General features: G+C 33.0%; 22 protein-coding genes, 3 long non-coding RNA genes and 5 other non-coding genes across 38 annotated transcripts in view; 13 read left to right on the forward strand and 17 right to left on the reverse strand.

Moving 5' to 3' along the window:
- The first annotated feature begins 2,990 nt into the window (after positions 1-2,990).
- LOC123692375 (rhodanese domain-containing protein CG4456-like) lies at positions 2,991-4,399 on the forward strand. Of its 2 annotated transcripts, none has more exons than XM_045637112.1 (4): positions 2,991-3,301; positions 3,373-3,591; positions 3,717-3,879; positions 3,981-4,399. In XM_045637112.1, exons 1-4 carry the CDS (start codon positions 3,223-3,225, stop codon positions 4,027-4,029), a joined length of 510 nt encoding a protein of 169 aa, XP_045493068.1. In that variant the 5' UTR covers positions 2,991-3,222; the 3' UTR covers positions 4,030-4,399. The 2 variants fall into 2 exon arrangements, with proteins under 2 accessions (XP_045493068.1, XP_045493069.1); XM_045637113.1 differs by having other exon boundaries at positions 2,991-3,236.
- Positions 4,398-6,570, reverse strand: LOC123692376 (60S ribosomal protein L37). Its single transcript, XM_045637114.1, has 3 exons — positions 6,487-6,570; positions 6,184-6,319; positions 4,398-4,573 (listed from the first exon to the last, which is right to left on the reverse strand). The coding sequence occupies exons 1-3, from the start codon at positions 6,487-6,489 to the stop codon at positions 4,434-4,436; spliced, it is 279 nt and encodes a 92-aa protein (XP_045493070.1). The 5' UTR covers positions 6,490-6,570; the 3' UTR covers positions 4,398-4,433.
- Positions 6,571-15,164: 8,594 nt separating this feature from the next.
- Positions 15,165-20,417, forward strand: LOC123692890 (GPN-loop GTPase 2). Of its 2 annotated transcripts, none has more exons than XM_045637737.1 (3): positions 15,165-15,361; positions 15,731-17,116; positions 20,370-20,417. In XM_045637737.1, the coding sequence occupies exon 2, from the start codon at positions 16,159-16,161 to the stop codon at positions 17,053-17,055; it is 897 nt and encodes a 298-aa protein (XP_045493693.1). In that variant the 5' UTR covers positions 15,165-15,361; positions 15,731-16,158; the 3' UTR covers positions 17,056-17,116; positions 20,370-20,417. The 2 variants fall into 2 exon arrangements, with proteins under 2 accessions (XP_045493693.1, XP_045493694.1); XM_045637738.1 differs by having other exon boundaries at positions 16,005-17,116.
- Positions 20,418-20,763: 346 nt separating this feature from the next.
- On the reverse strand, positions 20,764-30,932 carry LOC123692889 (constitutive coactivator of PPAR-gamma-like protein 1). Its single transcript, XM_045637736.1, has 19 exons — positions 30,824-30,932; positions 30,373-30,589; positions 29,692-29,870; positions 29,460-29,573; positions 29,215-29,361; positions 28,974-29,135; positions 28,699-28,894; positions 28,389-28,498; positions 27,871-28,062; positions 27,424-27,706; positions 27,140-27,293; positions 26,937-27,062; positions 26,736-26,847; positions 26,203-26,427; positions 25,613-25,810; positions 24,632-24,810; positions 24,004-24,092; positions 23,781-23,911; positions 20,764-23,672 (listed from the first exon to the last, which is right to left on the reverse strand). Exons 2-19 carry the CDS (start codon positions 30,518-30,520, stop codon positions 23,604-23,606), a joined length of 2,814 nt encoding a protein of 937 aa, XP_045493692.1. The 5' UTR covers positions 30,521-30,589; positions 30,824-30,932; the 3' UTR covers positions 20,764-23,603.
- Positions 30,933-32,057: 1,125 nt separating this feature from the next.
- LOC123692593 (GTP-binding protein Di-Ras2) lies at positions 32,058-38,710 on the forward strand. The gene is made up of 4 exons (XM_045637357.1): positions 32,058-32,461; positions 34,506-34,601; positions 35,190-35,450; positions 35,760-38,710. The coding sequence occupies exons 1-4, from the start codon at positions 32,324-32,326 to the stop codon at positions 35,892-35,894; spliced, it is 630 nt and encodes a 209-aa protein (XP_045493313.1). The 5' UTR covers positions 32,058-32,323; the 3' UTR covers positions 35,895-38,710.
- A 3,122-nt stretch (positions 38,711-41,832) lies between these two features.
- On the reverse strand, positions 41,833-44,481 carry LOC123692914. Its single transcript, XM_045637783.1, has 5 exons — positions 44,083-44,481; positions 43,779-44,000; positions 43,360-43,497; positions 42,683-42,902; positions 41,833-42,418 (listed from the first exon to the last, which is right to left on the reverse strand). The coding sequence occupies exons 1-5, from the start codon at positions 44,320-44,322 to the stop codon at positions 41,958-41,960; spliced, it is 1,281 nt and encodes a 426-aa protein (XP_045493739.1). The 5' UTR covers positions 44,323-44,481; the 3' UTR covers positions 41,833-41,957.
- An 8,183-nt stretch (positions 44,482-52,664) lies between these two features.
- On the forward strand, positions 52,665-65,649 carry LOC123692915 (phosphoribosylformylglycinamidine synthase). Its single transcript, XM_045637784.1, has 23 exons — positions 52,665-53,015; positions 53,486-53,799; positions 54,039-54,175; positions 54,730-54,842; positions 55,191-55,444; positions 56,392-56,523; positions 56,753-56,881; positions 57,194-57,322; positions 57,572-57,646; positions 58,006-58,197; positions 58,681-58,854; positions 59,124-59,272; positions 59,426-59,629; positions 59,978-60,173; positions 60,542-60,671; positions 60,876-60,991; positions 61,106-61,374; positions 61,594-61,726; positions 61,918-62,019; positions 62,222-62,368; positions 62,675-62,891; positions 63,619-63,857; positions 64,863-65,649. The coding sequence occupies exons 1-23, from the start codon at positions 52,738-52,740 to the stop codon at positions 65,069-65,071; spliced, it is 4,038 nt and encodes a 1,345-aa protein (XP_045493740.1). The 5' UTR covers positions 52,665-52,737; the 3' UTR covers positions 65,072-65,649.
- LOC123692916 (fas-associated death domain protein) lies at positions 65,536-66,792 on the reverse strand. Its single transcript, XM_045637785.1, has 2 exons — positions 66,339-66,792; positions 65,536-66,029 (listed from the first exon to the last, which is right to left on the reverse strand). Exons 1-2 carry the CDS (start codon positions 66,646-66,648, stop codon positions 65,677-65,679), a joined length of 663 nt encoding a protein of 220 aa, XP_045493741.1. The 5' UTR covers positions 66,649-66,792; the 3' UTR covers positions 65,536-65,676.
- Positions 66,793-72,944: 6,152 nt separating this feature from the next.
- On the forward strand, positions 72,945-82,474 carry LOC123692428 (glycine dehydrogenase (decarboxylating), mitochondrial). Its single transcript, XM_045637173.1, has 18 exons — positions 72,945-73,205; positions 74,392-74,470; positions 74,563-74,698; positions 74,769-74,933; positions 75,009-75,237; positions 75,432-75,655; positions 76,588-76,763; positions 76,842-77,071; positions 77,454-77,630; positions 77,719-77,903; positions 78,182-78,383; positions 78,965-79,114; positions 79,446-79,558; positions 80,554-80,701; positions 80,957-81,164; positions 81,484-81,656; positions 81,993-82,073; positions 82,271-82,474. Exons 1-18 carry the CDS (start codon positions 72,999-73,001, stop codon positions 82,379-82,381), a joined length of 2,994 nt encoding a protein of 997 aa, XP_045493129.1. The 5' UTR covers positions 72,945-72,998; the 3' UTR covers positions 82,382-82,474.
- Positions 82,475-82,624: 150 nt separating this feature from the next.
- Positions 82,625-92,722, reverse strand: LOC123692426 (mucin-4). Of its 2 annotated transcripts, XM_045637171.1 has the most exons (14): positions 92,392-92,722; positions 91,975-92,072; positions 91,591-91,679; positions 91,220-91,372; positions 89,887-90,023; positions 89,014-89,139; positions 88,736-88,827; positions 88,512-88,605; positions 87,759-87,915; positions 87,271-87,442; positions 86,714-86,927; positions 86,541-86,633; positions 85,875-86,022; positions 82,625-85,794 (listed from the first exon to the last, which is right to left on the reverse strand). In XM_045637171.1, the coding sequence occupies exons 1-14, from the start codon at positions 92,575-92,577 to the stop codon at positions 83,060-83,062; spliced, it is 4,494 nt and encodes a 1,497-aa protein (XP_045493127.1). In that variant the 5' UTR covers positions 92,578-92,722; the 3' UTR covers positions 82,625-83,059. The 2 variants fall into 2 exon arrangements, with proteins under 2 accessions (XP_045493127.1, XP_045493128.1); XM_045637172.1 differs by lacking the exons at positions 91,220-91,372; positions 91,591-91,679; positions 91,975-92,072; positions 92,392-92,722 and adding an exon at positions 90,234-90,877.
- Positions 92,723-93,442: 720 nt separating this feature from the next.
- LOC123692574 (UPF0691 protein C9orf116 homolog) lies at positions 93,443-96,438 on the forward strand. Of its 2 annotated transcripts, none has more exons than XM_045637333.1 (3): positions 93,443-93,784; positions 94,973-95,059; positions 96,160-96,438. In XM_045637333.1, exons 1-3 carry the CDS (start codon positions 93,622-93,624, stop codon positions 96,282-96,284), a joined length of 375 nt encoding a protein of 124 aa, XP_045493289.1. In that variant the 5' UTR covers positions 93,443-93,621; the 3' UTR covers positions 96,285-96,438. The 2 variants fall into 2 exon arrangements, with proteins under 2 accessions (XP_045493289.1, XP_045493288.1); XM_045637332.1 differs by lacking the exon at positions 96,160-96,438 and adding an exon at positions 95,520-95,791.
- Positions 96,439-97,488: 1,050 nt separating this feature from the next.
- LOC123692647 (synapsin) lies at positions 97,489-151,810 on the reverse strand. Its single transcript, XM_045637417.1, has 14 exons — positions 151,798-151,810; positions 150,519-150,645; positions 145,654-145,787; positions 145,102-145,335; positions 143,795-143,955; positions 143,271-143,356; positions 142,237-142,363; positions 141,155-141,259; positions 103,440-103,532; positions 101,326-101,438; positions 100,655-100,751; positions 99,767-99,934; positions 99,220-99,445; positions 97,489-99,023 (listed from the first exon to the last, which is right to left on the reverse strand). Exons 1-14 carry the CDS (start codon positions 151,808-151,810, stop codon positions 98,833-98,835), a joined length of 1,875 nt encoding a protein of 624 aa, XP_045493373.1. The 3' UTR covers positions 97,489-98,832.
- Positions 108,645-140,957, forward strand: LOC123692451 (tissue inhibitor of metalloproteinase). Its single transcript, XM_045637199.1, has 7 exons — positions 108,645-108,874; positions 136,713-136,839; positions 137,531-137,613; positions 137,734-137,842; positions 138,203-138,324; positions 139,598-139,716; positions 140,340-140,957. The coding sequence occupies exons 2-7, from the start codon at positions 136,728-136,730 to the stop codon at positions 140,401-140,403; spliced, it is 609 nt and encodes a 202-aa protein (XP_045493155.1). The 5' UTR covers positions 108,645-108,874; positions 136,713-136,727; the 3' UTR covers positions 140,404-140,957.
- On the reverse strand, positions 146,888-146,963 carry Trnas-gga. Its single transcript has one exon. It is a non-coding gene; the product is annotated as a tRNA-Ser (tRNA).
- Trnas-gga lies at positions 147,198-147,273 on the reverse strand. The gene has a single exon. It is a non-coding gene; the product is annotated as a tRNA-Ser (tRNA).
- Positions 147,508-147,583, reverse strand: Trnas-gga. Its single transcript has one exon. It is a non-coding gene; the product is annotated as a tRNA-Ser (tRNA).
- Positions 147,818-147,893, reverse strand: Trnas-gga. Its single transcript has one exon. It is a non-coding gene; the product is annotated as a tRNA-Ser (tRNA).
- On the forward strand, positions 150,101-150,176 carry Trnas-gga. The gene has a single exon. It is a non-coding gene; the product is annotated as a tRNA-Ser (tRNA).
- Positions 151,811-158,098: 6,288 nt separating the features above from the next.
- LOC123692542 lies at positions 158,099-173,384 on the forward strand. Of its 2 annotated transcripts, XM_045637297.1 has the most exons (11): positions 158,100-158,264; positions 167,212-167,333; positions 167,560-167,668; positions 168,361-168,473; positions 169,079-169,191; positions 169,318-169,396; positions 169,519-169,649; positions 169,976-170,089; positions 170,969-171,117; positions 171,690-171,796; positions 172,255-173,384. In XM_045637297.1, the coding sequence occupies exons 1-11, from the start codon at positions 158,202-158,204 to the stop codon at positions 172,340-172,342; spliced, it is 1,188 nt and encodes a 395-aa protein (XP_045493253.1). In that variant the 5' UTR covers positions 158,100-158,201; the 3' UTR covers positions 172,343-173,384. The 2 variants fall into 2 exon arrangements, with proteins under 2 accessions (XP_045493254.1, XP_045493253.1); XM_045637298.1 differs by lacking the exon at positions 171,690-171,796 and having other exon boundaries at positions 158,099-158,264.
- Positions 173,385-173,590: 206 nt separating this feature from the next.
- On the reverse strand, positions 173,591-183,849 carry LOC123692577 (carboxypeptidase E-like). Its single transcript, XM_045637337.1, has 8 exons — positions 183,433-183,849; positions 183,158-183,354; positions 182,920-183,075; positions 182,223-182,389; positions 181,578-181,732; positions 178,612-178,872; positions 176,906-177,048; positions 173,591-174,675 (listed from the first exon to the last, which is right to left on the reverse strand). The coding sequence occupies exons 1-8, from the start codon at positions 183,650-183,652 to the stop codon at positions 174,529-174,531; spliced, it is 1,446 nt and encodes a 481-aa protein (XP_045493293.1). The 5' UTR covers positions 183,653-183,849; the 3' UTR covers positions 173,591-174,528.
- Positions 183,850-186,798: 2,949 nt separating this feature from the next.
- Positions 186,799-191,204, reverse strand: LOC123692648. Its single transcript, XM_045637418.1, has 9 exons — positions 190,510-191,204; positions 190,315-190,439; positions 190,157-190,250; positions 189,864-190,023; positions 189,547-189,774; positions 189,293-189,401; positions 188,922-189,106; positions 187,344-187,448; positions 186,799-186,882 (listed from the first exon to the last, which is right to left on the reverse strand). Exons 1-9 carry the CDS (start codon positions 191,202-191,204, stop codon positions 186,799-186,801), a joined length of 1,785 nt encoding a protein of 594 aa, XP_045493374.1.
- A 4,478-nt stretch (positions 191,205-195,682) lies between these two features.
- On the reverse strand, positions 195,683-198,101 carry LOC123692460 (protein THEM6). Its single transcript, XM_045637210.1, has 3 exons — positions 197,808-198,101; positions 196,291-196,505; positions 195,683-195,977 (listed from the first exon to the last, which is right to left on the reverse strand). The coding sequence occupies exons 1-3, from the start codon at positions 197,947-197,949 to the stop codon at positions 195,747-195,749; spliced, it is 588 nt and encodes a 195-aa protein (XP_045493166.1). The 5' UTR covers positions 197,950-198,101; the 3' UTR covers positions 195,683-195,746.
- Positions 198,102-201,046: 2,945 nt separating this feature from the next.
- LOC123692749 (doublesex- and mab-3-related transcription factor dmd-4) lies at positions 201,047-205,551 on the reverse strand. Its single transcript, XM_045637540.1, has 5 exons — positions 205,373-205,551; positions 202,818-202,991; positions 202,375-202,469; positions 201,883-202,045; positions 201,047-201,587 (listed from the first exon to the last, which is right to left on the reverse strand). Exons 1-5 carry the CDS (start codon positions 205,532-205,534, stop codon positions 201,291-201,293), a joined length of 891 nt encoding a protein of 296 aa, XP_045493496.1. The 5' UTR covers positions 205,535-205,551; the 3' UTR covers positions 201,047-201,290.
- A 2,794-nt stretch (positions 205,552-208,345) lies between these two features.
- LOC123692836 (integrator complex subunit 12) lies at positions 208,346-209,905 on the reverse strand. The gene is made up of 2 exons (XM_045637633.1): positions 209,235-209,905; positions 208,346-209,040 (listed from the first exon to the last, which is right to left on the reverse strand). Exons 1-2 carry the CDS (start codon positions 209,664-209,666, stop codon positions 208,756-208,758), a joined length of 717 nt encoding a protein of 238 aa, XP_045493589.1. The 5' UTR covers positions 209,667-209,905; the 3' UTR covers positions 208,346-208,755.
- Positions 209,906-210,209: 304 nt separating this feature from the next.
- On the forward strand, positions 210,210-211,178 carry LOC123692866. Its single transcript, XR_006751612.1, has 2 exons — positions 210,210-210,578; positions 210,999-211,178. It is a non-coding gene; the product is annotated as an uncharacterized LOC123692866 (long non-coding RNA).
- Positions 211,179-216,640: 5,462 nt separating this feature from the next.
- On the forward strand, positions 216,641-217,920 carry LOC123692216. The gene is made up of 2 exons (XR_006751508.1): positions 216,641-216,905; positions 217,462-217,920. It is a non-coding gene; the product is annotated as an uncharacterized LOC123692216 (long non-coding RNA).
- A 1,370-nt stretch (positions 217,921-219,290) lies between these two features.
- LOC123692217 (peptidyl-prolyl cis-trans isomerase G-like) lies at positions 219,291-229,595 on the forward strand. 4 transcript variants are annotated; one of them, XM_045636921.1, is made up of 14 exons: positions 219,291-219,714; positions 221,021-221,110; positions 221,229-221,351; positions 222,251-222,421; positions 222,524-222,651; positions 223,130-223,233; positions 224,199-224,367; positions 224,937-225,025; positions 225,304-225,406; positions 225,880-226,011; positions 226,364-226,438; positions 227,389-227,517; positions 227,789-227,910; positions 227,996-229,595. In XM_045636921.1, the coding sequence occupies exons 1-14, from the start codon at positions 219,709-219,711 to the stop codon at positions 229,336-229,338; spliced, it is 2,784 nt and encodes a 927-aa protein (XP_045492877.1). In that variant the 5' UTR covers positions 219,291-219,708; the 3' UTR covers positions 229,339-229,595. The 4 variants fall into 4 exon arrangements, with proteins under 4 accessions (XP_045492877.1, XP_045492876.1, XP_045492878.1 ...); XM_045636920.1 differs by lacking the exon at positions 219,291-219,714 and adding an exon at positions 219,721-219,964; XM_045636922.1 differs by lacking the exons at positions 219,291-219,714; positions 226,364-226,438 and adding an exon at positions 219,721-219,964.
- A 1,361-nt stretch (positions 229,596-230,956) lies between these two features.
- LOC123692674 (prisilkin-39-like) lies at positions 230,957-237,854 on the reverse strand. The gene is made up of 3 exons (XM_045637447.1): positions 237,698-237,854; positions 231,800-231,947; positions 230,957-231,527 (listed from the first exon to the last, which is right to left on the reverse strand). Exons 2-3 carry the CDS (start codon positions 231,945-231,947, stop codon positions 231,100-231,102), a joined length of 576 nt encoding a protein of 191 aa, XP_045493403.1. The 5' UTR covers positions 237,698-237,854; the 3' UTR covers positions 230,957-231,099.
- A 2,674-nt stretch (positions 237,855-240,528) lies between these two features.
- LOC123692649 (collagen alpha-5(IV) chain-like) overlaps positions 240,529-288,358 on the reverse strand; it is a 53,935-nt gene continuing 6,105 nt past the window's right edge. Inside the window, exons 2-53 of the mRNA XM_045637419.1 lie at positions 284,009-284,180; positions 282,764-282,980; positions 282,109-282,305; positions 281,596-281,718; positions 280,107-280,265; positions 279,449-279,607; positions 278,792-278,950; positions 277,000-277,104; positions 276,667-276,816; positions 275,958-276,062; positions 275,616-275,765; positions 274,902-275,006; positions 274,562-274,711; positions 273,849-273,953; positions 273,508-273,657; positions 272,795-272,899; positions 272,453-272,602; positions 268,582-268,686; positions 268,242-268,391; positions 267,533-267,637; positions 267,191-267,340; positions 261,641-261,745; positions 261,301-261,450; positions 260,596-260,700; positions 260,251-260,400; positions 259,539-259,643; positions 259,199-259,348; positions 258,493-258,597; positions 258,148-258,297; positions 257,436-257,540; positions 257,096-257,245; positions 256,391-256,495; positions 256,046-256,195; positions 255,337-255,441; positions 254,992-255,141; positions 254,286-254,390; positions 253,941-254,090; positions 253,231-253,335; positions 252,889-253,038; positions 252,184-252,342; positions 251,843-251,992; positions 251,131-251,235; positions 250,790-250,939; positions 249,393-249,497; positions 249,052-249,201; positions 248,343-248,447; positions 247,980-248,147; positions 246,245-246,322; positions 245,958-246,044; positions 245,347-245,529; positions 245,102-245,179; positions 240,529-241,263 (exon numbers count right to left, since the gene is read on the reverse strand). Of these exons, the coding sequence (XP_045493375.1) occupies positions 240,689-241,263; positions 245,102-245,179; positions 245,347-245,529; positions 245,958-246,044; positions 246,245-246,322; positions 247,980-248,147; positions 248,343-248,447; positions 249,052-249,201; positions 249,393-249,497; positions 250,790-250,939; positions 251,131-251,235; positions 251,843-251,992; positions 252,184-252,342; positions 252,889-253,038; positions 253,231-253,335; positions 253,941-254,090; positions 254,286-254,390; positions 254,992-255,141; positions 255,337-255,441; positions 256,046-256,195; positions 256,391-256,495; positions 257,096-257,245; positions 257,436-257,540; positions 258,148-258,297; positions 258,493-258,597; positions 259,199-259,348; positions 259,539-259,643; positions 260,251-260,400; positions 260,596-260,700; positions 261,301-261,450; positions 261,641-261,745; positions 267,191-267,340; positions 267,533-267,637; positions 268,242-268,391; positions 268,582-268,686; positions 272,453-272,602; positions 272,795-272,899; positions 273,508-273,657; positions 273,849-273,953; positions 274,562-274,711; positions 274,902-275,006; positions 275,616-275,765; positions 275,958-276,062; positions 276,667-276,816; positions 277,000-277,104; positions 278,792-278,950; positions 279,449-279,607; positions 280,107-280,265; positions 281,596-281,718; positions 282,109-282,305; positions 282,764-282,980; positions 284,009-284,180 (7,359 nt within the window). The 3' untranslated portion in view covers positions 240,529-240,688. The remainder of the gene's footprint in view (positions 241,264-245,101; positions 245,180-245,346; positions 245,530-245,957; positions 246,045-246,244; positions 246,323-247,979; positions 248,148-248,342; positions 248,448-249,051; positions 249,202-249,392; positions 249,498-250,789; positions 250,940-251,130; positions 251,236-251,842; positions 251,993-252,183; positions 252,343-252,888; positions 253,039-253,230; positions 253,336-253,940; positions 254,091-254,285; positions 254,391-254,991; positions 255,142-255,336; positions 255,442-256,045; positions 256,196-256,390; positions 256,496-257,095; positions 257,246-257,435; positions 257,541-258,147; positions 258,298-258,492; positions 258,598-259,198; positions 259,349-259,538; positions 259,644-260,250; positions 260,401-260,595; positions 260,701-261,300; positions 261,451-261,640; positions 261,746-267,190; positions 267,341-267,532; positions 267,638-268,241; positions 268,392-268,581; positions 268,687-272,452; positions 272,603-272,794; positions 272,900-273,507; positions 273,658-273,848; positions 273,954-274,561; positions 274,712-274,901; positions 275,007-275,615; positions 275,766-275,957; positions 276,063-276,666; positions 276,817-276,999; positions 277,105-278,791; positions 278,951-279,448; positions 279,608-280,106; positions 280,266-281,595; positions 281,719-282,108; positions 282,306-282,763; positions 282,981-284,008; positions 284,181-288,358) is intronic.
- On the forward strand, positions 243,833-244,856 carry LOC123692280. The gene is made up of 2 exons (XR_006751512.1): positions 243,833-243,920; positions 244,224-244,856. It is a non-coding gene; the product is annotated as an uncharacterized LOC123692280 (long non-coding RNA).

The following is a 288,358-nucleotide window of genomic DNA, read 5'->3' on the forward strand; positions in this document are numbered from 1 at the left end:
CTATACTACGATATTATAAAACACATTTCATCATCATCAAATGAACTGAAAGATTATTACTGTAAAACAAGAACGTATACTTAGGAGGTTCGACACAGCAGCACAAAAATTTACTTTTGCTATGCGAAAACAATAAACACTTGTGAAGCCCTCACGGCAGATCGGAGCGGTCTGACGCGAAGTGGGGACAGCGTTGTCACTATATCGCTTTTGCCACGCTGTTCAACAGACTTATTCGATAGTTCAGTTTTGTGTTAAGACCGCTGTGACAACCAACCCGTGAGACAACCAAACCCGGTCTCCCCTATGTATAATTTCTCTTGTAATTTGCAAATATTGATCAATGATATCTGGGTGATAAGCTGTGGATTTGATGATACTAACAAGGTATTTACTCGGTAATATTACTATAAATAATATATATAATAAGATATAAAATTGTAGGGGTATCATTGTAGGTATATGGATATCGATAAATTTTATAGATAGGTAGCTTTTTTAATAAAAATGAATTAAGTATTACAATAGTAATTCACTGTGGTAATTCATGCTTATCTTGTACGTTCGAGCAACTTATTAAATCATTAATTTTTATTAGGAAACAACACGTTTTGGGACTTTCCTAAAAATAACTGAAACCTGAAGCAGGGAAATCCTCTCTGCTTCGATATGTTTCGCACGTATTTTTTTTTTGTTACATTTTATCTCATATTTATTGGATATATACCTATGTTACACGGGTTTTAATATATCAGCGCATATAAAATCACAAAGTACTTATATTTTAACTAAGTACCTATTTAGTATTTTCTAGGGTATGATTATACGCGAGTATTATAACATTTTGAAATTAAAGACTTTTTAACGGATTTTAAACGCGATTTATTCATTATATTGGTGAATCTCACCTTGCCAACTAGCTTCTGTCGGTAAATCTTTGTTTCAGAGAGCCCGCCACCTCTGTGATGCCTTCAACGGGGAACTGCAGCATGTCAAGCGGGTACTACGTACCAAACAACAAGCTGCAGGCGCCTTCACAGCATCACAGGAGTCGAACGAAGCCACACACAGTTGAAAGACAACCGGCTTACCTACCATAATATGTGAAGGGAGTTACTGACAGAATTGGAAGAATCCTAAGACGAGCTTCAATTAAAACTACGTAGAACCTCGATAAGTTAAAGTCCAAGGGAAACACAAAATATTTTAAGTTATAGAGGTTTTAAGTTATCAAGGGTCTATCCATTTTTCACTTCTTCTATAGCCTTTATTTTATCAGCGTAGGTGAGGGTTGTTAGTTTTCTTTTTGGACTAATTTTAATCAGCCAGTTTTATCACACAGTAAGTAAAGTGATGTTTCCAGGACAACGATCAAAAACTTATGATGCAAGTAAGTCGTTGTCATAAAGCTAACCACCGCAAAGCTTTGAAGAATTTAGATAAAGCAAACAATAGGTAATGTATTGTTTACGTTAACAATACATAGTAAACACGTGCAAGCAATAAATACCGAAACTCCTTGTTTTGACACTCTTTCAAAATGACTCATTGACAAAAAATTTTATGTAATAGAGGTTGTGGAAACATTTTTTTAAGTTATTGAGGGCCAATACAGAGATTATTTATTTAAGTTATAGAGGTTGCGTATTTTAAGTTAAAGAGGTTTTGGGCTCTGATGGGAAGGGAACATATTATTTTGTGAAGTTACAGAGGTTTTTATGTTATCGAGGTTTAAGTTATCGAGGTTCAACTATATAAGCCGTACAAGAAGATAAACCAATTCTTGAGACCAATTAAAAGTAATAATCCGCTACAAGAAGCAGGCGTGTACAAGTTAGACTGTGACTGTGGTCTCTCATACATCGGCCAAACAAACAGAAGCATTGCTAACCGACTGAAGGAGCACATTGCGGATATCAAGCATTGGCGTCACAAGAAGTCTGCGGTATGTGAACACACACTGGACAACAACCACTTCATAAGATTTGACCAACCACAAATCCTTGCCAGAGAAAATAAATTTTTTCCAAGACTTGTACGCGAGGCTATTGAAATTAAAAAACATCCAAATTTCAATAGAGAAGATGGTTTGAAACTTTCTAACACCTGGGATCCTGTTATTAAGAATTTAAAATCCCATGTCAAACGTACCAAAAGACTAGAAGACACGATCAGCCAATACTGCCAACATCCGGAAAAATACTCCACATACCAACTACGGAGGAATAGGTGGAGGTAGTTTACAAATAACAATTTTTGAATGACCGTCAAGACGTACAACATCTCAGTCTCCCCGTGACCGCGCTCGCTGTAAAGTGTTCGAAACGTCGGGAAAATAATATACTTAATGAATAAATCGCGTTTAAAATCCGTTAAAAAGTCTTTAATTTCTATAAGTACCTATTGTCAAATATGAGTTACATTCTTATATTTTACGTTTTAAAGATTCCCTACAGCAAAGAAAGCTTTTAAATTTATATACGTTCCTGTGGGATTTCCGGTGTAAAAAGTAGCCTTCGTCTATTTTGGGGCTTCAGCTACCTTTCAGCATACTTACCAAATTTCATTGTTATCGGTTCAGTAGTTTTTACGTGAAATACCTAATAACAAACATCCATCCTTACAAACTTTCGTGTATAAAAATATAGTAAGTAAGATAGGTTACCTTCCCATTCATTTGTTTGTCTATTTCTTAGAAACTATTTGATGAACTTCTTATCTTCGTATATTATCGCGCATTATTATAATAATTGTTAGTTACCTATCTAAAACATGTATTTTTATTTCTTTGTTATTATATCCTCTTTTAAAAATATTGAAAAAAAGAATATGAACAGACGATTGCCGAATGTTATTTTGTAATAATTATCACAAAATTATTCAAGACTCTTGTAATAGGTAATTAGGTAAATACCTAGTTACGTATTTTATACTCAAACTGGGCAACACTGAATGACGTAGATCTATTAAATACATATTGTAAAGTAGGTACATACCTTCTTGTAAAGTACATACTGGTACATAGGTACACATAAATTAAATATAGATGTACCTATTTAAAAGTTTCTACTTATGTATTATATTGTTTTGATAATTCTATATTGTACACCTTCCTTAACTTTTAAAATTTACGATACCTATAGTTTTTAATCAAACTATTATGTTTGTAATTTCACGAATTTTAATAACCGCAACCAGAATTTCTCGTGTGCAGATAAGAAAATGGCACTACATATGTATTATTTTCCTTTATTATATTATTATTTTGTTTTGTTAATTTCAATTTTTACAGTTATAATATGTGAGAATTTAATACGTTTTTAACTAATAAAAAATAACCTTGTTTATATAATTATTAGTTTAACGTTTTAGGTTCAGAGGCATCGGTAAAAAAAGTACACCATATAAAATGTATCACGACGGACTCGTATTCAAGATTCCATGCAACAAAAATAATTGATCCTCAATACGAAGTTAATTATGAGGATGTTGATGGAAGTATAAATAATCCTAAAACCCTTATTATTGATGTAAGAAAGCCAGATGAAGTTCAATCTACAGGCCAGATTCCATCCAGTATCAACATTCCATGTAGGCAATTTGCTATATTTTTCTACTTTTACTCTTGAACATAATAAATTCAGACTTTAGAGTTAATTATAATAATATCCAATTAGGTACTTTACGTACAACGTAATTATTGCCTTAATTTTCAGTGGACAGCTTACAGCAAGTTTTGACTAACATGTCTGAAGAAGAATTCAAAAGGCACTTCCATCGATCCAAACCAACACATTCTGATGAAATTATATTTTATTGTAAATCAGGAAAAAGGGCTAGCAAAGCACTAGCAACTGCTCTTAGTATTGGATATTCAGAGTATGTATTAAATATTAATTTTATATTGCATTACAAAATATACTCAACTCTAGTAAGTACATAATTATATTAATTTTAATTAAAATTTTATTAAATTTCAGGTCGAAAAAATATTTAGGCAGTTGGGATGAATGGTCTAGTCGACAATGATTGCATTTACATGTTAAAATATTTTTGTTTTTTATTCACAACCCCAATTGCAATAAATAATAAAATAATATTAAATTAAAAAATAACATTCTTGATGGAAATAACAAATTAAAAAAAAGATTTTGACATGGTGCTATAGTAGTTATTATCACATTATTTATTCTGTGACATGGTGTCATTTCGAAAAAAAATGCAATTATAATATCAATTTGTAAAGATCAATCAACTGGACAATTTAAGACGCAACAATATTATTGGTTGCACTTTTTCTTATGTAAAAACAAAATGATCATGGTTTTAGATATATGTACCTAATAAATTTCTATATATACAAGTAAATTTAGGAGGACAATAAAGAATAACAAACACATTTTTTACTGTTTTTATTTGTCACAACAATACATCTACGAGGAGGCTACAGCTTTCTTGGGTGTTGGTTTGCCCTCCTTGAAACCGTTACGGAAACGCCTTCTGACAATCTTGAGGTGACGCATGCGGCCAGTGCCTGTTGTCTTCCTCCTCTTTGCCTTCACTGACCAGTGGTCTGAAAAATATTTTCATGTTTCAATATTCTATATTACATTTCATACACAGAAATATATACATCTTGCTACACCTAATAAAAAAATATTTTATCAGGCAATAGGAGGTAACACCAACACAATCTAATGTTAAGAATCAGAATTCTGGAACTGACACTAATTATTCAATATCACTTTTATGTAGTAAGAGATTTCAATGATTTATTATTTTTGTAGAAGATATGTATTCTACACAGAAATATGTATGTATACATCTGCATAATAATTACATACCTTCAAACTATATACCTACATCTACAAGGAAATATTGCTAATTGACAAGTATCTCCTCAATCACTGTAGGATACAAACAAATATATTTGAAAGTGATTTTATTAGTACATAATATTACGTTAATAATAAAAACAAATATCATTTTCATTAAATTAAACTTATTAAATATTTAATAACAAGATTAATAATCAAGGTTTAGTTTCCCAACAAATATAAACAAAAAAATTGATATAATTATGCAGTTTTCGAGTATTGATAAAATTTATGATAAAATTACATTTTACACACAAAAATATGAAAAGTCGCATCCAGAAAGCTCAAAATTTGTCGCTAACCTCTTAAAAAACTGCATACACGTTGTAACTATACCTTTACTAAATTAACCCTTAGCAGGTATCGTGGGTCAAATTTTCGGTTATAATTCTTTAAATATTTATGCAACGACTGTGCGCTTCTAAGTATTCTCAGTGCGTCACTAGCTGCAGCGGGGGGTGGATGTGCAGCACCGTGACTATCTTAGGAGCGGAGGTATGTAGCTTTCTGGGTCACGTTCGACCCACGACACCAAATAAGTAACTTTTTTCACTGAGTGTAATTACTTACTTTTTTGTTTTATTGTTTATTTGTACTACATTGGAGGGCTTTTTGAACGACAGACAAATCGAGGAGTTGATGGACGACTTAAGTGATGATTTGGAATTGAAAAATGAAAGAATACCAAATGTAAACCAACTTTGTGACGACAAAATCATCAGCGATCGAGACAATCCCTAATCTGTTAGTTGCTCAGAAGACAGTGTATTTGGAGTAAGTTCTGACGACAGTGAAAACGAAGAGGAAATACGAGAATAATAGAAAATATACGAGGAACGAAAATACGAGAGATGAGAGTGAAGAAGATGAGGATGATATTTGATGGTAGAAGTCATTTTGGATTTGGTTGTCATTTTTTTTATTTTATGCTGATTTCAGAAGCAATTTATTTTTTTGTTATAATAAAGATATGAGAAGTGCCATAAATATATTTTAGTTAAAGTTTTTCTAACATTTCTATTTTTTTTTTATGTTTTAAGTGCACACTAACCAAAAAGTGCCATAAAATAAGGTTAATTACAAATCCGTGTAAAACATGATATTTTTTATATATTCTAAAATTAAATAAAGTTAATTTTATAAAAAAATATTTTTTTATTTCTTATCTAACCATATTTTATACAAATAATAAAAAATCTACGTTCTACAACAGATTGTTTGGTATGGGTAGAATTTGACCCACGATACCGGTAGTGTTGCCAAAAAAGGCGATACCAGCTAAGGGTTAACCTAATTAAGTACTTACATGAACGTAATTTAGCGGCTGGGTATCCACATTGTGCACATTTGGATTTCTGAATATGATAAGAAGATCTTCCACATCTTCTACATAGTGTGTGTGTCTTATTTCGGCGTTTACCGAAGCTTGACGTTCCCTTCGTCTGTAATAACGGAGTTAAACACCATTAAATAAACACTTTTTTATAAAATATATTTAAATTTCATTTTACTACACTCAAATGTAATCCACAAAGATTTAAATTTCCTATTATATAGAAAAATATCATTGATTCATTTCGATTTGTTTTACAAACAAAAAGTACGCTACCATTTTCGCCGAATTTGACAATGAAAGAAGGAAGAATTTCAGCAATAACCAATGGTAGTTATTTTGACATTGACACTTGCTTGACAATTGACAATCTAACAATTGCGTTCATGGTTAGTTCTCGTAGCGTTCATTATATTTTAGTTATGTTAGAAAGACAGGAAACCGTCGTTCAGCGGTTAGGTAAAAATTATCATATAGAAATACCAACGCAAACTTAGCACCCCATCAATGGAATTTTGGGTCGAAAATGACCTTGATCGATAGGTCTCCGTTAGGTCCTTTAAGGTCCCACAATTTTTTCGTTAGGTCCCCTTTAGTTTTTTTATAAATATTTTCTTTTTAATAGGCATGACGAAAGATTTTGAAATCCTCTTCCATAATGTGTGTATACGTTTACTATACAAGAAAAACCCTATATTTCGGTAATATACTTAAATTTAACGAAGATAAAAGCCATTTTTCAAAAAATATTTATCAACTGTGCCAAAACAGCTCGGAGGTGTCATGGCGTAAACGTGACGTCACTCTTTAGTAAATACGTAATTATTTGTATGCATTGCGAAGAAAATTAAAAAAATATTTATGTTATATGTGTTATAGAAACGAATTTAAAAGTTTATAAGTGGTGTGTAGTATTGCAGTGTGAATCCACATTGAATTAATACTCAAAAATGTGTTAGTAATTATTTTAAGCGAGAAAATAATAAGAAATGATTGTATAAAGTTGGCGCGGAGAACCCCGAAACCACGTATTCGTGAATTCGCAATTATATTTCTGTTCTGAGTCGATAAAGCATACGTGAAACAATAGAAAATAAATAAAAATGCGTATTCTCAACATATTCATAACAACAAAATACATCTGACGTGAGTTGTTTACTTAAGCGTGACGTCACGCGTGTTTTAGTCAAAATGGCCAACTGCAGAATTTCAATGTTTTATTTTATTGATAATCTCATTAATCTTAGTGTTTTTAAGATTTTTAAGTCACTATATTGAATTTATTTATTATACATTTTCCCTTAAAAACACTAATACGATCATTTATGGATACTGTCGTCATGCCTATTCTGGGTATAAAACAATTATTACACTTTAGCACCTCATCCATAGCAAAATTGGCAAATTTTATCAAAATCGTAATCGTAACCGTTAGATCCATATAGGTCCATCATTGAAATTGTTAAATTATTTGTTAATATGAAATACCTGCGCATATCGATAATCGTCGATGCATCGTTTAGCGATATGATCAAGCTAAGAGCAATAAACCTATAGAGTTCTTATATTAAGACAGAACAAAATACATATTTTCTAATCTACTTACTCTTAGTCAATAATAGTCTTTTTATTTGTCAGTGTGCTAAAATAACTATTGTATGTTTAGCAACCGGCTATCACTAGTCGAATGGGAGTTTTGGATAAAAACAATGTAAAAATATCTTTCCATCGGTAAGTGATTTTCAGCAAATTGATAAATATTTATGTTTTAAACCTATTTGAAGGTTTTATCAAGCGCTTTTTTGTAATTTTATGTTGTAACTGTAACATTTACCCACTTTATGGGGTTGTGGAATATAAAATAATGAAATAATTTTTAAAAAACGTCACAATAATATCACGTTTGGCATTTTGTTTACCACCGTAGTGTTGTAACACATCTAGCGTATATTATCGATTTATGACAAAAAATCTATTTCATATTAACGTTGATTTATTTATTTTGTTTCATAAATCAGATTTATATGTAGTTGTTGTTGCAAATAATAGATTTAAATTTTTTACCGCAGGAAAATAAAACATACCACGTGGTTGTTTTATTTGCCCTATGTGTTTTAGTTTTCGTTTGTTGTTTATTAATTTCTCTTTCAGATTATTAATAAATTCATTTTGTTTTAGATTTCCAGAGCTAAATAAAAAATGGGTATAAAACGTGAGACATGAGTTGATTGGACGCCGCCACAATTTGCAATATTGTGTTCACTGCATTTCGAGCCTACGTGTTATCAAGATGGATACTCTAGAAGAATTGTGCAATCTTACGCTTACGTTTTTTTTTGTTCCTGTAGATAATAAATACATTTGATTAAAGAGAGTGAATTTTTATTTTGAAATTTTTTACACATAAGTTACCTACTTTAAATGTGTAACTATGTGAAAATTACTACTATTGAAATACATACTTAATATACATGCGTTTTAAGTAATTTTTCCAAATTTCATTGTAATCGGTTTAGTAGTATTCGCGTGAAAGAGTAACAAACATCCATCCTCACAAACTTTCGCTTTATTAGTAGGATGTTAGGAAAATGTTTTCATTAAGACTGTCCTTTTATTAACTTGTTAAAATGCTGCATGATTCCTTCATGCTGACTGTGCCTTTCTCCTCACTCCTTTAACTTTATCATCATTTCCTTCTTTATTTTAAATTACATTTCAAGTTTTAAAATTTCTTTTATAATGTACTAACTTTCCGCCCGCGTTTTTAAAGAAAATCCTGCACAGTTCCCGTTCACGTGGGATTTCCGGGATAAAACCTAACCTATGTGTGTATGTACAAAATTTCATTGTAATCGGTTCCGCAGTGAAAGAGTATCCCTTCTCACATAATTTCGCATTTATTATATACGTAGGATTAAACAAATAATGTATTCAACTGAAATTAATTATAAGTTTTGTTTTTTTTATTATTTATTATTTCACGAAACCGTAAATGCAAAATACATTCACGATTTTATCGATTGAAGCACATCCCATCACTATCACCTTCTATCTATCTAAATACATACCTATAGTAAAAATGGTGCCATGACTATGTTGAAACGTAGCTTGTTGTCTATAGCTGTCTCATTCTTTCATACGACGTTTTCTTTAGATAGAGAGAAACAAATATATGTAAATTGTATACGCTCGATACAAGTACTCTATGTTTATTGCTCTTAGTGATCAAGACAAATAATCGAGTCATAATATTTACTCGATCATTGATGTGGCCTCAAGAGACTGGAAAAAAAATATAAGTACTCAAATTTAATCTTTATGAACTAAGCGATAAAGTTGAATTTAGAACGTGATATTGAACCGCACTCCAAACGAGACTATCTTGGAAAGAAATACAAATTTAATCTTTATGAACTTATCGATTGAATTTAAAAACTCGTCGCTTAGAAGGTCGTAAATTTTTACGACTTTCTTAGCTACTTCTAGCTATAATTTGAAATGAGATGAGAATTAATAATCTTTATTATATTAAAATTTTACACAACTGCACAAAAAGGAGTATAATGTTTATTTTGTAAGTACATATATATCTAATATATAAAAATCAATGCCACTTTTCGTTGTAATTCCATAACTCGAGAACGGCTGAACCGATTTCGATAATTCTTTTTTTATTATATTCCTTGAAGTACGAGGATGGTTCTTATGTAGAGAAAACGTTAATATGTACCACGGGCGAAGCCGGGGCGGACCGCTAGTTTATTATAATTTTCGCTCCGTTACTTTTAACTGGCAGAAAATTTTAATGGTACGGAACCCTTCGTGCGTGAGTCCGGCTCGCATTTAGCCGTTTTTTTGTAATGTTAATAATAATTAATCTTCACCTTTCTATTATGTAATTTGTTTATATGTATGTATTAATATTGCGTATGTTTCAAATCTGAAACATACGCAATATTAATCATATATTTATGTCATTTCGTTCAGACTGTCAAAAACTTTTAGTACTACTTTTGTGCTTTTGATAATGTTCTTATAGACATATTTATTTTATTGAAATGTGCTGGGATGAATGAATACATATTCAAATACAAATAAAATGGCTTTTTATTGTTTTTTCGTATGCATATAATAATGATGAAAACTTTACAAATGACCTGTGTTGTAGTTTTTATGAATATAATATTAATGTTATTTCTAATTTCAACAAAATTATTATTTTGTAATATCGATATGGTTACATCCTTTTCGAGCGATTGTATTATTACGTATATGTACAGAGATTTTTCTGTGTGTTGCAATGTGTGCAAAAATATGCTAGTGTGTCAATTTTGTAATAGTTTGAGTTTGTAAAGACGCAAATTATTTCTGTGAATGTGTGATTGTGTTTCATAGTGTGAGTTACCCTCTCCGCACCAAAATCGGCAGAAAGTTTAGTTAGAACATTTGCCAGCGTACTCCATCCATTACTTAATGATCTAAGGTTGAAAAGTAGGTTTTTAATAAATAAGCACTCTCAGAACAATAATTGATTTATTTAATAAATTAAACGATACCAATTAAAGTTTCGCGCTTATGTATGATGTGCGCATGCCTTAATGCTCTAAGGCGCATGCGCAGGTTTTAATTATTTTATAATTTTAATAAAATAAATAATTTAACAAATTCAATGATGGACCTATACGGACCTACCGATAAAAAATACGATTTTGATAAAATTCGCCAATTTAGCTATGGATGAGGTGCTAAAGTGTAATTTTTTTTTAACCCAAAATTAAAAAAAAAAACTATTTATAAAAAAACTAAAGGGGACCTAATGAAAAAAATGTGAGGCCATAAAGGACCTAACGGAGACCTATCGATCAAGGTCATTTTCGACCCAAAATTCCATTGATGGGGTGCTAAAGTGTATTTTTTGAATACCCAAAATTTAAAAAAATATTTAAAAAAAAAGGGGACCTAACGAAAAAATTGTGGGACCTTATAGGACCTAACGGAGACCTATCGATCAAGGTCATTTTCGACCCAAAATTCCAATGATGGGGTGCTAAGTTTGAGTTGGTTATAGAAATCGTATCTCAAAAGATTTGTCGATACTAAATAATCTTTAGTTCAATCGTAAACCGCTAAAATGTTCAAAGGAAAAATGCAGACATTTCTCATATTATTTTATTTTGTTTAATAGTTCCGGACCATGACCAAATTTATGTGAAATTTTCTATATCTAATCCAGGGGCAGTAATATGGTCTCTTATTTCCAGACAGTTTACTAGCAGTGGTATGTGTATAATATGAATTTGCCAGTCAGTAAACTATCTGGAAATAAGAGGTCATAGTATGGCCCCTGAACATTAAAAACATTGGTTTATTTTAGCATGTACCTAGCATTATCACAGAATCGATGACCAAATAGTTACTATAGTATAGGCATTTTACACAGTAGCTAGAATTTCCACCACCAAATAAGTGCGGGACGAGGGTAGGACGTAGGAACAGTTAGATTATATGCCGAAGCCATTGTATAATTTTTGAGCTGCTCCTCTACAACATATTATGTAGTAATTAATACTTAATCTGTGTTTTCAACTGTGAACTTAGAGCATGTGAAGGATTGTATTGAATTTCAATATCACATTTCAAACACCAGCAGTACCAACTGGACTATGAGGGTGAATTAACTGATAGCAGATAGTTCTTCATCTTTTAAATAATCTGGCACAAAATGAATTAATCCGCAGATTATATGAAGCGGTATTTTCTATATTTAAAATTTTTCTCATATATTTTACTCAATTCTAGGGAAAATTATAATAAAATAATACTGACAATATTATTTTGGGCGCCGACAACGCCGTATCTACGAGTCTTTTTTCGCGGCCCGCACTATAAACTAGTACATAATCTGTGTTGTAGTCTGTTTAATTTTATATCTGTGCAAAGATCAATTGCGGACTGCGGTTTGCGACTTGTTTCGTATCCACAGAATACATAATAAACGCTACAGCTCCCGGATGTTTTGGAAAGGGTAAATATTTTTAGGAGCAATTAAATAAAACCAGATAAGAGATTTTTCTTTTGTCTTTATAATCAATTTAGTAGATACAAAAAAATATAAGCAGATTGATTATTGATGACGAAACAATGTTAATTTCGTGTACACATTTCTTACTTTTTCATTGGCTTGTTCATATTTTACAATATTTTGTGAGAATCCAATCTTTTCTCCCACTTCGATCCATTAATTACGTAGGTCTGGATCATCTGGAAACAAATCGATAAACATAGGTTAATAATAATTAATGCTCGCAGGTAGTTCAGGTTCTCTAAAATTATAAGTGTAATTTTATGTCAATCACAATTATTACTATGAGAAATAATAAATTAAAATATGTTTTCGATGCCGAAGTCTTCCCGAAACACTGGGTTATTATGGGATTTCATATTCATTTACTTTCGAGTTTCGCCATATTGTCAAATCAATATTTTTTTATTGATGATCGGGGTATTATTTTTCCCGACACTGGCAACACTTACTTGTTGATGTTTATAGGTTATTGAATGTAAAAATCGATATTACGCTAATATTTTCCTTGTTTTAACGCGACTTGTTGTTACTTTAGGCTAAAATATAAATAATCATCACTGAGAAACTATAAATAAGGACAATAAAGTCGTACTTACGCGTGAAAAGACACACCGGCAATTTTCTTCTCACTATCGCTTATACATGCAATAACACGACAACGCACCATTCTATTTACTTCGATGTCTATATTAAGATAATTTCACCGTCTTTTCAATGTACTCGTATCGATTTTTTACTAAATAATATCCAAAATTCGAACACCAAGCACGATGAAGGCACGAACTGTCAAAGTTTGTTTCGCAACTCAAGTTGCGGATCTTGAAAAACAGGTTACACACTAAGGGACAAAAAATTGGGTATTTGTGTCTTTGTCTTATGCATATGTTATGGTATTTTCGCTCTCTTTCTTGTGTAAGTGAGAAAGGTATCGTCATTGGGTCTATTAGTTACTCTGTCTACGAGCTAAACGCTACAGAACGGACACTCTCCGCCTCCCGCCAAAATTAAACACTTACCTCACCCCGCACGATCAGATGTTATGGTACCCATTTTCCCGCAAGGATGATACCAACGAGCAAGAAGCTTATATCTTATAGATCACTGGAGATTTCGGTATGAACATTTGACGTGTAACAAGAAAATTGTTGTGTTTTATCACTTTCACACCTAACTTGGTATTGCCACTGTTAATACGAAGTTTTCCCAAGGCTACTATGTATGCCGTAATATTCTGTGCAAAAGGTTAGTTTTTGTACATGAGTTTGTTGATAAATTGCCAACAACGTCATTCAAAAGCATTGTTGGATGAGACAATTATTATTTATGCTAAATAAAATAAGTATCTGGACCAATTATTAAAAAGCGATACTCCCTGATTATGGGTAGTTACCTTAATAAAATTGTAGCAACTCTCACTTTGACAATATGGCATAAGTGTCAAAAAAATTGCGTCGCTTCGAATATTTAAGTTAATATTGTTGCGTATTTAATAAATATTTTCCGAATATAAATAATGTATTGCATTGAGAAAAATTGCAGAAGTGTTTGGACACCAAATTCTGGCATAGAATTTCACAGGCAAGTGTATATTTACGTTATTTACAATATTCCTCAATACTCCTGCATTTAAACCTGTTTAGAATCATTTCAATGGCAAAAATTGTAAAATTTTGCATCATTTTAGAAAGCAGTCATGTTAAATTTGTTATTTTCCTAATACTTTATCATTTTTCAACAAGTTTTCAATAAACAAAATTAACAAGTAAGGTAACCATGATGACGAGTTTTTATGGATAGTGAAGAGAATATATTGTAATAACAATATTATGATGAAATTTAGAACACCATTTTCAAGATTTTTACTAGTAATGAAACAACACTCAACATCGGTATTGCACTCACATGTAGTAATAAGATTGTTCGTTTTTACATTGAAATTTATACTTTTTTAACTTACCTCATATTTTTTGTTTTAGGTATTTCAGCTTTCCAAAAAGTAAAATAAAAAGAAATATATGTGCCCACCAAGGGTAAATTTACTGAGGATTACGACCCAGAAAAAAATACCTTTTGAAAAATAAACTTTGTAAAGTTAGCTGAAATTTGTGCAAGGCGTTTATTATAAACAGTTTTTCTTTGATGATTTTGGCTTGAAATTGACCCGTCGAAGCAACGCGTTTAAAAAGAAGATCTGAGTAGCTTACAATTTGGTAAACAGCATCTGATGCAAAACACAACTTTCCTCTATTTACAAAGGATGTTAATGCTATATATCGGTTCATATCCAGGCTTTGTAGCCAAGAGTTATTTAAAACTATCATTCTATACCAATTAAAATTGTATGTACCTATAAAGTATGGCCAGTAATATTATAATATAATTAATACTGTTAAAAATATATGTCGTTATTATTTATAGACCATGATTTTTAGTTTTTTTCTATTTCGAAAAATCCTGAATATAGAAACCAGTGTGGTCACCCACAGAAAGAGACAAAAAACAACACTGACGTCATTCAAGGTTATATTTTCTTGTGACAAGTCAATGGTCATAGTGCAATCTCCAGTGTATTAGATATAAGCTTCTTGCCAACGAGTAACGACGTCAGACGAAACGCAACGAAGATTGACAACATTAATCAAAGTGACTTAAAGTAATTTTATTATTTTGGATTTGTGATTATAGTTTTTCGTAGAAAATGGTTAAATATTATGCTGTTTACGGATGTATTTTCATCAGAAAAACGCGAATTTTTTTTACGCTAGTCACAAATGTGCCAACCATAAAGCGTTAACACACACATTTGCAGTCTCTACAGTGTGACTGTCAAAACAATAATTTTGTATGGAGTGTCCGGGGTGTGTTCGTATCTGTGGTTTCGGTGTCCACCTGTTATTACGCAAACATTAATTAGGTATTCATTGCTCTTGTTTTCAATTTATGTTTCTATTTGGAAAAAAACAGTTCAACGTTTTCCAAAGAGTTCGTTATTTTTGAGTTCCCAAAGTTGATAAATAATCCACAATCGAGTATTGGTTTTACCTGCATCTATTGTATTGACCGAAGGTTTGTCTTTGTTTATCCACATTACTTGCAATATTACATACCGGTTCACTTAGATCCTTCTTTTATCTATACATCTATACAAATATTATAAAGAGGAAAGGTTTGATTTTTTGTTTGTTTGTTTGTATGAATTGAATAGGCTCCGAAACTACTTGGCAGATTTGAAAAATTCTTTCACCATTCGAAAGCTACATTATCCACGAGTAACATAGGCTAGGTTTTATCCCTGAAATCCCACGGGAACGGGAACTATGCGGGTTTTTCTTTGAAAACGCGGGCGAAGCCGCGAGCGGATAGCTAGTTGATCAAATAAATAGGCATAGGAATTTGTAGTAATTTTCAATGATCTATATTTTGTTTTACTTTTAGCATAACAAAAATATGGAACTGCTTGATGTTATGAAAAGTTTAACCATTAAAAATGCGCGTCAAGAAAATGATCACAATTTTTTCAAATCCATTGCTGCCAATGTAGATGGTGTTTCTACAGAAATAGTTTATGCTGATTACACTGATAAAATTATGCTTATTGTTTCTCAGTATCAAAAAATTGGTAGTATGTTAATGATACAAAAAGACCAAGTGCACAGTCCATTAGGTACCAATGATATTTATACAACAAAAGTTATTTTTGGTGCTTCAGGAGAAGAACAACAAGTAGCTGCAAGACATCTGGCAGAAGCAATTGAAATCAATAAACCTCTTTGCATATTTATAAACTTGAAGTCATATGATATAGAAACAGTAAAAGCTTGCAGGGACATTATTCTAGAATTGAAAAAAGAAGATAAGTAGGCATGTCGAAGTGTGAAAATAAATTTAAAACTGTTCAGAAATATTATGGACAGTTGGTTATTGGACCACCAGGGGCAGGCAAAACAACATACTGTAATGAAATGTCCAAGGTACTGAGAAAGCTTGACAGAAAAGTGATAATAGTCAACCTAGATCCAGCTAATGATAACATAACCTATCAACCTGGTATAGATATTCGTGAATTAATTCATTTAGAGGATGTAATGGCAGAATATAAGTTAGGACCCAATGGTGCTTTACTTTATTGCATAGAATATTTGGAGAAAAATATTGACTGGCTATTAGATAAAATAAAGGGAGAACATTCAACAAATTTTATTTTTGATTTACCAGGTCAAGTTGAACTTTATAGTCATCATGAGTCCTTGAGTAACATTTTTACAAAGTTAACCAGTCTTGCTAACCTTCAATTATGTGTAGTTCACCTCATTGATTCTCACCACTGTTCAGATGCTGCCAAATTTATATCAGCATTGATGTTGTCCTTAAATGCTATGTTAAAAATAGGCCTTCCACATATCAATTTACTAACTAAAATAGATTTGCTCAAAAAACATTCAGATAAGTTACAGTTTGGAATTGATTTTTATACAGAAGTTTTGGATTTGAATTATTTACTTGAAAGTTTGGACTCAGATATGTTTACAAGCAAGTACAAGAAGTTAAATGGTGCATTAATTTCCATTATTGAAGATTACAGTTTGGTAACATTCCAATTGATTAATATGTACCAAGAAGAAAGTTTAATCAAGATTAAGAATTTAGTTGATAAGACAAATGGTTATGTATTTAAAGCAGAGGAAGGAAGACATATTAACAGTATGCTAGCCTGTGCTATGGGGGTACCAGATAATAGTAATGTGTACAGTGACTTTTAGTGATTACAATAACATTGTATTGTATCTTATATAAGCTCCTAAAGGTGTAACAATGAATTAGGTGTGCGTTACCCAGGCAAAATGTTTTGCTTTAGAGAGATGAGACTTAAACAAATAATTAGTGTATCATGAGGAGCAATTTGTTTACTAATAGCAAAATTTGTTTGAATTGTAGTTTTTAAGTTATTTAAGAAAAACAAATTTTGCTGGAGTAACGTTTGAAACGTTACCCAGGCAAAATCGTCTTTCAAAAATTAGTTTCAGCACGGAACCAAATACATGAATAGATAGCTTTTGTTGAGTAGTAAATGTTTATAAATAGCAAAATTTGTGTGTGGTATAGTTCTTTAGTTATTTAAGATTTTGCTGCGGTAACGTTTTGGGATTTCCCAGATCTCGAAAACGGCTCAACGCAGAAGTTTGAAAAAAATACCAATAAAAGACCTTAATTTGTTTAAATTTGTTTAATCATTAGTTTTTGATTTGGTTGACGTAAACCAATGTAATTAAATGGTTTCAAAAATCAGAAGAAGCGGGTTTACATGTAAACCAATACACTTATAACCAAATAAACAGCTGTAAAAAATACCCGTGGTTCGACGCTTGTTTACAGCAGACATTTTAGATTTCATACTTTACACGTTAAGAAGATAAAAACAAATTTGATTTATTTTAGACTGGTCGTACTTTAGCGATCGAATACGCAGTTCCCATAACATTAAGAAACATGGCATACTTTAAACAAATTAAAATGATTCATGAAAATTCTTTCCTGTTAATTTCAGCCTTGAATTACGGCTCTAATGAAAGTTATCTCAAAAACAAGAATATGTCAGCAATTCTCTAATAAGCCGACCAAATTGAAAAGGTCACGTAAAAGCGACTGCACCGTACGTACGGGTAATCTTCGCAAATTAGCAGCTTGGTAACCGATGTTTTGTACAGTTAAGCAGAAAAACGTTATTCGTGAAGCCGATTTTTTAATATTTTTTAAGTGCAGTACCAACTACCATATTACACAATTTTTACTAGTTAATAAAAGTGTAATATCATAGTGTATAATTTATAGTGTGATTTAAAACAATACAAACATATATACATGTAGCTATATTTTTAGTACTTAATTTGTTGTTTCTGTTAAACCAAATGTTTTATTTTGATACCACAACGCAAAGCCACGCTAAAAACGTTTTAACGTTCTTGATGCTAGTCAGAGCAGCGCGCATCGCTGTGTGCAATGCAACGCAACAGCTATATGCCTTGTCTTACTTACTCTTTAGCTGTGAGTAGTTGAGTACGCTCTATCTATGGGTACGCTAGCTCCGACCGAACCAATGAAACAATCAGTCGTGAACCAAGTGTTTTGGAGAGAAGTGCTTGTGGTTTATGTGTGTGTGTACGACGACGTCTTTGAACGATGTGAGTATTAAATGTTTTTATTTTACAGTACAGTTGTGTTTCAGTATGAAGTAAAAATAATTAAAAATCATTAAAAAATAAACGATTTATTTTAAAAATTAAAATAAATTAAAATATTCAAGTTAGACCATAGGAAACGTTATATTCCAATTAGACCTTTTACCCTTACCCTTTTCTATTAAGTATTACACTTAATAATACGAGATAATCGGAAAAAATAAATATTTTTTCAAGCAAGTCGTAAACAAGTAAACAAATGGCGGCCATTTTGTGTCGATCACTATAATATTGTTATTGTTTTTGAAGTGAATCTTTATTCTTTTCATATCCAATGGGCATAATAATCATTAAGATAATATTTGCTCGATTATTGTGCAGGAACCATTGAGTTAATAAACTTATTTATACCAGAATAACAAAAAATATTTTCAACACGCTTTGTTTACATGTTTGAACCGTGCCGCTAGAGAAAAAATACAGAAATTACCAATGACCTATTATACTAGTAGACGCGGCATACGCCAACATCATTGCACTAAAAAACAGCGTAATTAATACATACCTACTTACTAACGCATTATCACCAATACAGTTGTTCTCTCTTTCACTCTCACGCACGAGACATAATACATGTCTCACTCATGTACTTCGTAATAACAACTGCCGATTAAAATACAAAAAGAACGTCCAGCCACGACGCTGAATGGTGCGTGACTAAGTGAAACTCGGGCACTTACCTGAGTTTTTTCTTGCCAAAATAGAGAGCGGGTAACGTATCTAGCTCTTTTATATATCATAGGAAATTACGTAATATTTTCACTTACCGACTTGAATCTTTACATACATCCTCATTAATGGTATTATATTTAATACACACAAACAGTTTTGACATGGTTTTAGCATCACAATACACACAAACAAAGATAATTTTGATTCACTTCCGACGCCATGACGTATAGTGCGTTTCACCGAATAGTACCTAAAAACTTTTGTATTCAACTGTACTAACAAAACATCTATATTATCCTGTTCATTTCAGATGGTTGCGCTTATGTATGGTGCGGTCGCTTTTATGTGACCTTTTCAATTTGGTCGGCTCATTAGAGAATTGCTGACATAATCTTGTTTTTGAGATAACTTTCATTAGAGCCGTAATTCAAAGCTGCAATTAACAGGAAGGAATTTTCAGGAATCATTTTAATTTGTTTAAAGTATGCCATGTTTCTTAATGTTATGGGAACTGCGTATTTGATCGCTAAAGTACGACCAGTCTAAAATAAATCAAATTTGTTTTTATCTTCTTAATGTGTAAAGTATGAAATCTAATATTTCTGATGTAAACAAGCGTCGAACCACGGGTATTTTTTACAGCTGTTTATTTGGTTATAAGTGTATTGGTTTACATGTAAACCCGCTTCTTCTGATTTTTGAAACCATTTAATTACATTGGTTTACGTCAACCAAATCAAAAACTAATGATTAAACAAATTTAAACAAATTAAGGTCTTTTATTGGTATTTTTTTCAAACTTCTGCGTTGAGCCGTTTTCGAGATCTGGGAAATCCCAAAACGTTACCGCAGCAAAATCTTAAATAACTAAAGAACTATACCACACACAAATTTTGCTATTTATAAACATTTACTACGCAACAAAAGCTATCTATTCATGTATTTGGTTCCGTGCTGAAACTAATTTTTGAAAGACGATTTTGCCTGGGTAACGTTTCAAACGTTACTCCAGCAAAATTTGTTTTTCTTAAATAACTTAAAAACTACAATTCAAACAAATTTTGCTATTAGTAAACAAATTGCTCCTCATGATACACTAATTATTTGTTTAAGTCTCATCTCTCTAAAGCAAAACATTTTGCCTGGGTAACGCACACATGAATTAGTTAGGGATACTTTTATATTAAAGAATCGTTTATAATAAAAAATATATTGATAGTGTATGTACCTGCTTGTTTTATTGTACCTACAAAAATTTAACACAAAAGTGAGAAAACAGAATTAATAGTGTGTCTTAATATAATATATGTACTATACTTTGGTTACAGATGTCTATAAGCAGGCAAGAGGTTTATAATAAATTATTGGAGGAAGAAATGAAAATAGATAAACTCTTGATAAATGAAACTGATAAAAAAATAAAAGTCAAATTGTTGCATCAGTATAATAATATTAAAGATGCAACTCAAATAGTCATCAATCACTTAGCAAATCTGGAGGAAACAACAATTACCGATATTCATAAAAGATTAAATTTGAATGAATAAATAAAACAACACATAAAAATGGAACCTTTTATTTGAAGACAAATACAACTCTTTACAATTTAATTTCGTCCAATAGTTTAATGTTCATAAAGTAAAACAGTAATGAACTTTGTTTTAACATCTTTCTAACAGCAAGTTTATAATTTAAGTTATAAGTGTTTTCAAAAAGCCACAGTTCCATGTTGCTACTCAATTACGAAAAAGGTATGAATATGACGAATACTTCTAATATATTTTATATGTTGACAAATATTAAGTGACCGTTGTCAGCAAATAAGTTTATAAGATGGATTTAAAGGTATACTGTTGAATATTCTAAAACTATACGGAATATTGGTTTTAAGATAAAAATAAAAACTACTTCCTTCTCGGAATCAGCGCTAATATTATAACATTTTGAAATATTATATGTGACATTTAAACATTTAAGCAGCACACATACGGTACATTAACATAAAAGGAAATTTTATTATACAATTTCCGTAAGATTAAAAGTTTGTTGTAAATAGTGCCCATTAGTTATAAACCGTCTAATCTTATACATGCATCCCATGAAATATAACCGTCCCCACTAAACATGCTTTTGACGTTACACAATTCTCTTAATAAAATGAAATTACATTGAAGTTAAAATTCTAACTCTACAATATTGTGTTTATGAATAAGCAAGCAATAATATATAAATGTTTATATAAGTTTGCGTCGTGCGTAACGACTGCTAGCTACTCGCGAGGGGGCGGCGCGGTTGCGTGCCGCCCGCCGCCCGCCGGCCGCTCGCCGTACGAGCTATTCCGATCGCTTCTGCGACGGATATAAAGTCTGTTGCGTAATTACATTATACTTTGTTTGGCGATCACTTATAACGACCGTATCGTCGCAATGTATATTTTCGACTTGTTCTGATCATATTGTGTCCTTTGTTAAAATCAATATGTTATTCTGGCAACATATTTGTCTCCGTTCCGGCCAGGGAATAAAGCGTTCCAAATTGTAAAGTCTTCATTAGTTCCATTCTCTATTGGTGTCAACTGTTTAGTACTTTACAGGTATTACGAACGTTTTCATTGGATAATATGGAATGTTGCTTTGAGATGTTAACAGTTTTATTCACCAATCGAGTAAACGATAAGACTTTGTCTTATGTGTTTCTTGTAAGTCATTCCAGCTAAATTTAAGTATAACAATATAACAAATTTACAAAAATACATATAAATTGAAGAACATTCGCAGTTTTGAGATTCCTAAAATGCATATAAATATATCACTAACAACTCTACGATATTCTATCGAAATAATACCCTATAGGATGTGGAAAACTCAACACGCGAATGTTCTTTCAGTTCCATTAAAGGTCTAGCGTTAGACTTATATCTATAAGTTTCAGACTCGTTTCAGGCAGTCCCACAGACTAATTTTCAAAGCACCAACCATCAATCAATAAATGCGATTTTTTAATCCTAATTTCATCATCCTCCTACCACTATGTTATCAAATGTCCGACAAACAAGTGCATATGAAAATAGTATATCAAAAGATATTGGGAGGACAAAATTTTCAACAACTGTAACAATATACGCAATATCGTTGTAACATGCTTATGCATAAAAGATCCATATATTATGCAATTTCTTATCCGTGCATTAAAGGCACGTATTTTAACAAATAATAGTTTATTGCTCATAATTCGCAGGAGTATGTTACAACAATACATTTACAGAACAATCTCACATTCATTCAATAACGCCTAAATATACACCAAGATTTCCTAAAAACAAGTCTGAATACATAAGGTTTAATCTATGAAATCGATTTGTAAAGAAACAGATTTTTTTATCATCGATATATATATAAAAAAGGAGAATATTTTAATCGTTAAACAATATTTGTAATATGGAATCAAGGCTTATACAATGCACATAGGTTATAGAGTAGGTATATAAATAACAATCATACAATTTGTAGGTGTAAAAGTGAATCAACCGATAACATTATATGTTACAAATAATATTTTATTTAATGATAAGAAAAAATATAATATTTATTGTTATATAATTTATAATGGATTTCATAGACCAAACCGAGCTTAAAAATAAGACATTTTGGTAAATTGTAAATATACTATGTGTAAATAAATAATGCCGACTCAGTTATTCATATGCTAAAATAAACACATTACCTACTAAGTCATATCACTTTTAATAAAACATGACTTAAGAATCAACTTGATAATTTAAATATATATTCACTAAATATCACTTGTCACGTAATGGATGTCGAGGCGTTTATCTTTTTTAAAGACAATCTATACACCTCAAAAAGCTAATGACTCGTTATTTTGTCACTTTTGAAACGGATATTTTTTTATTGTATAGCTCTCGTCACAATATTAGACAAAACACCCTGAGCGTAAAGTCGTGTTCGGATAAAAGCGTTAAAATTCGCTCTTTTTGTCAGATTCTCTTCGAAATTACGATTAATTTAACACTAAATGTGTCGAATTAATATAAAATCAGTCTCAACATCGGGAAGTCTTTTAGATGTTTAGGCACGTATACTTTAGTGTCAACTTATCGGCAACAATATTAATTCTTATACCATTGTAATGTTACATTGCTAAATTACGAGATACGTGCTATCTTACTGCAATAGTGTTGCCCAAAACCGGTGTCTTAGTATATTGTTCTGGCTAAGGCCAGGTATTGTTTTTACAACTCGAGATGAAACAAGTCAATTGTAATGATCATTGGCATTACAAAACCTACAGAACTACAGAAAAAGACGAAATAAATATAGTATGCTATAAAAAGACTGTAAATAAATACATAATAATTACCTCGTTAAAATAAAAATAATTTAATTAGAAACAGGCGCGTCACCCTGACCAATATGTTCCTTATCAGAGATATTAGTTTGCTCCGCCACCTAAAATAAATTGGAATAGGTCATCAATAGATACTTGAGGATTAATCGGAATGGTCTTGCAGGTTTTATATTACGTATGCTGAAATTTGATATTCATTCTGATGTCACCTTGTTCTTATCAAGCGGCCCATTGGCTTCCAAGGATTGAGCCACATCAGCCTTCCCAGCGCTCTTCTTTTTACCCTTCCCCATGGTTTTCTTGGCATTTTTTCCAGTCTTTGTTTTTTGTTGCTGTGCTCCTGTAGAATATATAATTGTTAATAGGTATATTGTGTATGACTTGTCTCGCTCGCTTAATTCACATGAGATTATTCTCCAAAGTGCATGGTACCTTCGGCGTCATTGTCTAAAACATTGTTGTCTTCGTGCGGGCTTCCATCGTCGGCTGGAGGACTCATCTCGTCAGATCTCACTGTTCTCCTGGAAAGAAAATATTGAATGTTTAAATATTAAACATATTATATATATACAATATTTTGTGTTCATGATTAGATTTATATTGCATCTGTATTAAAAATAAAATTAAATACCCAACAATTTATGCATTCATCCTTAAGGTTCATCCGTAAGTTGAATATGTAATTGGTATCAGTTCACCCAGTCAAAAGTTCTGTGGTAACAATACCAATAAAAACAATATAATATAAAAATAGTCAAATTGTGAACCTCCTTTTGAAGTCTGTGACCACAAAGCAGATACAAAGCAGAGATGCTGTAGGCAATGTTGCCTTGATGCCATCAGTGTTGTCCTGACATTCTAGTTTAAGCTATTCAAGCGATTCTAGGTGGCGGTAATGGCAGTGCATTGCGTAACGTCCGGTGATCAACCTTCTGTCCTACCAGACCGACCGTAAGCGGACTTGCGCGGACTTGGTCACACCCACAGGCGACACCGGTTCTTATAGGAACGGCGAATTGCCATTCAAACCTCTTTTATATGTTCTGTGGTATAGACTCACCCATTAACCGTGAGCGTGGCAGGTCGCGCGGGTTCGTCAGTGTCGCGTCTCGCGCGCCGCGCCCGCCCCCCGCGCGCCGCCTGCACCGCGCCGCGCCCGCGCCCGCGGCCCCGCCCGCCGCGCCACCCGCGCCCGCTGTACGCGTTGCGCGGCGGCGGCGTGTAGCCCACGTAGCTCACCTGACACAATAGTATTACATAATAATTGATCGATAAATTATAACAACTCTTTTTAGCATATCAAACTCAAACTCAAACATTTATTTATTCAATTAAGGTACAAGTCCGAGACGGGCCGCAGACCGCAAACTGCAACCGCAAACTGCAAGCGACAGCACTTGTTTCTATGAACATCTATGAAATTGATTCCAAGCGCGGCGACACTGCTGCCTGCAGACGCAACGCGCAGCGATTCATAGATGTTCATAGAAACAAGTGGTGTCGCTTGCAGTTTGCTGTTGCAGTTTGCGGTCTGCGGCCCGTCTCGGACTTGTGCCTTTAGACTACTTTTAGTAGCACTTTCGAATCGTCATTACATAAGTATTTTTAAAATTTACCACCGATTCGGAAAGCAGTATCTATAGAGAAGAACCGACAAGATAATATGTCAAATAATATGTAAAATCATGTCAATATTACATAATCTGTAACTTTTATCTAACTACATAATATATCATCCGTAAAACTACAGAATATATAAATATATCTTTTTAAAGATAAGAACACACTTCTGAAACAGATTGAATTGAATTGAATGCTATAAAAAAATAAATATTAATTTTACACCTAAAGTGTAACATCAGGCAAACAGGGACATTAGCAACGAGGAATGAAACTCGGATATGAACATTATGGTTGTTTGTAATGTTGGTGGCATTCATACATTTTTGAAAATTTATTTAATTTTTCAACACAGTTAAGAAAGACAACAAAGTTAAGTCATTTCAAAAATCAGTCAATATTAGCAATTTATCTAAATCACCTGTGGGTATCGTGTAGCGCGTGGTGGATAGCTGCCTCCTCCCCACTGTCCCACAACAACGCCGGCGATCTCTAGCCTCGCACCACGACCACGCCCACGCCAACCGAGCGGCTCACCAACCACGCCCACTAGAGGGAGTGGGGGCATAGCGAACTCCACTTCTAGACCCTCCAGTATAGCTTTTCTCATACGCTCCACCTAAGATTGATAGTTAAATGTACTTATAATAAAACTGTTACAAAATACATCATAGAACAAAATACAGTTAATATTTTTACACAAAACAGCCATTACAATTATATTTATTTTGTTGAATAACATGGAGATGTAGTCTATGTCCTTTCTCGGGTAACAAAATATCTCCATACCAAATTTCATGAAAAATGGTTCAGTAGTTTAGGTGCGATTGAGTAACAGACAGACAGAGTTACTTTCACATTTATAGTATTATTATATTATATAATTATATAAGTATGGATTACCTTGTCTTTTTTTACCTTAAACCTAAATGTTATACCTAACAAGAGAGCCAGAGCCTCATTAAATTTGTGGAACAAAGGTGAAATAATTATTTTATATGTATCACCAACCTTAACAACAGTATCCAGGTGGTTATCACAGAGCTGCGCGAGATGCTTGCAATGGTTAGCGCGGTGCAGGTTGCGCTGCAGCAGCTTGCCGTCGAAGTACAGCCACGGCGCGGCCACGAGCCACGGCACGGGCGCGCCGCACGCGTCGTTAGCGAGCAGGGCGGCTTCAGCGCCGGCCATTACTAGCGCGCCGAGTTGCACGCCGCGGGAGCTTATGCCGTTCACCTGGTATTGTTATGTTTCATACTATAGTGGAATATTTATTATATTGAGCAATATGTAAGGAAAGAAATGCACATGTAAGTTTATATCAATATGTAAATTTCAGTGATACTAATAAAACAAAGATTTAATAATTTATGGAAGTAGAAGAATAAGTTAAAGAGGAAAACCTCGAAGACTTAATTTATTTCATTAATTAGAAATTAATGAAAATCAAATATGTAGATGGATTATATATAAAAAATTCAGTTGGAATAACAAATATATATTAAAATGTGCATGAATTTAAAATACGTCAATACACCACTCACTGTCATCTCCTGCAAATGGAGAGCATTCATGAGATCACTAGAGAAAGCTGTAGCTAAAAATGCATCTAACTCCTGTCGTCTTAATATTTGAATCTGAGATGTCATGATAAATCTGTAAAAATATAAAGATGTGAGTTTGTTTCACTGTGATGGAATTAAGGAAACAACCAATAAAATGTTACTTTAAAATTTAAACATTACCTTAGCACAGTAGCTAAAATGAGCAGATGTTGTGGAACATAAGATGTATTTAGCATGAGTGGTGTATCTGATTTCATGCAAGAGAGGAAAGCTCTCATACGACGACATTTGTCATCTTGCGCAGTTCTGTAAAAATAGACAAAATTATAGATTTTTCTTATTATGACCCTTTTATGAATATTAAAGTATAGCTTTAGGCTTACCCAAACCAAAGTCTTTGTACAGTAGGCACAGGCCAATCGAGCACAACACCTGGTACAAATTCTGGACTTTTACCTGGATTTACTTTTGAGTAAATCCATTCAGCGACTTGTACTGTGCATGGGCGTTCACTGCTAGCAGATGCTGTACCTTCCTCTGGAATTTCAATACAATATGAAGAAATGTAAAAAAACTTGTCACCAATATGAAGTCAATTACAGTGTATAAAATAATGCAATAGATGGGCCAAAAATCAATATGCAGTAAAAATTGAATACACACATACCTTTAGCTTTTTGAGCCATAAACCGGTGATGATGCATATTATATAATATAGCATACACGTTTTGGCGTATTGGTCTGTAGAAATGGTGTATGGAGGGTATTTCCCTGTGGTTGTCATCCTCCATTAATACGGGCAGAGTAATTTGCCTGTGAGTTAGTATGGAAAGCATCTGTGGATGCATCAAACCGCGGGTATGGCGCTCCGCACAAGTACGGAGTACCTCCGCTGGGGCACTGGGACAATTATCTTCACTTTGCAAATTAGCACTAACAGTTTGAATTCCCTAAAAATGAAATCAGTTTTCAATTACAATGTCTGTTTATTTGTAGTATGGAACACAAATTTCGTTATTTCATGATATAATACAAAAAATTATATCAGTATAGCCTAAAGTATTAGCCTGAATTGTCTCTGTCTAGACTAAAAAGTATGGATTTGTTATCACACCTCCTTGGATGCTGATTTCTCGATTTTATCGTGTGTTTTCTCAACTGGCTGTGGTTTGGTTGGCTCTCCATCTGCTTCAAGGGTCATAGCAGCCACTCCATGACTCAACTCATGACAATGTTCTTCTAAGCTATAGTCTGCGTTCATCGACGCGTTTGCTGTGGCCAATTTGTAATCTTCCAAGCCTTTTTGCTGCAATTTACCGAGATACAATTTTGACAACTATCCAAGTGCTCAAACAACATACATAACAAATAAGATGGATTAGTAACAAAACCAAGGTGTAAATGATTAAAACTCACACAAAAATAATAGATACACAAATTAAATATGTAGATGATAGAAAACATAATTAGAAAAAAAAAACAGACAAGCCCCCAGCACATGGTAGTTTAAAATGATTTCTAGTGAAATTCTAGTATTAAATTATTTTGCCAATCAATATGATGCCAATATAAATGGACATGTAAAAGGCGTGGATGACCACAGCAAAACCACCGCTATATTAAAAAATTAACCTCATGCTCTGATGACTCTGCTGCTAGTTTGGAAGTATCCAGATCTGTTGAAGTTGACTGAGGACTAATCTCAGGTTTTTGGTTCTTTTTGTTACTCTTTGGGCGACGACCTGTAAATTTAAAAATTAATATTTTCTGTCATAGTGACAGTGAGTCAAATAGATGTAGTACAAAATTGGGATTTCTCTTCTTTACCTTTATAGATAGACATGAAATTAGACTAGAAAGTCAACTAACCTTTCATTGGACAAACAATTTTATGTACTTACATAGTGTATTAACACAGTTTGCAAAAAAGTTTATATCTTACCAGAAGCGGTTCTATACTTGAGGAAGCCATCTTTGGTTCCATTAAAATAATACTGTACGGCTTGTTTAAGTTTAGCAGCACGGAGATCATTCAGATCACCAAAGATTTCAATGCAAGCAGCATCAATATCTGACGAAGGTAAGTCATGGACAAACTGGCCGATTGTTTTAATTAACGTCTCTGGAGGAACTTGTTGCTAAAAACAAAAGTTGCAAAATCAATATAACCCAACATTTTACAAGGTTCAATTTGATGATGAAGAAAATTCAGCAAACCTTTTTCTGATTAATTCCAAGACGTTTATAGAAGTCTGTCAGACTTTGTTCAGACAATATCACTCCACCAAGAAGTGCAGCAAAAAGGCACAAACGATCTTGAGGCACATCTAATACTTTAGGTAGTTCATGAACCATATACTCCTTTGTCTCCAAAGATGACTAAAATGAGAAATTAATATTTAGATTGGACTTTTAAGAGTAATTTGTAGTGATATATTTATGTTAAAATTATACTCACTCTGTATGTAAGTTTTAATTGCGATGAACTAAAATACCTTGGTGGCTGGAATACTAAATACTCTCCTGAACACCCAACTAACCCAGCATATGCCTTCTCTCTACATAGACCCACAACTTCTTGACAATGATCATCAGAAGATACCATCTGTATATAAGAAAAATTAAATTAACACAAATTAAATTAACCCAAAATTCTAACTACACATGACTAAAAAAAGTTTATACTGTATACAAAATACATACAATTGGAATATTCAGATATCTCAATGCAGTTCTGAGGCATGAGTGCAGTCCTGTAGGTGGCACCCACCATACTTTGGGTGGTGGTGTTCCCTTTGTGACAATGTGACGCAATACCTTTAAAGATAATGTTTGATTTTATTCAAGCTTTCCAAGTAACAAAAAAATAAAAAAAAACCATAATAAACATATTATGTAGATATTATAGTAATCAAATCATAGAAAAAATACTAACAGAATTAACTCTGTGTCTATATGTAGCCTGGGTTTGAATCCAGTGCTGAGGTAAGGCTGGTGGTGTTGGATGGGCCCCATTGAAACAAATACAAAGAGCAACTTGGTGTTCAGCTAGCGCCTGCGCTAATGTTGTTAGGAACTGGACACATCTAGCCCATTGGCCTCCACAAGCCCAATCTGAAATTTAATGAAAAAATAGTACCCATGTTTTTTGTCATAGAATATGTAATTATATTCCAATTAGGTATATGTATAGACCACAGTTCATAAATTCAGTTAAGTTACCACCTATTTATAATATATTGAAAATTGTTGATTATTTTCAATTGGACAGTATTAATACTTTATCAATATGGGAAATTTGTCTAAAAATATAGAAAACTAGCCGTGGTTCATTTTTACGTTTTCTCGTACTTCAAGAAATGTAATAAAAAAAGAATTAACGAAATCGGTTCAGTTGTTCTCGAGTTATGTGCTTACCAACACATTTTGCGATTCATTTTTATATTATAGATAATTAATATTGTAGGTACCTATTTATAGGCCCAAATAATTGAAACCAATACCTAGCAATAGGGCAAGTTAAACTGCAACTCTTTTAAACATGTTAATTTCATTGACATCATATAATAAATAGATCACGTTCAACGCATATAAATATGCTTTGCGGTCTACTTACCAGAAAAATATCCGCCGTAAAGACGGTCAAGGCATCCCTCGGCATCAAGTACTAATCTAAATCCGCCAGGATGAGATCTGGCGATTCTAAATAGATCTACTCCTACTCCTTCGTTTTCTAAAAACGTTTGTAGATCTTGTATACCCATGGTTATCGGCACCTATAAGTACCCTTACAAATCGTTCGAATGCACGTTCGTTTCGACTAATTGAACGATCTGAAATAATTTCATTTCATTAATTTTAATAAGAGTGTATTATGTTTCCAATTAAACTTTAAATGAATATAAATCGGATCTCATGATCGCTAAAAAAAACACACGAAAAAATTAATGCATAACCGGCACGTTTAATAGCTACGACATTTACCTGGAAATATATGCTAATACACTTTTAAATAAATATGAATAATTCGATAAAATATCAACATCATTATACAGAGCAATACGAACCTTATTTCAAAAAACCATGCCCTCAAATAATTACGGCAGCCGAAAGTTGGAAACGGAAGCCATTTGTAATTTTGTAATTTTCTAATCCATTCCCTGCCTTGCCTTGAACAATTTTTTGTCATAGACAAAGAATACCATAGATAATAGCAAATCAATAATATAAGAGCGTTTTCACATTATCCTGTCCGATATCGGTATCGGACGCCTATCCGATATCAGGGGTAATTAAAGTAAAATGTAAATGTATGATTTATGTACGGTCTGTCTTTCACATTGTCCGGTTTGATATCGGATATCGGAGCCGACACCTATATGCCAGCGGTAATATCTGACGCCCGTGAGCTGTCGGACGATAATGTTCAGTGGTGCCAACTCAATTTTTGAAAAGGCATTTAACCAACAGCAAAAAAGCACTAGTTTGTGTATTTTCAGTTATACAGGGCGCTAAATGTAAAAAAAAACTCCCTTACTTTACTTTCAACCTTTTATTAAGAAAACATACATTTAAGTATTTATGTGCATTAAAAATACGATTTATATGGCAACCATTTAATACCGTATTAAAATATACGGAAATTGGCTGAACTGATAAAAACAAAAATATATTTCGTTCTTAAATTTAATCGTATCTACAAAACATTAGTGTCTATCATTTTTATTTTACTCATTCTGCCTCGCTCGCTATTTAGTAAATAGCACATCAAGATTATATGCAGTCAAATATATAATAGTAATAATATAAAATCTTTCAAAAAGTCAGTTTTTTCAACGTAATTATTTTTACTGTATGTACAACTACGATCAATCAGATTTTTTTTAAATCATACCTTTTAAAAATATATATAAATAATATTAAGGCAGTTTTGTTTTGTTTTCTCTAAAGAATTCTGGCAACGCTGATGATAATATAGGATGATGTGAAAGAGCAAATTGTATCCGATATCAGATATCGGCTCGTATCGGCTATTGGCGTCCGATACCGATATCGGATCGGATAATATGAAAACGCTCTTATTGCCCATTGAAACTTGTCCTAACGGTATCGTTGACACAGTGGGTATATTAGCGAATTATTTTAGATAGGTAATTTAAACTCAATCAGTTCTTATATTTTTAAGTCTTTTTGTATATTTTGAGATTTTTTACGTGCAATTTCCGCCAGTCCGGTGCCATACAAGTTAATTAAAAAAAACCTTTGACATTCCTGCTGTCAGCAAAGAGGTTAAGGTAGCCGTCAGTGTCAACGTAGGCGTTTTACGATTCGTATTAATTGTACCGCTGTACTGCTTGGGGTATTTGATTGGGCGTTGTGAATTAAAAATAAGAATGTGTTTTTATGTTTCCGTAATTAATCCAAACTACTAATCAAATGTGTAACATATACGTATATTTGTTTTATAAGCATTAAAAATACAAAAGATGCTGTAAAATAGTTTCCCTCTGTGTCAGAACGAATTTTATGATTGATTTTCATAAAAGGCTCATTTATTAAAACTAGTAATGCCGGAGCAAAGCAATGATTACCGTGTTGTAGTTTTTGGTGCGGGTGGCGTAGGAAAAAGTTCTCTTGTGCTACGTTTCGTCAAAGGTACATTCAGAGAATCATATATACCGACGATCGAAGATACTTATAGACAGGTATGTTGAGGTATTTTTTTTTTATTATCGTAGTTATTTGTTGAATCTGTTGGTATTGAATAACAATTAATTATTACCAAAAATACGCAATTTCTTCTAGAAATTCGCTATTGAGGCTTTTGTTTCACATGAATCCTATATTATGTATCTGCTAACAGTGTTGCAAACAGATCTGGCCCTAATGTTTCTCATGCATGAAGTAACCTAAATCGCCGAATTTCAGTTGTAGTAACTAGTAGCCTAAAGTAGCCCAAACACCATGAATAAATTAAAATGTAGTTTTTATCAATTTATTTATAATATGTTCATAACACTCTGATACCGGCCGTATGCCTATTTACCTACTAGGTAGCATAAAAAAAGATTGTCCCTAGAGTAGCCTAATTGGCGACCAGTCGCCTTTTAGATATTTCTGTCGCCGATTCTCGATCTGAGTAGCCTAAATGGCGAAATGTTGGCAACACTGTCCACTGAAAGTATAGAAATTCAACATAGGTACCTAACAAATTAATATTGTGCCCTAGACAAACTTTTTTTTCTCTGTATCCAAAAATATTTTCAAATGCCAAGTTGAAAATTTTGATTTTATATAAAAATTAAAAATATCATCATTATTATTTATTACTTCATTGAATGTGACTTATTTTAATTTTTATATGTATTACTTAATTGTTTTTCTATATATGTAATAAGGATTTGAGTCTGCTAGATTTATGTATGTAATAAGTTTTAAAGCTTTATATTGTGTATTTAAAATATTCAATACATTATATGATGTGGCAATCATATTTCTGCAATTAAGTTCCCTTTGACCAGAATTGCTATTTATTGGTAGTTATACATAAAAAAAAATTGAATAGATAAAATAAAATGTTCCATTTGCGTTTCATTGGTGTAAAGTATACTTGTTAATTTTTTCCTTAAAGATGTATGTAACTTATTAACCAAAATTTGATGGAGGTGAGATAAAATGGTTGTAGTTAGTTGTAATTTTTTTAATAACATATTATACTGCACTTATGCCGGACATTTAAAATGTTCATATGATCAGTAATAAAATTTGTCTAAAACAATGAATTGAAAAAAATAACATATGTAATAATCTAATATATAAAAATCAATGCCACTTTTCGTTGTAATTCCATAACTCGAGAACGGCTGAACCGATTTCGATAATTCTTTTTTTATTATATTCCTTGAAGTACGAGGATGGTTCTTATGTAGAGAAAACGTGAATATGTACCACGGGCGAAGCCGGGGCGGACCGCTAGTATGTAATATAATATTTCTAAGGCTAAATTCTATCCTATGTTGCAAGTAATAAAAACCTTGCCCCTATTCTGGTTCTAAATCTTGAGATTAAAATATGAGTTTCATTTATAGTAAGACGTAATAATTCACATGTTTATTGAAAAATCAATATCAAAACAAATTAATGTACTATGGTGTGTTGCCAAAATTGTTTGGCATTCTGACAATATTTAGTTGTAAGCAAAGAATATCATATCATAGTCCACATAATATTATGTATAGTCAAGTTTTGCAATCATAATAGTTAATGGAGATTTTTTTGTTTTCATGATTATGATTCTGAATACACATCATCTCTTTATCAAGCTTTATTAATGAATATGCTATGTGATTACGATTATTTAGCCCGGATTTTATATCTGTCATTTATGTATTTCTGGATTCTAGGCGGTATAGTTATAATTTTTATGTGAAACACTGATTAAATTAATCAATCTCTTATTCAGTTTTTATGATCACCAAAAATAGCAATAGCGACAAGTCCGTCATTTCATTCTCACTACGTATAAAACAGTGTTGCTTTTTCTGTCTACGTATAAAACAGTATGCTTAAATCTGTAAAACTACGAAATGGATTTTAATGCAGTTTTTTCTAAAAGATAGAGTGAGGTTCAAGAGGAAGGTTTTATTAGAATATAATTTATTAGGTCTTAGACATAGCCGGCGAAGCCGCGGGCGGAAAGCTAGCTATTTATAAATCCGTTGCTTAGAAAATATTTTTTATTGCTTTCAGGTTATAAGCAGCAATAAAACAATATGCACTCTACAAATAACTGACACAACCGGTTCACATCAATTTCCAGCCATGCAGAGGCTATCAATCAGCAAGGTAAGTTTTATTTCGAAAATGTTCTATGTTACCTTTGTTATTATTGTTTGAATATTGTATACTTTTGTGTTAGTAAGAAATAACTGAACCAACTTTACATGGTACAATGAATAAGTAGGTTTTGATATTGTGGAAATAAAGTATGTTGAATTGTTGTTATTTTATCTGTGTAAGTTTTAATCTCATAGACGAGAAAGCTTTTTGTACTAAAGGCATTTGTAAGGGCATTCGTAGCAATTCAAAATCAACTCTCAGAGTGAAATTCATCCTAGCTATTGCCTGTTGGTGCTTAATGATAAAAATTTTAAATATGTATTTGATTTAATCGTGATCGGAGTTATATTGGAACGCCCATTTTATAAACTAATCCCTAGTTTATAAAAATGGTGATGGAAAATCGCCCTTTTCGACCTCAAAACTCACCCACAGTGCAGTGTGCACTCCCTTTATCGCGATGAAACATACCTACATTCGACGAATCTGCATTGTATGCTTGGTATCATGCAACCGGGAAAAACTCTTAAATACGAACGAAAAGATCACTGAATGATTAATGAAATAATACTAACTGAACAAAACACATTTCAGGGTCACGCCTTCATACTCGTGTATTCTGTGAGCAGTCGGCAATCGCTGGAAGAGCTGAAGCCCATATGGCAAACGATAAGGGAAATAAAGGGCGCCGATCTTCCAAACATTCCAGTGATGTTGGCAGGGAACAAGTGCGACGAGAGCCCTGAGATTCGAGAGGTTTCCGCTGCAGAGGGGCAGGCGCAGGCGCAAGAGTGGGGCGTGTCCTTTATGGAGACCTCGGCGAAAACCAATCACAATGTCACTCAATTATTTCAGGTAATAATTTTTTTAACAATTTTTTTACGTTTGGCAACATTTATTGAACAGACTGTTTCTATGGGAATCAAACACTTGAATCTTTAGAATATAGTTTGATTTAATAATATTATAATCAAAGCGATATAAGGTTTTTTATATTGATATATAATATAAAATACCATAGATGCATTCTCATAACAAACCAGCACAATTTTGTACCTATTCTGCATTCAGCGTAGGTTCTGTACCTATATTATTATTTATGAATGTTTGTTCCTAAAGTAACTAATTTGTTTGGAAGTTACAATTTATTCTCTTTTCTTGCAGGAATTACTGAATATGGAAAAGAACAGAAATGTCTCTCTCCAAGTTGATGGTAAAGGAAAAAAGAAAAAAGATAAAAATGTTAAGGAAGGAGGTGAGGGATCGGCGAGTGGGAGGGAAAAATGCCTATTGATGTAGATAAAATTTACTTCTTATGTAATATCCCACCTTATTTATAAAATAACCAGCAGCATTATGTTATATATATACATTTATAAAAAAAACGAATTACTTTATAAAAAAGTTAAAAATCGCTAGAGAGTACAACAAACGAGTTATTTTTTTTATGATATATTGTATATCATAATGTTGCCTGTTAGTGCTAACTAAGTCACAGTTCTAGTCATTTAAATCCATATTTTCATTAGTTAAGCACAGGACAAGTCGCATTTAAATAAGTATTATCATGCCTATTATAATGTTAGTTTATGCGATGTATTGACATTGTAGAATATATATTTTGCTATAACTAAAAATTATCTTATTTACACTAGTTACATATTTATCTATATATGAGTATAGGAAGACTAACTTATCTGTAAACTGCGCGCGACGTTTAAGGTAGGGTTGCCATATTTGAAAAACTTGTAATGTACTAATTATACAAAAGAAAGTAATGATAGTTTCTCTGTCAATAATAATAAAGAACGAATATCCAAAGCTGGATTGCGTTTCATGAATTGTATATGACAAACTTTTCAAATACCTATTGCTAAAATATACAAGACCGAGCCACGTTTCTAAAAAGGTCAGTGAAAAGATTACAGCTTTAGTAACATAATCGGTAGAATGGTAAATGTTACTTGAAGGGACATTTTATATATGATTGCCACTTCACGGATAAGTTAGTAGACCTATAATGACTGAGACGCTAAGGTCGTGAAGTTATTCCGAGTGTTAGTGTGAAAATACAACGAAATGAAGTCTCTAGGACTACTGTTATTAAATTATATATGTACGCTGACAAATAATAATTAATTAAATGTCATGTTTGCGTTAAGTATTCAGTACCTGAAAATCGGAATACTGATAGGAGCCCGTCAAATATGCTTCTCGACGTATCAATACATATTATAGCAACCGTCAAACAATTGCTATTGGTTGTTTCTTAAATAAGTATTAATTATTTCAGTGCCGTTATAACTTTTTAGTTTATAAACATAAAATATGCTTTAATAATTTAGCATTAACATCGTGAGATTACAAAAATACATACAATTTAGTATTATATTAGTCATAACATTAAGCAAATCATATGTGACTTTGAAATAGTAAACTCCACTTCTATCGTAGGAAGGAAAGCTTATAAGATGATTTATGTCATTGTGAGAGACATATTATGTGCCAAATATCTAAAATGTTTACATCGTAAAAATCATCTTGAAATTCCGTACACATGCCAGTTCCAAGTGTATAACTAAATGAAAAAAAAAAAAACTGATTCGTTTCTAAAGCGTGTGACTGATTAATTAAAGAAAATGACAAATTTAGATAGATTATACCAACAGCCAACTGATCTGGAACTCTTATAGCGACACCTTAAAGTAGTCAGTATATCTCACAATGACTAAACGCCATATTATATTCCCTATAATATTTTGACTATAAATTAAATTTTTAAATTTAATATATTAATCGTAGCTATCGCTAGTCATTAGTGCACATTATTTGATATCGTTCACTAACATATCTAATTAGAATTGTCCATAGTTACAAATTTATCTAGTCAGTCGATTATTATTATTATTATTGTGTATGCTGGTTATAGAGAGGAATAATTAAGAATTAGAAACATGATTGTGCAGTTGCCAGTTTTATTAAATAAGCTCGCATGACCCAAACGCTTATTACTAAAATATAATTTAAATAATATCCCTGAAATGTTGTGCATTTTTATAATTATTTATATATTTATAAACAATTTGTATAATTTTAAGTGTTGTCAAGACCTTTATTAACCTTTAAAGCAAGACACCCGCGTTGGAATTATTGTTACATGGGCACATATAATAATTAAGAATATTATGTACACATTGATGGATAAAATCATTGTTACATTAAATTGTTGTAACTGGACCAATGTTGTTTAAAGTTGTTTGATGTTTTCCATTATTGTAGAGATATCTTTGTTTGATGTGTGTCACTGTATATGTTAGATTATACTTGTTTTTATAACTTGTCTTCTATCTCTTGTCTATGCAAACTTGTAATTGTAAATTTTTATTTTTAATATGTAGGAATTTACATTTGATTCATTCCATAATAAATTTCCCAAATAACCTTTCCTGATGATGTTAAATATCGTAAAACTGTATATGGCATAGAACATTCCTTTAAAATTCGTTAATTCTTTATTACGCGTCGTTTTCATGTCTTTCCTGAATTCAATCTTCTTTCAATAATCTATAAGCTATCAGCATGTTCTGAAAATATGTAATATTAAAATTTCCATATTCTCTAAATTAGTCTACAGGTAGTGTAGTGAACAAGTGAGCTTATAATTCAATTTCTTACTTTCATGGATGCATCATTTTTATCTGCATTGTATTTTTTTATTTTATTAAATTTATATCAACAATGAACGGTTAGTTATTGTCATTTGATTAAATATAAGGTATGACTACATTCTATTCATAATGCAACGAAATAAATATTTTTTATATTCAGTAAGATTGTTACAAGATGATCCATGAAGGTAAGAATTTTTGTCAGATCTTTTAAAATTAAAATTTATCGAAATAAAATTAAATCCTCATAAAGGTGCAAAATAACGTTTATGGCAATAATATTGAAATAGTTTGAATCATAGAGAAGTCGTTTTTGTCTTTAAAAAAATGTGTAAGGAATAATTATTACCTATTTAGCATCAAGTCCAGCGAGTAGGGACTTTGCTGTGGTTATTTCGTTATTTATAGCTTTAAAGGTTTTCTGGAAAATAAATAGGATACCTATAAAATGTTTCTTTGTGTCTAAAAATAATTCTAGGATTATGTATCATGTTTCCGAGGCAAGGATATTTAAATAACATTCATTTTTTTTAATTCAAAAGAATTAGAATTGATAAAAATCAAGCGACTCTTTAATTTGAGCATAGCATTCATTCTCATTCATGATTTCTAACATTATGTATATTTTATTTTAAACGTCGCATAACGTTGTTAAACATCGCCAAGAGTCGTGTATAATCACATAATAGGTATGTAATACCTATAATTATTTTATTTTTTTAAATCCCCTCCATCATGATGAATTTTTTTCCTCCCTTCCAAATTTTGCAATATTTGTTGAAGTTTTACACTAAAATATTACTTTTTTTCGAATTAAACTTAAAAAAAATACCTGATATTTAAAAAAAAAACATAAGTATTGTTATGACAAACTTTTCAAATACCTATTGCTAAAATATACAAGACCATATTTCACGAATTTTTTTCAACCATTTCTTCAAACCTCAAGTGATTGATGATCCCGAAGCAACATTGAGCGGCAAATGGCAAGTCGCAAATTGCCGGTCACTCACATTCGCATGAATACGAAAACCTAAAAATATAAAATATTTTTTTCCATACATGAGTGTACATAACAAAATAATTACTTTGTACGAATATTTTCATGCAAGTGAGTGACCCAGGTCACACGAAATACTGCCAAAAGCCATCCAAAAGCACGTAGGTGTAGGTACTTACTATATAATTCGAATGTGAATCTAGAAGTAGTATTCACTCTATATTATGTACCTAATTATTATTTATGGTTAACAAAATTTTTGGTTAAAACACAATATTTACACTAGTTGAGATATCTTCAGTTCGGTTTGATAAAATTCATTCGAAGCTTTAAATTAGAATTAATGGCGAAATTTGTTTTTATTTTTTCATTATTAATAATTATACATACTTACCTATACATTTCTTTTACAAATCTTTGGCGTATGATTCGTGGTAAAATATAAATATATTTCTTGTTTGGTGATGTCTAATTTTAATATTCTGTAAATTTGTGAATTTAGTTAGATATAGGTCTACCAGAATCTGATGGCATATTTATATTTAAGAAATAAAAGATTTTCATGTGGCAACTTATTTGACAACTATCAAATTGTTTGTCAAATTATTTGTCTTTTTTGCAGTTGATGAATAATTTTTAGGATTTTGTCTAAAAAATCTTCGAAAATGTCGAAAAAGCCGCTGCGATCACAAGCAAGAGGTCTTGTTTATAATGTCTATAGAAAAACATTCGATGAAGAAGGGTCAAACACATCACAATTTTCAATTTTGAAGATTTTATTGGTAAATTGGACTTACCCGTTTTGATACTTTAAATTACAAAATATTATATGTAGGTAACTATAATATTGTTTGTTGATTAGAATATAATTTTATGAAAACTTATTACAGGAGTTTCCAATACGGCTATTCGTCAAGTCCAAGCTGTCCAAGTCAATTTTATAATGTGTGTATCTGTTAATAATTACGAAAATAAACATAGTTTTATTTTATTTTAAAAAATTATAAGCAGTTTTGATCTACATTATATCATTATATCGATATTTTCACATGGCATACTGGTAATGAATATACAAATATAGGTATGTGTAAATAATAATATGTATTACCTGTATAAAAGTAATATGTATAATTGTATATTATACATGTAAGTATGTACCTACATAATATTAAGTGGATATCTCATTATTAAGAACAGTATTGTCCACTTATGTAATGTGACTAATTATATTGAGATCAAAATAAAAAATAAGCAGTATCAAGATCGTTCAGTCCATTTTCCCCAGGGTTGCACACTCTAAATTTTGATTTCCCTAATTGCCATCAGATTCTGGTTTACCTATACCTATTTCATTTTTTCTGCGTTCATGCGGAGTGGAACTCAATGAGTCTACATCAAGTAAAACTCAAGTTTTAATTTCACTATTTTTTCTGTGATTTTAAAAAGCATTGTAAGATTTGTTATTTTAATCTTAACAATATGAGTTTTACAACTCACTTGTAAATTGTGGATTCAAACAATTCAATAATAATAATTAAAATTTATGAATCATATTTGTATATTTAGCGTGATCCATAAAATTGCGAGTGTAGAAGATACTGCGGTAGATCCTTAGACGTAGAGTAGGTGGAAGTAGGCGCCTCGGGGAAGCGGTCGAAGCTTGGCAACGTGCGACAGTTAGGGGTCTCTGTGCACTCGAAGTGATGTTGTACATATTTTGTTAAAATGTTATTTATTATGAGGTTGCGAATGTTTGTTGACCAATAGCATAGAATGTAAGATTAGAATTTGCTTCGTCCCTAGATACAGTTGTATCTTTTATAAAAAAATTCTGCTTCTTGTATCCGAAACGAATATTTCAATTAAATTATTATATTTTTTAATTTATCTTGTAACACTTTCTCAATAAGGCATCACGAAATAAAATATAAAATATTTTGCTGTTTATTTATTTACAAAATCCTTAAACATAAACATGATTAATAATTAATGAAGCGCATAATATCACAGTTAAGTACAGTTTATAAAAAACATAATTCATTATTCATTACATCAAATTTTTACACCTAGACAATTATAAACAAAGCTGTGCGTTGTGCAAAGTTACCACAATTTATTTTAAAATATCATAAATTTTGTTTTAGTTTGCCTATTTATATTTAATATGGCGCTTAAAAATTTCGTCGTGCTAGTCTGAATAGAAGATTCAACCAGATGACTGCGACATATACATGATTATCTCAACACAATATCTTGTGCAAAATTTGTACATGAAAATAAATAACTAATATCCAAGTTAATGGGATAGGAAGATTTTTAATACCAATCTATTCGAAAACATGATGGTAATGCTGCTTTTTTGTTTAACATTTCAAGTAATATTATTAACTAGCTGACCGCCCGCGGCTTCGCCCGCTTTGTCTAAAACCTAATAAATTATATACTATAACATTCCTTTTGAATTCTCTATCTATTAAAAAAAAACCGCATCAAAATCCGTTGCGTAGTTTTAAAGATTTGAGCATACAAAGGGACATAGGGACAGAGAAAGCAACTTTGTTTTATACTATGTAGTGATGTAAATAGCAGTAGGTACCTAGTCAAATATAAGAAGCACCATTCTTATTTTTTGAATAATTTTTACACACAATTTTTTCAAGACACTTGTAGAAAACAATTTTACAATGAAGCATATCATGCATCACCACTTCCATTATGTCTTGTTTTTTTAGAGAGACTTTCATTATTCTTAGCGTTACTGTTATTATTTATATTTGAAGGTAAGCTTTGCAATCTGCCAGTACTGGCCGATCTTCGTATAGAGCTATGCCCTGGGTTTGTAATGGCCAAATTATGACTATGTGTACTATTTGATTGTGTGGCAATTAAGGCTTTGTTACACAAATCCAAAAACCTATTTAATGTTTCGCCACTTATTCTATCGCCTTCTATAGTTGGATTTCTTTCCACGGGTGTTTCAACAGTCCTGTAGCGCTTGGGTAACACAATACTCAATATGTTAAAGAAGTTTAGTTGAAATGGTATGTTCAGTATGAAGTTGAAAATAATACTAACTAGCAACATTATGAGTAGGGCATTAAAAACTAGAAGGAGAATTCCTTGTACAATCTTGTTGAATGGGTACATTAGATCAGCTGAAACAAAATACAAGTATTATTATAAAATGATCATAGTTGCATCCAAAAAAAAGCGTGTGTGCCGAGCACACGTCTCAGAAGTGAAACTTCTTTGGCAAGATTCAAAGATACCAAAGTCCGACGATGTTGGTATCTTTGAATCTTTTCTCCATAACGTGACGGTATTGCCATGACGGGACCTTGAAATTTTACTTTCAGCGCTCCTAAAAAAGTTTCACTTCAATAAATTATTTAATAAATGTATTGCCAATTAGCTATTACCTGTGATCCCATTAAGCATAGTGTTCACAGTGGCACTAATCGTAATCATGGGTTCAGATATAATGGTTGTAAACATTCTGATGCCTATTTTCAAAGGATTCATATGTTTCAACATTATAAGTGGGTCTGGTGGTGTAACTTCACAGTTTGACGTCCAAAAGTACCATTTGCATGCATTTACAGCTGATAAAAACCTTGTTACTTCTTCTTTTTCTGCTTCCTATGACCAGAAACAAATATAACAGTTATAGTTCGATAAACTAAAAAAAGAATCAGTTAAAATCAAAATCAGTTAAAAATAGAACTTTAAAATAAAAATAGAATCAGTTTATTTTAGTCAATAGATATATTGTCAATAGACAATAAAATAAATCTCTTTTCAATGGTGACTAATGAAAAATGGTATGAGTATGAGTGGGCACAAGGTTGATCACAGAATTTAGTTTAAGGACTTCTTTGTCTTCAAGATATGAAATAGTTTATTACTGCATTTAACTTTTTAAATATTTACATTAATTATTAATTCATTAGTCTAGTTTTAAATGCCATTATATAGGGTAAGGCATCGCAAATTCTACTAACGACGCATATTATCATTTTGACCATAATTTGTCATTGGCTGATATTAATGAAAATAGTTGCATAAACTTTAAGATAATATTGTTATATATACTTACTTTATAGGAAATGAAAGCTTCATATAGGTACAGTGCTACAGCTAGACAAATTAATATGTGTCTGTAGGATATGTACCGCCACAACCAAAATGTACTTGCTACACATGCAAGAATACTGAAACCCCATGTGAGATAATCCTGAAATCATTAAAATTTTTTATTGATACAAATAGGAAATTAAAGTTTGGTTTATATTGATTACTTGGAAAGAACTGTTATTTTTTTTATTTTAAGCTCTCGCATAGTTTCTATCGTGGGCATTAAGCATGGAGAATGATTTCGATTCCGTAACGAAAATAACCTAACACCCCCCACACCAACTGGCACAGCAGGGATACTTTTTAAGCTATGCAATAGCTTTACCGCGGCAGTCTCCAAGTGCCACACATCTTTTTTTATTCATAAAAGGAAATCTTTACCTTATACTCTACTAAATATGTGTAAACATATTCACTCCAGGCCATTGCAATTTTTTCAGTTATTGAAGGTTTGTATATAGATTCCTCTACATATGCAATTGATCTCCGGAACATTTCTTCTGAAATAGCATTACTTGATGTTATGTACTCATCAAGAACATTCAATTGCTCTTGGCTATATTTCATTTGTAAAGATATATCAATTGTACTGTCGTCATTTTCCTAGAAATAAGGAAGTTCAAGGGATAAATAGATTTTAACATTACATTTAAAGCCACTATATGGGAGTTTATAGAATACTTGCCTTCTTTTGCCCGCTTTTCAGGATTATTGTCAACAGACGTTTGTAAAACCAATCACTCATTCCTTGGTTAGATTCCGTTTTAATTTTTATTACCTTTTTCGGCAATCTTAGATCTGGAGGAAGATTGTCTTCATTTATGTTTATCTGGTTATTTACTTCATCCCAAGGATCTGGTCCCATTTGAGCGGAACATTGTTGTGCACCAAGAATTAAACATACAAAAATAAATGATTTCAACATTATTAAGTTGTCTTAATACTTTTGTGCAGTGTTCCTTGATGTATAGAAATATAATTTACATTTAAAAATTAAACTTCAAAGTTTGAAACTATGTATTTTACAACTACGAAACCGTTTACATTATAAAATACGAATTTCAATTTTCAACAGCTGTGAGCTGTTGAAGTAGGTATTCTTCTTCTTTAATGAAAACATGCATTATTTTCTGACAGTTGACATTGACACTTTGATTTAAGGTTTGTACACACCACATGTTTTGGATTGAAAAAGTCAGTAGTGAAACTATGCCTAAAGATTGTTTCACTTCAAAAGTCCATAATTTTATTTAATGACTTCAAATTTCATAACACCGAGCTCCAAAAAGTTGAGACGTCACGGAAGTGAAGGAACGCCTGGTAGATGTGAAAAAATCGGTCATAATTTTATAGATAGTAAGCAGAAAGCGCCTACCTACATGTGTCTCGGATGATAAGGCAAATATATCGCAAAAAAGACACGTTCTGTATCTGTGACTGTCAAAACTCAAACTCGACTTTTCTATATGGCTGAGTCTGACGCATGTCTGACGCCTGACACTTGACACTTGACAGCCGAGTGGCGAGTGCCGACCATAATTTAAGCTTCTTGGTGCCGACGTGCTTATGAGCAAATTGCTCTGAGTCAGGTGCCGACTAATCACCTAATCACTAACACAGAACACATATTACCCTCGGTTCAACACAACCCACAATCTGCTGACACAATTTGTTGCAGTCGCGATTGAGCGTTCTCTACTCACGATTCATCCAACCCTCAATCTGATGACACAATTTCATTCCGCGATTGCTTGCCACAACGTGTGCACGTCACGTCACGTCACTTTTTTTAATTCTCTGTAAAAAGAGGTTCTCTTATTGGAAGATTTTTGAGAACTTTAACTGTAGCATCCTTGTCGAGATCTTTGTATATTTCCAAAATAATTCTGAATGACTCATTTCTCATCTCTTTATTCATACAATTTTTGTTTTTTTTTGTCCCATAAATGAGGCATGTCCTTATAGATTTCGAAAATCTGGGTCCACACAGTTTTTTCGACCCGGAGGCGCAAGAAACGTACAATCCGCCACAACGCTTGATCGCGATTGAGCCAAGATTGGAGCAATCACAATACTCACGTTTCAACACGCACACAATCTGCTGAGACAATTTGTCTGGTTGCTTCCGCGCCGATGCAATTCGCAACATGTTGGGTTACACCCCCAACGTGCCCTCAACTATACTATTGACGACACAATCTGTCGGCTCACTGCAGATTGTGTCAACAGATTGTTGCTGAAATTGAATCGTGAGTAGCTAGCATAATGTCAATTTTCACAGGTAATGTGAAAAGTTGAAATCTGAATTTAAAAAGTCCAAGTTGCAAGTGTCACGGTGTAAAACTTGGTGTTTGTCCGTGGTGTTTGTGTAAAGCACGTGTTAAGTGTGTGGTGTAAACTGATTACTAGGTAATGCTCTGTGGACAACTGTAGAGAAATCGCCGCCACGAAATAAGTCCCTGTCTTTCTTGTAAGGGCGATTCTCACTCCAACAAAAAAAAAAATACGTTGGTTTTAACCACGTTTAAACAACTTATTTGTATTTTATTTATGTATCGTACAATTTTTATTATTATCGTCAAATGCTTTCTAAATGAATTTTAAAAATTACTTTATAATTTTATTATGACGAATAAATCCTTAGCAAATTCTTTTTTTTTTCCATGTAAAGTGTTGAGTTAAAAGTCAAAAATTTGTAAAAGTATTTGTGGTTAAACGTATTTTCTTTCTTTCTTCTTTCTTTCAAATTGTACAGAGCGCGTAAAGTAAAAAGAATAGTTAAGCTGCGCATTGGCGATTTATCGGTCTATTTGGTGTTATGAGGTGGTATAAGAATAACAAATAGGTAGTTGCGAAGCCACAATTCGCGAGCCTAGTTCAAAAATAAAATAATCGGCACATAGCTTATGTGCAAAACTCGATCCATGCGCAAACACACCCCATCACTTTCATCCAGCGTTCTTTTTACGTGACGCGTACTGTATCCGATATCCGATATCGGATCGGATAATGTGAAAACGCTCTGAGAGTGACTGAGATGCGGCACCTTAGGGCGTATTCAGAAAGAAAGCTTGAAACTTATAAGCGCTTATAAGCGCTTATCGGCTCTTGTCAGCGCTGGTAACCTGCGCAGGAAAATATATGAACATGCGCCTATAAGCGCTGATCGGCGCCGACAAGTTCCGACAAGCTTCAACAATGCTGGTGGCTGCCATATAAAATTTGTGTAGAACGAACCAGCATTGACAAGCGCCGATAAGCGCTTACAAGTTTCAAGCTTTCTTTCTGAATACCTAGTGCACACTAAAAGTTTTGCGTTTCTGGCCATCCATAAATGTTTGAATTTCGAATGTTATATTTTTTTAACACATGAAGTCTCATTAGTTGAGGAAAAAAAAATTTGGCGGGTAGCGCTTATCAATTTTTTTTTATCTCAAGTTAAAGTTGGTTGTCCGTAGCAAAAACGGAACTAACACGAAACAATTTTAGGGCGATGATTTTTGATGATTTTAAAAGTTCGCTTTCTCCGAAAGCTTGCACTGCTGGCCTTCAAAATACTTTTGGGAGGGAAGCACCTCATTTGAGCACTGTAAGGCATTGATATGCTGAATTTCATCGCGATCGTGTTTCTCTCTATGATGACATTCGTGAAGGTCGACCCTCAACTGCGATCACGGAGGAAAATATGGCTACCGTCAGATAACTAATTTAAGAAAATTGCCATATCACTTATTAGGAGATTCGAGGACATTTGGGGATTAGTATGAGCCAAATTCAGAAAATTTTACATGAACATTTCAAAATTAGGAAGCTTGGTTGCCGTTGGATTGCTCCCAAACTCACTCCATTACAAAAACGACATCGAGTAGATTGGTGTTAAGAAATGCTATTAAAGTACAATTACGGACATTCTAATGCCGTGTATAATATCATGACAGGATATGAAATATGAATATTTGGTTATATTTCAGAAATAAAACACCAATATTCTTTGTGGGTGTTTGAAAGTGACAGCAAACCAACCAAATTGAGGCAGGCGAGAAGGGTCGGAAAACAAATGATTGCATTATTTTTCTCTAAGACGAATCCTGTCTGCACTATCCCACTTGAGTAACAAAAGACTGTTAATGCCGAGTGGTAAATCACTATTTATTTGCCCAATGTCTTAGAAAAAATAAGAGAAGCGACCTAGAAGTTGCATCTTGTTGCACCATGACAGTGCTTCGGCGCACACCGCGAACAAAACAAAGTCATTTTTGGCTTCTGAAAACTTAGAGCACGTGACTCATGCCGCACGCAGTCCTAACCTAGCACCTTGCGATTTCTTCCTTTTCCCAAAAATCTATGATTCAATGAGTGGTTCGACATTTACGTGGCCAGAAGAGGCCGTGGTTGCTTTCAAACAGCACGCAGAAAACATACCCTCGGACCAATGGTTCTCATGTTTCCAGAAATGGTTTGAACGGATGAAAAAGTGTTTTAAATGTAACGGAGAATACTTAAAAAAATAGTAAATATAATATTAGACAAATAAATTGTTTTATTTATTAGTTACGCAAAACTTTCAGTGTGGCCCACGTACGCCCTTAGAGTAATAAATTTCGGTGTCATTATCGTCGTCGTAACTTTTAGAGTTTAGGGTCCAGTCGAGTCGAATTGGGAATCTATTTATTATGGAGAGTAACTACACTTTTTCTTACTTCGTATCCTGTATATATTATTTACGGTATTATTTTAGAATAAAAAAAATACCTTTAGCTTGTTAAGTAATTTGTAAAACATAATTTTATATCTTTAATAATGCCGTACAAAGCACACACAAATAAGTCAAGTACGAGACAGACTCGCGAAAAGCTAAAAGAGTACAGTTCAATTCAAACTTATTGGCGGTTCGGAAGTTAGGTGCAGTACGGGTGCGCCTAATGCCGGGTCCAGACTGGTGAAACGTAACATGCAATGTAACATGCAATGAAAGAATTCACCGTCCACATTGCTGCAATGTATCATGAAAGGTAACACACTTTGTAACAATTTCTCATAGTTTGGACGTCTTGCGCGCGCGAATTGTGCATTACACGCGCATGCTACGAGCATTACAAGCCGCGCGCGGAGCGATCCGAAATTTGTCGGTTTTTCGACGAACATAAAGGGGCGCGTAGTGTGCGCAGAGCAGCCAATGTGGACGGTCGTTTGAGAACGCAACGAACATGGAGGACGAGACTGCGTGGAATTTTTGTTTGGTATATTTTGGTTGGTTAATTTATGTTTGGTATTATTAATAATGAAGTACTCGTCATAGCAAGAATGTGGTCTTCGGACTCCATGCTTCGTGTGATCTACCGGTTTGACGCGCACGAAAAAAACGTGTATCGAAGGGCCGTGTTCGCGGCAGAATAGCGGAAACAGACGAACGCGGGATGTTCGTAGTGAATGCGCGTTATGAACGCGCTATGCGTCCACACCAGCAGCGAACATGCAATGAAAGGCAGAATGTTACATTGCATGTTACGTTTCACCAGTCTGGACCCGGCATTAGGGTTCATACGCACTATGCGGGTAGCCGCATTGCGGGTAGCCACCAGTGGTACATAATTATTAATTACCTAATTAAAATTATTTAAAATTACATAAGATGATTATTATTTCATTTATAATGAGTTACTTATTTGGCTTATCGTCAGTAAAATAATGATGATAAACTTTAACATTAATGTTATCATCTTACGTAACGTAATTACGCCCAATACGCCTTTGTAATAGCGTCGTTGTCTAAATTGTAAGAACCAAACGGACTGAGAGCGATTTTTAAAGTGAAACTTTTATTACATCGTCTCAAACTTTTTGGTCTGTGTAGCGCATGTCGCGTGACGCACTATACGTACGATAATTATCGTACAAATACGATAATTTTAGTTTCACTTTTACCGTGGTTTCATAAATAGTCCATTGAAATGTTACATTTTTTTGGCCTAACCTTGTGTTTTTTAGAGGACGCAATTTTATTTTTTTGATGTGTAGGGGGGGTCAGTGTGAAGCTAAAACCAAGTTTGTGGGGTCGCCACCCGTGTCCCACGGCCGCCATCTTGAAAATAGCGGTTGAAATGGTTTTTACGAAATATCTCTTAGACTATTAATAAGATTAATCTGATAAAAAACAATTGTAAACATTATTTGTTGCAAATTAAATTCTCTACAATTTTGGTCCAGTAACTTTTTGTCGTAGAACAATAAATAAAAAAGTTATAAGAGAAAATGTTCAGAAATTAGAGCTATTTATATTTTTCAATAAAACTTTTTTTTATCATTTTACGAAGAAATGATATCAGACCATTTTTGTAGATTGTTTTTTGAGGAACAACTTTTATATACAACATTTTTTCATTACGTCAATAACTAAGGATTTACAGCGCCCTGAAGTGAGTACTATTTTTCAGTACTAACTATACATAATATATCGGCTATTGGCTCTTTTCCCAGACTCTAGAACAATGGAAGCACACAGCAGAACATTTCAGCCCTGCTTTTCAATGTAAAAAAAACGCGCTTCCAGGCTCTACCTCCTGGGTGATGGGGAAAACTGTCAATAATTAATTATTATTAATAATATTGCAAAATTAAAAAAGCAATTTACTGACTTTTAACGCTTGTGTAAAATCAACCGTTTATACTAGTGACCTACACTTTATGGCATTTGATTGTAAAATATATTAGGAACCATTTCGAATCAAAATTAAGCTCTATTAATAAGACATTACATGATAAAATTAAACAAATATTGAAAAAGTCCCCAGGGCACTATTATTGGCACTCGGTGGTATAGTGATTAACATAATGAAAGGTACAATGACTGGCACTGCCAATAATTATACACGTGGTATGCCAATCAATACGACGGAGAACAAATAGTGTTGGGAATAGGCTTGCAATAATAAAATGCTGCAACAAATAGTAGCTAGGTATCTATTAACTGTTATAAGCCATGCAGATTAAAGAATCGAATTGAAAATGGGCGTCCGCTCGCTTCGTGATTGATCCGCCTCTCATACGTTCTCGCTCTTCCTAATATAGATTGAAAAAAATGCAAGATGTAAAATGATTTATCTTGAATATCTTTGTTGAATTGAATAATAATAAAAAAATCTGGCTTAATTCACATAGCACCATCCAACATTGTGTTTACTACCTAAATTAAATACCTTTTTTTAATTACATATTGTTATACCTACATGTTTTAGCACCTTAGACACAACATGATTTTGTTACGAAGAAATCAAATCCAGGACCTTCTGCGTAGGAGGCAATGTTACTTTCTATCAGGCCTGTTATTGTTATTATAATTATTTACCTAATAAATCACATGAACGTTAGCACATCACTACTACTCCTCATTAAAAGTAGGTATAATTATTGGCACCATACGAGTATAATGATTGGCCCTGCCAATCGCCTTAAAAGTACAATAATTGGCCCTGCCAAAATTTGGATGCAGACTCACTATCACCATAATATGGCTTTTTATGAATAGAACTTTTAATGCACGTCATAAAAAGTCCAAAATCTAACATGGATAATTGTTAAACCGTTATCTATTCATTGGCCCCCGTGCCAAAAAACTGTACTCATTTGCACCCCGTCATTGGCACCCCAAGAACTCAATAATCAACAGATTTTTATGACAAATTTTGCTTTAAAACTGTAATATAATAACTCATTAACAAGTACAAACAACACACCAATCATTTATTAATCTAGTAACAAAGAAAAACAACTTACAAACTTACCCAGTATTAGAAAAATTTGTTAAAAAATCACGATAAAGTTGTTGCGCTCGGAACCATGACAGAAAAGATTTTTTTTCTCCGTGTTACGAGTTATTAAAATTCATAACTACCATTTAGTGTTGCCCATAAATAATGGGGGCATTATTTGGTAAATTTTATTTTTGATAATTAGTCAGCGAACCATAATAATTGCATGTTAAACCTCAGTACCCGTTACCCTACATAATTCCTAAAATCGTACGGAAATGTGTGAAATAAATTATTTTATACACATTTCCTAGGAAATCTATACATTTCCTAAATAGCTATCGGAAATGTAAAACATTTAAGATATTGATATGTCGCAGGCTAGTTGTCTATACATCTATACAAATATTATAAAGAGGAAAGGTTTGATTTTTTGTTTGTTTGTTTGTATGAATTGAATAGGCTCCGAAACTACTTGGCAGATTTGAAAAATTCTTTCACTGTTGGAAAGCTACATCATTTCTGAGTGACATAGGCTATATTTCATTTTCAAAAAAAATAGGCATCCTTACTAAAATTACGATAACGTAATCCAAGGTGTGAAAAAAATATCAAAAAACTACCTTACATCGCGTGCGCTGCGAAAACTGTTGATGATAGAACAAAATGATATACTACATTTTTTTAGAACACACCATTGTCTACAAAAAATCAGCGGCAGCATATCTCTAACTATTACAGTCATGTCACAATAAGCGTTTTTTTATTGAAAAAAAGAAATTAAAATACCACCGCTACAAAAAGCTCTTTATTTGTACCTTGGTATTAACCCTTATCAAAATAAATGATGTATTATTTAATATTATATAATATTTTAATAGCCATAAATATTACACTGTTTTTAGCTTTGTTGATTCTACACGTTGGGAAATGTAATACTTATAATAAATGCGAAAGTTTGTGAGGATGGATGTACCTACTCACTCTTTCACGCAAATACTACTGAAGATTACATTGAAATTTAGTATACATATATAGAGGGTAACTTGGATAAACATATATGTATATCCCGGAAATCCCACAGGAACGGGAACTATGCGGGTTTTTTTAAACGCGGGCGAAGCCGCGGGCGGAATGCTAGTATAATATAATCTAGCCGTAGGTGTTTAATCTAAGCAATCGATAATCTTTTGGACATCACTTCGTATCATTCGTTGACGGTTGAGCTGTCAATTGTCAAAAGGCTAGTCTCTAAGAGCAATTAACCTAGCTAGTCTAGACCAAGTCTAGACAGGCGGACTGCGGAGTGCGGACAGACTGTGTGCCTAGTGCGAGTTTTCATCGAGTACGAAACGTTACTATCGCGTCTGCGTCACAGCGAAATTTGTATGGGGAATCAAAGCTTCCCCATACGTCCGCTAGGGGCGCTGTTCGATTTCCCATACTAATTCGGCTGTGACGAAAACGCGATAGTAACGTTTCGTACTCGATGAAAACTCGCACTAGGCACACTGGTCCGTGGTCGGTCGAGTGACGAGTGTCGAGTTAGTAAATTTGGAATCTCAGTAGGAAGTAGTCGTGCTAAATACAAGATGTGTATTATACGATTTTTCACGTGTGAAGCGTTTAGTGCGCATAAAACTAAAGATATATTGGATAAATTGCGACAAGTAGATAATGATGTTTTGAATTTATCCACTGAAATTTGCTATCATGTGGAACTCGCGGAAGGATGCGACTTTCTGAATATCAACCAAATAAAAATTTTGCAATGGTTACTTAGCTCTCCCTTACAACCGCATTCTTTAAAGAACGAATCAATCTATAAATTCATTGATGATAATCAAATTATTATCGAAATAGGACCAAGGTAATACTTTTATTTTTTAGTTTTAATTTAATATATTTTTTCTTGAATTAAATTAGTTTTTACTCCATTAATTAAACGTTTTGTAATAAAATATTACTTGATTACTATCTAACTCGAAATGCAACTTGTATCATGCCACAATATTAAGTTTTTGGCGCAATATTGTTTTCCTTTCTATATTTCCAATAATATCACATTGACTGTTTTACCAAAGCAAATAAGTACATATAAGTAGTAGGTAATTCAACATAAAAAAGTCGTACTGCTGTACAATGCATACAGTGGACCCAATCATTCAGCTACTTTTAATAGTATGCAATCCATTCATCCAATTAATAAAACTCTGAAGTTAATAACATGGTTTTAAACTGTACATTTTCTTGTTTTGATAGTTGTATTATTAAGACTGCTGTAAAACTTCAGATTGTTGTAAGCTATATAATTATTATGTACTTAATGTTTTGTTATAGATTTAATTTCTCAACAGCCGACTCAAGTAACTCTGTACAAATTTGTGAAAGTGTTGGTCTACGTGATGTTATCAGACTTGAAGTGTCTACCAGATATATCATCACTTTCAATAATGCTAAAACTGTCAGCAAAAGTTTATTTGAAGAGTTGGCTGCACCATTACACGACAGGATGACACAGTGTATTTACACCAAGGAAAATCTTCCACGTTATAGTTTTAATGAAGGTTTACCAAAAGACTTGGAACCATGGTATGTTGTGCCTCTCCAAAAAGAAGGAATGCCAGCAATGGAAAAAGTGAACCAAAAACTAGGTATTTAATTGCACTAATTAAAAATATGCAAATTACATGAAATTATTTCCAATACAAGTTACAGTTACGCATTTCCTTAAACATTGTAAATTAATTAACTTAAAAATCGAATATTGTGATTTATACCTACTACCTTGAACGGAAAACTGAAATATAGTTTTCTAATTGTTATAATATAAGGTTGTCTAATGTTAAATTTTTGCATTGAATAATTGCCTATTTATCTCAATTCAATGTAGGTTTGGCGTTTGATACTTGGGACATGCAATTCTATATGGACTTATTTGTTAATAAGCTAAAGAGAGATCCAACTAGTGTTGAATTATTTGACCTTGCCCAGAGCAATAGTGAACATTCGAGACATTGGTTTTTCAAGGTAAGATTTATGAGTTAAATTTAAACTATATATAAACAAATGAAACTGGGAAATGACTAAACAAAAGAAAGTAATAATTGATTAATGTTTATCTATATTTATATAAAAAAATGAAACCCGTTTTGCATTGTCACGGCATCACGGCTGAACCGATTTTGATAATTCTTTTTTTTAAATGTTTGTAGAAGTCCAAGGATGGTTCTTATGTAGAGAAAACGTAAACATGTACAATGAGCGAAGCCAGGGCAGACCGCTAGTAATGATATAAAGTGGAATAAATGTTAGTTTATATCATATTGTTAATTTATGATAGTACTTGTCTGTTATAAGTAACAAAATTTTGAACTTGTTTACAATAAACTGCCATTGCTTATCAAAATTACTGATGTAATACCCACTACAGTAAATGGAATAGTTTTTCATAAGATAAATATGTATTATTTTTAACTACCTACCTTTTTATTGCTTATTGATAACATCTTACTATTAATAATTTTGTAGAACTGTAACTGTGTTATCTACTTGCATAGTAACAAAAAATCTTAATCTTTTAGGGTAAAATGATATTAGATGGCCAAGAAATCAATGAGTCTTTAATTGATATGGTTGCATCAACACAAAAGTTTTCAAATGACAATAATGTAATCAAATTTGGGGATAACAGCAGGTAATTTTATGAAACTATCTTTGACTTTCATTAAAAAAAGAAGGATTTTATGGTGTGAACTGTTTAAATTTATTTTGATATATGTATATTATTAAGATCTGTGACTTAGTTTGTTCTAAACTATTGGAGATAAAATGATCTAACTTTTAATTGACAAATAGTTAACTACTACATTTCTAATAGAGTTCAATAAGAGTTCAATAGAGTGACTATATTAAAGTTTTGTATTGTTAAACAATTCAATTTGATTTTTAAACATAAAAATAGATTTCGTTATCCTCTTGCTATATAAAAAAGCTTTAAGTTTATTGTACATGTTCATTTGTACTTATATGTTTTTAATTTTAGTGCAATAAAAGGTTTCAAACACACAAAATTGCGGCCAAGTGATGTAAAGGTTCCTTCACAAGTGATATCTGAACAAACCGAGTCAGATATAATATTCACAGCTGAGACTCATAACATGCCCACTGCGGTGGCCCCGTTCAGTGGGGCGACGACGGGTACGGGGGGCAGAATAAGGGATGTACAAGGTGTGGGCCGTGGAGGGCATACAGTAGCGGGTACTGCTGGATATAGTGTGGGCAACTTGTTGATTCCAGGTGAGAAATACTGTACAATAATTATTATGCAAATTGTGAAATTAGGAGAGAAATACATGCATGCAAAGCATGTATGGATACATCTTAGATTTTTATCAAAATTTCATATTCCTCCAACTTTAGGCTTTTAATATACTGACACTATCTTCAATGAGAGCTGGATATTTTAATGACATTCAAATCCGTTTTTCTTCCACATAGTAATTGAAAATAGATTTAGGTATATATTTTTATATTCTCAAAATTTCAAATGTTTAACTTTGACGGTTCATGAGATACACAGCCTGGTGAAAGTCGGATGGACAGACAGACATAAATCGAAGTCTCAGTAATACGGCCCGTTTTAACCTTTCGGTACGGAACCCTAAAATTACTCCCTTTCCAGTTTCCAATCTCAATGACGCAATATGGCGCTGTGATCTAAATACCGATATTATCTATTAATATTATGATTATCATTATGACGACATGTTATTATGTTTGCATAAAAACAACTTATTCATAACAACAAATTATTTCATCAAATTTACGACAATTACTTGTTTTTGATAAAATATTGAGTGGGTTCATAAATTTTAATAAGTACCTACCGTTATACATAAGTAAGTAAGATGTTATCTTAAAAGGTTGTTTATACATATTTAAAAGTACAATGGTAAATTATAGTTTTTGAAGTGAAACTTCTTTATCGGAGTTGGAAAAAAATTTAGTGTAACATTTTTTCGTTACGCGTGACTTTTTTCCGTTATGCGCCATCTTTTTCTTACCATAAAGTAGGTAATTATTTTTTGAAAAATAAGGTCATGCAGAAGTTTCACTTCTCACGCGTGTACACTAGTACACGCGTCACGCACACATTTTTTTATGTATCATATGTCTATCTACCTACACACATTCATGAATTTCATGTGCTTACATAATTTAACGTTATAATTTTATGAAACTAGGCTATGACTTACCTTGGGAAGAAAAGGACTGGAAATATCCCAACAACTTTGCTAGCCCTCTGCAAATTATTATAGAGGCGAGTAATGGAGCTTCTGACTATGGAAATAAGTTCGGAGAACCACTTGTATCAGGTATTTACATACCTATATTATTATGTCAATAAAGTATAGATGATTCAGGTAAATACAATAAACTAATAGAAATTAAATTTATTTGGTTGAATAGATAGATTGGCTTTTGTGAAACGATAGACGACGAAAATTTTATTAAATACAAAATGTATCTAAGTAAACATAATTTTAATAGTTTTTTGAATTAAATCATTTCTATCAGATGCTTAATATATTTTTATTTTCGTAGGATTTGTTCAGTCATATGGATTGGAAAATGGTGACAATATTCGCGAAGAGTTCATAAAACCCATAATGTTCAGTGGTGGTATTGGTTACATGCCTCACAATATGATCAAGAAGAATAAGCCGGAGAAAGGTAAACAATTTTTAATTTTAAATTAATTATTAATAATTTAAATAATGCGATAGAAGTTTCAAGCGCGTGTTCCTGAACTAATTAAAAAAAAGTTTTAGTTCTTTAGTTACTCATGTTATAAAACTGAAGAGTTTGTACGATTGTTTTTTCGAACTTTAGTATCTCAACAGCTACGGGCCGAATGTTTCGGTTGAATATTATTTTTATCGAAATCTTTAAAGTATTACCAATATGATTTAATATAATCAAATTAAAATGTAGCAAAAATGCAATTATCGCATAATTAAATGAAATGTTTTTTTTTTCGTGCAGGCATGTTATTAGTAAAAGTGGGGGGTCCAGTATATCGTATCGGAGTAGGAGGTGGGGCCGCTTCTTCCGTGGCTGTACAGGGTGGTGATTCCAGAGATCACGCTTTGGACTTTGGTGCTGTGCAAAGAGGTAATTTATAGAAAGATAATAATTTAAAACAAAGTTTTTAGTATCTAGTCAATATTGAGTGTGACCAAGCGGGAGATCGTAGGTCATACTAATATATATTAGGAAAATTTAATAGCCCAATATTTCTTACATCAGGCGGTAATTTTTCTGTGATTACTTATTATTCAATGTTAATGCTCATTGAGAGTAAAGCTTACTAATTATGATTACATAAGTGTGCCCTAAAATAATATTATATTTTCTTTCAAGGCGATGCTGAGATGGGAAATCGTCTCAATAGAGTTGTGAGAGGATGTCTTGAAGCTGATATTAATCCTGTTGAATGTAAGTTTCTTTCTAAAACTATTTAATGTTATCAGTACACTCTTTACAGACAACCGATATTAGTAAGCCATTAATTGCATTTTCAGTATTTATCAGTGTCGATCTTATTAAAACATTTTTATACTGCTACAACTCATAACTATAGAAAATAAAACCCGGAAAAGTGCTAGTCGGAGTGCTCGGGGCGCGAGGCCCCGAGCGCTCCGACAAACTTATTTTTTATTATGTTATAAATTTAAAATGTATTAAGCATTCATTTTGAGAACTACGGTTTGGAATTCGTATAATCTTTCGTCAGTTTGTCCTAAACTTTAATAAACAACGAAACATAGAATATTGACTCTTTCTAAATATTCCAGCGATCCACGATCAAGGTGCAGGCGGTAACGGTAATGTGTTGAAGGAGTTAGTGGAACCGGAAGGTGCTGTGGTTTTCACCAAAGAGTTCCAATTGGGTGATCCCACTATCACCACGCTAGAGCTGTGGGGTGCTGAGTACCAAGAAAACGACGCTTTACTGTGTAAGAAGGAAAATAGGAATATACTTGAAGGTCAGTTATTAAGTGTTATTTTTTGTGAATTTAATCTTTATTATGTCTGACAAAAGGATTTAAATAATATGTAACAAAAAGTGATTTGATGAAAGTACAGTGTAACATTGTATTAATTTTATGTTTTATTGCTAACTGATGTCAATTAAAGGACCGGTAAATGAGGTAAATATTACTTATTGTACTTACTTATTGTAAGAATAAGTCAATTTGTTAATCAACTTTCTTTAAATAAAGAAATAATTAAATGCTTTCGTCTAAAAAAATCGTTTTAGTCGGGTGACATGTTCAGAAACTTGTGTCACACCAAAACCTCACGAGCGCGATCGCAGGTATAACGAGAGAGAGACGGACCGATATCCCGTCTCATCTCGAGCGCAGCCAAGACTGCATTATGTTATCACGTAAACATCTCGATCGTAAACCTACTTTACAAACAACCAATTTTTTTTTAATGGAAAAAACATTTCTAATTTATTGTAGAAATATGCCGTCGTGAGAGATGCCCAGTGTCGTTTGTTGGTGAAGTGACTGGTGACGGTTACATGAGCCTTGTAGAAGATTCCTATAATGACGCCTATATACAGAGATCTAACAGACAGAAACCAGACATTGCTTCCAAAATGCCGTATGATTTACACTTGGAAGCCGTTTTAGGTATGTATTTTTTAAACTTGGTTATAAGAAATCTGCAACATTTGTATACATATTATAAGGGATATAATTTTTTTCATTGTTTTTTAATTGTTTTATTTAATGATGCGCCTATTTGATAATTTTATTTAGTTACACATTAAGTCAATAAAATTTAAACTTTATATTCAATATCAATAGTCGATACTTATAATATTTGCCTTTATTTCCTATGATGACTAAAAAAAATGAATACCTGGCCTGGCTTCTATAACGAATAAATCTATTTACAGGCAACATGCCAAGAAAAACATTCAACTTGCAATCTGAGAAGAGAACAAAACTGCCTCTTTCCTTGCCAAATGATATCACAGTAGAAAAAGCACTAAATAGAGTGTTGAGGCTTGTTAATGTTGCCAGTAAGCGCTATTTAACCAACAAGGTGAGTTTATTATATTAGGTAATACGTTTACATATTTACAGTTTTATTATTTTGTAATTTGCAAATTCTAAAGATTTTACATTACACTTACATTGTTGATACCTATATCTCATATTTTCTTCTTATATTATTGACGAATTTAATATTTCTCAGGTTGATCGTTGTGTTACTGGTCTAATAGCGCAACAACAGTGTGTAGGGCCGCTTCACACACCCCTATCCGACTATGCGATTATCGCCTTATCGTATAACGAACTTGTTGGCTCAGCAACGTCTATCGGCACTCAGAACATAAAGGGATTGTTGGATCCCGCCGCTGGTGCCCGACTTTCGCTTGGAGAAGCTCTCACTAATTTGGTAAGGAAATAAGTTTTATGCAGCTATCATAAATGGAATCTTCTATGATTAATAGAAATAGGATTAAATAATAATGGTAATTGGTTATTATCTAATGAATATTACATCTGAAGAAAAAATTCAATTCGAAAACCCTTTTTTACCATTTACGTTCAATAATTTTGACTCAAAGTTACGATGAAATAAATAATACAATTTATTATATAATTGTATAATATTGAAAAACTCTGCCTACGAGTGAGTTATACAGGCAGAGTTTTATACTGTAGAATTTGAATATTACTATCTTTTAACAGGTGGAGATTTATTATAACTGTCTATAGTACATTAATGTTTTTTTTTATATAGGTATTCGCGGGTATATCAGACTTGGAAGATGTAAAGTGTTCCGGAAACTGGATGTGGCCGGGTAAAACGGGAACACAGGGTGGAGCACTAGTGATAGCTTGTAAGGCGCTCACTGTCGCTATGGCGGAGTTGGGAGTGGCCGTCGATGGCGGAAAGGATTCGTTATCTATGTGCGCTAGTGTGGAGGGGAAAACAGGTAATTATTGATATAGGAGCGTTTTAATAGTTGTATCGCTCAACTAAAGTGATCAATAGATGGCGCGCGGTAGACACATAAAACTGAAAGAGTAGAATAAATTCGATCGCTCTGGCGGGTCACGAGTGGCCGAGTTGGTCAGGCATCCGCCCCGGAATGGCGCGAAAGGATGCGGGTTCGAGTCCCTCGTGATCGATTTTTTTCTATTCTTTATAAATTTATAAAGTGATACAGGTAATATTATAAACATATTAAAATAATTATTTGCTGTGATGGAATTTTATATGAAATTTTGGTGGCATTTTTTTTTGCAAATTACGAATTATTAGAAATATCTGTCAATTACTAATACTTTTTTTTATTTTCAGTCCAATCACCAGGAACATTGGTTATATCCACATATGCTCCTTGCCCCGATATCACAGTGAAGATAGAACCTGCTCTTATTAAGGAAGGTTCAGTGTTGGTTCACGTTCCCGCTTCTGCAGGACAGTATAGGTGATTATTATTTGATAAAATAAATAGTAATAATAAATACAGACTTAAGTTTTTTTAATAGTATACAGTTTTAAATTATTATTATTTATCAATAAAGGTATGGGTTTTGCTGGGTTCAAAAATAGATAGTCGTTAATCATTATTATAATTATTGACAAAAAATATTTAAAAGCAATTACATAATAATATGTTGTTTGCTTTTAGAATTGGCGGTTCAGCTTTGGCACAATGCTATAAGCAACTGGGAGACAATCCACCAGACTTGGACAATCCTAAAGTATTGAAATCGTTGTTCAAAGTAACACAGAAACTTCTCAAAGGTATTGTATAACATGGAATTTTTAATGTATTTTGCGAAACATTGTGAAAACGAGGAAAAGTATTCCCTTGATTAAAATAGGTAATTGATTTGTGAAATCTTTATTTTTTTTTAGAAAAGAAACTTCTATCCGGTCACGACATTAGCGAAGGAGGTTTTATAACAACAGTTTTGGAGATGGGTATCGGTGGTATCCGTGGTTTGGAATTAGATTTACAAGTAGATGCTAAAGTACCACTTATCAACGCACTGTTTAGTGAAGAACTTGGTATTGTACTTGAAGTTGACCAGAATGATGTTCAATACGTCTTGAATGAATATAACAAGAGTGGTGTTAGTGCTAAAGCGATTGGTAAAGCTGGGAAATATGGCATGCAATCTGAGGTAAGTTAATAATGGATCAAATATATCTAATGTAGTAAAAATTTTTGTGTATTGCCTGAAATACTATTTGTTGCATAGTTTTGGTCACTAGTACAAGAAGTGATGTCAAAAATCACATTGATTGATTTTAGTATACAATAAGTCAGCAGTTTAACTTATTAACCAGTTTAATGTTTAATTATTTGTTATCCTTAATACGTAATGTTATAATTTTTGTAGGTGATTGTTAAAGTGAATGGGCAGAAGGTTCTGGATTCCAAACTAATCAATGTGTTTAGAATGTGGGAGGAGACTAGCTACCAATTGGAATGCTTGCAAGCTAACTCTGAATGTATAAAACAAGAATGGGATGGTAAGATATAATTTTTTACATCATCTGTCGCATGAAATAACGTATTTAAATGTATTAATGTATTATAATGGTGAGTAATGTAATATCTATGTATTCAGTTTCAATTTTACTAGTAGAATTAATATTTATGCTACTAAAAACACATAAAATATTTTACAAAAATTATAGTTTGTAATTGTTTCTATATCTAGGTTTGGAAAAACGTAAGGGGGTAACATACAGTGTCTCGTTCGACCCCTCAGCGGCGGTTGTCAAAACTAAGTCTGTGAAAGTTGCAGTTCTCCGTGAAGAAGGTATTTAATATTTATCATCTCTAAAAATATCATATCTTGAGAAATATTTCTAACATATTTACTGAAAATCAGTGTTGCTGTAAACAGTAGCGGTATACGCTGAATATATGTAGTGCCACACACGTCTATTACATGAATATATGTAAATATAATAAAAAGTTATTTCTATATTTCTTGCATTAATTTAATTTTATTTGTATAGGTACAAACGGTGACCGTGAAATGATTGCGTCTCTCATGATGGCGAACTTTGAAGTTTTCGATGTTACTATGAGCGATTTGCAATCGAAGAAGATTACACTTGATGCATTCCAAGGATTGGTGTTCCCCGGTGGATTCAGTTATGCTGGTAAGTAAATACTATTAGTTTATTTAATCAATCAAATCAATAGAATTTTATTACCTACGAAAAGACAAAATTCCATGTTTATTTTTAATTAAATTTTTATGTATTTTATTGTTTTTGAAAATACTGCAATCTACCCTCTTTTTCAATTGTTATTCGTAGGTGTAAACTGTCCATATTTAAATATAACTTCTCTTTAAGTATATTACTGGTGTGTATACTTTATACACAACAAATTTATTATATTTCTGTAGTTTTCTAAGTTAATTACTTAAGAAAAAAAATCTAACATTGTTTTTCTGTCTATAGACACACTGGGTTCCGCCAAAGGCTGGGCCGCCGGTATCCTCTTCTCTGAAGCGCTATACAATCAGTTCTTGCACTTCAAGAACAGAAAGGATACGTTTTCGCTGGGCGTGTGCAACGGTTGCCAATTGATGGCACTCTTGGGCTGGATCGATCCGGAACAAAACAACACGGCCCTGCGCAAGACGCAAATATTCCTCGATCATAATTTATCTGAGAGGTACATGATTTATTAAGCTTTCAAAAATGCTTAATCGAAACACCTTTTACTACTAATCAAGCATTAAAATAATGTGTAATAGAAAATTTAATGCCGTTTGTATTTGTAATGTGGTTCTCGGCCGTTTAAAACTAATTTACAGAATTAATTTTGTTCTATATTTATAGTAGAGCCATTTTAATAGGCAACATTTGACAGTTCAACAAAATTCAACAACGTAACCTAGTAACAACGACATAGAATAAAATGATATTTCGTTTTGTTAGAACTGCACATTTGCTTAACTTTTTTCAATTACGATTACATATTTATAATAATAATGACCGATACAAGAAATTTTAAGATTTCATTTTACTGATAAACCATACTAAACATATTAAACAATTTCTGAATTGAAGAACTGACGTCGCTACAATTTTGCGTCAATAAACCTTTTTTCTTTTTAAATACCAGAGACGTTACTCTAAAAATCGAAATCTGACATCTAGAATCGAATGCATTGATTACTTGTGAATAAAAATCATCATAAATTAATAAATTCGATTGACAAATGTTACAAATCCGTATCGATTAATTCACTTTAATCGATGTTTTTAAGCAGGTTACCTCTCTTCGAAGATAAAATTGATAGACGTCAAATGTTGCCTATTAAAATGGCTCGACTATAATATTTATGATATTGAAAAAAATCAAGTTATTAAAGTTAAAAAAAATAATTCTATCATAGATTCGAATGTCGCTGGAGTGCAGTGAAAATTACCGAGGACACGACCAAGCAAGATGTTTGGTTCAAAGGAATGGGCGGCAGTGTGCTTGGCGTGTGGGTAGCGCACGGTGAAGGGAGATTTACTTTATCTAACCCTGTGATGGACCAATTGCATAAGAATAGACAAGTCGCTATGCAATATGTGGACGATGAAGGAACACCTACGGAAGTCTACCCAATGAATCCTAATGGCAGTCCAAGTATGTTATATGTTTTAGCAGTGCAAAAGGCTTTGGCTTTTTATTATTCACTTTCTTTCAAATAATGATAAAATATTTGAATTTTTTATAAAATTACTAGCGGTCCGCCCCGGCTTTGCCCGTGGTACATATGAAAAATAGATGTTGGCCGATTCTCAGACTTACCCGATATGCACAGAAAATTTCATGAGAATCGGTCAAGCCGTTTCGGAGGAGTATGCAGACTAACATTGTGACACGAGAATTTTATATATAATAAGATTAAATATTCTTATATTCCCCTTTATCAATAAATTATCAAATCTCACGAAAAGTTGGTTTATTATATCTAATTTTAATTATGAGATATTTCTGTATTTCATAAACACAAAGTTTAGATATTTTATGAAATTGTTCTTTAATTACCTCAAGATTTTTACTCAAAATTAATCAGGAATAATGTTAAGTATGAATAGAAAAAAAATTAGCTTTGATTGTTATCCATTTCAAACATGGGCGTAGCTAGCCATGGGCTCAAGGTGGGGCAACAATAAAAAATAATATGTAACTAGCAACTGTATGTACCAAGTAGGTATGTACCCAAAGTTATATCCAGGTCTTCAAATGCCGGCGGCTGTACCGCCGGCATTTCCGTAGGCATTCGCGAAGGCATTCGCAAAGGCACTCGCGAAGGCATTGATGCGCACACCTAATAAGGTGTTTTACACATCTTATTAGGTGTTTTGAATAATTTTTGAACAATAGTTCACCTACCACACTACGAAATAGACCCAAAAATCTTCAGCCGTTTGGTCGCTGGGCGTATGACACTTGTTAGGTGTTAGTCAGTCAAAAGAGTTAGTAGGTACTTACTTCAATTTTTAGATTTGGTTTGGTATCTACCTACCTTCCAGGTTAAAGCTAGAGTGGGGCAAGTGCCCCACCCTGCCCCACCGTGGCTACGCCCATGATTTCAAACAAAAAAATCCTTTCAAACATACAATTTTAATTTACATTTTCTTCTAGTCGGCATAGCCGGAGTGAAATCGCCCGATGGTCGCCACGTGGCGATGATGCCTCATCCCGAACGCTGTGTATTACGTTGGCAATGCCCAGCACCACAAGCTAGAAGTGTTACTACTGTCAACCCGGCTAGCAACGCTTCACCGTGGCTACATCTCTTCCAAAACGCTTACACTTGGGCCGCAACACAAAACAAGACTTCAAAAGCATAAATAGCGTACTTTATAAGTGCCACTTTTATATGTTTTTATGAAATGTTATGTTTTATATATTACTCATAAGTTTTATGTGATTAGCATGGAAAATAGCTATTTGATTGAATATCAAGTTTGTATTCAAAGTTAATCATGTAGGTAAGAAATGTTTTTACTGGATGTTAATTTTTATTCCAGTTTTATTGAAAAGAAAACTTGAAGAGGCTTGGCTGTATTGTTATGTATAGAACAAAGAGCTGGGTTTCTTTTTGCTCTTCTTGTTATTTGAATAATGATTAAGATATCTTAAGATTCATGGAATGTATTCTCGAATATTTGAGTGTCATAATAGGATTATAATATATCACTTCATATACAGAACTTGTGCAATCAAATGAGGCATTTGTTTGGAATATTTTACATTCCATTTATATCATGATCATGAGTTGTATTGCTGTTGTTTTTATAAAAAGAAAAAGCTGTTATAAAAATTAAAGAATATATTATGAAAATGTTCCATTCTAACATTCCTGTTATTATTAAGTTTTTATTATAAATTTTTTTATGTTAAAAAAAATAAATTTTTTATATTGTAACATGTTATTATTGTCTCAACAAATGACTTAAATGTTCATAACCATTATTTCCTGTAATGTTTTACTCAAGTCTTTTCTCCTTGCTTTTTCCAAAGCATCACAGAGCGCATAAAATCCCCTTTGTGGATCTGCCTTATGTTCATATATTTTAAGTAATTGTATGGCTTTTTCAGCCAATGTGTTATTTCGAGTATCAATTTCATCAATTCTTTTTTCTTGTATTTTCAAGTTTCTGGCAAGATCTCTCCAGTATGTTCCAATTTCTTCAACTATTGTTTCATTTATTCTTGCCTTTTTCCTTGCACTTATATTTCCGTATGGATGACCTTTTGGTATACTGTCTATGGATTCTGATTTTGATACATTGTGGTTAGTAGTTGCTGAGAAATAGACAAGAAGTTTAGATATTATTTAATGAACTGCTTCTCTGTTTATAACAAAAATCACCTATTAGTTAAAAATCAGTAGTGAAAATTATAGATAAAATAAGTATAAAGTATTTTCTCTTCTTTATTCATGTAATACATAGAGAAAATAAGAAAATGTTTGTTTTAATTTTGTGTTTATATGGTCATATTTTTACTGAGCAAAAGAAGTACCTATAGAGTGAAACATTGCAATAGTAAATCTATAGTGCACAGGTTTTTAGAAAATTAGAGAACATTAGTAGATAATATGAACAAACTCACCATAATAATTCATATACGTTCTAGGAACATGTGATAATTCATATTCACTAATACTTTTTAGCAAATCATTGCTTTGTATCAACCAAGCTATTTCTTTTAATGGTGAAATATTATCTTCTGATAAAACTTCTCTTATTTCTAAAATTCGGAGTAATTGCCCAATTGTGTTTATTTGTTCGAATCTTCTACTAGAATCGATATCGTCTTTGTAAAGGCTTTTTATCTGGTTGAGTATTCGATCGTGTTTCTCGCAGGTTCCCACATTGTATACAACTTGTTGTTTTAATTTACTGTACTCGGATAAAGTCATTTTAGTAAACACATGAAAACGTGAATTGTATTGTATTAACTATTTTATATTCATCTTTTTAATTTATCTAGTCACATATGTAATCAGTAGACAGAAATCCCGGAACAAAAACAAAAACAAACACCTTTTGGTGAGTGGTGACCCTTTATATCGTATGTATTACTCTACTCTTTGCTTTATATCAATTATACTCTTTGGTGGTGAGACTTGAGAACACAGATATAGGTAAACCAGAATCTGATGGCAATTAGGGAAATCAAAATTTTGAGTGTGCAACCCTAGGGAAAATGGACTGAACGATCTTGATACTGCTTATTTTTTATTTTGTCCTCAATATCATTAGTCACATTACTTAAGTGGACAATACTGTACTTAATAATGAGATATCCACTTAATATTATGTAGGTAGGTACATACTTACATGTATAATATAGGTACAATTATACATATTACTTTTATACAGTATACAGGTAATACATATTATTATTTACACATACCTTTATTTGTATATTTATTACCAGTATGGCATGTGAAAATATCGATATAATGATAATGTAGATCAAAACTGCTTATATTTTTTTATTAAATAAAATAAAAATAAAATAAAACTATGTTTATTTTCGTAAGTATTAATAGATACACATTATAAAATTGACTTGGACAGCTTTGACTTGAAGAATAGCCGTATTGGAAACTCCTGTAATAAGTTTTCATAAAATTATATTCTAATCAACAAACAATATTATAGTTACCTACATATAATATTTTTTTTAATTTAAAGTATCAAAATGGGTAAGTCCAATTTACCAATAAAATCTTCAAATTTGAAAATTGTGATGTGTTGGACCCTTCTTCATCTAATGTTTTCTTATCAACAATATAAACAACACATCTCGCTTGTGATCGCAGCGGCATTTTCGACATTTTCGAAGATTTTTTAGACAAAATCCTAAAAATTATTCATCAACTGCAAAAAAGACAAATAATTTGACAACCAAATTGATAGTTGTCAAATAAGTTGCCACATGAAAATCTTTTATTTCTTAAATAAAAATATGCCATCAGATTCTGGTAGACCTATAACTATATATTAGTCAGAGACTTGAGAAGTTGAGAGTGTAAATATGATGTTGCCAGATACAGAAATTGGAAAATACAAAATTCCTTTTTTGTATGTATGGGAATTGGGAGGATATAGGTGGAAATTGGGAATTTTTTTTAGGTCATTCCCAATTTTTTTCCCAAAAATGAATATCAGATTAATGTAATATTGGATTTGGAGCGACCATCAAATTTGGTGAAACGAAGTATTGCATTGAAATACCCAATAAATGCTAAATTCGTGGAATCTTACAAACTTCACATAGCAGTATTAGGGGTGTTAAATAACAGAGATAACCTATATTCATAAAAGAGAAATGCTGCGATTATTGTTTTCTATCTTTTCGATACTCTTGTATAAAATAAATAACCATGAAGCGGTATTAACCGTTTCCATATTATTTATATTAATTTTGGTTTAAATGGAAGAATACTAGCAACATTATATTAGGCGGCTTCAAGAAGCTTATATCTATATACACTGGAGATTGCACTCAGTTCACTTGTCACGGGAAGGTATGACCTTGAATGACGCCTGGTTGTTTTTTGTCCCTTTCACACCTAACTTGGCAAGTTGGTGCATAGTGCAATCTCCAGTGTATTAAGATAGGTTATGCTTCTTGGGCGGCTTTGACCTTGTTTTGACAGACGACAGAGCTACCACAGAGCAAGTAAGTGTCTACGAGACTCCTTTCGGGGCTTATACTCTCGTTTCAAATAGGGAATATATGGAAATATACATACATGATTTATTTTTTATACGATAGTTTACAACAATTTATGGGAGAAAAAATTCACAACCAAAAAGTAATTAGAAGTATATATGTAATTAAAAAAAAAAAACTCAAACGACGCGGTGATTTGGCGCGCTTCGTGTGACGTCACAGTTCATGACAACAAACAAATCAAGTCAAGAAAACAGTTGAAGTTGAACAATTAGTATTAGAGTGGTTTTAGAAGTTTCTTTGATTCAATAAGGATTCAATATCGTTATTCGTTTCTTATAATTATTGTTCATAAATCGTTATGGAACATCATTCCTCACTAGAAAAATACGAAAACCTACATACAAGTATTGGGTTGTGCCTAACTGCAAAAATACAATAAGAAATTCTCCAAACCACAGAATAATAACTTTGTTTTTGTAAATCGTAATTCATAGGTTACACTTTCCAATACTCTATGGGTTACACGCTCAGTCTGGCCTCAGTTCAGTCCATCAGTTTGATCCGGCTTAGAGCGTTTTCACATTATCCGATCCGATATCGGATATCGGACGCTGATAGCCGATATCCGCGGATACAATTTGCCCTTTCACATTGTCCGATAAAATCGTTCCGATATCATCATGAGTGTTGCCAGAAATTTTTAGAGAAAACTAAACTAAATTGCCAGTTGATAAAAAAGGTATAATAAAAAAAAATTCAAATGATAGATCATAGTTGTACATCAATATTGTACATACACATTAAAAATAAAAACTTCTAAAAAAGAAAAGTAAAATGTAAAAAAGATTTTATATCATTAATTACTGCCACAGAACAATAAAAACTAATAGAAGTGCTTGACACGTGGGCCACGCCCACATCACACTTCTATTAGTTTTTATTGTTCTGTGATTACTGCATATTATTTAGATGTGCTATTTACTAAAAAGTTTTGATATCGGTCATTTATATTATAGTATATGTTAACACATTATAAATTATATAAATTTATATCAATACCTACTAGAACCTAGTATTAGTTAATAGTTTTAGTAATACATATTAGTAAATACTGTAGCGACGACAAGCCAATTTATGAGTTATCGAATTTCAAGTGTAGCCCAAAGAAAGTTCACACGGTAACTCATATATAAACAGTTCGTGCGCTATGCACGGACAGTCAAAGAGTATAGTAACTATGTATAAGGACAGTCACGGTCTTGTCGGGACGCGGGTGGGTCGCATTAGGTCGAATATTAATTACATACGAATATATATATGTAATTTAACGAAATATAACCTTTTGCGTAGTTATTCATCTTTTATTACACCCGCACATAACAAGACCCTACAATACCTTTCAAAATCTATTAAATGTATTTTTAGCAAGACGTACCTAGTCATTTAGTCATTTTTTCACTACTACTATAACTATTTATAAAAGTTCATGTAGTACCTATGATAAATTTATTTAAGTGATACAATCTTTGTTCACATTTTCTTTTCTTTTTCTTATTACACTGTAATATCCTAAAATAATATTGCCATCCGTTCAAATATATTTGTAATATGATTGTTGTAATTTCCTGTAAGTAAAGATACATACAATAAATTGTTTTATTGTCATAAGCAATATAAAAATAATGCGTATTATTGCGTTGAGGTTTAGCATCAGGCCATGTGAAAATCACAGGACACTAAGTCTAAATACAGTACTTGCGCTCATTACTGCATTATGTTCTAGCGCATGTTGATTACTGCGTTATTTTTTAGTATTTGATACAGGTTTTTAATGTCCGGGGCTAAGTAGATGTACACATAATATCTTCTCACTTTTACACAGATTTAAAAAAAATGCTCTACGGTTGAAACCTACTGCGGGGATATTAAAATTAAACAATTTGTAGAAGAAAATTAAGTTTTATTAGGACAACATTTATTTTAACATCAGTTAAACTGACATGTACATGACTTAAAAAACAAACAGCGCGCAGGAGCAGCACACGTGCCGCACGTCTCACTTCACCGAACGACGACGACGCAGAGATTTGCTTCAACAAAACGCAGCACAGAGCACTGTATCGTACGGTTACGATCTCGCGAACTTTTACCTGTGCTTTTACTACACACAAATGCAGTAATGTGGAGAACTGCGTTTTGACGTAGCAATTGGTCTACAGACACTAGAATAAAATGCTACAGTAATGGCTATTACTGCACTTTGTTTTAGGGTATCTTAACAAGAACTGCATTATTTTTTAGCACATGTTTAATACGGCGCTTTTTCTTATCATTGATATAGTTTTCATGTAAGTACTGCAAAAATCGTTAGCTAAAAAACATACTTCCGGGTACTTTTTTATGAAATTATTTTTTTTTTCATGTTAATAAACCCCTTGGGATCCCATTTCTTGCAAAAAGTAAAAATCCCAAAAATGTCGATTACTGCATTCTTTGTTATCAGGGCAGTATAGTGAAAAAATGACTAAATGACTAGGTACCTACGTCTTGCTAAAAATACATTTAATAGATTTTGAAAGGTATTTACTAATATGTATTACTAAAACTATTAACTAATACTAGGTTGTAGTAGGTATTGATATAAATTTATATAATTTATAATGTGTTAACATATACTATATATATGACCGATATCAAAACTATTTAGTAAATAGCACATCTAAATAATATGCAGTAATCACAGAACAATAAAAACTAATAGAAGTGTGATGTGGGCGTGGCCCTCGTGTCAAGCACTTCTATTAGTTTTTATTGTTCTGTGGCAGTAATTAATGACTTACTTGACTTATTGTCCGATGTCCCCTATGTGGGGCAGAGGGCGTCCACAGTGCGCCGCCATCGCGTTCTATCTTGGGCTACGCTCTTCACCTCCGGCCACGTCAACCCAATCGCCTTAGCTTCCGCCGCCACCGAACGTCGCCAGGATTGCCTAGGACGGCCACGCTTCCTTTTCCCTTGAGGAGTCCACTCCAGGGCTTGCCTGGGTATATGCGATGTGTTTCTTCTGAGAGTGTGGCCGATCCAATTCCATTTGCGGCGTGAAATTTGGCGCAAAATCAGTCATAATTTGTCATCAGATATAATTTTCAAATACTTGGGATAAGTGAAGTGCGTAGGAACGGTTTTGGAGAGTTTAGAACACCAAAAGGCCTTACTTTTGACGTGACAACGTCTTATAATTCGATAGAGCAGGCTGTACGCCCGAAAAAAGATGACTCAAGCGGCGTTACCTCGCTCTGAGGCGTTCCAGTGCAAACGAGAGCGCGGAATGAGCGACAAAGAAGGACAATCGTTGTCACGTTCAACTATCGTCAGTAAACCGACTTTACAGACAACCAATTTTTTTTATTTAATTTTTCGCGTACATAAAAAATTACTAAAGAATGTTCTTATAAAATGATATTTTGAATTATGCTATTAGGTACGGATTTCAAACTAAAAACACCAAAAACTGAAAAACATTAATAACTATGAACGAATTGGATTTTTCAGTTTCAAACATTCAAAAATTAGTTAAACTATATAGGAAAGTTTAATCAAAGGGTCGTCTCAGGTCGTCTAATAACTGCAGGTTATAATCGTCAAACGGATAAGATTCAATTTTGACTGGTGCACGCAACGGTACGGTGACCGCACAAAAGATTACCTACTTGAAACATAAGAAGATGTCACTGCTTTGTTATGCACTTCTACCGCCTTCTATTTTCAAAAAATGAAAATTTTATAGCACAGCTATTCAGCTCATTTTTTTTAGGAAATTAGTAGTTTACTTAGCAGTCTGTATTATTAATTTTATAATAATAGCTATAAAGCTATAGACATTAAAGTAGACATTATAATTACATTTCGACCATACCTAGAACCTAGGTACTCCGACCGACCGACTCGAATTTAACATTTTTTTAACGCAATGTTTAACGCACGGTTTTCATCCAATATCAGACACTTTTTAAAGATCGATGACAATGCAATGATTTTATGTTATCTTATTATTCTGAATAGTTAGTGAAAGTAATAAAAATAAATAATGCTTAATTTTTTTTACTCACTCAGATGATTTTATCATTAAAGTTTGTTTTTTCTGTCGAAACTAATCTATATGTAAGAGTATTTCATATAAGATTCACTCATTTTCATTAAAATGTAGCTGTACATAAATATTGTGTTCTCGAATATCCTTTTTTTTAACAAATATTACATAATACCATAACTACATACATACTTTTCCCATTAATTCTACTTATCACAAAATAATAAATATACCTAACACGTAACCTTTTCTGTGATATTTGAAATCACAACAATTTTTCACGCAATTATAATCGAAAGTTAAAACACATACGATAAGAGGTCATTAATTGTAACAAACAATGCTCATGCAATACAAACAGAAGTGTGTATTTACTTATTGCTTTATCTAATTATCTATTTTGTGTTGTCTTATTAAGCTTTGACCTTATTATCAGTATATTGTATAGCTTTCATGCGAACGGACAATATTATGAATAAATCTTTTAAAAAATGAATCGATTACTAAAACCTGTGAAAATTTATAATCAATTACACAAAAAATTGGAAATTAAATATGGGAGTGCGTGTTTCCGTTGTTTGACGAATATAAGTTCAAAAAATGATCGTTTGTTCCCTGAGAGAATTGATTTCCCCAGTCGTCACATCGGCCCTAGGGATCAAGATGTAGTTACTATGCTAGATCTTTTAGGATATAAGGTAAAATTACTTTCTAAATTAGTTATGTAGATTTGTGTCATCGCAAGGTTGTAAAAAACCAATGTAATAAAGTACTCGCGAGGTCGCAAACTGTTAAAATTGTGACCTCTAATTTTTGTTTGCAATTTAACGCATTAGTTTACGTCTAACGAAAAATGCGAATATACGAGTATCATGCGAATAAATGCGAATATACGAGTATCAGGCTTAATTCTGTGTACCTAATTTTTCAATAAACAGTTATAAACGTAACTCAAATTATCGGTTGCTAGTTTTACAATTTAACTGTTTCATATCGATAGATACAAACCGAAATGCAGTAACTTTATGGATCATCGATAGATTACAATCTCGCGCAAGTTGTAAACTAACGGTGTTTACATTGTAAAAATTGAGGATTGTAATTACCTATTACGATTCTCAATTTAAGGGTGACACATAATATATAAATGATACAATCCTCATTTTACATACCTAACCTTAGTTCAATATTTAAAAGTGTGTGTCTTTCACGTGCCATTTATTTGAATGCGTAATGGGGACAACCATAGAAATATAAATCAGGCGCGGTCACAACATGCAATTTTACAAGACGTTCACTAAAAACAATAATGTAACATGTTGAGTTGGTAGGTAATAATTTATTGCACAATACACAATTATATGGCACACACTATATAATATAACAAATGGATATCTGCCAATTTTTTTTGCGAATCGGGTGATAATAATATATTTGCTGGGGGTTATCTCTAGACGAATATTTAAAAGAGCTACCTCTCGAACGCGGAACGAGTCAGCCTCTCTTCTAACATTTTTGCTCTGAACCATTTGTTTACACGGCTATGCGTAGAAACTGATCTCTCTCATAAAACTCTCTCTAGTTTTGTAGAAGCAGAATATGAAATACTTTTCGACTATGTGTAGGATTTATTTATTTATTTTGTAAAGCATAAGAAATTCAATTTGACCTGTAGGTACGATTTTCGGAGGTCATGTTAAACCCCGTGTAGGATCGCGCCTAGGTGTACGTATTCAATGTATGTGTGTTACAACCAGTTTCAACTTCAAACCGAAAGGAAAAAAAGCAAATTATATTCATCAGGACTATTTAAAAATCGATTACTCCTTAGCTAAACGTTTTCTATTTATACATTACATTTATTAATTAAGATTATACTTTTAGAGTTTAGATGAACTCACAAACGATGCAGTGCCGAAGCAAATTCAACTCAATGGGCTTATGGACATCAATGATCCAATGAGTAAGGAATTTTAAATATATTTTCAATAAATAATATGTAAATTGTAGGTATAAATAATTATAAAATATGTAAAAACATATTATCTTTTTTAGGTGAATATGATCTAATTGAAAGAGTGAGGAAAATTGCTGAAAAGAATCAAATATGGCGATCATACATCGGAATGGGGTACCACAATTGTTGTGTTCCACATACAATTATGCGAAATATGTTTGAAAATCCAGGATGGTATGTATAATAAAATAAAAACATTAAATTTTCTATAGCGACATTGTTGGAGATTTGTTTGAATTTTTAGGACAACTCAGTATACGCCGTATCAACCAGAAGTCTCTCAGGGCAGGTTGGAGGGTCTTCTCAATTACCAGACGATGGTTAGCGATTTGACTGGGTTAGATGTTGCAAATGCGTCATTACTTGACGAAGGAACTGCTGCTGCTGAAGCCCTATCGCTGTGTCATAGGTATCTTACTCACTATTAATTAGTAATAATGTACAATTTGAGTACTTCGATTTAAAATTATTCTTGTATTTTTAGACACAACAAAAGAACAAAGTTTGTAGTATCGGAACGTATTCATCCTCAAACGTTAGCAGTAGTTCAAACAAGACTGGATGCTCTAGGTTTAGAAGTCAAAGTATTACCGGACGTGCGGCAGGCTGATTTCGCACAGCGAGACATTTCGGCAGTATTATTGCAATGTCCTGATACTAGAGGTCTAGTATACGATTATTCTGGTTTGGCTGCAGCCGCTCAAGAACACGGTGTAAGTTTATAATTATTTATACAGATGTTTCGTTAAGCACATTGCGGTCCAGTTTCAGAACTTCTGGATATGTTCTTTTCAGCTTATTGGCCTGTTAAAATTACATGTTTATGAAATTATACGCAGCTATCAAAGTGTCTCTATCAGCAAGCGGTGAAATTTACCCTGTATTATAAACTTAAATTTTATTGCAGACGTTAGTAGTGGTTGCCACAGATCTTCTAGCATTAGCGCTTTTGAGGCCACCAGCTGAATGTGGTGCAGCGCTAGCAGTGGGCACTTCCCAGCGGTTCGGCGTACCGCTTGGTTACGGAGGTCCACATGCCGGATTTTTCGCCGCAGAACATGCGCTAGTGCGACTCATGCCAGGCCGTATGGTTGGTGTGACCAGGGACGCGTCTGGAAGGGATGCTTATAGGTTAGTACCTAATTAATACAAATTAAAACTATTAGTAGACCTTTGTATTCGCTTCATATTTTGTCTACGGAAATATGACCACGTCTCTGAGTTTCGTTCTCAGCTCAAGTGGCTACCCATTCGATTTCGCCGGGATGCTCACGTGCTGCAACTATTATATCAAGTTTTGTTTAACCCCAAAACACCGAAATATCTCAAGGACAATTTCGTGTTCAGAGGAGAAAACGGAGATTCTGTCCGCTCATCGGAAAAGCTCCGATTAATAATGCCTGCGCACCATACGAACTTTCTCGACAACTCTTTCACTGTTCGTGCAATCAAACTATGGAATGCATTGCCGGATCCAATCAAGAAGGCTCAATCTATAAATGCTTTTAAAAATATGGTTCGTGATTTTTATCTTTCTCAATGTCCCTAGTATGTTCATTTATATAATATTGTATTTATATATAATATATATTATTTTATTCTCATATGTATAGATATATGTATCTATTTGTGAACATATGTATATTATTTATCTCATTCTTGTGGCTTGTAAATTATGCTGTTATTATTTTATTTCTTTTTTTTTTTTGAACTAATCTATTCATTTTATTTTTGTATGTATGTGTATATTTATTTGTGCTCTGCCCTACTCCTATCCTTTCCTTAATTTCTCTGTGTATAACCGGTTGTCTGGAAGAAATCGCTATTTTAGCGATAAGGCCGCCGGCCGTTTGTTATAATGTATCCTAGGCAATAAAGCATAAATAAATAAATAAATAAATAGTAGACTGTGTTATATATTTCAGCGGGTGGCAAGAATTCGGCTAACCAATATGGAATAGATTTTGTTAAACTTTTGTGTATTACAATATTAATAAATAAGGTTCCCGATTTCAAATCAATTCTGGACTGATGTAATTTCATCGTTAATCAATCTATTACAGATTAGCATTGCAAACCAGGGAACAGCACATTCGTCGTGATAAAGCTACTTCAAATATATGTACTGCTCAAGCACTTTTAGCCAACATGTCTGCAATGTACGCTGTGTATCATGGGCCACAGGGCCTTAGAGATATTGCCAATAGGGTTCACAATGCTACCCTTGTTCTGGATCACGGTAATATTTTGCTACTATTTTTACATTATAACTTAAAAAACATATGCTTTGAGCTTAAATTTTTACTAATGCATGCAGGTCTCCGCCAAAGAGGACACAAACAATCAAACGAAGTGTATTTCGATACACTTCACATAGTCCCTAATTCAGACCATGACACAGATGCGATAAAATTAAGGGCACAGGAAAAGAAAATTAATCTGCGTTACTTTGAGGATGGTGCTATAGGAGTAGCTTTAGACGAAACAACTACAATGCAAGATATTGATGATTTGCTTTGGATCTTCGATTGTAAGAAAGTGGAAGAGGTAAAACGTCACAAATAACTGATTGATTATGCCAATAATTAATCGATTAGGGAAATTTATTTTCATTATTCAAAACCCAGTTGATCAAATGTAGTTTTATTTTAACATTAATTTGATTATTTTGCCGTCAAAAATTGGATTTATGTTTTATGTATTATGTATATGTGTATTTTTTACCTAATCTGCAGTTAGCTGCAGACTGTGTATCTTAGATTTGGATGTAATGTTGTATTTTGTTAGTGGTGGTTGCCTATAATTGTGACAGCACTATGTCTACGATTGTAATTACTTTAATGCTTTTATCTCTGTATCAGTGTATGTCATGTTGGTGATCCTTAATGAAATAAATAAATAAATAAATAAATAAATTATTTCAATACAGGTAATGCAATATGGAGATGTACGATCACGCAGTGTACAGAACGGACCATTTCGAAGGACATCACCGTATTTAACTCATCCCGTTTTCAGTGCTCATCATTCCGAAACAAGAATTGTACGATACATGAAGAGACTAGAAAATAAGGACATTTCTTTAGTGCATTCTATGATACCTTTGGTAAGAGCATTAAATAACAATAGCTTCTTAAAAGTTCATAATAATGTTCATACGTATAATATTTATAGGTATGTAATTATGTTCACAGGGATCTTGCACAATGAAGTTGAATTCTACAACAGAAATGATGCCTTGTTCTTTTAAGCATTTCACTGAAATTCACCCATTTGCTCCTCTGGACCAGTGTCAAGGATACCATACCCTGTTCGAAGAGCTTGCTCATGATCTTTGCGCTATCACTGGCTATGATCGCGTTTCCTTCCAACCTAATAGGTAAGCTATATTTACAATAAAATATATTTATTTTTGGAATGAATGAAGGTTGTTTTCAAAACAGATTGAGTTTCAAAGTATTCAAGTTGATATAAATGTTTGTCTTTGAAGTGAAACTTCTTCAGGATTCTTCAGGTCGCGTCATGGCAATACCGTCGTGTCATGGAGTAAGGTGACGATTTCGGTATCTTTGAATATTGCCAAAGAAGTTTCACTCCTGACAAGTGTGCACACACGCTCTTTTTATGTGATGTTTCATTCGCAATTTTTCTATACAGTGGAGCGCAAGGGGAATACGCTGGTTTGCGAACAATAAAGCGGTACCACGAGTTCCGAGGAGACACGGGTCGGAACATATGTTTGATTCCAGTTAGTGCTCATGGAACGAACCCAGCATCAGCACATATGGCTGGTATGAGGGTCTGTGCGATCCGTGTTACGGCCAATGGTGATGTAGATATGGAACATCTTAAAGATATGGTAAGTTTTGTATCTTTTATTTTAATTTCTCGTGTGTGTAATTTGCTATACTCATTGAAAACGGCTTGAAGAATTTTAATAAAATTTTGTCTGTTAAAGTATTCAATAGGTTTGAGAATATGTTGCGGGTTGCCAACTATTTTTTATACCCCTAATTATAAAGTCAGGCAGAAAAACGTTTACCGGGTCAGATTTGAGAAAGCGCAACAATATTAACATTATCATCCTACTAATATTATAAATGCGAAAGTTTGTATGGATGTATGGATGTTTGTTACTCTTTAACGTAAAAACTACTGAACCGATTACAATGAAATTTAGCACACATATAGAGGGTAACTTGGATTAACACATAGGGTAGTTTTTATCCCGGAAATCCCACGGGAACGGGAACTATGCGGGTTTTCCTTTGCAAACGCGGGCGAAGCCGCGGGCGGAAATCTAGTTGTTAATATTGTTGCACTTTCTGTTTCTTAAAATCCCTATACATCATGAATTTTTAAACAAACGTTTAATTTTGTAGATAATAATTTGTAGGTAATGCTAAAAGCTCATTTCATTCCAAGTATTATGCTTTTTAGGTCGAACAACACAGTGAAAAGTTGTCCTGCTTGATGCTAACGTATCCAAGCACATTTGGAGTGTTTGACGAAAGGGCAGCTGACGTTTGCGCATTGGTGCACAAGCATGGCGGCCAAGTGTATTTGGATGGAGCTAATATGAATGCACAGGTAACTTTTGTTGACTGTTGTTGCTATTTAAACTAAACTTCTGAATATATTGATGAATCAAAGGTCCGGAGTGTCGCGTAAGAAATACAGGACAGTTCTTTGGCATCTTTGTAAAATTAAAAAGGTAATATTGACATGATTTTAAAAGAGCAACTACGGAGTTTCTTGCCGGTTCTTCTACTTAGAAACTGCTTTCCGAATCGGTAGTAAATGGTAAAACTATGTATGACGATTTAAAGTGCTTCTAGAATTAGTTAATTGAATAAATAAATATTTGAGTTTGTTTGGAGCATGCTTTGTAAGTGTACATTTAATTCGTTGTATTTTGCAGGTCGGTCTTTGTCGTCCTGGTGACTACGGAAGTGACGTATCCCATCTGAATTTACACAAAACTTTCTGTATTCCACATGGTGGTGGTGGCCCCGGTATGGGTCCTATTGGAGTGTAAGTTGAATATTAAAATACTTTATTTTACATGCTTTGATTAATATGTAGGTAGCTGTAAATATAGAGCTTTTTCAAATAATCTAACTAATTTTGATGAGCATGATTTTGGTGAGCAGTGGTGGCTCAGTGGTGAGACCTCGGACTTCGAATCGATAAGTCCGGGGTTCGAGACCAGGCGAGCGCGCAGGAAATAAATTGATTTTTCAATTTATCTGCGCATGTTGTAACATCACCACTGCTCGAACGGTGAAGGAAAACATCGTGAGGAAACCGACATGTCGAAGAATTAAAAAAAGTTCGACGACATGTGTCATCCGCCAACCCGCACTTGGCCAGCGTGGTGGATTATGGCCTGTACCCTCATAGGAGGCCCGTGTCCCAGCAGTGGGAACGTATATGGGCTGATGATGATGATGATGATGAACTAATTTTGTTTCTGAAAAAAACATACTTCCAAAAACATGATGTTCAATTGTTCATATCAGTGGACGTGGATTTTGGAGCGTTATCGATTGTGTTTTTTATATACTCGCTTTTATGTTTGAATAGAAGTGACATGTTTGTACGTAACCGACTCCTTTAGACTCGATTTGATCCCCTTAAAAGGACAGATTTCATTAAAACTTTGTACTCTTATTGAGTACCGGTGACAATACAATAATTTCATGATATTCAACGTGTTTTTGAAGTGAAACTTCTTTATCGGGGTTGGAAAAAAATTTAGTGTAACATTTTTTCGTTACGCGTGACATTTTTCCGTTACGCGCCATCTTCTTATCCCTACCACGCGTGATTCGACGTATTTCTGTAAAGTTGCATATAGTAAATTATTATTTGAAAAATAAGGTCACAAAGAAGTTTCACTTCTTACGTGTGTACACTAGTATACGCACACAATTTTTTTTAGTTTAATGAAACTATATTATTCTTAGTTATAGATATGAATGTATTATTTCCGTATTATTTTGATATTATATTTTTCTTATACTTAGGAAAGCTCACTTAGCACCATTCCTGCCATCTCACCCGGTAGTGGACCCGCTAGCTGACCTCGGTGAAGCAGCTCATAGCTTCGGTTCAGTTAGTGCTGCGCCATATGGTTCTTCAGCTATTTTGCCGATTTCATGGGCATATATCAAAGTGAGTCAAACTGCATGTAAGATGAAAATGTATGCTATTAAAAGGAAAGAATATATGTATTTGCTGACCACCTCCCTGTAAACATTTAAGATTATTTTACCTGTTAAACGTATATTGTCTCTGATTGCTATATTTTATTTTTGATTCTATCTTGTTTTGACTTGGGAAGTGCCGTGCTGTTTTTATTAGAATATCACTCATAAATATTACAAAAACTTTCGTACTAATACGAATATTCATCTCTAATTTTCCTAGATGATGGGACCAAAAGGTCTAAAGCGCGCTACACAGGTGGCTATCCTCAACGCAAACTACATGTCACGAAGACTAGATGGTCACTACAAGACGTTATACAAAGGCGAAAGAGGACTAGTCGCACATGAATTCATTATAGACGTGCGAGATCTTAAAAAGACCGCCAATATCGAGCCTGGAGATATTGCTAAGAGATTGATGGACTTTGGTAAGCTATTGTTTATGCATATCTTGTGATGGACATGATTTAGAGTTCGGTACTAATGAGGATTAAGTTTCTCTTGTACTCACAATTGGATATTTTTATACGAACACATTTTGAGAAGAAATTAATAAAAAAGAAAATATTGAAAGTGTAACAAAACTCAATTTACAAAAAGTAAAATAAAAATTCCTAATTTGATGTTTTTTGATATTGACCTTAATTTCTATGTTTTGGTAAAAAACTGAACTTTTGGAAAAAAAACAACGTTATTTTCAGCTAAGTGTCGAAATTTTAAATTCTTAAGTATTTTGGATACGTTCAGGTTTCCATGCTCCAACAATGTCTTGGCCGGTAGCCGGTACCCTGATGATAGAACCAACTGAATCAGAAGATTTGCAGGAACTAGAACGGTTCTGTGAAGCTCTTATAGCTATAAGAAAAGAAATTAAGGACATAGAAGATGGTGTTATGGATAAACGGTTAAATCCATTAAAGGTAATAAATGCTGTACCTATTTATTGACGTGACAACGTCTTATAATTCGATAAAGCCGGCTGCACGCACGAAAAAACATGACTCATGCGGCGTTACCTCGCTCTGACTCATCTGAGGCGTTCCATGTAAGGCTTGAAGTGCGAGCGAGAGCGCGGAACGAGCGACAAAGAAGCACAATCGGACGATGTCACGTTCAACTATCTTCAGTAAACCGACTTTACAGACGACCAATTTTTTTTTCGCAATTTTCCTAGGTCATATAATTATATTTTGGATACTTATATCTAGCTTAATTTTTCAAAAAGTACTACCTAATAGATATTTTGTTGTTTTCAGATGGCACCCCATACTCAAGAAGATGTAATTACTGAGGACTGGAATCGCCCTTATAGTAGGGAACAAGCAGCTTTTCCAGCAGTAAGTTTTTTATTGTATAAACATGTTTTCTATCTTTTGTGAAAACCGTAGGTTATTCTATTCAAAAAAGATGAATTGATATATTTCTACTTGTTTTTGACGGTGTGTTTAGTGTTTGCAATATTTAACTACTTATAACTAGTAAAATTTTAGGAATTTAAACTCAAACTGTCTCTTATATTTATAATTCTTTTCAGCCCTTCGTAAAAGGAGAAACAAAAATTTGGCCTACAGTTGGAAGAATAGACGATATGTATGGCGACAAACATCTCGTTTGTACATGTCCTCCAGTTATAGATGATTTCTAAGTAAAATAAAAAGATTAAAACCTTTGCATTAATATATAATATGTATTTCATGACAATCTTCTCTTAGAATAAATACTGTCTCCAAATAAATTACCACATTAATCTTCTTTTTATCCCAATAGAAATTAGTTACATTAAGCTATACAATATTTTCATTGCCAAATGTCACCCTTTTCAATTTATAATAACATTGTAATTTTCTTTAATGTAATAATTCTCTTTTTGCACTAAAATATTAACACATTATAACATAATATTGAATTCAAGGCAACTTGTTACTTTTATTTCTACTTCATCCTTAATTAATTTGAAATATTATAGTTTTTATTTTTGTTTAAAAATACTCATATTTGGCTACGTAAATAATGGCAGTTAGCCACCTTAATCTTTTAGTATTCACATAAGATAAAACTAAAGGAGATTATTGCTTTCATTAACAGTTACTAGTATATGCATTTGCCAGTAGTAGTCAGTTCACTTTAAATTATTACAGCTCAGATTTTCTCATAAAATATTGCATACAAATTATTTCTGGGAAAACATTTTATAACAAACGTAACATAAAAAGTTTTACACAACAAGAAACCACGCATAGCTATAATAAATAATTCAAAACATGTAAAAAGTTAGAAAAGTTCACAGTTATATATTACTTATTTACAAACTATTTTATTGAAATTATTTTGGTGGAGAGCTAATTGTTTCTTTAGGATACAGTCCCAACTTCACACTGAAGTCTTTTGGCGTACGAAGTGCAGGTCGCGTCGGAAATGGGTAGTAAGAATTAGATGACGGGCTGCGAGGGTATGATAATGATGATAATGTATCAGTTTCTAGCATCGAAGTTATTGCACTACACGTATCGTCCGATTCCAATCTTGATTTATCACATTTTTCTGCAAAATCCTTAGGAAAAGATAATGTATCCCTATTTGGAAATATTTTTGGTGATATAGGCGTAGAAACCTGATCTAATGATTGTATTTGACATAGTGTGTCACTTGAATTGCTTTTTGCACCCATCGGCGAATCGTCTTCCATTGAAGGTTCATACGTAAAACTTATAGATGAAGTAACTTTTTGTGAGAAATCACTTTGTTGAACGCTTTCTGTGTTTAATCTTTCACAAACTTTTGGCTCCTTATCTATAGTCTTACTGCAAATGTCACTAACTTTAGACAAAATATAATCGTTATATTTACTGGAAGTTGATAAGGGGTAATTGAAATCGTCAGAAGTAAATCTTCGTTCATATGTGGATGTATCTTTAAGATCTGATGATTGATGAGTAATGGACGTTTTAGAATCACTTGTGTAAGAATATCGACTATAATCCGGAGTACGTTTTACTTCATTTTGAGAAAAAGTCTGGTTCCGTATTGACGAGTCGCTAGTCTTTCTCATCTTAACAATATCTTGTTTGTCTTCGGATTCCATAATTGTATTTTTATATTCACATTTTGCTAGAAATCCTTTGTTTTCCCAACCATATAAGTCAGTTTTATTACCCAGGCAATCCGTACTGGGACTTTTTAAATTTTTTAATGTGCCGTCTGGCGAAATTAGTTTTTTTCGCATTTCAAATGAAAATGGATCATCTATGGATATCGGTCGAGCTCTTATAAAATCATTTTTATCTCCTATTTCACTGCTAGGTTTTCTTCTGATACCGCCTATTAAAGAATCTGAAGTTGATTCTTTGAGAAAAGGTGAGTCTAATGACTTTGATATGATTTGATCTATTCTCATGTGATCCTCTTCACTATTCAACTCTTTATTTAATTGTTTTGAAGTGTTACTTATACTATTGTTAGATACATTTTGTTTTGTTAATATCCTGCTTAAAATTTGAGAATTTTCTTGGATAATTTGTAATGCTCTTTCACTATTTTTTCGGCCGGATTGTAGAATGTATTCTTTTGGACTGGTAATTGTTTGTGTCTTCTGTTGATCCAATTTACTTTGAATGTCAACAATGGTTTCTTTTTGAGGTGTCGTTAGAGATTGTTTTTCTGTTTTAGTAGGCGTTTTTAATATTTTGATAGTTTTGGATATATTTGATTCATTTTTTTCTGGGCTTACGGACTTTTTACATACAAATGTATGCTGTTGTGGTAATGATGAGGCCCTTTCTACTTCACTCTTTCCCATTCTTTCATTGTTGTTAGTTTTGAGAGTTAACGAATCTGGCTTTTTAGGTACACGAGAATTTCTTTTAGTAGGCCTTCGACTTGGAATGTGATCGTTATTTGAATCTGTTAATCTTGCTCCAAAAAATTCAGGACTATTTTCGAAATATTTATCAATTCTAAGTGGGATCGGTGGTTCGTCTTCACTTACTATGACACTATCAGAATCTGGACTTCTCGGTGGACTATCTATATCGGATATATATTTTTCAGATATATCGATATCAGGTACAAAATTAGGATACATTGTAAAACTATCAATTAAATCAGGTGGTCTTGAAGTTACATCTGATTTCGATGAAGAAGGCCGTCTTAAATTTGCTTCAAAATCGTAACAAAAGGAAGATTTTTGGAAATTTATATGGTGGTAAGGTGAAAGGTCAACAGGGCTTAAGGCAGTAAAATTAGTAGAGGAAAAATTTGATTTAATTTCTTTTGAAGCTCGAGTGGTTGGTGCAAAAGGACTAATGGTATCTGTTGTGTATATCTTATCAGGCATTAAGTGGGTTTCCGTGAGTTTTAAATTTAACTTATCGATATTAGCCCGTGTTGAACATTGTTTAAATATTTCGATTTGATTCGTAAAATTTTCATTGCGGGTAGAATGTTTTTTTTCTGGTTCGGAGTAAGTAGGCACTAATGAAATTTTTGTCGTGTTTGGTGAACTTATCTCGGGATTCTTGTACTTGGTAGTTAGTGGCTTGGTTTCATTTAACCTGACAGTTTTTTCATTTTCTTTATCATCATCAACCACTTCCGCTTCAGATTCGCTTGCGCCTTCGTTTTCATCGCACAGACTAGTATCCGTACTAGAACCAGAATGTGAGGAATATGATGAAGATTCACTAGAACTACGAGAACGAATTGAAGCAATCATTGCATTTGCCTCTAATTCCGATACAATAATACCATCTCCAGTTTCATCTAAATCTATAGATGGCTTCCTAACTAATTCTAAAGTCTTTTCTTTTTTTATGTCTTTCCATTTTACTGAATTTCGTCTATCTAATGTCTTACGTGATTTTACTTCTGTCCAACTAATTGTTTCATTGGAAGGTGCACGGGTATGTGAAGTATTTTTTTCATAACTGGTTGAGCTTTGGCGAGTTGGTGGTACAGCACCAGGAGGGGGACCAAGTCGCCTCCCTCTAGAACTTACTATTGCACTCTTTCCAAGAAGTAAGTTGTTTACAGTAAGTGATGTGGGCGATGTGGGTACACCAACTGCAAAATAATATTTGGTTAATTATATTTTTAAACATTAATGAAATATCGACAAAGCATTAATAAAGTAAATGTGTAACCTGCAGCATGACGGGCACACGCAGCTGCTAATATGACGTGTGCTTGTCTTTGGCGTTCGCGAAGTCGGGCATATTGTCTTTTCAATGCTCCAATATCTAAGGTTAATCTATCCCCTGTCCCTGATCGATTTTCTCGTCGAGGTATTACCTGTAATTGAACAATGTTAAGAGGGGTTAGGCGGTCAGCGAAAATTCAGCTATTCGCGCGTGACGTGAGGGGTGAGGATTTAATCAACGTGCTCTAAACTAAAAATCGTAAGCGCCATTCACATTTTTATCAAAAAGTGAATGAAAATATTTAGTATTTTCTAAATCTAAAACAGTCACGAAATCGAGAAGGTGTAATCGAGAACGTATTTGTGATTTTATACGAATTATTATCGTAAAATACGGTTGTAATGAGCATTTATATCATATTTTAGAGGTAACTTCAGGATTTTTTTTATCGAGCAAAATTTTTCCAATCGTGTTTTGGAAACAGTCATCTCATCACACATATGTTATCACACATATGTTGTGTAATACATGTAAAAATTTCAGTGCGAAAAAATTTCAATATTTTCAATTATAGCTCATAGATAACAGTCGATTTTGCCGTTTTCACCTACTAAGGGCCCTTAAATTTACTGTAAGTCTTACCTAATTGAAATTTCATCAAATGCTTACCGTAGCGAGGGCTAATTTATTGCCATCATCACTAGAATCGCCCTCATCCTCAGAATAAAACAAACGTAAACCTCGTTTCGTCATCGATTGCATCTGTAATTATTTAGAATTGTTATTATCTATTCCAATACATATTACAATACATTATATATTACTATGAGTATTAAACCTACCGCAGATTGTAAAGGTGGATGAGAAGTAGGGGCGTTAGGTGGTGCCGGAGGAGTAACTCTGTACCGATGTAGATTCCTTAAGCCCGGTAATTCAGGTGCTGAGTTCAGTGAGACTACACGAGCGACTAGAGCGTCACTCGCTTCCCAGATCGTACTGGCGCCACCTCCCATACAGCTGTAGAACTCGTCCGCAGATCGAGCTGATAGTATTCGGCTGGAAGCAACAAGTATTAAATAAGGAGAATAATATTGTATAATTTAGACATTAGAGTTAATACTCTAGAATCTACATGAATATAGAGGTATTTAATTTAAATTAAATTTATGGTAAATTACCTTTTTTGAATAAAGTGACGATAAATTACGTAAAACAATGTAGAATAAAATTGAATGGGAATTCAATCGATTAATGTCATTTTTAAAAGGAATGTTAAGTTTATTTTACACATTTATATCCTATGATTATAATCATATACCTAGTTATCGCATAAACGTAAGGAAAAAAGGGAAAATTCTCAAAATAGTTTTTTTCAATCGTATGTAACACAAAAACTTACTCCTGTAACATATCCCAAATTGCAAGAGCTGTCAAGAGAAGGATCTCATTTCCATCAAGTAGAATCAAGTCCCATATCCTGAGGAGGGCTTCTCGAGGCAACCACGTGGCATAGAGCGTTAGGAACCACTGCATGGTGAAAACGTCTGGCAAAGGCGGCTCTACGCCACCCCCTGTGATTGTAATAATTTCATAAATTTTTATTTCGGTATAAATAATATTGCAAAATTATGACTGTCTACAAACAGAACAATTATTAATATTATCTTTTTGGCGTTTTGGTGAGATGATTTTAAATAAGTATCAAATTCTAATTCCGTTGCGACTAATGTTTTTTTACTTTACTTTTATTAAAATCTGATGAAGAGATTAGAGAACATGTTGCATCTCGTTAAAGTTTCGGTTTTTACATAAATAATAATATTACCTACATCAAGTCGAAACTATTCGCCTACTGTAATAAAAGTAGAATCGTAGAATAAATAATACCGTCAGATATTTTTTGCAAATAGTCCATATGATGTGCCAGTCGCGGTAGCCTTAACCGAAGCAAGTCCCGAAACGCAGCCATATCTGCAGACAGACCACGCAAGTCATCTGCGAAATATCCCTCTGGTAACACAGCCTCCACTAAGTATATCATCACCTGTAACACAAATAATATATCTGTAAGAATTGTGTTTAACGACAATTTAAAATATAAGAGGTGGCTTTTCTAAGTCTTGGCATATTAAATCATATTAATTATTGTATGTATACCTACTATTCAGAAAATAAAGGTCGTTAAATATATGCAATATTAAGTCGGTTAAAAATCGTAGGAAGGTCAAAACTGTACATGGAATATTTTTTTTAAAGAAAACTTGGGACGTGTTCTACAATAGATAGGTACCTTTTTTTTATAGTGGGGAAATCTTCCAAAGATACCCACGGCCCCCGGGGAAGGAGCCGTGGGTTATGTCGGATTCTTACCGACTAAAACCCCACTGTGTTCCGTCGAGCCGCTTTAATGAGGGGGCCGCGGGTATTTGTTAGAATTCTTCCGCAACCCCCTCGGCATAGATAGGTACCTACAGTTTTTAGAATCTTTGTCTGTTTGTCTATATCAGCGAATCCTTACCTACAGTTTTTAGAATCTTTGTCTGTTTGTCTATATCAGCGAATCCTAAAGTAAAAGCTAGGTGTGTAGATGATGTTTTAAGAACATTGTAAATGATTAGAAAAAATGTTCGGTAAACTTACTTTTAAAGAATCCGACTCGGACTTTTCCATTACTTCTAAAATTATAGCAGCCATCATATTGAATCCTTGACAATAACCCACATCTTTGTTCCATCTGAAACAAAGGAAATAGTTTCAAATTAATTATTATACAGGGTGTGGGATGTTATGTTATTTTTTTCTTATATTATGTGGGCGAAGTAAGAAAATTTAAACGAAATTGATAGAATAATAATAATAATTACCGTGCATATGCAAGTAAAACCCGACGCAGCATCGCTTGATTTTCGCGTCCTTCTGTACCACAGAACAGGGAGCAGCCCGTACGATGAAGATCCTAAAATATCAATATGACTTTTTTCTTTATTCTATATTATTATTTATTTTAGTCTACCTATCCTAAAATCCAAACTTATGGGTTGATTTAATTCGCCAGAAGGAATCTTGCATACGAACGGACGGATCTTATTTGGTACATTTCACGAAAAATTGCACACAAAAAACTTTTCATGTAAAAATTTACCTTAAGTATTTGAGCACTCAATTCGGCGTCGTCAGGTAGGGCTGTGCCTTTGAAACAGGCGCGTTCCGCAACAGGCCAGTCTATGTTCCTTGAACTTAGGTGACGCTCTGCTAATGTTAGCCATAACTATAAAAAAACAACGTTATGAATATTTACATAATATTATGAGTATATACTTTTTGGATATACATGAAAAATATCATTATTAAAAAAAAGTAATGTAGTTAATGTAGTTATTGTTTTACTCATATTATTAAAACTGTCGAATATCGGGTTAATAAATTTTTGCAAGGGCATTTTTAACAAATCCATACATAAGTAGATGCAATTCCAGGTTGAAATTTCCAAAATAAACTTAAATGTGATATTGTAATACCTATCTACTAATAAAAACCTTATCATCTTTCTGTAGGCTTTTATAATCCAATGTTTATTATTTAAACGAAGAACTTTGAGATATTCTAAATATAGAAACCACTTAAACTCAGGTACTGACAATGACGTCAAACAAACTTTGGATGTTGGCAGAGCTTTCAAAAGAGGAAATTTTTGTAGGGCAAATATTAAGTTAATATAACTAATTCCTTTGTATTCCATTTATAGTTTCATAAATGAGTGATCCAGTTTTAAAGATATTGAAACAAAGGTTATTAACCACGAAGCATAATTATTCACATCCAAAGTTAATTTCCATAAGTTATAAGATTTAAGATACTGCTGTTTATGCATGGATAATGTACATACAGGAATAAAATATGGACAAAACTATTTACTGTTTTTATATAATACTATACTATGTATGTGTTTATATAACTCTGTATAGGCATACATCTATTAACTTCACTTCTAAAGAAATATGTAAATTTTATATACTCTTCTGCGAAAATGTTGCGGCACTCCAGCCGGGAGCCGAGCGACGAGCCGCATCGCATGCAGCCATTCTCCGAAGCCTCCCTCTCCTGGGCCTTCGTTCCCTGGCGTCACGCCGAACCGGGCATTTGTGTCGCCAGCTATAAGGGTAATGGACTATGATTTTCAGTCACATGCCTAAAATATGCTATTGTTACGTGACTCCTGTCTATAACGATATGCGAAAAACTTAATTATTCAACATCCCCCTCAAACCACTAATTAAATTTATTCACATATACAATGACACAATCGTTTCATGTTTAGTTTTATTCAGAAAATAATAAAATATAAGTAAAGGATGCATGTACCTGACGTGGTCCTCGATGAACCCGCCAAATTCCGGAGAGAGTTTATAATAGCACTCATCTGTTTTGCACAACGCGCACATTTGACAATGAATGCATAGCTTACAAGTGCACCGAACCAAGTAATTGATCTGCTAGCCTTGTTCGATCCATTATCACTGCGGTTTCATAAACTACTCGTCGATTAGATCGCTGATAAGAAGGACATTTTAGCTCTGGAGCATCCGCGCAATTCACAATTCACAAAATAAAAGTCGACGAAGATTAGAGACGTCATGTCTATAAAGCATCTAAGCCCGACGTCAACCAGCTGATGTGATGTTTACGGGGCTGGACGCGGAATGGATAGGCGGCGCTGCGCACCCCGCACTGAATCGCTATGGCTTTTTATTTAAATCAATGTTGGAGTAGCAGTAAATGCAGGGATAAACCGAGCTCGGAACTAGAAAGTTGGTAGTGTTTTTCGGACATGCGCAATGGGGCTTCGAGCCTGAGCATGTGTGCGTTGCATATCGATTTCACACCGCTGTATCTGAATTTTAGACATAATACCGAGGAACCATCCCAGTCTCTACAAACCTCGACGTCGGCATGTTATTTTAAGCATTGAATGAAACTTTGCGTTAAACTTTTCCCATTTGTAAAACTCAAATGAAATTTTACTTAGAGGATCTGTCATCTTTTTAATTATAACTTTTTAGGTACGTGTTAAATAAAGTAATTAACAAGTTATTATTACATATATATAGCAAAGAGAGAAAATTTTGAATAAGAACAGATTTTCTGTAAATAGTATTATAATGGGACGATTAAAAATATGGTTTGTTGAAAAGGAAATATGTTATCAATAGAAAAAAAAAAACAAGTTTATTCAACAAATCCACAATAAACTATATACAAATGAGAAACGATATGAAAGTCTACCGACTGAAAGAATCGTGATGTCTTTTCATAAATGTCACATAGGAGCGCTATTATCGCATACGTACTTATATGCCGCAAGAGTATTGTGAAAGCCGCACAAAGCTTCTTTTGCTGGCGTTTCAGACGATCTCGTGTTCGCAAGCACTTTGCAAGCCGTGCGCCTGCCGATTGTAAATTGTTCCCCCATTCTTGAATTTGATAGTGCAGTTCATTAATTTCTGAAAGATTACGTTTTCATTAGTGAAAAACGTAATGTAGAGAATGTGGAGTTGTTGTGTACAAATCGAATACCTTTAAAGACATGTATACTATAATAATATACTATTATAATGTATCATGCATTGTAAAATACATTAAAAACATCAAAGATATTACGGTATTTACAAATGTTAAAAATATACTTATGCGAATTACGATGAATATAGAATTTCATTACGCAATGATTCCAAATAACTTCGTTCTATGGCATCCGTCTGCTCTCCATAATTTGATTGAGACGATGAAAAAGATGGGGCTGTAGTTGATCTGTAATAAATTGTGTTCATATTTCTGACTCGCTATAAAAAGTTATGGGTATTTGTAGGGACATATTTATAACATACGAAAAATGGTGATCACACAAATTGAAGATATTTTCGTTTCAGTTTACATTGCAGTAAGGAAGTGATAGTTTAAGTCGTATAAATCTTTGAAATATGTTTATTTTCTAATTGTCGATTTTAAAACGATTTACCTCAAGTTGATCTCCCATAATAATATTGTTGAAGGTTTCTAATAAACGGAGAAGTTTTTAAAATAGGTTACGCAAATCCTAACTTACCCATGGCTATATGTAACATCACTATTGTGAGACCATTCGCGTCGATCTGCATATATGTCGTCTAATAGTTCTTCCACAAGGCTTTTTACATCTCTGCTCTAGAAAAAGGTCATCGAAGTTTACATTGTTTGAAAATTGCTCTGTGCAAAACTTTAATCAACAAATTTGTCTTAGACGATTTTATATGTTTCTTCCTATAGGTAATAGAAGTTAATTAACTGATGAATCAATTTAAGTCATGAAATGATAACGCTGTACATTATAACAAAGGACATACAATATAACAACAACAAAAAACCAAACTACCATTAATTAGATCTACCTTATAAATTTTAGTGTAATTTTCAAAATACAGTAAAAAGATAAAATAAATAAACATGCTCTATAAATTATTCATAAAGTTTGATGAAACAATACCTGTTGTTTATTTTTAATAACTGGAGGTGAAGGAATTGTGTAGTGCTTTTTCGGTAGCCTAATATTCGGTATTTTGATGTCTTTCTTTTTCTGCTTCCTTTCCCGTGGCGTAAACAAAGTAGAGAAATCTAACTCATAACTCACGACTTTAAGATTTATCGGTTCATTTATTGTTATTGTTTTCATGTTGTAGGGTTTGACACTTTATTTTTATAAATGAAAATTATTGCAAATTTGGCAAAGGAATTTTATTTTGATGCTGATTATTGACAGCAAGGAGGATAAACGTATAAATGTGTAATATTTAAGTGCAAATGAAATAAACTGTGGAAGGATGGTAGAGTGCGATAGACACCCACTCATTTATTGTCTGTTCCTCCTGATACTGCTGATAACGGCTAATATATTCACTGGATTGCATGCTCAATGAGTTTAAGGTCATCTAACACTAAAAATATTAAAATTATGTACTTTATCCATATATTTGCACTCGAGCGAGTGTATTGTAAGCTTGGAAATAAACAAACGTTTTTTACAAATAATGTGAATTCATTAAATTATGAAGATATATGGGTAATTAACATTGTGTACTAATAATGTATACCTAATGATAATTTATTATTATGCTCTCTAAACTGCAATAGATTTATTACACCTAGCGTAAAATTAATGGTCATACTTCTTCCGAGAATATAATATATCAAATTAATAATATATATTTATTTGGCCTCATTATGAATTACTAATTGTATATTATGAAGTGCTTATTTCAAAATCATCACTTCATGAAATTGTTTTACTATTTGCGCTATATGCTTTAAAAATTCACATTTCTGTTTAAGTTTTTCTTAAAGATGAAAATTACAATGAAAATAATACTTTTTAGTTGTTTACTCAATTCAGTGTATGACCACCTTTATGAAATAGTTTTTTAAACAGTACAAGTCAGATCGATAACGTTACTGAACTTAATTATGCAAATAAGTTAGCTAACAAGCCACAGAAGGATAAAACTACACAATATTTTCAGTTACAAAATTTTAAACACAAACTCCTTTCGATATAAGCGATATAACATATCATAATATTGTTGCCAAGGCTACGTATAAACAAGACAGTTTGATAGCAGCTGCAATCAATTTAAGCGTAATACCAAGCATCGTCCTCTCTTTCGTCTAATTTATTACTTTCATTTTCTACAAGAGTTTTCTTTGCCTCCTTGAATAAAGCATGAGTGAAGGTGGTAACAATCAACAATCACAGGAGAAGCAAGCAGGATTCTGCTCTGCTACTTGCATCGATAGAGCGAGCTTGCAAGAAGAGATCAAGAGGCCTGTGAAAACTTCCGATATCTTTGTGACTTGTAATCTGCCCAAAAGATTTGAGCATCCACGTAAGAAATACATGATAATCGATCTATTTAAAAGGGATAAGTATAGAAATAAATATAGGCATATTTATTTAGAATTTTCGAATCGTAAACCTGAAATCCGTGTACAAATACTTACACTGTATTTGTAGGTTCAAAAGTTTATCAAATACGACTGTATTGGCATTTCTTATAGCTGTGAATTAGTCAAGATGTTGTTCATTACTGAAAGTAAGCTTCAAAACGTTGCTTCAAAAGGTTAACTATTTTTAAATATATGCAAAGTCATGTTCTTGGCTAGGCTATACATTTATATGATAGATGATTCAAGTCACTGAACTGCCATTTTTAACTATGCGGGTTTGTTATTCCTATCTTATGTGGAATATCAAAATTCAATAGTCCTGTAGACTTTATTATTATTATTATTTAATTATTCATTGTACCATACCATTTAATATTAAAAGATTAGACGGGGAGAAAGTATGAGACTAAGTTTATTTATTACTTTATATTAAAAAAATTCTTAAAAATTTTCCCTTTGTACAACTGACACGTAAAGTATTCCTATTTTGTGCCTGATATGGTTTATAATTAACTCTGAGATAATATTCAAATTTTTTGCGAATTCTGCGAAGTTTGTTGAATCTAATTCGTGATGAAGCTCATTTCTAGAATATTTATTATGTGCCTGGCATTTTTGTCATCTTGCTTTAATAGTATCTACTTACTGCAATCCATTACCTGGTTTTGCTTTTCAAATTATCTGTTTAAATTATCATCAATACATAGTATAAAACAAAGTTAATTTTAGGTTTTAGTATATAATTTATTAAATATAATCTATGTATTTAAAAATGAAGCCCCTTTTTCTTTGTCACGGCATCACGCGTGAACGGGTGGACCGATTTCGATAATTCTTTTTTTATTATATTCCTTCAAGTACGAGGGTGGTCCTTATGTACAGAAAACGTAAATATGTACCGTGCGAAGCCGGGGCGGACCGCTAGTATATAATAAAATATCATGGTGTTATTTTTTATCATTTCAGTATTGCCGTAGTTATTTATTATGATAAATGTTCCTGTTAGTTAAATATAACCTTAGCACGATCAATTAAAATAGCTACCATTAATTATAATTTAGAATAATTTAAATCGTCTAATCGATCATATTATTAAGTATTTACGTAGTATATAATTTTATTTCTAGATTGGTTTAACGGATATGGCTGTCAAGTGAATAAACAGCACCCCTTTTACAGAACATCGGCTAGTGAATATGGTTGGTTCCCTCCAGGTAAATATTGTATTGCAAAATGAAACTTTGTTGTATTTAACAATAATATTTTAAGCCTAAAAAAAGCGTTTATTTTTATGGTAGCAAATTTAGCGGTAATAATAATTTAAATAATATTTTTTTTAAAATAATTTCTAAAAGATTGAAAATTGTAACATTTTTGTTCGGTGTGCTTATGTTTACGGCTTTAGTTGGCTTATAGTCCTCGGCGTGTTTCTATTAATTCTAAGCATTTTTCCTGATAATCTCTATCATAAATTGTTACTCAGAGTAAGTTCTTTTCAATCATTTTATATCCTATTTTATTTACAAGTATCTTATATGTTTAAATCTTAGTAATTTAATGTTTAAACATGAATTGTTTTATCTGAACTGTGATATGAATGTGTAGGTACGTGTGTCAGATTGACAAGACTTAGTTGGCAATGAAGTATATGAACTATTTTAATATTGTTATTAGGGCTTCATTCGGTACCGACGACATACTTGCCCAAGAACCAGCATTTCTCCAATCAGCTGGCCGGAGCGGGGATGTACAGGAATTACTCTCTCAACACCTCTATGGATCCTCCATCAACTAAATAAGATCGATACAATATTCTATATTCATGTTCGAGAATCTTCATTTAAGCTGAATTTTGTTTTTTAAGCGATTTATATTGTAATATCTAAGCGTTATGTTATGTTTACGTAAGAGTTTTGTGAGAAAATAAAATGTTAGATACTAAGTTTTTATGACTTTTTTTTTATTATTCAAGTGCAATGTATTTCGGCCAAAAGCTTAATTTGAAAAACTATATATCTACCTCACCTCATACGAGTATTTAAAGGGTTGTTATACAACATTATATCAAAGAATAATCCTGAATATGGAAAAAGGGATCGCTGAATAATTGCTCGCTCTGTATGACCTAAAGTTATTACAAATTTCTAATAAGTAATTATAGGAATCAGTATTTATAGAATACAATTAAAGCAATTTTGATTGAAGCGCGCTACTTAGTAATAATTGCATATCTCAGTTCCAGTAGGAATCAAGACTGCGTAAAGCGTTCAATTTATAATAATCTAACACATGTATAATAGTATTTTATTTCTAGGTTACCATTCAGTTAGCTCAGTGTTTTTCCCTGCCGGCCAAACGTTTACCAATCGCCTAGCCGCAGCCGGCATGTATCGAAATTACAGTCTCAACACTGGAATGGACCCAGCTGGTTATCGTTAACTATCTTTATTTTAGATCTGATATTTACATGTGTATTGTTAGCATTCGTTATTTTAGATATGTCTGCCTTATTTTAGATGTTCATTCATGTTATCTAATGTTTCATTATCAACTTTTCGTATTGATCAAATTTTTAATAAAGTTTTAATTCGGTTTTCAATTTTTTATTACTGACGTAGGGATAGAACTAGCAATAAAACACCAACATTTACTGACTTACCAAAAGAGGTATTTGGTATATATTTAATATAATATAGATTAACATGCATTCAAATTCCATTAAATTACAATAAGACATGGATGTCATAATATAATGAGAATAACGAGTAAGGTAATATTATTGCTTTCATCACTTAAAGGGATTAACTTAATTTACTGAAATGAACATACATCAATATAAACTAATTACAATTATTATTGACATCTACGCTACTTACACAGGGTAATTCTTTAATTAATTTAACACATATGACACGAGAAGTAAAATGAGAATAATTTATAAACAGTTATAATTACGACAGACCATGTCTCTTTAATATTATCGAATGATTATATCAAGATAAAATCGCGAGGTAAACAGGTGCCCGAGCCTGGTTCTCTTTCGGAGGCCTCGCGCTCCTTCGGAGGATATAATATTGTTAAATCGATTTTATCGTGATAAACCATTCGAGCATATTCATACGAGTGGATACACAATGTATAACTTGTTTAGCAACAACAACAACAGCATTATATTTAGTGTTTATATTATCTTAACATTTAATAATTGGAAATATGTTCTTAAATAAAATTTCACCACTTTAGTCATTGAGAACGCAAAATACATCAGTTCTTAGGTCCGGCATTGTGATGATCTAGTTGCACGGTTACATATTCTTATATACGTAATTATTAGAGCTAATGTTTTCGTGTCAAAATCTAGCTACGAGTGCATAATAATATCATTCATCTACGAATATCGTATTTCAATTATTTAACACAATGCCAAGGCCTCAGTAGTAAAAGACACGCTTCTATTGACTTCGATACCATAAACTCAACACAGCTTTTCCAATTCAGAAATTCTCCCTTCTATTATATACTTAATCTTGTACTAAACACGTAGCTATAGAAGTTATTTTCGTTGTAATTGTATGACAACTAGTAGAATAGTTATCGATGACATTCGCCCAAATAAAACTTCAAGTGGTTGCCTAAGGTGGTTGCCATTTCCATTGCATATAAATTCAGCTACTTAGGTACACGTTATAACTTTCTACTATATTTGCTAAAGAGTATTAGTTTAAAATTTGAAAACAGTTAAACAGTAGACAATGCGACGCACAACAATCTATCATTAATAACAACACAATGATTATTCTCATTTTATGATATGACTATGCGCAATAAAACTAATTTATAAATTATTGTAATTTCGGTATGAAGCAAATCATAGGATTAATAATATTTAACTTATAGAAATGTAATTTCTACTAATTATAAATTACGGCAGCATTAGAACCACAGAAGGTCTACTACAAGAAGAAAGGAAGCGAAGGATGTGTTAATAATAATTAACGCTTTCTTAAAGATTTACGTCTTAATCTACAAGATATAATAGGTAAGATACATTCTATATAATAAAATGTGGAATACATGTTTGCATTTAACAATATTGTCTCAAATAGCATTGCTTACATACCAGTTACTCACTCCGTCATCTTTATCGAATATCATGTGAGATATCTTCTTTTCTTTCAAATATATTTTTTCCTTCCAAATTAACATTCACTAAACATAATATATTTGAGTTTTATAAAAACTAATAACTTACGTAAATAATATTTGAACAATATTTATTTATTTTCCATTATTTAGTTGTATGAATAAAATATACTTTATAATATAAAATATGACAAGCGCTATTTTATGTAAATGAGTCCTTACGAGATGTAAGAGTTCTAATAACGTAGCGACATTAATGATTTTTATAGTAACTTTATAATTAATAAGAATATAATATTTGTAGCGTGACGACACAAGATTAATTTGTTTCCATCACAATATAGCTTAGATGATTCGTAAAGTCACTCATGGTAACTCACTGTAAAAAATCTACATTCACAATCAACACTTAAACTAAGCTTTTTCAGATTTGTATTGCTATTATTTAAGGTATTATAAAGGATCCTATTTCATTAGGTATTCAGTGCAACATTCGATTCCCTTACTATGTTACAAATCAAAATCCAATTAACAATATTCGAATGTATATAGCGAATACAGAAGTTGTTAACACCGTTTACGCTCTCTAACAACAAAGGACCTAATAAAATAAAAACCGTTTGTAGGTAACCTATCATACGAACTTATTGGCGTTCCTGCCAAAGTTTAAAAAATTCCAAACCTATACATATTATACTTAACATTAACAAAAAGCAAAATTACATTTTTGTTTAAAGCGTTAACCAATTCCAAAATGTTGAACATAACTTAAAATATTAATCAGAAATCATAAAAAAATCAACGAAGCCAAACGAAAAGTCTCTACAATTCGAAACGTATGGTTTTACATATCTCCGAAAATGCCTGCGAAGGTTTTCCTCAAGTTCTTCATGGTATCCTCCGCGTCCTCAGTGAGTGCTGCGCTGAGGGAGCCCTGCCGCGAGAAGCGACTGCCCGTGTTAGTGGTCGCGGTCGCCGGGGCCGCGGTCGTGGTCGGCGCAGCGGACGTGGACGATACCGTGGACGATTGGGATACTGTAAACGTTTTATATGAAGATATTATGAAGAATATTGAACTTGATATTTTGATTTTTATCACATTTAAATGCTTTAAAATTGTATAAAATAATCCACCAAAAATTACTAAATGAAAATACCGCGTTCATTTATTTTGAAAAATTAAATTAAAAGTCACTGAAAAGAAAAAACAGTAACAGTTAAAGGGGATTACTTTGAGAATCACGGCGTGTCAAGGGTGGTGGTGGCGGTTGCGACGGTTCTGCCGGTATCGGCGGTAGCGGGCGGTCGATGCTGGCGGCGGTGGCGAGCGGCGCGGGCGGCGGCACGCTCGGCGGGCCCGCCACGTGCGCGGGCGTGCGCTCCTCGGGCGACGCCGTGCCGCTGCCCGACACGGACGTGCGTGACGTCGTCTTGGTTATACCGGGACGGCATACGTTCTGTAACAGGAATATTATGGCTAAAGAGATGGTCAAAGTACTTCTGAAACTTTTTTGTGCTAAGGAAAAAAATTAATGGAAAGTTGCTAAACAAATGAAAGGTCTTTATTGTGCACCGAGACGTGCCAATATAGATTAAAAGTGAAATAAATGAAACAATCTGAATCAGAAGAGCAAATCAGTAAAACAGACGGTCTTATCGCTAAAGCAGCGATCTCTTCCAGTAAAGCTGAAAACTCGGCGACGTAACGTTACGGACGTTCAATATAAATAGGGCAGGCAATTACTAGAGATACAAAGAAAATACAGAAAAATATTTACCTGCATCCGCTGGAAGACCAGTTCGGAAAGATGGCGTCGATCCTCTTCTTGCGAATCGCCCATGAAGGAGGTAGCAGAATCGTTGAGCTCGATAATGTGTTCCCTTCCATCTTTACCGACTACCAATTCCAGAGCACATACTTCCAACCCTCCAAATATTTCGCTGACCTTAAATAATAAATGTTAATATGAGAAGTGCTCTACATACTTATATTCATAATTATAACTTTATTTTAGCTATAACAGCTCGTGTAACAAGAATAATAACTCCGACGGAATTATTCAATATGAGATATGGATTGTAATTTTAGAGATATTATTCTAATAAAGAGTCTCGTCTGAAAATGAATAAACATCTAGCGTTTGCAATTTATTATATTGTTTATATAGCATCTTATTTAATATAGAATAAACGAATAGCGAACGTGACCTTCTCGGAAACAAAACGGAAATCTAAACTCTCATAAATTATTTCATAAATAGAAAGAGCATGAACCATAACATTTCTATAAATAATGATGTAATTTGGTAATCTAAAGTTCGGTGAAATTGTGAGTATTATCACCTGGCAGTAATATATAACACAAATACATTGTAATATTCTATAATAAGAAATATCGATATAAGCGATTAAAATTGGGTAGGTATTATACACTATACAATTGATGGCTCTCTCTACTTCCAATGTTAACTATATTTTTGTATATTTTAGGGATTTGGAATGTGTTGAAGTGTGTATTAATGTGAATATTTTCCTAATTTTGGGAGGTTGATGTATTCATCGCATAAATATTAAACTAAATCTGACTTGAATCATCCTTAATTTTATAATTGATTCGATACGTTAGCTAACGCAATGGTAGTGTTTTCCAAAAAGCTAAGTCTTACCTCGTCAATCCACATCTTATATCTATCATTCATGCCGATAGCTTCGAGCATTGCAGAACCTTGATTGGTTTTCCAGTTTCCAGATATGGACTTGCGCCTAAAACATATACCTATTATTATTATTAATTACCTCACTTTTATAGTTAGGAAAACTTTGCAATTTCAAGTTACCTAAAATCTTAAAAGAGATAACGTTTGATCGATTAATTACTAGTTTAGTTTCTTGATGAAAAGATATGCTTATTGAATTAATTATTCAACCAATACACAGGAATTGTATTCAAATCATAAATTACCCATAATAATATTATTTGAAATCAAAAGCCTTAATAATAAATTGCCTTGTCAATTATTAAGACTTGAATAATCAAAATGAAAAACTTGTTCCTTTTCATCAGGCGTTTAATAAATGAAAACAGACTTCGAACATAAAAGATAATAATTTTACAAACAATGTTGCATAGAGCGAACTTAAAGTGACGAAACAAAATATCTAAGTTAAAAATTATTTATTAAATAGATCTATAAAAAGTTGGTGTGCTTGATGAAAATAGTGATCTTGGGCGGAAATTGCTCTCTATTACATATTATTTTTTTTTTCTAAAAGGCACAAGTGTGTACTTTTATTATTAAAGGGATTAGGGACTTAGATGAATAATTTAAATACTTACATGAAAGCTTTGTAGTTAGTGCCGATTTTTTGTATATGGATATCATATTTAGCGTCAATATACGGCTCCACGGTGCAGTAGGTGCCAAGCATTGAGACCACACCAGCGATGTCCTATATGAGGAATAATTAAATCATTTTATTGAAATGAAAATTATATTTTTATTACTTTTGTGGTAATATCGCTGTTTTATTTCCGTCTAAAATTTATAAAATACGCATTTTCTTGAAGTCTTAATAAATATTATCTACTTCGAAAACTTACGATACATAGAATCACATTGCTTCATTTTACACCCTATTAAATAAATCAAATAAAAAATTCTTAATTTAAATATGATTACACAGGGTTACTTGTAAAACACCAGCAACCTCGCAGGACAAGATAGCTAACATTATAAGTAACAACATTTGTTCTACGACTTTTGATAATTTGTTAGATTTTTTTTTCCTTCAAAAATAAATATTCATTTAATTTTCCGTTTGAATATTATAAACTCTACGCGCATTAAAAATTACGTAAACAAGAAGCGAAAGACCCTCTCTTTGGGGCGTCGCGTCGTCCTTTCGATAATGAATAGAACATAGACTTACAAATGTTAGGAGAGTACAATAAAAGTATAAAAAATCATTTAAAATAATTTATTGCGTTAAACCAAAAGTCGTAGAACAAATGTTGTTATTTATGATGTTAGCTATCTTGTCCTGCGAGGTTGCTGGTGTTTTACAAGTAACCCTGTATATAAAAGTAATCCTAGATAGATAATATACATAATAACATTACAGTGAACGAAAATGTGCAGGCGTGGGCGGTCATATTTCCATCCCATCGACTTTCATTAATATCTCATAACAATAAAGATTTCATTAGCATAGAACAAATAGAAATTAAACATGTATTCATAAATATTATTAACAAAATTATTTTTAAGTTGTTTCTTTTTAAGACACGTTCGCAAAAACGGATGTTTTCAATTCAAGCCGTATTTTTCTAATCCTCTCTACGTCAGACGAAAATTCTTGAAATTCTCAATAAAAAAAAATCTTATTCTATTAAACTTAATACCTTATTTATTCTTCTGAAATATACCGGATTAAGTATTTATTAAAACATTGGAACTTTACAAACGTATAAAATATGAGAAAATCTATTTTTTATACAAGAAGTGCAAAAAATAACCCGTTTAGAATTTATACGGGTTATTTTACACATTATATAGGTAATGTTATTATTTGTACCTAGGTAATTCCTTATTCAGCCTCGATAAAATGTCAAGCACGAAATCGACATTTAAAAATGAGGAAAATATTAAAGTTGAAAACAAACCGTTTAATAAATTGTTTGAAAAATCTTTTAAATAAATAAACAAATGAATATTTTATATCCTTCTTTTTGGTATACGAAAATAAAAACAAAATAATATCTACGAACAATGAAGGCACAAAGTGTTTCTGAAAACGGAAAAAACTTTCTTAGCGTGTGCTTTATTAAACTGGATAAAAGTTAAGCTCGGATTATAGTCGGGTGAAGAGCGTTTCACTGTAGCAGTAAGTAGATTAAATAGCACAGATTATTATAATAAAAGTGTACTTGTGTATTACTATTACTATTATCTCACTTTAGTTAGAATATCGCGGCTAATAATAATAGTAGCGGTGAGCTTAAAAAACAATGTTGCGTCCTTTCAAACTGTTTTCTTTGGTAACTGCTTTAACTTATAATTTACTAGCTTACCGCCCGCGGCTTCGCCCGCTTTCTCTAAAACGATTTGAGATTTAAACTATCCTATCTCTCAAGTTGGATCGAACTGCACATGGTGTGCGAATTTTATTATAATCGGTTAAGTGGTTTAGGGGTCCATTGAGGACAAACATTGTGACATGAGATTTATATATATTAAGATTTTAAATATTTATAGATTATATATACATATACTGAGGCCTTTAAAACACAATTATAATTTCATCTAGTTTCATTTCTAATGAATCATTTTTACACACGATTTTAGAATTTCTAACATCAAAATATCTTCTCTATAATCTAAACTCGTTATTGCATTTTCCATTATTTATGTATAAACTGTATACATGTGACGTAAACCGTGCAGGGCTTACCTGGAAGTCGGCCAAGGAGTCCACTTTCACCTTGGCCACGCCACTATGCGCGTGCCCGATCTTGATAACCACTGGGAACTTCGGTGCCGTTACCTGTCCAACAATAAACTGTGTAAAAATAACCTGCCTGGAATCCTTTTAATTAGATACTTTAACTAGTTAGGTACTATTTATAGTCGATCTCTTCTAAATTAGATGATTAAAACATTGTTTTATGTGTAGGTACACATTTCTTCCATCGGGGAAAGACTTATTCGGTATCTAGATACAGTTTCATATATCATTCAGATTTTTCGTAGACTGTTGAAATATTTTATTACCATGCAAACTATCAATGAATTTATTATATTCCACAACACTATATTTTAAGTTAATGTACTGGTAAATCATCAAAAGCACCATTAATAGCAATTACGCCATGACTAATAACTATATAGAGCACAACTATTAGATATTAAAGCCTTTATTGTGTTTATCATTAGTACTATCATAGAATCGACCATTAATTCTTAACGATTCGCTTTATTTTGTTGAAGCGAGGATAATAATTGCTTTATACAGTGATGTGTTATTTATTGTTACGTATAATTTATATGCCTCGATTTTAATTTTAGTTGCGGAACGAATTGTATTCTGCTTCAATGTTTGCATGAATACGTAAAGTAAATAATAATTAACAATGAATACGAATAAAAGATTACTAATTATTATTAATCATCAACGCTAATTTAAGCAATAATATTCAACTTTGATAAGACGGACTCTTTATGAAGTGGCGTCTCAAAAATAAGACAGCGTAAAGATTTACAAGAGCTACGAAGACGTTCGTAATTAAAAAAAAGTTTATTTGAAATGCTAAAATATTTCGTAGAAAGGAAAATATTTTGGTTCTGTTATGTTCTAACGTAAAAAGTAGAGCGAAATAATTTTAAATTTTTACTGATTTCTTTGGCACTACCCTGGTCACCCTGATTGCTTAGAAAAGCTCAGAGTGCCAATTGAGAAGAAACCTACAATTAAAATGGAAATGTGTTCTTATTAGAACAATAAAAATTTCACCTCACAAACCTCATAAAAATTGAACAGAAAAAGTTAATGTGAGAAGGTAAAGGCAAAAATATTTTTAAAATATTTTTTTTGAAGCTTAGTAACTGTAGAACTCTACTAATTAAACTTAATTACTAAATTTCCTAATATATCTAAATCATTTTATGATTTTAACAATATAACACAGCACCACGGACATACTGGCACCAGTTTAGAAACTAAAAGGCCGAATTGTGGGATAAGCTGGAATTATTTATGTCATCACCTTTATACATTATGTACAACAAAGTTATTAACAAACACAATTTGCATGATGCCGAGTTCCCGACCGTGGATATAATCACAATGAGATTTAATTTTTTGATTTCTGTAAATGCATGGGCGTAAAGGTTAAGAACTCCGATAATATGAGAGGGCTTTCGTTTGCCACTTAAACCAAGCAGGCGTTCAAATTGCGGCGAAAGGTCAAACTTGGCAAGCTAATTGGAAAATCTCGAGTAATTTCACGGAGATCTTGTATTAACGGGTAATCTTTCCTTTAATTAAATCAATTTTATAAATCTAGTTCAGAAATACTAGTTGCTCGTTAATGCCCCCAGTCTCCGGTCTCCCATGAGTGTTGCGCACATAAACTAGCCATAACAATCGTTTTCCGAAACTTATATTTACGCTCATGGGTCATAACTCATAACTCATAAGTTTAGATGGAATTGGCACGAATTCAATAAGCAATATCATTGTCTAAATGTAGGCCACTTCATGATCGATAAATTTTACATAAAATATCAAAAGCTCGTATTCACTGCATTTGTATTTTTTATTTTGATAACTTTTATATAAACGATATAAATAAATTTAATGGACGTACAGGTGTGATTTTAAAGTACAATAAATGCAGAGCCGACGATTTATTGAATGCTGAACATTTATACAAATCTATTTTATTTATTTGTCTATCCGTGTAGAGTTTTAGCCAGACAAAGTGAGCATTTAACGTGGATCTGTAATTATAGGCATTATTTATACGAAAATCGCTGTTAATGCAAAAAGCTAAAACAAATGTAAACTCTCAAGATCTCAAGTTCTCAAGAGCAATTTGTTATGCTGAATCGCAATCGTATTGAAGGCGGTCGTGGGCGTTGGCGGATCAAGAGTTCGGTCACAACTCGCAAGGTAGACTTCCGAGTGAGTGATGACGCACCGTCATTTGTCAACTCCGAGAAACAAACAAAATCATCAGTTGGTGTGTATTACTATTTATGGACCGCGGGTTAGTTTCGCGTCGTTTATGATTAAACATTGTTGTCCTCTTAATCATTATATCCTTCCAGTTCATATTTATTCTTCTCTAGACTTTACTGAATACACTATGCAAATCCAAAGTTTAAAGACTTGACATTTTTAAGATCTGAAGTCATGGGTTTCAACGCGTTGACAGCGTTCATAATTTGCACTATAACTAGAATTGTTATCTGCTGATGAATCGGCCCGATAGCTTTGCGGCGCCTGTGGAAGCATTCAATTCAAATATCGACACAATACCTGACAATAGCTCTTAATGACTATAAGTAAGCGAGAAATAATATTGCACAAGTCTCGATGGAACATATATTGTCCTTAAAGGACAAGACAATTGTCATTTATCAATATAATGACCGCCTTTGATGTTATCATTCCGCCACGCGCGTTAAGTACTATATAAATGCACAATAATAAATCGTCATCGCTCTATCATAGTTTAATGTGTTATCTAATCTATCGGGCCAATGCGCATGTGCGGATGCTTCGTTATGTGAATATGAACTCATTACATCTGCTATTGACCTTACTCAAGGTGAGAATATGTTCATCGACGAAATTAACACCTTTACCCCGCTGTTTACATTTTCTGTCTAAGTTTAATTCTTAGTAATGAGAGACTTTATATATTTAGCGTTTGCATTTAGTTAGATTATACTAGGATTAACGTTATATAACATGAAATGTACCGAGTCGATCGATCGAGTTACAGGAAACGCACTCAAAATTTTCGGTTATTTCCATGAAGCCAGGAAGTAACAATTAAACTAAATGTTATTTTATGGATCATTGTTTTATGGTGTATTTGTAAAACATGTGCTACTCAATATTATTATATTATACGAACGTTTAATGAATCGTATTTATAAATATGTAAGAAGTTTACATGGAACTGTTTTATTAAATTACGTCTTGTATACAGGGTTACTTGTAAAACATCGGCAACCTCGCAGAACAAGATAGCTAACATCATAAGCAACAACATTTGTTCTACGAATTTTGATAATTTGTTAGATTTTATTTTCATACAAAAATAAATATTCATTTAATTTTCCGTTTGAATATTATAAACTCTACGCCTCCCAAAAATTACGTAAACAAAAAGCGAACGAGAGGGGGAAGGGGGCGTCGCGTCGTCCATCCGATAATGAATAGAACATTGACTTACAAATGTTAGGAGAGTACAATAAAAGCTTAAAAAATCATTTAAAAATAATTTATTGCGTTATGCCAAAAGTGGTAGAACAAATGTTGTTACATACGATGTTAGCTATCTTGTCCTGCGAGGTTGCTGGTGTTTTACAAGTAACCCTGTATAATGAGGAGAATGTAAACGAAAAAAGGAAAAGCTAAAAATTAAGCTTCTTATAAAGTCGGCTTCTTATAAAGTTATTTGTTTCATACTAACTTTTCAATAAAGTTAAATTTCCTTATAACCTCAATATATTATAGAAATAGGGGATAAGGAGTAAAGCTATAACATTGCAACACAGCGGCCCACTTCGATAAGAGCAAGAGGCATCTACAAACAAGTGTGCAATACTGGGGCCTTTAATTGAAACCTATTTGTATGAGCTACCTATCAATTACACCACAACGTTAAGGAATTTTCCTGCAATTATTCATTATTTAAAATGACTTCATACCGCATATTTTATGTCTATAGAACTTATTTTATTTTTAGATCCACTTAATTTAATTGACTGTATCTATTTATGAGGATAGAATTTGCTTGTGCGATTTTATGTTTCTATTTTTGTTATATGTATTACTAGCTTACCGCCCGCGGCTTCCCCCGCTTTGTCTAAAACCTAATAAATTATGTACTAAAACCTAAAACCTTCCTCTTGAATCACTCTATCTATTAAAAAAACCGCATCAAAATCCATTGCGTAGTTTTAAAGATTTAAGCATACAAAGGGACATAGGGACAGAGAAAGCGACTTTGTTTTATACTATGTACCTAGTGATATGATAATGTTATACAGTCATTTTCCTCAAAGCGAATTGAATGAATTATTGTAAAAACGTACTTTCTCAAAACACAGAATTCTGGATTAACCTATTCTGTGAAGAGAGATATGGGTTCTTTATCTTTGTTTTTTTTTCCTTCAGCATTTGATTAAAATTGATAATAGCAATAGAAATTTATTTGTAATACTAGAACATTTTATAATATTTAACATTTACCATTTTTTTTCTACACACGTTTTAAAACAGAGCTTTATTTAGTGTCCAAGCCGAACGAACAGTTAGTAATTTTAAGTCATGTGTGTAGTTCTTTTATTTTTTAATATTGTAAAAAATTCCTGCATTAGCGTTCGTTCTTATTAATTTTCAGGTATTATTATTTTTCAGTATTTCCTCGTTTTTCTATACCTACTATTAATATTTAATCTATAAAATCAAATACAAAATTACATTCATTTAATATTTATTAAGTCAAAATTGTATTGCATTTCGTAAGAGTTACAAAGAAATTCACCAAACACAACAAGTAAACAAATACCTCTAACATAACTCTACATCTTATCTTATCAATGAATATTTGCCAAATTACTCATTTTTCTGATATATCTCATGGAATTTGCGTCTATATAAAGCTCTAGTTATGTCAGTCCACTCACGTTGTATGCGTAGCGCTTTCTAGCGCTTCTTTCGGGGAATGTCCCAGGATCAACAAGGCCCTTATGTTATGCATAGTTCGCTGATGTCACTCGATACCGAATTCTGATGAATCACTAGCTTTTACCAGCGCTGCATCGAGCATTGTATCCTGCATGTGTGATATCACGGCATACCGAGGCCCACGTGTAACTGAAGTTATTGATGGCACCAGTGGGCGCATAATAACTGGTTCGACTCTACCAAACGTTCAGTCACTGATTGCTCGCTACGGGGAACGCGTGTCGCTCGAATCGGAAAACCGGCATTGCGCGGGAGCATATACGATAAACAGTTTGTAATAGACGATTTGTTACCGTTTCACATAAATTGGACCCTAAATAAAGTGACAGTTGAAGTGTATGTCCTGTACTGGATGAAACTAAAGGAGTCTGAAAGTGAAACTGAAATATCTACGTGTGCAGGTGCAATGTTTACTTAGTTTACCTACCAATAAGTGATAACATTTAATAATTTTGTTTTAGAATATTATATTTGCTTATTATCTAACAAGTAATGTTCTTAAAAATAATACTGAAAATTATTATCTTATAAAAAATAATAAATACCAAAATTTTGCGGAAAATTATTTTATTTTTAACCAAGTAATTTTTTATGTCAGATTAGTAAGGTAAACAAACAAACGAAGTATTAAATAATATCTATTTTAAACTCGATAAATGATTTGAAGACAGATTGTAGGCACCTAGACCTAGCATATTGACTGCAAAGCAAACGTGACACATTCCGCAAACATAGCTCGCGTTCAGGCGTCCTTAGCACATAGTTTTCACTAACCTACCTAACTATTATCGCAATCACGTCTTCATTGGATTGCTTGGCCAATTAAATATAGGTTACATTTATTAACCACCTTGCAGCTTTATCTTTAAAGTGTTATTTAACACGCATATAATATGAAGTGAAGACGTCGTTCTAAACTGTTTGAATAAACGACGTCATAGAATATTCTAGCATCGAATGTTCAAACAGAATAACTAGAAACAAAACAAAAGGAAATGTGTTGTTAGTACGAACGGCAGCAGCCGGCAGGAGTCGGCAGGACCCGCTCTTCTCTATTGATTAATCAAACGCCTTTATTGCATAATGACCAAGATTCAAGAGCTATTGACCGGAGGAATCATTGAGAACATTGCGGTCTTAACTATATTATCGAACAAAATAACAAGGTATTGTTCTAAATAAATAGAACAATATTTTTGTTTAAGAGTAGAATTATTATTACAACTGTAATCCAACTGGATTTATAGTAAATACGAGTACTTACAACGCAACGAAATTTTCAAAATGTAGAGTCACAGCGTAGGTATATTTATATAAAAATGGGAATTCAATAATATAATATTTATTTAGTTAATATATTGTTTTAAAATTTTTACCTCTTATTATTTAATTAATTTATTTTATCTTAATTGCATTATATTTATTCAATTATAAATATAAAGAAGGATTCCAAATCAAAATGAGTTATCAATTTAAAGTGCACTTGTTATCAATCTAAAGTAATATAAATCTTATATATAAAAAGATTACGAAACATCAAACAACATTCAAATTTTGTCTCTTGAATAATCAAGTAATACGTACAATGAAAATTTATTATTTAGGTACATTCCGATCCGTAGCTAGGTAACACCAAAGTACTTGTGACCCTTCGTTGTTGACCCTACTCAAGGAAGATGTTAATCATAGCCCGCTCTCTATTGCCGTACAGTGTACCTATACATCTATGAAATATGATGACATCGACTATTCCAATATATATTTTTATGATTCATAAATATAACCTTAAAACACTTTTATTGTAGATCGGAAGGCCAACCTCTAAACTGGTAATCCACAAAAATAAAATAATTACAAAATTGTAAGGTCTCCCTGAAATAAACTGTAATAAAAACCGTCTAGTCGCATTTTAACTGTTTGATATTAATTGTTTCAATGAATATAATGCCGCGACATACAATCATCCGCTGTATCTATTTGACCCAATCTTAGACACATAGGCCAAGTTCATGAGCGACGCTCGATATCGACAAATAGAGTCATTGATATTTAGTGGTCTGGCCACTGCAGCTGATGTGTTCCGATAAACCTTTATCAATAATATGCTAATCTTTTATATCGGCTTTCCAAAATTACACGCGATAAAACTTATATCATAATGTATTTTTTATCTTTACTTAATAGTTTATGCAATCTATTAAATAATAATTTGTACCTATGATAAAAGCAAATGTATGTATTCAGGAAAGTATTTACCTGCAATGGTGTATTAAAAATCTCCAACTATCAGACGCAGTTATTACTATCGTAATATGGCATGGTAGGTACCTACCTGCATATCGTTGTTTTATCGATCACGTTTTCAACCATAAAAGTAACTGAATGAAAGCATGGTCACAACGATTTGTAATACTGATTATTTAATCTCACTTCGGCGTATAAATATTTTGAGCGAGCCCTTTCTATAGTTTACGATCGCGATAGCATATATAAATGTAGTTCCCATGTATTACCATAATGTGCTGCGCTTTTACTTAATGTTATACGAATCGAAAGATACATCGCATTAAATCCACAGTTAGGTTACTGCGTAGCGGCAATTATATAAGCCGATAGAATATTTACTACTTCAATCAAGATTGTAAACATAACGTCAGTCGCGTACACCGTAGTCTAATAAATAAGTGGCCAACAAAATGTATCGAACTAGAAGATACACGGTCTGCATAAGCTCAGTATTATACAATGTTACGTATCAGATTAACATTGTTGAGGAAATGTCGACAGTTTGTAGTATGGCCTGTGGTCCCACGGCTAGCCGCAAGTGCAACAAGCTCGCATTACTTCGTCTGAAGGTAAACAATCGCCGTGTCTACACAACACAGGTGACAACACGAAACGTGTGTTGATGTTGCCATTTAACACGCTTCCAGTTATCAGAGCGCTACGATTACGCTGAAACATGCAAATCTACATGAAAATGAAATTATATCTACAAATATGACAACTGCGAAGTAAATATGGAATATTTTATAACACAACAGCATGACATCATGGGATATTCGGTTTAAATATTTGTATTAATAAAGAGCAACACGTAAACATATTTTATTTCGTAATAACTCAAGTACAAGGTAAATTACATAGTTAATAAGAAGCACACGATTAGAACTACGTTTGAATGAATTACATTAAAATTATCTTAATTACGTCATTCACAATTAAATTACTGTATCACTTCTTACGACTTTGTATTTAATATTCATAAAAGTTTTTAGGTATTAACCTTCTATTTCTAGATCACTTAATACTGTTAAAGAGGTTACAATTTTTTAATTACTGAAAACAACATTGATACTACATATATTTAGCCTTTGATAAAATTACTAATATAAAGTACACATATCTTATACGAACGTGTATGTATTGCTTAAAAGAGCTTACAATTTACAGAGAGCACAATTCTAAAAATAGCGAATTTGGTGCCAAAGTTATTTGAACTTGGATGTCTACCAACTATAGCTAATGAACACAAGTATATGAAGTAATAACAAAGACTTAAAAATGTACTGAAGAAATATCATACTTTTAACGGTGCCTTTTGGAATCTAGAGCCGAAGAAATTTTTGATACAAAACTATAATTGTAATAATTTCGAGACATTTTGAAAGTGAGAGACAATCATACGATTCTGATTCCAGTGTCACTCTCCCAATCAAATTCAGAATTGTTTTTCGAATTAAGTAAATACAAGTTATTATTTTATATAATTAATATATCATTTTATATAATAGATATACCTAGTTACCTGGTTCGTTTCCATTGAACTAAGTCTAATTGACAGAATAATTCACAATGAAATCAAATCTAAAATCAGCAATTTATTTGATATAAATCAGCTCTAATCAACAAGTAAAACAAATTACATTAAAAACTTTGTAGCTATTTTTTGTTACTTTTATCATGTCGTCCAAATCATTTAAAACGTGATTCATGATTGCAAACATATTTAGATACATACCGATAAAGATAGAATATAAATAAATAATGTTTATTATGTCCGTAATTTAAAAGTCATAAATCGTTACTAAATAATACCCATTTCGATGCATATTAACTAGTACATAGCTGGCGCCTCTTGGCCGCTAACGGTAATACAAGATGCCTAGCTTAAGCTTATTCTAAACCATGGGAAGTACATCATGAGAACCGCATAGAGGAGGAGCTACAGTTATGTATCACGTTAGATAAAACTTATACCGCACCCGCCTTTGCATATATCAGACTATACATATATACAACTCAATTAATAATGAAACTTTTAACTTCCGTTTAGTGACATTCCAATAAGGGCAGATTTTTCAATCCTTGGTTAAATCTTATCCGTCCAATAAAGTATTACACAATAATATACAGATGTATATTATTAATTAAAGTAACACATTTCTAAAATGGTTGTTTAATACGATTTTCGATGACTAAGTTTTAACTAAGGATTGAAAAATCGGCCCTAAACAGAAAACAATATATTGACAGAAGCGCTTATATTCTTGGCAAACAAAAAATATATTGTATTCACTAACGTTACTTTGTAGAGCTTTTATTAAATAAATCTAACCCGGATATAGGTACAAGTATGTTTAGTCTAAGCGGTTTATAACATAGGTACTTTTTATGTCTACCGTAGCCGAAGCTTTATATGTATAGTTAAATTATGTCTGTAAGTTGTGTATTATAAAGAGTGTGTAATGTACTACATACAGTACTAAACCGCGCCGGCTCGTATAATAGGTTTAAAATTTATAATACACATGTGATTAATATTGATTTCATTTTAGAATCCGTAAACAAAGTTAAATATGGGATTGTAAGTGGTACTAAAATGTATTGTTGAAAGTTTTGTAGCCAAAATTCTCAGGCAGAATCTGAATCATGATCAAAATCGGGTCTGAGTATGCTTTTGGCGCCAACTACATACCTGCATTATGCACATTATTAGTATTCAGGAAAATAAACATAACATCTTTACACAATTCGGTAAATACAATAATAAAATTAACAGTCTCTCCTTCCTCCTTCCTAGATTATTAATTTATTATTGAATTTTATCAGTGGTCACCTACCTACATAATATTATAAATTGAAACTGAGTATTTCTTATAAATAATACATGCTACATATTGTAGTTTTTTTTTTTAAGTTTTTAATATTAAGTTCTTCATACAATTAAAATAATCAGTCACCTTATTTGAAGTTGGTAACAAAATCGTTACGATATTGCAATACCGCATCGGATTACAAACCTAGTGTTTACTTACTAAGGTAGTCTAGACATCTATTACATTACACAGCACATTTTTTGGTTTCAATTAATGATGTCAACTAACGTCATGTATAACAATGTTATCGAATTTCTTCAAAGATATTATGTGTCAGGCTTTCAACTGTTTTGAGATAGTAGTTATTTTGTTTAAAATAATAGAAGTGGAAAAGACTTCATTATAAGGCAAGATAATTTTTTAAGTGTTGTCAATAGTTTTGTGGTATTAATTCTACATTATTTGTAAGAATTTAGGAATTAAAAAGGAATGAATAGGAATTAAAAACTTATCATACACTTCACTTGGTGAATCATAAATTCGGTGGTTTACATTTAAAAGAGTCCTTTACACATTAAAATGTGAATTTGAATAATTGTTTAAGCAAGATCATTGAAACTGAAAACTCAAATTTTTATTTGTTATATCTAATATATAAAAATCAATGCCACTTTTCGTTGTAATTCCATAACTCGAGAACGGCTGAACCGATTTCGATAATTCTTTTTTTATTATATTCCTTGAAGTACGAGGATGGTTCTTATGTAGAGAAAACGTGAATATGTACCACGGGCGAAGCCGGGGCGGACCGCTAGTATTTTCATATAACAATCCGTAACTGCACAAACGAGTTAGGTACATTAATAAGTGTTACAATGTGACGAAACCTACCTTAATCGATTACGCTACCGTGCGACGCTCAGTACGCAGTAGTCAAAGTTGTAATTCCCGAAATAAACGTGACCGATAAATTTCGAGAAAGGCGTCAACCAAACGATCACGCTGATGCAAAACATAAATATAAAACGACGGATTAAATGATGCACCTCATTTTCTTGCTTCACTTCATAAAGAACCTACGCCTCGTTTAAGGAATTTGGCGACGTTTTAGCAATAGCGTCGTGCCGCCACCGCCGACACATTTACGACGCATTTTGTCTGGTTGCACTTTTTTTATTATTTTAACGTTTTTATCTGTTCTTCTTTACACAAAACACGTTTTACCTGAATTAGTTTTCTTTTTCGGTTCCTTTAAACAGAAGTTGTATCCGCACGATACTTATGAAAGTTATGAGGAACTATTGTTCCTTAGTGTCTTCTAACGAAGTTTTTAAAACTTTCTAATCTTTAAATTGATTTGAGCTGGATAAACGGTTGCTGTACTTCAACTTAAATTAATATTCTTCTTTTCTCCATCATCAGACTAAGTTGAAAAACTTTAAACTGATAGTTTTCGTTATATTACAAAGCTGTAGGTACACTGTAGAATTTATTTAGCAACAAGGATCTTAAACTTTGCCTCTGGCAAATAAATAATATATAACAATATAAAATAATTGCTGTCTATAAAGACTTATGTGGAGAATATATAAGAGTATGTAAATGTAAGGATATTCGTGTAGTAGTAGTTAATGCTGCGAACAAAATAGTATTCCTTGATATACATATTATTTAAACATATTTTATTAGCTATCGTAATTGCTACGGCAGCAAATGTATTTTTAACGGCACAGTCAAATTCTGCGTCGTAACTTTTAATTATAGACAGTGAGGTAATGAATGAATTTACAATTTCTTTTTTCTCAATGTCAGGAAAATAAGAACACATGTGTTTGTGTTGTTTACATTCCTATGTTCACCCAGATTTTTTAGTTATTATTTTATTATACTTGAATGAATGAAGAATGATTCTGCACAATGGTGTGTACCTACCTGTTTTCTTCCCGTAGGTAGGCTTTATTTTTGAACATAAAGCAAAGTTTACGATGTCTTAAATCTTCCTCATACACTCATCAATGAAATTGCGCCGAATATAAACATCCTGTTGAAAATACGATCCAGGTTCTCTAATCGGCCAAGGTTAAATGCTAAATTAAGTTTAGCACAGTAGTCTGTTTACCTGCATGTTTTTTGTAGGCCAATTTAAACTGGCCGCTCATCTTAAAACACACATTTGCGATCTGATAAGTTGTGTAAACAATACGATGTTAACAATCAGTGTTTTTTATATGTTTTACATTGATTCCTTTAATTTTTTATTTTATGTCTGGAAGGTATTATACTTATCTACTATTTAAAAAGGGTTTAACAATCGTGGAGTTAGTTTCATAAATGTAGATAAACTTTTATTTTAAATTGGATTCAAATTAAAAAAAATGTAATAGTACTTAATTGAACTGAGTTATGTACTGTTTTTTTAAAGAACAGTCATACCATAAGATGAGTAAAGCTCGTTTTTAAATTTTAGACAGTGCGTTCATTGCGAATACAAAAAGACAATGTAAGGTCAGAATCATTAACCATGTTTAGCTGTGTTAGTATCAAATCATACTTAGTATCATATTTGGTTTCAGCAATTAACAATGTTAATGTGTTGCTAAAATTCGCAGTAATGCAATATCACTTTTTAATTGATATATATTTTTTTTTAATGAGGGTTTAAATGACAACAGAAACACACAATTTATTTTATTACATACGTACTTGCTAAGCCTACTTGTTTTATTAAAATATTGACATAATTTTAGACTTTGCACCCGTGCTATTGCACATTATGCAATTTTACCGGATTTGTTTATATTTACTTTAACTCTGACAATTCGATATGGAGTTACATAAAAATAATAACTTGGTTTCACGCATGTTTTCCGTTTAAATAAATTGTTCATAATGTATTTTTTAACATACAAGTAGGTATCACTTTTTATACGCATTTAAAGTGTCTGATTATGGCATTTATGTTGCACAAAAAACAGATGTCGAATTGTGATAGATGTAGTGTGCAGTTGATCCGGTAATCATAGTAAGGTTGGATGGCGGCCAAAGTTAGCACTGTCAGATTTATTATCTGGCACATCTACGGGAAATGCGCGTACACGGTAAGCTTCCTAATTGTATTGCGTCATTTATGACTACGTTAACTTCAGTAATCAATCTTTACTACCGGCCCCACTGTTACGCTCCCGACTCTTCAAAATTCGGATTCAACGTATGCTAACAATAAATTCATCACCGGAAGCATTAAAATACAGCCTAAAGATAAAACATGTTTCGAAATGTGTACAAACGTAAGCAGGCTATAATGAATACTATCACTTAATGAGATATGTGAGCGTCGATGTTAATCGCCTACTTGAGTAACCTTGACCTTAGCGATGAACCAAAAATCCGTGCGAGTGTTTGATACAGAACAACCGCTGGCGTGCTTCCAAAACTTTCTTAAAACGATTTAACTGCAATGTTTCAATTAAAACCCACTGTCAGACGATTCGCCGAAGAACTGCATTAAATTGTTTTTAAACGCCTTAAGGCGTTCGTGCTTAAAAAGTCCGCAAATTAAGGTTGTAATTTATGTTATCAGTTGTTATATTTTATACGTTAAGTTGTCTTCAAACTTTTTTATTCCGATATGCCATGAATTGTAGATATAAAAATACGCTCCCTTACAACTTATTTATTAATATTGAATCTATATAACACGCAGGATCGACAAAAATTTACATCTGTAATTAAAATTATATAAATATAAATAACTTGAAGTATAAAAATACTAAACATACCAATGATTTATTATAACAACACCAATGTGTACCTACCTTAATCTTGATACATCCGTGATAATTGAAGCAAATAATCGATTACACATGAACGTAGGTATTTCATATTTATCTATAATAATAAAAGGTACATATTTAAAATCAATATTTATGTTATGTTTAACACAGTAGGTACGTGTTACATACACAATATGAAATGCATTATATTATGTAATACTTAGGTACGTACTTGAGGACAAATCGGTGAATCTGATGATAAATAATTAGAAATGATATCAACAGGTAGTACATGTAATGAGTATTTATCACGATACGCAGAATTACTAATGTTTAATTAACGCGGTCATGCTTAGACACAACATAACTTTTGTTATCAATTTGTAAGGTCAAACACTTCTACTAATAATTACAAAGCTACAGCTAATAGCAATTTATAGAAATACCAGATGAACCTGGCTTCGCCCTAATTGTCAAGATATTCATTATTCAACTTCTAAAATTGTAATACATCTCAGAGCAGAGACATACGTAATAAAATCTTCGAGACACTAAATCGTCGAGACTCGTAAATGTGTTTTATTGTGGTAATTCATATCACAAACAACCACTGGAATTTATACGGTTACCCGTAATACATTCAGAGCCTGGTCCCTCTAATCCGATCAATCACTGATAGGATTATAGCCATCTAACAGCGGCTTTATCTAACAGCTTTGTTAAATTTACTATACGGTCGCGTTACGTGAAACCGGGATATTTAGATTTTTTATTATTTAAAAACAGACAAAATTGTACGCTCATTTCTCTATTATGAGGCGGTAAACCAATGCTGATTTTTGAAATGATACGTGGATCACGTACACTGGAACCCGCACGTTTTGTGGCTTATGTAAAAAACCGAGAAGCCGCAGCGACTTATAGTTTCGAAAATGTTTTACTAAATGTTTGGATTGTGTTATGTCAGACAGAATATGTTTATAGAATAAATAAAAAGTACGGTTGCTTAAAATGCACTTTAGATATTTTTATTTAAAACAAAATATCAGACACTAAAAATAAAATTTTTTATTGGGAATAAGAATCAAAGATAACAAGAACAGATCGAGGTCCATATTTGGTCATCGAAACAATTCAAAATTATTATGCATAACATACGTGGTAATTAAATTCATTGAGCATCGGATGTCGCGTCAAGACCTACTGCACTATAATTAGACCACGACTCAGATTGCTTACGCGTCGGTGCTGAACATATTTGCCCCATTTATTACGTTCAATGTGTTTATTGTTATGTAAATGTGTGCATGTATCCAAATGATATAGCACAATCAACTTTATAAGCATTGTGGCTTCTTTTTATTTCTGAAATCCCGTCTCTCATCGACACTAGTACGTATCGATTTCTTTTCGTTCATTTTCTCATCCAAGTACGATTCCAGTCGTTCCCGTGACCTACAAATTATTGTAAGCGAGAAGTTACGATTCGTGAAATTTCAGTAAAGTTGAATGAAACCTTTCTAACGTTTAACAATAAAGGAAAACATATTCCACTCCATTTAAGGCCGCTTATAAACTCATACCTACGTTCTCACACCCACACGCGTATATCCATGTAAATATAACGAACGTTAAGGGTATAAAAGCAATAAGCTTTTACGGAATGTGATATTATGTGCCACCCAAGAGTTTAGATTGAATCGGAATCCAAACAAAACTTAACGACGAATTTAAAACATATGAATGAAGGTGCTAATCATTTTTATCACGCTACTCCCTATCGTGTTTTATCTATAGTGTTTTCTTAATAATGTCAAAACATTTTATGTCCACATCTTTAACTCAGGTGTATTTTATGACTCTGATTAGGTAAAATCTAGGGCACTGCCACCAACACTGGTCCGCCCACGTTTACTTATGTAAAATGACAAGAAAATAATTCACAAATTTTATCACACCATAAATTTATAATACGCTCAGGACATTTTACATCAAAATAATTGTTTTTAAAAGAAATCTCTACTACTACTTCTAAATTGCTTTACTAAATTTGTTATGAAACTATTGGTACTTCCAAATCTAATCACTATCTAAACGAACCGTGCTTTAAAACAAACTGAAGCCATATATGAGGCCACATACAGCGTTCACAGGATTTGTTTCTTCTTCATGAATATCCGTATAGTTCAGTCTTATATTCTTACGAGCATTTTCTGCGAATTCCATTGTTCGCTAATGCGTAGCGACCTTGCATCTAGACCAGATGCGATAAGCGCGGCATGCGGCCAGCCAATGTAACTCAGCGGTGCATACGATTAACAAGATAACGATCGTCAAAGTAATCACTGTTAGCACCACGTTAGCACACATCCTGGGACAACGCTAACACGAAAAGCTTATTAACATGAAGATGAAAGAAACTGAAATATATGCCCATTTTTTGTAATAAAAATAACTGGTACCAATTAGGTTAATACAGATTTTCTATATTTACTTAAGTATGTAAATTTTCAATTCTTATCAATTATTATTATGTTATTTTTCCTTTGTTTATTTAAAATTTGAAACGGGAACGTTCAGGTTTAATTGGACCAAACGTGGATTACATTCTGTTTCTGATTAAGCCGTTTGTGTTTCACTAAATATGGCTTACGGTAAAGTGGATCATACTACAAACAGTATTCGTTGAATATAAATGAAAATCTTTGTAGATAATGTTAATGAGTAGGTACCATATTAGGATTTCAAAATTGAGACATATACTTATATCAAAAGAAAATAGATACTTATTTTATATTCTTTATATTATTAGTCATCAAAATAATAATGTTTTCTTAAAACCTTTTAAGAAAATGTACATGATGTGTTTAATAAGATAAAAAATATTATTATTTTAAACGAGTCACTTTTTTCAGAATATCTATCAACTGTTTGATAAATGCTGATAAGAAATGAGAAATATAATTTGTTTAAATGTACATGACATACTATTATAAAGTGGGATACAGCATTAATAAAAATCAAATAAAAATATACAATAGTAAATTGAAATTCTCTCCGAATCTCGGAACATAACATTTTTATTGCGCGCGACATGAAGCTTAATGCATGTGATAGAGCTACGCAACAATTTTAGTGGTTTACTTCTTCCATTATTCATTGCATGCTGTTCATTTGCACGTGTTTCCATTTTATATCAATTGATAAAAGTATAAGTAAATTTAAACGTAAGTGCTCAATATGTTTTAGTCTTCACTTTTGCATGTTAACAAGTACGTTCATTGTGATGACTCTATGAGTCGTGGACACGGTAACTAGGGTAATGATCGAGCGCTGTAAGAATTCAATGGTGCCATAAATCGAAATACACTATCGAGTCATCAATCGCGAAATAATGAACTGCTTTATTGTATGCACTAGGTGCAGTCGACAACTATGACTTCATACGCCTAATGAAAGGTTGGTCGAATAGGTAATGCGATCTAAATAGACCGATATGTACCTATTTATTTATATCAAGTAAACACAGCTTTTTTTAGAGCAGAGTTGTATTGGCACGAATATGGACCGAGATGTATTATCTGACATGGACAGTCAAGAAACTGTCACAACGATGTTTCTCGCAACTTGCTCGCAACGCATCGTTCTAGTATGCTAATAATAATAGTTTATAGCGGCACGATATGCTTAAATGCCCTTCAGGGAACAACTTTTTAATCGCGATGTCATTATTCTTTAAATATCAAGGATTGATGTAAGAGCAGAACAGCAGGGATTTAATTATCCTTTGTCGATCCTATCACACTACCATACATACCGAAATACCTATTACTTATGTATTTTAAACCTTTTCTTTTTTTCCGAGAACCCGTAATATATTACAAAAGCCAGATTAGGAAATTGTTAGATGAAAGTTTTCCTGCTAGAAAATGTGATTCATGTAAAACAATGAACAAGCTATGCACAATATTTCTTCGAAGCCTTAAATGTCCGTCATAGGTTATTTGATTAATTTGCAGAACGAATCAACCGTGAAGTAATTCGCATGAATCATTTAAAGTAGCAAGATTTCATCTTCGCGTAATCGCAAATGATTTGCACGAATTTAATGCAGTGCAAATCGATTGTTAATACGAATAATAACGCAGCCAGAATAAAGCGCTTGGTATCTCTCATCCTTGACATAGAGCAGGCGTAAATAGATTAAGTTACATTAGCCAGGGCCCAGGTGTCACCCGATCATGCTACGCTTCTAGCATACATTTCACGTCTGCATTTGCATAAAATCAAGGGGAGAGAAAATTTATGTGAAAACATGACTCAGAGTGATACATTTTTAGCCGTACTATTTTATAATAGTTAGAGATTATCAGGTATGCGTTCATGGTCAAAGTATTTAGCTAGTTCGTACTTCGTGTTGAGACATTGATCAAATTTTGTAAACAGGTTTAATCCAGTGACATAAGTTAAGTGAATACATAATAGAAGAAATAATTGTAATCGTAATAAATAGAATCGCTATTAATAAAGCAATAAACAATTATTAAAATTTTAAAACACTACGGACAAATCGGTTTCAAACATGCATTCATTTGTGAAACCAATTGTGTGGCAGTAGAATCATCACGTGAATATTCAAAGATGATATAATAATAATTATGTAGAGCCATTTTAATAGGCAACATTTGACAGTTCAACAAAATTCAACAACGTAACCTAGTAACGACGTCATAGAATAACATGATATTTCGTTTTGTTAGAACTGCACATTTGCTTAACTTTTTTCAATTATGACTACATATTTATAATAATAATGACCGATACAAGTAATTTTAAGATTTCATTTTACTGATAAACCATTCTAAACATAATAAACAATTTCTGAATTGAACAACTGACGTCGCTACAATTTTGTGTCAATAAACATTTTTTCTTTTTAAATACCAGAGACGTTACTCTAAAAATCGAAATCTGACATCTAGAATCGAATGCATTGATTACTTGTGAATAAAAATCATCATAAATTAATAAATTCGATTGACAAATGTTTCAAATCCTTATCGATTAATTAACTTTAATCGATGATTTTAAGCAGGTTACCTCTCTTCGAAGATAAAATTGATAGACGTCAAATGTTGCCTATTAAAATGGCTCGACTATATATCTTAGACTAATTTACTATACTTACAATACTTATTTCTTATCAATTGTTGACAGCGTGACAGACAGCGTGGCCGTTCCGAACCACATACTGAATACGCAATGCAATAATAGAATACAAAAATACTTACGTAATAATATCGAGAAGGATAATTGTGTCAATGCGTTGCATTCATTTGTTTGTGCGCATCGTCTTATTCACCTCAATCAATGGTCAAAATATCGAATGCTCTCAATACTTAAATGAGGTGTTGTCTGCTATCCAAATTGGGTCGAGGTCGTTTCCATTACGACCTAGAGCAACGTTATGATTTTGCCGGAATTAGATTCGCATATGAACAACAAAACGGCTAGGAACTTTATGACGAATTTATAAAAAAAAAAATTGAGGTAACATTTTTTGGCGGAATTAGCGCATCGTCTTAGCAATTTATTTTTTTAATTGAGATACAAGTTGATTGTAAACTTAATTAGATTAACCATTAAATTACCTATGTTATATAATATTTATTAGAAAATATGACGTTCGTTTTTTATTGACTTATATCAACAGCCAGGCAAGTCTATAGTTTCACTTTGTAGGGACGGATATAGTTGCATCCTGTTATGGAGAAAGTAATCGATTTGATTGTTACCGATGTAGAAAGTTATTATTTTACTTCGATAACTTTTCCTATTATCACAGGAATTAAATAACTCAGTCTGAAATCATATTTCTGTTTTTTTTTGTGATAGACCTAAAAATCAAAATAAATAATTAAGTATTATAAAAAAATAAATATCTTCATTCTAGATTCCTATTTCAACAGTTATATTTTCTTTATCAATTGCAAGTTTTATTCCCTTTATAGAAAAATTAAAAATACAAATAACAATATGCGTCATGATTAAAACATTTCACAAAACTATTGTTATTATTATAACAGACTATATTATAACTATTGTAATTAGACCATATTTTAAAATTGGTAATTAAAAGAGCCTTTCAGTGCATAAAGTAGAAAAAAAAAACAATATTAATATATTATGTAGAGATAAATTGTATAGAATTAATTGTATGTCTAAATTTATTGTACAATCTTTTTAAATAAACAAGATGCATCTTGCAAATTGCAATGACTCCTCGTTTCAGAAAGCTTACTCATTTCTTAGCATCGTTCCAAGACAGAGATGTATTTTAATTGCGTTAAAAGGTACCTTTTAGGCCACTATAAATCCGGTTCAGTATATGCAAACGATATATGTTAACAATTGTTTGACAGTATAACGAAATGTTACACTCTCTTGTTAAATATGTGAAATCGTAAGCTATCACCATGTGAAGGGCTCGCAGTCTCTCTAATTTGTTTAGCAGTTGGCTAAGTAGAATATACCTTTACTATTCCTGAAGCGAAGCCAATTGGTTAAATTTTACCGGCTTTCAATTGCTTTTAAGAATAAGCATGACAAAAGGAACTGTTTAAATCGTATAGACAATTATATTGCAGTATAAAATAATAGCTCGTATAAGTCGTAGCATACTGAATAAATAAAATCTCGTTATTGAAACCATTCGTAAAATTGCAGCTTAATATGTTGCCATCATATTAAGTCAGTCGTTCAATAAAAGGCGGCACTTGCAGGCGGGTCTCGGGAACAAAAGGTAATACGTCTTAAAATTGGCGTTCGGAACAGGTGAGGTCGCGTCACTCGCAGGCTAGCAGCATTCACTTTTCTTCGCCAACAGCATAAATAAATGACGAAGGCCGCTGTTTTTATTTCCATGCCCACCTGGTTTTATGTGCGAGCGTATTTCAAATTGTTTCAAGCATTCTTTCATAACCCAAACTTCGTTTTAAAGACTCGTCCGATCGTAAATTTGTGTTTATGTCCACACATTTCAAATCCATCAATCCTAAATTTAGATGTTGCGTAAACGTTTCAGCGCTTGAGAACAATTAATATGTATGACTAAAACCATTGACTAAAACTGCATTTTTTCTAATAAGCAAAGTTCAAACAAACACAATCTAAAAATTCTTACTAAGTTTTACTTGCACAGTGCAAATAATAATTTTGCCTATGAATGTTGATGATTCTGTAACATAAGTTGAAGTCGTCTTCTTCATTTAGTTCTTTGAAGATAGTGCAATGCACTTTTCTCAGAATTACATAATACGTCTGTATTGTAACATTTTACAATACTTGTGCCTAATGATTATTATATAAATGCAACAACAAGATCCATTGACGTCCGAAGTAACGCTTCATCACAACTAATTCAATTTGTCGTTGCACGATAATTTGTCGATGTCACTTTTAAACACTCTTTGCGGTGTCTTTTTGTGAAGTTACCCCACAATCAATCACTGTATTAATCTAGTTATATCATTATATAATTTATTTAAAACTTATAAATAAATAAATACTTCTATAATAAATAAAAAAGTATTTATTATTATTTATTATAATTATTATGTAGGTACTTCCAATGGATTTTTAATATCATTAAAGAATGTGTTTAACAAGGAAATAGTTTGTAAATAATGTCGTTCCTATAGATAAACTCTAGTAATTACAAATAGTTTAAAGTCGCCGTCGGCGTGCTTGCGGTTTCATCTTGAAACGCGGATGTATGAGAATTCGATTAGTCTGTTATTATGTAACAGTTAATATGTATACATGTACACACACGGTCAGTAATGGTTTATTGACTTGACAGCGCGCCCGGTTCGTTAAATGTTTGATTTATGACCAAAGACAATGCGACAAGAGACGTGTATTTACGATTGTTTTGGTTACATACAATAATGTATAAAAACCTATTATTACATACGACGGTAAATTAACAGTATATTTAACATAACAAAGTTAAATAGCTTTATTTAGAAGTTTACTTTGTAACTTTTGAATAGAATATTTAGCTAATTATTTCTTTAACAGCTGGTTTAATGCATAGTTACCAAATACATTTTCTATATAAGGATGTAATTTATAAATAAGTGTTTCATGAAGTATAGTAATTATTGGAAGATATTTAATTCTCCAAACTGCAGCAGCGTAACAACCAGTCTTTTACTAGATACCTAAAGCCATTATAGATACAACGATTGCGGGCTTATACGTTGATGTTATCTAAACATTATTATCTTTTAACGTCTAAAACGGTCATGTAACCTAAAAGTAAGTAGCGGTACGTTCAATTCCCAGACACATCGATCAATATTTATAGGGGGTCGATAAATCAGCATCAGATCACTGAACAAGTGGACAACCTTGATTATTCAGGCTTGACACTGCGATGACTCAAACTGCATTAACGCTGATCTGCCCAACGGCTTGAAACATAAATTTCATAATTGCAGATGCGTAGACAATTCACGAAAAAGAGAGCCTCGGCACCCATGAATAATGCATGCACAAAGAAACGATTCCTTCAGTAGATATAGGGAACTTAGCCACGATATGGCACAATTTTATTTCTCTTTGCCTAGTGTGTCTCAGGGTGAGCCGCTTCCAAGATAACGAATAAATAAAACTTTCCTTTGTTTCAACGATGTTGCCTAAAGGTAACGTTTCCTACAACTGGCGACATTGAATTGTTGATAGGTTGAACCAAAATAACTTTTGCGTTTTGACCACAAGACAGGAAATGCTTTAATGAATAATGCTCATCGTTGTAAACAGCATCATCTCAATTATATCTTTTCATAAAAAAAGTATCAGTCAATTAATTAATTATTCAATCGTGGGCGTGAGAATGATCGTACTTCGTAGTAAATTACTGGAATACCGCAATATACTAAAAATAAATTGTAATGAATCATGGCTCATTCAGTAGTAGCTCGGAGTGACGCAGCTTTATGACCCGCACAGGGACGATAAAAGCAATTTCTACGAAATTAAACACTATAATATGATGCCCTACAGGCTTCGCCGCCTTGGTAATGTCCAAGGGATAATGATATGATACGATATTTGACAGATTAAGGAGTACTTCAGAAAGTATTTTATTAATTCACATAAATCTACGTTTCACTGTGAGTCAATGATGTTGAACCATAAGTCTTATCATTTTTCAAACGAATTTTATGATATTTTTATTTTGTTGTTATTCTGACTAATTGTATCGAATACTATTTTAGGTTGACATTTATTTATCAGTTGATTATTTATTAATCTAAAAAAAGATCAGATCGTTGTATTTTTTATCTTATTAATAAATAATTACGTACTGCCTCCATTTTTGTGTCCTCAAGTTCGATTAACTATGGAATTTTGACATTGATTTATGTGAATACATTTAATGGTAGGAAGTTTATATTAATTTTATTGCCCCACGCAATCAGATTCGCTCGCTTTACACGTTTTTTAGAACATCATTAGTATTCATATTTAATTGTTTTTAAATCATTCTATTAATCTTTTTCATGGTCTTCATTTGCATAATGTCAAATAATATTTTGTTTCTTCATTTTTTATTTGTTTTGATAGTTATTTTCTTAAATTAACTTGGTAGATACTTTTTCACCATTCATTCATTTTAATAAAAAAAAAAAATAACTGCATTTCTGGTTTTTAAAAAATACCTCAGATAATAAATCTCGGCATCGATGATCGAGTATATCTGGTACTTAAGTATTTTCTGTATTGGCTACTACATGAATTATTTCTTATCAAATACAAACATGTTATAGTTAGCAAAAATGAATATCTAGTTTACTGTTACTAGTATATCGAAGATAATTGGAAAGGCTGCAGCTTGCAGGCCGCGAAAGTTGACCTTGCTGGTGCAGTGTGAGATTAACGGCATTCGCATCCACTACTTTCGCTCACAAATCTACCCTCCTAGAGCCAGCCACGATGTACCTATTAAGCGAACAGTTATGAACGTTATCCAGAATATGAACTTAAATCTTAACAAGTCTTTATGCAGCCGCTTATCGATAAATTAAAGCAGCTTGTGCCTTATGTTGTGGAAAATAATTACAATACTTTTGCTCTACGTGTGGATATCGGTGGAATAGGTAGGTACGTTCTCAATAAGATATAAGAGAACGAAGTAATTTTTAGAAGTTTGTTTTTGAAGTGAAACTTCTTTATCGGGGTTGGAAAAAAAAAATGTAGTGTAACATTTTTTTGTTATGCGTGACATTTTTCCGTTACGCGCCATCTTTTTCTTATCCCTACCACGCGTGATTCGACGTATTTATGTAAAGTTGCATATAGTAAATTATTTTTTGAAAAATAAGGTCCAAAAGAAGTTTCACTTCTTACGTGTGTACACTAGTACACGCACACATTTTTTTATCTTACTATTCTAGTTAATTGATGATTTAGTTATCAACATAAATTGGTAAGCCGGTAGCTAATTTAGAAAGTAAGTGGAAATATTTATGCATGTGAACCATCGAACTTCTGTACATTGCACTACCTGCACGAAACATCCAGAGAGATGGTATTTTATTGACAAATTATTTGCATTACCCTAACGTGAGTCAGTACAAGTCATACATATTAATAGAACATTACTCGTGAATGTTAATTGCACGTATTTGTCTCAATATTTCAAACGTGTTACGTCGTGAGGTTTATAAGCATATCTATTATCATCTATAACGCACACAACTTCAATTATTAGCGGTTCTTATAGATGTAAAAAGTACATTAAAATTGTAGCTCACGTTAAAATTATATGTGTTTCTTCGGAATCAATGCATCAGCGTATCAATTACATTATACAGCAAGCCGTAGTGATGTGATTGATGGTTGGTTGATGTACGTCTCACACGTCTAAGTATACATCATATGATAATTTCACGAAACAAAATTGGCTAGATTTATTGCAACCACTTATCTTATATTATTTTAAACTTGGTCACCATTTATTTAAAATAAATAAATATATTTTTTAATTATGTAAACACGGTACCAAATATGTATATTGTAAACTGTGAAATTTAAGTATTTTTAACAGCATGTTTTTTATAAATCAGTATAAGTTTAAAGGTAAGTTTATGTAAGTTTTTCATTAAAATATAAATTTATGACGCTATAAATAAAACTATGAATTAACAACGTTTTTCTTTTTATGTAAGTGTAGAGATATTATAGCAAATATTACTCTTAAAATTTAAAACCTTCGAATACGTCATTATATAATTAAAGTGATACGATCAATTTGCCCTTACACATAATAGCATATTATTAGAGTAATAGTTATGAAAGTTCTTACGTGCGTGGGCGGTCAAGTTCGCTTGTAATATGTTGTTGGGAACAAGAGGTCAGATCTCAAAGGTTCACCGCCTTATAGAGAAAAGAAGAACCACAATGACTCACTAAAGTTACTTCGACTAACACATTGTTTGTCCGCATTTTCCGCTAACTAACGCAGGATATTTTCGAATGCGGTTGATAGCAAAAAATTAGTAGCGTTTAAAACCGGTGGCTCAAATGTCAACAAGTGAGTACGTTTGTTATTTGACAGCCGATGGACGGTGCACATTCTAAAATAAACTCATTGCTATCTATGTTTGTACATTGCAACATTAGTTTAATTCATTAAAGATATCTTTCCCTCGGTGGTTTATTTCGGTGGCGTGTTGTGATCGTGAAATTTTATTGTTTTTGCTGTGTATAAACCTGATTATCAACAGAGCTTCAGAAATCGACCCACATCGTAACAGAACTACGTGAGTTGGCCGCACACCAAGTGCACTCATAATATTTCTCATGGCTTCACTAAACATCGTGCGAAACGGACAAATTTATGTATTTACTTTTGTAAACTTTCGGTTTGCGGAATCAAAATCGTACGTGCAGATTTTATATACAAGTACTTTGATTCGATTTTGGATATTTCGTGAAAACACACAATTTCGAGCTGCCAAGTTTCTAAAAGGTTTTAAACAAGAATTTAAATTTTGTTTTTGAGGTCCTAACGTCTGAAGTCTGAAGTAACATTGATAACGTTAAATATATTCAATGGAGCCAGCCGCTTGCCACCGTCGATAGATAATATTGTAATGAGACCCACATCGCCATTTTCGATATTTAAATTCCATTATTACTTAAAAATTGGAAGATATGCCATCATTAAATACGTAAATTATACTATACCTAAATAAAATTGTATCTGACAACAATGTTCAGTCATTTATTTAATAATTGTATGTATTTAATGTTTACTAACTGTATAAAATTTACACAATACATTAATTACTCTAAGATCCCATTAATTTGCCTCAAGGAATGGGCGCTATTTGTTCCAAAGCATTAATGGCTAAATCTCAAAGTGAAGAGGAAAACAGAAACAGCGTGTTCACGCCCACACAGCAATTAGTAGAACCACTTGTAAACAAACCACTCATTAGATTGAATACCAGTCATGTAGACATAAGTCTGGGTTACGTTCAAATCAATGTCGGAATATTAGATAGAATAGAAATTGATTCAATAGCTTGCTGCACTTTAAATTAACTGAAGTTTTATTTTGCGTAAATCAAATGGGAGTTATCGACATGAGTCACGTGTAGACGACTTGTTATAAGTATAGTTTGCGGTAAGTTGTAGTGGATTTTTTATTGGTAATTTTTGGATTCAGGAAACTTAAACAATAGTACATAGTCAAATAACTTTTTATTAATTGGATTCAGAAATATAATTTAAAGCTTGTAGGTAAAGGTAAATTTAGTCCCTTTAAAATTTTGCCATAATATTAGCCATACCTTCTACTATATTACTGAGTAGCATGTAATTTAGAGAACTAAGCATCATAAAATTTCATCGTTTACTTTCATAGCGGTTTGACTGTCATAATATTAGGTTTATTAAGAACCCGAATAATAGTTGGAAAGTTTAGATCATTATTCTATTTAATATTTATCGCAATTATTATCGTGAACGTACTTGATACTTACGGGATGAGTACCTAGCCTCATTTATCTTCTACATCATAAAAGACTTTCATGTAAAATAAACTTTAAATATTTCTGCCGGCTTAAATAATTATGCTCTATAAGTATAACCCTCTTATATCACTGTCATGATTTGCACTATAATCTGAATCAGGCTTTAAAGATCTATGCTATAACAAAATGTTTGTACCGTTAAAAAAACTTAACAATAATATCGTGAAACTCAGAAAATGTTGCCAAATGCAGTGAATACTGTTAATCTTAATGTTTAACACAGAAATAATTGCCCAGACCAATTAAAAAAGTAATTTTTACCCGACTGAGTTTAAAGAGCTTATTTTTAATTACTGTATATTTTAAACATAAATCGACTGTTTTACGAACGCATCTAACATACTTTATGTTGTTGCATTTATCTGAATCTTTTATGTGCCTTCTGTTGTTTTATATGAGGATTTAATATTATTAATATTATAAGAAATAAAACAGAAATTGTAAAAATTATCATTCATAATGATTCATATTGGTAAATTGATTTTACTAGCTATAATATTCACTGCATAATTATGTAAATGACGTATAATAAAAACGTGTCTGGATGTAATTGCAAAGAACATCAATTCAGACAATCTGATGCAGCTAAAAATTATGCGAGTCTTAACAACTTGCACTACAGGGATTTATTTTTAAATAATTTAATAACATGCGAACAATTTCTCGTACAATGCGAATAGCGAATAATACGAACAAGGCTTACACTAATTGCATACTTTAGATAGGTACTAAATTTTATACGAATTTTATGCGTAATTTTCCATCAATTTCCTTTTTATTATTACTCATTGCTTTTATGTTCAGGATGTATTAAAATCAAACGTATTATGAATGTCAGTATCTTAATTTATTGCGTGTTTGACAGCGTATATAAAATAAATACAATCTTAACATACTTTCCAGAGGGATTTCGGTCTTATGACGCAAATGCACTTTCGCTCTTACCCAACTTTAAATGAGTCTTTTATCGGTTTATACGACTGTCATTTAAATAACACCTGGCCGTGCACCTTATATCCATCAGTTAAACGCATATATAAATATGTTAAAAGTGATTAAAACTTTAAGATATGCGCCGGCGCTACAACATCTTTAGAGGTAACTGGTAAAGCATAGCAATGCGATTCGTATCAATTTTATACGTAGAAAATATAAGAAAATAGAATATCGTCATTTTAACGAGTTTATCAACCTCTTCATCCAAATAGATTAATTTGTGTAAAAAAATATTTGTCTATTTTATTAAAAACTAGTGGTCCGCCCCGGCTTCGCCCGTGGTACATATTTCGCAATAAAAGGTAGCCTATGTCCTTTCTCGGGTATCAAAATATCTCCATACCAAATTTCATACAAATTGGTTCAGTAGTTTAGGCGTGATTGAGTAACAGACAGACAGACAGAGTTACTTTCGCATTTATAATATTAGTATGGATATATCGATAGCCGTTTGTAGATTCTTTATTCATACTATTATTAAAACAACGTATAGGTACAAAATTATTTTTTAAATTAAAATCGTTATTTCTTAGAAGTAGTTTTTACGCTACCTCGTTTTGTATGTGGGTTAACAAGCATGTAAGCGCATTATCATATTTCAATACTGTAGACACAAATGAATACGAGTAGATTACAAAGATTGATTAATGTTAAGCGATTTAATTGATACGTCACGAATCCGACATATCAGCGATAGAATATTTATAACATCCGTCAGGTATTCCGACACCATCGATGCGATCAAATCTTCACATCGTTAGCACTTTATTTATCTTCCGAACTATTTGGATTGCATTTTTTTTTATTAAACAACTATCACAAACGGAAGAAGTTTGTTTAATAGTAGGCAACTTTTATCCAGTATAATATAAAAATATGAAAGTTTTAGCATATAACCTATAGATATAGGTAATTCAGCTAATTCTTATACCTATTTTTAAATGTTTTCATATTTCAAAAAAAGCATTTTTCCATCAATTGAAAAATTTATGAGCACATTTGAGGAAATAATTAAAATAATTCTGTAAACGGAAGATAAATATGATTTTACAACCACAAATTTCACGTTAGTTATCACCTACCACAAACTGTGACTATGAAGTACCCACTCATCTCATTCAACAAGTCTGTGGAAATACATATCGATTCAATATAATATCAATCATTTTATGCAATTAAATAATAAATGGATCAATCTTGTTTGTATTAAATTTATATTGTTTAAATGAAATATTTTCTATTGAATTATATTAATATTTTATTGATAAATATTTTTCCTTGGAAATATACAACTAGGACATTCTTATCAGCTATAGAAAATATTCAAAGAACATATTATATTTATGAGAATTAAACTTAAGGATAAAATATTGAATTCTCTTTGCACACACATTTTATTGGTTGAAAAATAAGTCATAAACATTAGAATATTTTCTCTATTATTCTATTATTAATTATCTTATAATACAAGGTAAATTTTGACTAGTATCAAAATAAAGGTAATTGAATATAAACGGAAAATTGAATTCCCTAGAATGTTTAAACCGCATCCAATCAAAAACAGGACACTGGAACGTAACCAATTTTGTGTTTATTTTCGAGTAAATAATTGAGAAACCGCTGGACATGGTTAAGTAGTATTTCTTGCCAATTCCTGAACGAATAATATCGCTATTCATAAAATTAATTTAACTAAGTACTTAATAAATTTTATAAAACTAATTTAAGTAATTACTACTAATACTACTACTAGTACAATTTAAGTTACTTAATTTTTTTATCTTTAAATTCTGTGTGTAATAAGGAGAAACAATAATATACCTAATTATTACTCAAGAGTGACGTAACTTTTGTTAGGTTCCATCCATTTGACCTTCCACGTAATACCTAAAAGAAGAAATTCTTATATTTTGATCAGATTGTATTACGTAAGAATACGTGACGGTTATCAGTAGGTATCGATGCGATCTGTTTTTACAGGAACGTGCTTCAATTGCAATAGAGATAGTGTTGCTACAGTGATTTTGATTGGTACATTAGTCAAATATCTTCCATTGCTTTAGCCACACATTTATATAATGTACTTATAAGCAAATCGCAAATTTTTATAAAAGTAACAAATTCATCGTTTTTACAAGTAACCTTTATATAAAGCGGCCTAATTACTTTTTCAGTAGGTATAATAATTGTTCCATCGAAAAGGTACAACGTGAGTTAAATACGAAGACTTGAAATAATAATATCCTTCATCTCCATATGAAGAGAATAATTATTTTACTTCCTGAGTGTCCATTACTTGTGTATTGTGAAAAAGGAGAGAATTAATTCAAGAACCTACACTTAGTACAGCATTGAATATTTATGAAATGCTCTTTCAGAAAAAGAAATCAATAATGATGAAGGAGTGACTGATCATTTTTCGTAATAATATTTGTAAAGCGGTATTCATTTTATTTAGTAGATGATCGTTTCCGAATCAGTTCATATTAAATTATTCATTGTCTTGCAACATCTTTGTAAGTGGTTAAAATAAGTTTTTGAAATATTGGAACGTGAAACAACCGTGATATCAATAACCTTATGTTCCTCGATGAACCCTGACAAATGAGGCATTGTTGCGGCGATGCGACGTGACGTTAAGAATTTGCCATAGAATGCACCTATAAAATTTCCGCATTATAATTTTTTATTTCGTTGCGTCCAAGTCGAAGCCGCGGTTGAACTTATTCATTTCATCCGAAACAAACGATCCGACAAGATGTCCCAGACAGACTTCTTTTGTTGAATATGTCCGTAAGTTTTTTTATAATTGTTTGACTATTGAATAGAATTGCTGTAGGAACAATTTTATAGTTGGGTAGATACTGTATTATTGAGTTGTATCTCCGGCGATATCAATTAATACTGTTGTAAACTTCACACAATACCAACAATGTCCCAAGTTGCATTGCATCATCATCGGTAAAATCACTAGCGTGTTGCATTTCGCTGTTGTTTGCCGGTAGCGAGTAGGACAAGTATCTACTCCTACACATTCCGACCCTAATGCTTCCTTTATTGTTCTCTAACTTTGTTGTGTTGGAAAATGACAAGCCATTACCAACAGTATATGTGAAAGTTCCACAATACCATTCACGGCTTATAATTGAACTATAAATAGCGAAGCTTTGTTGTTTTACTAATTTTATCGCATCATCGTTATCGTTCCGTTTTAACCGTATGTGATACTATGCTGTGACAACCATACCATCAATTAAAATTCTTTAGCTCTTATCAGTCAAATAGATCTAAACAACTGTATTACATTAAACCATAAAAAATGTTTAAATATTCTCACGTAGTCAACAAAAAATTGATTTCTATCGCATGCTTAACATCGATTCGTGTGCTCGGTTTAAATAATAATTAAAGATAGCAGATAGCGCTGTTCGTGAGATAAACCGAGCAAATCGGATCAACGTCAACACTCACAAAGGGATACCATCTATTTGCGCTTTACAAAATTCTTTTCCATCACTTTTGTTAAGCCTCAAAGCAGTTTAATAACTGTCGGGCTGTGACAGCGAAGCCTTTGTGAGGATAAAGGGACAATATACCTGTGGACACGTCATTTTTACTTAAAACATCCGTACTTTGTAAGAAAAAACAAGGCCAGTGCATCTATATGGTACCTAAAGTGGGTCGCAAGTGTCGCCTTGTGGTTTCTCACTAACCACTTTTCAGTTATATTTGTTGTTTTTGTTAATTGCGTATTTTGAAAATATGTTAACAACTAATTTAATTATAAACATTTATTTAAAGTCGTGCAGCTTATTGTAAAAATTACATTATATATTTTCACAATTATTGTGTTTCACAATTATTTTCACAATTATTGTGAAAATATATTCAAAGTTATGCAGAAAATATAATAAAACGTACATTTGTATAAACAAACAGAATTAACTATGCCCATTACCAATTCGCAAAATCGAAAATTAAGGGTCGCTAAATTAAACTCAAATCATTGAATTAGGGTCCAAATTGGTGCCATTAAGTCTTACAAATTGTTCTTGTTTGTGTATTTGGATGTCACGATGCGGTACAGTGATTAGGGGCATACAGACTGCAGCCTGCATTGTAATTTGTGGCTTTAAAAACCAGACCCATTCAATGTGGAATCAGATGATCAGATATCACCCTATTGACATGAGGTATTTTTGGCATAAATGAATGCGCTGTTAATACATTATGCAGATGTATTTATGGACTCAATAATCTAACCTGGTGAATCATTACCTTATTATAAAGAGCCATTGTCAATAATCAAAGGGGTTTCGACAACAAATTTCCATTTATAGAATTTATTGAACAATATATACCTGCGTATTTAATTAGTTTCATTTGTAATATTCTCAAATCTCCACGTTACCTTTTTATTTCATAGAATTATTATGGAGCGATTTTAAAATAGCATTACTAAAATATTCAGCGATAAGTCATGGCGCGTAATAACGTGACAGAATTCACATTAAAATTGCAAAAATATCCAGTCAGCACCTTACCAATACATAAACGTCGTAGACGATGATACTTTATAGAGTACCTTTAAGGATGGGGTCACATTTTATTGGTTTTGCTGGAGGTTTTTATGTGTAAAATCTATAAAAATTTATCCCGTCCATAAAATTTACATTGTAAAAATCACATGCGGCACTTTGTGTTTTCATATGCGTAAAGGATTAATAAGTACAATAACTGTAGCAAATGGATGATTAATTCCACTCGGATGATATATTTCGGCTTACCATAAATTGGGTTTTATGTCAGAGCAATTTTAACGTTCACATTAATGGCATGCTGTAAAAGTTATACAACCGTATCATAGGAATCTCTTATTTCGTATCGTTCATTGTTATTTTTTTAAGTATTAATTATTTGATGGAATAGGGAAAATGAAAAATGTGTTTATTCTTAATCGAATAAATTTCAAATTCAGGGGCGTCGCTTGATGCTTAATATTTTTGATTACTTGCAACCGTGAATTATCATGCACGGATTATTCCCAATAAAATATAACTCCACTTGATCGCGTTAAAGATGCTTAGTTCTTAGTTATTTTCATGAAACGTTACTAATTAGAGATTAGGAACAAAAAATAGCTGTAGAAGAATGGAATTAACATCAGAGGATTAATGAACTGTAACGATTGTCTGTGACCGCTAAACAAACGTTTAAAAAAGGTCTCTTATAAACATTTGCTAACAAGTAATATCTTTTCAGATAATTAGAGTGAGCATGCTGACTAGACTAGTGACGATAGCACTGGTGGCAGCGACCTGGCGGCTCACCGACGCCTGCTCTTGCTCACTAGAACATCCACAAACACATTTTTGTAACAGTGACTTCGGTAAGTTTACCTTTTCATTCAATCGTCTATTTTAGATATACGAAATGTGACCAACAACCTAATTTCAGAAATAGTCATGCAAATATCTTTCGGGTACTAAACACAAGGATACATTGAAAGTAGATTTTATCAAAAAGTATCCATTATGTCTTGTGTGTTACCTAATTTAAGTTGCGACAAAATTTGGGTCAAGCTTGTACAGTGAAATACCATATCCTGATAAAAGATTGGCGTCGATTGATAGCGTATTAACATTATGTTATCGTGTTTTGCATAGTAAGTGCGGAAGCTGAATGCCCAAATCTTTTAACCCTTCACCCTCCTATCTTGCAGGCAGATCTTGTTTCCCAATCACACTAAAGGCTCACGACATTCTCAATATTTATTTTATTACAAACGCAACTGGCGACATTTAAGATATTCCATCTGAAATACATCTGCTTTCGTATACTTGAAAATTCTTTTTTATTTAGCAGAGTAATTTCCCGTCTTTTGTCATTCGCGTTCCAAGATATATCTTGTCGAAAGGTATTTCTTCTTTGTAGAATTGCATTGCTATCTAGAAGAGTCTCATTATAGTACAACCCGGACATCTATTTCCTCGTAAATTGAAATTGTATAACGAAGCAGATGTAGAAAATCTTACAAATTGAAGTACTGAACACTACAAATTTATTCTATTTCCTTACAGTTATCGTCGGTCGAGTACAAAGACTATTCAGAGGAAAAGATTTCTACGACGCTTACAAAGTGAAAATTCGAAACGTTTTTAAAGTAAGCAATATTATTTATTATTTTTCTTAGTGTCTTCAATAAAAGAATATATCATTGTTGTTAACTTTTGTTTGTATAATGAAAAGCCAGCCTCAAAACAATTCATAATTTTAATTACAGGCAACTCCAAAGGCAGCTTTAGCTCTAAAATCAGGTCGAATATTAACGCCCTCTCAGGATTCCTTATGCGGAGTTAGCCTACAGCCAAGGGAGACCTATGTCATAACAGGTATTGTAAATTTGTAAATACATATTATATTCTTGAAATCAATTCCATATATTATTTTCTAACGCATATCTAAGCTAGTTTCATAGACATCAATTTATAACAACGAAAAGCTTACCTAAAGCTTCACGTTAAGGCTAAATGATAACTAACTGCACGCCATTACACAACAATCAACTTCCAATTTCCGTTAAATATTAACGCATTATGTCGAAGCATCAGCTAACAACTTTTTGAATTCATTTGACCATTTACCCTTTAACGTACGTAATACGACGACAAGACGTTGTTTGATGATAGCTCTTTGCTCTTATCATTATTCTAATGTAAACTTGAGCAAAATACTAATAAGTTGAGTCACAGGTCGCGTGATGCACCTGCAGGCTCACGTGCAGCTGTGTGGCTACATAAACAAGTGGCGGGAGGTGACGCCGCGGCAAAGGAAGGGATTCCGACTCCTCTATCGACAGGGCTGCACGTGCAAGGTAATTGATGGACAAACTAATTATTGTACTAGTACATACGACTCATGCAGCTTTATAATTATCGAAATACACGACAGTATGACCACACGAAGCGCGGTCGATTTTTTCATTCTGTTGGCCTTAAACAATTTTGTTTCATCCTTTATAATAAAAAGGTTGTGTGATCGTTTAGTTACATTGGTAATTATTACAAAGCTAGAAATGCCACTCAAAGTTATAATATGTATCCTTATTATCAACTACCTAGATGATAAATTGAAAGCAAGGCAAATGTATACATTCACGATAATAAAAGGATTTGGATAATAATTTGGAATAAAAAAGCTAAAACTTCATCCAAGTAACTCAAGGGATCTGACGCATGCTCACTCTTCAATGAAACAACAATATAAGTTTAATATTAATATTCAAGGCAAGCAGATATTATCCAATGTTATCTTTTGATTAATTATTTATGAGACCAAGCATTTATGATAATAAGTTTAAAACACGAATAAAGCGAAATACGGAAATTCAACGCACTTCCCCAGAGCGTTAATAAACAAAACATAAATAAAGAAAACATTTCGAGTAATTACTCCTCTGTATACATGTTCCTGAACGAAGCGGTTAATCTACCTCAGTACAATAGGATTAAAATTGAAGTATTAAATAGAAAGCGATTGTGTGAACATTTCCTTCGTGTAAAATGAAAGCGATGACTTAATTGGAACCGATGACGACGTCAGGCTTATTGGATTCTCGTGTTAATTCCGCAAACTTGTTTAGCTTTGCCTTCAATTACATTACGAGTATCAAGTAAACGAGTCATGAATTTTCCCGCTGTAGTATAAGATTCGTGTGCAAAACAGCTTAAGAACAATACTATTAAGTTAATTTTCTTTAACTGCTTACAATTGACCCAGAAATGACAGCATTTGGAAATAACAATACGTTGCCTTCTAATGTTTAGTACTTAGTTTAACTCTTGGGTAATCGTGCTATTTGTTTAAAATAATATTACGGATAATAATATAGATTTCGAACTGAACATTACTCTTTAGTAGTTGTTTTATTGGAAGGCGTATCCACAGTATAAAATCATGAACTACTATGATCACGTATTAGTTCCACAAAGAAGATGTAATCATATTATAATGAACTATTATTTGCTAGATAACATATTACTATTTAATTCTATGTTAAAGGATTATACCAATCAATATATAAACCTTGAGCATCCAATGCAATATAATTATGATATATTATAATAATATAAATGATATAATTTCAGGTACATGTGAACCGCCGAACAACAAAATCGCCCAACACTTGCGTGACGGGCTACGACGAATGCTACGAGCGACACGGAATCTGTCTTCATGACCGAGAGAGGCGGTGCAGGTGGACTAGGTAACTAATTTAGTTATTTATTTATATTAATTTACTATGAAATAGGATAAAAAGCTTGTTTATTTTTAAAGCTTTATTTTATAGGTACATTGATAATACATAGTGATAACCTCTACGATGTTTTTGAAATTAATATTGTAGATGCATAATGTAATCAATAACAATATGTATTATGCAGGATGTTGGTGAAAAATGTATTATTTCGGGATATCAATAACACTTACCATTTTAATAATTTTTATCATTTAGCTACTAAATTAATGTCATCTAAAGTGTGACATCATTGGAGGCATAAAATAAAGAATTTAGTTATTTGAATAATATCTATATTAAGTGTACATAAAAACCAAATACGATATACCTACGCACTTTTTGCTTGCTCGAGTGTTGACAATGACTAATGCGAACTGATTTTATCATGGCTTCTAACCGATTATTTAAATTAGTTCTTTAACCTTAACGTGTGTTTAGCTTATTAAGTTATGAAGATATTTATATTATTTGATCTTAACATCAAAATATAATGCAATAAAATTATACCTTTGTGAAGTCATGAATAAATTATGTGTTTTTAAATCCCTTCTCATTGTATTGACTTATGGATTTTTTTGTTTGTTTAACAGAGCTCCTGCCCTCACGAGATGTCTTCAAAAACAACTGTTCAACAATAACAGCACTATGACTTGATTAATCGAACGAATAACTATAGTACTAATAACTACCGTATATCTCGCCTCCACTCGATTGAAATTCCGGTGTTACCTTCGATTGTTACTAATATTTATAGATTCAAAGTTATGTTTAAGCCAAATCTGAGATGACATGTTAGAATGTTTTACATTGTGTTAAGGTGAAACAAAACTTGTTTGTTTCGTTAATTATATAGAGCTTTAATAAGCTCGACGGAAGGCTAATATTGGATTTGGTTTTCTTTATTGTAAAATCGGAGAAAGCAGACAGTATGCATGTGGCTATGAATGTGTAGACGTAAAAATCGTGATAAATTATTAGATGCAGCGACGTTTTATATCAAAACGACACGAATTAACTGAACGCTATTACCAATTGTTATTCTTTGGAATATTTCCTTTGAAGATTCTTAAATTGTTATTTAGTCTTCACAGACAAATTGCTTAACGTTATTTTGTATTATTTATTGTAAGTTATAACTATTTTAAGTTAAAGTATTGTAAATTAACAAAATAGTGATATAATTAGATTAGAATAAAAGATTAAGTTAATAGAGTTTGTTTTATTTATGTTGTAGGACGCCTACGAAAAATATTGTTACATACTTACTCGTAGATGTCTAAGCGCTACAGTAACGCACGTATTATACAAGGCGCGATAAATGTGCCTTGTTAGCAAGAATATAGGTAACCCTTGTGCGTGAATAATGCAATATGAAACAGTAGATGAATAATAAATAAAAACTTACCATATCAGTGTGGTTATGATAATACGTTTGTTCAATTAGAGGGAAGTTCTCGCGTCCCAAGCGTCGTTGCAATTGAAGTAGATGACCGAATACCCATGGCCGATCCTAAAACCAATTCAATTACATCAAGAGTTGACCAAACAATACAACTTATAACTCGATTGTAAACTATTTGACTCTACAAAGACAACTTAAGTGAGTTATGTAGTTGAAACTTGTAACAACGTTTGCCTTTTACTCTATCGACCGCTACAAACTGCTCCTATTTATTAGCATAAAGCAACCCGAAGCTGACATTTCAGAATACCCCGAGGAGCGTGGTGATTTATAGCCACCTCAATCTCATATTTCCTTTTTAAAATGCATTAAACCTGCAGCTTATTACCTTCAGCGTATTTTACAGTAAATTTTCAACTACATAAGGGATTTAAAGTAAATTGTAAAGTGATAGGTATATTGCTACGTAATCTAATATATAAAAATCAATGCCACTTTTCGTTGTAATTCCATAACTCGAGAACGGCTGAACCGATTTCGATAATTCTTTTTTTATTATATTCCTTGAAGTACGAGGATGGTTCTTATGTAGAGAAAACGTTAATATGTACCACGGGCGAAGCCGGGGCGGACCGCTAGTTTTGTATAAAAACACAGTCGAAACATAATGTAGCTCTATAAAGTACTGTTTCCTTGACATTAGAGTCGTCAACTAATAAATCATTGGTTATTAGTAGACGTTTACCAATTTTACGACCGAGCAATCAACGGTTTCTAATATTTAAAAGAATATTTTCTGTTCTCATAGAATAACGTAAATCTCGATCTAATAGAAAATCGGTGAGAGAGTAGTACCGATTTTTCAATTTATTAATCCATGACAGTTGGAACATTTATCATCGAGACGGTTGAAAAATCATCTCTAAAATAACCTTCGTCGAATACACTGTACGTTATGCACTTAACCTAAAAAATCGTTCGTGTTCGAGTGTGCAATGAGTTATCAAAGGCAACAAACTCTATTTAACACAAGGTTACAAGGCCCCGCACCCTATTTTGGTGTCGATCGAACGAGCAGTAATTACCTGGAAGTGATAAATTGAGTTTAGGCTGTTGATAGAAGGTACGCCTCCGAACTTGAGGCCCAAGAGTAGGGGGCGGTGGTCGGCACCAGCGTCGCGAACGTTCTGTCTCACCAACACGAAGTCCGGTCTATAATAAAAACGCAAGTCTAAATCTGCTCTTGGGACTCTGTCACTTTCGAGCAGAGATAGAAGTATATAGCAACAACCCCTATCGTAATTCTTATTATGATTCCCAAACCTATCTTATTGCTAATGCATGCATGCATGCTAGTTGCATGGGACAAATAATATAATATTGAGTTTGACTTAAAATATGGACTATCCGTAGAGCAAATTAAGTAGGTACACAAAAAAATACTTCTTGGCGTTTCAGAACAGTTCAGCGTCAAAAACACTATAAAACAAAAAAAAATACGAAAGTATATTTGGTATGCCGTAAATATGGTGTCCAAATCGCATAAAATCTTTATTAACGATCTTTTAAAAATTAAGGAGTGAGATAAACTTTTATATGGCTGTTATTACGGGTTAATGGAAAAGGGGACCCATAAATGAGACAATAAGAAATTAATGCTGAATTTTAATTAAATTATCCATTCTAGAATATTCCATAAATTATATAGTATACGTAACAACAATCTTTTGTATTTTTTTCTTTTGGCAAACAGTCAGTTAAAACTCTCTAGATAACAATGCAGTTAATAATATTCTTCCCCAATCTCTCCTCTAGGCTCTAGTACGATTTTCTTGCCAAATGTTTTAAATAAGTTTTAAATTAATTGTCTGCCAGTGTTGACAAAGAATATAAACTAAACAATTGTAATAGATATTCTAAACTGTTTGTAGGTAATTGAAACATTTTTATTAGAACATTAAAAATTATACGCAAGTCGATAAATTAAAAAAATAATTTATTATTCACTAAGTAAGAGAAGTTAATTAAATTATCCAATTATAAATTGCTCTATCCTCTCACAAGTGCACTGTCATTATAAGGTTTTACACAAATTGATACAACAATTGAGAAGACTTACTTAAAACATCTCGTAACTTTAGTTCCGCTGCGGTACACAGCCATAGACACGTTGGCGCCATCAGAGTTGGCTGTCACAGATATTTCCTAAACAAGAACAAAGACATAGTTGAAAACTTATCTCTTAGAGTGAAAACTTTTCTCTTAGAATATCTTGAAGAAAATTAATTCAACTTCTTTTAATTAGCTCAGCAAAGCGACTAAGTAGTCATGGAAACTAAGTTAATTTACCTACTCTACGTTTCTCTCACTTAATGAATTATTTTCAGTCTATTAAATATTTACTGCCTACATTTTTTATTCGAAGGTAAGCTTATTTAACATCAAAGACTTTCTTTTGAGGTATTACGGAGGATTCATGTTGTTTCAATCTTAGATTTTCTTTTCCAATAAATTAGCCTTCTTTGTGCTTCAAATTGAAGTATTTCTAACTCGATCTAAAATGTTAATCAATAAGCTACTTCTTCACAAGAAACAAAACATAAAGGTAGTGAAATACGGGATCATAAATGAGAATGTACAAACTCGGAATTCTGCTTGCTCCACGCGGATATCCCATTCGCCTGGCAAACGTCGACCTCGGAAGTATTTAGACCAATCAGTGTTCTGGTCATCCACAACCAGGAGCGTGACGCAGCGGTCGCGGTTGTAACCGCGGCCCACTGAGGCCACCGATGTTACACTCCCTATGTAAATGTTTATCATTGTAGTACTACGCCATCAACATTATTTCAGACATCGCAGTATTTTATACCAAAATTCTAGAACAAATCAATAATCCCAATAATTTAACGTATCCACCAGTTTACTTATCAGAAATTCATAACATCTCCCAAATTGATCGCTAAACTTCACTTATAAATGTTTACTTATATCGTACTTCCATCACTTACTCCTAATTTATAAGGAATTATATTTATCCAAAAAACATGACGTGGAAATTAAATCACGATTCAAAGAACTCACTATTTTAACTCACTATAAATACATATACATATATGTACTAAACTTCAAAAGAATTGTTACAGATAAGTAAAAAGATTACGCTTTAAACCAATGGGTCAAAATAAAAGTATATGTAGAGACAATGGAAAAAGACAACCTTTTTATTTTGGTTAAATCTCCCAGTAATCTTCTTTCTGAACAACATAATGATCCGGCAAGATGTCTGATGGCTTAAAAACCACCCAAAGCTTTTTGTACGTTTTGCTGAAATTGCCTTCATTACCTTTATACCGGATAAGGATTTTGCTTTTTATCGAAATGTACAGTTAATTTATGCTGAAGCATTATAGCTTTAGCATAAATTAGTACATTTCGATAAACATCATTATTCGAACACAGTGATTTATGCAGTAAAGTTTCTGCATAAATCATTGTTTTCAAATAATGTAAAATGTAAGTTCATAAATAATGTTTTGAAACCAAACCTCCGATTTTTCACAGCAAACGAGATTCCGTCAGCCTAAGCCGTCAGCTCTGTGCGAATTACATTTCTTATCCGACACTGATTAATCGTTCTCGTGTAACTAAGGCGACAAATGTTAGTTATGTAATAGTACCTACAGACAAACACCTGAATCCTGACAGGTGAAAATATGTTTAGTAATAAATAGGGGAATGTAATTCTTTTGCTACGTGAATTTTCTTTAAAATGTATTTCTCTACACGATACTGACTTCCACGATGTTGTTTACAATTCGGTAGATCAATGAAATATTATTTCCAGTTAACTTGAGTACCTTGAATTCCTTATCACATTGACTACGGAAAGTCATGAAGTTATATTATAGTTATATTATATAGTCATGATTATATTTGAAGCAACTTACCTAGCAAATTAGCGCCTTGATCTCTTGCAGCGCCAGTCAGCGACTGTACCCGCTGTAGAAGAGACTCCCTGGACTTGGCTGGTGAGGAAGGTGCTGATGTTCCTCGAGACCCTCCACGAAGGTTCAGGGACAGGTCTCCGCCAGAGCCAGCGCTTGCAGCGCTTGCAGCGCTAGCAGAGCTTGCCGCGCTCGGCGTTGGTGGTGCCGCACCACTCCCGAGGCTACCACCTGTCGCTATACCATGTCATAGCATAGTATTGAAATTAAATGAACTGATTTTTCCATTTTGTCGATAAGTTTATAATAAAATGTAAAATCACTGAACTGAAATTATAAACACTGATTTTTTTTTAATGTAATATAAACATTAACTAAATATTAATACATATTGTATTAGCTAGTAAAGTATCAATCATTTTAAAACCATATTTTTTACATTAAAGACACATATTATACACAAAGCCGCGCCCTAATGTATGGCAGTTGTTTTATTTTTCTATGTTATTACGTAATGTAATATATTGTTTAAGAATCTTATTTAAAACTGCTTACCCTGGGAGACCGGCCGTTGCTGCGGCTTGGGCTGGCTGGTGGTGGCCGGTCGGCCGGTGTACGGGTCCACCTCGCCCTCATCGCACTCCGACTGAAGGTCACCGGAGCTAAATCTGCGCAACGCCTCCGCTGAACTACGTGCGTACAAGGGACACGCACGGGAGGGAAACCGACACACACTATGTAGCCACTCATTGATGCCAACACCTACCTATCACTTTCTTTTCTAATTTTATCTTATACTTCCTCTTTGTGTATTAACTATGAGTTCATCTACTGCTAAAAGCTTTTGTGCGGATATAACACTCACACGCTAATTCAATAGAAATTCAATTAACAAAATTTTAATGGAATGATAAAACGAACCTTAAAGTGAGGCAATTAATCTGCACCACAATTTATTAAAACTTTACAAAACAATTGCTTGGCGCTTAGGAAATAAATTTGAAAGCAATTTGGAGATCCACAACATTGATAGGGAGGAAGCACCATGCAATGACGATGGTAATTGGTATACTTATTGTTCGTGAATTCTCCTTGGTTCTTCCCAGGCGACAATCAGTGTGGCTTAAATGTTCATGAGTGCTACACGGTATGTGAACAGCAAGGAACGTGAGAGGGATAATCCTTGTACCTGACTTAACTGTTAAAAGCTTAGGAGCTTTAAGACATAGGTGTTGAAATGTCATGTACAGTAAACAGACGACAATAAAGTCAGATACAAGGGTAAGCTAAGCTGTATCATCGTAGCGAACAGAATTACAAAGATTAGTAACAATGAATATCCAGACAAATTCTAGTTTTAATTACGGAATTAGCTATAATATGATTCAGCTTTTGCTTGGAGTAAGGGTTTTGGTCCGTAGAGCAAATCAGTAGCAAGCTGCATTTGGGAATGCGTAAATTAGGTATACGTACGAGTAGAATAAATCACACGTACAATAAAATGTAAACCAATTTTTTTAACCATAACGCAATTCTTATATAGTAGGTATTATCAAATTAATGGAGATGCCGGAATTCCTAAGCTTAGATATTAAATCTCCACCTTTCAAATTTATTTTCAAGAAAAACTTCGTTAAACATCTCGACACTCTTAAACTAAAAAATGCATAAAAGTATTTGTTAAAAAACACATCTCATTTGTCGAGTGCTCTCGTTTATATTTTGTACGCGTTCTCGCAAACATTAATTTAACCCTGTTTATAAATTTATAAAGAATAGAAAAAATTCGATCACGAGGCGGGACTTGAACCCGCATCCTTCGCGCCATTCCGGGGCGGATGCCTTACCAACTCAGCCACTCGTGACCCGCCTGAGCAATCGAATTTATTCTATCCTTTCAGTTTTATGTGTCTTAAGGGACACACCGCGCGCCATCTATTGAGATGATTTAACAACCATCTCAACCAATATGAAGCACTTTTCAGTGAATACAATATTGTAACGATGGAACACGACCTTTTCTTGAATTTATATTTTTTGGTTTTTATGGCATTCAAATGCTTTATAAATATAAATTTATAAAGAATAGAAAAAATTCGATCACGAGGCGGGACTTGAACCCGCATCCTTCGCGCCATTCCGGGGCGGATGCCTTACCAACTCAGCCACTCGTGACCCGCCTGAGCAATCGAATTTATTCTATCCTTTCAGTTTTATGTGTCTTAAGGGACACACCGCGCGCCATCTATTGAGATGATTTAACAACCATCTCAACCAATATGAAGCACTTTTCAGTGAATACAATATTGTAACGATGGAACACGACCTTTTCTTGAATTTATATTTTTTGGTTTTTATTGCATTCAAATGCTTTATAAATATAAATTTATAAAGAATAGAAAAAATTCGATCACGAGGCGGGACTTGAACCCGCATCCTTCGCGCCATTCCGGGGCGGATGCCTTACCAACTCAGCCACTCGTGACCCGCCTGAGCAATCGAATTTATTCTATCCTTTCAGTTTTATGTGTCTTAAGGGACACACCGCGCGCCATCTATTGAGATGATTTAACAACCATCTCAACCAATATGAAGCACTTTTCAGTGAATACAATATTGTAACGATGGAACACGACCTTTTCTTGAATTTATATTTTTTGGTTTTTATGGCATTCAAATGCTTTATAAATATAAATTTATAAAGAATAGAAAAAATTCGATCACGAGGCGGGACTTGAACCCGCATCCTTCGCGCCATTCCGGGGCGGATGCCTTACCAACTCAGCCACTCGTGACCCGCCTGAGCAATCGAATTTATTCTATCCTTTCAGTTTTATGTGTCTTAAGGGACACACCGCGCGCCATCTATTGAGCGCGAAGGATGCGGGTTCAAGTCCCGCCTCGTGATCGAATTTTTTCTATTCTTTATAAATTTATATTTATAAAGCATTTGAATGCCATAAAAACCAAAAAATATAAATTCAAGAAAAGGTCGTGTTCCATCGTTACAATATTGTATTCACTGAAAAGTGCTTCATATTGGTTGAGATGGTTGTTAAATCATCTCAATAGATGGCGCGCGGTGTGTCCCTTAAGACACATAAAACTGAAAGGATAGAATAAATTCGATTGCTCAGGCGGGTCACGAGTGGCTGAGTTGGTAAGGCATCCGCCCCGGAATGGCGCGAAGGATGCGGGTTCAAGTCCCGCCTCGTGATCGAATTTTTTCTATTCTTTATAAATTTATATTTATAAAGCATTTGAATGCCATAAAAACCAAAAAATATAAATTCAAGAAAAGGTCGTGTTCCATCGTTACAATATTGTATTCACTGAAAAGTGCTTCATATTGGTTGAGATGGTTGTTAAATCATCTCAATAGATGGCGCGCGGTGTGTCCCTTAAGACACATAAAACTGAAAGGATAGAATAAATTCGATTGCTCAGGCGGGTCACGAGTGGCTGAGTTGGTAAGGCATCCGCCCCGGAATGGCGCGAAGGATGCGGGTTCAAGTCCCGCCTCGTGATCGAATTTTTTCTATTCTTTATAAATTTATATTTATAAAGCATTTGAATGCCATAAAAACCAAAAAATATAAATTCAAGAAAAGGTCGTGTTCCATCGTTACAATATTGTATTCACTGAAAAGTGCTTCATATTGGTTGAGATGGTTGTTAAATCATCTCAATAGATGGCGCGCGGTGTGTCCCTTAAGACACATAAAACTGAAAGGATAGAATAAATTCGATTGCTCAGGCGGGTCACGAGTGGCTGAGTTGGTAAGGCATCCGCCCCGGAATGTCGCGAAGGATGCGGGTTCAAGTCCCGCCTCGTGATCGAATTTTTTCTATTCTTTATAAATTTATATTTATAAAGCATTTGAATGCCATAAAAACCAAAAAATATAAATTCAAGAAAAGGTCGTGTTCCATCGTTACAATATTGTATTCACTGAAAAGTGCTTCATATTGGTTGAGATGGTTGTTAAATCATCTCAATAGATGGCGCGCGGTGTGTCCCTTAAGACACATAAAACTGAAAGGATAGAATAAATTCGATTGCTCAGGCGGGTCACGAGTGGCTGAGTTGGTAAGGCATCCGCCCCGGAATGGCGCGAAGGATGCGGGTTCAAGTCCCGCCTCGTGATCGAATTTTTTCTATTCTTTATAAATTTATATTTATAAAGCATTTGAATGCCATAAAAACCAAAAAATATAAATTCAAGAAAAGGTCGTGTTCCATCGTTACAATATTGTATTCACTGAAAAGTGCTTCATATTGGTTGAGATGGTTGTTAAATCATCTCAATAGATGGCGCGCGGTGTGTCCCTTAAGACACATAAAACTGAAAGGATAGAATAAATTCGATTGCTCAGGCGGGTCACGAGTGGCTGAGTTGGTAAGGCATCCGCCCCGGAATGGCGCGAAGGATGCGGGTTCAAGTCCCGCCTCGTGATCGAATTTTTTCTATTCTTTATAAATTTATATTTATAAAGCATTTGAATGCCATAAAAACCAAAAAATATAAATTCAAGAAAAGGTCGTGTTCCATCGTTACGATATTGTATTCACTGAAAAGTGCTTCATATTGGTTGAGATGGTTGTTAAATCATCTCAATAGATGGCGCGCGGTGTGTCCCTTAAGACACATAAAACTGAAAGGATAGAATAAATTCGATTGCTCAGGCGGGTCACGAGTGGCTGAGTTGGTAAGGCATCCGCCCCGGAATGGCGCGAAGGATGCGGGTTCAAGTCCCGCCTCGTGATCGAATTTTTTCTATTCTTTATAAATTTATATTTATAAAGCATTTGAATGCCATAAAAACCAAAAAATATAAATTCAAGAAAAGGTCGTGTTCCATCGTTACAATATTGTATTCACTGAAAAGTGCTTCATATTGGTTGAGATGGTTGTTAAATCATCTCAATAGATGGCGCGCGGTGTGTCCCTTAAGACACATAAAACTGAAAGGATAGAATAAATTCGATTGCTCAGGCGGGTCACGAGTGGCTGAGTTGGTAAGGCATCCGCCCCGGAATGGCGCGAAGGATGCGGGTTCAAGTCCCGCCTCGTGATCGAATTTTTTCTATTCTTTATAAATTTATATTTATAAAGCATTTGAATGCCATAAAAACCAAAAAATATTAACCCTGTTTGTTTTTCATTTGCAGTTGCACTTCAAAATACGCAGATAAAATTAAATTTAATTCTTGACATTGTATTCGGAATTCTCTTTCATTTACTTCATATAATAAAAGGGAGCATGCTTTGAGAATTTGATTTTGTTGTTCCATAGCTCTTTTGTTTGCCACAACATTTATGTAACACGATAATAAAAAACCATTTCTTGACTATGTTTATTTTAGTTTTCATAAATGAAAGCACACACATGAACCATACAACTTCGAGATAGCATACCTTCGTTTCAAGTAATTGACATTGGAGGTGAAGGAATTTCGGAAGCTTGAGAAAGACAGGGTTGATGTGGTCGCGGCCTGCGGGCCACAAATGCCAGGACACCCCGACCGATCTATTTTGACCGCCCCTGGACAAACAATTACGAGGATAAACGTTGTACATACCCACTGTGTTGTAGGCACTATAGGCACATGTCCGACATGTTAGAAATGAATGTAAATCAATTCACTGAAATATTAGTAGATATTAATAATCTGAAAAACATTGGGTAAGAAAACTATTATTACTAGGTAAATATATATATATATAAATATTGAAGCTTAAAATATGTAGATTTAAAATTTAAACCATGATTATTTATCGCGAAACTCATGATTGACTAAAACCAATCAGCAAAATTATTCATGCAAGTAAAATCAGCGTTTAGTTTTCCGTGAAGTGTTGTTTACAAACAAGCGTCGTAGTTAATAATTCAGAATAATAATAAGGCTCTATTATACCAAAATATGACGGATAATAATTATTATTAACGGTGTTTTAATTTAATTGAAATCGTAATCTTTGCATTATAAAATTAGCTATAAGTAATGTTTTCTGTAAGCATTAAAAATAATTGAAATGATTAATAATATATAATATAATAAATAGTCTGTACAGTTAGTTATCTATTATCTTGCTCTATCATGCATCGGAATTTGAAATCTTACCTTGGAAAATTCACTCGCAAGTTTGTTTGCAAGTCGGTTTGTCGACGGTATGTGACGCTGAGCTACACAGGAACTTGTAGAAGGGGGTAAGGATTCCTGTGGAAGTTTTGCTGGTTTTAGATCGAAAATATATTACCACGGATTAGATGAGTGAAGCAGAAATCATCGCATTTTTCGTTTTTTGTTTATTATTATAGAGTATAGACTATCATCTGCTAATAAATAATTCTCGAAGCTCGAGCTCGATCGAGCTTAACTCTTATGAAATCTAGGGTGAAGATCTTTAGTAGTTACTACATTATATAGTTCTCAATTTTGTTTTGTTATGTAAGTGTTATGTGTATTGATTCTCCTTCTACACTTCTAACTTTACTTAAATACAAAGTTGACTTTTACGTAGGGCCATCTACATTTTATTTTTGTTAGGAACTGCGTCATAATGTAACAGGAAGTTTTAAATAAAAATAAAATGACCCTTTACCATAAAAAAGGTTTCACAAAATGAGGGCAGGTAAGGGTTGGCTCCGATATAATATTATTTAGAATAAACCTTTTTTCGTAAGCTGACTTACACCCAACTGACATCTTTATCGGCCTGAATTTAAATGTCAATCATTACACCAAAATTAAACGCAATACAACCCGTTTTCTACTCTATTTAACTATTTAGGTTATCTCTCAGTTAAAATGACAACGTATGAAAATTTATTTATCTATTATTATATATTATTATTAATATTTTGAAGTAAGTATTAAAACAAACGCTCAACATACTTGTAAAATATAGTTTTATTAGTACAAATGTTTTAATAATATCTCAATACGTAAAAATAATAACATCAATAATGTACATTTATATTTTATCCCAATTCCTTAGATATCGCTCTCCTTAATAAGGTATTATGTATTTTTACACATAGATAATTATTATTGATGCTTAGGTACCTTTATTATCATACGTTACTTATAAAATTGAAGATTTATCGATTAACTTGTATGGTATCGTTAAAAATAGACGCAGTGAACAATTGATATTGCTAATCGTATTATCGGAAGTTAAAATTATAGCCCTATGCAACATGATAGAATACATTTTGACATACTATAACACCTAACATCTTTTGTGGATATTGCAAAAAAAAAATAAAAAGAAAAGAAGATGAAGGAGAAAAATCAATATTACAACTCGCCATTTTAAATCCAACAGCTTCGATCTATTTCAAACTTAATAAATATCAAATATTCTTTGGAAGCTTGTACAATAATGAACTACGTCCTACGAGATTAGAAGGTAGATATAAATACCAGAGTCGATGTATAATAATTTGAGATATAAGTAATAAAGAAATTTTGACACACTCTACACTACACTCTACACTCTATTAAACTGGTAATTATATTATAATAAAGGTGTAGGTTCCTACAACGGTCTACATATACAAATACCTAATTTATAAACTACACAATATTTGAAAATGCGCAAATATAAATCAAAAACAAATCAATAAATCGCACAAACAGAATATAATTACTTCACAGTTCGCACCATGGAACGTTATTGAAACCCTATATCACATAGCTCTAGACGCCGTAATTCAAGCCTATATTTGATGTTATTCGAGGTTGTATTTTGGCATGTCGCCAATTGCTGTCAGCCGCCAGCCATATTTCGTCCCGCCCTACGCAATTCACGAGGTCACTTACAGCCTACAGAACATCGACTGTCCTCACCTGAGTAAAACACATTTACCTATGAGGCAAAACTTTTTGTACAAATTTTTGTCGCGTTTAATGAGAATCATACCTAATATAACTGAGATTGTTTTTTGACACCACTTATATGATTGAGGATCAAATCATTTCAAATTCTTACATTCTACATACCTATGCTTTACATGTTGGAAAGAGCTTAAATATTTAAGTACGTGAACGTTTACTGCAAATTGCATTTTGTAAATTCCACAAAGCACCGCAGCTGTTTTCGACATGAATGAAATGTTGAAACTCAAGCTGAAAGGCGGTTTTTCCATTGAATTCCAATGTTCAATCGTTTACGTTCATTCCATTGAAAGAAACACAAATTGTGAGTAGTTTTCGATTGGGTTATCAACCACATTTATGATGACATCAATGAATTGCCACTCATAACGATATGTACATATTTGTATATGCAGTTCATACTTATTAGGTATATGAACTCATAAAGCCAAACTAGATTAGAATTGTTTAAACGTTTGATACAAATAATGACAATACAGGAAAGAAAAACAATGATTTGCCACTAGTTTATGTATTAAAAAATATATAAATGTTTGTGAAAGTCCCAAAGTAGTCATTTATTTTGACCCGAGACAAAAAGTTTAATTTCAGAAGTGATAAATCTAAAAGGGATCTTTTTAGGTATTACAAAAGTTAATATACCATCGTTAAAAAAAGTTCTTCTCATATAATTATGGTTTCATTAACTTTTACAAACGGGGCTTTGTAGTTTGTAGGAATGTTTATTTTATGGTTCGCACTTTTATAAGCGAACGTTAATAAGTTAATTTTCAAAATATAATTGTGTATTAAAGACCGGTAGAAATATGTATACGAAGTTTGTATATGAAGATACAAAAAGTTATTATATCGAAAGCGGGTTCTATTAACCAAACGTCCCTAGGTGCATACAACTTTGAATATTGCAATTCTCAAAGAGACCATGTGACACCTTTAATAAATAATATGTTGCTCACTTGACACAGATATCAAATATTCAGGGGTTCTAAGCGACGTCAGAAAACACCGCCAAGTATCTCTGGAGCTGTGCCAATTTGACGACACAGCCGTAGGATCGATCCTCCCAGAGCGTTAATATTCCTTACACAAACCACGGAATAGTGCTTCCGAATTAATACAATTTCTAGGAAAACTATTTAGTTTGTTACCCGGTAACTTTAGTGCTATTGTGCAGCTCTCCAGTATAATGTGTAAATTATTCAGCATTTGTACTCATTTAAATAAATTTGCGACGTAGAGTAGAAATATTGCGTCGCAAATATAATAACGAATTTCTAGTTATTGACTAAATAACATCAAATCCGGACAAGCAAAAAAATATGTATTAAAAATCTCTCGGTATTGAATGTAAATAATTATCTAAGTTCAAAAGCCTTCTGTGGCAACGAAATCAGGACAAAACCTGTGATATTAATACGCTATAAAGAGAATATAAAAATGTCATAAAACTTATATACGACCCATATCTTACGCTTTATTGTATGGCGCTGGTTTGGTTAGTATTTTCATACGAATAAGTAAAATAGATATCCTTTTATTATTTCTTTCTTTAAAAAAAAGGGAATGGAAGCTGCTACCTACACGAAAATGAAGAATTGAATTTTTAATGATACTAAAAGAAAACTTATATCCTGTCATAACTATAATGCAATATTCGCGTGTAACATTTTGCTATTCATGATTATCCGGCGGAAAGAAAAATGGGTCTCATGAACGATCCAAGATTTAATAAATATTATAGTTCTTCGTATTTCGCTTGAGTAAATATATAATTAAATAACATGTTCTTTTATCACAGAATCACAGAGTTAATAAATTATTTTTAAAGAACGAGTAACGTTTCCAAAAAAAAATGGACCTATTTATTTACTTAATTCTGTATTTTAATCAACTTAATCAAATAATTTATTTTCAATGTGTAACAAAAGTAGGTAGGTACCTTCTATTGAATTATTATTTTCTGTTTTACGTAAGTTATAAAAGACTCGACAGTTATTAAGATCTTTCTTTTTTTTGTTGAACATAAATCAGTAACATAAAGCATTATTTAATCATAAAATGCATAACGATAATAATAATTGTACAATATTCAGTCCATTAATTAAAGATACAAAAAATGGGTCAATGGAATTTTAATTGTCATTAATTAAAACAACATTACTACGATGCACGTCCACATTTCATTTTAATTTTATTTCTTAAAATTTAATTGTCTTTTACAAAACTATAGCATTTGTACTCCATTTCATTTTCATCCTCCGCCCTACATACCCATTTAAACACAGACTCGTTTCCTGTCTACTGACACAAAAAATTTTAATCAATTCCAATCCTCGCTGTTCGTATTTAAAAGGCAACATCGATAAAGGCAGGGTTTTATGTTATTAAATGGACAAATATACTTACAGATGAATGAGACAAATCCGAAGATACGGGTTTCGCGTACGAGCACAGGTTACGCGTTAACGGGTAGGGAAGTAAGTAAATGAGGGTGCCTTTTGTGAAACTGAAGTGAAAATCGGCGGGACGGCGCACGCCACCGGGCTTATTGATTTTGGGTGGGAACATTTCCCGGCACGCCATCTGTCCTGACCGCTCACGTGCCGAACTAAATTACATAGTTGTACGTGACTGAAATTAGATGGCGCATTTTCGGCTTTTCATTTTCTCTGACCAAGGGCCTTAGCCAAACGGCAAAACGCCAAGGAATAGAATACGCTATCGATAGAAATTGACATAAGCGTATGATGTTTTGCATAAGGATTCGGTCACCCTACCAACGACAACGACGACCACGAACAAAATTTTCATCCAGTCGCAATTAAATAAAATTGTGCAAAACACAACTAAAAATGAAATTTAAGAATTTCCTGTCGTATTGGTGTTTGGAAAAAAAAAATTTTGAGATCAATGGATAAACAGGTTTTTCATAGAAACGGTGGCTCCTAGAAAAAAATGTATTTAACCTTTTTTATAGATAATTAGATTATATACAATTTTGGTTCAGGTGATTGTATGATAAACTTACCGTCTCGGCGAAAATCGCAAAAAACCCTATTTCTTTTTATTAATTGACCTCGAATTTTTTTATTCCGGAGTACCAGAATGACGGGAGATTTTAATATTGATTTTGAACAAATTTCGGCAAGATTGGAACTTTGGTCGTGGTCGTCTGCGTCGTTGGTAGTGTGATCGAACCATTACCAAAATGTCATGAGCTTATGTCAATAATTAGCGTTAGCAGTTTCTATTCCATGGCGTTACGTACGTTTGTCTAAGGCCCCAAGTAGCAAATTGCTTATTAGAAGTAAAGTGCGAGCTTTTATATTCGTTAGCTGCTCGTTGGTAGCCGGGTCAGCTAATTTAGCTCTCTTGAATGTTATATTCGTAACTAAGTTTCTACTACATTTAAACTAGGTAGGTAATATAATTACCTAAACTATGAAATAATGTTTAAAACTATGCTACGTTTAGAAAAACAAATTGAGTTTATAATCTGTTTCCGTTAAGACTACTTTTATTTGTATGAGATGCGCATTTTTAGAAAATATTAGAAACTAGCGGTTCGCGCCGGCTTCACCCATGGTACATTTTTACGTTATCTCTCCATATGAACCATCCTCTTACTTTAAGAAATGTAATAAAAAAAGAATTAACGAAATCGGTTCAGTTGTTCTCGAGTTATGCGCTTACCAACACATTTTGCGATTCATTTTTATATTAAAAGATCTAAAGAAACAACGCAGCAAAGACATATAGTACAATATAGACATACATTATAGGTATTTTTGCAAGTAAGTAATTTTTTTTCAGTATCGATGTAGAATGTAGAGTTATTCAAAATATTCATAATGTAGAGTTTTTAATTTCAAACAATTTCAATGTAGACATAGTATTCAATAAAATCATTGTAAAGGTATGGGTAAAGTGTAGGTTAAATCGTCGTTTAAAAAATAGACAATTGACATACAGTCCCAGAAAATACATAATAAATTAAGAAAATATTGATACCTTTTATTAAAATAAAATGTGTAAAACCCTAAAAAGGAGATGATTAATTCATAGCACGTAGGTCAGTGATTAATAATAATTATATTATAATACTAACAATAGATAATCTAGCCGTTTATCTAAGTCTTATAATAGCTTTGTTTGCTAATGATTTGACTCATTATATTATGATATTTAAGAATAATTACTTAGTACATCCATGGGTGCCAGCATATACATGAAATAAGGAATTAAATTAGAAGAATAGTACATACTCAATATATAAATTTTACTGCATAATGCACTTAAAAAATAAAAACAGAGTAGAGTAGAGTTAGATAATTTTGCATTTTCTTTACCTATAATATAAAATCCATTAGTTATAGGTAAGTTCGCTGTACAAACCTTCCAGCGATACTAAAATAGCTGCTAATGAAATTCAAAATAAAAATAAAAACATTATTTCGAAGGATTCGCCGGTGCTCTACACCTCTACCTGTTAGCATGTATGTGTGTGTGCGATCTTAACATGCAGGCAAAAGTGCGTGTGTGGGCGTATGTCGTAATGCTTGCCTGCTCGCCGACGCAACTGTGCTTACGGACCCTACGTTCACACTAACAGAATATAATATTATATTAATTAATAATTATTATTATTATCGTCATATTAGTATAGTATTATATTATATCTGAATATTTTTATTTACTTTAAACAAAATATTATTATGGAAACCAAATTAATTTATTAGTAAAAAGAAAAAATGCTGTTAGTTAATTCAATAGTATATTTTAACATAAGACTATCAGATTAGGATTCAAATTTCTATATTTATCCTATTAAGAGTAAAAACAATACCTACAGATTTGATCTAAGAAGTGGAATGCTATGCAGTTAAAAAGATTGTCATAACCCATAACTCTATCTAACCTATAACTTTTAAGTTACACAAAAGAAGCAAAATTCCATTAACTCAGGGACATCGCAGTTGGAAAAGAACTCCAAGTTCAAACAATAGCATCGACATAAGCTCTGTTGTGGACACAGCCGCTCACCGAAAGTAAGTTTGTTGGTCTCGTAACTTAGCGTGCAGACCAGAGACTACTCTGACAAAGGTATCTGAGGCAGTGTCGCTCCGCCCCGCGCCCAGAACGGCCGCCATGTCGCGGTGAGGTTCGTGTTAACTCCAACTGTGACTAATTGTGAAACATGCTGTGCCTCATGTGGACTTGTCTCTTCGCCGGCTTGGTGCTGGCGACAGTAACCGCTCAGGTAATATAATTGATACTTGCAACTTGCAGCTAAATTACACGCGTCCCTGCACCGAACCTTGGGAACAGATGATCTCATTGACGGAATGTATTAATATTGTTTACGTTTAAATTGCCGCTCTTTTACAATTAACTTCTTTTAATTTATCGTTTCATTTCATAAGTTTGTGAGTCTTATTATTTATATGTCGAACATCTTAGACATTTATTAAAAATACATTATTCTCAGTTAAAGAAATAAACTTTATCGAACTCTATAAATTTACTTAATTAATAAAGTCATTTGGTATTATCAAGTTAAGAAAATAAACCACGTAATAACGGATGTTGTGTTATGTAGAGTAAAAACCTAGAATAAAAAATATTTATGTTGCTATATTTGCGACGTAAATGAATTAACTCAAGAAATATTTAACACAATTCATAAGATAGCATTTCAAGATTCCAAACCGGTATACTGTCTGGACGTTTTCCATAGTTTTTGTTAGCCGCTAACAGACAAACTTATAAGTTATACCGTTTTTTGTGGAAATTGCTTTCTTTTTTTGCAATTTAAAATAAAAGTAACATAATGTATGCATGTTCACCATAATTTCCTTCATTTTATACAAGTGAAAGTTAAGGGTAGTAGTGCGTAAAGCGTAACAAATGAATACAATGTTAATGATATTAATAATTTGACCTTTCCTTATACGATATGTTTACTTTGAAGATGTGAATTAACAGAATACACACGCTACGAAATATGCAATACAATATGTAATACTACGTAATCAAGCTTAACCCAGATTCATTCGCAGATGGTGGTAACGCACTCATTCATAAAAAAGTAAACATAAATAATTCATGCACGCTATTTACATATTTAAAATGACTAACAGTGTCTATTTTAAATATATCATAACCACATTCTTCATAATTTCGTAACAATTACATAAGAAATTTATCATGTAAATGTTTCTTTTACTTTTATTTTCTTCTCTGTATTTATGTGTGTTATATAAAGTGTATCGTATTGGAAAAATAAAATAGTCAACATTACGATGTCATTACGTAATTGATAAAGAATTAAGAAGGTCTTATTCAATATTTACGTAGTATACAAATACTTTAAGTCAATATCCTATATATGAGACGATTTACTATGACACAGCTGTATAAATTCTTAAACCACGACAATCCTCTTTGGGATGTTTTTCGACGAATTGTTTTGCGTTTACCTACTACAATAGTTCTTTGAATTCGGCCGTGGAGGAATTTTTTGTTAGTAGGTATATATAAGTAAATTAATAAAAAATCGAAAAAATTACTTAGGGACGTAAAACTTAAATGGAATTTTATACCTACTTAATATCCTCTTAGTTGAATATAACAGGCCTAAAAAACGTTTCTTATATAAGTATCTCTTGGTAAAGAAGTAGAATTAGATCATAATATTGAGTTAAGCAATGCCTTATAAGGGTCAGAAATATTGCCAATGCCGCTAAAGACGGTGTGTTGGCTGCAAGGCTGCCGGCGCCTACGCATGTACTCATAAATATGCTCCTGCCATTGAATTCGTTAGCAAACAAACTGAATTTTAAACACTATCTCTGTTAATAATCTCTACTGCTATTCAATCATAATATAAAACTAACTACAATTTTATGCCCCCATATAAGTGTAAAAGTCTATGTAGAGCATACTAACTCGACTCTACTTTTCGCAAAATCAATAGAAGCTAAACTTTGGTTTAATTTTTTTGACTGAAAATCCTTGAATTAATACTCGCATCTCAAGAAGCACCGAATATATTGCATTTAATATCATAATTTTTCTTACGATTTGTACGATTCTTAACCTCAATGCACAATATTTAAAATAAATAAAAAAATATCTGACAGACACGCTCTACTTTTAAAGAAATTTGGTCGTATATTTTTACTTTGTATTAATGCAGGCATAACAAGAATTTGAATTTTGATTATTAACTATCTAAGGTTATGTAATTAATTTTTAGCAAAATAACTGCAGGACTTTTATAACAACATTCACGGAATTTTCCAATAAATTTTCTTATAGCATTCCTGGTTGTATAGTGGTATAGTATCTGTGGTTTTTACTATAAATTAATATTCAATTGACAAATATTCGTTATACTATCATTCATGGAAACCAACCGTGAGTCAAGTCTCATTGACTCACATAGCATACTTAGTAGGTGGAACTGCCTTTACAATGAATCAGTACACATGTATGACTTTTAAAAACAAATGCCAACCGCTTTATTAAGAATTCGTGTTTATATGCGTTCGGAAATGTGAAAATAATTGTTGTTATTTTTAATTACGTCCGCTAACTTTGGATATGGTTGATTGGATCGCTCTTTTCCGTAATATTTCTGTAAAATAATGGTTGTATGCATATTTATTACCACTCGAGTGAAGGTTTTATATCAAAACGTTAATTTTTTCTATAAATTAATTTTTCAAGTTTGGCACATAACATTATCTAAATATGTAATTATTTGCAAGAGAAACCGTTTAATATTTATCCATAAGTATTAACTTCACATACTACAAGGCGATTTTAACTTATTAAAGTTAATTTATATTATTTTACAGTTATTTGAACAATAGCTAATGAATAGCTCTATATTATAAGTAGGTGAATTATATAGGTATGTTTATATTAACGTACAAGAACCATCCTCGTACTTCAAGGAATATAATAAAAAAATAATTAAAGAAATCGGTTCAGCTGTTCTAAACTGTTCATTTGGGATTCATTTTTATATTATAGATGTAACCATTACGATTGGGTAATATTTCATTCTCATTGGAATATTTTGTTTAATTTTGCTTGTGTATTTACATACATAATTTAATAAGATTTTTTATTAAAGATAAAATTATAACTTCAGGGTCTGTAGGTAATAATGAAGAAAAATACATCAGGGTTAATATCATAAGTACAAAAAAATTAATGCATTAATTAATGCAATTTTTGGCCTTTACACATCAGCGCACAGGTCAGGGTCATTAAAGTATTATTTAATGTACAAACGAATATGTACACATGGATGCAGTAGGTATTTATTACACTTACTAGTAGATAACGATAACAATTTTATGTATTATTTCATCAATCACAATGTTCGGTTTAGACTTAGTGTCAATATGTCATAATATAAAAATATACTATTATACCGGTAGATATAATATTCATTCCATTTAATTGTCAATTTTTATCACGTTAGCTCGGATTATTAATTAATATAATTCAAAGAATTAAAGTACCATTAGAACCACATAGAATAAATCGATGTGTGCAAATAGGAATGCATTATGTAAAGTGGCATGTAATACGGGTATAGCGTAAAGCCAGCTGCATTTACTTCATAGATTTCCTGCTGTTAAGAGCGAATGAAACGCTCTGATTGTTACCGTCGATCGTGCAATGATAACTAGCTCTACGGAAATAGCGAATATGCACCTCGAGTAACTCTTTATTATGTTAAAATCATCCTTTGCTATCAGATGTTTCGCAATACGTCGGTTTGCAAGGACAAGAGTAACATTAGCAGCAACAATCGCTGGGGTCATCATCGTATTAAAATTGCTAGTAATTTCCGAGATTATAAATTTTGAGGAGAATTAATGTAGCTGTAGTAGTCGAAATGACTATGTCCGACTGAATCAAGGAAACTTTATAGTTTATTGTTTTAGCAAGGCTGCAATAGAGAATAATAAATTCATTATAATATATTGAATACTTAAACAGACAGTATCAGCTACGTACTGAAAAACCTGCACTGATTTTATACATTTTACTATCTCTCAATAAAAACACCAACTCACAATATGTTTTTATTAGTTTGAAAATCGTGACTTTATTAGATCACTAAAAGCCTCGCCTACTCACTTGGCAGAGTTGGCACTTAAACGAATAGGTCCATTTACCTCTAAGGAATTAATTTATGCGTGGAAATACAGAGAATATCTATAAAGAAATGAATTGAATGAGTCTATATATAACTCACGATTATATTTCTAGCATTAAATATGTAGGTAGGTAAATAGTAAGGAGCTTTTAAAGTGAAACTTTTATTACATCGTCTCAAACTTTTTGGTCTGTGTAGCGCATGTCGCGTGACGCACGATACGTACGATAATTATTATCGTACAAATACGATAATTTTTAGTTAAATGTCTATACTTAGTGTGAAAAAAGTTTCCTTTTACCGTGGTTTCATAAAACCACACAACATTTTTTCAATTTGGTGTTGTTATTATTTACCTCGCGACTACTGTGAAGTCTAGTAAAATATTCTTCTTACAATACACGTATCTGTAAGAACGTTTAGCTTTGTCTTCACGTCCAGGACCGTAGCTTACCTCATACCATAACCAAAGTAGCATTGTACAAGGTAAAGTATCTGATTTGCAGGCATGACTGTAACTCATTGTCTACATTTGACATGTTAAACACACGACAGCCTTGACAAATTAAATGTTATCCTATTAGCTAAAAAAAATGTAGAATCTATACACATTACGTTACTTTGGTCACCTTATTTAATAACAAGTCTAGAATTAAAAATAATATCATTTAAAATGATGTAATTATAATTGGGTAAATTGAATAATTTGCTTTACTTATATTAATTTTTATAAATAAAAAATGAAAATTTTCGTTTGTTTGAAAATAAAGTTTGTTGCTAATTTGGTTATACAACTAGGTATTATAATATTTATGAGCACTTTTTATATTGTATCAACTTTTAAAAAGATGGTTTTAATGGTGCACTGAAATGAAAATTTTAATTCACAATAAGTAACTATTACAGAATCCAATGTCTTTTTTTTAAATTGTGTAGGCACATAAGATAAGGAAGCAAAAACAAGCTGTGTGGAAACATTAATGTTTACATTGTTATCGTTAATACGCCAATTATTTACGCCAAACATCAATTGGCCTACAACTTACAAGTGACGAAAGACATACGATTAGTGACGCCTATCTGTACGTGGTAATCATAGCTAATCACTTCCTATTTTTCCACATGGAGCTTCGCAATTCTAACAATATTATGTCCATGGGAAATAACAAATAACAGACAACAATAAACACATTACCAATTTGCTTTAAATCGGTCTGTAATGAAACATGATTGTCACTTGGAATTGGAATCTATCGCGATTGTATTTGTCTTCACATAATTACCTTTCTTTTGTTTTCCGGTAAGAATTAATTACATTGAAAGCTTGCGATTGCTTTGTATTGAAAGCTTGTGGTAGAAATAGCTACGATATTGTTTTACGGATTACTATAATCTTCTGTTAGGCCCAATGGTATAACATAACTTGAATTGCCGTAAATATTGGGGCCATTCGAACCGGTTGGCCCACGTTACATCAAACCGCGATACATATTGGGATAAAGATCTTTCGCCTTATGTAATGTTTCAAAATGGGTACAGGTTAATATTATGCGACCATGTTTGCGCTGGCTACAATGTTTAATAATATAACTATTGTTTAAAATAAGACTTAAAGATAAGTAATCGACGTTGGCTACACGAAAACTAGTTCAGCATAGATATCAAAAGCTCTAGGATAAAATGTAACCACATTTTAAATAATTTTAGTATCTTCAAAACGAAAGGCCATTCAAGGTTTTGGATTTAAATTTAAATCTAAAGCTAATCAATAAAGTTTGTTATTTGGATAATGGTAATCAAATGTGGAAAATTATAGTATTTTTTAACTTTACTTGCATATTATAAATTACCGCATGTGCAAAAAAAAGAGATCGACGAACTGTGTCAGCAGATTGGTAGAGAAAGGGTAGCCTGGGTAATCTTTTATATAGAAAATTGAAACAAATACATTCAAAACAATACAATTTTTTGTATTATATAAAATGAATATTGACATTATTATATTGACAAAAATAATTTTTCATACTTTTGTGTATGATGTATAAAGCTAAATAAATAAATGTGTGTATTAACTTTATTCATTTCAACTAATAAATTTGCATCGCAATGCCATATTCGACTATAACTGTAAAAATAACAAAACAATCTATGTGCTGGAACATTGAATGAAAAGAATGTAGGCCGTTACAATTACCCATGCCGAAATTACTACTGTACAAAATTAAAGAGATCTTCATAACGGATTCAACCTTTATCGGCTTTCCGGAAATCTTCCAATAATTATATTTCACTCTATCCTTAATGTAAGAGCGTACTTTATTATCGAAATAGGTTAAGTAACTGAGATGACTATCGTTGAAAGCAATCTTGTAACGCAGATTTAATGTACTGATACATAATAGATTATTATTAGATAGTCTAGTACTCTAGTACAATTATTTGAAACAAAGATACAACAATGTTGATTTTGGTATTTTCAACCTTCTTTTCACGAATTTGTAATGTGAAACAATTTTCTATGACACCTCATTAGCACACAATATACAATTACTTATACAAGAAATGTCAGTCTTAGATATTTGGATTATAATTAAGAAGGTAAATTAATATCCATATATTCAGTTTCATGGTTGATAGACGAAATATGCCCTTGACCCCATATAGCTTATAATAAGTTTGTGTGAGTGTTGAAAGGTTCAAGCATATTCAACAATACCAACAAGTCGTCGTGCAACGAAGTGGTCAAGCGTGCGTTGACCTCAACCCTATGCTTGCCGGTACATTCCCATATATTGACAATCCGTCGCAAACTTAGCCGCAGTACATATTAAAGTAAAGGTTTTAGGTTTAAAGACATTTATTCCCATTAAGACATTAAGTCACTTACATGAGAAACTTACATTTTAAACATAGGTATTTATAAAAAATATCATTCGTTAGTTAAAAATTTAGAGTAAGTTACATACTATAAACATAAGTTTAGGTTAGGTACTCATTCATTGCATTCAAAGTTTGAGCGTGTGGTCTTCCAGGATGTGTTTCGCTAATTGTTTTTTGAATACAATGAATGAGTTTACACTTAAAGTACTAAGATTTATCTTGAATCCTATTGAAAAGTGAACGGACATTGGCTTCTAAGAATTGCTGTGGCCACAATAAACGTATTGCATATAAGTATATAACTATTATATTTTCATACGTAGAGATTTGCTTATTTCTGCGCATGTTTTATCAAAGGATGATAAATATACATACTTCATGCTTTCAATAGACTCTTCAATGATTAATTGTTCATGAAACATTATTAAGACGACCAGATTTACATAGAGACAACCTAAGTATGTAGGTATATCTTTGGGAGCCTCATGATTTTGAGAATTTAATTAAAAAAAGTAATTTTGACTCACCCATTAGACTGCCATTGATAAGACACCTATTGGTGATCAATAAATAATCAAATTCCAATTAACAATAGTTATCAGGAGTTGATTGTTAATATTTATTCATACGATGTAATAACAAAAGTAATAAACAGATATAACACATTTCAGAATCAATATTAGATATATGTATTATAAGTATTTAGGTACAATAATAGTATAGTCGAGTAAAATACCTCAAGAAATATCTGTAGACACAAAAATAGAAATACTTGGAAACTTCTTGGTATTTTCGAACACCATACACAGAAAGATAATGATAGCCGTCCGATAATGTGAGGCAGATATCAGAGTAGGTCGGACCGATAGAATCGTGAGCGCGCGCCGGTCACCCTTAGGACATGACCCTAGAATTGGACGCAAACTAGCAAACATCTGAGCGATATATATTTGTGAGTTACATTTTCCCTTTTGCGAAATAGTTAATGGTACTAAAACAATTAATATAAAATAGGTTAATAAATTATAACTATTCAGAAAGTGTTGTTGCCACGTTTTAAACGGGTAGGCAAAATTCAGGTTATATCTATTATTTTCGCCAAACAACTTCAGTACAAAAGTGCGCGCACGTGTTTCGCGGTATGAAATGTAGCTTTTATGTTATTCCAGAACGTTGTCTATCTGCTCACCAAATCTCAACCAAACCGGTTCAATACTTTTTGCGTCAAAGAGCAACTTTAGGATAAAATACAAGGAATTGCCAGAACAAACACAGGCATTTCTAATTACGATATACGATAATAAAATACTATACCTACTAGTAGTTACACTGAGTTTTAGTTTAAGTTTCGTGAAATGCACTCCAATGCCACCCAATACTTAGTAAGTAAATGACAATGTACTGAGGAGGAAACGATGTGATTAGACTTTTAATTATTATTAAAATCAATTTAATTGATTAACATGCTAGGAAGAGTCATGTTCGTCATAAAAAAAATTTTGTGTGGTTTTATGAAACCACGGTAAAAGTGAAACTATTTTTCACACTATAGACATTTAACTAAAAATTATCGTATTTGTATGATAATAATTATCGTGCGTCACGCAACATGCGCTACACAGACCAAAAAGTTTGAGACGATGTAATAAAAGTTTCACTTTAAAATGCAATAAAAAACTTTTGTGCCGACTCAAGGACCCTCTCTCTTATTGCTCTTGTGTCCAAGACCCTCGCCCATGTTATTCGTATTGAGCTTACAATGGTCAATTATTTTATGGCAATAAATCTACTCCAAGTATATTAACTATAATTATTATTTACTATGCGTATTTTCCACACCGGATATTATACATAGCTCTGATAAAAATGAAACCTAGGCATAAATTAATGTTTCTATAGGTAGCTGTAGGGTTTTCCGGTCTAAGATTACACAACTTTAAAAAACTAATCGTTCACAGGAATGATCATAAATGTAATTTCTTATCTATTTTTATGAACCTGCAATTTTTTGCATCGTACATACCAAACATCATTTTAAAATGAGGATGTTGTGTTCTTACCAGTAATCGACTCGAAGACTCTCTCGATATGATGAATATCATTTTAATATTGTGCTAAATATTAATCAACCAATTATCCATTTCAGAACACAGAAAGCAGTGGAGACTTTTCACCTGTGGTGACTGCAACATGCAAAAGTGGAGTTATGTCCATTCGAATCAACTTCACCCAGCCTTTCAATGGGGTGACACACGCTCGAGAATACAGGTAGTAAAGTATTTTATTACAGTAGTTTATAGTAAGAATAGATGAGAAAATAAATATGACAATATTTTGTAAGAGACGCATGCAGAAATGCAGTAGGTAAGCTAATGAAATAAAAGTAAAAACATATCTTATTGATAACTTGTAATGGATTTTACATTTAACATTTAATATATTAGACTACCATTACTCATAAACTTATTAAAAATCTCGTATTATTTTATTAAAGGACTCCTCCATGCATGGCGATGGGCAACGGGAGCGAATCGCTTAGCTTCGACATAAACCTCAACGCTGTAAAAGGTTCACCAGATTATTGTGGAGTGTACTGGAATAATGTGAGTTACATATACTTTGTAAAAATCAAATTTTATAAATTAAAAAAGCGAAAATTCTGGCGAAACACTAACACGAACATTTATTTGATAACTTTTATTGATGATGAACGTAAGTGTTCTCATGCTTATGTGTCCCGTAGATTTCTTAGAAGAATACAGGATTGCTACTTGTAATATGGAAGAACAATCTAAAATAATGCACTTCACAAGCTAGGAACACATCGAAATGTAATAACACATAAACGTGCTAATCTCCATTTTATTTATAACATGATTGTTATTTACATAACCGCTAATACACAATGGAAAAAATGATCACAATGCGCCATACGTGATAAATTTTAAACAGATATTAAAATGCGTCACCCATACAGCCTTGAATAGCCATTAAAATGCACATTATCTCTATATATTCATTCCCTGCAAATAGGTTTATGGATGCATAGATAAATGGGTAGATAAAAATGTCCACCCAACCATTAAAAAAGCTGCATAATATTAAAACGCACGCATCAAATAAAACTTGTAGGCACCTACTGCGATGATTCGTAAAAATCGCCTGTGATTGTGTTTCTTTCAAAGCGAAAATAATTTATTGTCATATATGTATAGAATTTAGAAGACGTCAACAATCGTTATTTTTAAATATATTATAGTACTTATACTTTAAAATATTCGATATAAAATTGCAGCGCACCGACGAGCGCTCGCTACCTCTTGCTGTCCGAGTGCACAGAACATTAGAGCTTGCAGATGACAAATTCTACGTAATCACGTGCGGCAAGGCCGGCTTCAGAAATGCAAGGTAAACAGTATTATATACAGTACAGGTTATTTAACATTTTTACCTTGTAATTTGCTTTAATTCCAGCTTATCATTAGCCGTGCTAAATGGCACACGCTATCCCGGAATTACATTCTAGAAATACTGTCCTCGTTGAGGACACTTCAGTCATTAAGTTCTTTAAGAGATTCGCCTCTAGATGGAATTACATACTTCAAGTGTGTTTGCACTTGCATATTATTTTTACCATCTGTCATCATCAGTTGGCTATGACTAACAGATCCATAGTCCACAAGACGAAGTGTTTTCGCCTGTGGTTTTCGCAGTACATAATGAGTAATAGATACAGTGACCACAAAAATTTGAACAATTTGATCGTATATTGTATTGATAACAAACAAGCCATTCCATTCATTGAATTACGGGTATACATATGTAGAGCCAAATGCAATGAGGAAAGGGGTCTTTCTTCATAATTAATCCAAAATTTTCAATTACCTACTTAAAAATATAGATATGATTTATAATGTAACTTAAACTTGCCTATCTATATTCCAATTACCAACTTGCAGTCGAACATTAAAACACGTCATTTTTCATTAAAAATATTTTTATTAAATTTTCAGAAACGAAACGTCCCTTGTGTCGTTGCGTCTATTGAATTCTGAGGGACGTAAAGTTTTGAACGCAGCTTATGGAATGCCTTACACCCTCCGAGCTGAAATGAGTAAACCTGACGGTAAGCACTGCCACTTATAGAAATTTAATTATATTGAAGAACGCAGTTTTTTAAATAACTCTTTATAGTAAAGTTTAAGGAATAATTTTTCTTTATATTTTATTCAATTTGTTTTATCTTTTTCAGGGACTCATGGAATTCGAATGAAGAGCTGTTTTGCTTTTAATATGCGCAACAATACCGTAGATCTTCTAGACAAAAGAGGGTAAGGAACTAATTACATTAGTTATTAATATTATACATAGTAGTTATTATAAGATCCACCTTTCATAAATCCATCCATCAATAATTATTATGAAATACTAAATTAATCAAATCTGATTACAGGTGTCCAGTAAAACAGCAGTCTTTAGTCACAAAATCGGATGCGAATAGTGCAGAGTTAGCCATTGCCTCTATGTTCCGGTTTTCTGATTCTTCACAAATAAATCTGCAGTGTGATATAGGCATTTGTAAAGGTATGTACCTAATTAACTACGGAGATAATAATTATAGCTAATACCTATAGGATTCAAATCGAAATATCTACAGATACAAAAGTATGGTAACAATTATAAAATAGGTACCTAGGTATGGGAATTTGTAAATGATACATGATATTGATGAATATGGGAGTTTTGTCTTCCATGTGAATAGCTCATTATGAATAGGTATATAGAAAAAGTATAATTATTAGATACGATAAATATAATTCATCGTACTACGTACGCACGTAATTTTAATTAAATTACACACTACTCTCTGACTCTCAATTTTACTAAATTTATAAATCGCCATTTTTCAGGAACATGTGCAACGGTAGATTGTACCACTGAGGGTGGAGCTGAACCAACAGACGAAGAAGGCACTGTCACAGCTTCGACTGGAGTTTTTGTACTTGATCCTAACGACAGTGCAGGTAACTATATAACATTATATTTTAGATTTTAATAGTAAGAATAACTTCATAATAAACTTCAATTCGTTTTCAATCTACCTCGACCGTCGAACGAAATATAGTTCAGGATACATCGCCCATTTTTGCAAGTAACTACTATCAAGCTAATTTTCCGTTTGTAGCTTTATTTTGATGAGACACCGAATAATTTCGTGTACGAAACTCTCGATTGTGGTAGCTAACAGAGATAACAAAGATAAAATTTTTTGATTTGATGGTTCTCAAATATTTATTACGCAATTTGTAGGACAATATGTCTGTTGAATTATATAAACATTAACTAAGTGAAAACAAAAAAATCAGCTTGTTAGTAATCATTTATGATGACCTCGTTATCGATACACTTTGGAAAGGGGGACTCTTTGAACAAACCATAGATTTTGTTGGACAAATATTTTTTCGAATAATTTAGGTAATTATCTTGAGATTGAACAAAAAAATTCATTCAGTTAGTAATAAATATTTGAGAACCATCAAATCAAAAATTTTTATCCTTGTTATCTCTGTTAGCTACCACAATCGAGACTTTCGTACACGAAATTATTGGGCGTCTCATCAAAATAAAGCTACAAACGGAAAATTAGCTTGATAGTAGTCACTTGCAAAAATGGGCGATGTATCCTGAACTAATATTGTCAAGCGGTATCTTGAATGCCATTTGAAGAAACACAAAATTAAGGAAGAATCTCAGTTCCAACTCTTACTGGAAACAATTGTTTATATTAATCAAAAATAGCGATCCAAGCCCTATCCTACCGACAGTATCCTACCCTACAACCAAAAGAAAAAATAGGTATACTTATTATAAGCATTTTTTTAATATAATAAATTCCACTTTAGTTGCAGCGCTCGCGTGTGTAGACAGCGCAGGAGTCCATCCTCTCTGGCTGCTATACTTGGCTATCGCGCTGGGCGTCATGTTCCTCGTGATGCTGCTCATTAACTGCTTTCTCTGCACCGCCATGACGTGTTCATGCGCTAGGACTGATGTAAGTGATGGGTTTTTGATACGGAAAATAATCTAGTTGATGAGAGAAAGTAACAACTTGCAGAAAAACCATTCTAATGTTTTCTTATGTTAATAATTCATTGTGATCTTGAGCGCAGGAATGATGATTGTATACTTCTCATCTTCTTATTCTTTTTACAAGTGGCAACTCCCGATACCAGTGAGGACGGATTCTGCCAATATACTTCTCATAAGTAACATCTTAACTGAATTTTTTTTTACTGATGGCATATTAAATAGTTTAAAACTTAAAGGTGAACCGAATAAATATAATGTATCTTAAACGATTTTTAATAATTTAACTCAATTCATGTGTGAATTAATGTGTGAAATAATGTGTGAAATAATACATGTATATTATTGTAACTAACATACCAACTCATTTGTGATCACGGCATGATCATTGCACAATTTTTTTCCCCACTTATATTCAAGGCCGTAGTTTACTACATCTTTACTACATCTGTACCTAGTCTGTGAAGGAAATTCCAATATATCTGCTGCCTTGATTATACGGATAGCAGGTGTAATGCCATATTCATTTACGCACAGGTAATAGAAAAGGACCCGTCAGTTGTAGAAGACTATGACCCTTACCGCAGCTGGCATGGAAGCCAGTATGGCAGTCGGTATCCCTCCTCTACTATACATTCTGCGAGGTAACACTCATATAACATTCATTTTTTTGTTCTGTGTAAAAATCGTAACGTTATAAATATAATATTGTCTTCGTCTGAATTCTAAAACTATAGTACTATAGTAGTATTTAGTTGATTATATCCAAGACAAATACTTTCTGTTTCTTTTTCCAAGAAAAGAAATCTATGTGGTGTATGTTTGGGAATTCAGGTGCTCATATTACTGTGTGTGGATAACGTATTATAAAACCACGACGTAAATTTTATTTTATGTATAAGATACTATTAATTTATTAATATTAAACCTCACTATTCATTTTATCACTTTGTTCCTGTTGAACTGTTTATCTGTCTGTTGAATAATATATAAGCACGTTAATGTTGTAAATAACATTTCATATAGTTTAAACGTAACGTTAAACTACAATTAATAGAAATAGGTCGAAACTATAAATAACGTTAAAATGTTTATTTTTCAGATCGGTATCTGATAACAGCGACCACTACGCGATAGTTCAATCGCGCCCCGGCAGTCGACACTCTGGCATGCATCGTAGTAGACATTAATAAATCTACCCAATATTAATAAAATGAAATTTAGGTTATGCGAACTCAGTTCTTGTATATATTCCGGGACCAACTTATAGGTATACTGTGATCAAACCTTTTTATTTAATATGCAATGTTAGTTGCATACCTTCTTGTCATTTCAGTAAATGTGCCATTTTTTTGTGTTTTTTAATCATACACACGAAACGAAACTTTTTCCTTTATTAAATATGACTTCCTTATTCTGTAGCACAACGAACCGAATATTGTTAGATATAAGAACGAAATAACAAACTATGTTTATAAATATTTCGACATTCTATCATACCAAGTCAATAAAATATAACGATCAAATGAATTAAAATTGCCTATCATAATGTGAAAAGTTTTGAGTCACAGCCCACAGGCACTCAAAACTTTTCTTTTTTCTAAGAATTAAAATTACGAACTTGTTCTATGAAGCACCTGTCCTAAAATATTTGGAATTCAAACTGTTAATTTAAAAGAAATTAAGAATAGGATTGGGCGCATTTAATTTGAAAGGACGAGATATTAAATTTAATATGTTTGTTCTCAATTAATGTTTTGCGAATTGCGACTAATTTGAAAATTATAAGGTGCCTTAACATGTTCAACTTTATACATAGAATTATTTTTAAGTATAAGAGTCATATAATGAAAACGCACGAACTAAATGTATTGCAATTAATTATATTATGTATAATATGTGTAGTGTTAAAGTGTAAATGGCGTCAAAATAAATGCGAATTTAGTGTAAAGAATGATAACAGTATTAACTGTAAATACTTGCCTGATGGGCTACTACAATATGATAACCATATAGGTAAAATATTATTGAAAGGGCAGAGTAAACTTGCTTTCTTTACAAAGCCAAGTTTTTAAAATATATTGTTTTATTACCGTTTTATTGTATGCTCAAAAGATTCCGTCCCATTAATGGTGTATTTTTGTACGATTGTAGATAATAAATTATAGGTATGATAGTTATTCAAATGTGATTTGGTGTATCTTGTAAGAAATATAAATTTTAACAATTTAACATTGTATTTATTTTTATTTCCTTTTTCCAAAATTTACCCTTTCTAGAATATTTTATTCTACGTTTCTTCTTCAATGTTTACAAGAACAAAAATCAAATAGTTCTTTTTATGAACTTGGTCCCGTATTTTCTAATATCCATGTCTCACAATACAACAAAAAAATACATACTAGATAAACGAAAGGGTTTTAAAAGAAAAACAATAGTAACTTGCGCATTATTTTATTTCAGTGTTTTACACTATTATTCTAAGAAGACTGAAAGTGACAATAAACTTAAAATATGTATAGATACAAAGTTTCGTCTATAAACTATAACAGAACAATTTAGAGTCGTATTAAAATGAATGTTATTACTTACTGTACATATAAAATTAAAAACATTGGTAGCATTTCATGGGTAATATACAGAGATTATCAAATAATTTAATGAAATTGTTAATTGTGATTTTTGCACGAATTTATTATAAATGCATTATTCACGGTTCATGGTTGTATACATCGTATATTTTCTATTATGTATTTTATAGGTTTACATTGATTTATTTCACGGATCCAGCCATGTCTATTTAAAGACCCAGTAATATTTGAAACTAGTATGTCGAATTAAATTTGGAATGTTTAAAACAACAGATAGCATGAATACAATTATTAATATACGTTATTTTGACTATACCTATCTCAGTTTCGACTAGAGAAATTATTTACACTGAAAATACTTTCAACCACTGATTTTATTGGAAATAAATAATATTCACATAATATAATATAATACAATAAAAATATATTCTATGGCACTGTTGTGGAAAACGTGAAGTATATTAATTTGTGACATACATTTGTGATATTTTATGTAGAAATAGATCATATTATTATCATTGCAATTGAATATACATATAATAAAATTTGTTCAAAGATTCCCCACTAATTAATTGTTACTCCAAACAAAGATGGATAAGGTAAATTAATGCCGTAAAAGTGATCATAATTATTCATTATTTACATCTCAGAAAAACCGTACGATAACATGATTTTACTATCATTTACACAAACATTCAATTGTCTATTAGAAATATATTTCAAAAATTGTTAAAACTTTTATTTAATTTGTTAGAATTCTCGATTAATACATTTGGACTTTGGTTTTAATGTTTTGGGGTTTCTTTTTTCTCTAGTAACGTGTTAGTAATTTGTTCGTATAGCGATCTCTTGTAAATACGCGGTTGTCCGTCGCGAAGGCCGTGAGGATACAAACCGAATGTTGTGTAGTCGTCGAACCAGCTTGTTGTGGGCTGAAAATATATAGGAATATATTAGAGTATGTATATTATTGTACTATGACATAAGAGGGCAGTTATAACATCAAATTCATTAGAACTGTAGTTGTATTGTATTAGGCCTTGTAATGTATACGTGTTCTAATATTTCAAGTAAGTTTATAAATTCTAGTTGTTGGTACTAATTATTTAAATACATAAACGTCTTCATAATATAACAACAAAAAAAAGTAATAACCACAAGTAAAGTAGAGCCATTATAATAGGCAACATTTGACAGTTCAACAAAATTCAACAACGTAACCTAGTAACGACGACATAGAATAACATGATATTTCGTTTTGTTAGAACTGCACATTTGGTTAACTTTTTTCAATTACAATTACATATTTATAATAATAATGACCGATACAAGTAATTTTAATATTTCATTTTACTGATAAACCATGCCAAACATAATAAACAATTTCTGAATTGGAGAACTGACGTCGCTACAATTTTGTGTCAATAAACCTTTTTTCTTTTTAAATACCAGAGACGTTACTCTTAAAATCGAAATCTGACATCTAGAATCGAATGCATTGATTACTTGTGAATAAAAATCATCATAAATTAATAAATTCGATTGACAAATGTTTCAAATCCGTATCGATTAATTCACTTTAATCGATGTTTTTAAGCAGGTTACCTCTCTTCAAAGATAAAATTGATAGACGTCAAATGTTGCCTATTAAATTGGCTCGACTATAATAACACAGGTAATAAGTAGGTAAAATAAGAAACAAATGAAGCTCACTTGTGTATTTTAATTTTTACAATAAAATACGAACATCCAAGCCAATTTCAGGCAGTCAGAAAGTAAGGAAACCACTACAATGTAGATAAGCCAGCGGACGACTAGTATCTTAGTTCTTAGTAGTGTCTTAGTTTAGGATTGTAAAATACGTAAATGATACATTATAATTTGGAAACATATTCCATTGCCAAATATTTCTCAATCTCGTTGAGTTAATTGTATCAAATATCGATTTTCCATTCCCGCCTACGCGAATTTAGCAATCTGCTACTTGCGTAGAGATTTGACGTGATCTTCTCTATGACGTCACCGCAAGTGAAATAATAAAGATGAAGTGTCATGTGTCCGTATTATAATTTAAACCGCCCTTTAACTATAGATCAAGGTTAATTGTAGATGAAAGTTGAGCAGGAAATAGTGTATAAAAAACATTAAAAAATATGGACCATAATTATTAAACGTTTTTACTACATATCTCACTTTTAGTATACGTACCTGCGTAATAAATATTCCGTACATAATGAAATATTGTGAATAATTGATTTGATAATATCTAAGAATAATCTTAGTACATATAATATATACCTAGTCAAGTGAGACACGTATTCGATTACGATTGTATTACCACGTATTACCTAGTTACTTGAAAATATTTATCGTACCTACAGATAAGGCGGATTATTATCAATCGCTTTTGACCCCTATATTCCCTGAATCAATATCCGATATAATAAAACAGGATAAATCATTCGTATTTAATAATATGATATATACTGGAAAACAGCTCTTTTTGATTAGGTAAGAATTTTTGTTAGTTCGCGACGCAACAAGAAGAAGCAACAAGACATGATACTATTTACCATTTATTTTTAATTAACTTACACATACAATAAACGATTTAACGATATTCGGCGTACAGTTTATGTTATAAGTTGGCGCTTAGCACTTACTCTAGAATATCATGGCTTCCAGTGTCCTATTTTATTAACCGACTTCAAAAAAAAGGAGGAGGTTATCAATTCGGCCGGTATGTTTTTTTTTATGTATGTACACCGATTATTCCGAGGTTTCTGAACCGATTTACGTGATTCTTTTTTTGTTCGGTGTGGGATGGTGTCGAATTGGTCCCATAAAAATTTAATTCGGATAGGCCTAGTAGTTTTTATTTTATGAGCATTTTTATCTGTATTTGTAAATGTTGCAAGTGCAAGTTTGAAGTCGATTGTTTTTAACGCAGTTATCACTTGTTACTTAATATATCTTTTAAAAGTGTTTTTTTTTTTCTGTAGATATTGTCTAAAGGTACTAGGTACTACAACGCTTTTGTCGTCAATTATATTTAACCATTACTTTAGGTACTGCTTTTGTTAACAACTACTATTACTAACTATCGCTAAAAACATACAAAAACAACACATCAATTTAATAAAATAATAAGTAAATTCTTACCTCCAGTCTGAAGTTGAGTATCTTAGCAGCTGTTTGATGGTGTGGTACTGTGACGATTCGTGACACGGGGAAGTATCCGGGATGACTCGCTGTTACTTCGTAGTGGCCGGGCGTCAGTAAACGGTAGTAGTCACCGTATGCACCTAGTTTTGTGAATATATTTTAAATAAATATATCTTATAATAATTTAACGGATATACTTATTAATTATGGCATCTTCAATTTTGAAGAGTATGCTTTTTGACTAAAGAAATGTAGCGTAAGGAAACTTAAATATATTTTTTATGGAATTTAATATTTAATACTTCTTTATTAATGTAGGTCCTGAGCTCTATAACAACAAAACTCCTAAAGTAGAAAGAATTAAAATAAATCGAGTTATCAATGGCATGGCATGGACCAAAAAACAGTTTTTTGGTCCATGTCAATGGTTTAAAAATGCTGCTTCTGATTAAAAAGGATCTTGTCTGCTATTATTTATTACCATAGAATTATAGAAGCATTCTAATGTATTCCTTCTCGTGACCATTGTAGTACATTCAAGATTCATTAAATGTGTTATTATCTCAAGATTAGATGTAATCGTTTGTGGACAATTGCGTACAATCGTTCATTTCCTCACCGATCCCTTGTTTACATTCCATTCCAAAATACCATTGTTTCTTTATATCAAATAAACAATATTATTATGCTTCATCAAAATATATTTTTCCTTAGATATCTGTGAGTCGTAATACTTAGCTAACAAGCAACAAGCTTTATTAGGATCTCCTTTCATATTTAAATTATAAATTATGTCTTCACTCGACATTAAGCCAAATAAGATCGTACGACAGCCTCGAACAATAAAAGCCCACGTGGAATGATTACAAATCTCAATTATTAAAGATAGGGACAAAAAAAGAAACATGATAAAGATGGAGAGAAGCTTTAAATTGTTATTCTATTTTTTGTAATGAATGAACGAAACGATGGCCTTCACGGGAGGATGCCTCACATAATAAGAAATAAATATATTTATAAAAACATTGCATTTATGGTACTTAGCTTCAGACTAGAAATTGTCTCATATTTAAATCTAAGCACTCAATGCCTAAACCACGCTGATGTTATAAATTATAATCATCATTGTACTTAGGTATATTTTAGTTGTCATGTATCTATGATAAAGTCTTTAATGTTTAAAAGAATAAAAAGTAATAATTGTCCATTTTGGTCATACCAACAAAAGACAGATTAAAATGATATACTGCGCGAATAGGTATGCTAGTTATTTATATTATATTTTATCACTGAATAATGCGGCAACAGGATAAATATATAGATATACAAATAACTTAACGAGGAAAATTAATGTTAGTCAAGCCAATAACAATCTAAAGTAAAAATTATTGATGTATTTGAATACAAGCGTTCATTAACTACATATTTACCATCAATAATTTATGTAGGGACTTATTTATGATATTTTTTGAATTAAATAAACCAATATAAATAAACAAAGTAATAGCCAAGCCAAGGATCTGACGAACCCTTTAAAATTAAAATTCTTGGTGGACTGACCATGCTCACCAAGCTCTATAACACTGCTTCCTTTAAACGAACAATATCTCGACGGATTGAACTTAAGACATTTTTCACACATTATTTCATAACACATTTCAAATTTCAATAAATTTTTAAAGGACAAAGTTTCCCAATCTTACCTGTCGTAATATCATGTCGTATCGGCCTTGGCACCGGTCCAGTGATGTTGACCACAGATATTATAGCGTTTTGTATGAATCCCGAGTCATCGCTGACCACACCCTTGACTCCAGTATGCACCTTCCATATAAACGCGAGTAAGGCATCACGATTTCTGTGCCATTCGCTTTCCAATTCGTTCGCTGGGGGATACTTTTGGCAACCCAATTCGAGGGTTACCTCAAACGCGTTAGTTGCCAAGTAGTTGAAGTCTTGCATACCTAGAAATAATGTTTCATTTCGTATTCTACTCTACATAGTAAATACTTCTCATACATTCAACACAACATAGGTCAGTTACATATCTGTTGCATATTATAGGAAAAAGGCTACGGTCTTAAACTTGAGAGTACGGTTCGGACGCCTCTTATAATTATCATTATTACAAACTAAATTATTTGAATAAGTGTTCTAGATTCTTACTATGTACAAGGCTTAACTAAATACGACATTGAGTAACTCAAGCGGGGTTGAACTGAATACCTATTATTGGTTAGTTACTTTGCGTTTGTGTTAAATAAGGTCACGAGATTTTATCCAGGGCCGAGAATTAAATAGCCTCGCTCTTAGAATTATTTTCAGCCGTAGTGTCTGAATAATCCAATAAAACTTATCAATTAAATCAGGGAATGGGACCACACAAATTAAAAAGTAATTAGTCAATGGATTTAGCTTCTAATCTAGTTTCTTTAAGATTGGTGCATGTAGGTGATTTAATATATCTAAAAGGTCAAATAGTGTAGGAATTCCCAAAGTTATAATCTTAATTTAATTAAAAGTTAACAATGACCTTTGGATAACGTTTATGTAACTTATGATATAAGATCCGTTTCTTTGAGGATAATTTCAACTGTTCTTCTGTTTGTGAACTTTCATTGATGTACGTTTGATACTCATTCATTCAATAACAACTGGTCGTATCTATATGTGGTAGCAGGGATAGATATAGTTTGGATAAGCTCATAAGCTACTTTTTATCTGGCTACCTACCACGCGAGCAAGCAAAGCCGCGAGGTGAAGCTAGTACGATATTTCTCAAAGGTAGTAGTTATTTTGCAAGATCACAAACACGTCCTCAATATTGAATAACAATAAGCATTCAAGAGAAAGGTTGAACAATAGTAAAAATAACATAAACGAACCAGTTCACATCTCATGGTTAACACGATCTTAAATGCCAGAGTATTACGTTATTACTTATTACCGAGCGCTTCCTGTTCTATAAAGGAAACAACGGACAGACGGACTAACAAGTCTTAAAAGGACATGATTAAATATGAACGGTTAATTCACTTAATTGATATCGCGAGTCTTTATTTTTGGTGGGTGAATATGAGCTGTTACTTTGAAATCTTTAGATCAAGGTTAATAGCTCGATATTTTGGAATAAGACCAAAAATAACAAATGTTTTGCAACTTTTAACATGCTTTTCACATAATATTATTACCAACACGATTGCATATCTTTGAATTCTATGAATTAATGATAATTATATTAGGTATATGAATTCTGTGATAATATGGTAATCATGGTTTAAAAGTTTACAGACACTCGAGACAAAACTATAATACATTTTAAATCAGTTATCGTTCAAATATTATTTACAATATATAAATAAATAAATAAATCATTTATTTGCACCATTTTGAGTTACAAAAATTTAATGACCCAGGCTCCTAATATAGTTGTAAACTGTTTTTCAGGAGCCTGTGTTCACACTAATTTATTATCACTGTTACAATGGCGTATACATACACGAATTTATTCAGCTTATTAGTCATAATTTATTATAATATTATTTGTTACATTTCAAATTATACATTATTATTGATTATTGTATTACCTATTTAATAATTATGCATGCATTAAAATAAAATAAAAATAAAAAATAAACATAAAAAATATTAAAGTAATTTTACGTAATTGGAAGATAAGCTTTCGACAAGGATAAATCAAATACATCAGATCTAATTAGTATTTAATCCGAGGCGTTCCATTACAACACTATTTTCAAGTATCAAATCACTTGAGCAGCTTACGTCGATCCTATTACGTAAAAAACCATTATACCCTCAAAGCTTGCAATAGCTAAACTCGTTTTGAGGTCATCAGACATATTGTATGTAAGGGTAGGTAGGTATATCAACGTTGAAATATTAGTAGGTACTAAAACCACACTAAAACAATAATAATTTGAATATTTTAATACATGTAAGTTCATACTATTTACACAGTATTACAATATTTCCTATATTGTAATACTGTGCTATTTATGTGGTATTTAATACTTTTTTAGTTTGATTTTGTTGATCCTAACTAAATTGTGCTAATTTGTATATTCATTTGTAATTTTTGTCAAAAAACGTTAGTAACATCAAGTATCTACGACAATTCAATGTTTTTTTGCAAAAAAATCGTACAATACACATGGCATAAAATGCTTTTAGTAGATATCAATCGATCTACGGCAAAGCCCATTGTTCGTAATAGCCACGTGCCTTCAGTTTATAAACAAAACACGACACGAGCCGCACGAGCTGTGCGCACGAGATTCAATTCATGTTTGTTTTTACGCAACAAGATATGATATGACTAGCGAAAAAAATGTCTTTTGTCAAATATTTTACAGCAAAAGAACCATCCTCGATATCCAGATGAATCATATTTTTTTCAATTCGAAACAGTAGCACCCAGTAGTTCATAACATTAGCGTTCAATGAAACAAACTCTTATAGCATAGCATTACAGATACGGAATTTTACATTCGGAACATACGGAAACTTACCTCGTTCCAAACTATTCCATTTTTTTTCTCAAATAGTATACAAAAATTGGGAAAAATACATTCCGAAAATTCGAGAAATTCTACTAACTCTAAAATACGCGACTCATTTTTTTCTTTTTAAAACTTTATGCATAACTTACCTCCTTTCAAACTATACCACGCTGCTCCATTAGTAACTCCACCTTGTTTCCCAAAATTATAGGATTGGGTATCTTCCCCCGCGCCTATGGGGCACCCGGGACGATTGGGGTCCGCCATGTCCGCGTGTGCTTCCGCGTATGACATTGCTAACTCCCTGTTATAAATATAAATTAAATTTATAGGTCTTTTAAATTTCGGTACAGTAGCAAAATTAAGAGCATGAGAACATGTATCTACATATTTATACTATCTTAGAGATTGCAATTAGTAATATTAATTTCGAGTGTTTTAATTTTACTTATTAGTTCATTCTTATAACAGTGCCAGAATTTTATTTTATAAATTATTTTTATAACAAAAGTGGGGAAAAAATTATAGGGGTTGAAAACACAGATTATTTAGCATTTTGTCATAATGTAGTTTATAAAAACAAAATCAACATTCCATAGTTTTTTCCATGTCTACATAAAAAAGCAAAACATAGAAAGGACTTGGCCTTCAGCATTAAACCAGTAAATTGTATCACATATAATATTTAATCTTTATTAATGTCCTTTAACAATCAACATTTACTTCAAACTTGCACATTACATTCATTTTGGAATGAAAGATAAAAAATCAAGTAAATAATAATGTTTATTAACCTAAATGTCTCATCATCGGGACTAGCAGAATATTCAGAGACAGGGGCTCCACTGCGGCTCTCATCATAAGGGTAGTTGGCAACTAGGTCTCCACCATGCAACGCTGCACTTAGCACAAATGGGATCGCCATCATCCATCTCATCACAGCCCTTGTTTCTGGTTCCAGCTAGCACATATTTTAAACTTATTTTTTAAATGTTAACATAAAAGGTTACAAAGTTGTTTTTTTTTTTGTATTTTAGTAAATATTGAAAACTAGGATTTCGCCCGCGGCTTCGCCCGGGCAGTCAAAGAAAAACCCGCATAGTTCCCGTTCCCGTGGGATTTTTGGGATTGCGTCATTTTCCCGGGATAAAAAGTAGCCTTTCTCGGGTATCAAAATATCTCCATATACAAAATTTCATGAAAATTGGTTCAGTACTTTAGGCGTGATTGAGTAACAGACAGAGTTACTTTCGCATTTATAATATTAAAATAATATATAAAATATAAATATAATAATAATAGTATGGATATTGATATGAGATGTTATCATTTCAGATTATTTTTAAGTTATCTCTAAGTTCCGCTGTTTTACTTTAATTTCTTATGTACACAAGTAGGTTTCTTTATTGTCCAATTTTTTATTTGGTAAAACTGTACATTGTGGGTTTGGTTTGGAGTTGAGAGTCGTAAATTTATTCCAAAGTAACTCACCGGTGCAGCAAGACGGGTAACATCTTTTAATAAGTGATTGTTGTGACTTATTCCTTGACGTTCAAATTCAAATGTAATTGCATCCAAATCAGGGAAGTTTCTATTCAAATCTATAGAATGATTGTTTGTCCTTCCGATAAGGAAATCCTTTGAACCCTAAATACAAATTAATGAGAATAAAATATTGAAATCCGTTAACGCGAATTTTATAAATTATTAAGTGGAAGATTTCACTTACAGTATCTGTTGATAATTGCCACCCATCAGGATTCATAGCGGGAAGTAAGTGAATCCTGGTATTATGAATAAGATTCACAATACGGAGATCACGATTTATATACTGATCGCAAAGATAATTCGCTAGACCTAGTAACAACTCTCTGCCGAGCACCTCATTCCCGTGAATATTGCCCACATATTTCACTTCTGGTATAACTAGTAAAACAAATTAAATTTTATTGTAAGAACAAGCATTATTATTATAGAAGAAGGTAGCCTAAAATTAATACTTACATGGTTGGTGAAATCCAGGAGTTTCGGAAAACTCGATAACATATAGTGGCACATTTCTAACAGATGGCTCGGTTAATGCATACACTCTCGTTACATTAGGACATTTTTCATGTATTTCTTCCAAAACTAAAGGAAGTTCTTCGTTGTTATGATGTTTCCATACAAATTCTGACGAAACAGTTATAAAAAAAGCCAAATACACAAATTTGTAGAATGCCATTTTCTCAAACTTTATTTTACCTTTTGTTAATATTTATACAATATTTTAAATCACATAATTTTTAAATACCAGTGCACTTTATATCGAAACGAAATAGATTATTTTATTCGTAAAATAAAGTGAATATCACGCTCCGTCACCGCACAGTCGACACTCGTCAGCGTCGGGCGTCCAGCGAATATCGATTTTCCCGCGGCACGTTTGCCAACCTACAGAAACTTAAGCAAATTATTGCCATCAATGGTTTTGTGTTGCCATTATAATTATATGGTATCACAATATTTTGAAATAAAATTAGTAGGTACAAATATTATGTTCAGTGCTATAAATTATTAATATTATTATAAATTAATATATACAACCTATTGATAAAGGTCATTTTGATTTAAAAAACCCTTCATTGAGGTGTTAATTTTTTTGCAATTTGTACACTTTTTTTTTTTTTTTTTTTAGTGGGGAAATCTTGCATAGATACAATTTGTACACTTGCATAAGCGCGTAAATTTTAAAATCAATTGCCTCGTTTAAATTATATTACATTTAAATTATAATTGTGCATTTTATTTTTAAATAATATAATTATAATGTACATAATAAGAAGGTATGTATACTGTATAAGTAGAGAGTACTGTACTGTATAAGTATGCATACCATCCCTTAGGTAAGTAGACTAAGTACATTTCATATTAATTTAGTTCTGTTATTATCTAACATTGATGAATTTATCATTGCATGAAAAAGGCGTCAAACACACGTGAAACATAAATTATTATTTGACAAAAATATTGATTGTATTCTGTACTTAAGTCTGCGCTCGAACCACAGGCTCGAGCTGACAACAACAAAAATATTGTATGGGCTAGCGCGCAAAATCAACTTATCTCTGTCGCTGTCTCCTCGCAAAGTTTTGAACGATGGATGCGCACACGAAAGCGACAGCAACGCAACTTTTTCTTTAAAATTTTCCGCATAATATATCAACATGGTTTTCGAAGATACGGTTGTGGTCTATGCACTTGTCCTTAGAAACTGAATATGACAGCGAATAAAAATAACTACGTTAAAAACAACCGACTTCAAACGGAACGGAAAAGTAAAAAAAAAAAATTTGTGTGGTTTTATGAAACCACGGTAAAAGTGAAACTTTTTTTCACACTAGACATTTAACTAAAAATTATCGTATTTGTACGATAATTATCGTACGTATCGTGCGTCATGCGACATGCGCTACACAGACCAAAAAGTTTGAGACGATGTAATAAAAGTTTCACTTTAAAAATAAAAAATATTTGATATTATTAATTAAGTCTACATATTATTATTTAGATGTGCTATTTTATTAAATAGGTTTGATGTCGGTGCACAGGCTTAATACTAAGTGCTTAGTGCTTGGCACTTCATATATCCTATTTTTATGTAATTAGTTCGCAGGCAATGAAATTACAATATATTTATATAGAAAGTTGGAGCTATTCAAATTGGATAAGTAAAAAAAATATTGTAAACAGGGAAAGATTAAAACCGAGTCGAACAACATCAAACTCAATCTGTCATGGGCTGTGGTATTAGTTCCGAATATCGTCACATGCCACCAGATTCATGTAGCACTATTGGCTATGTGTGAAGTGGGTGGTGGGGAACGGCAAATCGATCGTAGCGCACGACATGGCAGAAATGTGAACTAATTCTGGGTCATGTGTCAAATTGCTTAATTTTCATAACTACCTTTACCTATAATTTTAAGTAAAAACGTAAAAATTTGCGATATGGGTACAGGGTACATGCTGTGTCGTAAATTGTAAAAACAATGAGAAAAATAGTTCGTGCAAGTATTATTCGTTTCCAACATCAAAGTGGACATTACAGCAAAGACAAAAATGGATAGCTGCTGTGAAGAGAACCAAGAAACTACTAAAGAAGAAACCCAACAAACATATGATATTGCTCGAGTCCGAGATCCATGTGGAAAGAATTATGCAAAGACTGAGAGTTTATCGAATTTTAGATAAAATTCCTCACAATTTATTTGATTGTGTCGATACATGTATGTTGTGTATTAGTCAATTTACAGCCCTCAATTTTTGATAATATAAATAATAGTAATCGTAAATAAAACACATTTTTTGTAATTCAAAACAAAGTTTCTTATTATTAAATCAATAATGTTTCATTTATAAATTCGTATTCTTTAAAAATGTAATAACATTAAGTAGAAATAATTTGGAATGTAATCAACTTAGGTAATCAAAAACACAACATCTACTAAAATTACTTAACATTAGAGCAATTGAAAATACTTTTTTCCTGTGAAATCACGCTTACGTGTAGCTTTTCCCGTTCGTTCTAAGCTCTTCCACTTCTCTCACATGCTGTGCATTAATTTTTCCCTTTTTGCTCAGTTTGAGGTTGGAAATGTATTTTATGCTTAATCGATTCAAATCCCGTACGTATTATAATATCCATATTTTTCACGAGGAAGAAAATCGCTAGGTATAATATACACACTCACTTTTTACACTATTTTTTTCAATTTCGTTGAAAAACTAGTCGAAAATCAATATCACAAAAATATCTTATCATCTAGTTGACATGATTTGATAGATGACAAGTCCTGAATAGTTGCGGCCACTAGGGGCGCTGTCATCGCGCACACAACGAATACTTCAGTAATGCAATCCATACTATAGTGATACTATAATTATATACTATAATTACTATAACAATATTATTATAAATGCGAAAGTAACTCTGCCTATCTGTCTGTTACTCAATCACGTCTATAACTACTAAACCAATTTTCATGACATTGGGTATGGAGATATTTTGATACTCGAGATAGGACATAGGCTACTTTTTATCACGGGAAAACGACGCAATCCCGGAAATCGCACGGGAACGGGAACTATTCGAATTTTTCTTTGACTGCGCTGGCAAAGCCGCGTGCGGAAACCTAGTTTCAAATAAGATTCAAATATAAAGAACTGTCGTACAGATTACATAATTCTAAGACAGAATCAGAAAAATAATACAATTTAATATATTATAACATTTGTATTACATTTATTTACTTGATAATATAAAGATTCATAGATCATCAGATTATAAACATCAATGTAATTTTTTTGCTTTCGAATGTAATTTTATCATTACGTTTTTTTGCTTAAAAGAATTTCTCCCATGAAAGCAAGTGTCGCAAGAATAACTCCAATTACATAAATAATAAAAATTCCCTGAAAAAAAAATATTGATGAGATTATTATTATTAGGTCTTACCTACTTTTGACTAAGTACCTACGCTATGTGCAGTAAAAAAATGTGTGAGTTCAAAAAAAAATTAAAAGGTTTTTAGATTACATATGCGTTTGACTGTGACATTTAATTTTAATTACTTATTAAAAGTAGAGCAAAAAAATAAAATTAGATGATTTTATTTTATAGTAAGTTCTTAGATACTAATAGTATAAAGCTGGAGAGTTTGTTTGTTTGAACGCGCTAATCTCAAGAACTACTGGTCTGATTTGAAAAATTATTTCCGTGTTGGATAATCCATTTATCGAGGAAGAAGGAGGAATAGCCAATCTATATTTCATCACGCTGACACCAACAGAAGCGGAGCCACGCGGCCGGTGAAACCGCGGAGCGCAGGTAGTTAGCAATAAAAGTGAAAAACTATGTAAAAAATTTCACCTACAAGAACATGGCGAAAATTTAACGGTTCTATGGTTTCTACATCATGCTTCGAACGAGACAGCTTCACTTCCAGCTGAACCTTATAGTCAAGATACTTCAACGCCATCTATTGCAAAAAGTAATGTTATTTTCTTTTTCATTCAATCTATACTAATATTATAAAGCTGAAGAGTTTGTTTGTTTGTTTGTTTGAATGCGCTAATCTCGGGAACTACTGGTCCGATTTGAAAAATTCTTTCGGTGTTAGATAGCTCATTTATCAAGGAAGGCTATATATTATCATCACGCTACGACCAACAGGAATGGAGCCACGGGGGTGAAACCGCGCGGAGCAGGTAGTTCCTAATAATTTACATTATATTACACAGCTCAACAAAAAAACAATTTTTTTTTGTTGCCCTGGATATTTCTACAGATTTATATATTTCAAGTACCCAGTTTGCGAATGTAATCATTAAAATTATTTAATTGGCTCTAGTTTTTTTTTAATTTGGATTTTCATGTATATAAAAATTTCTTACGGCCCTTCAGAGTACGGGTTACTAACAAGTGTTTATTTTTAGGTGAATTACGTTTTCTGCACATTTATTCGCTCAGACATAACCCTATTCTATAAAACTGACTGTAGAATATCAGAATAATAAATGGTTTCTGTAAAAAAACATTTTTATGAACAACAATGTTCGGTTTGTATTGAGTTAAAGAAACCCAGTAGCACTTGGTCAGCAAAGTGGATAGGTATACGAAATTCCCTTGATGTTTTTGTTAATAGAATTAGACAAAGCAAATTCATTAGGAATAATTAATAAATATGAAAATTTAGGCCTTTGAGGGAATCTAGAAGTATAAGAAGAATACCCGATGGCCCTACAGGACGGGCGTGTCGACAATTGATAAAAAATGAAAATTTAACAAAATTTAATAACTGATGCTGAATGTAAATAATGGAGAGATATAGTATTAATTAATTTAAGATTAATTTAAAACACCAAATTATAAAGAAATGGCACAACAGTTGTTTAAAAAACTTCATTATTTTATGAGCAAATACGAGCATAAAGCTACACTTTGCCCACAGTCTCCTGGATAGATATCCAGTAAATCTGCGGAATTTCTGTGAGAAACAGGAAGAACACATCGAAAAAGAAGTAAAAATTATGGAATAATGGTATCAGGGTATATGGGATCGTCACATGATGGCAGATTACTGATGGTCCATAAGAAAACTATTGTCCCAAAATTAACTAAGAAGAGAAGCTTATAAAATCTATTTCCTTGTACTATTTCATAAGTTTTAATGATTTTTCTATATTTTTATATCCATTTGAATTAATTAAATACTAAAACAAACTAATAAGTAAAACTTTGTAATAAATAAATGATGTAAAACAAATATACCTTCTATTTCATGCTGCGTTTTAGAGTCTAGTAAGAAAATTAGGATAAAAAAAAAACTAGAGCCAATCTACCAAAACCATTAATAGTTCTATATATAATATGCATTAAATTATTCGAAACCACTTTCACATCCAGGGCAACAAAATCATTGTTGACCAGTGTTATCATTATATTTTATAACCTGTGTTTCCCAAGCAAGCATGAGTCCTGACTCATGAAGTCTTCCAATGTGTTCATTTATTTTATTGGTATAAGGTGAACTTTTTCTCATCATTACAACGCAGTTCTCAAAATAGAAATCTTGCAACATTAATGTAAAATCACGAACTGCTTCCTCAGTTATATATTCTCCAATTGCAAAGTATCCTAAATTGTACACAGAAAGAAGACATTAACTTATTTATTCAATTTTCTTAAATTTTATCAGCTATAATTCTAATCCAAGTGGACACCAATTGATAACGATCCATTAATCATCACATCGTGACCGCTTTATAGGTATACATAAAAGATGATGGAAATCGCTACTTGAAAGTTGATGTTTCCACTTACCTGCAGGCAATTTTTCAATACTGAAACCTATTTCTCGTGTAAAACTTAAACGCTGTAGTTCTTCAGGCTCATAAGTATGAAACTGCTTTATTAATTGTTTAATAAGCGGCTAAAACATAAAAGAAATTTTGTATTTAGGTACCTAGTTATGTAAAATTGGTAATAAAGTTTTTGAATATTCCAACTCCGCCAATGGTGAACGGTGATTGTAAAAGATTGTAGAAAAAAAGCTAGCAAAAACGACTTTTACATACATCCTGTGACAGGCTCAATGAAAAAACCCAGGCGTCGTGTGTTGCTCCCCAAGGCAACTTTCTGTCGACGATATCTTGGATTGTATCTATAGACGGCTCGTATTTAGGAACGGTGAAGGTTGCTGCTAGTCCTCCTCCATAAGCATTGTCTAGCACTAATCCAATTAACATCACCCAAATGACTACACTCCGAATCCGCCACGATTGAAATTTTGTTTCGCTTTGGGACTATGGAAAAGCATAATATGTATTAATGGAAGTACAATTTTGGTCTTTATAAAAGCATTAACTCATGAATTTAATAAAAATGTATCTACCTGCGTTATTAATAGACCAAAAGTTATTAAAAATACATTTTTTGATGAAAATTTTTGGCTGATAAATAGAGCCAGGGAGGCATAAAGAAATGTAAATATCAGTCCAATCCACATGTATGAGCTAAATGGCATCAGCGGCAGAGTCCAACTAGCTAATAATCTAAAATTGTATTAATTAACTAGGAATTATTAGAATTAATTATTATTATTATTGAATTACTATTCAATGATATGATAGTTTGTGCATTTTGTTTATGTATGGTTTTAGTCAGACAGACATAGAAATTTATTACCTGGGAGATGGAGCTATACAAGTCACAGCCGTTCTAACACTATATACAGAAAAATCCATGAATAAGAATGATTCGTACCATGAGTATAATGCAGCTAAAAATAAAAAAAATATTTATCACTTTTGAAGAAATAAGGATTAACAACATTAATTAAATACCTATGCCAAAATCCGCCCGGTCATCTACGACTCGTCCAAGTACACCTAGACCTGTAAAATTTTCATATATTTCTCCCCACTCCTCCCCATTATTTTCTACTAATTCCATTGTACAATTAACCCATCTGGAAAGAAAGTAATTTTTTAGGTAGTATAACTCGTTAATGTTGAATTATACATCTCCGGAAACTGCACCTGCAAAATTCATCCATCAGTTGGATTTCTACACCGTCCCGTCCATATGGTGCAATATTAGTATCAAGATCCAACAATACATAGGGCTTATAAGTAAACCCTGCTACTTTTACCAATTTTCCCTCTAAATTTGAAAGTTTGTGAGGGAATAACGACGAATTTGTTTCAAACGTTTGCGAGCATGAATCCCAACGGTCCAAATAAATTGGCTTATTATGATCAACACCTACAAATTTGTGAGTAACTAGGTCATAAGCTTCACAATCATCATTTGTTCTAATAGGGATAACTAACAGTATATGAACGATAAAGTTCGTTTCTTTCATACTCAAAACATCTAACTGCCGCTGCCTATTTACTGCATGAGATAGTTTAGATGGCAAAATAATAACTTTTTTATCACTGCGTCTAACAAGTCCTTTATGTGCCACTTTATCGAAAGCAACCATGAACTCGACTGGATTTTCTAACCGTATAATATAATCCGAACACCCAGCATCAGAGGCATTAATCATTACATCGACGACATTTTCAGTTATGTTCTGTATTAAAATATTTCTATAAGGGATTGAAAGAGCCGCATGTATTGACTCATCAGAAATAATTGTAACACAATAAGACGTTAATAAATATTGATCAATTAATATTTTCAATAGTATTTCTATGGGTGACAAAGAACCAGGTAAAAATAACATTTTGCTTTATGAAGTCCAAGCAATGTAATAAAAACGAGTATTCTGATATCTGTACCTATAATGTATATAGGCATATTATATAGACGCAATATGGAAGCATTTAGAGATCGTTCAAAATTTTCATAACGTATGTACCTACTTATATGGAATGAAATAAATTTACCGGCATTCAGATTGTTTATATTATATTTGATAATTTGCAAGTTAGTCAATCAAAAAATATATTTCCATTTTGACAATTGGAGAAATCGGATTTGAGGCTTTGCATCACAATGATGCTTTGCAGAGAAAATGAAGTGTTGTTGATATTTTCCCCTTCAAAATTTCTTAATTTTTTGTATACCTACTTACTAAAAGGACTCATTAGATTAAAACCATAAAACGTGTGTATGTTTTATGGTTGTATATCGTATATATTATGTATACGCTTCTACTTTTTAAGCTTCTTTCAATCAAACTTAATTTTTAAACGAATTTTTTGGGACTATAATAATTTATATCCTAACTATTATTTCATGGCGGAATAATAGTATTATATCATACAGTTAAATATATTACATATTATAAAATTGATAAGGGAGAATATAAAGAACCAATTCCTAATGGAAAAGTATAATTCACATGATATATTATAGACACACAATTAAGTGTTGGCTATTGAAAATTGTTATTAATTGTTTACATTCATTTGAGGCTTCAAAGAAAATTATAGATCTTTAATTATACTTCATGTTGTAGGTACAACATTTTTCTAATAGCTAAAATGTATTTACCGAATGATAATACTATTTACTCTTTGTTATTGAACCTAAGTTTTATGTACATAACTAATTGCATAATGTGAACAGTGAATGATTCTTTTGATGTCTGATATCATAAGGAAGTCTTTTTGTGTTTAAACTAAATAAACAATATGGAAAGAAAACTGGCACTACAGTTAATGGATATTTTATTATTGTTACGCGACGAGACACATACGGTGGCTAAGCGCCATCTCTACTTGTTGGAATTATGAAAAAGATACTTGATTAACTATCCACTTATCTAATTAAAACATAGTTAAGTAAAACCTATTTATTAAAATATATCACATCATTTCAAATATAATCTGATAAAGTGCAGGTGCTTTAGACAAGATATAATATCTTATTTATAAAAATAAAAAAAACACATTAAAGCTTATAAAATGAACAAAAATACTTAGTTAAAACTTACACACGTAAATATAAACAACATACAGAACTCTTTTCACGTGTTATTAAGTCGTACTTGAACGGTTTTTCTTATAATTATTATCAATCATGTTCTCAATTACCACAATATTCATATTTAACGTGAGAAAAATATTGTTTTTAGTTCTATTAATTACATAGTCATGCTTATAGGTATTATGTCTAAGAATAATTACAGGTAGGCTCTCTAATTCATTACAAATGTTCGTATACGTTTGTTATTAATTACAACTTGATGATGATGACTTGTTACAAATAGTGTTTAAAGTCTTCAGAATATTTATAAAATATCAAAATCGTTTCATCGTAGCACATTTCATGTGTGTGGTCCTTTTTTATACAAATTACTAGCTTCATGTTTACCCACGCGGTGAACAAACACCACAAATAAAGATTTAGAAAACATATCTCCTAATTATATTTTATATTGTGTGGCTTGCAATCATTTATTTATTAGCTACTTATTTATTTTGTACGTACCTACATAGATCTACGTACTTGAAGTAGGTAGGAAGGTATTGTGGTATATATGGTAAATTATACCTACGTTAATTTCGAAGTGTAAACTTGTAAAGTCAATTCGAGATTTGAAGATGTAGTTTTTACTTTTAGTTCAGTGGAAACAAAACAGTTTTTTTTTTATTTTTATTAATACCTGCTTTTTATTCGGACAAATTTGAAACGATTAAACTTATTTCACGGGCGTAAAGATGACGTTGGAATAACGACTTTAGAATTATCTTAGAATGATATTCTCACCTTTAAATAATTGGGTTTTTTCTAGCAAAAAATTGCAATAAGCGTGAAAAAAAAATATTATTAGGTACATTACTACATTAGTGTCTGCAATTTTTCCCAGCTACAAAGTCAAGGATCAAAGCGCCAAATTGGTTAAAAAATTAAGTGATAAATACCAAGATGTTAAAATAGTAATCTAAAACTTGGTTTGGGGACATAATATGACAGTGTAACCCGATACAGCAGTTGGCGCCCGCTTTTTACCATATGTTGCACCCGCGGAGTTCAGGTTGTCAATTGATGTTGATATTAGTAAAAGAAATATACTTCCCAATAGACTTGAAGTATAAAAAGAAATATTTAAGTGCAGGTAAGAAATAATTATTAGACGAGCTAATCTATTGTTTCAAAATATCTCTACAAGGAAATGCTGAAAATGTGATTACCATTTAAAACGTTACATGTCTTTGAGTTTTAATTGGGAAAAATGTATGCAAAAAGTTTTTTGAGGAAATGTAGGCGTATTATAGTGCTGAATTAGAATATTATGCCTCTGGAACAATTTTATCGCCTCCGTTTTATAACAGTTATAATATGGCCTTAAAATCGCAGCTTAATTTTCGAAAACGGAAATGATTATTTTAATGTACATATTATACAGGGTGTCCCAAAAAGTAGTGATGAACGGAAGCTGAGAGGTAGAGGACCTAGAGGGCTATCCGAATCACCCCCATATATGTTGTGCGATTTTTCGTATTTTCGGAGTTATGACGTTTTTTTCAATTTTTCACCTATCGCCGAGTACGATGATATTTTAACTCATGGTGACGTCAATTATTGCGCTAGATGCTTGATTTTTTTTGTTTGCTAAGCTGATAGATAGGCCAATTCAGTATGGTATCATTTACTATCGTTAGTTCTTTGAATGGAATAAAAAAAAGAATTAAATGCTAAGAAAGATAAAATTACTCAGTATGTTCACCACTTCAAAGGCCCGTAGAAAAATAAAATCACACAAAAAAGTTTTTTGTTTGGCTTTTAAAAACTTGCTCTATCTATCAGGTAGCTACCCTGAAAATTTCATTTTATTATTCAGAAGGCTTCAATCGAAAAATTGAAATCTAAATGTGGTAAGTGCAAAAATTGAATTAACATGTTTATTAATAAAAACAAATTAAAACCAATAAAAAGGTGTTTAATTACCAGAAATTTTTAAAATAACCCCGCTGTTGCTCAGTGCAAGTGCAACATCACCGTAAAAAGTTTCTTTTGCTACTATGAATTTCCGGGTTATTTCGTCCAAATTGTGGCAGTCTCTCGTCTTTGTAGTATCCTCACGGAAAAAAATCAATAGGGTTTTTGTCCGGGGACCGTGAAGGCCAGGCTAAAGGGCAAAGATAACCTAAAAGATGGATTGGTCGTTGTAGCCTGCGCATGCGCCGGTGACGTCTGCATTAAAGCCTGGCCTCGACGGTCCCTCGACCTAAACCCCCATTGATTTGTTTCAATGGGGATACTAAAAAACCTCGGCTACTTGAGAGAACTACTACTTTAATTCTTTTTTTTATTCCATTCATTTGGCCTATCTATCAGCTTAGCAAACAAAAAAAATCAAGCATCTAGCGCAATAATTGACGTTGACGAAAAATTGAAAAAAACGTCATAACTCCGAAAATACGGAAAATCGCATAACATACATGGGGGTGATTCGGATAGCCCTCTAGGTCCTCTACCTCCCAGCTTCCGTTTATCACAACTTTTTGGTACACCCTGTATAAATCGAAGTTCTTTGAATCGTACCCTATATTATATACATAGAGACAGTTTGATTCTTTAAAACATAGGAGTCAGCATCACTAGTAATAATTATAGGCTAAGGCACGATATGTAATCTATACTTCTATACTAATATTATAAAGAGGAAAGGTTTGTAATAATGTATGTATGTTTGTATGTATGTATGGTTTTCACGCATAAACTACTGGACCGATTTTGATGAAATTTGGCACAGACAATGTTTAGACCCTGAGGAAGAACATAAGCTACCTTTTATTGCGAAATATGTACCACGGGCGAAGCCGGGGCGGACCGCTAGTGTATTAAATTGCCGGCGAACATAACCTCAAACTCAATAATTTTTATGTAAAAATTACAAACCTATTAGATATACCTAGTAGAAGTTCACTTCTTACGAGAAGAATCGATAAGAAGTTCATAATTGCATCCATAAAGTAGGATTGATATTTTTTTAACCTCAGATCTCTAATTTCTGCATTGTTAATCAAAGATTTTAAAAATAAGAATAGATAAAGTTTACACTTTAAAAGAATTAAACGCATTGCTAATTAAGTATATTTTTGCAAATTATAGGTAAGTTTTACAATTACGTAGCGAAAATCTTTTAAAGACTGGCTTATTATTGTATATTGCAAATATTGTTTTAAAATATTAACATAATCTAAAGGAAAACATTCATGGAAATAATTGGATCAATAAACAAGCACATAGTTATTACAATAAATTAAATTTTTATTTCTGAACGGTAAACATTTATCCCAAAAATTTGTTAAGTTTAGTCCTTCTTCCTAAGTCTAGCACTGGATATTTCTATAGCATCTAGCCAATGTTTAATTTCCTCTGGACATTGCGGCTTAATATCAGCTCCAGGAATATTCTTGAGTAGTGTATCAGCATCAACATTAATAAGGTTTTGCCGCGACAACACAATAGCACGCACAAAACCGTCGTTCAGTGTAATAAACTTCTGTTCGATAAATAGTGATTTATCCTCCCAATATACTAACTGTAAAAGGAAAATATAATTTTATATTATGTTACTAATATATTATGTACCTAAGTGTCATAAAAATAAAAGAAATTTATAAAAAAAATGTGTGCGTGTACACACATAAGAAGTGAAACTTCTTTATGGCCTTATTTTTCAAAAACAACCCCACAATATTATCCAACCCCGATAAAGAAGTTTCACTTCAACAAATGACATTGAAGCCAAGTTGAATAAATTACAACGATGGAAATTTATTATATAGTAAACTGTATTCGATTCTATAAATTGACGATAACACAAAGATTTCACACCAATTCCTAATCCTCACCTTTGTTTCAACCTTATATGCAGTGAAAATGGGTATAGTTCTTCTGTATCTAATAGTAGAAGCTCCTTGTAATACGTGACCATCAACTGCTTTGATATTTGCATATATTCCCGTAGCGTCGTAGAAGTGGAACCTAGCAAAGTCTAATTCTCGTACATAACGCGCATTATTCATATGCCTCAGGAATATATCGACGTCTTGTGTCGTGCAGAATCCTGAAAATAATTGTAATGTTTAGTACAATACACAATGTTATAAAGGAAAATAAAACAATTATAGAGGGTGACCCTCATGACCCTACTTAACTCATTGGCACTTATAGTTTTCATAAGCTGATAAGATAAAGAATTCGAAGAAAATTCCCGATATATTTATTTCCTATGAGGTGAATTCTCAAATAATGTGTCCCAATTGGCAACCTACCCAGCTCTGCTAAGCGCCCGGGCACTTTCGTTAAAAATCAGATTTTATTAAAAATATTACATGTATACTGTATAGCCACTTATAAATTTCGTCGACCATTCGAAGTAATCCATATAATTATAATTTTAAAGCAAAGCTAAATATAGGTACCGCAAATCGAGTGCCTAATTTTTAAAGTATGTTATCAAAGATGAATATACCTAATCCAATTAAAACTATTATTTACATCGAATATTATTTTTATCCAAATCACATGACTAATATAATTTATAGTTTTTTGACTTAATGAAAAGGCTAGCCTACTGAAAAATAGCGCTCGAATATTGTGTAGCTGTATAGCTCTACCTTCTACCGAGTATAACTACTTAGTTCCCTCTAGGTAAAGTGCGTATACGAGTTGTCAAGGGTTCGATATGTTTCTGATGAAGACCCATAAATGAAAAACTTGCCTAAAAAAGTCTGACAGTAAGCCAGACAATTCCCTTTATTAATTACTAGCTGCTCCGCGCGGTTTCACCCCCGTGGCTCCGTTCCTGTTGGTCGTAGCGTGATGATATTATATACCCTATAGCCTTCCTCGATAAATGAGCTATCTAACACCGAAAGAATTTTTCAAATCGGACCAGTAGTTCCCGAGATTAGCGCGTTCAAACAAACAAACAAACAATCTCTTCTTCTTCTTTTTATAATATTAGTATAGATTATCAGCTATATTATAAAGCTGAAAAGCCTATATTCGTATATTTGCGATTTATATTTTCCTACGAATAAAAAATAATAAAAAGGTATACCTTCATCTATTGAAGAAAAAGAAGAATAGTATGAATATGATTTTAATTCGTATTAAGACATACGTAACCTACATACCTAGGTATATAGAATAAATAATTTTTAAGATTATATGCTGCTGCCAAGAACCATTTGAATAAATTTTATTACATTACATTTTTGAAATGACAGAAATAAAATTTCACATTTTAACGTAAAAAATATCACAAAAATACCTATATCTAAATTACAATTATAATTTTTATTTAGGATATTTAAAGGAAACCTGAAAAAATCCATTACAAATAAAATATATCATATCTTACCGTAAATAGTAGAAGAATCTTTAAGCCCACATTTCTTTTTAAACAGTCTTCCGACTCCTATGGTGAAAGCCACTCTTAGAAAGTAATTGACGTCCCAGAACATATACGCTAATGCTATTATTGATACTATAATGCAATACATTTTAAATAATTTATAAACAAGTGCGCGACGATAAAAATTCAAGTATCGACTGACGATAAAATAACTTAGCTAACAACACAAAAAATGTATTTGTTCGACCGGCGATTAGTTCACACCAACACACAATCTAGACGTCACGGTGCCATTGAACCGCTCTATTAGACTTGAAGTGAAGTTAGCTGCGAAATGCATTCCACAAACATGTAGGTACTAATGGTACTTTTCCACAGAGCAAGTAATATAGTAGTACTTTTCTTTATACTATGGTACTAGTCATCTGTACTAATTGAATGTATGTACTATGTAAAGAAGCTTGCGGTTAAACATGTTGAGTAGGTACCCATTCATATCAAAAGTCAAGTAAAAAAGTTATGTATGAGTGCTGATAAAAATAAATAATTGTCCTACTCCTGTAATTTTAATGTGCCCTTGATATACCTAATTTAAAGTAGTTCGAACAACGCAACGACACAACTTGCAGGACGAAGGCTCCTGTTATCACTTATTCAACAGAACTTAATGTTTTGTGAACTAGTTGTTTCTTATACTGCGGGGCCCGTATTATTATTTACATAATATAAGTAAATATTCAGTAAGTACCTATACCTAGTTAGTTAGTTAGTCAATTTTATTTTTGTCTGTCTTTATTTTATATTAATTGATAAATTATTATCAGTAGGTAGGTACCTTGGTAAAATAAAAATTCCATTAATTTCGCAAAGAAATAGGTATATTTATTCAAACTTTTTTACGAAGATTAATACTTGAAGTTCTCATACTTTCCAACCAACATTCAATATGCCTTGGCTTCGATAGCGCAATATTAGACCCAGGAAGTCCTTTTAAAAGTTTGGGTATAGTTTCTTTGATCGATCCAATTGCATATTGTCTAGATATCAATAAACATCTTATCTTACCATCTTTCAATGTTATCACTTCGTGTTCAAAAAATAGCGATCTATCGTCCCAATAAATTAACTGAAATGACAAATAAAAAAGAAAGAGGAAAGAAGTCCACAAAAAGAAATAAGACAAAATAATGTACAAACATTTCAAAACATTATTAAAAGTAGTTAATAGGTATAATAAAAGTAATCATTGAGAATGTGGATTGTGGAATTGTACTACAAGATGCTACAAGGCAACGGCCAAAGCGTAGCTGAATAGGTATCCTTTAACACTGACGCAATTATATACTTATTCTGTGACTGATGTAGCACTGATTTTCCGGGGTCACGATTGAAATGGCCGGCAGTGAGGTGAAAGATACAAATTATGTAAGTAGGTAAAAAAAAACTACAAAAACACACAATAATAATTACCTTAGTGTTTATTTTATAGAAGGAAAAAAGGGGTACAGGATCCATAGTTAACGTCAAAGTAGATCCCTGTAAGGACTTAATACCTATTTCTTTACTTCTCTTGTATATACCAGTTCTATCATAAAAATGATATCTGGCAAAATCAATTTCTCGTACCAATCTTGCTATCCGAATATTCTTAAAGAAAATATCGCAGTCTTGAAAAGTACAAAGTCCTGAAATTAAATCTTCATTCTTATATTATCTTAGAAACATAAGGATATTTGTAAAAATACTATCTCAGCTTATTAACTAACTTATGCACCGAATATGACTAAAGACTAAACACACGAATATGACTTGCAATAAACAAAAAAAATTGTCGAATTTTAAAAATACTTATTGAGTCATTTGCCGTTGCAAGTAAGCAAATAAATTATTGATTTGATTATCTATAATTATTTAAGTTTACTGTGTGCGTAAATGAATGTATGTATGTATAAGTATATCTTACCGTAGATGGTAGTGACATCATTCAAGGAGTAAACCTTTTGGTACAATCTACCACTTAGCACGGTGAACAACGTTCGTAGAAAATACCTTATGTCACATAATATGCACAAAACAAGAAAAGTAGAAACTATATAGCAATAGAACATTATTTTTCTTTTATTTTTAAACGAAAATCAAGTTATATGCTTATAGAACAATCGTCGTACATACTGAAGAATATTTAACATTGATCTTTGATCCCTACATTAACATAAACGAACTCCACGATTATTTACCATTCCTTACTCAGTTTAAAATGACTATTCTAAATAAATAATAAATTAATTTATTAATTCAGTGCATAGTTAATTTTGAATTAAACGGACGTTTATCATATACATATACCTAAACTTTATCAGACACGCATGTGTCTGCTTTGAAATATTTTTTATAGCTTCTATTGCTCGTAGTTTAAACGTTATGTAATTTGTAATTGCACAATTTGATTGCAAATATCTATGTGGAACTCTATCTTCACAGTTAACACTGCTGAATTTTGTTATTTTTTTTTTACTTCTATTAACCTCGCAAAGAAAAATTCACAGATCTACATTACTCCAATAGGTAGCTCTGAGTAGAAGCTATTTATAGTTTCCTTTGACGTGGTCAAAGTCAAGAACAAAAAGTGTTTGCTTGTTTTGTAATCTTATTAAAAAAGATTGTGGAAAAGTACAAAACGTGTTATATAATGTTTTTTAAGTGCATTTAAAAATCTGACCTCATACCAAAGAGGAAACTTACTTGCTTTTTTCCCTTAACTTGTGAATGTTTTTTTTTATTGTGATAAGAAAAACAAGTTCTCCAAACATTGTGACATTAAATAAATATAGCAGCATCAAGTTTTCTTCATTTGCAGTATGTCCACGGATTTGTTTCTGTCAACCGTAATAGCTAGCGGCAATAAGACAATAAACACCCTTTGTTTACTTATCTATTTATTTCTACCTCAAAATTAACAGATAGAGACTAACACTCAACAGATAGAGATAAATGATTATACATATTTGCTAGATTTGTACCCTATATTGTTATTTTTTAACAATTAGATAATTATGGATTACCTAACTACGTAGACTATATAGTTACCATTTTTATTAAATGTAAAGGTACTTTAAAATAAAATAACAATAAGCCATTAAATAATTCATTTATTCTAAAAAAAAGCAAACATAAACATTACATAATACAAAATTTATTACTTATCTACAAAACAAAACTTTCTATGAATCAGTGAACAAGCTGTCAAGTCTATCAATTCAATTTAAAGAAACAAGCATCGTATGTAGTACAGAAGTTAAGCGATAAATGTTACGTTATTGTTCTCACGAAATCAGAGGCAGCGACTTAGATAAATTACATAATTATTAATTCTAAGTTTGGTAGTTGGTATAATACTTTAATTAATGATTGTCTGACACCCAAGTAAATCAGTATATATTCACAAATGAAAAAACATATGTTTCGCAAACATTAATTTGGAATGAGGTTTTAATGGTGGCCATTACATTGACGACAATCAGGAGAACATGGGTTGCAAGGAGGTGGTGGTGCGTGTGGATGCTGCAATGGCAGTAGTAATGGCGCTGATAGTGTTGGCAAAGCTGGCAGTGGCACCAACCAATCGGAACCACATACTCGTCCCATCACTAGTGCGGACATTAAAGGAGCTCTGGGACCTACTGGTCGGAAAGCTGACCACCGTGACGGTTCTTCAGGATTTGAGAGCGATACATCGTAACTCAAAGGATTGGGACCACTCTTCAGTGTGGATTTGTCTCTTGAGTCCTGTGAACAACAATCGTTAATGTTCATGTTTAAAGTTGAAATATAGTAGCAACAATTTATTGTTCTAGATACATATTTAACGATTAAGTTAAATAAATATTTTCCCTTGAACGATGTGTTTAACCTTGAATTAATTAGCAAATTATGAATCGATGATTTATTTACCCACTTATTTACTTACGTCATAACCAGTGAAGAAAATGCAAAGTGATCAATGTGTACTTATATAATATACTATATAATATACTATACATACGTTTTTTTCTCTAGAAAATTGTTTGTAAAATACCCTTACCTGAACTGCATTGCAATGTTCAACAGCTCGTAAGAGATCATGGTTACAGCGCCTGAGCACCAATTCCAATACAGAGCGCTTTTTACCAGGAAATAGTTTCCTTAACATCTCTAATCCTGCTGTACTCACAGGATTTGTATCAGCACCATCGTCATTCGAGGCACTATGTGAATAGAAATTAGATTCATCTATGACTCAAAACAAATCTACCTAATTGGAAAACAAATATATTTTGTTTGTCATGATAATGACTACATATACCTATTTTTACATTAATTGATTGTTTCATTAACTTCACATTAAATGGTAGAAACAGTTAAATAATTGTTTATTGTTTGAAACCTTTGTTATCACGGTGTACAATATAAGATAGGTACCTATCTATAAGTATATTATCCGTGCGACTGTGTCACTGTTGTAACTTGTATAAGTTAGATCATAACATTAAGAATGATCAACTTATCATAAAAAGTAGTTAAAATGTTACAATACCATGGTCGTATAGCCGTAGAGGTGTGACCAGTAGAGTCTGGAGATGTACAGCAATCGGGTAGAGAATCGCTCGTTTCGCTATCGATGTGTATTGGCTAAAATTATTATAATCATTTATTTAAAATTATACGGTAAGAATTATTTATTTACATAAGTAGATAGTTAATACCAAATATTTCAAAACTATTTTATATATAGGTTTTAAAATAATTTATTATTTTAATATACAATAGATTTTAATATGATTTTTATAACAGTATTTTTCACAGCTCTATATTTTCCTCAAACACGAGATCTATTCTGAATAATGATCCTAAATCATAAAATGCTAGTTCTGTTTTCATTTGGATCAAACGGATAAAGATAGAGACAATTTCCTCTTTCAAAAGAGCAATAAAAAACATTTAAGTTGAAAATCGACTTGCATTAAAAAATAAACTTACAGTGTGATCTTCAGTAGCAGAGTCACGTTCAGGGCCAGGGCTTTGGCACGGCCCTGTCACTCGCATGCCGTATATACGACCGGGAGGTAAGCTTTCCAAAGATGTCCCGCTTTCAACTGAAGCCAGGTGTAGAGCTATCTTGTCTTCAGCGGCCTGTTGTCTTTTCAATGCTACCTGTTTAATGAAAATATGTGTAGACAACTCTCTATAAATTATGAGTTGCTGAAAAACTGTTGCTGAAGAATAATAAGATTTCATTTGTATTGATATTTGATACACGACATATTCACTTTACCTGCATTAATATTAATTTATATAAAGTAGAACATTATTAAATATTGGGAATATATATGTAGCCGTAGAAAATACAAATTGAATTTTATCTAATCTTGGTTAAATTCGTTAATCGTTATTAAGACTATCATTCATCTAATTAATTTTGAATTAATTTAATTTAATGTAGAAATATGAGACTACTTTAGCTTGCTTACCAAGAACAAATCCTTTAAAATGAATACCAACTCATAAAATTAAACTAAAATAACATCAACGATGCGCCACGTCCAAGTATAAACGAGGACGAGTAATTTGATATAAAAGTAAATTAATTTATCGGAAAATCAATGATAAACAGACAATGTTTAAGTTTGGTAAGCGGTCACCCAGGGGAAATAGTACGGGATAGCCGATAGGCGATCACACCCGGAGCGTTTCTCGGCTCATTGATAACAAAAACAAAATCTGATCCCTACAAATTGAATAACGTGATTTGCGACTGGAATAAGTAATGGAATGTTTGTTTAGAATCTTTTTATTTTGAAGAAAACCTATAGTTGTTGCATTGGGCTACCATGAAAATAGGGTTAAGACTTATAAAGAAATAAAATAAAGTGCAATAAGAATGTATAGGTAGGTACTGGATAAAATAGTCTTAATTTATTTTATAAAAAATTTGACATACTAGTCATTTCCGGCCCCTAGACCAATTTTTTTTCTTAATCCAAAAACTACTTTTACATGGTATTCCATTCTTGAACTCGGTACACATTTAAAAAAAAGTTTCAAGAATTAATTAAAAGTAAACTCGAAATGCCGCACGAAAGTGGTGGGACATCGACAGCGATGCATTACTGTACAAACCGATCGATGTTTCATCCGGCGTCTTCTGTAAACATGTGCCACTTGTTCAAATAAACCCAGCGCCGCATTAGCTGATCTCGATTTCACTACATTAAAACACATTAACGCCTTCACGTCGCGTGTTATTTCTGAATTAGGCAGGTATTGATATCACAACAATCTTATAATATTACTTGCGTCTCGCATTCCACTTTTTACTCGAAAAAGACACATTTATGCTAGATAATTGGCATGAATATGATGCATTATGAATATTATGATAGCTAATCGTTAAAACAATACCCACTGAATCTTCTTTTAGAAAATGCAAAATTACAAAAACATCATTGCGTTGACTGGAAAATTTGATGAAACACAAAAGGAAATCGTGGCCTAGTAATCTACTTATCTAATTTTTGAAATGATATTACGTGCCAGTTTCGAAGATACAATTTGAAATTAAAAACGTTTAATTAGTAGGTAGGTAATCACCACTTTTAGACTCTTTTAGATGTTGGATATTTAGCTCTAGCTATATCTACCTATTAGAACATAAGTACGCGATGTCTCTTGAATCAAATTATAAACTAGGTGGGTACCTAAGTAGGTACCTATATATGGAAACTGCTATTAAACTTATAACTACCATCGGAGTAAAAGTTTATGTGAATACCTACTCATTGTATTTTACTTCTTTTATTTTATGAGGAAAAATATTTATAAGAGAATAAATTTTTAAGAACTATGAACCGAGGTTCATAGTTCATACCTATTCAATTTCAATTCTAGAATTGAAACGGTATGTAGCGTATAGCCTCGTATTATATGGTTTCGTTTTTCGAAATAATGGGCATATGAGACATGACAAATAAATTGTCTTTATTATTTTAGGAGATTTTAGATTTTTAGGTTTAGATTTATTAGGTCTTCATCGTATATTGAGTTCAGATATTATGAATTCAATGAAGTACCTAAGTATAAAAAATTCTCAGATAGAAATCCGGATACTGCGGATAGTAAGTTAGTTAGGTCACAGAATAACTAGTAGCTAGATAGTTAAGTAGGTATATACATAATATTATGTAGTTGGTATATATTTCTTTATTAGGCTATTATTAGTAGTAGGTAAATAATAATTGAGAATCCCTGTCTTTGATAGCAATGTTGGTTGAAAAAGAAACAAGCAATAAATAACTTAGGTAGGTAGGTATGTACCTATAGTTTGTAAGTGCACACATTAGATTTCAAAGGCACAAGAAATTTTCCTATTTGTCTATCTAAGCTTTTCCTGGTCTTAATTCTTATTCCTATTCTTATTTCAAAACTTTGACTTGATGGTTTCCCTACCTACAGATAATCAAAGTTCCATGGGTTTCCCGTTAAATATTCTCAATTTAATTGCTGGAATTTAATTAATGATTAACAAATAACTTTACCTGAGCTGCCATTATCCTTTGTCGTTCCTTGATAAGTCCACATTTGGGGCACTGGCAGTTTCTATACGCGCAAGCTTTTTTATGTCCCCGCAAACTAGATATCAGCCCGTGGTTGCGGCACCTAGCGCACTTTGGTACTCTTGCTCTGCCGCCGTTCATCATTTCTTTTGGAAAATTTTCTTATTCTAAAATTAGTTATCGAATTTTATCTACTTATCATTAAATTATGTAGAATTTTAAATTTTAACTCAAAATTTAAGTCTTAACTACCTACAGGCTACAATCTATGTTTATAATATAGTTATCTCTTGTTTTTTTACTACTAACAACTGTTGATGACTTTTGTAGGAAAGTAAGTATAGGTATTGTACCTACCTAAAGTGCACTGCGTAAGTTAACAAACTAATAATAATAGTTTGTTAATTTATTTCAATATAAAAATACATATAAGTAAGTACCTACCTAACTACCTAGATGAAATATTTTTCTGTAAAAACTAAATTCTTTTAAAAAATTTAAAAATAAAATAAAGTAGGTAACTAGCTATCATGAAAAAAAATCTCGTTTTAATAGAACTTTCCACTTACCTAAGTATATTTTGAAAAGAAAACCCTTATTATTTTTGATACACTAACACCAAATGATATATTCTAATTTCTATATTACAAAATAAAATATCTTTCAATATAATTGTCACTTTATCACGTCCACAAATATCAGCTCAACCGCCCACATAATAATCCACCCTGAAACTAATATCGGGAAGCTGAGTGTTTTTCACGAAACAATGCGATAGGCGTTGCTACCAGTAAAATGATACAAAACGGTTCTCGTGAAAAGCGACTCTATATTCAGTAATCCAGGGTACAGTGTCGAAAATCTTCCCCCAGCATCCTGCAGATTTCAATCCGCCCTCGCATAAGATGTGACCAATAAGAAACGGACTTTTTAACGATTGGCTACATCTCCCGGCTAGAAAAACAAAAGATTCTATTGACATATGTTTCATTTGGATAAGCTACAATATATACTTATATCCAGATTTCAGACTAATGGAAGATATAGGTACAGGAATTTATTATGATCTATATCAACTGTGTAGAGCTTTATGGATTATTGCGGCGTTTCAGCTATAAATAAATACTGGATTAGTTTGAGTGCAGTTGTTAAAAAAAAGAAATTACAGAAACAGTGAATTAATTTTTTTTTTTTACAAAATATGAACCTTTGAGTATTCTCTTTATTGCAATATTTTATGATAATACGTGCATCTTTTAATCTCCGGACATTTTTAAAATTATAGTAGATAGAATCTACGAAGCACAGATTTAGCGTACCTTACGGAGCCCCGTATAAAAGTATGTTTTCGGGCCCACGGTTTTTAAGACATCTGCAATAGCGAAATATATATTTTTTACAGGGTGTCCGTAGCATGACGGTAGCTACGCCCCTGCTACGAAGAATATACTCGGAGATAATCGTAAATGTACCTAGATGATATTTATAGTACATATGTAAAATTATTCCTAAATAGTTATTTTTATGATCTTCATCTGGTTTCAAATAAGGGTTGGTTCAATGTTAGTTTTAATATTATGTTCGTTTCAGAAGACAGGGTGCTTCAAGTTTTAGGTAGGTACCTACTACCAAGGGTAGGTACTAGGTACTACAAACGTTTTTTTTTTATACCTACTAGATAGGTATCTAAATAAAATGGCTATTTATTTATTACAATTTCTGCGTGGAGTGTAGGTTTAGGGAGGCAAGAGCAGGCAAATGAGTTTGATCGCCCGATGATAATATTATGTAGGTAGGTACGACTAATATCGCCAATTAGCCACAACTGGCGCTTGCACATTTGCAACTGCAACTGCCCTTGAACATTTTCAGAAAAAAAATAGTAACTGTTCCAATACAATTTTACTTTAATACAATATAGATAATTCATTCACAAGCATTCAATACTTGCCGCTCGTCCTAACTCCGTCCGGCTTTCTCAGGTCTTTTCTGATTCGCGTTATGATATTATGTATTTTAAGTAGGGGTAGTTATTGAAATAAAACGGAGGGAATGATAAAAATAAAAGGAAAAATAAATTACGGTCAATCCGAGTTCGGGAAGTTTGAGGGGGGACCTTTTAAGAGAAAAAAATGGTTTCTCTCGATTTCCGACAAAACTACAAGTCCTACGGAAAAAAGTTCAATGGCAAAGTTGTAGGTAATAAAAAGATCTACAACTTTTGTATTTACAATTTTTTCACATAACCTGAAAATTTAGGTGAAAAATTAAAAAAACCAAGTTTTTGGTTTTTTATTTTTATCTACTTCAAAATTTAGGTAGGTATTTATTTTCTACGAAATTTGGCGGAAACTTACTCTATTATGTCCCAAATACACTGTAATTTATTTGATTGAAAATATTTATTTTTTCGCCTTATTTCAATCGAAAAGTCACCCGTTAAAATATCAGCTTTTTTCAAAAACTTGGGGAGCCTTTTGTTCATTGAAATCTCTTCTTTCATATTATGGTGTAAATAAAATAAACATTACCATAGTAAATGTTCTCAGGAAACGCATACAAACAGTGTGATAATGAGCTTTTACTAAATCAGGCACACTTCTCTTTTTTATCTTTTTATTATTTTGAAAGGATTCTACCCCGGTGTATAGGGACATTTTACAAAATTCTCTCAAATTCTTAAAATAAATTTTCTGTGTTGGCCAAAAATTTTAAGATACAGCCAAACCTATACTGTATTAAATGCTTGTTTGGTATTTAAATGTGGTGAGTACCTATAATAATAATAATTAAGCTAGTTAAGAGTGAAATAAAAAAGCAACCTTTTTTTTCATAGTTTATTTTTGTTCACAATAATAATGCTTTAATAAGTACATTGGCTACAATGCTTTTAAAAAAAAATCAGCATTTTATCAATTAAAGTTACTTAAGATAGATACCGATTTTTCTTCCAAGAAGGCATCCAACCTTGTGCTAACAGGAGCATGGCAGATTGTGAACCAGATTAAAGCTCTGTGTTCTACGTTTCTCAGTATAGTACCCAATATGACATAGTCAACTTATTCAATTAGCCATTTACAAAAAGTAAAAAAAACTGAGTCCCACATTATCACAAAACTTTTGAAAGAAGAATTGAATTTAAAATGCTTTATAATATACAATATGTTATAATAATACATGCTTATAGTCTATACCTAAGGCCTAACTATTATTATTCTATACAATCTTAAACATAACCTTTAAAAAAAAGGAACTGCTATTATAACAGTATTAACTATTAACTATAGTTACTATTAAGCTTCCACTTTACAAATCATTAGTCATAAACAAACAAACATCGGAAAAAAAAACTAAATTCGGAACTGTCATTTACTTTTCTTCTTTTCATGTTGCTTGGCCGCTTTCTTCTTCATAATTTGGATCCGTTTATCAGCTGACACAATATTAATATTTGGTGTAACAACTTTCGATGGCGGGGAAGACGCTGTAGTAGTTGCAGTAATCTTAACAGGAGTTGTAGGTTCAGATATAATGGTAGGAGATTTTGGTTTTGTAGTGTATGTCGTTGAATATGTTTGTGAAGACAGGCATGTAGCACACTGCCAACCAGAACTCATGTCGTTGTCACTAATAACAGGCTTGTGGCAATCCTGAAATGGAATACAATGAAATATGTAGACAAAAAATCCATTAATTTGTCAAATAAGAGGTTTTATTAGGTTAAATAAAAACATTATCAACTAAAATCTGATAAAAAATAATATTAACATCATCAATATAGATGACATTATGTATTATAATTTGTTGGACAAATAAAGACGATAAAATGGTACACATAATTTACCTGGTGATACAGGGCATGACAAGCATCACACTCAACCAAGCGATTACCAGCTTGTACAGCTATCTGTCTACATACAACACAGGTCAAATCTTCTTGTAAGAAGTCAAATGCTAACTCTCCGTCCATTACAGAATCATCATCATTATCTCTTTCAGGAATCTGTATTTGCTGAGGACTTTGTTGAGGAATCGGTATCGTCTTTGAACTACTAGATCCCTTGTCACTTTTATGTTTGGACCGCGATGGAGACGCTGTTTTTTCCTCATTTAGATATTTTTTCGGTAGTACGTTCCCAAGGGTTTTAGAATTTCCGTAGGTTTGACGAATCATATCATCTAAGGTTAAACGCAATTGCTCTGTCGAGTCAGATGCATTTGAATGCAAATATTTAAGGCATAATTTTATGGCAGGATCCAAATCTATTGAAGTCATTTTGTGATGAATTGGAACTGTTGGCGCAGAATACAGTAGGTAGCTAACGCTACTATTGGTTCTTGTTTGAGATGAACAACTGATACCAACAACTGATAGGTATAACCTGTTATTAATTACTTCAGTGTTAAAAATTCAATTATTAGTAGTACCTACATAAGCAATTGCAAAATACTATAAATTATGAATTCCGATTTTTCATTTTTGGTCAGACCGCACTCCTCAGACGTTTTTGTTGACATTAGTGATCATTGACATACATGACATTAGTACCACAGATTATTAGTACCCGGTAATAAGAGCGTTTTCACATTGTCCGGTCCGATATCGGATATCGGGCGCCGATAGCCGATATCCGATATCGGAGGCTAAGTAAAATGTATGATTTAGGTACCTGTCTTTCACATTGTCCGGTCCGATATCGGATATCGGAGCCAACACCGATATTCCCGTGAACTATCGGACGATAATGTTCAGTGTTACCAACTCAATTTTCGAAAAGGTAGTATACCAACAGCAAAAAAAGCACTAGTTTGTGTATTTTCAGCGTAGACAGAGTAACTAATAGACCCAATGACGATACCTTTCTCACTTACACAAGAAAGAGAGCGAAAATACCATAACAAATGCATAAGACAAAGACACAAATACCCAATTTTTTGTCCCTTAGTGTGTAACCTGTTTTTCAAGATCCGCAACTTGAGTTGCGAAACAAACTTTGACAGTTCGTGCCTTCATCGTGCTTGGTGTTCGAATTTTGGATATTATTTAGTAAAAAATCGATACGAGTACATTGAAAAGACGGTGAAATTATCTTAATATAGACATCGAAGTAAATAGAATGGTGCGTTGTCGTGTTATTGCATGTATAAGCGATAGTGAGAAGAAAATTGCCGGTGTGTCTTTTCACGCGTAAGTACGACTTTATTGTCCTTATTTATAGTTTCTCAGTGATGATTATTTATACTTTAGCCTAAAGTAACAACAAGTCGCGTTAAAACAAGGAAAATATTAGCGTAATATCGATTTTTACATTCAATAACCTATAAACATCAACAAGTAAGTGTTGCCAGTGTCGGGAAAAATAATACCCCGATCATCAATAAAAAAATATTGATTTGACAATATGGCGAAACTCGAAAGTAAATGAATATGAAATCCCATAATAACCCAGTGTTTCGGGAAGACTTCGGCATCGAAAACATATTTTAATTTATTATTTCTCATAGTAATAATTGTGATTGACATAAAATTACACTTATAATTTTAGAGAACCTGAACTACCTGCGAGCATTAATTATTATTAACCTATGTTTATCGATTTGTTTCCAGATGATCCAGACCTACGTAATTAATGGATCGAAGTGGTAGAAAAGATTGGATTCTCACTAAATATTGTAAAATATGAACAAGCCAATGAAAAAGTAAGAAATGTGTTTCGTCATCAATAATCAATCTGCTTATATTTTTTGTATCTACTAAATTGATTATAAAGACAAAAGAAAAATCTCATAACTGGTTTTATTTAATTGCTCCTAAAAATATTTACCCTTTCCAAAACATCCGGGAGCTCGGATACTGTGGCAACATTCAACTTATACATTGACAAACTATCTTTGTCTCAGTCGCGGTTACAGAGTACCTTTGTCTATTAGTTTCTCAGTCTACGATTTTCAGTCATTTCTAGGCGCTAAATGTAAAAAAAAATCCTTTCATTTACTTTAAACCTTTTTATTAAGAAAACATTCATTTAAGTATTTTAAAGGCATTAAAAATACTATTTTTACGGGAGCTATTTTAATACCGTCCTATATTATACGGCAATTGGCTGAACTGAAGTAAACAAAAATATCTATATCTTTTTTTACGTCTCAAATATAATAAATACAACAAATCAAGTTTTTTATTATAGTTTGCCATGATGACCAGTGTTGCTAGACCTTATGATTTTTCAGGTGATCTACTGATTTTTCAAATAGGTACTAGCTTGGAAAGAAAGGGGTAGTTATAATATTTGTTAAATACTACCCAGAATATTTTAAGAAAGGAAAAGTAAATTTGCATATTATGTTATCGAGGTATCAAAATGTACAATAAATCCACTTTCCAACATGTACAATAAATCAACAAAAATAGTATGACATATTTTAGAAGAAACTGACGAAATAGTTAATGGAGAAACAATTTTATGACATTCAAGAATTTATTACATTGCGGAATCTGTGACAACGAAGAATTAGTTTAGTTTAATTTATTTCGTTTAATATTTGCACACCCAGATAATAGGTAGAATGATGTACATTCTACCTATTATTTATAGGTATAATATATATTTTATTATTAGCACTATAAAATTGTAATAACAGCACCTACATTTGTAAATGTAATTTGAATTTATATTTGCCAGTTTCGTCGCTTTAATACTGAGTTGAATTTTATTTTATTTTATTTGTTTATGAACATAACAGTCGTACATGATTTAATATAAAAAAGTTCTAAAATTCACTACGACCACACAACATGTTCTATTATTAAAAAAAGAAAAACAGCATATAAAAAAAACAAGCCTCACAATGAAATTGAATATTGAAACTAGATTCTGACTCTGCAGAGGGTACAAATCCAAACTCCGCAGTCAGCAGATTAAACCGGTTTGAAAAACATAGTTTATTTATTACTATTTATTTTATTTAAAATAAAGTTTATTTTTTGTAACATAAAATATGCATCCACTGTTTTTTTTTTAATTCTCCATATATCTACTTTTCCAGTTTCTGGCAACACTCATGATATCGGGACGATATTATCGGATAATGTGAAAGGGCAAATTGTGTCCGATATCGGATATCGGCTATCGGCTTCCGATATCCGATATCGGACCGGACAATGTGAAAACGCTCTTAGAGCGTTTTCACATTGTCCGGTCCGATATCGGATATCGGACGCCGATAGCCGATATCCGATATCGGAGGCTAAGTAAAATGTATGATTTAGGTACCTGTCTTTCACATTGTCCGGTCCGATATCGGATATCGGAGCCAACAACGATATTCCCGTGAACTATCGGACGATAATGTTCAGTGTTACCAACTCAATTTTCGAAAAGGTAGTATACCAACAGCAAAAAAAGCACTAGTTTGTGTATTTTCAGTCATTTCTAGGCGCTAAATGTAAAAAAAATCCTTTCATTTACTTTAAACCTTTTTATTGAGAAAACATTCATTTAAGTATTTAAAGGCATTTAAAATACGATTTATACGGGAGCTATTTTAATATCGTCCTATAATATACGGCAATTGGATGAACTGAAGTAAACAAAAATATATTGTGTTCTTAAATTCAACCGTATCTTCGAAATATTAGTGTCTTTTATCTTTATTTACTCATTCTGCCTCGCTCCTCCTCCTACTCGGACTACTGTTGTGCTGTAAGCTGTTTATTGTATTGTTGTCATTGAGTTACAGATTTAGTGCTTTATTTAATTTAAATTACATTTACAATTAATGTAGGTGCTGTTATTACAATTTTATAGTGCTAATATGTATAGGTCTACCAGAATCTGATGGCATATTTATATTTAAGAAATAAAAGATTTTCATATGGCAATTTTATTTGACAACTATCAAAAGGGTTGTCAAATTATTTGTCTTCTTTGCAATTCTTGAATAATTTTTAGGATTTTGTCTAAAAAATCTTCGAAGATGTCGAAAAAGCCGCTGCGATCACAAGCAAGAGGTGTTGTTTATAATGTGTATAGAAAAACATTCGATGAAGAAGGGTCAAACACATCACAATTTTCAATTTTGAATATTTTATTGGTAAATTGGACTTACCCGTTTTGATACTTAAAATTAAAAATATTATAAGTAGGTAACTAATTATCATATTGTTTTTTGATTACAATATAATTTTATGAAAACTTATTACAGGAGTTTCCAATACGGCTATGCGTCAAGTCCAAGCTGTCCAAGTCAATTTTATAATTATTTGTGTATCTGTTAATACCTACTTACGAAAATAAACATAGTTTTATTTTATTTTATTGTTATTTTATTTTATAAAAAACAATCTTAGCATTATCTAGTTTTGATCTGCATTATCATTACATCCATATTTTTACATGGCTTAATGATAATGAATATACAAATATAGGTATGTGTAAATAATAATATGTATTACATAGATAAAAGTAATATGTATATTATACATGTAAGTAGTACCTACAAAATATTAAGTGGATATCTCATTATTTGGTACAGTATTGTTCACTTATGTAATGTGACTAATGATGTTGAGGACAAAATAAAAAATAAGCAGTATCAAGATCGGTCAGTCCATTTTCCCTAGGGTTGCACACTCAAAATTTTGATTTCCCCAATTGCCATCAGATTCTGGTTTACCTATACATTCTACCTAATATCTGGGGGTGCAAATATTTAAACAGAAATAAATTAAACTAAACTAATTCACAGTCACAGATTCCACAATGTACGTAGTACCACAGACTAATAATAATATAGCCATGACAACCAAAATAGTAAACAAGCTCAAAAGTCGCCGCGCGTTCTTGACAAAATTTAGGGTCGCCGCATTCTAATTCTGGAATTTTAGAGAAAACTAAACAAAATTGCCGTATTGTAAATTTTCTTTTCAATAAAAAGAGTTTGATTTAAAAAAATTCAACTGATAGATCGTAGTTGTACATACAGTAAAAATAACTACAAAAAAAGAAACCGACTTCAAAAACAGCTGACAAAGTAAAATATAAAAAAGATTTGATATTATTAATTACTTAATATTATTTAGATGTGCTATTTATTATACAGGTTTGATATCGACGCTAAAACAAAGCACTAAATCTGTGACTCAATGACAACAATACAATAAACAGCTTACAGCACAACAGTAGTCCAAGTAGGAGGAGGAGCGAGGCAGAATGAGTAAATAAAGATAAAAGACACTAATATTTCGAAGATACGGTTGAATTTAAGAACGCAATATATTTTTGTTTACTTCAGTTCAGCCAATTGCCGTATATTATAGGACGGTATTAAAATAGCTCCCGTAAAAATAGTATTTTTAATGCCTTTAAATACTTAAATGAATGTTTTCTTAATAAAAAGGTTTAAAGTAAATGAAAGGATTTTTTTTTTACATTTAGCGCCTAGAAATGACTGAAAATACACAAACTAGTGCTTTTTATGCTGTTGGTATACTACCTTTTCGAAAATTGAGTTGGTAACACTGAACATTATCGTCCGATAGTTCACGGGAATATCGGTGTTGGCTCCGATATCCGATATCGGACCGGACAATGTGAAAGACAGGTACCTAAATCATACATTTTACTAGCCTACTCACGATTCAATTTCAGTAACAATCTGTTGACACAATCTGCAGTGAGCTGACAGATTGTGTCGTGAATAGTATAGTTGAGGGCACGTTGGGGGCGTAACCCGACATGTTGCGAATTGGATTGGCGCGGAAGCAACCCGACAAATTGTCTCAGCAGATTGTGTGCGTGTTGAAACGTGAGTATTGTGATTGCTCCAATCTCGGCTCAATCGCGCTGCGCAGTAATCGCAAAATGGCGAGATAAACGCGGGAAAGACATTTTTACATATTTGAGGAAGATATTTATATTTTATAGCCGTTTATACTTTATAGCCATTGAAATCTATCAATAAAATTGGAAAAAATACAAGCTTTACAAAGATAATTATCTTATATTTCATAAATTAGTATATCCATTAATAATGCGTATTATTGCGTTGAGGTTTAGCATCAGGCCAGGCATCAACGTGACGTGCACACGTTGTGGCAAGCAATCGCGGAATGAAATTGTATCAGCAGATTGAGGGTTGGATGAATCGTGAGTAGAGAACGGTGTGCGTTACCCAGGCAAAATGTTTTGCTTTAGAGAGATGAGACTTAAACAAATAATTAGTGTATCATGAGGAGCAATTTGTTTACTAATAGCAAAATTTGTTTGAATTGTAGTTTTTAAGTTATTTAAGAAAAACAAATTTTGCTGGAGTAACGTTTGAAACGTTACCCAGGCAAAATCGTCTTTCAAAAATTAGTTTCAGCACAGAACCAAATACATGAATAGATAGCTTTTGTTGAGTAGTAAATGTTTATAAATAGCAAAATTTGTGTGTGGTATAGTTCTTTAGTTATTTAAGATTTTGCTGCGGTAACGTTTTGGGATTTCCCAGATCTCGAAAACGGCTCAACGCAGAAGTTTGAAAAAAATACCAATAAAAGACCTTAATTTGTTTAAATTTGTTTAATCATTAGTTTTTGATTTGGTTGACGTAAACCAATGTAATTAAATGGTTTCAAAAATCAGAAGAAGCGGGTTTACATGTAAACCAATACACTTATAACCAAATAAACAGCTGTAAAAATACCCGTGGTTCGACGCTTGTTTACAGCAGACATTTTAGATTTCATACTTTACACGTTAAGAAGATAAAAACAAATTTGATTTATTTTAGACTGGTCGTACTTTAGCGATCGAATACGCAGTTCCCATAACATTAAGAAACATGGCATACTTTAAACAAATTAAAATGATTCATGAAAATTCTTTCCTGTTAATTTCAGCCTTGAATTACGGCTCTAATGAAAGTTATCTCAAAAACAAGAATATGTCAGCAATTCTCTAATGAGCCGACCAAATTGAAAAGGTCACGTAAAAGCGACTGCACCGTACGTACGGGTAATCTTCGCAAATTAGCAGCTTGGTAACCGATGTTTTGTACAGTTAAGCAGAAAAACGTTATTCGTGAAGCCGATTTTTTAATATTTTTTAAGTGCAGTACCATATTACACAATTTTTACTAGTTAATAAAAGTGTAATATCATAGTGTATAATTTATAGTGTGATTTAAAACAATACAAACATATATACATGTAGCTATATTTTTAGTACTTAATTTGTTGTTTCTGTTAAACCAAAATATGTTTTATTTTGATACCACAACGCAAAGCCACGCTAAAAACGTTTTAACGTTCTTGATGCTAGTCAGAGCAGCGCGCATCGCTGTGTGCAATGCAACGCAACAGCTATATGCCTTGTCTTACTTACTCTTTAGCTGTGAGTAGTTGAGTACGCTCTATCTATGGGTACGCTAGCTCCGACCGAACCAATGAAACAATCAGTCGTGAACCAAGTGTTTTGGAGAGAAGTGCTTGTGGTTTATGTGTGTGTGTACGACGACGTCTTTGAACGATGTGAGTATTGAATGTTTTTATTTTACAGTACAGTTGTGTTTCAGTATGAAGTAAAAATAATTAAAAATCATTAAAAAATAAACGATTTATTTTCAAAATTAAAATAAATTAAAATATTCAAGTTAGACCATAGGAAACGTTATATTCCAATTAGACCTTTTACCCTTTTCTATTAACACATTACACACACAACGCCGACTCAATTCCAACTCAAGTCACACTGTGGTATTGAAATATGAGCTTTATGTCGTGTTACTTAGAGTGGATATTTCAACATTAAGTTAAAAGAAGGTTACGACGCTTTGACAATGATTGGTTCACGGGTTATCCACCTGTGGCAGTCACATGTAATGTTAAAATATTCACTCTAAGTAACACGTAACAAAACTCAAAAATGTTGATGCTAAGGCAAAGCAATACATATAATTTGTATGAGACTGATTTTTTAAATAAAAATAATGAATCTTAACCATTTTATTATTTTAACTAACCTGACCAGAAAACTTTTGTATTCAACTGTACTAACAAAACATCTATATTATCCTGTTCATTTCAGATGGTTGCGCTTATGTATGGTGCGGTCGCTTTTATGTGACCTTTTCAATTTGGTCGGCTCATTAGAGAATTGCTGACATAATCTTGTTTTTGAGATAACTTTCATTAGAGCCGTAATTCAAAGCTGCAATTAACAGGAAGGAATTTTCAGGAATCATTTTAATTTGTTTAAAGTATGCCATGTTTCTTAATGTTATGGGAACTGCGTATTTGATCGCTAAAGTACGACCAGTCTAAAATAAATCAAATTTGTTTTTATCTTCTTAATGTGTAAAGTATGAAATCTAATATTTCTGATGTAAACAAGCGTCGAACCACGGGTATTTTTTACAGCTGTTTATTTGGTTATAAGTGTATTGGTTTACATGTAAACCCGCTTCTTCTGATTTTTGAAACCATTTAATTACATTGGTTTACGTCAACCAAATCAAAAACTAATGATTAAACAAATTTAAACAAATTGAGGTCTTTTATTGGTATTTTTTTCAAACTTCTGCGTTGAGCCGTTTTCGAGATCTGGGAAATCCCAAAACGTTACCGCAGCAAAATCTTAAATAACTAAAGAACTATACCACACACAAATTGACAACATTTCATTTTTTATAAGGCCATAAAAGAAAAATACCGTTTCTTTATTTTGCTCTTGCGATTACAGAAAAAAAATTATTTCATTTTTTTATCGCATATTTTAAGAGAAATTAAATAAAAACGATAAATGTGATGATGACGTCATACATACGGAGGAATAAAAATGAGCCTTAGCCTAATTTAAAAAAAGTTAAAAAAAAACTATCACTGACATTTACAGGGTATGGCATGTGTCAAATTTCATAATAATGTCATTTTTGTGAATTAATCATGTCAACAAACTTTTAAATCGTGTTATTGTGTATTGGTTTTTTAATTTAATCTCATTACCGCGATGTTTGTTTGATTGGAGTTGGACAAATTTATTTATATTATACAAATAGTGCCTATAGTGTTCATAATTTTCTTGAAATAAAAGACTTTGTTTACTTACTAAAAGTTGTATTTATTTAACACTTTCCAACGTTTTTGGGATAGTATATTTGCTTCCCAGAAATTTCCAGCACCCCTTAACAAATCCTGCATAAAGTCATCATCATCAGTACTTGTGAATAAGTTTCTTTTGTTTAAAATTTGGATCAGCAAATAACAATTAACAATATTTACAAAACTTGACGAGTCAAAGTGACAAATGTGCCAAAATGTCAACTGTCAAGATTTCTTTTTAATTTAAACTAGATAAGTGGCAAAGGAAAAAATGTATTCCTCCGTATGTATGACGTCATTTGGCGCTTACGACATTTTAGAATGAGATGATTTTAAAACTCAAAAAGATGAATGAAAACTTCGATATTTAGAAAAAGCGAAAAATACGTGTATCATAATTTTTGATCTAGTTTTCATTAAAATAAAAAAATAAGTAGCATAAAATTTTGAAATGTTGTCAATTTTGCTATTTATAAACATTTACTACTCAACAAAAGCTATCTATTCATGTATTTGGTTCCGTGCTGAAACTAATTTTTGAAAGACGATTTTGCCTGGGTAACGTTTCAAACGTTACTCCAGCAAAATTTGTTTTTCTTAAATAACTTAAAAACTACAATTCAAACAAATTTTGCTATTAGTAAACAAATTGCTCCTCATGATACACTAATTATTTGTTTAAGTCTCATCTCTCTAAAGCAAAACATTTTGCCTGGGTAACGCACACTAGAGAACGCTCAATCGCGACTTCAACAAATTGTGTCAGCAGATTGTTGGTTGTGTTGAACCGTGAGTAGGGCCTCAAAATTTAATTACCTATCTTAAAATAATAAGAAAATAATCAATTAATATGAAAGTTCAAAGTCACTCAGTATTCTGCCGAGTCTCTTATAATTGAAATATTATACTTAGTACATGTGCTCTCGTTTTGGAACTTCAAGGAACCGGCATCAGTTTTTCCACAAGGCACAAGGCACAAACGCGCGCAGCATTAATCAATTGTGCGAGGCACTTCGGCTCTTCGGCGCACAATTAGTTCAATCAGGAATCATGTCCTACTACTCTGTCTTTGCAATAACTGGATAGAATCAACCAAGGAATCAACGAAGCATTCAATATTCTACTTATGTGTTAGTGATTTTGCGAACTGGCTGCTGAGAGCTGTCAGCTATCACTTGACGGCACAGCACTCGGAGTCGGATATTGGAAGCGGCCATCTTGTGTTATATTGAATATGGCGGTTAGTCACATTGGTTTATCTGAAAAAGTTTTTAACTAAGAGTGATAATTACATGTTCAAAGTGTATATTTTTATAACAAACATGATACATTAAAAATACGTCTTATAATATATATATTTGCATGAATATACGAAGCTCTAAAGAGTTAGGCGTAAGACTTGGGAACTCCACTACACCGAGCCGCCTATAATAATTGTATTGATTTTTATTTGATAATTATAAAGTTTCGCGAAAATGATGATGTATACGGTAAGCCTTTATTCATAATCACTTTAGTATCAAACATGGGTATTATATAAAATCAAATTTTAATCTTAACCTCTCAACACCATTTACATTTTATACTTTTTACACAGCTTCTTGCTGCAGCAAGAAATATGCATATTTCTTAAGATACAGTTAATCAAGAGAAATTTAAATGATACAAGTACATTATTTAGGTGGACCTAGTCAACGTTTATTTTTGAGCAGTGTAGTACACTGATCTTTGATGGTTGGTTGAGTCGTCTCTTTGGAGCTATTAACTAAAATACTTTAGCTGAATCTGAATTAATGTGGATGCGTAATGAATGAAATGAAAAAGATGTTACAGACAACTTGTTAAATTTGCCTTTTCACCATAGCTTCTTAACAGCACAGTTTTATTACAGAAATATACTGAATCAGATTTATTTATAGGATTTGGGTCTATTACATTGACATAACACCCCAGAAGTGGGACAGAAGATTCGAGGGAAGCCAGGCGCCACAATGGTTTAGTAAATATTTTAAGTGATAGTAAATAGCAACAATAAAAGCCAATTTTCTCATAGTTGAATAAAATCTGTACACAAAATTGGTCATAATAAGTTATGTTTATCTATCTGTATGTACTGGGCAAATTTAAATTTTTGTGAATATTTTGACAAAAAATTTGGTATGAATGTTTTCAATCTACATTAGACTTTTTATATGAAGAGCCATAGCAGCTGTATTAGTGGGGCCATTTAATATAGAACCTATTGGGAGATCTAAGGTAACTCCAAAGTCCCATATAAGTACTATTTAATATGTTCTCAAACATGTTCAGTTGCCATTCATTGTTAGAGTGGCCCCACAACTCTACTTTTCTCATCTGACGAACTTTTTTTTGTCTTCCTCTATCATCTCTGGCATCCGCTTTGGGAGTCCATTCAGTTATGACCCTTGTCTTTCGGTCCAAGAATACCACAGTATTGTTGAAATAATCCTTCTAGTTCTATTTTAAAACATTCTGTCAATGTAATATTGGTTATAGTGTTATCAATCATATTTTATTTACTATAGGGAACTAGTACTGAGCAAGACACTCGCTTCAGCGACAAGGAAAAGAAGCTAATGAAGCAAATGAAGTTTGGTGACTGTTTGACCCAGCAGGTAATAAAAGATCTTTCATATAATAAATAATAAGAGATGGTAAATATATAGATCTTTAAAATTATATGTCTATACTATGTGAAATTTTTAATCCTTATTTGTTTTATAATTTATATAGGTGGACATGTCCAAGGTGAAGCTGGATGTTTTGAAGCCATGGATCACTCAGAGGATCACTGAAATACTGAAGATGGAAGATGATGTCGTCATTGAATATGTCAACAATCAATTGGAGGAAAAGGTGACTTATTTTATGTATTTATATTTTATATATCGAAAAGTAATGTATGTAATCATTGCAGTTCCTTTGAAATTTTTTTTGTTTTATAATGGTCTAGAAGAAATGAAAGAAAAGAAATGAATCAAAAGAAACTGCAATTGAAGTATTCATTGAATTGTATATATTGATTGCGTATGGCTATTTTTATGGTCGCCGGTTAGCGTGCCGCCGCCAGCCAGCAGCCAACGCCGCCCGCTGCCGCCGCGCGCCACTTCGTCCTTGCGGAGGCCATTAGCATTTCCAATCGGTATTTACGGGGAAATTTAGTACTTAATGCTAACTCAGTTAATTATTTATCCGACATAAATGTTCGCCTCACAAGGAACAAGTCTAAAATGTATACGAACAAGGCCTTCAGAGAAAGACATGACTCGTGGTATGGAAGTGTCCCAGTTAGGCTTTGCGGTCAGCATAATGTGGTTGTGTTCGCAAAACCCTTACAGATTCGAAGAAAAGAAGAAAGAAGCGTAAGCAGTCTGCGTGCTTCGATGCAGTTCTGCATTCCGGTCATCGAGCTGCGTTCGTGACATCGCCTTTGGAGTTCACTTCGCGGCGTCTTCATGCTGCCTTCTCTTCGCTGCTGAAGCCATCTCATCATCACAAACAACAATTATAATGACGTATATAATGTTTCAAGCTTCCCTACCCGAGTCATTTTATATTAGCTTTAAACAAAAATCCAATGACAATGCGCTCTGATCGTCTTCCTAAAATGAAAAATGTTAATACAAATATACATACAATACAATGATATCTTGAAAGAGGCTGTAAAGGACAACCGTTAGGAACGTTTGAAAGTTTGGGTGTGTGGATTATTAATGATGTCTTTCTTTCTTTCCCGATCTGTCTCCTCACCCCAGTTTCCTTGCCCCAAGAAGATGCAGATCAATTTAACGGGATTTCTCAATGGGAAGAATGCGAGGCTGTTTATGGGGGAATTGTGGGAGTTGCTGCTGAGCGCCCAGGCCAGTGAAAATGGTATACCCGAATCGTTCACTCAGCAGAAGAAAGAAGAAATCAAAAAGAGGATGGTTAGTATTGAGTGGTTTGAATGTTATTCCTTGAAGTTGAAAATTATTTAATAAGAGAGTTAACCTTATAAATATCGATTTATAAAACATGGTGTTTTACAGGAAGAGCAGCAAAAGGACAAGGAGAAAGACAGGGACAGGCGTCGCTCGCGGTCTCGCTCGCGCTCGCGGCGGTCGCGCGACCGGCGCCGCTCCAGGTCCAGGTCGCGAGATCGATCCAATGACAGGAAGTGAGTTCTTGGAATTATGAACTACTAGCTTTCCACCCGCGGCATCGCCCGCGCAGTCAAAGAAAAACCCACATAGTTCCCGTTCCCGTGGGATTTCCGGGATAAAACCTTATGTCCTTTCTCGGGTACCAAAATATCTCTATACCAAATTTCATGCAAATTGGTTCAGTAGTTAAGGAGTGATTGAGTAACAGACAGACAGACAGAGTTACTTTCTTATTTGGCTGCTGCCGATAACATTAACATAATTAATGTGGCACAAGAATGTAAATGAAAGAAATCGGCCGAAGCTATAATATTAAGTGTCTAAATCTGCCTATACATATTTGATAAAATAATTTGTTTCCATACATTTTTGTTTAGGTTTAATATATCTAAAAACAGTTGAAGTCGAATTTGTATTTTAAACAAACATACAGTGCCATACATTTATTTTATTGAAATTAAATAGCAAACAAATATTATTTTCTTTTATAAGGTATCGCAGCGGTGGCAGCCCCCGTCGGGGCCGGCGCAGGTCACGAGACCGCAGTCAGCCGAAGACGACTCATGTCGATGAAATCAAACTACCAGAACCAAAAGGTAAACTTGTTTATCATACATTCATGTTCATTCAGAATTGATAAAATTTGCATAGACTTGGCAGGATGTTTTGATGATATAAATTTTCATGCTAAAAAATTACTATGTTGTATGGGTAGCAGGTACTCATATAAAAACAATTAAGGACAACAATGTGTTGTATAATATAGAAAAATCTATTCACATGAATAATATATGAACAGTATTAAGAAGAATGCGTGCTATCACGCTTTCCCTACCAATAATTTATGTGACTGATTTATTTTAATTTTCCAACAAAATATAAAAAGATTAAATCGTATTGTAAAAATGCATACATTGATATTTAGTTTTAGGGGCTGTCCATTAATCACGTGAGGCTCGAAAGGGGGTGAGGGGTCCATCAAAACATCACGAAATATCACAAGGGGGAGGGGGGGGGGGGTAAAGTAATATATCACGTGTATTTATTTTTCGACAAGCGCGCGATACTCAACCGAAAAGCGGCGTTACATGTATTTATTTTTAGTCAAACGCGTACAACTTTTTTGCATATCTTTCATTATTTTTATGGCATTCAAAAACAAACTATCTTTCTGTCTACCTCTGAACGTTTATTATAGTAGGTAGTCTTTAATTTACTATAATAAAATTAGATGATATTTATACCAGTATTTTTTTATAAATAAAAAATTGATTCTTTGCAGGTACGAAAAAATACACGTGACATAAGGGGGAGGGGGGAGGGGGGGTCAAAAAATACCAAAAAAAACATCACGTGATTAATGAATTATAGCATTTTGCATGCTTTATAAATGAGAAATTTTTAAAGAATAGAAAAAAATTGTCACGAGGATTCGAACCCGCGTCTTTCACCTGGCGAATCTTAATTTTTAAGATTTTTTAATTATTATAATATAAAACGGTAGCAATATTGATGAACACCTAAGTGGCTTTGTAACAGTGCTCTTTATTATTTCGATTAGAAAACGGAAAATCGCCAGAGAAGCAAGAAGAAGTGGAAGTTAAAGAAGAGAATCACGTGGAGCAGAACAACCATCTCGACGAGTCGTCGAAGGAGGAGCCAGTCGCGGAGGTTCAAGATGCCGAAGAGAAGAAGGAACCCGCCAAGTCAAGATCTGCATCGCCAGCTCAGTAAGTTTATCTTAATATATATTATAAAGGCGAAAGTTTGTAAGTATGGATGTATGGATGTTTGTTACTCTTTCACGTAAAAACTACCGAACCGAAATTTAGCACACATATAGAGGGTAACTTGGATTAACACATAGGATAGTTTTATATCCCGGAAATCCCACGGGAACGGGAACTATGCGGGTTTTCCTGTGCAAACGCGGGCGAAGCCGCGGGCAAAGCCGCGGGCGGAAATCTAGTGAGGAAATATGTATCTAATGTCCTTCACTATGGGCAGCGTTGGGCGAATAGAGGCAATCACGATTGTGTAGAGAGCCTACATGTCTATGGTCGTTATTATTGATGTTTATTCATAATCCCTGTAATGGCAGCAACATCGATGAGCATTTGTTGGGTAAACGCTGCCCATTGTGAAAAGGGCCTATAATCGCCGTAATGGCAGCAAACATAGACAATCATTTGTTGGGCCAATGCTCTCGATTATGAAGAAGAATAAAATGATGTGTTTGTTGATTGTTCAAGATGACATTAAAAAGCAGAAGTGTGCTCAATAGTTTATTTTATTGTAGGTCCGCAACTGAAAAGGAGAATGAAGAAAAGCCAGCTGAGAAGAAGCATCGTTCAGACAGTGAACGCCGTTCATCGTCGGCGTCTTCACGTAAGTGTTTTATTTATTTAATTTATCATTAAACATTTACTAAAACATCAACATTTATTTTGGTTAGTGCTGTCACTTTGGTATGATCGCGAACTACCAAGAATTTCATAGAATTAACATAGGTTATGTATGTGCAAGGTACAGGTTGATGTACGAAATTCTTCGTAGTTCGCGACCATGCTATATCAATATACGATTTAGCGTTGATCAATATTTAACTTATTACTCCCTAGTTACACAATTATTAAGTATGATGAACAAATTTTATAATTATCTAGGGGGAAGTATTAAAAAGCCAGCGTCACACAAGAAGCGTCACTATCGTTCCAACAGAGACTCTTCTACCAGCGTCAGTCCGCGTCGTAGCTCTCGTAGAGAAAGGTAGATTTTGTTAAATCTTTTTAATTTAGGGATAACTTTGAATTTAATCACTTACTGTATATTGAGCCTATCAGAACGTAAGAATTAAAGAAAAGTTGGAAAAAAAAAGAATATCCATAGTTCAAGCATAAATAAATGAGCTGTATTCTTGGTTAGTTTCATATACCTATTTTGAGACCAGAAAAGTATAGTAATAAAACGTAAATTAGCCAGAGGTCGTGGGTTCGATTCCCATACGGGGCACATATTTGTGTGATGAACATAGATGTTTGCTCTGTGTCTGGATGTTAATTATTTATCTATATAAGTATTTATTTAAAATTATTTATGTATATTTATCACACCTGGTTTCCATAACACAAACGAAAGCTTAGTATGGGATCAGATCGTGCTGTGTGTGAAAATTGTCCTGAAATATTTATATACACAATATTAAATGTATAATTTTCACATTATTAACTTAATTTTTGCAGGAGTAAGTCTCGTCACCGCAGCAGCCGCAGGCGATCCATCGAGCGGCGCGAGCGAGACCGCGAGCGGGAACGGGAGAGGGAGAGGGAAAGAGAGAGGGAACGCAGGCGCAGGGAGCGAGAGAGGAGAGAAAGGTTTTTTTCTTTTTCAATACTTATTATATTTATTATACCTACTTATTATTACTAGTGCACATTTCTCTTGAGATACTGGTGCTCATGCTTCTTAAATTAGTGGTTTTTCAACTTGATGAAGTAATAAGAATCTTGCCATTATAATTGTTGTGTGTGAGCACCAGTTATGTTTTTTATATTCAATTACAGTATTCAAATTCAGTATTGTTAAAGTTATATCCATTTAATATTAATAGCTTTTTCAATTTTTATTTTCTCTCTCATAATGTATTTTTTATTTGGACCTCTCGAATATTGTTAGTATAAATTAAAAAAAAAAAATAGTAGATGAGATAAAGTAAAACGGATTCAGGTCACGCGAACGTCGACGATCGCTTGAAAGACGTAGAAGGTCCCGTTCACGCTCTCGACGACGTTCTAGAGACAGGTAATAATAATTATTTCCTTCTTTTTTTATCTTCTTTTTTTTCTCATCATTAAAGTATTTTTTGTTCGCATTCCTTAAACCCATTTTCATACCATTACCCATTTTCTTACGTCATTTTCGACGCATCCGCATCGTCAAATAGTTTATGTAGTCTGTATATTTTATCTATTTATAATATTCTTGCAAAAAATGCTTTATTCATATTTTCCATAAATCATTAAGAAAAAAATAAATAAAACATACTCATAACTTGGAATAATGTTAATTAACAAATTAGTTATACTATGATAAGGCTATTTTGGGTTTTGAATGAAACTGGATTATGCATTGTTATAATTACATATCTCAGATTCACATAGAAAACTATTGAAAAAATTATAGTATTTGGACGTAAAATAAATTATTTTCTCTCTCATAGTGAGTTATATTGATTTGGACCTGCTGAATATAACATGTATGAATTACTGTTAATAATCCAAAACAGCTTTATCACACTACTATTATAGTATATTTTTTTATAGTCACAAATAACTTCATGTCAAGTCATTATGAAAGATCAGCCTTCTTAATGATTGTCTATAAATCCTGTTGTAATAATGTTTCATAAACTGAGAGGTTTTTAAGCTTTTCTGTATTTCTTTTATATAGAACTGTAAAGAGGTCATTTGTAACTTGCCTTGACCTTCAAATATCTTGATGTAAGAGGATATTGTAATTTTTATTGATGAATTTGATATATTGGTTTGATGGCATTCAAATGCTTTATAAATATAATTCTGGTGGGATCCACGGGTGGCTGAATTTTCTAAGAAAACGGGATATGCTAGGTTATAACAGGCTACTGAAATCTCGCCTTGTAGCTAGTGAATAAACAACAAACAGCAGATTATTTAATCTGTTATCTATAAAAAAAAAAAACTGAAGGTTATTTAATGTGTGCACGTTGGCAGGTCGCGCGACCGCCGTCGCTCGAGGTCGCGCCGCCGCTCGCGCTCGCTGCGCCGCTCCGGGCGACGGTCCCGCGACAGGCGCTCCAGGGACAGGCGCTCGAGGGACAGACGGTCCAGGGATCGATCCAGGTGATGTGAAATATTTAGTACCAAAAGTATTTTGTTTAAACCAAAAGTGAATTTTACTGATTTCACCGATTTTGCTGGTGTGCATGTGGTCATAAAGGCAGCCGGTGCAGATATGGCGGAGCGCAACTCAGAGAATTTTTCATTGTCAAAATATTATCGATATTGTCCTCGTTAAAAGTTAAAACCTATGAGTGATTTGTTACAAAATACATTGATTGATTTCAGATATATTTAATGCAACAACTAATTGTTTTTTTTTATTAAAAAACAGGGATAGGAAATCAAGGGATCGCACTAAGGACAGAAGGTCAAGGGATAGGAAGTCCCGTGACAGGAGATCTAGCGACCTCATTAAAGAGCGTTTAGAGAAATCTGTTTCTATTCCGCGTAAAGGTAAGCCGTTTAGGACTGTATAGATTTATAACATATATTTTCGAATATTAAGGTTTTACTTACCACTTTTTTTGTTTTGTTGCAGAAAATCTAGACAAACTTCGCCCCAAGTCAATAGAGCGGGTTTCTTTACCGCGAGAAGAAGTAAAGGTTCAAGTATCTAGTTCAAGTCGAGAGTCGTCAGTTGCTAATGATAAATCTGCCTCTCAGGAAGAAAATGTGGTAAAATCTACTCACTTGTCTGATGAAGACGACTTTATTCCTATACCTACGTTGAGAGAATATTCAAGGAGCCTCAGTCGTACTCCGTCGCCTTTCGTAAGGAGACATAAAACATCTAAGAAATCAGATAGATCCGCGGATGAGGCGTCAGAAAAAGAACAGGAACAACAAGAATCCAGAAAGCAAGAAGTCGAAGAAATTAAGAAACCGAAACGGAAAGCAAAGCAATCGGAGTCTGAAAGCGAAAGTAGTGAAGAGGTACCTAAGTCGAAAGGTAAGGCCAAACTAAAGCGTAAAGAAAAAGCCACGTCAAAAAGGTCTAAAAAATCCAAAAAAGAAACTTCTTCTAGTGATAGTGACTCTGACGATTCTTCGTCCAGCGATTCAGAAGATGAAAGGAAAAAGAAAAGCAAGAAGACTTCCAAGAAAAAGTTGGCAAAGAAATCTCGCAAGAAGAGGGCTCGTTCCTCGAGTTCTGATTCTAGTTCTGAAGAAGAGGTGAAACATAAGAGCTCTAAATCCAAACAAAAGAACATTCCAGAAGAGTCGGATAGTGATAAAAAAGGAAAGAAACGTAAAGATTTAAGTATGGAAAGATCTAAATCTGACAAAGGAGATATTAAGCAGAGCAAGTCTAAGAAACCTGAAAACTCAGAAGACTCAAATGATGATAGTTCGGAGAGTGATGAAAAATCGAACAGAAAGAAGAATAAGCATGAATCATCATCAGAAAAAGATGTACGGCGTAAAAAAGCCGATGCTGCCAAAGCAATTTCCCCCGAAGTGTCAAAATCGCGACGGGATGATAAATCTGGAAAACCGAAGCAAACCGAGGAGATAAAATCAAAATCTCGCGATGACTCTGAAAAGAAGGGTAAAAAACGTGAAAAGGAAGATTCATCTTCAGACAGTGATCAAGTGGCTAAGAAAAAAGCGAGGAAGAAAGTATCCGAGTCAGATTCTGACTCTGAAAGTGATGAGCCCAAAAAATCGAAGAGGGCTAAAAAGCACAAGAAGCATTCAAAGAAACATAAGAAGCATAAGAAACATAAAAAGGCATCAAAAAAGAAGGACGATTCTTCTGAAAGTGAGGAGGCGGAAGAGGAAGATGAGGGAAAAGTCAACAATGAGGATTTGGAAAAAAAGCTTCGCGAAAGAGCTCTTAAGTCTATGAAGAAACAAACTAGTGTTTCTGGATCCGACTAAATTAAGTTTTATCTAAATTTAAATATTTTGAGTATTTATACTTATGTATGTTGCGTACAAACAATTTATGAATTTGCAACATAATGTCTTGTATGATCCATTTCATAGAAAAGATACAAATTTTACTTTAAATGTTTGTACCCACCTCACAAGTGTAGACGTAATATTCTGATTTACACTGTCAACAAGAAAATGGAAACATGTAATTTTTAAGTATGACTATTTCTTCGTTAGTAATAAAGTTTGCAAAATAGAAATGCTTCTTCTGTTATATAATTTTTTACAGATTATTCCCTAATTTAAACTAGCACAAGTATAATATACATATTGGATGAAAATCCAAATTACACAACTTAGGTATAACTCAAAAACCACTAATTATGATTTTGACTCAAGAATGTCTGAAGCGATTTTAACATTTGGTTTATTGGGTTTGTACTTTGTTTCCTCCTGGATTAAGATTAGCAGCTGTTAATTTACTCTTACTATTATATAATAATCCTGAAAGTTTGTGAGGATGTCTCTAAGTACCTATGTATGTATGTTTGTTTCTCTTTAACGGGAAAACCATTGAAAGGATTTTGATAATACTTGGCAGCGATATAGCCTGTTCACCAGAATAATAAAGGATATAGAAATATCGCTGATTTTCTACGCATGAATATGAAAGTGATGAAGATATCTTCGGCGATAACGAATATCTATATAGTATGTCTCCATTGTAATTATTATTATTGTAGTGACAACATGAGTGGAAGGACATAGTGAATGACGTAACAGTCAGCATATTTATACACAACCACAGAGTAGTTTTATCTTATTAAGTTTTTAGTGTCTGGAGAGATTTTTTAGATACTTATTCAACTCGTTAATGATACAATGCCGGAGCGCAGCTAGTAATATAATGTAATCTTATGATTTACTAGCTGCTCCGCGCGGTTTCACCCCCGTGGCTCCACCCCTGTTGGTCTTAGCGTGATGATATAATATAGCTATATTATAGCCTATAGCTAGGTTACTATCAGAAAGAGTTTTTCAAATCGGACCAGTAGTTCCCGAGATTAGCGCGGTCAAACAAACAAACTCTTCAGCTTTATAATATTAGTATAGATTTTGTCTGGGCATTGTTGCGCCAGAGCACGGTTATTTGGTACAGAGATAGCTTGAGACCTTAGGAAGGACATAGATAGAATAGGCTTTATTCCAGAAATCCCTCGGGAACGGGAACTATGCGGGGTATTCTGTGATTACGCCGGCGATGCCGCTGGCGGAAAGCTAGTAACAAAGAAAAGAACGAAAAATACATTGAATAAATATTATAATTACAATAAATTACATTAATTACATTAATAATACGAGACCAGGCGAGCGTGCAAGAAATAAATTGATTTTTCAATTAATCTGCGCATGTTGTAACATCACCACTGCTCGAACGGTGAAGGAAAACATCGTGAGGAAACCGACATGTCGAAGAATTAAAAAGTTCGACGACATGTGTCATCCGCCAACACGCACTTGGCCAGCGTGGTGGATTATGGCCTGTACCCTCATAGGAGGCCCGAGTCCCAGCAGTGGGAACGTATATGGGCTGATGATGATGATGACATTAATTTTTATTCAACGATTTCTTTGGCAAAACAATATAATTCATTAACACGCACCACATAAATTTTTGAAAAATTAACAACAATAAGTATATTAATATAAGATTGTACTCCATTCATTGCTTTTATTTTCCTAGTTTGGTTCATATTACAAGAATTAACGTCTAGAGTAGCCTCTGTAACCAGTCACCAGATTAGGTGTTACACCACTGCTGTAAATATTTCCGAAACCGAGCTTTTTATTATAATATCCGTAACCGAGATGATTGGCCTCATTGTAATAAGGGTTATTATAACCGTAATAGGAAATTAAGCCACCATTTCCGCCATTGCCGCCATACCCTCCAAAGCCCCCAATATTATTAGAATATCCCTCGTAATTATCACCTCTTTGATACTCGTAATCCTGTCCAATATAACTTGGATTATTGGCTCCATACGGATAAGCGCTTTCTCTCACAGGATTGTAGCCTCCTGCAGCTTTAGAATCATAAGCATATCCAGTATCTAATATACCATTCCCAGAAATAGTGTAGTCATAACCACCTGGATTGCTTCCAGCCCAGTCGTAATATTGGCGCGAATCTAAAACGAAAAGACGTGTATGAAAAATACATTGCCTACATTATATAAAAATTTACTAGCTGACTCTAACCTAACCTAACCAAGGTGCTAACAGAGGCACAGATATTCGAAGTCAATTAGTAGTAATAATTTGCAAAAAACGGCACACGGGGTAAAAATTAAGTTTAAAATCGGTTCAGTAGTTTTGGAGTCCGTCGTGACACGTTTGGTGACACGTACTTTTTATATAATAATTTAGAGATTAAAAATAGACTAGAGAATGAAGTACTCACAGGAACTACTCGCTGAATTCAAATCTAGATTCGTTAAGTCCTGTATTTTTGACGCTTTTGTATCAACAGGTATTGATGCGCATTTGCAGGCTACAACCAATGTGTACAACAAAACTTGGCATTGATAAAATTTGTCCCGAACCGCCATCTGTAAGTTTTGAAATTCAAAATACCTAGATAGATTGTTTTATTAATTAAATAATAAACATCGTCAACAAAACACAAACAACACGATATGATCATCTGGACATGTCAAGGACTGTAGCGATTTTAGAAAAATACACAATTTATTTCCGACTAGCTTCCGCCCGCGACTCCGTCCGCGTGGATGTCGGTCTTCGCGTGGATGGCTTATTTCTCCATTTTGAGTACCTCTGACATTAACATCTTATAAATATCTATTGGACCCAAATACGGCTAGGCCAATAATAATACGCAACGTGTGTTCGCGGTTCTACGGAACAACGTCTATAGATAAAACTGAAAAATTAAGATTAATTTTTTTCTACGTATTTTTCCAGGATAAAAAGTATCCTATTTTACGCTAAGGATAATAAGGTATAATTATACCAAGTTTCATCGAAATCGAACCGCTAGTTTTCACGTGATGCCTTCACAGACAGTGTGAACAGATGTGACAGACAGACAAAAATTTTTTTAATCACATATGGCCGTAGATAAACAAAAAGGATCCAACCCACAACATGACCGAAAATGAGTTAAATATACCAAACTGCTCGTCTAGGTCTATATTTTCGATTAGCAAAAACAATCCAAGTAAAATATGAATATTTTGACGTTAAATTGACACTGGGTACCAACCCACATGTATGGAGAAGCCATATTTTAGTTTCTTAAAAACAATCCATTCTTCTTGGATCATATTGTAAAACGCTCAGTCTAAGAAACTAACACAAAACTAAAATGTTTAAAAAAATCCAAAAGCATGTGGATCCTTTTAGATATTTAATTTTTATGATATTATGATGCAATAGATAAATCACTAAAAAGATTCAGAAAGCATGGATCTCTTTTGTTAAACTGAATTTTGTAGAAATGTATACTGGTTTAATAACAAAAACGATTCAGAACATTTGGATAGACTGAATATTATGTATTTAAAGCTTGAGGCGTTAGGCATGCATTAAGTTCACACTCCAAGTATCTTGATCGGGTCACACATCTTTGCCTTTTTTATACCGATTTTTCTAAAATAGAAGCACTTCGAAAATACCTGAAAAAATTTACGAAGCTGACGAACATGTCGAAGTAACAAAAAAAAAATTACTCGCACAGCTATCGCGCGCTCATGTGATCTTTATTACCTTCATTCAAGAATTGCCTATAGAAGACTGTAAGGTTTGTTGGGGATATAAATTATTAAGACTGAAATCGATTGTATGCGCACCTCCATCGACTAAACAGTTTAGTCATGTTGAATTCAAGAGGAGAATACAGCTCGACAGATCAGTTTAGTCGATGCAAAAGTTGTATGTATGGGCGGGCTCGAAAGGTAAATCTTCGGAGGTATCTGATAATGATTTTCAATGACTATGGCCAAATGTTAAAGAAAAGCCCAATTAGACGATTTGGAGTCAATCTTTGACTATTTATCTAAATACTGCCTGGATTTCTATAAATCAATCCAAGGGGGCAATCCAAGACTTCATGACGATGTAGATATGGCGATGAACCGGACTTTGCACACGAAGAAGAATAGTAAATCGGATAGAATTAATATGTTTTATATAAATAATGAAAAAAAAAATTGAAAGTTAGTTGTTTAATTTACGAAATTAAAAAAAAAATAAGGATCTTAGTAGCAATTAGCTACTTTGAATCGTTTTTGCGAAATGAAAATTCACTTATCATAATTGAAAATAGGTTTTATCAAAAAGGATCCTAACACACATTTAGCTGAATATTTCAAGAAATAATACTAAATTCAATAAAATTTGTTTGTAAGAATAAAATATACATTGACACACACACTTTTCCTTAAGAAGCAATTAACACAAGCAAGTCTTTATATGAACAAACACAGGTTAAACTTCAAACTTCAATAACTCAAAAGTAACATTTTGTGGGTTGGATCCTTTTTGGTTATCTACGGCCATATTTGGGTTTGGTATCCATCCAGTAACACCCCCTGGTATTTATTTTTTCAATATTTTCAATGTACAGAATTGACCCTTCTACAGATTTATTATATGTATAGATAATTGTTTTAATTTTCTCGGACTATACATTACACAATAAAATCATAAAGCCACACACGAATACACACACAACAATTAGGTATTTATAGTTATAATAAGCCAGACCAATTCGTATTCGTCAGACCTTGCGTCAGACCAAGAGCGTATGTGCATTGTGCCGAGCAAACGCCACACGTGTCGTGAAACTTCTTTGGCAGAAACCAAAATCGTCGCCTTAAGTCTATGACGTGGCGGTATTACCATGACGCGACCTTGAAATTTTACTCTCAACGCGCCTAAAGAAGTTTCACTTGAAAAGTGATGTGTGCAGTGTTGAATGTGTATTCATATTACAGTGTTATTTAAATACGGTCTACATAAACATAATAGGTACATAATACTTATACATACTTAAATCGAATCTAAATTGCAAATGAAATCTAATTTGCGTCGAATAATGAAATAACTAACATTCCAAATTAAAGCTCGTAATTACTTCGTGAAGGTGAGGCTTATGCTAGCTACTCACGATTCAATTTCAGCAACAATCTGTTGACACAATCTGCAGTGAGCCGACAGATTGTGTCGTCAATAGTATAGGGTCATTGCGCCTGTTCGCGTCCACATGCCTATTCGCGTCCATTTTGCGGATATCTTTTAGAAAATTCACGAAAATAAGTATACTTTAAGTAAAATTGTACTAAGAAAAATTTCCTATAATACCTCAATGTATAAGAGACATGCACACATATTCAAAAAAAGCCTGCGCATCGCCTATCCTATTTAAAAAAAATATTTAATTTTGGCTATTAAACGAAAGAGCTTAAACGCGCGGGATTTTGAGAAAAAAATAGTGCGCAGCGTCGCGTTCAACGGTAAGTATCTTATTGTTAAATGTGAATTTTTGAATATGTAACTGTTTCTTTACTTTGCTAACAAAACATGGATTAGTATGGATTGTAAATCAGCTTATATCTTTTACAATTAATAGCTAAAATAAGGTGGACGCGAATTACTACACCGAATTTGTACAACTTCCATTTTGCGTCCACGGTGGGCGCAAACTATACCTATAGTGCATAACAATAGAACATATTGCGTCCACGTTGTTTTTCATTACATAGCAATGAATTGTTTGTTAAAATATGTATTTAAAATAGATTGTAAATTTTCGACTAAGACTACAAGTTGATAATTTAAATTTTCATTCAAATTAGCAAATTTTTACGCTATTTTTTCATTTTAAAATGGGTATTCTAAGAGTCAATAAGTCTGTGGTTAAGAAAATAATAGTATATACTTAAACAAAAAAGAAATTTAATAGAAACTAAAAAATAGGGTAGGTAGGTAATCTTAATAGAACTTATTATTATTTATTTACTTAGCGTAACTTTGTTTTTTGTTAATAATGAGAAGATAAATATAAATAAGTTTTTCCAGTTTCCTTACAGTGAATGTTGATTTTAGGGTTCCGAACCTCAAAACGAAAAACCGGAATCCTTGTAGGATCACTTTGATATCCGTCCGTCTGTATGTCCGTCTGCCGGTCTGTCTTTCTGTCAAGACCCTTTTTCTCAGTAACGCGTGGAAGTATAAAGCTGAAATTTATATTGAATACTCAAGTCTACGGTCCCTTGAAGCAGTGAAAAAATCAAACTTATAAGCCAAAGTAATCAAAAGATACAGCCGTTTATGCTGCAAATTTTCGCAAATTACGACATTCGCAAGGGAATCAAAACCTACAGGGTACTTTACGTGAACACAGACACTTGAAGTTTGGTACGAAGCAACGTCTTATAGCACAAATAAGGGAAACATTGAAAAAATAATCATTTGCAGTTAAAACATATGAAAAAAAAACAGGTTAATACAGAACCCTCGGTGTGCGAGTCTCACTCACATTTGACCGGTTTTTATTAAATAACTATATTCGTAAATAAATAATGTATTAAAGTCTAATTTTTATTTGCATTTATCTGATAAAAAATCACCCAATACACTCTTAATTCCTTTTCTAAGCTGGTGGACGCGAACTGGTCCACAGGTGGACGCAATCTGGAATTTTTGGACGCGAACTGGGTAAAACGCCTAATTCTGCTATTTGTCTAGATAAATAAAAACCACATGATATTTCCAAGACAATTGAAAGTAAATCTTAAAATAGACTATGTAATGCACACGTTACATAAATTTTGCGTTGAAATTTGTTCTGTAACAATTTTATTTTCTCCTTCAAACTTTCCAACTGCACTAAGTGGACGCGAACTGGCGCAATTACCCTAGTTGAGGGCACGTTGGGGGTGTAACCCAACATGTTGCGAATTGCATCGGCGCGGAAGCAAGCAGACAAATTGTCTCAGCAGATTGTGTGCGTGTTGAAACGTGAGTATTGTGATTGCTCCAATCTCGGCTCAATCGCGCTGCCGCGATAACTAAAGAATGCAGTAATCGCAAAATGGCGGTTTTGAGATAAATGCGGGAAATACATTTTTACATAACTAGGTATTTGCGGAAGATGTTTTATATTTTATAGCCCTTGAAATCTATCAATAAAATTGGAAAAAATACAAGCTTTACAAAGATTTATCTTATATTTCATAAATTAGTATATCCATTAATAATGCGTATTATTGCGTTGAGGTTTAGCATCAGCCCCCCTAGCCAAGTGGATTTCTGTTAGCGTAACGTTCAATAGAATAGACTACGAATGTATGAGATTGACGTAAGCTGTAGATACGAGTGGATTTCTGTTAGGTATCTACAGCTTACGTCAATCTCATACATTCGTAGTCTATTCTATTGAACGTTACGCTAACAGAAATCCACTTGGCTAGGAGGGCTGGCCAGGCATCAACGTGACGTGCACACCACGTGCACACGTTGTGGCAAGCAATAGCGGAATGAAATTGTGTCATCAGATTGAGGGTTGGATGAATCGTGAGTAGAGAACGCTCAATCGCGACTGCAACAAATTGTGTCAGCAGATTGTGGGTTGTGTTGAACCGTGAGTAGGGCCTTTTATACGAACGTGACGTGCACACGTTGTGGCAAGCAATCGCGGAATGAAATTGTGTCATCAGATTGAGGGTTGGATGAATCGTGAATATAGAACGCTCAATCGCGACTGCAACAAATTGTTTCAGCAGATTGTGGGTTGTGTTGAACCGTGAGTAGGGCCTTTTATATTCGTTTGACCCTCAATGAATCAAGTTACATAGCAATTCTTGTCTTCACAATGTTAAATTATAGTTAAATGGAGCAAATTGATTAATTAAATACCTACTCGTCGATTAAAAGTTAAAACATTAGTAATATTACATACTTACCTCTGCCTATTTAATTATTTATTTAGGACGGTGACTTTGATAAAGTACCTTTGTAAATTGTTCTTTATTTTACATTTCGATTTGTGTGTATAATTTTATGTATCTAGGCAATATTTTTATTGCCTCCTCCTTTTTATTAAAAAAAGAAGGAGGTTCTCAATACGGCCGGTATATTTTTTTTTCTTTTTATAATATCGTAATTTTTATTAAATTTCTACACATTGTGTGTCTATTATTTGTTTTTAAATTTATAATTAAAATCTATACAAATAATTGATATTTATTATTTAAATTTTCAAACATTGAAAAAAAAAATGAATTTAGTAATAAACATTTCTGGATCAAATTCCTTACAGTTATTAATTAATACTCACATTAGTTTAGGTCTACTCTAAAGTACTGTATGATACAACAATAGCTGATGCGCTTTATGCGTTTGTGTATGTTGTTTCCGACTTTATAAACGTGGGACTTCTGCCGTACAATTGAGAATACTGGCTGAGGTTATAATGAGACTGTTTGTAAGCAAATCGGCCTTCTGCAGATGTCATGACGCACAGCAAATTTAGCATAACACAATGTGTCGTTCAACACATAAACCTTAGATGGTACCTTTACCGGCAACTAAGGTCACTTAACCCTAGACGCGCCTCACCGAAAATATCAGTGAGCGCGTGGGGATCATTTTGCAATCCTCACAAAAAATGTTTATAATTTGTAAAATAATTGCCCTAATTGATCATTAGTTATATATAAATTATAAAATATAGACTATTTTTAACTTTTATAAAATAGCTACTGAATTCTAGATGCGTCCCGCGGTTTACCCGCATAAGTGAGTTTTTTTAACACCAGAATAATAAGTCAAAACCGTCAAAAACGGTCCAGCCTTTCCAGAGCGGAAGGTTAGCAGGAGTAAACAGACAGATAGACATACAAAAATGATAAAAAATACTAATATAGATTATTATATTTATAAGAGAACCTATCTAGGGTTAAGAGCCTTAGATAGTGAGATATTTATCGTTTAAATACATACTTATGAACAATAGATATTTTAACTTACCTAGTATTTTAATTATTATGCTTGCGTTTTTTTAATTTATTTGAATGGCTCCTTCCGGTTGGTCCAATTCAAATTTTGCCCAGTTGTGACCATTGGGAGGCAGGTTAGTTTCTTTTAAAAAAAATATTCTAAGTACCTAACTACATTTAAGTAAGATGATGGTAACTAATTTCGTTGAAACTAGGTAAATAGTTACCTATATAAATAAAAAACAATATCTTGCGCTATGTTAAGTGCATGTTAAAACTGCACTTATGGATGAGGTACCTTCCTACAGCTAGCTCGTTCTCTATCGTTCGATTCATCGGGACTTGTAAAATTTAGAGGCGTGAATGTGGCGCGCCCCGATGGTGTCTGTCGCGACCTCTACTATGGGCCTTTTATTGGTTCATTAATTAATGTTCACCATTGAATAAAACCATAGCGGCTGCACACACAGCCATGCACTCTGTTATCTGTAGTGTATGAATGTCAGTCAACAAGCGGCAGGCCAGGCCGGGACACGCCGAGGGTACGGTCAGTATGGGACGTTATAGACGTTTGCAGACGGGAAAGCACGACAAATACAACCAAAAAACCTTCCTGCATGAACTTAATTTACAGGAATAATGGCAGAATTTTAATAGGGAAATCATTAAACATTACTCTTGCGTGTTATTTTCTCACGCTTCGTTGCATAGACACATAAGGACAAGGTTATTTACTTAAACATTTCTGTTGAGCTTAGTCTTTGAATAACTAGGTAAGTAGGTACCTACTAAGTTATTTTTTTCACACATTGTGATATTTTTATTGTTCTTATTGTCTTTACTAGATTTCCGCCCGTGATTCCGCCGCGCCCAAGATTATTTACTTGTCCAGTAAATACATAATAAAAGTGATGAAGCAGCAAACGCAGATTCTTCTTTAAAGTTTTTAAGATTAGCAATAATTACTCAAAGCGCAAGTGGTATGAACCGTTTTTACAACGTTTACATATAACTTTCAAGCATTATTTCACACCATCACTTTCATTACATACCTATTATGAAACAAAGGCGCTTCCCGCTGCCTTTTGTTCCTATATTATATGCTTAGATCTTCAAAACTACGCAACGGATTTTAATGCGGTTTGTTTTAATAGATAGAAAGGTAGGTACACGAGGAAGGTATTAATATTATTATAAGGCTTTCGTACACATTACCTAAAATAAAACGATACGTCATGTTGGAGATATCGGAAACAAAATTAGCCGTCTGGGAGTTGTCGACGAAAACCCTATTAAAACCCTTATTTGTATATACAAATAAGGGTTTTAATAGCGTTTTATATCCGACTATATACGTATATAGATACCTATATACGGATATAGTCGGGTTAAAGTGCGTTGAAATCGTGGGTAAAGAAGTCGTAAGTCGTATTTTACGTAAGAAAATATAAATTACTGGTCATCCTTATCAGGATTCAGGATAATAAGATATATTCGTGAATTTATTGTATTGTAACTGGGTTTTGATAACTAAGTATACAAAATTTTAAATCCTTAGGTTTAAAATGGGCCAAAATCGAAACAAAAGGAAAATTGGTTACATACTTACAAACATATGTTTTAAGCTGATCCTGGCGATCCTTATCAGAATAATAGGATAAAATATTATGATATTATTATATTGTCACCGGACCTTGATAAGTGTACAAAATTTGAATAAAATTCGTCGGTTTTAAGTGGGTCAAAATCGAGTCGAAAGAAGTCGGTTACATACAAACATACAGGTGAAGCTAATAAAAGCGTGTTAAATAAAAAATAAATAAAATAAAGAAATGTTAAATTATCACCTAATTTAACATTGCTTTATATTATTTACTTTTTTCCTCCTAAAACAATATTTAAGACGTAGAAAAGATTTTTATTTTTATTTTATAAGTCTTTTCCTTCTTATTGAAAATGTGGTTTATACTTAAAGTAGGTAGGTACTAGGTAGTTAGATGTAAATTGAGGTTAAATAAAGAAAGTCTATATATTTTTGATATTAGTTTATTTTACACTATTTTTAGACTTCATATAACTTTACATTATAGGTACACATCAAATGACACTTTAAATTATTCATAAAAGTTGAGTAATTCATATTTATAAAATCTCTAACATTGGGTACATCTATATATATATATATTTTTGTACATAATATATGTAATTTTCATCAACATATCAGAATTTACTCAACTAGGAAATTTCGAAACCGTCCAAGTACAAATCGGCCAGTTCCAAAATTTTTACCTCTTATCCCTTATTAATCTACTTACAATAATTATATCTATTTAAATTTTCGTATTTAATACAATCTTCTTTTCATCTTTTTCGCCATTAAGAGCGCGTGCATGTACAGCAATTCGGCGAAGATTCTTTTTGGGAACTTTAATTTCATTCATTAATAAGCTTTCTAGTTCTGGTAGCGACTTAATTTCTTTTAAGTCTGTCAAATTTACACTGCGTCCTCCGCCGAATCTGCCCAAGAATCTATAGATGTCTCTGTTCGCTTGGCACTGGGCGCAATTATAAGATACAGGTACTGCATTAGGGAAATTTTGTTGCGCTGTTTGCATATCAGTTGTGCCCCCTGGACAGCTTGGAACAAAAACTACTGGTAGGAAACCTATAATACCATATGGTGAATAGTACTGATTCTGATTTGCCATTTGACCTTGGGAGACAGCTGTACTACTGCTGTTATTGCCTGGATTCAGGAGATAGCATGGACATGAGCCTGGACTTGGGACGATTGGCAGTGGATATGGAATTACGTAGATCGGAAATGGGGGCATGTAATGTCCTCCCGGCGGATAAACTGGAGGTTGTACTCCTGTTCCTGAAGGTGCACCTATTGAATCACCACCTGTAATAATTAAATAACAATGTAAAGTAAAAGTAAAAAGAAGTGAAGTGAAGTCCCATGTCCCCTAGTGGGGTAAGGGGCAGATGCATTATACAGCTGTTTCACTGATCGAATTTCTTTTGAGAGACAAGTAGGTGTTCAGCCTTTTGTGTCCTGCCAGACCGAGACATTTTTTTTCGTCTCCACTGGGAATCGAATCCAGGACCCCTCGGTTCTACGCTCACGCGTCAACCACTGTACCAAGGAGGCGGTCACGGTCAAGTAAAAGTAAAAAAAAGTAAAACATGTTTATTCAAAAAATCAAGCATACAATCTCGTTGAACTTATGGCAATAAGGCTGTTAACACAGCAAATAGAGTATACAATATTTGAACCAAGATGACCACACTAGACTCATGGCATGTATTGTAAGCAGCAATACAAAATATTAAGAAACAAACAAAATTAGACATGGATGTAAATGAAATGTCGATTTATTAATGTTTTAGGAATAAATATTGTAATTTAAATATTATTATTTATGCTTTATTTTATTAGATAAAACTTAAAAATGAACAAAAAATAAATAACTATCAACCTAAAAATACAAATAAAAAGATACTTTTTATGTGTGTGTGCTGAATGCGTTAGATTTAAGACCTAATCAAATTATCCGTTTGTTGAAAAGAAAAAGAGAGTATAAACCATTTTTAACAGACTTCAAAAAAAAGGAGGAGGTTATCAATTCGGCCGGTATGTTTTTTTTTTTATGTATGTACACCGATTACACCGAGGTTTCTAAACCGATTTACGTGATTCTTTTTTTGTTCGATGCGGGATGGTGTCGAATTGGTCCCATAAAAATTTTATTCGGATAGGCCCAGTAGTTTTTATTTTATGAGCATTTTTGTCTGTATTTGTAAATGTTGCAAGTGCAAGTTTGAAGTCGGTTGTTTTTAACGCAGTTATTGACTTGTTAAATAATTTTCTTTAATATATAGTTACTAAAAAAAATGGATATCTGATTCTGATAATTTTTAATTTTTTAGTTTAGTTATCAAAATACAGACAGGTAGGTACTTAAAGACAGTAAGTATGGACATGCACACTTCGAATGTAATAATTATTATCAGTTAAATAAAGTAATTTTTAAATAAATTGATGGCTGAATAAAAAAAAAACAATCTTCTTTGTCAATTTTTACAAACTTTGCATATTTTACATATTTTAAGATCGTGAAATAAATAGCCTATAGTCTTATACAATGATTCTATTAAACTTAGCTTAAATCATACTAAAAAGACAGTTAACAAATGATACCGTAAAATGGGGTGAATAGAATTCAAGGGGGAGAATAGAAAAAAAAACGACATTTATTTCCGTGCGTTAGTGTGCCAACACTGATTAGTTAAAACAGGAACTTTTGTATTTTTTCGATAGTTCAACACTGGCTGTATGATGACAATAGACAAAATATGAGTGAAGTTCCTCATATGCCTCCTCCACACTACTCGCGAAGTTGAACGAGGTTAGACAAATAGAATAACGTAGAGAGGCACTTCGGCTTACTTCGTCCAACTTTACCTCGCCTCGGCCGACTTCCGTTTGTTGTCGGTTTTTGCGCCCGAGTCAAAGGGCACGAAGTTACCTGAAGTTCGTTCTGAATATGAACGTATGCGCTCCTCGCGAAGTTGAACGAGTGTGTAGTGTAGCACCGCGGACTTCAGTCAACTTCGGCCGAGTACTTCGCCGAGGAACTTCGCGAGTAGTGTGGAGGAGGCATTAAATGCGAAAAATTATGTGTCAAAGTGATCAACACAACGGCTCTGATTTTGTGACGAAAGAATATTTCTATTTTTAACCGACTTCAAAAAAAAGGAGGAGGTTATCAATTCGGCCGGTATATATTTTTTTTTTTTTTTTTTTTATGTATGTACACCGATTACTCCGAGGTTTCTGAACCGATTTACGTGATTCTTTTTTTGTTCGATGCGGGATGGTGTCGAATTGATCCCATAAAAATTTTATTCGGCTAGGCCCAGTAGTTTTTATTTTATGAGCATTTTTGTCTGTACTCGATGACTTAATTGGAATGTAGCAAGTAACTTTGATTCACTTCCCGGTAACCGATTGAGCTGAAATTTTGTATACGTATGTAAATTGGATAGCGATGAAACATTATCATGACATAGAGCTGATTTGATGATGGAATCGGAAGGTGGCAATAGGAACTCAGTAATATGTTGACTCAACTTTATCGAGTTTGGGCTCGTTTGATTCGTGTTGAAAATTACACTAAAAAGTATTAAATAAAATTAACTGCGTTAAAAACAACCGACTTCAAAAACGGAAAAGTAAAAAATAAAAAAGATTTGATATTATTAATTACTACATATTATTTAGATGTGCTATTTATTAAATAGGTTTGAAGTCGGTGCCAAACACTAAGCACTTAGTATTAAGCCCGTGCACCGACATCAAACCTATTTAATAAATAGCACATCTAAATAATATGTAGTAATTAATAATATCAAATCTTTTTTATTTTTTACTTTTCCGTTTTTGAAGTCGGTTGTTTTTAACGCAGTTAATTTTTTTTATTGTTGTCATTACAATTAGTGATCAATACGGTACCTCCGTGCAGTGTTATTATTTTCCTGTTGTTGAAACATAAGAGGGTAAATCAGAGTTTTATAGTTTTTGAAAAAAGTGTCTAAAACTGAATTCATTCGAATTAAGAAATATTTTGGGGTGAAAAGAAGTCGTCTGTGGGGTCAATAGAATCCAAGTATGGGGCTAATAGAAACGAGTAAAGGCTAAATAGAAACGCTTTAGGGGTGAAAAGTAATGCAAATGGGGTGATTGAAAATGACATCGCTAGGGCTGTTACGCAAAATTATACCTGATACTTTTTTTGTAATAGTTAGTTTATGTGTATATTTTCATTCGTATTGAAAATAAATGTTTATTTTTTTGTTTAGATTACTTTGGACAATGCCGCGCATTTATAAACCTGAACCTGGAGGCTTATGGCCCGCTCCAAGTTTGAACTCTCAACCAATGAGAGCGCCAAACGTGGTCGATGTGTATAATTAAGTCTATCGTAATGACATGGTAGAGGTTCTGGATTTTAATGCGCTTTAACCAGCGTCAAGTTTTATGGGATTGTGAAATCTCTTTATACTAAAAGTGTACTATCATGTGACATCATTCGAAGTCTTGTTGTTGTATCATCCTCATTTTTATTTGTGACAAAATAAAAATACGTTGTTACACTATGTTTTGATAATCTAACTGACAGACTAAACATAATTTTTCAGTAAAATCCACTTATGTTTATAAAAAGTTTTTTTTTTGTATGGGTGATTTGCCCTAATTGTTTTTGCATTGTTCATAATATAATTAACTATCCCTGTTCTGTTTTTTTAAAGTTGATGGTACTTACTTTATTAAATAATTTGTAGGTATATGTACTAAGTACCTACATAAATAAATTTTGACAACCCTGGCATTTTTTTCTATTGACCCCCTTTTCGTCTCCATTCACCCATATCGCGGGTAAATAGAAAACATGCACATATTGTGATTTATTAAATAAATGACGAGGAAATTAAGTTAGTTTTTCATTGAAAACAGTTTAATACACTTTAACTCACAAGACTCAATTACTGCTACCTTCGGAATTTGCTAAAACCATACTGAAATTTCGATTCAAAAGTTGAAATCGTTTCTATTCACCCCATTTTACGGTAAGTATAATTTAAAGAATATTTCGAAATAACGACTACAATTATTATAGTACATTTTGTTTGTATTTATAATACACGATTTCAAGATATTGTCATTAGCGGTCGATTACCTGTATTGCCTGGGTAATGTGCGCCACCACCGGTAGGACCTCCGGGTGACCCTGCAGTGTCTGGCTTTCCTTGTTGTCCTGTAAATGATAAAATAATAATTATAGTGTACATATATTATATAATATGATGGATGAGGTAGATACTATTTTGTAGAAATATGTTTTTGTGCTTATCACAACTAATGGAACGGAAAAACATCGTATGATGTGAAAAAAATATAAAAAATCTGGAGAACCGTCCGTGCCTTGAGTTCCTGGTGCACCTGGCAAGCCTGGTTGGCCAGGTTGTTCCGGCTTATTACCGCTGCCGCCTACAGGACCACTTGGACCTGCCACGCCTGAGCTGCCTGGACCTCCAGGTCCACCTGGTCCACCTGGACCTCCTGGAGCTCCTGGTCCACCTGGTGTGACAGGATAATTGCTGCCGCCTAAAACATAACATTATTATTAATGTCGACAAGTAAATTATTATAAAAAAACGTTATGCAGAATACGAAAGAGTACGTGAAAGTAGTGGATACAGTAATATTTATTAACGTTGAATAATAACGCAGTTATGCTTTTGATTTCATATTATTCTATGCTATTACCGCTGCCGCCTACAGGACCACTTGGACCCGTCACTCCTGAGCCGCCTTGACCTCCAGGTCCACCTGGTCCACCTGGAGCTCCTGGAGCTCCTGGACCACCTGGTGTGACTGGATAATTGCTGCCGCCTAAAACATAACATTTTTATTAATGTCGACAAGTAAAGTATTATAAAAAACGAAATGCAGAATACGAAAGAGTACGCGAATGAAGTGGATACAGTAATATTTCATAACGTTTAAAAATAACCCAGTTATGCATAATATACCTGGAGGGTAGTAACCGCCTCCGCTAGGACCAGTTGGACCTCCTGCTCCTCCTGGGCCGCCTAGACCACCTGGGCCACCCGGAGCACCTGTGGAACCAAACATTATATTAAAAATATTCTTTCATTAGGTACTTCGGTTTTCTTTTAGCTTTCAAAAATATGTACTAAAAAGACAGATATAGACAAATGATATAATTTAAAGAATGTTTCGAAATAACGACTACATTATTACATTCTGTGTCAGTTCAATGCACGATTACAATATATTGCTATTAGCGTTCGATTACCTGTATTGATTGGGTAATGTGCGCCACCACCGGTATTACCTCCAGGTGACCCTGAAGTGCCTGGCTTTCCTGGTTGTCCTGTAAATGAAATAAAATATAGAATATTAGCGGTTCGCCCCGGCTTCGCCCGTGCTACCTACATGTTTACGTTTTTTTCATAAAAACTATCCTATCTCTCAAGTTGGATCGAACTGCACATGATTTGCGAATTTTATTATAATCGCAAAGGGGTTTAGAAGTCCATTGAGGACAAACATTGTGACACGAGATTTATATATATTAAGAAGATTATTTGTATGAGTTACATATTATTTTATAGAAGTATGTATAAATTTATAAAAGAATAGAAAAAAATTTGATCACGAGGCGGGACTCGATCCCGCATCGTTTCACGCCGATCCGGGGCGGATGCTTGACCAGACTCAGCCAGAGTTTTAGCATCCGCTATCCCGTGACCCGCCAGAGCGATCGAATTTATTCTATTCTTTCAGTTTTATGTGTCTAATAATATAATAATAATATATTCATTTATTCAAGTAACTAGGACTCAATTTGTTAATAACAATTAATAACTTAAAAATTATGTTAGTAAGAATACTATTTATTATACAATTTATTACAATTAATTACAATTTATTATGACTGCTAGAAATGCACTCCACCGCTACAAAGCTATCAAGGAAGCAGACAGTTTGCAGCAGTGGTTTACATACCAGCAGTCGAGCCGACTCGCTATACAGCGCATGATTACATTGGGGCTGTCCCGCACACGGCGCACCAGGGATGTGCATCTCTTTCGCATTGTAGCGTAAAAACAATCTATACGAGCTTCTGCAAACATCCCTGATGCGCTGCAATAACGGGGCAGCCCCATTAACACCCGGAACGCGTTATTATATTGAACACGGAGCGAGCTGTAAGAATGTCGAGTATGACTTGCCCATAGGCTGCACGTGTAGAAAGATGTACAATACGCACGAAATAGGGTTTTTTTAACTTCAATAGAACAACGTGCAAACCTACGAGCTATCATATAAGCTAAGGGACACACCGCGCGCTATCAATTGCGATGATTAATAACCATCTCAACCAATACGAAACATTTTTCAATCAATACAATATTGTAACGATGGAACACGACCTTTTTGTTGAAGATATTTTTGGTTTTAATGGCACTCAAATGCTCCATAAATCTGGAGAACATGTGCAGAACCGTCCGTGCCTTGAGTTCCTTAAAACTTTCAACCCTTTTAGACTTCACACTTCAATGTGTATTTTTTATACCATGTAAGTACTGTTTTCTAATTATAACTGTAATTTAATACTATATCAGTTTGTATGTCCCATTAAATAAACGTTTTTTCTTCTTCTTCTTTTACTCATGAATGCTTACATTATTTTATTAAATTGATATTGTTAAGTTGGCTTATACGTTTTACTTTTCCACATCATCAAGGTACCGTAGACAGGAGTATTGGATATAAGTTTCAGCTTGATGCATCCACGCGTTCCTGAGAAAAAGGGTGCTGACAGACAGACAGACAGACGGACAACTTAAGGGTTCCGTTTTTTTCTTTTGAGATTCGGAACCTTAAAAAAGGGATTGTTAGAAGACCTTGGTGCGCGAGTCTGACTCGCACTTGGCCGGTTTATTTCTTTTTTCAATCAAGAGACCGTATGACACGTATGAGTCGGTACTGAATGTAATTTAACATGTAATAAAAGAACTACTAACCGTTAGTGCCTGGGTAGTTGCCATTAGGTCCATTTGGTCTATTAGGGCCTCCTGGTCCACTAGATCCACCAGGACCACCGGATCCACCTGGCCCACCGGATCCACCTGGCCCACCTGGTCCCCCAGGACTTCCAGGAGATCCTGAATTTCCTGGATTATAACCACCACCTGAAAAAGATGTCACAGAGCATTATTATAATGCTGAAATATTTATTGTTTATATGAAAACAGAGAATGCGGAACACTCTTGCGCGTAATAATAATAATCAAACCTGCCATTTTAAATTAACATTAAGGAATAAATTTTGAATAATACATGGACGTATTACAATATGTTACGGTTGAAAAGTTTATTGAAATTACCTGGATAGTAACCATCGCTTGGGCCTGTCACGCCTGGGCTACCTGGAGTACCTGCAGTTCCTGGAGTTCCTGGTAAACCAGGAGCTCCGGATTGACCTGGTTGTCCTGTGTAAAATATTTTGCTTAATGGACATCAGCTATGCTAAATGGTTAGTACAATTTCTCTATATATAAAAATGAATCCCTATTTCCCTTGATCACGGCAACACGCGTGAACAGCTGGACCGATTTCGATAACTCTTTTTATAAAATATTTCTTGAAGTACGAGGATGGTTCATGTAGAAAGAAAACGTAAATAAATTCCACGGGCGAAGCCGGGGCGGACCGCTATTTGACAATAATTATGTGTTATATGTAAATTTGGTTTGCTTAAAGTGTCTCTCCCAATGAAATACATATTATAGTAGTCAATGTTTTTATTTTACTTTATTTCTCTGTCTTCTGTTAGTGCAATAAAGTATTTTTAATCAACAAAGGAATGAAATTACGAATATTTATTTTTCTCGTATGTTGGGAAAAATAGGGGATTTACCATTTGAGTCTTAGCATGTCAATTTATGAATTATTTAGTAAAATATTGTACCTTGATATCAATAGAGTAAAGAATCACAGTAAAAAATATTTGGAAAAGTTTAAAAGAGACCGTTTGACGGGTATGAGTCAGTAGGTACTGAATGTGATTTAACATGTAATAAAAGAACTACTAACCGATAGTGCCTGGGTAGTTGCCATTAGGTCCATTTGGTCTATTAGGGCCTCCTGGTCCACTAGATCCGCCAGGACCACCGGGTCCGCCTGGCCCACCTGGTCCGCCAGGACTTCCAGGAGATCCTGAACTTCCTGGATTATAACCACCACCTGAAAAAGGTGTCACAGAGCATTATAATAATGCTAAATAATCATTGTGTATATGAAAATAGAGAATGCGGAAAACTCTTGCGCGTAAAAGTAATCAAACCTGCCATTTTGTATTAAAATTAATTAATGATTTTTTATTAATACGTGGTCGTATTACAATATGTCACGGTTGAAAAGTTTATTGAAATTACCTGGATAGTAACCACCGCTTGGGCCTGTCACGCCTGGGCTACCTGGAGTACCTGCAGTTCCTGGAGTTCCTGGTAAGCCTGGAGTTCCGGCTTGACCTGGTTGTCCTGTGTAAAATATTTTGTTTAATGGACATCTATGGTTAATGGTTAGTATAATTTCTATATAATTATATAAAAATGAATCCCTATTTCCTTTGGTCATGGCATCACGCGTGAACAGCTGGACCGATTTCGATAACTCTTTTGATAAAATATTCCTTGGAGTACGAGGATGGTTATTATAGAGAGAAAACGTAAATAAATTCCACGGGCGAAGCCGGGGCGGACCGCTAGTTGACAATAATTATGTGTTATATGTAAAGACGAACACCCAAAAAAGCCCCAGTCCCGACGCAAAAGGAACTTATCTCAGTTTTTTGTGTATTTTATGTAGAGTATTTATTGATATGTGTGATGCCCGCAGGTAGTGGCCTTCCATTTGATATTGCCAGTCAAAAATTAAAAAAATTGCTATTTTTGCAAACGCAAACGTTAATAAGATGTAGAATCCAATCAAGGCATGTGCAAGTAAAACTTATTACACGAATATTTTGTACGATAGCGAAGAACAAGGACGAAATGCCATAAAACAATGTTATTGTTCGTGCATACACGGCCGCAGGACACTTGGGAGTTGCGCACACGTCATAAGCATTTTATATTATCTTGGCCGGGCCCGCTATAATATGGAGGAAATACAGCATCCTGCGGAATTCTTAGACGAAGTATTACTTGACATTCAAAAATTTTAATTTGGAACAATAAAAACACACAAATACAAAAACTTTATGAACAATGGCACCTATAAAAGCTTAAATAAGCTGTGGCACATTGAAATATAAATGTGAATAAAAATGATTTACGCTATTATAATCTTGATAAAAAAATATTCACTTCCTGCTGGCATCACACATATCAAAAAATACTCTACATAAAATATACAAAAAACTGAGATAAGTTCCTATTGCTTCGGGACTGGGTTAATTTTGTATCGAGCTTGGGTGTTCTCCTTTGGTTTGCTTAAAGTGTCTCTCCCAATGAAATACATATTATAGTAGTCAATGTTTTTATTTTACTTTATTTCTCTGTCTTCTGTGAGTATTATAAAGTATTTTTAATCAATAAAGGAATGAAATTAACTAATAATTATTTTTCTCGTATGTACGGAAAAATAGGGGATTCACCGTTTTAGTCTTAGCATGTCAATTTATGAATTATTTAGTAAAATGTTTTATCTTGATATCAATAGAGTTTAGAATCACAGTTACAAAAATATTTGGAAAAGTTTAAAAGAGACCGTTTGACGGGTATGAGTCAGTACTGAATGTAATTTAACATGTAATAAAAGAACTACTAACCGATAGTGCCTGGGTAGTTGCCATTAGGTCCATTTGGTCTATTAGGGCCTCCTGGTCCACTAGATCCGCCAGGACCACCGGGTCCGCCTGGCCCACCTGGTCCACCAGGACTTCCAGGAGATCCTGAACTTCCTGGATTATAACCACCACCTGAAAAAAATGTCACAGAGCATTATTATAATGCTAAAAAATCATAGTGTATATGAAAATAAAGAATGCGGAAAACTCTTGCGCGTAAAAGTAATCAAACCTGCCATTTTGTATTAAAATTAATTCATGATTTTTTATTAATACGTGGTCGTATTACAATATGTCACGGTTGAAAAGTTTATTGAAATTACCTGGATAGTAACCACCGCTTGGGCCTGTCACGCCTGGGCTACCTGGAGTACCTGCAGTTCCTGGAGTTCCTGGTAAGCCTGGAGTTCCGGCTTGACCTGGTTGTCCTGTGTAAAATATCTTGTTTAATGGACATCTATGGTTAATGGTTAGTATAATTTCTATATATATAAAAATGAATCCCTTTTTCCCTTGGTCACGGCATCACGCGTGAACAGCTGGACCGATTTCGATAACTCTTATTATAAAATATTCCTTGGAGTACGAGGATGGTTTTTATAGAGAGAAAACGTAAATAAATTTCACGGGCAAAGCCGGGGCGGACCGCTAGTTGACAATAATTATGTGTTATATGTAAATTTGGTTTGCTTAAAGTGTCTCTCCTAATGAAATACATATTATAGTAATCAATGTTTTTATTTTACTTTATTTCTCTGTCTTCTGTGAGTACTATAAAGTATTTTTAATCAACAAAGGAATGAAATTAACTAATAATTATATTTCTCGTATGTACGGAAAAATAGGGGATTCACCGTTTTAGTCTTAGCATGTCAATTTATGAATTATTTAGTAAAATGTTTTATCTTGATATCAATAGAGTTTAGAATCACAGTTACAAAAATATTTGGAAAAGTTTAAAAGAGACCGTTTGACGGGTATGAGTCAGTACTGAATGTAATTTAATAATAAACATGTAATAAAAGAACTACTAACCGATAGCGCCTGGGTAGTTGCCATTAGGTCCATTTGGTCTATTAGGGCCTCCTGGTCCACTAGATCCGCCAGGACCACCGGGTCCGCCTGGCCCACCTGGTCCACCAGGACTTCCAGGAGATCCTGAACTTCCTGGATTATAACCACCACCTGAAAAAAATGTCACAGAGCATTATTATAATGCTAAAAAATCATAGTGTATATGAAAATAAAGAATGCGGAAAACTCTTGCGCGTAAAAGTAATCAAACCTGCCATTTTGTATTAAAATTAATTCATGATTTTTTATTAATACGTGGTCGTATTACAATATGTCACGGTTGAAAAGTTTATTGAAATTACCTGGATAGTAACCACCGCTTGGGCCTGTCACGCCTGGGCTACCTGGAGTACCTGCAGTTCCTGGAGTTCCTGGTAAGCCTGGAGTTCCGGCTTGACCTGGTTGTCCTGTGTAAAATATTTTTTTTAATGGATATCTATGGTTAATGGTTAGTATAATTTCTATATATATAAAAATGAATCCCTTTTTCTCTTGGTCACGGCATCACGCGTGAACAGCTGGACCAATTTCGATAACTCTTATTATAAAATATTCCTTGGAGTACGAGGATGGTTTTTATAGAGAGAAAATGTAAATAAATTTCACGGGCAAAGCCGGGGCGGACCGCTAGTTGACAATAATTATGTGTTATATGTAAATTTGGTTTGCTTAAAGTGTCTCTCCTAATGAAATACATATTATAGTAATCAATGTTTTTATTTTATTTTATTTCTCTGTCTTCTGTGAGTACTATAAAGTATTTTTAATCAACAAAGGAATGAAAATAACTAATAATTATTTTTCTCGTATGTACGGAAAAATAGGGGATTCACCATTTTAGTCTTAGCATGTCAATTTATGATTTATTTAGTAAAATGTTTTATCTTGATATCAATAGTGTTAAGAATCACAGTAACAATAATATTTGGAAAAGTTTTAAAGAGACCGTTTGACGGGTATGAGTCAGTACTGAATGTAATTTAACATGTAATAAAAGAACTACTAACCGATAGTACCTGGGTAGTTGCCATTAGGTCCATTTGGTCTATTAGGGCCTCCTGGTCCACTAGATCCGCCAGGACCACCGGGTCCGCCTGGCCCACCTGGTCCACCAGGACTTCCAGGAGATCCTGAACTTCCTGGATTATAACCACCACCTGAAAAAAATGTCACAGACCATTATTATAATGCTAAAAAATCATAGTGTATCTGAAAATAGAGAATGCGGAAAACTCTTGCGCGTAAAAGTAATCAAACCTGCCATTTTGTATAAAAATTAATTAATGATTTTTTTATTAATACGTGGTCGCGTTACAATATGTCACGGTTAAAAAGTTTATTGAAATTACCTGGATAGTAACCACCACTTGGGCCTGTCACGCCTGGGCTACCTGGAGTACCTGCAGTTCCTGGAGTTCCTGGTAAGCCTGGAGTTCCGGCTTGACCTGGTTGTCCTGTGTAAAATATCTTGTTTAATGGACATCTATGGTTAATGGTTAGTATAATTTATATATATTATATAAAAATGAATCCCTTTTTCCCTTGGTCACGGCATCACGTGTGAACAGCTGGACCGATTTCGATAACTCTGATTATAAAATATTCCTTGGAGTACGAGGATGGTTTTTATAGAGAGAAAACGTAAATAAATTTCACGGGCAAAGCCGGGGCGGACCGCTAGTTGACAATAATTATGTGTTATATGTAAATTTGGTTTGCTTAAAGTGTCTCTCCTAATGAAATACATATATTATAGTAGTCAATGTTTTTATTTTACTTTATTTCTCTGTCTTCTGTGAGTACTATAAAGTATTTTTAATCAACAAAGGAATGAAATTAAGTAATAATTATTTTTCTCGTATGTACGGAAAAATAGGGGATTCACCATTTTAGTCTTAGCATGTCAATTTATGAATTATTTAGTAAAATGTTTTATCTTGATATCAATAGTGTTAAGAATCACAGTAACAATAATATTTGGAAAAGTTTAAAAGAGACCGTTTGACGGGTATGAGTCAGTACTGAATGTAATTTAACATGTAATAAAAGAACTACTAACCGATAGTGCCTGGGTAGTTGCCATTAGGTCCATTTGGTCTATTAGGGCCTCCTGGTCCACTAGATCCGCCAGGACCACCGGGTCCGCCTGGCCCACCTGGTCCGCCAGGACTTCCAGGAGATCCTGAACTTCCTGGATTATAACCACCACCTGAAAAAAATGTCACAGAGCATTATTATAATGCTAAAAAATCATAAAGTATATGAAAATAGAGAATGCGGAAAACTCTTGCGCGAAAAAGTAATCAAACCTGTCATTTTGTTTTAAAATTAATTAATGATTTTTTATTACTAAGTACGTGGTCACGTTACAATATGTCACGGTTGAAAAGTTTATTGAAATTACCTGGATAGTAACCACCGCTTGGGCCTGTCACGCCTGGGCTACCTGGAGTACCTGCAGTTCCTGGAGTTCCTGGTAAGCCTGGAGTTCCGGCTTGACCTGGTTGTCCTGTGTAAAATATTTTGTTTAATGGACATCTATGGTTAATGGTTAGTATAATTTCTATATATATAAAAATGAATCCCTTTTCCCATGGTCACGGCATCACACGTGAACAGCTGGACCGATATCAATAATTCTTGTTATAAAATATTCCTTGAAGTACGAGGATGGTTCATATAGAGAGAAAACGTAAATAAATTCCACGGGCGAAGCCGGGGCGGACCACTAGTTGACAATAATTATGTGTTATATGTAAATTTGATTTGCTTAAAGTGTCTCTCCCAATGAAATACATATTATAGTAGTCAATGTTTTTATTTTACTTTATTTCTCTGTCTTCTGTGAGTACTATAAAGTATTTTTAATCAAGAAAGGAATGAAATTAAGTAATAATTATTTTTCTCGTATGTACGGAAAAATAGGGGATTCACCGTTTTAGTCTAAGCATGTCAATTTATGAATTATTTAGTAAAATATATTTTATCTTGATATCAATAGAGTTTAGAATCGCAGTTACAAAAATATTTGGAAAAGTTTAAAAGAGGCCGTTTGACGGGTATGAGTCAGTACTGAATGTAATTTAACATGTAATAAAAGAACTACTAACCGATAGTGCCTGGGTAGTTGCCATTAGGTCCATTTGGTCTATTAGGGCCTCCTGGTCCACTAGATCCGCCAGGACCACCGGGTCCGCCTGGCCCACCTGGTCCGCCAGGACTTCCAGGAGATCCTGAACTTCCTGGATTATAACCACCACCTGAAAAAAATGTCACAGAGCATTATTATAATGCTAAAAAATCATAAAGTATATGAAAATAGAGAATGCGGAAAACTCTTGCGCGAAAAAGTAATCAAACCTGTCATTTTGTTTTAAAATTAATTAATGATTTTTTATTACTAAGTACGTGGTCACGTTACAATATGTCACGGTTGAAAAGTTTATTGAAATTACCTGGATAGTAACCACCGCTTGGGCCTGTCACGCCTGGGCTACCTGGAGTACCTGCAGTTCCTGGAGTTCCTGGTAAGCCTGGAGTTCCGGCTTGACCTGGTTGTCCTGTGTAAAATATTTTGTTTAATGGACATCTATGGTTAATGGTTAGTATAATTTCTATATATATAAAAATGAATCCCTTTTTCCCATGGTCACGGCATCACACGTGAACAGCTGGACCGATATCAATAATTCTTGTTATAAAATATTCCTTGAAGTACGAGGATGGTTCATATAGAGAGAAAACGTAAATAAATTCCACGGGCGAAGCCGGGGCGGACCACTAGTTGACAATAATTATGTGTTATATGTAAATTTGATTTGCTTAAAGTGTCTCTCCCAACGAAATACATATTATAGTAAGGTCAATGTTTTTATTTTACTTTATTTCTCTGTCTTCTGTGAGTACTATAAAGTATTTTTAATCAACAAAGGAATGAAAATAACTAATAATTATTTTTCTCGTATGTACGGAAAAATAGGGGATTCACCGTTTTAGTCTAAGCATGTCAATTTATGAATTATTTATTAAAATATATTTTATCTTGATATCAATAGAGTTTAGAATCGCAGTTACAAAAATATTTGGAAAAGTTTAAAAGAGGCCGTTTGACGGGTATGAGTCAGTACTGAATGTAATTTAACATGTAATAAAAGAACTACTAACCGATAGTGCCTGGGTAGTTGCCATTAGGTCCATTTGGTCTATTAGGGCCTCCTGGTCCACTAGATCCGCCAGGACCGCCGGGTCCGCCTGGCCCACCTGGTCCGCCAGGACTTCCAGGAGATCCTGAACTTCCTGGATTATAACCACCACCTGAAAAAAAATGTCACAGAGCATTATTATAATGCTAAAAAATCATAGTGTATATGAAAATAGAGAATGCGGAAAACTCTTGCGCGTAAAAGTAATCAAACCTGTCATTTTGTATTAAAATTAATGAATGATTTTTATTAATAAGTACGTGGTCGCGTTACAATATGTCACGGTTGAAAAGTTTATTGAAATTACCTGGATAGTAACCACCGCTTGGGCCTGTCACGCCTGGGCTACCTGGAGTACCTGCAGTTCCTGGAGTTCCTGGTAAGCCTGGAGTTCCGGCTTGACCTGGTTGTCCTGTGTAAAATATTTTGTTTAATGGACATCTATGGTTAATGGTTAGTATAATTTCTATATATATAAAAATTAATCCCTTTTTCCCTTGGTCACGGCATCACGCGTGAACAGCTGGACCGATTTCGATAACTCTTATTATAAAATATTCCTTGGAGTACGAGGATGGTTTTTATAGAGAGAAAATGTAAATAAATTTCACGGGCAAAGCCGGGGCGGACCGCTAGTTGACAATAATTATGTGTTATATGTAAATTTGGTTTGCTTAAAGTGTCTCTCCTAATGAAATACATATTATAGTAATCAATGTTTTTATTTTATTTTATTTCTCTGTCTTCTGTGAGTACTATAAAGTATTTTTAATCAACAAAGGAATGAAAATAACTAATAATTATTTTTCTCGTATGTACGGAAAAATAGGGGATTCACCATTTTAGTCTTAGCATGTCAATTTATGAATTATTTAGTAAAATGTTTTATCTTGATTTCAATAGTGTTAAGAATCACAGTAACAATAATATTTGGAAAAGTTTTAAAGAGACCGTTTGACGGGTATGAGTCAGTACTGAATGTAATTTAACATGTAATAAAAGAACTACTAACCGATAGTGCCTGGGTAGTTGCCATTAGGTCCATTTGGTCTATTAGGGCCTCCTGGTCCACTAGATCCGCCAGGACCACCGGGTCCGCCTGGCCCACCTGGTCCGCCAGGACTTCCAGGAGATCCTGAACTTCCTGGATTATAACCACCACCTGAAAAAAATGTCACAGACCATTATTATAATGCTAAATAATCATTGTTTAAATGAAAATAGAGAATGCGGAAAACTCTTGCGCGTAAAAGTAATCAAACCTGCCATTTTGTATTAAATTAATTAATGATTTTTTATTAATACGTGGTCGTATTACAATATGTCACGGTTGAAAAGTTTATTGAAATTACCTGGATAGTAACCACCGCTTGGGCCTGTCACGCCTGGGCTACCTGGAGTACCTGCAGTTCCTGGAGTTCCTGGTAAGCCTGGAGTTCCGGCTTGACCTGGTTGTCCTGTGTAAAATATTTTGTTTAATGGACATCTATGGTTAATGGTTAGTATAATTTCTATATATATAAAAATGAATCCCTTTTTCCCATGGTCACGGCATCACACGTGAACAGCTGGACCGATATCAATAATTCTTGTTATAAAATATTCCTTGAAGTACGAGGATGGTTCATATAGAGAGAAAACGTAAATAAATTCCACGGGCGAAGCCGGGGCGGACCACTAGTTGACAATAATTATGTGTAATATGTAAATTTGATTTGCTTAAAGTGTCTCTCCCAATGAAATACATATTATAGTTGTCAATGTTTTTATTTTACTTTATTTCTCTGTCTTCTGTGAGTACTATAAAGTATTTTTAATCAAGAAAGGAATGAAATTAACTAATAATTATTTTTCTCGTATGCACAGAAAAATAGGGTATTCACCGTTTTAGTCTAAGCATGTCAATTTATGAATTATTTAGTAAAATATTTTATCTTGATATCAATAGAGTTTAGAATAGCAGTTACAAAAATATTTGGAAAAGTTTAAAAGAGGCCGTTTGACGGGTATGAGTCAGTACTGAATGTAATTTAATAATTAACATGTAATAAAAGAACTACTAACCGATAGTGCCTGGGTAGTTGCCATTAGGTCCATTTGGTCTATTAGGGCCTCCTGGTCCACTAGATCCGCCAGGACCACCGGGTCCGCCTGGCCCACCTGGTCCGCCAGGACTTCCAGGAGATCCTGAACTTCCTGGATTATAACCACCACCTGAAAAAAATGTCACAGAGCATTATTATAATGCTAAAAAATCATAAAGTATATGAAAATAGAGAATGCGGAAAACTCTTGCGCGAAAAAGTAATCAAACCTGTCATTTTGTTTTAAAATTAATTAATGATTTTTTATTACTAAGTACGTGGTCACGTTACAATATGTCACGGTTGAAAAGTTTATTGAAATTACCTGGATAGTAACCACCGCTTGGGCCTGTCACGCCTGGGCTACCTGGAGTACCTGCAGTTCCTGGAGTTCCTGGTAAGCCTGGAGTTCCGGCTTGACCTGGTTGTCCTGTGTAAAATATTTTGTTTAATGGACATCTATGGTTAATGGTTAGTATAATTTCTATATATATAAAAATGAATCCCTTTTCCCATGGTCACGGCATCACACGTGAACAGCTGGACCGATATCAATAATTCTTGTTATAAAATATTCCTTGAAGTACGAGGATGGTTCATATAGAGAGAAAACGTAAATAAATTCCACGGGCGAAGCCGGGGCGGACCACTAGTTGACAATAATTATGTGTTATATGTAAATTTGATTTGCTTAAAGTGTCTCTCCCAATGAAATACATATTATAGTAGTCAATGTTTTTATTTTACTTTATTTCTCTGTCTTCTGTGAGTACTATAAAGTATTTTTAATCAAGAAAGGAATGAAATTAAGTAATAATTATTTTTCTCGTATGTACGGAAAAATAGGGGATTCACCGTTTTAGTCTAAGCATGTCAATTTATGAATTATTTAGTAAAATATATTTTATCTTGATATCAATAGAGTTTAGAATCGCAGTTACAAAAATATTTGGAAAAGTTTAAAAGAGGCCGTTTGACGGGTATGAGTCAGTACTGAATGTAATTTAACATGTAATAAAAGAACTACTAACCGATAGTGCCTGGGTAGTTGCCATTAGGTCCATTTGGTCTATTTGGGCCTCCTGGTCCACTAGATCCGCCAGGACCACCGGGTCCGCCTGGCCCACCTGGTCCGCCAGAACTACCAGGAGATCCTGAACTTCCTGGATTATAACCACCACCTGAAAAAAATGTCACAGACCATTATTATAATGCTAAATAATCATTGTTTAAATGAAAATAGAGAATGCGGAAAACTCTTGCGCGTAAAAGTAATCAAACCTGCCATTTTGTATTAAATTAATTAATGATTTTTTATTAATACGTGGTCGTATTACAATATGTCACGGTTGAAAAGTTTATTGAAATTACCTGGATAGTAACCACCGCTTGGGCCTGTCACGCCTGGGCTACCTGGAGTACCTGCAGTTCCTGGAGTTCCTGGTAAGCCTGGAGTTCCGGCTTGACCTGGTTGTCCTGTGTAAAATATTTTGTTTAATGGACATCTATGGTTAATGGTTAGTATAATTTCTATATATATAAAAATGAATCCCTTTTTCCCATGGTCACGGCATCACACGTGAACAGCTGGACCGATATCAATAATTCTTGTTATAAAATATTCCTTGAAGTACGAGGATGGTTCATATAGAGAGAAAACGTAAATAAATTCCACGGGCGAAGCCGGGGCGGACCACTAGTTGACAATAATTATGTGTAATATGTAAATTTGATTTGCTTAAAGTGTCTCTCCCAATGAAATACATATTATAGTTGTCAATGTTTTTATTTTACTTTATTTCTCTGTCTTCTGTGAGTACTATAAAGTATTTTTAATCAAGAAAGGAATGAAATTAACTAATAATTATTTTTCTCGTATGCACAGAAAAATAGGGTATTCACCGTTTTAGTCTAAGCATGTCAATTTATGAATTATTTAGTAAAATATTTTATCTTGATATCAATAGAGTTTAGAATAGCAGTTACAAAAATATTTGGAAAAGTTTAAAAGAGGCCGTTTGACGGGTATGAGTCAGTACTGAATGTAATTTAATAATTAACATGTAATAAAAGAACTACTAACCGATAGTGCCTGGGTAGTTGCCATTAGGTCCATTTGGTCTATAAGGGCCTCCTGGTCCACTAGATCCACCAGGACCACCGGGTCCGCCTGGCCCACCTGGTCCGCCAGGACTTCCAGGAGATCCTGAACTTCCTGGATTATAACCACCACCTGAAAAAAATGTCACAGAGCATTATTATAATGTTAAAAAATCATAGTGTATATGAAAATAGAGAATGCGGAAAACTCTTGCGCGTAAAAGTAATCAAACCTGTCATTTAGTATTAAAATTAATTAATGATTTTTTATTAATAAGTACGTGGTCGCGTTACAATATGTCACGGTTGAAAAGTTTATTGAAATTACCTGGATAGTAACCACCGCTTGGGCCTGTCACGCCTGGGCTACCTGGAGTACCTGCAGTTCCTGGAGTTCCTGGTAAGCCTGGAGTTCCGGCTTGACCTGGTTGTCCTGTGTAAAATATTTTGTTTAATGGACATCTATGGTTAATGGTTAGTATAATTTCTATATATATAAAAATTAATCCCTTTTTCCCTTGGTCACGGCATCACGCGTGAACAGCTGGACCGATTTCGATAACTCTTATTATAAAATATTCCTTGGAGTACGAGGATGGTTTTTATAGAGAGAAAATGTAAATAAATTTCACGGGCAAAGCCGGGGCGGACCGCTAGTTGACAATAATTATGTGTTATATGTAAATTTGGTTTGCTTAAAGTGTCTCTCCTAATGAAATACATATTATAGTAATCAATGTTTTTATTTTATTTTATTTCTCTGTCTTCTGTGAGTACTATAAAGTATTTTTAATCAACAAAGGAATGAAAATAACTAATAATTATTTTTCTCGTATGTACGGAAAAATAGGGGATTCACCATTTTAGTCTTAGCATGTCAATTTATGAATTATTTAGTAAAATGTTTTATCTTGATTTCAATAGTGTTAAGAATCACAGTAACAATAATATTTGGAAAAGTTTTAAAGAGACCGTTTGACGGGTATGAGTCAGTACTGAATGTAATTTAACATGTAATACAAGAACTACTAACCGATAGTGCCTGGGTAGTTGCCATTAGGTCCATTTGGTCTATTAGGGCCTCCTGGTCCACTAGATCCGCCAGGACCACCGGGTCCGCCTGGCCCACCTGGTCCGCCAGGACTTCCAGGAGATCCTGAACTTCCTGGATTATAACCACCACCTGAAAAAAATGTCACAGACCATTATTATAATGCTAAATAATCATTGTTTAAATGAAAATAGAGAATGCGGAAAACTCTTGCGCGTAAAAGTAATCAAACCTGCCATTTTGTATTAAATTAATTAATGATTTTTTATTAATACGTGGTCGTATTACAATATGTCACGGTTGAAAAGTTTATTGAAATTACCTGGATAGTAACCACCGCTTGGGCCTGTCACGCCTGGGCTACCTGGAGTACCTGCAGTTCCTGGAGTTCCTGGTAAGCCTGGAGTTCCGGCTTGACCTGGTTGTCCTGTGTAAAATATTTTGTTTAATGGACATCTATGGTTAATGGTTAGTATAATTTCTATATATATAAAAATGAATCCCTTTTTCCCATGGTCACGGCATCACACGTGAACAGCTGGACCGATATCAATAATTCTTGTTATAAAATATTCCTTGAAGTACGAGGATGGTTCATATAGAGAGAAAACGTAAATAAATTCCACGGGCGAAGCCGGGGCGGACCACAAGTTGACAATAATTATGTGTAATATGTAAATTTGATTTGCTTAAAGTGTCTCTCCCAATGAAATACATATTATAGTTGTCAATGTTTTTATTTTACTTTATTTCTCTGTCTTCTGTGAGTACTATAAAGTATTTTTAATCAAGAAAGGAATGAAATTAACTAATAATTATTTTTCTCGTATGCACAGAAAAATAGGGTATTCACCGTTTTAGTCTAAGCATGTCAATTTATGAATTAGTTTTTTCGAGGGTAGGAGCAAAAAGTAGAAACACGTTTTTTTGAAAGCTCTTGTATTTAAATTCGTTTTATATACATAATTACAGTTGTTTTCTTACCTCTATGTGTTAAATTTGTGCCTTTGCCCACTAGTTCACTTTCCTTACATAAATTTTCAACATTTCAACACTACTGTAATAACATCATTTCTGAATCTCATCACTATGGAATCCGTCAAACACTCAATGGCTGAAATGGCAGCGTTGTTCAATGAGAAAATGGCTGAATTTCAAAGAGAGCTGCAGAATGTCAACAGCACTAACAATCCTCAACCTGCATCTGCCAGCCCCACTTCAAGATTAGCGGCGGAGTTCAATAGCTTTCGCTCCTTTGTCATATCTTCTCTCCATACTTTACAATCCCAAATTGAGTTCCTCTCTAACCAATACATTAAATGGGAGATGAGAAGTCGGAGAAAAATGTTGCTGATTCATGGAGTGCCAGAAGCAGTAAAGGAAAACCCTTCCAGTCTTGTATCCAAAGTTGTAACAGATCATTTAAAAGTCCCGCATTTTCAACAAGAAGCTATTTCCCGGTGCCACCGTTTAGGAGCTGTTAAGTCAGATAAGCCCAGACCGATCATCATAAAGTTTAAAGATGTTTCTGTGCGGGACACCATATGGTTCTCAAAAACTTCTTTGAAGGGTAGTGGTTATACATTATCCGAATTCCTGATCAAAGAAAGACATGATGTCTTTATTTCGGCAAGATCTCGCTTTGGTGTATCCAATTGCTGGACCAGAGACGGTCATATTATTGTGCAAACCACAGATGGAACAAGACACAAGGTCACAATGATGGCTGAACTTGATGGCATCCCTTCTGCTGCTGGGGGTTCTTCTGGCTCGGCTTCTACTTCCACTAACTCAAAACAGATGCCTAATTCAAGACCCAAGAGGTTCGGTAGAGTTAAGTAGATTGCATTATGTACTCTTTTATTGCATTTTGACTTCACTTGTTAGACTCTAAATTGGTAGTTGTTTTATCACTGTATTATAATATTTAATATCTCATTTCAAAATATTTCTATGTTTCGGTATTCACTACTTTAACTTCTTGCTTCTTGAAATAGTGTGAACGTCTCTTTTCTTCAAGTAACTTTTAGCTGTATTTTAGCTGTATATGTTGTTAAATTTTAAGGTAATTTTAAATTAAAATTTCACATTGTAATTATTAATGTAGGTACCTTTGTTTTTGTAATTTGTTGTGACATAATTATGACAATGACAATTCGTGTCATTCTTATATTCTTATAGTTGTCACGGATACTAGTGCTTTGGACATTTGAATTGTAAATTACACAAGTAGTGTGTTAAATTCGGTATATAATAACTGGTGGTAAAGGTCATGTTAGATTATTGGATAATAAACTTAGACTTATTATTACTATATTTTATATATATAATATATATTTTTTTATTACTATATATATATACATATATTTTAAGATTATTATTTTTGATATTAATTATTTATTATTTTCTTCATGGCTTTAAATGATAGCACGGAAAGCGAAGCGTTTTTTTCACTCTCTTCAAATGGTTCAGAAAGCGACAGTTTTAATAGTTTGACTTCCTCTTCTTCTCCTTACATTTCCTCTCTATTCTCCAATCAACCTAATAACTTTAATGTAATTCATATAAATGCCCAGAGTATTCCGGCACACTACCCTGACCTCCTTGCTACCTTTGACTCCCATCCTGTACATGCCATATTAATTTCAGAGTCCTGGCTCAAACCCTGTCTTCCTTCCTCTTCTTATAGTCTTCCAGGATTTCAGTTAATAAGGAACGATCGCATGGGTCGGACCGGAGGAGGGGTTGCAATTTACTTACGTTCTCACATTCCTTACACTATTGTCAGCTCCTCCCCTCAGCCGCCACCTAGCGATGCAGCTGAACATCTCCTTGTCGAAATAACTTCTTCCAACTCTAAAATCCTTCTAGGCGTCTTCTACTCCCCTAACCTCTCTGTTAACTATTTCCAATCCTTCGACCAGATCCTTGAATCCTTTTCTCCTCTTTATAATCATATTATATTTATGGGAGATTTTAACACCTGCTTACTCAAGGGTGATCATCGTAGTAATAAGCTTATAAATTTAGTTGATTCCTATAATCTTAAAATCCTCCCTTTACAGGCTACCCATTCCTCTCCCAACTGTACCCCATCCCTCCTTGATCTCATCATTGTTTCCTCCCCAACGCATGTCGCCGAGCACGGACAGTGTTCAGCTGACATGTTTTCCTTTCATGACCTTATTTTCCTTTCTTATAAATTAAAACTTCCTAAATTGAAACCTAAGATTATTTTGCAACGTAATTTCGGTAAAATTAATGCTGAGCGCTTGTGCGAAGACGCAATAAACATGGACTGGTCGGTAGTTTCATCTGCTGAAACCATCAATGATAAAGTGTCACTTTTTAATTCATTAATTCTTCAACTTTATGATTCACATGCTCCTATGCGTCCAGTTAAATTGAAGCACCTGCCTGCCCCTTGGATGACCGACAACCTTAAATCACTTTTACGGAAGAAGGCGCGTGCAAAGACTAAATTAAAGTTGTCTAACTCGGATATAAATCGTGAAAAATTTAATCGAATTCGAAACCGCTGCAATACTTTGTGTAGGGATGCTCAACGACTTTATATATCTAAGTCGGTTGACAATGGTGATCCTTCTAAAACTTGGAAATTCCTCAGATCTCTTGGAATTGGCAGATCCCAACATAATCCTTGTCTTAATTCAACCCAGGCCAATGTTCTCAATTCCCATTTTTCTAATCCTCCCTCAGATTTCCATCCTACCCTTAAATCTTATACACTATCCTACCTAAATAACCTACCCCATCCCAGCTTTCCTCCTTTTGTATTCAATCGTTTTACCGAGTGTAGTGTTAAGAAAAGCATATTGTCAATCACTTCAAAGGCCGTCGGTAGTGACTGCATTGGTCGGAACATGATCATTCCAATCCTCCCTATAATCATTCCTACTATCACACATATCCTAAATTTTTCCATTGCATCTGGCATATTTCCTGATGATTGGAAAAGTGCTCACATTATACCTCTCCCAAAAATTCCTAACCCTTCCACTACATCTGATTACCGACCCATTGCCATCCTTCCATTTCTCTCTAAGGTTCTCGAACGACTGGTTCAAGAGCAATTGAGTATTTTCCTTAACTCCAATAATCTCCTTAATCCTTTCCAATCTGGTTTCCGTCCCGGTCACAGTACGACCACTGCACTTATCAAAATCACTGACGACATCCGGCGAGGTTTTGACAATAAGCAGCTCACAATTCTAACGTTGCTGGACTTTAGTAACGCTTTTAATACGGTCGATCACGACATATTGCTGGCTTTACTGCGGTCCCTTAATTTATCTGCATCGGCTATCGATTGGGTACATAGCTACTTAAGGGGACGTCGGCAACGTATACAGATTGAGGAAATTTCCTCATCTTGGTGCAATGTTACTGCTGGCGTTCCTCAAGGCGGCGTTCTCTCTCCCCTCCTTTTCTCCATTTTTATTAACACCATTTCCAAAAATATTGAGTCACCCTACCATATGTATGCAGACGATTTCCAATTATATAAACACGCATCACTACTCGAACTACCTGAAGCGATTTTTCAAGTAAACACTGATCTTGCGACAATCGTCTCATGGAGTAAACATTACGGTTTAACAGTTAACCCAATTAAAACCAAAGCTATTATTTTCGGAAGCAGACAGCACGTATCAAAAATCGACTGGGCCGATTTACCAAGTATCGTTGTTGATGGTGTGTCTATCCCATATAGCACACAAGTAAAAAATCTTGGTTTGATACTTGACCCAACTTTTTCGTGGGATGAGCAAATAAAACAAGTACGTAAAAAGGTTTTCTCATCGGCGTTCTCGCTACGGCGCTTACGAAACTTTTTACCGATCGCTACGAAAATTGCGTTAGCTCATTCTTTACTCCTTCCTCTCCTTGATTTTGCCGATTCATCCTATCCAGATCTCCATGAATACCAACTAGACACCCTTGAGAAGCTTCAAAATTTTTGTATACGATTTATTTATGGATTACGTAAATTTGATCATATTTCTGAGTTTAGAACAAAATTAAACTGGCTCCCCGTTCGCTTCCGCCGGAATACTCACATTCTTCATCTCCTGTATTGTATTTTATTTCACCCTAAAACACCGTCCTACTTAAAAAACAACTTTAACTATCTTAGCTCTACTCACACTCTCACTCTTCGTTCTTCCAACCTTTTATTATTATGTACTCCTGTCCATCGGTCAAACTTTTATGACAATTCGTTTACTGTTCGTGCCATTCAGCTCTGGAACGCCTTGCCGGAAAGTATCCGACGTGCACAAACACTTTGTTCTTTTAAGTCCCTATTGAAAGCTCATTATCTAGCCATGCAATAGTAGCATTAGTAAATAATTTATGTATGATTATAATTTTTGTATATACCGTTATATATATTGTAGTTTGTGTAGTGTATTATAGAAGTATATTTATATTACTGTGTAGTATATATGTACAGTATATGTAGTTTATGTAGTATGCAGGCATTTTTATTTTTTTTTTTTTTATATTCTGTCTTTTATTTCTTTTTTGCGCTATCCTTATTCTTCTTACATTTCCTTTCCTACCAGGTTGCCTGGAAGAGATTGCTGTGTAGCAATAAGGCCGCCTATTGTGCAAAATTGTTGTACCTTATTAGTCTGTACCACATGTCTTAAATTGCTTTGTACAATAAAGAGTTATAAATAAATAAATAAATAAATAAAATTATTTAGTAAAATATTTTATCTTGATATCAATAGAGTTTAGAATCGCAGTTACAAAAATATTTGGAAAAGTTTAAAAGAGGCCGCTTGACGGGTATGAGTCAGTAGTTACTTAATGTAATTTAACATGCAATAAAAGAACTACTTACCGATAGTGCCTGGGTAGTTGCCATTAGGCCCATTTGGTCTATTAGGTCCTCCTGGTCCACTAGATCCGCCAGGACCACTGGGTCCGCCTGGCCCATCTGGTCCACCAGGACTTCCAGGAGATCCTGAACTTCCTGGATTATAACCACCACCTGAAAAAAATGTCACAGACCATTATTATAATGCTAAATAATCATTGTTTATATGAAAATAGAGAATGCGGAAAACTCTTGCGCGTAAAAGTAATCAAACCTGTCATTTTGTATTAAAATTAATTAATAATTTTTTTATTAATACGTGGTCGCGTTACAATATGTCACGGTTGAAAAGTTTATTGAAATTACCTGGATAGTAACCACCGCTTGGGCCTGTCACGCCTGGGCTACCTGGAGTACCTGCAGTTCCTGGAGTTCCTGGTAGGCCTGGAGTTCCGGCTTGACCTGGTTGTCCTGTGTAAAATATTTTGTTTAATGGACATCTATGGTTAATGGTTAGTATAATTTCTATATATATATATAAAAATGAATCCCTTTTTCCCTTGGTCACGGCATCACGCGTGAACAGCTGGACCGATTTCGAAAACTCTTATTATAAAATATTCCTTGGAGTACGAGGATGGTTTTTATAGAGAGAAAATGTAAATAAATTTCACGGGCAAAGCCGGGGCGGACCGCTAGTTGACAATAATTATGTGTTATATGTAAATTTGGTTTGCTTAAAGTGTCTCTCCTAATGAAATACATATTATAGTAATCAATGTTTTTATTTTACTTTATTTCTCTGTCTTCTGTGAGTACTATAAAGTATTTTTAATCAACAAAGGAATGAAATTAACTAATAATTATTTTTCTCGTATGTACGGAAAAATAGGGGATTCACCATTTTAGTCTTAGCATGTCAATTTGTGAATTATTTAGTAAAATGTTTTATCTTGATATCAATAGTGTTAAGAATCACAGTAACAATAATATTTGGAAAAGTTAAAAAGAGACCGTTTGACGGGTATGAGTTAGTACTGACTGTAATTTAACATGTAATAAAAGAACTACTAACCGATAGTGCCTGGGTAGTTGCCATTAGGTCCATTTGGTCTATTAGGGCCTCCTGGTCCACTAGATCCGCCAGGACCACCGGGTCCGCCTGGCCCACCTGGTCCGCCAGGACTTCCAGGAGATCCTGAACTTCCTGGATTATAACCACCACCTGAAAAAAATGTCACAGACCATTATTATAATGCTAAATAATCATTGTTTAAATGAAAATAGAGAATGCGGAAAACTCTTGCGCGTAAAAGTAATCAAACCTGCCATTTTGTATTAAATTAATTAATGATTTTTTATTAATACGTGGTCGTATTACAATATGTCACGGTTGAAAAGTTTATTGAAATTACCTGGATAGTAACCACCGCTTGGGCCTGTCACGCCTGGGCTACCTGGAGTACCTGCAGTTCCTGGAGTTCCTGGTAAGCCTGGAGTTCCGGCTTGACCTGGTTGTCCTGTGTAAAATATTTTGTTTAATGGACATCTATGGTTAATGGTTAGTATAATTTCTATATATATAAAAATGAATCCCTTTTTCCCATGGTCACGGCATCACACGTGAACAGCTGGACCGATATCGATAACTCTTACTATAAAATATTCCTTGAAGTACGAGGATGGTTATTATGAAAAAAAAAGCATGTAGGTACCACGGACGAAGCCGGGGCGGACCGCAAGTTGACAATAATTATGTGTTATATGTTAATTTGGTTTGAAAGAAAGAAAGAAAGAAAATACATTTATTTGTACCGATGCACATTAATACATAAAAAATAAATAAAATTAACTTATAACTAGTTACAACGGCACAAAATGGATAATATCCACTCAGTGGTTTGAGAATCTAAGGACATATAAAACACTTAGATTCTCCACTGATTTTCAGTGGACACCACATTGACATCCTGACAGTGGCAGTGTACTTATTATGAAAAAAATAAAGAAAAAAAAATAAAAATAAAAGCAATAATATAATATATAATAATATAATATAGTAGATAGGAAACATATCATATATATTATAAAGAATTATTACTTACATAACAGACAATAATACATTCTAAAAGAAGATACAATACTAACACGCGATACATCATTTAATTAATAAACAACAACTACAAATAGAATTATTACCAGAGCCGTACCGAGTCACGTGTTTGGAGCCCCGACCTCATAACCTTTTTGTAAGCAGAGCAAATGGAACTTCAGTCTGTTTTTGAAGCCCAATACATTGTTGCTATTGCGGATCGGTGGTGGCAAGTCATTCCAGCACTTAGAGGCACTAAATTTAAAGCTACCCCTAAATGCTGCAGTTCTGTGGAGGGGCACTTCCATCAGTACATTCCTGTACCGTGTTGAGTGACTCGTGTTTGACTCCGACAACCACTTCAGCTTTTTGTACAAATAGGCTGGTACTTTGTACTTAACTACGTTAAATAAAAGTGTAGCTAGTTGTATTTGCTGTCGATACTCCATTTTTAAAGTGTTACTACTGTTCAAATACGGGGTGACATGGGCTCGGGGTGGAATATTGTGACAAAAACGAGTGCAAGCATTTTGTACCCTCTGCATTATTTTTTTAGTTGATGCTAATAACCGGGGACCTATGACAGTGCTAGCATAATTAAATTTTGAGAGGATCAGCGATTCGCATAATAGTTTTCGAACGTTTACATTTAGATAATTTCTTATTCTGTACAATAATTTAAGACGATAGAAACAATTTTTTGATATATTAATTATGTGATTATGAAAACGTAAGGATTCGTCAAAAACTACACCTAAATTGCGTGCTTCCATAACCCTTTCTATTTGTTCTCCGCTTATTGACAAACATGGTTTTTGGCTTGCAATGGCATTAATTTGGCACCTGGTTCCTAAGATCATGTATTTACTTTTACTTGGGTTTAAAACGAGGCAGTTAGTTTTTGACCATGAAACAATATTATTTAGATCTTCTTGAAACTTTATCAAGGCAACGTCCATCTCACTCACTTTAAAAGAAATGTATAATTGTATGTCATCAGCATATATGTGATATTTACAATGTTTTATGATATTCGTGACATCCGCTGTGTACAAAATGAATAGCAGTGGACCGAGTATGGAGCCTTGCGGAACGCCTCTAGTAACCCGGACACACTGAGAAGTACATGCATCATCTCCACCTATTTTAACGACCTGTGAGCGATTTGTAAGGTAACTTTCAAACCACATAACCGTGTTCGGATCAAACCCGTAATATGTAAGTTTTGAGAGTAGTAACTTTATATTAATAGAATCAAAGGCACGTGAGTAATCTAATAAGACTAGTATGGTACCTTCTCCTTTATCTTGTGCCTCCAGTACGTTATCGACGACATCAATCAAAGCACTAGTGGTACTTCTATACTTCCTAAACCCAGATTGAAGGTTAGGTAAAATATCGTTGGACTCTAAGTACTTTCTAAGCTGGTCACAGACTATTTTCTCTAAGACCTTGGACAGGCACGGCAAAATACTAACCGGTCGTAAATCCTTGAAATGTACTGGGTTATTGTTTTTTGGCAGCGGTGTTACTAATGCCTTACGCCAAAGATAAGGAAAGGTATTCGATGTGATGGAAGCGTTGAAAATCATAGTCATTATATCAATGATGTATGGCAACAATAATTTCAGCATTTCTAGCGATATGCCATCGCAGCCAACCGCGTTGGATTTCAAACTTCTGAAATGTTCTAAAACCTCTTTTTGTGAGACAGTTCTCAGAGAAAATTGCAAGTCTCCTTTTTTGTTCTGCATAAAGAAATCCACCGCGGAATCGGGTGCAGTGACGTCGCCAGGTACATCGAGAAAATGTCTATTAATTTCGTCAGGTTTTCTAAGATGATCAGGTAACGTAGCATCATTCCCATTATTTACATTAACATTATTTTTTATAGTTTTCCAAAGGATCTTAGGATTACTCATATTAGTGTTAACGAAAGTATTAAAATAACAAGTTTTTTCGCGCTCCATAGCATCAATTACAACCCTTTTCAAATCTTTATAATACTCTTGGTGGGAGCTAATTTTCGAAACTTTATACTTGTAATGAGCTTCATCTCTTCGTTTCATTAACTGCTTAATATTGTATGTAACCCATGGATAGTTATGATCTTTTAGGTTTATTGTTTTAAACGGAGCAAACACGTCAAAAATAGAAATAACTATAGTAGAGCCATTTTAATAGGCAACATTTGACAGTTCAACAAAATTCAACAACGTAACCTAGTAACGACGACATAGAATAACATGATATTTCGTTTTGTTAGAACTGCACATTTGCTTAACTTTTTTCAATTACGATTACATATTTATAATAATAATGACCGATACAAGTAATTTTAAGATTTCATTTTACTCATAAACCATCCTAAACTTAATAAACAATTTCTGAATTGAAGAACTGACGTCGCTACAATTTTGTGTCAATAAACCTTTATTCTTTTTAAATACTAGAGACGTTACTCTAAGAATCGAAATCTGACATCTAGAATCGAATGCATTGATTACTTGTGAATAAAATCATCATAAATTAATAAATGCGATTGACAAATGTTTCAAATCCGTATCGATTAATACACTTTAATCGATGTTTTTAGGCAGGTTACCTCTCTTCGAAGATGAAATTGATAGAATTCAAATGTTGCCTATTAAATTGGCTCGACTATAAGTCATTAAGGTTAGAAACAGATTTATTTACATCTTTTTGGTCTATAATAAGGTCCCAGTTAATCCCAGTCATAATATCTTTAAAAATATATAAGTCAATATTCTTTAAAGGCCTATATATACTCTTTTTTGGTATGTGTTTTTCTATGACCAAACTAAATTCACATACTATAAATGAATGGTCACTGAGTCCGCTCCGGTCTGGTCCCTGAGAGGTTTGCTTAAAGTGTCTCTCCTAATGAAATACATACATATTATAGTAGTCAATGTTTTTATTTAACTTTATTTCTCTGTCTTCTGTGAGTACTATAAAGTATTTTTAATCAACAAACGAATGAAATTAACTAATAATTATTTTTCTTGTATGTACGGAAAAATAGGGGATTCACATTTAAAATATTTTATCTTGATAACAATAGAGTTTAGAATCGCAGTTACAAAAACATTTGGAAAAGTTTAAAAGAGGCCGCTTGACGGGTATGAGTCAGTACTGAATGTAATTTAACATGTAATAAGAGAACTTCTAACCGGTAGTGCCTGGGTAATTGCCATTAGGTCCATTTGGTCTATTAGGGCCTCCTGGTCCACTAGATCCGCCAGGACCACCGGGTCCGCCTGGCCCACCTGGTCCGCCAGGACTTCCAGGAGATCCTGAACTTCCTGGATTATAACCACCACCTGAATATAATATCACAGAGCATTATAATAATGGTGAAATATTTATTGTTTATATGAAAATAGACATTGCGGAATACTCTTGCGCGTAATAATAATCAAACCTGCCATTTTAAATTAACACTAATCAATAATTTTTTAATAATACGTGGTCGTATAACAATATGTTACAGTTGAAAAGTTTATTGAAATTACCTGGATAGTAACCACCGCTTGGGCCTGTCACGCCTGGGCTACCTGGAGTACCTGCAGTTCCTGGAGTTCCTGGTAAGCCTGGAGTTCCGGCTTGACCTGGTTGTCCTGTGTAAAATATTTTGTTTAATGGACATCTATGGTTAATGGTTAGTATAATTTCTATATATATAAAAATGAATCCCTATTTCCCTTGGTCACGGCATCACGCGTGAACAGCTGGACCGATTTCGATAACTCTTATTATAAAATATTCCTTGAAGTACGAGGATGGTTCATATAGAGAGAAAACGTAAATAAATTCCACGGGCGAAGCCGGGGCGGACCACTAGTTGACAATAATTATGTGTTATATGTAAATTTGATTTGCTTAAAGTGTCTCTCCCAATGAAATACATATTATAGTAGTCAATGTTTTTATTTTAGGTACTTTATTTCTCTGTCTTCTGTGAGTACTATAAAGTATTTTTAATGAACAAAGGAATGAAATTAACTAATAATTATTTTTCTCGTATGTATGGAAAAATAGGGGATTCACCGTTTTAGTCTTAGCATGTCAATTTATGAATTATTTAGTAAAATATTTTATCTTGATATCAATAGAGTTTAGAATCGCAGTTACAAAAATATTTGGAAAAGTTTAAAAGAGGCCGCTTGACGGGTATGAGTCAGTAGTTACTTAATGTAATTTAACATGCAATAAAAGAACTACTTACCGATAGTGCCTGGGTAGTTGCCATTAGGCCCATTTGGTCTATTAGGGCCTCCTGGTCCACTAGATCCGCCAGGACCACCGGGTCCGCCTGGCCCACCTGGTCCACCAGGACTTCCAGGAGATCCTGAACTTCCTGGATTATAACCACCACCTGAAAAAAATGTCACAGACCATTATTATAATGCTAAATAATCATTGTTTATATGAAAATAGAGAATGCGGAAAACTCTTGCGCGTAAAAGTAATCAAACCTGCCATTTTGTATTAAAATTAATTAATGATTTTTTATTAATACGTGGTCGTATTACAATATGTCACGGTTGAAAAGTTTATTGAAATTACCTGGATAGTAACCACCGCTTGGGCCTGTCACGCCTGGGCTACCTGGAGTACCTGCAGTTCCTGGAGTTCCTGGTAAGCCTGGAGTTCCGGCTTGACCTGGTTGTCCTGTGTAAAATATTTTGTTTAATGGACATCTATGGTTAATGGTTAGTATAATTTCTTTATATATAAAAATGAATCCCTATTTCCCTTGGTCACGGCATCACGCGTGAACAGCTGGACCGATTTAATAACTCTTATTATAAAATATTCCTTGAAGAACAAGGATGGTTCATATAGAGAGAAAACGTAAATAAATTCCACGGGCGAAGCCGGGGCGGACCACTAGTTGATAAAAATTATGTGTTATATGTAAATTTGGTTTGCTTAAAGTGTCTCTCCTAATGAAATACATATTATAGTAGTCAATGTTTTTATTTTACTTTATTTCTCTGTCTTCTGTGAGTACTATAAAGTATTTTTAATCAACAAAGGAATGAAATTAACTAATAATTATTTTTCTCGTATGTATGGAAAAATAGGGGATTCACCGTTTTAGTCTTAGCATGTCAATTTATGAATTATTTAGTAAAATATTTTTTCTTGATATCAATAGAGTTTAGAATCGCAGTTACAAAAATATTTGGAAAAGTTTAAAAGCTTTAAAAGAGACCGTTTGGCGGGTATGAGTCAGTACTGAATGTGATTTAACATGTAATATGAGAACTTCTAACCGGTAGTGCCTGGGTAATTGCCATTAGGTCCATTTGGTCTATTAGGGCCTCCTGGTCCACTAGATCCGCCAGGACCACCGGGTCCGCCTGGCCCACCTGGTCCGCCAGGACTTCCAGGAGATCCTGAACTTCCTGGATTATAACCACCACCTGAAAAAAATGTCACAGACCATTATTATAATGCTAAATAATCATTGTTTAAATGAAAATAGAGAATGCGGAAAACTCTTGCGCGTAAAAGTAATCAAACCTGCCATTTTGTATTAAATTAATTAATGATTTTTTATTAATACGTGGTCGTATTACAATATGTCACGGTTGAAAAGTTTATTGAAATTACCTGGATAGTAACCACCGCTTGGGCCTGTCACGCCTGGGCTACCTGGAGTACCTGCAGTTCCTGGAGTTCCTGGTAAGCCTGGAGTTCCGGCTTGACCTGGTTGTCCTGTGTAAAATATTTTGTTTAATGGACATCTATGGTTAATGGTTAGTATAATTTCTATATATATAAAAATGAATCCCTATTTCCCTTGGTCACGGCATCACGCGTGAACAGCTGGACCGATTTCGATAACTCTTATTATAAAATATTCCTTGAAGTACGAGGATGGTTCATATAGAGAGAAAACGTAAATAAATTCCACGGGCGAAGCCGGGGCGGACCACTAGTTGACAAAAATTATGTGTTATATGTAAATTTGGTTTGCTTAAAGTGTCTCTCCTAATGAAATACATATTATAGTAGTCAATGTTTTTATTTTACTTTATTTCTCTGTCTTCTGTGAGTACTATAAAGTATTTTTAATCAACAAAGGAATGAAATTAACTAATAATTATTTTTCTCGTATGTATGGAAAAATAGGGGATTCACCGTTTTAGTCTTAGCATGTCAATTTATGAATTATTTAGTAAAATATTTTTTCTTGATATCAATAGAGTTTAGAATCGCAGTTACAAAAATATTTGGAAAAGTTTAAAAGCTTTAAAAGAGACCGTTTGGCGGGTATGAGTCAGTACTGAATGTAATTTAACATGTAATAAGAGAACTTCTAACCGGTAGTGCCTGGGTAATTGCCATTAGGTCCATTTGGTCTATTAGGGCCTCCTGGTCCACTAGATCCGCCAGGACCACCGGGTCCGCCTGGCCCACCTGGTCCGCCAGGACTTCCAGGAGATCCTGAACTTCCTGGATTATAACCACCACCTGAATATAATATCACAGAGCATTATAATAATGGTGAAATATTTATTGTTTATATGAAAATAGACATTGCGGAATACTCTTGCGCGTAATAATAATCAAACCTGCCATTTTAAATTAACACTAATCAACAATTTTTTAATAATACGTGGTCGTATAACAATATGTTACAGTTGAAAAGTTTATTGAAATTACCTGGATAGTAACCACCGCTTGGGCCTGTCACGCCTGGGCTACCTGGAGTACCTGCAGTTCCTGGAGTTCCTGGTAAGCCTGGAGTTCCGGCTTGACCTGGTTGTCCTGTGTAAAATATTTTGTTTAATGGACATCTATGGTTAATCGTTAGTATAATTTCTATATATATAAAAATGAATCCCTATTTCCCTTGGTCACGGCATCACGCGTGAACAGCTGGACCGATTTCGATAACTCTTATTATAAAATATTCCTTGAAGTACGAGGATGGTTCATATAGAGAGAAAACGTAAATAAATTCCACGGGCGAAGCCGGGGCGGACCACTAGTTGACAATAATTATGTGTTATATGTAAATTTGATTTGCTTAAAGTGTCTCTCCCAATGAAATACATATTATAGTAGTCAATGTTTTTATTTTAGGTACTTTATTTCTCTGTCTTCTGTGAGTATTATAAAGTATTTTTAATGAACAAAGGAATGAAATTAACTAATAATTATTTTTCTCGTATGTATGGAAAAATAGGGGATTCACCGTTTTAGTCTTAGCATGTCAATTTATGAATTATTTAGTAAACTATTTTATCTTGATATCAATAGAGTTTAGAATCACAGTTACAAAAATATTTGGAAAAGTTTAAAAGAGACCGTTTGACGGGTATGAGTCAGTACTGAATGTAATTTAACATGTAATAAAAGAACTTCTAACCGATAGTGCCTGGGTAGTTGCCATTAGGTCCATTTGGTCTATTAGGGCCTCCTGGTCCACTAGATCCGCCAGGACCACCGGGTCCGCCTGGCCCACCTGGTCCGCCAGGACTTCCAGGAGATCCTGAACTTCCTGGATTATAACCACCACCTGAATATAATATCACAGAGCATTATAATAATGCTAAAATATTTATTGTTTATATGAAAATAGAGAATGCGGAACACTCTTGCGCGTAATAATAATCAAACCTGCCATTTTAAATTAACACTTATCAATTATTTTTTTAATAATACGTGGTCATAGTACAGTTGAAAAGTTTATTGAAATTACCTGGATAGTAACCACCGCTTGGACCTGTCACGCCTGGGCTACCTGGAGTACCTGCAGTTCCTGGAGTTCCTGGTAAACCTGGAGTTCCGGCTTGACCTGGTTGTCCTGTGTAATATATTTTGTTTAATGGACATATTCTATGGTTAGGTTTATTTATTTTATTCTCTATATGTATATTTAAATGAATCCCTATTTCCTTTGGTTACGGCATCACGTGTGAATAGCTTGACCGATTTCATTAATTCTTTTTATAATATAATATTCCTTGAAGTACGAGGATGGTTCTTATGAAAAAAAAAGCATGTAGGCACAGAATACATAATAGTAGCTAAACGCTACAGAACGGACACTCTCCGCCTCCCGCCAAAATTAAACACTTACCTCACCCCGCACGATCAGACATGTTATGGTACCCATTTCCCCGCAAGGACGATACCAACGACGTCTTTAGACGAAACGCAACGAAGATTGACAACATTAATCAAATTGACTTAAAGCAATTTTATTATTTACTCACAAGTTTTACCCCCATGCATTTCTTATTCAGCACACACATATATTAAAAGTATCTATCTATTTATTTATACTATTTTTATTTTGATATTTATTTATTTTTTGTTCATTTTAGATTTATCTAATAAAATAAAGCATAAAGAATAATATATGAATTGCAATTTATTCCTAAAACATTAATAAATCGACATTTCATTTACATCCATGTCTAGTTTTGTTTGTTTCTTTATATTTTGTATTGATGCTCACAATACAGGCCACGAGTCTAGTGTGGGCATCTTAGTTCAAATGATGTATAGAGTATACTACATATTTACTGTTTAAAAACAGCCTTATTGTAATAAGTTCAACGAGATTGTATGCTTGATTTTTGAATAAATATTTTTTACTTTACTTTTACTTTACTATTTTGGATTTGTGATTATCGTTTTTCGTAGAAAATGGTTAGATATTGTGCTGTTTACGGATGTATTTCATCAGAAAAACGCGAATTTTTTTTTACGCTAGTCACAAATGTGCCAACCATAAAGAGTTTACACACACATTTGCAGTCTCTACAGTGTGACTGTCAAAACTATAATTTTGTATGGAGTGTCCGGGGTGTGATGTAGGTACCACGGACGAAGCCGGGGTGGACCGCAAGTTGACAATAATTATGTGTTATATGTAAATTTTGTTTACTTAAAGTGTCTCTCCTAATGAAATATATATTATCACAGTATATTATAGTAGTCTGGAAGAGATCGCAACATAGCGATGAGACCACAATTTTGTTTTTATAAAAGTGAAACTTTTATTACGTCGTCTCAAACTTTTTGGTCTGTGTAGCGCATGTCGCGTGACGCACGATACGTACGATAATTATCGTACAAATACGATAATTTTTAGTTAAATGTCTACTTATAGTGTGAAAAAAAGTTTCACTTTTGCCGTGGTTTCATAAAACCACACAACACTTTTTTATATTTTATGTTATTTCTCTTTTCTCTGTCTTCTGTGAGTGCAATAAAGTATTCTTAATCAACAAATGAATGAAATTAACTAACATTTATTTTTCTTGTATAAACGGAAAAATAGGGGATTCACAGTTTGAATCTTAGCATGTCAATTTATGAATTATTTAGTTAAATATTGTATGTTGATATCAATAGAGTTTAGAATCGCAGTTACAAAAATATTTGGAAAAGTTTAAAAGAGACCTTTTTTTTTTAATCAAAAGATAGTCTGACAAGTATGAGTCTGTACTGAATGTAATTTATCATGTTATAAAAGTACTAACCGTGACTGCCTGGGTAGTTGCTATTAGGTCCATTTGGTCCATTCGGGCCTCCTGGTCCACTGGGGCCGCCAGGACCACCGGGTCCGCCTGGCCCACCTGGTCCACCAGGACTTCCAGGACTTCCTGGCCAACCTGAAGTTCCGGTTCCTCCTGGTTGTCCTGGGTAATATATTTTGTTTAATCGTCATCTATGGTTAATGGTTAGTATAATTGACAATAATTATGTGTTATATGTAAATCTTGTTTCCGTTAATTGTCTCTCCTAATGAAATACATACTAAGTATAGTGGTCTGGAAGAGATCGCAACCCAGCGATGAGACCGCCATTTGGACAAGTTTTTTATTTTATTTTATGTACTTTCTGTATTTCTCTGTCTTCTGTGAGTGCAATTAAGTATTTTAATCAACAAATGAATGGAATTAATTAACATTTAATTTTCTCGTATTTACGGACGTTTGAGTCTGCATGTCAATTTATTTATTATTTAGTAAAATATATTGTATGTTGATAGCAAAGAAGTTTGAAATCACAGTTTTAAAAATATTCGGAGAAGTATAAAACAATATTTATTTGTTTTTTTTTTCAATTAGGAGACAGTCTGACAAGTATGAGTCTGTACTGAATGTAATTTATCATGTTATAAAAGAACTACTAACCGTGACTGCCTGGGTAGTTGCCATTAGGTCCATTTGGTCCATTAGGGCCTCCTGGTCCACTGGGGCCGCCAGGACCACCGGGTCCGCCTGGCCCACCTGGTCCACCAGGACTTCCAGGACTTCCTGGCCAACCTGAAGTTCCGGTTCCTCCTGGTTGTCCTGGGTAATATATTTTGTTTAATCGTCATCTATGGTTAATGGTTAGTATAATTGACAATAATTATGTGTTATATGTAAATCTTGTTTCCGTTAATTGTCTCTCCTAATGAAATACATACTAAGTATAGTGGTCTGGAAGAGATCGCAACCCAGCGATGAGACCGCCATTTGGACAAGTTTTTTATTTTATTTTATGTACTTTCTGTATTTCTCTGTCTTCTGTGAGTGCAATTAAGTATTTTAATCAACAAATGAATGGAATTAATTAACATTTAATTTTCTCGTTTTTACGGACGTTTGAGTCTGCATGTCAATTTATTTATTATTTAGTATAATATATTGTATGTTGATAGCAAAGAAGTTTGAAATCACAGTTATAAAAATATTCGGAGAAGTATAAAACAATATTTATTTGTTTTTTTTTTTCAATTAAGAGACAGTCTGACAGGTATGAGTCTGTACTGCATGTAATTTATCATGTAATAAAAGAACTACTAACCATGACTGCCTGGGTAGTTGCCATTAGGTCCATTTGGTCCATTCGGGCCTCCTGGTCCACTGGGGCCGCCAGGACCACCGGGTCCGCCTGGCCCACCTGGTCCACCAGGACTTCCAGGACTTCCTGGCCAACCTGATGTTCCGGTTCCTCCTGGTTGTCCTGTGTAATATATTTTGTTTAATTGTCATCTATGGTTAATGGTAAGCATAATTGACAATAATTATGTGTTATATGTAAATTTTATTTTATGTACTTTCTGTATTTCTCTGTCTTCTGTGAGTGCAATAAAGTATTTTTAATCCAAAAATAATAATAGTTTAAAAAACTAAAAAACACGCTTTTTATAGAAAACCGAACTAAAAAATAGAAAATTTTATCAAATTAGTGTATTGTCATCGGTCCTCAATAAATCTACAAAGTTTGAACGAAATCTGGCCGTTTAAAGTGGGTCAAAATCGCGCCCAAAGAAGTCGGTTACAAACATACAGGTGAAGCTAATATAAAGCGTGTAATGAATAAAATTAATTATTATATTTCTCGTCCCTGCGGAAAAATAGGGGATTTACCGATTGAGTCATGCATGTCAATTTATTTCTTATTTAGTAAAATATTGTACCTCGATACAATAGAGTTCGAATCTCAATTACAAAATAATGTATAAGAAATGCGAAAATAAAAATATCAAATCGCGCGCGCGATAATAATCAAACCTTCCATTTTATATTAACACTGTTGCCCGCAGCTTTGCCTGCGTGGAAAAGATTAATTTTCATGGTATAAACTTTCATCTGCTATTTTATGTTATTTATTATATATTATATTATTTTTATTTTATTTATAATAAAAAAGAAAACAGTTTGTCAGGCTTGGTCAGGCAAGTGCTTGACAACGTGGTAACGTCACGAGCGTCACGAGCATCGTTAAAAATCTTTTCTTTATATAATATACAGGGTTACTTGTAAAACACCAGCAACCTCGCAGGACAAGATAGCTAACATCATAAGTAACAACATTTGTTCTACGACTTTTGATAATTTTTTATATTTTATTTCATACAAAAATAAATATAACGGCCGGCATTTTGTAATATGCCGAAAATTCGTAATCAGAAATTTTTGGTTTGGATAAGGGTTAGATTAGGTTCGTGTTTTTTAAAACTACACAGAAATAGGAGCCCCACGAAGTGGGGCTCCGTCGGCTCGCGACCGTCTTTTTTTAGAATTTCGGAAAAAGACGAATTTCGGCATATTATAAAATGCCGGCCGTTTGTAATACGGCTGATTATACAATCCGACTGCGACATGTACACGGGGACAGCGGGACGAGGGGACTGATTATGATATCTATGCATTAAATAGTTTATTAAATAATATTCTATACCTTTCCTAAATGGTATCGGAATTGTACACATTTCCTAGGATTTGTATAGGTACAATTCCTTGATTTCATACATTTCCGATTACATATACATATTTATTTTTTGTTTTACCTGAACCGGGTTTGTATCCGCCGGGACTTCCTGGCGATCCCGGGGTTCCCGCGGTGCCAGGGCTTCCAGAGGTTCCAGGGGTGCCTGGGGTTCCAGGGGTTCCAGGTGTGCCTGGATAATACCCTGAACCGAAAGAATATATATTTATTTGAAATTATTTTATTTATTTCAAATTAATTGGATTTATATCGTATAAAGGAAGCATGTTAGGACTATCTATGGGTACAAGGCAGCAAAAGCTTATGTAAGATAGATTGATAAGAATCTTTTGGTTTCAATTCATATTAGACTATGCGAGTAAAATTTTACAAAATTTCAACAGATACAAAAATAAATATATTACGATAATTACGATGCATGTATGATGTAGCATAATATAGTATATATGTATATATTATGTATAGAATATATTGTAATATATGTTGTTCAATCTTTTTTTTTTAATGCCCGCATGCCAAACATTACATAAGATATTACGGGTTTTAATTGATAATATTTAAAATAAGAACATACCGCCTGGGTAGATTACGCCTGGAGGGTTGCTAGTTTGGCCAGTGCTATCGGTCGGGGGTTTGGGTGCCGGCGGAGGTCGCGTAGGTTTCGGAATTGGCTTCGGAGGTACACCACCTGGGGTCTTTCCACACCCTTCGGGTAGGTATAACTTATTCCATGGAACTATTTGGCCAGGTATCAATGCAGCGTTATCCGCACTGTGAAATTAAATATTATTTTATATTTCTTGACGTTGAAAAGTCAACTATTGGCGATATCGTATACATGCAAAAGCTCCTTATTCGCACTTCCTTCAATCGCGGTTTCACTATTCGCGGATGGAAAAAATGCGACCTACTTAATTCCTATATTCGCGGCCTAAAATTCATTATTCATCACCATCATTCAACTACAACTACGAATTTATAATGTCGACAAAAAAAAATGAGTAAAAAATGCCAAGCCATTGCCTAAACCTGAAGATAATACAAAAACTTCAATTAAACTGATTTCTTTATGTATTTGCTTTTTTTTTCGTCACCTAGGAGCGTATCCCCTATAACCCCATACAAATTACCATTCACGGTTTCTCTATTCGCGGCACATTAACGGAACCTATTACCCGCGAATAAAGAGCTTTTACTGTATTTATAGTTAGTTGTTCTGAATATCTCACTTTTCATCATACACGTGGTTATTGTCGGGGAATACTTCCACGGGCTTCTCTGGTTCGATTACTCTGTAACCGTGACTGTCAGCTACGTAGTGTGTGACACGGAGGTAGCCATTGGGATCGACGTATCCGTAGCAACCATAGGTTACACCGTCAGGACCTCTAGTCTCATGATGGAACTGCCCATTAGGGCCGACATCGTAACCAAATCCATATGCACCTGTAAGTCAAATAAGGAAACAACTTAGTATATATTGTTTATTTGCACTTTAAATTTTTGATTAATTATAATATCTAATTTAAAATCAACAATAAACTTAGATCTAAGAAAATTCGATCACGAGGCGGGATTCGAACATGCATCTTTTCACGCCAATCCAGAGCGGATGCCTGACCAGTGACCAACTCGACCAATCCCGCCAGAGCAATCGAATTTATTTCATTCTTTCGGTATTATGTATCAGCGACACACCACACGTCATCTATTGAGGTAATAAAAACTATATCAACCAATACGAATCATCATTTCAATGATTACAATATTGTAACGAAGGAGCACGACTTTTTTCGTTGAATTTAATATTTTTTGATCACGTGATCGATATTATTCTATTCCTTATGAATTTATATTTAAAAGCATTTCAATGCCATAAAACAAAAAAAAATCAAATTCAAGAATAAACTTAACAAAAAATATGAGTACCTAAATTTATGTGTGGAATAGCGAAACATGAGAATTTTGCATAGATCAAAGACTTTTTAATTAGGAAGCATGCCGTCGAAGGTGAAGGTGAAGATTAGGTAATATGTAGGTAGTTGTTAGTTTCCTATTTTAGTGCCGATGTTTGTAACGGCCGGTTGACCAACGCCCACTGTTATTAATGTTTTTAATTGCAAAATTCAATATTTTCAACCGACTTCAAAAAAGGACGAGATTCTCAAGATTCTCAAGAAAATTTTGTCTAGTTTGAAATTATTAATTAAAGGTTGATTTTTTTTCTAAAAATGATAATTACTTCATTTTTATCTCTCATGTGTGAAATATTGAGAAAACGTAAACATGTACCACGGGCGAAGCCGAGGCGGACCGCTAGTTGACAATAAAATGAAATAGAATATTTCATAATAAAATAAAATAATCTTAATAAATGTTAAAAAAGCTTCTCAAAGGTTGTTTATGCTTTGCTCTCTATTTATGAAAATAATAAGTGTAATTTAAACTGAAGTTTGATAAATATTAAAACTTACTAGTATCGTAATTAGTTTCGTAATACTGTTTCTTTTCGTCATCTTCGATTGCGACGACAACTTCGTTGTTGTTCTGATTTTGTTGTCGAGCTTCCCGTACTTGAGTATTTATTATTTCTTTTGCGTTATTCTTTGGTACATTTTCGCGGGCTTGCGTTAACACAAGCGATGCCTGAAACAAAAAAATAGGAATAATTTAACGTATACGTTAATCACAAATATTTACCAAAATAATTATAACAAACACCTACATGTTTATTTCTTTTCATTTTACATTTGGAAAAATATGATTTAAATCCATACTAATATTATAAATGCGAAAGTAACTCTGTCTGTCTGTCTGTTACTCAATCACGCCTAAACTACTGAACCAATTTTCATGAAATTTGATATGGAGATATTTTGATACCTGAGAAAGGACATATGATAGGTTTTATCCCGGAAATCCCACAGGAACGGGTTCTTTGACGCGCGGGCGAAGCCGCGGGCGGAAAGCTAGTATGCTTATAAATAAAGTTCACGAAATAAGACCATTTTACTGTTTCAACAAATGAAAATAATGTATATAAAATTTTATTCACAAGTTCTAAATTCCATTAACTAGAAGGATGATGATTATTTCACGTTTCGTTTGCGCCAGTATTATATTCTTTAGCAAATATTATTGCTGCAAGATTGCTGCAATCTTTTGCCTAATTTGTTTGTTTAGAATTGTCTAAGTGCAGCTGGCTGATGACATTTTACATTTTTTTCGTAATAAAATATCTCTACATATCTTAAATATATAATATTGTAGAATATATGAAATATAATTATATAGTTAATACATATTGCAATTTATATGATATACCTACATAGTAAAATGTGTTAAGTAAATAAATTATAGGTATCTTTTATTATGTCTACCAACCTATTTCTTATTATTAGATAATATTATATAAAGGGATTTTTATCAATATTATGATATTATTTTATTATTATCAAGGTCATAATTAAGCATGAAGGACTAAGGAGCCTCATGTAAAATTTGATTACTTAATAAAATCTTTATCTGAATACAAATATACCTTAAACATCAATTGGCACACATTACACGTCGTTGGATTTTTTTTAATAATAAATATGTATTATATAATATTTGTATAAAGGATGATTCTTATTATTTAACTCATAAAACAAACAGAAGCTTGAATGTTTTGTAGTCTTGTATTATTGTTTGTACGCATATACTTATAAAATTCTTAGCAGCAGTAAACTTTAGACTATGATAGAAACAATAAGTATGTTAATAAGAATGTAAGAATCTAAATGTAATAGATATTCTTAAAATATATTTACTATTATCTAAATAAGCTGACTGGAGGATTAACGTAATATGGTACCTACAGAAGCTAGACATTTGCGTTTAATTTATTTCTAATGAAGTAATTGAATATAAAAAGGTTTTTAGAAGATTCATCTCCCAAGGCACCCAATTAATAAAAACAATAAGAATTACTTTGTTCAAATTTGGGGGAAAATAACGTTTTATTTAAACCATTTTATTAGGCTAGGCTGAAAGCAGTATACATCCATTGCTGTAACAAAATATTATAGACATCGAGATTTAATTATTTTGTATAATATTCGACAGATTAGCTTTTGGTTATTTGTTTTTTTTTGCCAAAATAAAAGTATGGAACACGGTTCTATATTAACATTGATGGTCATAGTACTGCGATAGTATTGCATAAGTATTAAATACGTTGTTATCAGGCCGTTGTCGTGAGCACTCCGATAGTTATCCCCAAGAACATCAGCTGTAGGTAATCTATTGCTAAACTGCCAAGGAGGCAGTTTGTCAATTGAGTTTGTAAAGTTCAAATGTGTAAATGTATCTAAAACGACCGAAGCATGATGGTGATGTGAGATAAACCCATGATGAATTTATTCATTACTGAAATAAAAGACGTCAAATAAGACACTTTACTTTGATTAGTAAATCAACTACAGTTTCGTTAATTCATTTAATAAATTACTACATTTTGATACATTAATTTCATCTTCGACTATTATTTAGTTATACGATTTTCGTGTAAACATATTCTCAGCGAAGTATAAAATAGTACAATCAAATTTTATTTAATAAGTAGAACAAATGAAATCATAATCAAGTCCTCTGTGTAAGGCAAAAGTCAGGAAAATTTTCTGAAGAGCAAGTCGCATAAATGAGAGTGGAAACTCCGATTGATCATGTGTTCGCTTGATTAGGAATTTGAAATGGTAACCTACATGGAAAAGTGCTTTATCTTGTTAGCCGTGCGCTTCTCTATCTTAGTAATTGGATTTGCATTATCCAGGGACAATACTTATTCTAGAAAGTTCAATAGAAATCAATTATGTAAGAGCCACATTTGTAACATAATATTTTGCTATGTTGATAATTGAGTATTTTTAGGTTACTAATTCATAGTCACGTATTATGTGTAAATCTTTTTTAAAGGATAAAGACTTTATTGGGTTTAGGTTTCTATGCCAATAGGATTGCTGAGCAAAATTTTTATAGCTTAAAATGACAACGGTTCTTTCCGAATGCTCACACGTTTGCTTTGCGGATCAAAACTATTTTTCTTGATTCTTGTCTCGTGTACGTGATGTTGAAACACAAGTTGGTTAAGGCAGGGTTACGGTCGAGGACATGGTGGACATCGATAAAATATAAACCACTTGCGGCATGAATGATAAAATGTGGCGAAATTTCATGTCGAGTTCTATAGGCACGAAAACAAAAGTGTCATAGTACCTACAAATAGGGTTGTTTTAATTTCACTTTGTTCCTGTGTTGAACGATAGTTATACGATGACGTTCAGAATGAACTAAGCTGTATGTAAGCAGTATGTAACTGGCTACTTGTATAAAAATATGATGATTTATAATTGTTTAATATAAGCTACCTTCGTGGCATGGGGTTTCCAAGATTTGAATAATATGCAGATTGACACACTGCAGAGAATATTATAAGGTGTCGTCGCGTCGGTGAGGCGCATCAGCATGTCGCATATTTCCACATTTTTATTAATATTCACTTACTCATACGAGAATTATGTAGTTAGATGATATACATGTTTCTAAGCGGATCTTCACTCTCGACTAACTTGTTTATATAACAATAATGTTAAATGTACCTACCTAGGTAAAACCGTATTGACAAACTAGTTTACTTTATTGTCCGTGGAATGTTTGATTATTTAAGACTGGCTTGATTTATGTGAACAAACATAACTTAAAATGTAACTTATAAGCTTTATATTTAAGGCAATCCTCAATGCTTTAATTAATATTTTTAAATATATTAATTAAATATAATATAAATAAATTAATGTATAATTTGTATTGCCTTATTGGCAATACAAATTAATACAAATATTAATAATATAATTAATATAATAATTATTATAATTAATACAAATATTAATAATATAATTAATATAATTAATATAAATATTTTTAAATATATTAATTAAATATAATATAAATAAATTAATGTATAATTTGTATTGCCTTATTGGCAATACAAATTATACATTAATTTATTTAAATGTAAAGCATTACATCAACACCATTATTGTCATTGTTTGTTTTCTGGGTGTGTCTATAAATTTATAGATGTGTTGAAATCTGGATAGATTACATATTTGGGTATACATATATGTATAAAGTAATACCTCTGTTACATGATCTTTTGGCCGCAATCCAAAATGATTTCGTTCAGATAATGCACTGTTTCTTATCGGAACAGATATAGAATACAAAACTTTTTTTAGAAACTTGTCCATAATACAAACATCCAAATAAATCGGAAGGAAAGTGTAAATATGTATTATGATACAACATTACAATAACTTACCTATTCAATAATCAGTTATAAACATCATTCAACCTTCAATTTTGTAGGTTTTCTTGACAGCTATACAGAATTTACATTTTATATTACGCTGCCTTCCAAGATATGCGTTGTCCGATCGCATGGTCAAATTTCAATCTATTACTAATATTATAAAGCTGAAGAGTTTGTTTGTCTGTTTGTTTGAACGCGCTAATCTCAGGAACTACTGGTCCGATTTGAAAAATCCTTTCGGTGTTAGATAGCTCATTTAGGCAGGCTATAGGCTATATACCTATCATTATGCTAAGACCAACAGGAGCGGAGTCACGCGGGTGAATCCGCGCGGAGCAGCTAGTATAATATATAAAAAAAATATCGACGATGTATAATTTAAATATTAATATTATAACTCATGAAACAATGATTTTTTGATATCTTTTTCAGTTCGTTACTCGTAATGATTTTGTTCTTGTCAGATGTTAAC

This window comes from Colias croceus, chromosome 6, assembly GCF_905220415.1.
Source record: "Colias croceus chromosome 6, ilColCroc2.1".
Classification (NCBI taxonomy): Eukaryota; Metazoa; Arthropoda; class Insecta; order Lepidoptera; family Pieridae; genus Colias; species Colias croceus.

Excerpts from the sequence above, each read along its gene's own strand:
- LOC123692460 (XM_045637210.1), bottom strand. The coding sequence starts at position 197,949 with ATGTATTGCATTATAGTATCAATAATAGCATTAGCGTATATGTTCTGG. Across the intron at positions 196,506-197,807 it reads AGATTCTTCTACTATTTACG|GATTCTGCACGACACAAGAC; the intron begins GTAAGATATGAT and ends AATTATTTTCAG. Across the intron at positions 195,978-196,290 it reads CATATAAGGTTGAAACAAAG|TTAGTATATTGGGAGGATAA; the intron begins GTGAGGATTAGG and ends TTCCTTTTACAG.
- LOC123692915 (XM_045637784.1), top strand. The coding sequence starts at position 52,738 with ATGTGTATTATACGATTTTTCACGTGTGAAGCGTTTAGTGCGCATAAA. Across the intron at positions 58,198-58,680 it reads AAATAGGAATATACTTGAAG|AAATATGCCGTCGTGAGAGA; the intron begins GTCAGTTATTAA and ends AATTTATTGTAG. Across the intron at positions 63,858-64,862 it reads GAATCCTAATGGCAGTCCAA|TCGGCATAGCCGGAGTGAAA; the intron begins GTATGTTATATG and ends ATTTTCTTCTAG.
- LOC123692426 (XM_045637171.1), bottom strand. The coding sequence starts at position 92,577 with ATGAAAACAATAACAATAAATGAACCGATAAATCTTAAAGTCGTGAGT. Across the intron at positions 91,373-91,590 it reads AAGTTATTTGGAATCATTGC|AAATTAATGAACTGCACTAT; the intron begins GTAATGAAATTC and ends GTAATCTTTCAG. Across the intron at positions 86,634-86,713 it reads ATCCACCTTTACAATCTGCG|ATGCAATCGATGACGAAACG; the intron begins GTAGGTTTAATA and ends AAATAATTACAG.
- LOC123692451 (XM_045637199.1), top strand. The coding sequence starts at position 136,728 with ATGCTGACTAGACTAGTGACGATAGCACTGGTGGCAGCGACCTGGCGG. Across the intron at positions 138,325-139,597 it reads GACAGGGCTGCACGTGCAAG|GTACATGTGAACCGCCGAAC; the intron begins GTAATTGATGGA and ends ATATAATTTCAG. Across the intron at positions 139,717-140,339 it reads AGGCGGTGCAGGTGGACTAG|AGCTCCTGCCCTCACGAGAT; the intron begins GTAACTAATTTA and ends TTTGTTTAACAG.
- LOC123692836 (XM_045637633.1), bottom strand. The coding sequence starts at position 209,666 with ATGACTTCAATAGATTTGGATCCTGCCATAAAATTATGCCTTAAATAT. Across the intron at positions 209,041-209,234 it reads GTCATGCCCTGTATCACCAG|GATTGCCACAAGCCTGTTAT; the intron begins GTAAATTATGTG and ends ATTCCATTTCAG.
- LOC123692577 (XM_045637337.1), bottom strand. The coding sequence starts at position 183,652 with ATGGCATTCTACAAATTTGTGTATTTGGCTTTTTTTATAACTGTTTCG. Across the intron at positions 183,355-183,432 it reads TCCTGGATTTCACCAACCAT|TTATACCAGAAGTGAAATAT; the intron begins GTAAGTATTAAT and ends TTGTTTTACTAG. Across the intron at positions 177,049-178,611 it reads ACGACATGATATTACGACAG|GTGCATACGGTGACTACTAC; the intron begins GTAAGATTGGGA and ends TCACAAAACTAG.
- LOC123692217 (XM_045636920.1), top strand. Across the intron at positions 221,111-221,228 it reads GTGACTGTTTGACCCAGCAG|GTGGACATGTCCAAGGTGAA; the intron begins GTAATAAAAGAT and ends TAATTTATATAG. Across the intron at positions 225,407-225,879 it reads CGTAGCTCTCGTAGAGAAAG|GAGTAAGTCTCGTCACCGCA; the intron begins GTAGATTTTGTT and ends TAATTTTTGCAG.
- LOC123692890 (XM_045637737.1), top strand. The coding sequence starts at position 16,159 with ATGTCGAAGTGTGAAAATAAATTTAAAACTGTTCAGAAATATTATGGA.
- LOC123692574 (XM_045637333.1), top strand. The coding sequence starts at position 93,622 with ATGAGTGAAGGTGGTAACAATCAACAATCACAGGAGAAGCAAGCAGGA. Across the intron at positions 93,785-94,972 it reads CAAAAGATTTGAGCATCCAC|ATTGGTTTAACGGATATGGC; the intron begins GTAAGAAATACA and ends TTTTATTTCTAG. Across the intron at positions 95,060-96,159 it reads ATATGGTTGGTTCCCTCCAG|GTTACCATTCAGTTAGCTCA; the intron begins GTAAATATTGTA and ends TTTTATTTCTAG.
- LOC123692648 (XM_045637418.1), bottom strand. The coding sequence starts at position 191,204 with ATGTTATTTTTACCTGGTTCTTTGTCACCCATAGAAATACTATTGAAA. Across the intron at positions 189,775-189,863 it reads TTGGTCTATTAATAACGCAG|TCCCAAAGCGAAACAAAATT; the intron begins GTAGATACATTT and ends GCTTTTCCATAG. Across the intron at positions 189,402-189,546 it reads CATTGAGCCTGTCACAGGAT|CCGCTTATTAAACAATTAAT; the intron begins GTATGTAAAAGT and ends TTTATGTTTTAG.
- LOC123692916 (XM_045637785.1), bottom strand. The coding sequence starts at position 66,648 with ATGACTTTATCCGAGTACAGTAAATTAAAACAACAAGTTGTATACAAT. Across the intron at positions 66,030-66,338 it reads AACGTATATGAATTATTATG|CAACTACTAACCACAATGTA; the intron begins GTGAGTTTGTTC and ends TCTATTTCTCAG.
- LOC123692542 (XM_045637297.1), top strand. The coding sequence starts at position 158,202 with ATGCTGTGCCTCATGTGGACTTGTCTCTTCGCCGGCTTGGTGCTGGCG. Across the intron at positions 169,192-169,317 it reads TGAAATGAGTAAACCTGACG|GGACTCATGGAATTCGAATG; the intron begins GTAAGCACTGCC and ends TATCTTTTTCAG. Across the intron at positions 169,650-169,975 it reads TGATATAGGCATTTGTAAAG|GAACATGTGCAACGGTAGAT; the intron begins GTATGTACCTAA and ends GCCATTTTTCAG.
- LOC123692375 (XM_045637112.1), top strand. The coding sequence starts at position 3,223 with ATGGCACTACATATGTATTATTTTCCTTTATTATATTATTATTTTGTT. Across the intron at positions 3,302-3,372 it reads AATTTTTACAGTTATAATAT|GTTCAGAGGCATCGGTAAAA; the intron begins GTGAGAATTTAA and ends TTAACGTTTTAG. Across the intron at positions 3,880-3,980 it reads CTTAGTATTGGATATTCAGA|GTCGAAAAAATATTTAGGCA; the intron begins GTATGTATTAAA and ends ATTAAATTTCAG.
- LOC123692914 (XM_045637783.1), bottom strand. The coding sequence starts at position 44,322 with ATGTTGAAATCATTTATTTTTGTATGTTTAATTCTTGGTGCACAACAA. Across the intron at positions 42,903-43,359 it reads AAGCTTTCATTTCCTATAAA|GAAGCAGAAAAAGAAGAAGT; the intron begins GTAAGTATATAT and ends TTCTGGTCATAG. Across the intron at positions 42,419-42,682 it reads TATGCTTAATGGGATCACAG|CTGATCTAATGTACCCATTC; the intron begins GTAATAGCTAAT and ends ATTTTGTTTCAG.
- LOC123692593 (XM_045637357.1), top strand. The coding sequence starts at position 32,324 with ATGCCGGAGCAAAGCAATGATTACCGTGTTGTAGTTTTTGGTGCGGGT. Across the intron at positions 32,462-34,505 it reads TCGAAGATACTTATAGACAG|GTTATAAGCAGCAATAAAAC; the intron begins GTATGTTGAGGT and ends TATTGCTTTCAG. Across the intron at positions 35,451-35,759 it reads ATGTCACTCAATTATTTCAG|GAATTACTGAATATGGAAAA; the intron begins GTAATAATTTTT and ends CTTTTCTTGCAG.
- LOC123692428 (XM_045637173.1), top strand. The coding sequence starts at position 72,999 with ATGAATCGATTACTAAAACCTGTGAAAATTTATAATCAATTACACAAA. Across the intron at positions 73,206-74,391 it reads TAGATCTTTTAGGATATAAG|AGTTTAGATGAACTCACAAA; the intron begins GTAAAATTACTT and ends TTATACTTTTAG. Across the intron at positions 74,699-74,768 it reads ATGTTTGAAAATCCAGGATG|GACAACTCAGTATACGCCGT; the intron begins GTATGTATAATA and ends TTGAATTTTTAG.
- LOC123692674 (XM_045637447.1), bottom strand. The coding sequence starts at position 231,947 with ATGGCGGTTCGGGACAAATTTTATCAATGCCAAGTTTTGTTGTACACA. Across the intron at positions 231,528-231,799 it reads GAATTCAGCGAGTAGTTCCT|ATTCGCGCCAATATTACGAC; the intron begins GTGAGTACTTCA and ends TTTTCGTTTTAG.
- LOC123692376 (XM_045637114.1), bottom strand. Across the intron at positions 4,574-6,183 it reads AGCCGCTAAATTACGTTCAT|ACCACTGGTCAGTGAAGGCA; the intron begins GTAAGTACTTAA and ends AATATTTTTCAG.
- LOC123692647 (XM_045637417.1), bottom strand. Across the intron at positions 142,364-143,270 it reads AAAGTTACGAGATGTTTTAA|ACCGGACTTCGTGTTGGTGA; the intron begins GTAAGTCTTCTC and ends TTTTTATTATAG. Across the intron at positions 99,024-99,219 it reads GACACGCCGTGATTCTCAAA|TATCCCAATCGTCCACGGTA; the intron begins GTAATCCCCTTT and ends AAACGTTTACAG.
- LOC123692889 (XM_045637736.1), bottom strand. The coding sequence starts at position 30,520 with ATGGGTATACAAGATCTACAAACGTTTTTAGAAAACGAAGGAGTAGGA. Across the intron at positions 28,895-28,973 it reads TTGGAATTAATCAGAAAAAG|CAACAAGTTCCTCCAGAGAC; the intron begins GTTTGCTGAATT and ends TTTTGTTTTTAG. Across the intron at positions 24,811-25,612 it reads GCGCTACACGATACCCACAG|GTGAGCTACGTGGGCTACAC; the intron begins GTGATTTAGATA and ends CTATTGTGTCAG.
- LOC123692749 (XM_045637540.1), bottom strand. The coding sequence starts at position 205,534 with ATGATGAACGGCGGCAGAGCAAGAGTACCAAAGTGCGCTAGGTGCCGC. Across the intron at positions 202,046-202,374 it reads TCTACGGCTATACGACCATG|TGCCTCGAATGACGATGGTG; the intron begins GTATTGTAACAT and ends CTATTCACATAG. Across the intron at positions 201,588-201,882 it reads AACATTGCAATGCAGTTCAG|GACTCAAGAGACAAATCCAC; the intron begins GTAAGGGTATTT and ends TGTTGTTCACAG.